The 240,268-nt window shown below is 39.5% G+C and overlaps 2 protein-coding genes across 6 annotated transcripts; one reads left to right on the forward strand and one right to left on the reverse strand.

The window, feature by feature from the left end:
• The first annotated feature begins 52,053 nt into the window (after positions 1-52,053).
• On the forward strand, positions 52,054-106,439 carry PAQR3 (progestin and adipoQ receptor family member 3). Of its 3 annotated transcripts, none has more exons than XM_075204564.1 (9): positions 52,054-52,189; positions 53,113-53,265; positions 60,012-60,220; positions 61,494-61,656; positions 63,942-64,097; positions 66,149-66,346; positions 66,433-66,523; positions 66,970-67,113; positions 106,169-106,439. In XM_075204564.1, the coding sequence occupies exons 3-8, from the start codon at positions 60,036-60,038 to the stop codon at positions 67,110-67,112; spliced, it is 936 nt and encodes a 311-aa protein (XP_075060665.1). In that variant the 5' UTR covers positions 52,054-52,189; positions 53,113-53,265; positions 60,012-60,035; the 3' UTR covers position 67,113; positions 106,169-106,439. The 3 variants fall into 3 exon arrangements, with proteins under 3 accessions (XP_075060665.1, XP_075060664.1, XP_075060666.1); XM_075204563.1 differs by lacking the exon at positions 106,169-106,439 and adding an exon at positions 73,844-78,688 and having other exon boundaries at positions 52,056-52,189; XM_075204565.1 differs by lacking the exon at positions 106,169-106,439 and adding an exon at positions 73,844-78,688 and having other exon boundaries at positions 52,056-52,189; positions 53,165-53,265.
• Positions 92,069-219,223, reverse strand: BMP2K (BMP2 inducible kinase). Of its 3 annotated transcripts, none has more exons than XM_075204562.1 (16): positions 218,387-219,223; positions 159,743-159,861; positions 148,767-148,872; positions 146,683-146,825; positions 145,984-146,105; positions 142,871-142,952; positions 137,786-137,918; positions 136,250-136,353; positions 133,894-133,973; positions 126,467-126,618; positions 125,997-126,181; positions 121,884-121,979; positions 120,461-120,633; positions 118,519-118,679; positions 107,573-107,674; positions 92,069-95,656 (listed from the first exon to the last, which is right to left on the reverse strand). In XM_075204562.1, exons 1-16 carry the CDS (start codon positions 218,553-218,555, stop codon positions 94,251-94,253), a joined length of 3,333 nt encoding a protein of 1,110 aa, XP_075060663.1. In that variant the 5' UTR covers positions 218,556-219,223; the 3' UTR covers positions 92,069-94,250. The 3 variants fall into 3 exon arrangements, with proteins under 3 accessions (XP_075060663.1, XP_075060662.1, XP_075060661.1); XM_075204561.1 differs by having other exon boundaries at positions 125,997-126,178; positions 126,458-126,618; XM_075204560.1 differs by having other exon boundaries at positions 126,458-126,618; positions 218,387-219,222.
• Between the last annotated feature and the right edge of the window lie 21,045 nt (positions 219,224-240,268).

Raw genomic sequence — 240,268 nt, forward strand, 5'->3', positions numbered from 1 at the left:
TCCTGTCGTTTTGGAGATGCTCTGAACCAGTTATCTAGCCATCCCAATTTGACCCTTGTCAATGTCACTCAGTCGCTCAGATCCTTACGCTTGCCCATTTTTCCTGCTTCCAACACATGAACTTCAAGAACAGACTGTTCACTTGCTGCCTAATAAATCCCACCCATTGAAAGTTGCCATTGTAAAAAATTATCAATGTTATTCACTTGTTAGTGGTTTTAATGTTGTGGCTGATCGGTCTAAATAATGCCCTCAAAGCATATTGATATGTGGGAGAAGGACATCAAGACAGTTGATTCATGTTATGTGATTTATTTATAAGACGCTCCATAATTCTACAGCACTTTACAAAGAGAATAGATGAAAATTTAACAATGAGTACATAAGAAAAAACAGGAAAACAGAACGGACATAGAGGTCAAGAAAACGGAAATAAAGCACGGACATCAACGGAATTAATAGTGCATAGAATGTAATAATAAGTGCCATGGGGAGGTGAGGTACAAGATGGGTCAGGGAGAGTCCAAGAGGAAGGAACGCCCTGCTCATGAAATCTTACATGCTAAAGGGAGAGGAATGAGGGGTGACATGGAGTAAAGAAGCAGATGTAGGGAAGCACTTTGGAAGTTGACAAGTATGATTTTCTGAAAAGATGATTTTATGAGAGCCTTGGAGGCTGGTGTGTAGTCTGATTGAACGTGGGTGTGAGTTTCATAAGTGTGGGGCAATGAAGGAGAAGTCATGGAGGTGGGAGATTTAAAAGGTTATCAGTTGAGAGGTCAGATAAAGGTTGTTGTCAGAATGGAACAGGCATGTGGTAGTGTGGAGGGAGATGAGATTGGACAGATGAGGGAGGAGAGTTTGACAGCTTTGTTGGTGAGGGTGAAGAGTTTGTATTGGATCCAGAAAGGAATAGGGAGCCAGTACTGATTGACCGCAGTGAGAGGCAGTAGCAGATTGGCGAGTTAGGCAAATTAATCTACCAGCAGCATTGAGGATGGATTGAAGTGGGGAAAGGCAGATGAGATGCACTCCAGACAGGAGGCGTTGCTACGAGTAGGCGAGAGATAAGGAAAGAGTGGATGAGTTTTCGTGGTGTCAGGGATGAGAAAGGGTATAATCCTGGCAATGTTGTGAAGGCGGAACTGGCAGATTGTGTTCATTTGGAGGAGAAATGGGTGGCAAAGGCATGGGCAGAGAGAGAGAGGAGGGAAGAGTAGACAGAGGAGCGCAGAGGTAGGAGTTGAATGTGGCAAATAGACTATGGGAGTTGGAGGACTGGAAATAAATAATGTACTTTAAGTAGGTTTGTTTAGCAAAAGAGAGGACAGAGCTGTAGGATGAAAGAATTCATTAGAAGTGTAGGGACTTGGTCCGCGAATGTTGCTGTGCAGTGCAAGAGCATTTTTGCAGACAATGGGTTTATATGGAGTGTCACAATTACGGTTTGGATTGCTGAAGGCTAAGAGCAGTGGCAGGGACTGCAGAGTCAAGGGAAGAGGTGAGAGTGCCATTGTAAAGTCTGATCGGGGCAAACCAGGGCAGTATTTGGAGAAAGCAGTGCTTCAAGTGAGAAAGAGAAGATGTAGGGACAAGGGCATTAGGGTTATACTTGGTGAACATGTATGTAGCGGAGGGAGCATGCAGGAGGCAGAACAAGGCTTAAGGAAAAGACAATGGAAATGGTGAGTTGGAGAAATGGTGCAGAGGTGAGAGGAGATTAGATCAAGAGAATGGCCATTATATTGGGAGGTAGAGGAAGTGCACTGTCAGAGACCAAATGAAGTCGAGAGGGAGAATTTGTTGGCAACAGCATCAATGGAATTTTGAAGTCGCCCAAGATGAGAGAGGAAACATTTGCAGAAAGGAAATGGGGAACCAGGTGACAAAGTTGATCAGGAATTGGGAGATGGGACCCAGTGGAAGTAGATGACCACAATGTGAAGATGGACTGGGTAGAAGAAGTGAATGGATTGGACCTCAAAAGAACAAAAGGAAAGTGGTTATCAGGGGAAAGCTGCTGCAGGGAGAAAGAAGGATGCCTACATCACCATCTTGTGGGTCTCCAGGTGTATAGGTGAGGGTGAAAAAAAGAGACTCACATAAGAGAGAGCAGCAGGAGAGATGATGGCGAAAAAGGTTGAAGGAGTTTGAACGAGTTTGAAATGAGGAAGCCAGTTTATTACAGACAGATATTGCATTCCACAGAGCATAAAATAAAGAGAGAAAGAGAAGTGGCTAGATGATGATGAGATGTATAAGGGGCATGTGGGGTTTGGGATGGAGGCAGTGGAAGGAGCACCCCAGGGTTAGTAGAAATGTCCCCGGCAGTCAGGAATAGGAGGAAGGAGAGGAGTAGAATATGGAAGGAAAAGCGGTGGTTGAGGGGCATTTTGGGGTAGCAGGGATAGGAGCAGGAGGTACATGAAGGTGGGTATGGAAGGTGAGGTAGGGTAAATGGAACATGATGTGATGCATGGGGCCTCAAAGAAGAGAAAAGGAGGGGGAAGTGACTGGAGAGGGGGGATAGCGATGGAGAAAAAGGAGGATGCGGAGAGGGGAAAGTCAGGTGGTACAGGGTGGGGAGAGGACATTGAGGAAGCTCTGACAAATGATAGGTAGAGGAATACACAGGGGAGGGAGAGCTGTATGGCAGGAGGAGCCTCAATGCAAGAGGATGGTGCAAGGTCTACGGGAGGGAGTGTGAAGGAAGGGGAGCATGGAAAGGGAGGGGAGGGGAGAGGTAAGATGGTGTGCAGTAAGACATAACAGGAGAGATGCAAAGCAGAACATGCAGTTAAGTGAAGGCAGACCAGTGGTGTAGGATAGTGAGTAGAGGATATGGGGAATAAGAAATGAAGACAGGGATGAAATGTAAGCTGGAGAGAGGTGTGACGGGAGTGGGTAGGAGTAGGGGAGATAGTTGAGGCGAGACAAAGACTATACACTATGGTTGAGACAGCAGCAAGACTCAAATAACATAATACAGTATAAAGTAAAAATAAGTGAGTGACTCTTAGGAGTTAATGCATCTATGGCTTGCAAATTGAGGAGTGAGGAAAGTAGAGGGGACATCAGCAGCTTGGGCAATGGTGGCATCTGGGAGCTGTCCTTTGAGCAGCAGGAGTGTATTTGCCCATAAATTGCATTAACAGATGCAGAAGGGTTGACTGGAAAGTAGATGGTGTTTGATTGAAGAGTAGATTCTGGTAGAAGCTGCAGGAGAGTTGATTGAAGAAGTGATGGAGTTGCAGGAGGCTTGACTGAAGGGGTAGTGGAGGGGCAGTGAGTGTTCATCTATGGATAGTTGGTGGATGGTGGATTGAGAAGGTGATGGAGGGGCAGGAAGTATTCACCTATATATGACAACCAAATCTGTACCCTATTCTAGAACTAATGGAGAACACCTGGTCACACACAGATGACCAGGGGCTGCATATATAAACAGCAGAACTAATACCGAAGAAACTAATGAAAAACACTTCAGTCTGTCATGCTGTTTTGGTTTTCATTAACCTTAGAGAACAATCTTCTTTAAAGTGTACTGTATGTTCTATATAGCGTTTTGCACTTGAAGAGCATTGTACACATTATAGTCTACTGTCACGGGCACTAGGAGTCTTTACCCAGGGATCACCAGGTGGTAGGCTTACCAGAGCAATATAGATGGTAATAGGGTACTCTGGTAGCTGGGTGATCACGGACCAGGAAGCAGCAGAGGATGAGATGCTCAGGGAAGTCTATGACTAGCAGCACTGGTAATATGGAGGTAATAGTACACGAGGAACTGTAGGACAAGGACACGTGAAGGTAGTCAGTGGTCTGCGGTAGCAAGTTGTACCACTGCTATAGTGAGGAGGAATGTCCAACAGAAACGAGGAGGTGATGAGAGTCAGCGGTCTGCAGATAGCAAGTGGTACCGCTGTCTGAGTGAAGGAGTGGAATCCAAGTGGAGGTATCCGGGGAGTTAGTGGTCTGCGATAGCAAGTTGTACCACTGCTATGTGAGAGGATACTGGAACAGGTGATACTGGAAACAGGGATCAGTGGTCTGCTACCAGCAAGTTGTACCACTGAATATATATGTGAGGAGGTGCACGGGGAGAGACTGCAACACAGGATATACACAGGCACCTTATATACGATCCACAGTAACATGCACAATATATATATAAATGACTGAACAGGTCTGCAAATATAGGAAGTCTCTTGAAGTAGTCCAGCACAAGTTAACACAGTCAATGATGGCAATAGACTCAGCGGATAGCAGACTCCAGAGGAGAACCAACACAGTCCAGCAAGATATGCAATACACCAGCACAGTCAATGAGAAGTATGCATACCGTGGTTCAGAAGCAGGCAGTCAGATAGGAGTGCAGGGATACCTGAGCGGCAGGAGGCCGGCTGGATGAGAAGTCCCAGGATACCTGAGGCAGCGGTCAGTAGGTGCAGCGCACAGATAAGTAGATCAACAGGGACACGAATCCACAGGAATCAATAACACGTGGAACTGGACTCACGCAGGAGCCAGGAGAGTGGAGATGATCCAGCAGAGGAGTAGTTGATGAGATATAAATCCAATGCTGACAGGAGGGTAGACCGGCGGGACACGTGAAGGCGTGGAGAGCGGATCAGCAGTAGATGGGTGATAGCGCGGTCAGCAGCAGCAGGGCTCTGCGGTACACGGAGGTAACCAGTAGCAACCAATAGTTGTCAGTAGCGATGGAACACGGGAGAGCAGAGTAGACCAGGAGCTGTTGATCACGGAGAGTAGCAAATGGCAATGAGAGCAGCAGTCTCGAGGAAACACAGGAGAGCTGAGAAGAGACTGCAGTGCACAGGAGCAGCCGATAGGAATCAGCTAACTTGTCACGATGATGAACACAGGCGAGTTGTAGGCTGGAGGCTGTGGTGCACGGAAGCAGCGGGTAGACATCAGCTAACAATCCCGATGATGAACACAGGCGAGTTGTAGGCTGGAGGCTGTAGTGCACGGAAGCAGCGGATAGACAACAGCTAACAGTCACGATAATGAACACAGGCGAGTTGCAGGCTGAAGGCTTGTAGTGCACGGAGGCAGCGGATAGGAATCAGCTCACGGACTTGATGAGGAACAGGTGAGTGGATGTAAAGTAACGGTTGGAGTGCACAGAGGCAGCGGGTAGGAACCAGCAAACAGTCACAGTGAAATATAATAGCGTGATGTGGATTAGAGGACTGTAGTGCACGGAGGCAGCGGATAGGAATCAGCAAACAGTCACAATGATAAGTAATAGCGTTGAAGTGGTTTGGAAGACTGTAGTGCACGGAGGCAGCGGATAGGAATCAGCTAACAGTCACGATGATATAGTTGATGGTAGAAGTGGTATGGGAACCACAGTAGTAGAAGTGGTTTGGAAACCACAGAGGTAGAAGTGGTTTGGAAACCACAGGAATCAGCAGCGCTGAAAACACGAGGAATACAGGAACACCTTCAGAGACTCATAGGGAATGAGACTCCAAGATCAGGCAACGTGGTGTTGACCACAGGTGCTTAATATAGGGAGGTTGCCTGATCTGCCAATTGAGTTAAAGGGACATACACTGAAGTATAGGAAAGGGCTGCGCATGCGCAGACCCTCAGGATAGAGGACGGCCACGGTTCCTAAATGTCCGGGAAGAGGCACTCACGGTCCGGTGAGTGACAGTACCCCCCCTTTTAAAGGTGGGCACAGAACGCCTGGAACCGGGCTTGTCCGGATTTTTGGAGTAGAACTTCTTCAAAAGGGCAGGAGCATTAAGATCTTCAGCTTTGATCCAAGAGCGCTCCTCAGGACCAAAGCCCTTCCAATGAACGAGGAAACGAAGGACTCCTCGCGAAATTTTTGCGTCTAGTACCTCAGTAATCTCAAAATCCTCCTCCTGATGAACTTGAACTGGCTGCGGAGCTGAGGGAGGATTTGAGAAACGGTTGATAATAAGGGGTTTGAGTAAAGACACATGGAAGGCATTAGAAATCCGAAGATTCTTAGGAAGAAGAAGTTTCACACATACTGGATTGATTACTTGAATGATCCTATATGGACCAATAAAACGAGGGGCGAATTTCATAGATGGAACCTTCAAACGAATGTTTTTAGTAGATAACCAGACACGATCTCCAATTTTTAGTGGTGGAATAGCCCGCCTCTTCTTATCTGCGAAAGATTTATATTTGATAGATGTCTTCTTTAAACAGGTTTTGACCTGAGACCAGATATTTTTAAAGGTCTGACAAGCAATCTCCACCGCAGGAACTTGGGTGGGCGGGAGGGCAGGAAATTCCGGAAAAGACGGATGGTGACCGTAGACCACAAAAAATGGAGTTTTGGATGATGACTCATGATACATGTTGTTATGGGCGAATTCAGCCCAAGGGAGCAACTCTACCCAGTTGTCTTGATTGGCTGATGAGAACATCCTTATAAAAGTCTCAAGATCTTGATTGACACGTTCAGTTTGTCCGTTAGATTGCGGATGGTAAGAAGATGAGAGTGCTAATCATATGCCCAAGGTTTTACAAAGGGCTCGCCAGAATCTGGAAACGAATTGTACTCCTCTATCCGACACAATCTCAGACGGACATCCATGGATACGGAAGATCTCTTTAATGAAATGTTCAGCCAGAATGGACGAGGAAGGCAAACCAGCCAGAGGAATGAAATGAGCCATCTTCGAAAATCTGTCCACCACCACCCAAATAGTGTTATGATTCTTACTAAGTGGTAAGTCAGTAACGAAATCCATACTAATATGGGTCCACGGTTTGGACGGAATGGGTAGTGGTCGCAGCAACCCTGCTGGAGTTCTGCGGGAGGATTTAAACTGGGAACAAAGCTCACAGGAAGCAATGAACTCTTTGACGTCTCTCCTCATTGAAGGCCACCAGTAACTTCGAGAGAGAATCTCAAAGGTCTTGTGTTCACCGGCGTGTCCAGAAAAACGAGAGGCATGGAACCACGAAAGGATTTTCCTCCTTAGAGTAGGAGGCACGAGGGTCTTCCCAAATGGTAGCGTTTTGGTGGATGAAGCAGCCAGTGAGATACATTTGGGGTCTAGAATGGTATGGTTGGAAACCTCTTCTATATCAGAGGACGTCATAAAAGCTCTAGATAAAGCGTCAGCTTTTTTGTTCTTGGCAGCTGGTTTGAAGGTTATTATTAATTCAAAACGGGAAAAGAAAAGAGATCATCTTGCTTGACGAGGGTTCAAGCATTGGGCAGACTGGAGATATGACAAGTTCTTATGATCTGTGAAGATCGTCACCGGATGGCGAGCTCCTTCCAATAAGTATCTCCATTCCTCTAATGCAGCTTTGATAGCCAGTAACTCCTTGCCCCCGATAGTATAATTCTTCTCTGCGGGCAGGAGACCCCGAGAATAGAAGGCACAAGGATGAAATTTTTGCTGTTCCGAGCGTTGGGAGAGAATAGCTCCTAAGCCCACATTAGAGGCATCTACTTCCAGGAAGAAGGGGAGTGTCACATCAGGCTGTCGAAGGATTGGAGCCAAAGAGAAGGACTCTTTCAGTGTTTGAAAGGCTTGAAGAGCCTCAGGTGACCATTGCTTAGGATTAGCCCCCTTCCTAGTCAGGGCCACAATAGGAGATGCAATGGAAGAAAAGTCTTGAATGAAGCGTCTATAGTAATTGGCAAAACCTAAAAAACGCTGGATAGCACGAAGAGTAGTTGGCTGGGGCCAATGTAGTACAGCATTCACCTTGTCGGGATCCATCTTCAGGCCAACTCCGGAAACTATATACCCCAAGAATGGAATCTGGGGTAATTCGAATGAACATTTTTCTAATTTACAGAACAATGAATTTTTCCGTAGCCTGGAAAGGACTTCTGCCACATGTTGGTGGTGAGAAGGCAGGTCCTGTGAAAAGATCAATATGTCGTCCAGGTAGACGACGACACATACATATAATAAGTCCCGGAAGATCTCATTAATGAAACCTTGAAAAACAGCGGGGGCATTACACAGCCCGAAAGGCATTACCAGATATTCGTAATGCCCGTCTCTGGTGTTAAACGCTGTCTTCCATTCGTCACCGGAACGGATTCTGATTAAATTGTAGGCACCACGAAGATCCAACTTAGTAAAGATACGGGCTCCCTTGATGCGATCGAATAGCTCAGTGATCAGCGGAATGGGGTACCGATTCTTGATAGTAATGGCATTGAGTCCACGAAAATCTATGCAAGGGCGTAAAGATCCATCCTTCTTTTTAACGAAGAAGAACCCAGCTCCAGCGGGAGAGGTGGAAGGTCGAATAAACCCACGCTGGAGGTTCTCCTGTATATACTCAGATGTAGCTTGAGTTTCAGGTAACGAGAGTGGATAGACCCGGCCCCTGGGGGGAGTCTTGCCAGGTAGAAGGTCGATCGGACAATCCCAAGAACGATGAGGAGGAAGACGTTCAGACTGAGCTTTATCAAAAACATCAGTAAATGAAGCATATTGAGGAGGGAGTCCCGGTGAGGTAGATGAGATGGAAGATTGCTGTACTTTGAGAGGAATGACTTGGGAAAGGCAACGATGGTGACATTCAGACCCCCAAGACGTGACTTGAGGGGTGCGCCAGTCAATCTGGGGAGAGTGACACTGAAGCCATGGAAGGCCTAAGACAATTGGACTTGTCGTAACAGGAAGGATTAAAAACGATATTTCTTCATGATGCAGGGCACCAATCTGAAGGGTTACTGGAGACGTACTCTGAGTGATGAGACCGTTGATGAGACGTGATCCATCTATAGCCGTCACAGTAATGGGTGTTTTTAAGGTAATCACAGGTAGAGACCATTGATTTACTAATGATTTGGAAATAAAATTTCCTGCTGCTCCGGAATCAATCAATGCCTGTGACTCAAAGGTTTTGGTAGCACAGGAAATCGTAACGTCAAAGGCGCAGACTTTAGATTTCATGGAAGATGGAGAGGACTCCAGGGACCCTAACTTCACCTCTCCAGAACTAGTTAGGGCCTGGCATTTCCCGATCTCTTAGGGCAAGAGCTGAGCATATGAGTGGAATCAGCACAATAGATACAGAGTCTATTCTTTACTCTTCGTTTCCTCTCCTCTGAAGATAATTTGGAACGTCCTATCTCCATGGGAATCACAGAGGGTGAAACTGGACGAAATTGAGGGTTAGAACGAAGAGGTGCTTAAGCAGAAGTTGTTTTCTCAGCCTCTCTTTCACGAAATCTCATATCAACACGATGGCAAAGAGAGATCAGATCTTCAAGTGACGAAGGAAGCTCCTGGGTAGTCAGTACATCTTTAATTTTATCGGAGAGCCCCTGCCAGAAGGCGGCAACTAGGGCTTCAGTGTTCCACTGAAGTTCAGAGGCTAAGATCCTAAATTGAATGACGTACTGTCCTACTGTATGAGATCCTTGTCGCAGACGGAGGATGCTGGAAGCAACGGAGGTCACACGACCTGGTTCATCGAACACACTTCGGAATGTAGCAATGAATTTGGCACTATCTTGCAATATTGGGTCGTTTCTTTCCCACAGAGGGGAGGCCCAAGCCAGGGCTTGTCCAGAAAACAAAGAGATAAGATAGGCCACTCTGGAACGATGGGTAGAAAAATTTTGAGGTTGGAGCTCAAAATGGACTGAACATTGGTTAAGGAAACCCCTACAAGTTTTGGGGTCCCCATCGTACTTTGACGGAGTAGGCAGGTGAAGCGTAGAAGCTGTAGACACCTGGGATGGCACTGGGGAAACGGAGGAAAGCACAGGAGCCTCAGTAGTAGCTGTCACCGTCTGTCCAGATGTTCCTTGGGAGGTTAACGATTGACAACACTGAAGTAACAGCTGTTGGCGGGCATCCTGTTGCTCCACACGGCTGACCAGATGCTGCAGCATCTCTTTGGCTGTAGGTTCCGTATCTGGGTCTGTCATGGCCTGATCTTACTGTCACGGGCACTAGGAGTCTTTACCCAGGGATCACCAGGTGGTAGGCTTACCAGAGCAATATAGATGGTAATAGGGTACTCTGGTAGCTGGGTGATCACGGACCAGGAAGCAGCAGAGGATGAGATGCTCAGGGAAGTCTATGACTAGCAGCACTGGTAATATGGAGGTAATAGTACACGAGGAACTGTAGGACAAGGACACGTGAAGGTAGTCAGTGGTCTGCGGTAGCAAGTTGTACCACTGCTATAGTGAGGAGGAATGTCCAACAGAAACGAGGAGGTGATGAGAGTCAGCGGTCTGCAGATAGCAAGTGGTACCGCTGTCTGAGTGAAGGAGTGGAATCCAAGTGGAGGTATCCGGGGAGTCAGTGGTCTGCGATAGCAAGTTGTACCACTGCTATGTGAGAGGATACTGGAACAGGTGATACTGGAAACAGGGATCAGTGGTCTGCTACCAGCAAGTTGTACCACTGAATATATATGTGAGGAGGTGCACGGGGAGAGACTGCAACACAGGATATACACAGGCACCTTATATACGATCCACAGTAACATGCACAATATATATATAAATGACTGAACAGGTCTGCAAATATAGGAAGTCTCTTGAAGTAGTCCAGCACAAGTTAACACAGTCAATGATGGCAATAGACTCAGCGGATAGCAGACTCCAGAGGAGAACCAACACAGTCCAGCAAGATATGCAATACACCAGCACAGTCAATGAGAAGTATGCATACCGTGGTTCAGAAGCAGGCAGTCAGATAGGAGTGCAGGGATACCTGAGCGGCAGGAGGCCGGCTGGATGAGAAGTCCCAGGATACCTGAGGCAGCGGTCAGTAGGTGCAGCGCACAGATAAGTAGATCAACAGGGACACGAATCCACAGGAATCAATAACACGTGGAACTGGACTCACGCAGGACCCAGGAGAGTGGAGATGATCCAGCAGAGGAGTAGTTGATGAGATATAAATCCAATGCTGACAGGAGGGTAGACCGGCGGGACACGTGAAGGCGTGGAGAGCGGATCAGCAGTAGATGGGTGATAGCGCGGTCAGCAGCAGCAGGGCTCTGCGGTACACGGAGGTAACCAGTAGCAACCAATAGTTGTCAGTAGCGATGGAACACGGGAGAGCAGAGTAGACCAGGAGCTGTTGATCACGGAGAGTAGCAAATGGCAATGAGAGCAGCAGTCTCGAGGAAACACAGGAGAGCTGAGAAGAGACTGCAGTGCACAGGAGCAGCCGATAGGAATCAGCTAACTTGTCACGATGATGAACACAGGCGAGTTGTAGGCTGGAGGCTGTGGTGCACGGAAGCAGCGGGTAGACATCAGCTAACAATCCCGATGATGAACACAGGCGAGTTGTAGGCTGGAGGCTGTAGTGCACGGAAGCAGCGGATAGACAACAGCTAACAGTCACGATAATGAACACAGGCGAGTTGCAGGCTGAAGGCTTGTAGTGCACGGAGGCAGCGGATAGGAATCAGCTCACGGACTTGATGAGGAACAGGTGAGTGGATGTAAAGTAACGGTTGGAGTGCACAGAGGCAGCGGGTAGGAACCAGCAAACAGTCACAGTGAAATATAATAGCGTGATGTGGATTAGAGGACTGTAGTGCACGGAGGCAGCGGATAGGAATCAGCAAACAGTCACAATGATAAGTAATAGCGTTGAAGTGGTTTGGAAGACTGTAGTGCACGGAGGCAGCGGATAGGAATCAGCTAACAGTCACGATGATATAGTTGATGGTAGAAGTGGTATGGGAACCACAGTAGTAGAAGTGGTTTGGAAACCACAGAGGTAGAAGTGGTTTGGAAACCACAGGAATCAGCAGCGCTGAAAACACGAGGAATACAGGAACACCTTCAGAGACTCATAGGGAATGAGACTCCAAGATCAGGCAACGTGGTGTTGACCACAGGTGCTTAATATAGGGAGGTTGCCTGATCTGCCAATTGAGTTAAAGGGACATACACTGAAGTATAGGAAAGGGCTGCGCATGCGCAGACCCTCAGGATAGAGGACGGCCACGGTTCCTAAATGTCCGGGAAGAGGCACTCACGGTCCGGTGAGTGACATCTACATTATGGGTGTCAGGATGAGAGCATAACTCTGATATGCTGAAATAGAATATTGGATGTCAGGACCCAAATAAATCTTTGCATGAAAACCTAAATTAACCCAGGAGGAGGTAATTGAGTTAGGCAAACCCTTTGTGCAGAGACCAGCTTAAGATATGCAGATCACAGACCTCCATTGTATTTGATCATGTATTTCCCTAGCTAATTGACTTCCTTTCAATAGGTAGTGTAAGCACAAACTAACACCTGGGTGTAAATTGGAGAGCCATATGCCTAGGTGCAAATCTTGGAGACTGTGGTATAAAAATCTGCATGGTCTTTATGCAGGTATATAGAAATATGACCTTCAAATGAAAATGTTGTCATAGTTCATATTTTGGGAAATCTGGATGCCGTTCCGTATTGAGGGGCAAAAACCACACAAGGGTCTTGAAACATAGATACCAACGACACAGGGAACAGCGATAGGCACATGTATTTCAGGATGAGATTGGATATTGTTGTAATTCCATTATGTTTGGTATTTAAACGCGCGGGAGATTATGACCGTTTTATTGAGGGGGGTGTTATTTCTCTGAGATATATCTGTGAAGAATTACAAACAGGTCAAGACTCTGCGAATATTTGCGAGCAAAGTATAGTGACACCCAAGGGACGTTTCCGCCCCCACATTAGCATTCACACTGCCCCTGTGAATGCCGTCCAATTTGAGTTTGCTTAAAAATCTGTGTTCTGAAGGAAAAAACTGTCAGACTTTTGGGGAAATCAAGTTACATTGATAAGCTGTCCATCTTCCTAGCCAAATTCCCCTTGGCCAGAATGCAATTTATGTAAGTGCAAATCTGAATGTAATCCTTTTTATTTTAAACTGTTTTTGCTTGTTATGTCAATATATTAATTGTTTATTCATTATTTTTCTTTATATCTGAATGCCCTGTATTTTCGTATATTAAATCTAAAATTTTACAAGTTGCGTCCTTGATACTCTAACGGATTCATTAGCCTGTTTAGAAGAGATTGCTCGTCCAGGTTACCCTGTGTGTGATTTGTTGATACATTTGATTAACAAGCTGTGTGTGCTTGTATTTACATTTGTGTAACAGTCTGGAGGTGTGAAGAGTTAACCGTGTGTATTGGTGTGAGTCTTGCTAGTTTGTGGAACTAGAAGCCTGTGTGCCAGTGTGGGACAGTATATTGGGGTCCTATTGCCCGTACCCAATAGGTGGTGGCTGAACCTTGAAGTGTCTGGGGGGGTGTGAGAGTGCTGTGTTTGGGGGTGATTCCGTAGGTCTAGAACCTGTGTGATAGGTGAGAGAGACTGTGGGCTGAAATTGTGTGTGACCTCATACAGCAAACACCCCAAAGTCACGGCAGCTGGGAGCGTGTACGTGACAATGGGCCTGATTCATCTCCGGATGTAAGTCCTGTTGAGTGCCATATCTTGTGTGAAATTGCTCTGTGCCTGCTCAGAAACTGACTCTACAATTAGAGTCCAAATGTAAATGACATTTCCGACTGCCTACGATTTGAAGGGCGGAATGGAGGAGGGAAGAGGTAGATGCACGTAGGCAATGTACTGTAATTGCGTGCCGAGGTCAAACACATGCACATTCATCTGATTCAAGCTCTGGGCATCTCTTCGCCCTGTACCACCTACACCAGATACAGGGCAGGTGGAAATGCTGACTGATAGTGATGACTGACGCGTATGCATGCCAAAACATGTGATAAAGAAACTTTAAAATGCATTTTATATACAGTACAATTTAAGAACATTATAATTTACAGTATGTATTTCATGTAAGAAAAAAATTAAAAGAAAATGTTTATTTTTCATTAATGATTATAGTATTAAGAGTTTTTAATGTATTTAATAGAATTTTTTTAGGCATTCTGATAAGACTTCATATTGCACATAATCATGTGCATATCCTGCTGTGTTGTGCCTGTCTGCATATGACAAGTACCATATAGCCAAAGTGTACTTATAGCCCATATTCAAATGGAAACGTTTCTTGAGATCCACTTGTACTTGAATACAGGCTTATGAAATTTACGTACGATTTCAAACAAAAATCTGCAACTTGCGTTTACATTGCGTTCCAAGAGGAATCAGACCCTCTAAGTCCTATTTTTGCTGTAAAGCATATTTTAAAAAAATATAAAGTTGACCTATAAATAAGCAAATAGTAATCTGACATAAACACATAAAATACTAGCATATATTCTCAAAATGCTACGGGACCTCAAAGCATAAACCATCTAAGGCCCAGTAATTCACCTTTGTTAGTGCTATGTACCTCCTGTGTTTTGTTGTTCATGCAGATTTTTTGGGAGCTGTTGGAGTTATATAACCATCTCTTTACCTGTAAGTAATCTAAGCTTAAGACTGACTCCAAATTGGCAACAATTAAATGTGCATTAGAATCAATTTCTCAGATTCTGTGATATTGCAGAGATTGCTTTTGTCTATTGCTACTCATCCTAAAAGACTGAAATATATTGGCTTTTGAACAAACTAATCACTATCATCATCATCATCATCATCATTTGTTTAAAATAATAATCACTTGTTTTATATCTTATTGATTTCTAACAAAATGATAATTAACACAAGCATCTGCTTGGTGACAGAAAACAAGAATTAAAAAAAATATTACTTAATAGAATAGTATCATACTGCCATCTGGAGGAAAACTAGTACTCCTGCAAAGTATAATTTGCTATTGGCTGATGTCTTAGAGACAATCATAATACTTTTAAATGTATATGTAGTTTATTTATGGTTTTACTGTTTTACTTTTTTGTTGCATTTTAGATGTCAGACTTCAGTTTGTATATGGAAATGCATTTGGGTTCTCATCTGTATAATATAATCTACCACCTAATGTAAAATTTTACTGACATACTCATCCCCTTCGTTGAAGCCCCAGGAAAAACATCTGTATGGAGCAGTCCCAGGGCAGCGGCTAAGTAACACAGAACCTGCAAATCAATTTCATTTGCCACTTTAAAATAGCAGTGGAACATGGGTGTGAGTAGAAATAACAATCACAAACCACAATCTCTGGATTGCAACACTTCCATCAGTCATATGAAACTATTGCAGATTTATTTAAATAAGATGCACAATGTATTTAGCTGTACATGATCTTACATGAAAGCACAATGTAATTATGCTTATTCAGAACTATGGCAATGCTGTGACTTCATTCTGTAATTCCCTATCTGGTGGATGATCCTAAATGACAGAAGTGAAAAACTATAACCTTTGCTGGATAGGTCAGGTGAGTAAAACTATGTTATGCAGTTTTGTGGGTTTATACAATTTTATGGTATTTCTGGTTACAGTCTATATTCTCTCTGGTACAATATTCTGTGATTTGTCATTGTGTATGTTCCATGAAAAAAATTATAATGACTTTCTGAACTTGTACCCTACAGGACTGCCAACCCTTGAATATATTACATGCTGATAGGATTATGAAAGTACTGCTCTTTTTTTACTAACACACTATTTTCGTACTTCTAGCATATCGAAAAGTAAATATAGAATCATGTATAGATAAAAGGAGGAACAGTGACTGGATTTACAACTTTCAGATGCAAAACTATTAGTGTGGTAACTGTTTTCATTTTCAATCTGTGTAAGTAATGGAATGTTAGAACCCGACTCCATGGCCATGGGTGCTAGGCTTAATATTTTGAGTATAAATTCAGATCCAATACACACAGGATTGAAAGTAGAAAATTGTAGGCTCCATATTTAAATGTTGAAGGAGTCTATAAAGTTTATTATTCTCCCGTATATTATCTATAATTCCCACAGATCATATCCTCTATCAATTCCCCATATCATCATGTCTTCCATCAATCCTCTATATCATTTATATCATCAACCCCCATGTTATTATCATCTCATTCATCAATCCCCCATTTATCATGAGCACCATCAATCTCCCATAACACCTTGCCCCCAAGCAATCAAATCCCCATCTTCCCTCACTTACCTTACCAAGCTGGCCACCCACCTCCTCTTGCTGTCTGTCCTTCTGCTGCATGCCAATCTGCACTTCAGAGTTCCTTTTACCTTTGAGCAGAATTTAATTTAGGAGCTCTAGAATACGAACTAGCACACATGGAATTCTGGGCTTGAAATGTATTGTGATGTTTGATGGCAGATGGTAGCAAGGCTGGAGCAGCATGGGTGACCGATACTACTTCTGCTATGCTGGAATTATGCTCATGACCATGCACACAGGACACTAGTCACTGACCACACAGAACAACCCCTGCCAGCTGCCTCTATGGGACACAAAGCCAGCCAGCACTACTGAGTGTCCTGCTTCAGTGAAGCCAGTTTGGAGTACTTGGCTCAGTGGTTACCATGTAGCAGCAGTGAATGGCATATGGTGGGGCACATGGCTCAATCAATGGCACATAGGGACATCTGTCTTATTGGATGAGATTTTGACCTAGTGTATGGCATGTATTGCATGTGAGAGGCACCTGGCTCAGTGTATGGTGTGTAAGGGGCTGTTGGCTCAGTGCATAGCATTTGGGGGAATCTGTCTTGTCTGTATATGTCATGTGGGAGGGGGGGTGCATATCTGAGCAAATGGCATGTGAGGGACACATTTGCTAAGTTGATGACAAGTGAGGTGCATCTGAATCAGTGGGTGGTATGTGAATGGCAGTGAGTTCATGTGGGGGTCACCTGGCTTAATCATTCACATGTGGCTAGTACCTGGTTAATCCCATGTAAGGGGTTTCTGGATCAGTAATTGACACTGAAGACATTTAAGGGACACCTGGCCTAATAGATGGCATTTAGGGGGGCACCTCACTTAATGGATGGTTTGTGAGGGTCTAAGTGGAAAGCGTTTGGGGGGATCTGGCCCAGTGGAAGGCATGAGAGCTGGCACCTGGGCTAATCCATGGTATTTCAGTGGGCCCCTCACTTACTAATTGTATATGAGGGGCAGTGGGCTCAGTAGATAGTATATTGTGGCACCCAATGGTCAAAGTGGAAATTTTGAAGTTGCAGTATGAAAATTTATAAGTGGCGGTATAGAAAATATAAGTGAATAAAATGTAAAAGTTTAACAATTAAAGCAGTAGGAGATGTGGCGGTATGGCATACCACCCTATACCAGCCCAATTCGTCCACTGGTGGCACCTGATTTAATGGATGGCATGTGGGAATCATATAGGCCCATTTGCTGGTATTTAAGGTGGCACATGCTATAGTGGTCAATATCTGTGGTAACTGGAGATTGTAAGAAGTAATATTGTGAGTGATGGATTGAGCACCAATTAGGGCTATAATTATGGTGCAAGCAAATATGCTAAAATTGTGTTGGATTATTAAAGATGTGGTACAGTTAGAAAAACAGTAGGTAGGTGTAGAATAGGGAATGTTAACGATGGATTTAGAGGGCATAGGTAAGGGTGTGGTAATTTATGGGAAAAGATGTAAAAATATGTGTAAAGTAGAAAGAATGGAATATTAGAGTGTGCAGTGTGCAATTCAGCTAAACATGGAGAGGTGTTTTGAAAGTGACAGATTAATGCAAGGGTATTTTTAGAGCAGAAGTGATTGGGGCGGCCTAGCGCTTCAAGAACGTTTCCTACTCAGAAATGGCAGCGCTTGTTGTCCCGATTTGCACCAGGGCAAGGTTAGGAGGTAAGTTTTGGTCATATCCTTCAGTCCAGATTATTGAGGGAATAGTAGAATATGTCTTTTTTGCTTTAATTGTTCTGTGGTTTAGTAACTTAATCTGTACTTTATAGAAGAGGTGTGCAACCTTTGGATCAAACCCGCAGTTCATGTCCCATAATTTTTTTATACTTCATACATTCTATTGCAGGCTGCCTCTCTTGGTGCCCCCAAAACAGTAAAGGTCATTTAAAAGGTGCAAAAACACAGTGCAAAGAATCTTGAGACATAACATTCCTACTTTTGCATGAATACACCCATATTTCTGGCTAGACGCAAGGATTTGTTTGTCACGGATGGAACTTCATCCCTATACTTTCAATAAGACAACCACATTTCTAGATGCACTGTACTCACTGTATTAAAAATGTACCCCTTACTCTCATGATTAATTTAAGACATAAATGAGGATAAATAGCTGCTTTAACACCAGGAACACTAGGTGCAGCACCCAGAACTCTGGCAGGCAGAAATGCAGAAAGCTCCATTGAAATAGGGAATGGCATTTTGAATCTGGGTCCTGATGACTTCAGCAGTCAGCTGGCCGCAGTGACAAGGGAACCCAGAAGCCGCTCGGCCGCTTCTACAAAGTCCAGTAACTATAAGCTGTATCCTAGGTGTGGTGTGTTACACCTATTGATTTGTCCCTCACGACCTTTCCACTTAGGGTTAAGTGACTTGGCCAATCATGGTGTTTTTCTGGTAGCTACCCCAGCAAAGTGGTTATCTCCTGGGAGTAACCAGCACCCTGACATTTTGCTTGTGGCACAATATGGACCATGCTGAGCTAGAGCTGCAGTTTGACACTTTACAACACCACTCAGAGATACATGAAGTGGAGATTGCCATTCTGAAGCAAGCACTCCATGTGGCTGATGCACTCCAACATAATCACCAGATGACAGAATCCTCATTTTTTTTGTCCAGTAGTTTCAAATGTTGACATCCTTTTTTGTCCAGGAGTCTAAAATTTCTGCACCCTTGTGTTTTGATGGCAGCCCCTGAAGGCATGGGATTCCTGACCAAGATTCACCTCCAGTTCAAACTACATGCAGTTGGTTCCCCACAAAGTTGATCAAAGTGGGGCATGTCAGCTCCCCGCTGGCAGGTCGGCTTTGACCTGGGCCACACAACTCCACGAGAAGAATGATCCATTTTTGCGTAACAGCAAGGAATTTTTGGACATATGGAAGCTGACTTTTCAAGTTGCACCAATGCCTCCATATGACTGGCAGTATCGAGCAATGTGGTTGCCCAGTTTGCCCGTGAATTCTGGATTCACGTAGAAGAGACTAGATAGTATGACAAGCCTATGCATGCCTCATTTCAGAAAGGATTGATGAGCTCACTTGCTACAATTATCTGATCTCTGGAGGGACTCATCACTGTTTGCATTTGGCTCAACACCTGCATTCAAGATCATCAACTTCAGCGGAAAGAGACGCCTACTCATCACCTCATATTAGCTCACCTTCCACTGGTGGGGTTGGGTACGCTTTCCTGACTACAATAAGAATGACAGCAGGTATGCCTACAAAAAAAATATGATGGTGAGCAATGAGACATGTATAGAACACAGAACTACCAAAACACAGGCACACACTATATCCAGAAAGCTTCATATTCATTATGATGGCGGATAATGCCGCCTGTCTTATCAAGTCAGTTAACAGCCCAACACTGACATTTATAACTTTAAAACAGCAATGCGTGAACCTGCTGGCTATAATATCTAGAATCGCTAACCATAACCCTAACGTTGACATCGGGTTCACATATTGCCGTTGTAAAATTAGAAATGTCAGTGTCAGGCTGTTAAGTAATGTTCTGGTTTTCTGTGTTCTATACATGTCTCATTTCACACCATCATAATTTTTTTGTAGCCATACCTGCTGCTGTTCCTATTGTAGTCGGGAAAATGACTACCACCACCACTGGTGATCTGTCTTCCACTTTCCTTTATGTAATTTAAACTTTCCATTGACTTTAGGAGGCTTACTCCATAAACACAGAGGCATTCCTGGATTCTGGAGCCATGAAGAATTTCATAGGTTTGGCCATTGCTCACAAAATGGAGCAACCTTTGGTTCTGAAGATCAGGCCAGTGGCTGTAGACGCTTTGGACGGCTTATAACACCAGCATCGCTAACCAGCAAGACTATTTGTGTGCTGATATGTGTCAATTCCAGTCACTGGAAGCTGAACTCAATCAGCACCATCCACACCCCAAAGAGACCAATCATCCTGGTTTACACCTGGTTATACATATACAACCCAGTGATCGTTTATAGGGAAAATTATTGAAAGTATTAGAACATGTCATGTCATACCACTTGCTTACAATCAGGGAAAGCCACCAAGCTGTTTGATTCTGAGACAAGGGCCATGACCAGATACATATGAGAGAACTTGGGACAAGGGTTCTTCACAAAGTCCAGGTCCCTGACTGTTGCAGGGTTCTTTTGTGGTTAACAAATACAGTTCCCTAAGACCCGGGATTGACTATCAGGGGTTCAAGGAAATCACTATCAAGAGTCAGTTCAGAGCCATTCAGACTGTGTAATGCCCCAGATGGCTTCCAGGCATATCTGAATTCCCTCTTTAGGGACCTACTGGAGACATCAGTCCTAATTGTTATCCTCATTTTCTCCAACCCACTTTAGAAACATCATGTTCCTCTGGGTACTAGTTATTCCAGCACAGGGGAAACTTCTCTGGTTTCATTTCTATGCCATGTGCTGAAATGATGTGACTCAAGACGCTCACTCTGGACTGGTTGAAGGAACACATCTCCATTTTGGCAAATCTCAGGATGGCGATAGCAGACAATGAATTAATTAATAAATTATTATTTGAATAAAAAAAAAATTCATTCAAAATATTTATTTTTAAATTTGTATCTATATTTTTACTATATGTTTTACTTATTTATTTTATTAGTGAAACTGTTATTAGTGAAGCTTTCTGTCCCACTGTACATGCACAACCTGTCTCGATGGCTCCTACATACGCATATTCCCCAGACTGGCCCGGCCAAGCAGTAAATTAAGCCTTCGTGCTCCCAGCTAGTATTGTGGAGACAGCTGGATGCGATTTTAATGATCAATCATAGCAATCATGGCAAGTGTTTTTCTATCACTGTGTTAAGTGCTGATAAAAAACAAGCCGCATCGCCATGTATTAGTGAATAGGCCCATTAGGTCTGGAATTAGCCTCTACATATATTTCTTTCATATTATATTTCACAGCATATTACATACCATTTTAAGAATAAATTTACTGGTGAAAGAGTTTTGCAACTTTATTTTAGTCCACATCACTCTAACCTTACTTAGTGCTTTGTAATGGTACCCTCCAAGTCCTACAACGTTCAGTCGATTGTTTTATATCCTGCATTGATGATATCTAATAAGGGTTAAACCACTTTCTACAAATAAAAGTGATGATTACAATTCTATAGGGTATATTTATTTAAAAAAAAAAAAACAGTTATCTTAGACTTAATTTTTTTTTTTTTAATCTAAATCATGACCTTAATAATTAAACGTCTTGTCTTCTATTGGATAATCACTTTTCATTGAGCAGTGGCCCTCCCCCAATAGTATTTTTTTCAATATAATTAAAAGTTAAAATACTACTAAAAAAGACTTTTGATGATAGCTATCCTTTAAAAATAGGTCATAAGTAATACATGTGTTTTAAATATATGAATAATGCAAAACAGATTGCAAGCTCTTGGTTATAAGGGCTGCATAGTTTAAAGAAAGAGTCCTGATCAGCTGGATTACTAAGAATAACTATGTTGAACCAGGCAGGTGGCCAATGACAGACAGCTTTTACTACAGTGATTGCACATTAATTTCAAGGGCAGAGTGTAGGTGGCAGATTTATTGAAGGAGAATTCTCTTTTTTATTTCATAAATGATCATTTGATGAACAATCATTAAACATACATCTACATTATGATATGCCATTAACTTTTTACAAGTCCAAGACTGTGAAAAAGAAAAGGTGGAAGTATCCTGTGAAAGTGACAATATCAGGAATGCACTCAGAGGTCGAAATATAATAGCACGAGACAACTGGGAAATGCAGTACATTTTGATTAATATTCAGAGCAATTCTACTTTTAATTCACAAAGGCATTAGGAGATATTTTTGAGGCAAACTACTATCTGATACAAATATACAGTAGCAATGTCATGACATAGTTGTGCTGTTAAAAGTTTACTCAAACTATAAAATAGTTGTTTCTGTTTTTATTTAAAACATAAAAGACTGAAGACTGGTCAAAAAAGTTTTTAAATAATTTATAAGGATTCATTTAGTAGAATACTACTAAGTACTAAGTGCACACACAACAAACAACTGAGCAGTGGAGGAATGTGATATTGTAAGATAAATCATCCTTCACCATATTCTCCCTAAATGAACAAGTGTTCTAATATAAAGATATGTACAGCCCTGAATGTTTGTTTCCAACAATGCAAGGTTCTGGTGGTTATTTAATGTTGTGGTGTGCAATTTCTCAGCATTGTTTGGGTGCAATGGTTTAGAAGGCAAGGACAATGCTAATCACTGCTTAATGGTACCGAGTGATCATTTTCACCCCATTCACTTCTTTCCTGATGGGAGGATTGTCTTCCAGTATGACAGCGCACTGATGTCATCCTTATGTCATGACCATCTCAGTCACCAGGTCTGATTCTAATTAAGCATTTATGAGATATTTTGGAATCACGTTTGAGACAGTGTTTTCCATCACCACCAAACAAGCATTAGTTGAATGGCTGGTGCTGCATTCTTCCAGCATAATTCTAGACATAATATCAGGCATACAGGCCTCACTGGCTACATGTGATGGTTCAATACGATTATACCAACACCCATATTATAACTTTTGGAGGTCATTTACGAAGTGCACCTGATGTACACCGCAAGATGGCTTGGTTTTGCATCATGGCACCTGAAAGGTCCACCCTGTGCACTACAAGGTGTAGGCCTACGTTATGCTCTCAGAAGCCACCACCCCAAACTAGAACTGTGCCTAGGTGTACAGAAAGCTGAAAAAGTATAAACATCAAACTCCAACTTCCTACTAGTGTAGAAGGAAGTTTAATAAAATAAATGTTTACACTTTTCTTCTAAATTACTGCTCTGCTTAGCCTCATTTATGTTAGTTATGAGATTAAGGTACAGTATATGAGGGCTGTTTTTATTACATGTGTGAAATTTGTGTGTGTAAACCCTTTTATTACAATCATTAGAATGCACCTCACCTTGACTACTGTAACCTCCTTCTCTCTGGCCTACCTCACTCTCACCTTGACCCTCTTAAGTCTATCCTCAATGCTGCTGCCCACCTCATTTTTCTCTCCCGCCGCTCTGTCTCTGCAGTCTCCCTCCAACAGTCACTACATTGGCTCCCCATGCTCTACAGAATTAAATTTAAACTCCACACCCTCACCTTTAAAGCTTTTAAGCAATCTTCCCCTCCCTACATCTCCTATCTCATCTCTACGTACACTCCTACATGCCCCCTCCGCTCTGCCTGTGACCACCGCCTCACTATTTCACTGATCACCTCTTCTCACTCCCGTCTTCAGGACTTTGCCCAGGCTGCTACCCTGTTGTGGAACAATCTTCCATGTTCCATCAGGTCAGCATCTACTCTCAAAGTCTTCAAGCGTGCCCTTAAGACTCATTTCGTATTCAAGTCTATCAGCCCTCCTCCAAACTCCCGTGTCCTGGCTCTCTCCCCCAGTTAGTACAACCCTGTTTGCGTCTCCCCCTTTCCTTTAGGATGCAAGCTCTCAGGAGCAGGACCCTCTTTCCTTGTGTGCTCCTTCTACTATTCCATCACCCTCTATACCTCTTGGCCGGCTTCGCTAGCCCTGTTTTCGGCCTACTTATCGCTGATTTCTGCCATCCCTTTCACTAACTGTCCCAGAAATAATTTGATGTGCTTTACCTTGTTACCTGTGTTTGTATATATTTTTGATCTTTCTGTATCTGTATTGTGTCTTGGGTTTCTGTATATGTAATGTACGGTGCTGCGGACCCTTTGTGGTGCCTTATAAGTTAAAGATAATAATAATAATGTTACAAAATCGGATGAAGTCCATCAACTTTGCAGAGTGGAAAAGTGTATGCTCCCTTACGCCCATTAATGAACACCCCTAAAAATTAAATTGTCCGTCCCATTTATCTCATTTCAGTAAGCACGCTCCACCACAAAAGCAAATCTCATTCTTGCACTGCACTGCTATGCAAAACTAGCTGTATGAGACCCTTGTGGTGCTCCATGTACATTTACTTGGGGTGTCATAATATAGTGTAGTACCACCCTTGCTGTATCTCTCCCCTTTAGTTCCGGCTATGGTGTGGGTGTGGCATACCTGACCAGAGGGTCAACTGAATACACAGGTGTTTAACACAAGTTGTGTGGAGTGGACACTAGTGGAGGGGCAGTGCAAAGTCATAAAAAAAATTGTTATGCACTAGACCATCTCATAAAAACAAGTGAACATTTTTATTTACAGTCCTCTTCTCATTCATATAAGCACAAGAGTTGCAATAGATCACAATATACAAACACCTAACTTCTCCAGCAAATATTTGAACGGTTACACTCATGACTACTCTAAATGCCTCCAGCACTATACTTCAGCAAATGTTAATGCTCTTAAATACACCTCCTTACTCCACCTGCACAGTGCTTAATTTAATCAATTGTCCATGATGCATACCCTGTGTTGCTAGTTGCATTAGATCCACACATTCTGATATCCGCTTTTCACTCTCTCTCTCAAGTACCAGCAAACAATGGATAAAATTCATAGCTTCTTGCACTCACCCCATAATTAAGGTTACTACTCCTTGTCTCAGTGCACACAATCATATGGACCCCTCTACTCACAGTCCCACTGCGGCTGGCCACACTTTAATAGTCAATATCTAACATCCTATTATCCGGGGACCTTTGTTTACTTGGAAACCACACTACCGCTGTGGATTAAATAGCTGGCAATAACATTCTTAGGCACATCTCTCACAACGTCCCAGCAATCAGGGACTGTGCTTCTCCAAATGACACTTCTTTCAGCCACAGGGAGAGAGTCCCTTGCTTTTGGGGACTTGCCCTCTCTTGTCAATGTGCAGCTCTCATGCACACCTCCATGCACCCACATTCATTAATGCCTCTTTTTGGGGCACCCCTGATGTTAGCGATCCCCCTGCTGTCTTTACCACTCTCCTTTGAGGCTTTCTATAGATGGGGTCTTTAGACAACTGCCCTTGCGGAATACACCGTACACCCTTCCCTTTCTGGGAACCCAGGACTTCACCATCTCCTAGGTCCCCGCTACAATATGGTGTCTCCAAAAATGTAGAGAACCCAGGGTCTTTATAGATGATGTAGCCACCCTCGGCATTGCATGGGGTCATCTCTACGGTGACGCAACCGCACGCGCCACCTATGCACTGCCTGCTATATGAGGCACTCGCCTCTCTTTCTAAACATGCCTCCCGGTGACCTCACCTTCCGTCACCAGGGGCAGGACCACATTCTAATGCTGTAATAGAAATACCAGTGTCCTATTCAGTAATATCCTCACTTCATCCAACTCTTTCCTTCAGCAAACCCATGCACCTCAGCAAAAATCTTGGCTCACTTGAGCAAATCAGCTCAAAAGTTAGTTTTGCAATGTACAAGAAGTTTTATTCTTCGTAAATTACTTCCATTGAGTGCAATTCACAAACTAATTATTGAGCTATTCTATGTTTTGGGTACATGACTGTCATACTTACATACAAGTTTTTTGTGTGAAATTGTCATTAAAATATTCCTTATTTCCATGTCAAATGAACACATATTATTTACTTCATTAAATGTGTTTCTTTCAATACTGCTGTAAAATGTTAAGCTTTAAAACTCATTCTCTAAAATTGTTGATGTTGATAAAATAACAAATATGTATATTTTTTGGTTCAGAAAACAGTCAATATAACATTGTGTCGATCTCATGAGTAAGATATTGAAAAGATTAGTATAATTTATCATTATTTATTCTTATTCTTATACATTAATAAGCCCAGTGTCCCAGGTTTTTACCTGAAAGAGCCTTAGTTGATAAAGTTACTATCTTTTTATTTTATTATTCTTGTATTTTTATTGATTTTCACTTCCAGGGAAGGGGTACATAAAAAAGGAAGGGAATGAAAAGGGTGGTACAGATATTACATTTTAACAATAACACAAGAAAAGGTTAAATGTTAGGTCTAGCATATGGTTAATAACTAGCATAAAAGCTTTCCCAGGCTTTTCATTTATTTTGGTGCCACACACCTACCGTTCATGATTGTTTTCCCATCTCATGGCATTATTGTATCCTTGATATTATTCTCTTCAGCTGTGGTAGATCATTCAATTACCATGCCTGTATTTTTGTGGCGAGAAATACACGGCCCGCTAGCTATTTGACATGTGCTTCACAGTTTGTAAGGTATATGTGTAATATCACTATGGTTCAGTCTTCAGTATTGTGAAGATTTCACTAGTTTAGATAATAAGTGGAGGACTGTTGGCAAGAGTGCTTGAATTTTGGGGCATAACCAAAATATGTGTGTAGTAAGTGGGCTATGGTTCCGCAAATTCTCCAACACCTAAGGGAGACTGGGGAAAGTCTAAGGAGTCTTGCAGGAGTAAGATTCACACTAATTAGTAGTTTGTATAGTATATTTATATGTCTGTCACAATATGAGATGGACCACTTATGGTAAAAAGATTTATCTACACTTGTGCTAAAGTTGCATAGTAGGTCTGCTGCCAACAAAAGTTTGATTTTTGTTTGAAGCTTATTTTATTACCACAATAATATTGACTATAACATTATCTTTATTTATTTAAAATCACAAAGCTGATACCATCCATAAAAATAGTATACCTCTGATTTTCCACAAAATATTTATAAAACAATGGCTCAAAAAATATGACACAAATAGTAAGGTAGATTTTGAAACGTGTGTGTCTACCAAATGAAACAAGTTCGATTGTATTCATTTTGTTACATATAGGGGGGTATTCAATTGTTAGCGAGATCGCTGAAATACTCGCGCTCCAAAAATATTACCGTTAATACGGTAATATCTCGCTGAAATCCAGCGAGTAAATTACCGTATTAACGGTATTTACGCGCAATATTACCGTATTAACGGTAATATTTTTGGAGCGAGAGTATTTCAGCGATCTTGCTAACAATTGAATACCCCCCATAGAGATGTGTTTCATACTCTTTGCTTGGATAGGCTACATAATGTCCATCTCCCTTCCACATCAGACTTGCCTATACATGGGTACAAAATAGTTAAAATGCAAAAAATAAATGTGCCCTTTGAAATTGTTTTAAAATGTCAAATATGATAACCCTGCCGCCTAAGGTGAAGAGAATTTTGGTATTCTTGCGTGAGCTGGGGACGGTGGTGGAGATTTGGCTTATACTTCAGGTGCAGTTTACAGAAGAAAGCACATCTATACACACAGTTCTATCCAGTGGTCGAAATGGAAATGTAAAAATGTCCGTATGGAAAATGTAAGTTGATAGTATTAAAAAGAAAGCGGTAACAGAAGTGGCGGTGTGGCATATCACCATAAACTAGTTCACTTCGATCACTGGTTCTATCAATATAAAATAGACACAATAAAGTCATGATGTTTACTCTCTCACTTGACAAGTTTAAGACATAAATGAGGCTATACTGAGCATTATTACAGAGCAAAGAAGCAAACTAATTAATACAAGTAATGGTTCTATTAGTGATAGTAGGGAGTAACATTTTTACTGTTTCCACCATGTGCATTTTCATCTGGACCCACTAATCTACAAATAAATGCACCAAATGTTTTTACATGGTCAGCTTCACAAAGCATAATATGGGTGTGCTCTCAGGTATGCACTAGGTGGATAAATAATGAAATAAGAGATCAAAGCAGGATGTCTCCTTTTGGTATTGTGTAAAGCAATAGGCAGCACCAAATCGCTTCGCTAAAAACAGCCTCTCATTGCCACATGCATGTTCTTTATTCATGTAAAATGTGTCAGCATGACGTTTAGGGAGCATAAGGGATATAGATCGACCAACCGGCGTCCCACGCAGTGAGCTAATAAAGAAAACAGAGTGAGGTCATTGCGCGGCATTGTGAGGAGCGGCGCAGAGAGGACCCAGCAAGAAGCAAGTAGAGAGAAGACAGAAGACAAAAGAAAAGAGATGAAATAAGTAAATTCAAAGGTAAGTGAAGGTACGGAGGCAAGGGGAGAAAAAAGGGGGGCAGAAAGGCACAGTGTGATTGAAAAAGGGGGAAAGGCACAGTGTGATTGAAAAAGGGTTGAGAGAACAGCACAGTGTGATTGAAAAGGGGGGGGAGCAGCATGGCACAGTGTGATTGAAAAAGGCGAGAGGGAGAAAGGCACAGTGTGATTCAAAAAGGGGGGGGAAGGCACAGTGTGATTGAGAAAGGGGGAGGGAGCAGCATGGCCCAGTGTGATTGAAAAAGGGGGGGGGCAGCATGGCACAGTGTGATTGAAAAAGGGGGGGGCAGCATGGCACAGTGTGATTGAATAAGGGCACACTTGCCTATTTTTTAAATTTGTACTCTGAGAGATCGGAGTACAGATCATGCGACAGACGTCACTATAACCCCGCCCCCACCATAAAATACAGAAATTCAAGGTATTGAATAGCGGGGGGCGGTGCTTAATGACTCAATTAAGCCGCCCCCCCCCCCCCCCCCCCCCCCCCCGCTATTCAATGCCGTGAATTTCGGCATTTTACAGGGTCCGGGAGGTTTGCTTACTCTTCCGAATTTCGTGAGCCTCCTGGAAACTCCGGGAGAGTAGGCAAGTATGAGCATGGCACAGTGTGATTGAAGGGGAAGGAGGGAAGCAGCATGGCACAGCGTGATTATAAAAGGGTGGGCAGTATGGCACAGTGTGATTGAAAAAGGGGGGGAAGCAGCATGGCACAGTGTGATGAAGGGGGTGAGCAGCATGGCACAGTGTGATGAAGGGGGGGCCAGGTAAAGGTGAGAAAAGCAGCATGGAGGGCGCAGTGTGATCATAAGGGGGCACAGTGTGTTGTGATGAAGGGGCACCGTGTGAACATAAGGAGGCACTGCGTGGTGATGATGAAGGGGCACAGTAATGTGTGTATAATGGCACAGGGGCCTTGTGGCAATGTAGTGTGTGTGAGGTAGATGGTGGCTAATTAATGGGTGCTATATTGTTTGTGGGGCAATAATGGAGCAATTTAATAGTGGGGACTATTAATTTAAGATGGGGTGGTTTGGGGGCTATTGAATGAGGTCTCTTTATTAAATGGGACTATGAATTATTTAAGGGCAGTAATGGGTGCGGGAAATAGGTATATTTATGAAATTTAAATAATATTAATTTATTGCTGGGGCTGTTTGGAGGAAAGGAAATAGGTTAATTTATTAAATGGGAATACTATTATTTTAATGTTGGAGCTGGAGGAAGGCGTAAGTATTAATCGTGGGTCCTATTGATTTAAGGCTGGGGCTGGTTGTAATTTTCTAAATATACCCCTTTTTTTTCCAAATAGGGCCCCCAACATTCTAGCATCCAGAGAAGCCGCAACTAAAGAAAGTAGCAGCCACAGTGACAAGAACAGGTAGGAGAGAGCAGGACAGTTTGTGAAATGTTGTGTTTCTAGTGGGACAAACCCAATTTTTGTGGACTGTTCTGCCCAATGTAAGGGGAAGGCCAAGATTGTTAATTCTTAATAAACACACTGCGTTCTTTATATACTACACTATGGTGCTAGATGTCCTAAAAGTTAGAGGTGCATAACAATGCAGGTTTTTTTATGTAGGACGGTGACCTAGCGTTTTTCACTCCAATAATGCATAGCATGCCCCCAATCGTATAAACACACCCACAGATAGTTTTGCGGTGGCGCCAATTTTTTTACCAAGCTCAAATATAAGGGGAGCCTCATAAAGTTGTTGTACCGGGGCCTTGCATAATGACCACCCATTCAAATAAACGAAAATCTCATGCGTTGTTGCGTCTTGCCTTGGCAAGAACATGTTGTGTACACTTGCATACAGGAACACATAGATGACATATAGAGCATATAAAATGTTTATTATTGACTTGCAATGAAAAGAACACTATTTCCACATGCTTCACTATTAGACAACATAGCACAAGGGAGACGCAAGAGACAACAACATAAATTTAAATATTCACACCCAGAAAGGCGTCGTTGTTAGAGGATCTAATCGGCAGAATTGACGGACAGATTGTTGCGAGTATGTACACACTGCAGAATTGGCACAACATTGTTACATTGTTTATAGAGATTTTTAGTCTGGTTATATATAGGGATGTGCACCGGCGACTTTTGAGGTCTCGTGTTTTGTGTTTTGAATCCGGATTTTCATTATTTTTGGGGTTCGGATTTATCTCGCAAAACACTTGACGAAAGGTCTCGGTTCGGATTTAAGGTTTTGGATTCGGATTTTTTTTGGAAAAAACATAAAAAGTTTAAAAATCAAGTTTTTGGGCTTATTTTCACTCCTATGCTATTAGTAACCTCAATAACATTCAATAACAAGCATTTCCACTAATTTACAGTGTATTCTGAACACCTCACAATATAGTTATTAGTCCAAAACGTTGCAACGAGGTATCTTTCTGGACTGCGTAGAGGAGTGGGTCACCACAATATATATAATAAGAAAACCATCAACTTGTATAATTCGCACCAATAAATGTACCTGGACTGCGTAGAGGAGTGGGTCACCACAATATATATTAAAAACCCTGAACTTGTATGATTCGCACCAATAAATGTACCTGGACTGCGTAGAGGAGTGGGTCACCACAATATATATTAAAAACCCTGAACTTGTATGATTCGCACCAATAAATGTACCTGGACTGCGTAGAGGAGTGGGTCACCACAATATATATTAAAAACCCTGAACTTGTATGATTCACACCAATAAATGTACCTGGACTGCGTAGAGGAGTGGGTCACCACAATATATAAAATAAGAAAACCATCAACTTGTATGATTCGCACCAATAAATGTACCTGGACTGCGTAGAGGAGTGGGTCACCACAATATATATTAAAAACCCTGAACTTTTATGATTCGCACCAATAAATGTATCTGGACTGCGTAGAGGAGTGGGCACTGGGCACCACAATAAAATATATAAAAAACCTTCAACAGGTCTGCATTACACTGCACATACGGCTGCTCCTCCATCCTCTCCATCATATACATGTTGGAGTTTTAGCGTGTGACAACCTCTTGTTTTTGATAATGTCAGTGCATTTTGAATATTTTTCAATTTGCCCCACACCACTGAATGTACTTTATCTATGATACGCATCTATCTATCTTGACTGCGTAGTGTGGTGGCCCCGGTACACAATTTGGAACCGAGGCCACAATATAATTAAAAAACCCTCCACGGGTCAGAATTCCACCAAAAAAGGGTATGGACTGCGTAGTGTGGTGGCCCCGGTACACAATTTGGTACCGAGGCCACAATATAATTAAAAAATTGGGCATCAACTGTCACCGTTGTTTAATATCTGATACACCTAAATATGGACTGCACAGTGGAGTGGCCCCGGTAGTAAATTTGGTGCCGGGGCCACAATACCTCCTCCAACTTCCAAGTGTAGTGTTTATAAAGACAGACAGCGTCGAAGTGTTATTAGTTGACTTTCTTAACCCTAAAATTGTCCCTGTTGCAAATATTCGTGCAATGGACAGTTACTTTTTTATTGAAAGACTCAAGCTTTCAAGTGTAGTGTTTATAAAATATAAACAACAATACAGTAGTTTTAGAGCACGTCAATACCTCTTGTTTTAAATTATGACAGGGCATTTTACTTTTGGTTTAATTTCTTGAATTTGTTTAAATTTGGTTTTACTTTTTGAACATGGCAAACGACTGTTGATTGGTCATATAATGCAAAAAAAAAAGTTCCAAGATGGAATTGTCCTTGGGCCCTCACACCCACCCTTATGTTGTTGAAATAGGACATGCACACTTTAACAAACCAATCATTTCAGCGACAGGGCCTACCAAACAACTTTGGCTGAAATGATTGGTTTGTTTGGGCCCCCACACCAAAAAAGCTATTCATCTCTCCCTGTACAGACTAAACAGGCTCTACTGAGGCAAGATGTCGTCCTCATCCTCAACCTCTGATTCCTCTCCCCCTACAGTGTGTACTTCCTCCTCATCACACATTATCAATTCGTCCCCGCTGGACTCCACAACCACAGGTCCCTCTGTAGTAACTGGAGGGCAGTGCTGTACTTCATTGAGGAATTGATTATTCATTTTTATAAACATCATTTTTTCAACGTTATGAGGAAGCAACCTCCTTCGCCGCTCACTGACCAGGTTCCCCGCTGCACTAAAAACTCTTTCCGAGTACACACTGGAGGGGGGACAACTCAGGTAAAATAGAGCCAGTTTGTACAGGGGCTTCCAAACTGCCTTTTTTTCCTGCCAGTAACAATATGGACTGTCTGACATGTCTACTTGGATGGTGTCAGCAAAGTAATCATCCACAATTTTTTCTATTGTGACAGCATCCAATGCAGCGAGAGTAGACATGTCTGCAATGGTTGGCAGGTCCTTCAGTCCGGACCAGGTGTTATCAGCATCCCCGCCAGTGCCTCTTTTGGGAAAACTGAGCTTTTTCCTCGCAGCCATAGATGCGGAAGAAAATGAGGGTGGAGCTGTTGGCATGTCACGGTCCTCTTCAGAGGACAATCTCCTGACCAGCAGGTCTTTGCACCGCTGTAGACTTGTGTCCGCCGGAAACAGAGACACAACATACGCTTTAAACCGAGGATCGAGCACGGTGGCCAGAATGTATTCCTCTGACTTTAAAAGAGTGACCATCCTCGGATCCTGGCAAAGCGTACGAAGGGCTACATCCACAAGAGCTACATGCTTGGTGTAATCGCAATGGCTTACCAGCTCCTCCCTCACTTTCTCCAGCTGCTTCTGCAACAGCCTGATCAGGGGAATGACCTGACTCAAGCTGGCAGTGTCGGAACTGACTTCTCATGTGGCAAGTTCAAATGGCTGCAGAACCTTGCACAACACGGAAATCAGTCTCCACTGCGCTTGACTGAGGCGCATCCCCACTCCTTTGCCTATGTCGTAGGTGGCTGTGTAGGCCTGAATGGCCTTTTGCTGCTCCTCCATCCTCTGCAGCATATAGAGGGTGGAGTTCCAGCGCGTCACAACCTCTTGTTTGAGGTGATGGCAGGGCAGGTTCATGCTTTTTTGATGTGCCTCTAGTCTGCGGTAGGCACTGGCTGAATGCTGAAAGTGTCCAGCAATTTTGCGCGCCACCGCAAGCATCTCCTGCACACCCCTGTCACTCTTGAGGTAATGCTGCACCACCAAATTAATGGTGTGGGCAAAACATGGGACGTGCTGGAAATTGCCCATATTTAATGCCCGCACAATGTTACTGGCATTGTCTGACACCACAAATCCCCATGAGAGTCTAAGTGGGGTAAGCCACTGGGAGATAATTTCCCTCATTTTCTCTAATATGTTGTCAGCGTTGTGCCTCTTATTAAAGCCTGTAATACACAATGTTGCCTGCCTTTGCACGAGCAGCCATTTTGTAGTTGCTGCTACTGATGCAGCTGTTGCTGTTGCTGCGGAAGGGGATGCATCTACCCAGTGGGCTGTCACAGTCATATAGTCCTTCGTTTGCCCAGAACCACTTGTCCACATGTCCGTGGTTAAGTGGACAGTGGGTACAACCGCATTTTTAGAGCACTGAGGACACTTGATCGTACTTCTCTGTACATTTTTGGTATCGCCTGCCTAGTGAAGTGGAATCTCGACGGGATTTGGTACCGGGGACACAATACCTCCATCAACCCTCTAAATCCCACTCCACTGATGGCGGACACCGGGCGCACGTCTAACACCAACATTGCAGTTACAGCCGCAGTTATACGCTTTGCAATAGGGTGACTACTATCGTATTTTGTGGTCATGGCAAACGACTGTTGGACGGTCAATTGTTTTGTGAAAGACTTAGCGGTCTTACGACTTCCCCTCTGGGAAGATGACCGACTAACAGCAGCAACAGCAGCAGTGGCAGTAGTAGGCGTACCGCTGCAGGATTCCTCGGATGAATCCCGTATTGAGGAGGACTCAGTCTGGCTGCTGACTTGGGCTGCAGGACTGAATCTGATGGAGATTGTGGAGGAAGTTGACGAGGAGGGTGTTGCTGGTGTGTATCCAACTGGACCACGGGATTTAGGTGTCCCTGTACCGATGAGGGTCCTAGCCCCAGTTCCTGAACTAACCACTGAACTATGAAGGTTATTCAGGTGACGTATAAGGGAGGATGTTCCTAGGTGGGCAAGATCCTTACCCCTGCTTATTTGAGCTTTACATAAGCTACATATGGCCATACATTGGTTGTCTGGATTTGGATAAAAATAACTCCAGACCGAAGAGGTGCATTTTTTGGTCTTCTGACCAGGCATGACGATGGGCTTTTTCATCCCATGGACATCAGCTGTTTCCCCCCCTGGTGCCTCATTTACAATAACCACATCACCATCCTCATCATCAAGTTCCTCCACAGCGCCAGCTACATCATCAATAGCATCCTCCCGAGCCACCTCTTCCCGTACAGTGATGGGAAGGTCAGGCTTGACAACCACCAACATCCTTGGACTCGCCTTGTGGATTTGTGATAATTTCTCTTTAGAAGGCAGAGTTGTTTGCTGTTTTGTTGCTGACAGCATAACTCTCTTCAATTTTTTGTAGGGGGGGGAGGAGGAGGAGGGCTAAGATCCGTGGGTGAAGCTGAACCACTAGTCATGAACACGGGCCAGGGCCTAAGCCGTTCCTTGCCACTCCGTGTCGTAAATGGCATATTTGCAACTTTACGTTTCTCCTCAGATGATTTTAAGTTTCTCTTTTTGCTACTTTTTCTTAACTTGGGCTTTTTGGATTTTACATGCCCGGTACTACGAGATTGGGCATCGGGCTTGGAAGACGACGTTGATGGCATTTCATCGTCTATGTCATGACTAGTGGCAGCAGCTTCAGCATTAGGAGGAAGTGGGTCTTGATCTTTCCCTACTTTATCCTCCAAATTTTTGGTCTCCATTATATGTAGCACAAGATACTACAGAATGTGTGAACTTGGTAATATTGCAGTACCAATGGACTTATACTGCTGGATTGGTTTTGCAAATTTGGTTATAATTATTTTTTTTTTTTTAATTTTTTATTTTTTTTTACTTTTTTTTTTATTTTTTAAAAACTTGGGAATAATGGGGAAATAACTATGCCCTTAGAAGCACAGAGCACAGGACACAGCACCACTGGACTGAACAGGACACGGCACAGGACCCAGCAGCACTACGGAACTCAGCAGGACAGAGCACAGGACACAGCACCACTGGACTGATACTGCAGAATGTGTGAACTTTGTAATATTGCAGTACCAATGGACTTATACTGCTGGATTGGTTTTGCAAATTTGGTTATAATTATATATATTTTTTTTAATTTTTAATTTTTTATTTTTTTTTACTTTTTTTTTATTTTTTAAAAACTTGGGAATAATGGGGAAATAACTATGCCCTTAGAAGCACAGAGCACAGGACACAGCACCACTGGACTGAACAGGACACGGCACAGTGTAATATTGCAGTACCAATGGACTTATACTGCTGGATTGGTTTTGCAAATTTGGTTATAATTATATATTTTTTTTTTAATTTGACCTTTTGGAATGTCTTGCACACAGGGCCTACAGATGGCATACCTCTTACAGGGGTGGCTTGTTGGTGGAGGGCACATGTTCCTTTTGGATGACATGCAAACAGCAAATCTAAACCTTTTCTGCTACAGCAATGATGTTAGAAACAATCTATCTTGCTGAAATGTTGCACATTTAGGATTTTAAATACATTCTCTTGTAGCCTTACACCCACATGTTGTGTAATGAGATGAATAAAGACACACACACCAAGGTTTTTTGGAAAATTAGTTATATAATGTGGCAAGGATTCAAAATGAACAACATATTTACAAGGAAAAACTATAGTATTTACATATAATACAAAAATTAAAATAAAGAGGACCAGTAGTCCAATGTAGCCTTCCAGTCGGCAACCAATCGCACCAGTTGCTGGCAGGTGGCCTCGAGATTGCCGAGTAAGTGGCCCATTTGGGCCGGAGTGGGTGGTGGTGTGGCCAATCTCCGACCTTCCTCCTCAGGTGCTGAAAGGAAACAAACGAAAACAATAAATATACAGCTCAACCTAATTTGGCAAACAGACTGGACTTACTAGAGATGTGTACTGTTACATTACTTTCAAATGTTAGGCTTCTGGCAACAAAACCATTTGGACGCACATTAGACATTGCTAAGGCATTTGGATCAATGTCCTACATTCTGGTGAGCCACAGGTAGAGGGCCATGGACAGGGTTGTCTTATCCAGCATTATAGGCCCCAGGGCAAAGCACTACCATGGGCCACTACCTACACAATAACTCACAGGAATTAAAAATATGTTGGTTGATATTGGAATTTAAAATCAAGTGATTAATATGCTGACAAGTTCACCAGGCTAGCAGCCACATTTTTTAGGGCCCTGCCCTGCGTGGCCATGTGTTAAGATGGCTCTGGCTGTGGTTTGAGTGTTTAATGTACATCAAAATTGTAGCCAGATATTTTGTGTAAAACCTGTGGCATTTATGTCACCATTTAATCAACATGTGTCACAGCAGGGATTATGTACAAGTATAATGGACATCCTCAATCTTATCAAATTAGGTCCATCATTTTTCCAAAATACTTACTATCATCAAAGGCCACTGCCTCTTGGCTGCCCGATGCTGCCTCCTCCAATCGTTGCTCCTCCGGGTCAGCCTCCTCCTCCACTGCAGCTGCTGCCACTAGCACCGGCACATGCTCCTCCTCCTCCGATGACACAGCCACTGCCACCGGCTGCACCTTCTCCTCCTCCTGTGGCTGCGGCTGGCGCTGCTGGTCGTCCCCCTCCTCCTCTGCCTCCTCCCCCGCCTGCGCCTCCACCACAGCCCGACGGCGTTGCCGGCGTTCCCAGCATGCCCGGTCTGTTTGAGAAAAGGAAATATAAACAAAAGGACATGTTAACACAATCACCATTTGAAAAAACTGATAGTATTATGACAATCAGGTGATCATACATATTTAATAAACTTTACATTGTCAGCAGGCAGAAATATTAGCTACTTACAATGCAAGGAGCTAAACATGATGAACACAAAGCATTTCACATAACTTGTCGGCCCGGTACAGTGGTTTAGTGGTTAGCACATCTGCCTCACAGCACTGATGTAATGAGTTCAATTCCTGACCATGGCCTTATCTGTGTGGAGTTTGTATATTCTCCATGTGTTTGCATGGGTTTCCTCCAGGTGCTCCGGTTTCCTCCCACACTCCAAAAACATACTGGTAGGTTAATTGGCTGCTATCAAAATTCACCCTAGTCTCTCCCTCTCTGTGTGTGCATGTCTATATTAGGCAATTTAGACTGTAAGCTCCAATGGGGCAGGGACTGATGTGAATGAAATCTCTGTGCATTGCTGCGGATTTAGTGGCGCTATATAAATAAATGATGATGATGATGACCTGGCACAATTTTTGGTATTTTACATAGAGATGTGGAATATCGCAGTGGCCTAGTGGTCAGCACTTTGCTCTCATAGCACTGGGGTCAGGAATTCAACTCCCTGATTATTGTTTCATATGTGTGGAGTTTGGAGGCTTGCTCCATATTTGCATGTGTTGTCTGCCACACTCCCCAAACATACTACTGGCCGGCTAATTAGGTTTTGTACAAATTTGCCCGTAGTATGTTTTTTCATGTAGGTGAATTTAAGTCTGCAAACTCCCTTGGCCCTGGTAATGATGTCAATTAGTTCTCTCTTTACAGGACCACAGAATTAGTGGATGGAGGTCAAAATCTTAGAATGTTGAGTATACTTTGAAAATCAGCCTTTGTTGTGACTACCTCACAGTCTAAAAGAGTCTAAATAGGCAGTTAAGTAATGATTGATTATCTATATCTAGTACACTCTGTAATCTGTTTGCATCTTATGGGAGCTTGCAAAAATGTGTCTAAACACTAAGGTGTTTTGTATTTGAAATGTGCCTTTTAAATCTTGGCCCAATAATGACAACACATCTTCCACTCCAAAATGTTTTTACGGTTAGACTAGCAAGTTACAGCACTCGGGTCAAGACTTAGAATGCCTGATTTCCACAACCACACTTAATGGTGAGAATTGTCACACAAAAACATTTAGGTCAGTAAATAGATAGCAGACAAATTTAGGACACAGGAGCCAAAGCTTTTTGGGTGCACTGGAAGGGGCATGACCTTTATAGTGTGCTTGCACATTGTTATGTAGGCCATGTCAGGTGTTTAGGGTGAACATATTTACAAACATAGGGCCTGATTCATTAAGGATCTTAACTAGAGAAACTTCTTATTTCAGTCTCCTGGACAAAACCATGTTACAATGCAAGGGGTGCAAATTAGTATTCTGTTTTGCACATAAGTTAAATACTGACTGTTTTTACATGTAGCACACAAATATCAACTTTAAACTTCAGTGTACAAATAATCTATCAAGTATCTGTGTGCTAAATGAAAAAACAGTCAGTATTTAACTTATGTGCAAAACAGAATACTAATTTGCACCCCTTGCATTGTAACATGGTTTTGTCCAGGAGACTGAAATAAGAAGTTTCTCAAGTTAAGGATCCTTCATGAATCAGGGCCATAGAGCAAATATATATATATGTTGACTTTTTTTTTGCGATTAGTAGAGAACTCACTTATTCTGATCTCCCTACGGAGCTCCTCCAGAAGCTGGGGCTGGCGGCGCCGGAGATCGCTCCACCGCCGTTGTAGCTGAACGGTGCTCCGCCGAATATTATATCGGAGGCGGAGGTGTCTGCGGACCCTTTGATAGGCCCGCACCTTCACCTCGTTGGACACATACCTTCCAGAGGGTACATTGTCCATACCCTCTGCAAGAACTCTCAACTCACGCCTGGTGAAAATTGCAGATCTCATTTTGGTATAATGTCTATAACACAAAATGGGGGCCTCTGCGTTCCGATTGGTTCGCTGAGCACGTATGGGCGTGCTCACGTCACACGCGGAGCTTTCACACACCTGTGTTGTGACTCTGATTGTCTCTCCCACCAAGAACATGGCGGGCGCCTGCACTGAGACGAGTACAGTGTGCTCCGCAATTAGGAAGAAGAGTGTACACCTGGTTTATTAATTCAACACTCCATTTAAACCCACCTGTGCTTTGGTCTAGTGCCTGTTCATTCGCTTTTTAGCCTGGATAGAGCACAATCAAGATTTCATTACATTTGGATGATTGGTCTAAGAAGCCAACAACAAACAGTAAGTACCAAACTAAATCAGAGATTGTAAGATTTTAGTATTTTTTGTGTTCTCCTAATGTAGCAAACTGTTTGCTCTGCAATAAAGTTTTCAGCCTACAGTATGCTAAGTTCTTTTGAACCTTATCCATAATCAAATTAGGAGGTTAGTTTGGTTTACCACATGACCTTTCCTTGCTTATAAAAATTAATTTGGTTTTTTTATTGCAGGCCATACCACGCATTACCCAGTTGACTATCAAAATATTTTTTGTATTTTGTGCCAAACTTTGGAGACAAGTAAGTATAATAATTTATCTGAAATTTCTGGATAGTGCAAAAATATTTTTATCTCCTAATGTAGCAAACTGTTTGCTCTGCAATATGTGTGGCCGGAATGTAAAAAAAACTGGTAAGCAAAGGGCCCCTGCCCTCACATTTAACATGTAAAGTTTTCAATAGTAGCCTACAGTATGCTAAGTTCTTTTGAAACTTATCCATGTTCAACGGCATAATAACTAGCTCATTGCATTGATGGACACATGGGTCCAAATGTATACACTTATTTTGCCCACATACCTCCACAATTGCATTTGGAGTACACACTTAAGTGTGTTGCTGGCTGATTTGTAACCAAATATTAATAATAATTACACAATAAAGGGTTTGCAACTGAGTGATATCCTTCATTTTGGTTTGTTGCTAACCTGTAAACCAATTTTATGGTTTGAAAAGTGAAGAGTAGTAGTAGTAGGAGAATGTTGCTATAGTATTTGACTAATATGTCAGTCAAAATGCAGTGGTCAAACTAAATGGCCGTTAAATAGACAAACCACAATGTTTATTATAATAAGGGGCATGTGTTTTAGACCTAGTTAGAAGTTTGTGAAATTGTACCTTATGTAGGGGGTGAATGTGCTTAGATTCTGTATCACCACCTGACTGTGTGCATTGCCTATAAAGACACAACTTATCTTTGAAATAGGAATATGTCTGATGCTGGCCCAAGTAATGTGGAGGCACCAGGGCTGCCAACTAGGCGTAAAAACAATTTCATAGAGGAGGAGCTGGTAGAAGAGGTTCTGGCGAGGTTCCACAGTGGGAACCGGCAAATAACCGGACGCGAGCGCCAAACGCATTGGCAGGAAATCACAAGGCTCATCAATGAAATATCTCCGTATGAGCGTACAAAGGTTGAAGTACAGAAAAGGTACGAATTAAATTTGAAAATAATAGCCCTATTTAACTTTACTGTGTCTATTTGTCAAATAATATATATAGATATCGCTAGAGATAAATATGGATATTGTGACATAGTAGCATTAGTCACCTGTGAGGTGAAACCACCTTGTGACTCCAATGCATTTGTTGATCAGGCCCTTTGTTTTCAGAAACTAACACCATGGCCCTTGGTCACATTGACATAATATGTTTACCACATTATACGCGCTTCAAAAGACCAAAATCTGTATTACTGTATGTGAAGGTTAAATTGGTGTGATTAGCAAACGTGCAATGTATTTTATTGAAAAATGTGTCATTTTGAGTTGAAGGTACTATGTGAGGCAATAATGTTTGTCTATTCCACAGATGGGCAGACTATAAAGGACGCCTGAAAGCGAAGCTTGTTGAGATTCACAGGCATGCTCAAGGCACTGGTGGGGGGCCTCGACTACGTACTATTTTAACACCCCTCGAGGAGCGGGCGAGGGCTGCAATAGCCCTGGTGGAGATAGTTGGGGTGGGCGACATAGACACTGGCTCTAGCCCATCCCGAACAGGAGAGGCCGCTCCACTAGGTACATGATGAGTTTGCTTACTTAATGTCTGTAAAGCTTTGTATCTGTCTGAGTAAAAGTGTCAACTCTCAGGATGTGTGTGTGAAGGTAAACTTCAATTACACAATGTGTTTGCCTATCACATAGTAGGAAATTAAATTTACACACTGAAGACAAATGGTCTCAATATGTAGGGCTCATCCTAAAATGTCAGACCATAAGTGGCAATGTTTGTATTTGGGGAGCGGAAAGGGCTGCTAGCACATTCAAGGGAAGCTGACACTTTACCAATGCTACATCACGCGTTGTAAGATGTTTTTGCCAATATAATATCGCACCTTACTCATTGATTCTAATTACTTTATTTTACTTATTATCTCTCTACAGCATGTGAGCAGCAGGCGCCTGCTTCATCAGTGGATGATGAAGTTGCCCGTGATGTGGAGGAGCCTCAGCTGCCTCCAGCTGAATATGTAAGGCAGCGGACACTCGCACACGCAGCCCAAAATCTTAAAGACGTCACTCTTGCACAGAATGTTCACCTGTCACAAATATTAAGCACTGTCCAACACACGGATCAGCAAATCACCAGTCTCACTAACACACTCTCCGTTTTCATGAGCACACACACCTCTTTACTGACGACACTCGCCACCAAAATGGATAATTTAAATACTTCAGTGACAAATATTGCAACACTCCTGGGTGATATCTTGCATGCCCACTCCCAACGCACCTCCGGCACAATCCCTTCACCCAGCTCAGATTATTTGTTCGGCAGCCCCCATACCCAGTTGTCTGTCGCGTCCGCCCTCCCTGACCCCGAACTATGTCGTCTTATGTGTTTAGCCTTTGCTCGTGGCTATGGCCAATCCCCTGTTGTGCCCACTTCCCCCTCGCCTGTCATGGCCCCATCCCCATCCCCTGCACCTTCACCTCGTCGGACACAACCCGCTTGCCTTGCCCCATTGCCTGGTTCCTCTGACTCCTCTACATCACGGGTGACAAGAAGTCGGAGTAGGTGAGCCTCCCTTCAAACCCCCTTTAAAAAGACACGGAAAAAATAATTTGTATTGTTTTAACCTAATAAATATAGTTTAATATATGACGAAAATATGTATATATTATTTTTTTTTTGTAATAAAAAAATTCCTACTACTGAAATGTGTATTTATTTTGTACGGCAGATTCCATAATGTTTTTTTTTAATAACAATACTTGTTATCAAGTCTAACCAAAGTATAATCTCCAAACAAACTGGCTGATTCATTAACGTATTCAAACAAATATGTATCTAATATCAGTGTGCTGACCAAAACCATGCCATGGCCCTGATTGAGTAATGAACCTAGATGTCAAGGATACATATTTCTGAATGCTGCTCAAAAGCCTTTTAAAATGCAAGTGGTGCAAATTAGCAATAGGTTTAGAGCACGAAAAAAAAAAAAATGTCTGTATCCTAATGTACCGCACAAATACTTGATAGCTTATTTGTACACTGAAATTTTCATGTCAGGTAGGACCTCTCCTACCCCAAAATTACATCTCCAATGACATTTTTGGTTTACATCCCCCTCCAAACTCACATGCTTTGCCCTTGCTTAGTTACTTTGCCTTACCTTTCCAGAATGATTCTGGCCCATGGTTTGCTGAAGAAGACTTAAACAAGAAGTGTATCAAGGTAAGCTTCTTAATGCTTTTGCCACAGTGTTTCTTTATTTGCCTGACTAAATAATTGCAAACACAACGTGCAACTACAGTGCCCCTTTAGAGGTAGGGCAAATCAATCTGTCAAGAAAGTATTGCATTTGCAAACTGTAACCTGACACAAAGGAGCCACAAAAGACAGGTGTTAAGGTAACCAAAATAAATTAAAAAAATTTTTTTCCCATGATGGCACAGGACAAATATTGTTAACTACTATTTTGTACAGGTAAGAATCTGTGCTAATTCTAAAAATCTAATAAGGGATTTGTATTTAAGAATAGTGCTAATGCACAGTGTGTGGTACACTGGACGTCATTTAGCATAACAGTTGTTTACATGTAACCTCATGACCTTATTGCACTAAGCACATATAGGTTGGGTCTCACATTTGGATCTTAGGTGCACTTACCCCATCAGCCGCTGTCATATCACGGCTACCTGGGTGCCTTCTGGTCGTCAGCAACATTCCCGTCCTCCAGAGCTCCGTTTGTAATCAAACACACACTGTTTGTTCTGCTGCATGTGCACAGGCATCTTGGATGCAGTCAGGTGATCATTCCAGATCAACCAGATTCAGCACCTGTGATCCCATTAAGTGCTCAGCCAATAGTTGCTTGGGACAAACTATTTAAAGCTGCTGCTGTGATCTGTTCATTGCCTGAACAACACACTTCTCTCCAGTGGATAGTTATTGGCCCCAGTGTTTCTGGCTGCATTACAAAATCAGTGTTTGTGTCCACATTCTCAGACTGCTCATTACCCTGCTAGATTGGACAATCAGCAAGAACATGAGCAGGAAGATCATCCAGGCTGCTCTGTTCAGATTCAGATTCAGACCTGCTGCAAGTAATCCCAAGGGTCCCTGATTCGGATCAAGAAATACAGACTAACGTGACAGTTTGACACACTATAAGGGTGTATGTAGTGCTGTGTGTCTGACTAATCATGTAAGACGCAAATGAAAAAGCTTGGAGTATAGATATGGTTTGGTCAGGCAAAGAAGCACACTCTGTAATACAAGTAAGTAGACTCCAAGAGGTAGTTTGTCCACCAAACTCCTCTATCCTGTAAAGACTTTTCCAAACTCTATGATCTGATCCCCCCAATCCATGATAGTTTAAACCAATCTGGAACCTTGGATACATTATTATAACAAATAGACCCTAGAGTTTCTTACGTAATGTACACTGATACATTCATTGTTAAAGTGGGCACGTCACTTGGATTTGGCTCCCTTCCAGTTTTGGAAAACATTTATGCAAGGCCAAGCTATTTTATATAACGGGCAACATTATCATTTGAAGCTTGGTATGTTGTGATTTCTTGCCAATACAGACACAGGTACCCATTGCACACGTTCACCCTCTATAAGCCAAAAAAACTGGATGCCTCACCTAACAATGTAAACATCAACAATATCTACCAGACATTAATCCCTCAAAATACTGTGTGCTCGGCCCAACACTCTTGGATTAGATCAGGGGTGGGCAAACCTGTCCTCAAGGGCCATACCCAGTTCATGTTTTTAGGATTTCTGTCTGTAGAAACAGCTGGGATAATTACTGACCCAGCCAAATAGGTTAACTCAGCTGTACATGATTAAAGAAATCCTAAAAACATGAACTGGATATGGCCCTTGAGGACAGGTTTGCCCACCCCTGGATTAGATGGTGGTAAAGGAATTTGAACATGGAGCCATAATCCTAAAGGGAGGATATCTGTACATTAAGGCTTTGTACTTCCCTTGCCCAAGACATGGACAAATGCTGCAAATTATTGTTAACATTGACTAGCATGTTTAAACAGACATAGGTGGTATTACGACACACTTTGAAGAGAAACAAAGGTGGAATGTGAATTTGTCACTACTTTCCACTTTCAGAGGGCAATCTACATGAAAATGTTATTGAGAATAATTTCACATTTCTACACCACAACAACATTGGAGACCTAAATTATCAGGTTCAGCAAACATGTCAAGTGACTGCTGCCTAACAGTGTGTAATCAGACTAATGTAACTAGTTCTCATGTGGAGTATCTATGGTGGCTGTAAGTTTACATATAGCTGCCTTGACCAATTAGCAAACTAGGGGCCTGATTCATTAAGGATCTTATCTGTCCTTTTTTGCTTATCTTAAGCTAATCCACTCTGTTCATGCTCAGAAAAGGGAGATAAGAAGCAAAATCCACTGCATAAGTGACGAATTTCTTACGTTAAGAGTGAAGCAAAGATGGATTTTCATCCTATCTCCCTGTTTCTTCGTAACAATAAGCATTTTACCTTTTGCACAAGATAAGAAGATTACTAATGAATCAGGCCCTAGGTGATGGTATTATGGCCTTGTAGCAAGACTCCACTAGCTTAGTGCCCTAATGCATTCCCCATAATTGTTAGTGTGGGGTTTGTGTCTGGCATGTGGGTGTTGGACCACTTTGAAACAAAGTGCCACTAGCACAAGCGAAAAATATTGTTATCCCATTTGGCCAAGGGCCAAAAGTTGGTAGTGTGTGACCTGACACTGCTAACATTTTTGCTTTCTTTATATACATTTACCTGTAATGTGATGCCTATATTCCTACGCACATCACATGTTCGCTCTAAAAGCTGAAAGTGTCCAAACAATTTACTACTAAGCACCAAACACACATACAAACCTCCACACTATAGACATTTTCTAAAACTATACATTTACCCCATTGAGCGTGTTTGTAGGCTATGGTGTATCTGTGGCAAAGGAGAAAATAACCACACCTAGATTTCATATATTCATTTAAAATAAAACCTGTTCCACAATAGTTTTGAAAGCACTACACATGGATTTATGGGTATTAAAATATTAATAAGTGCACTGTAGTAATGGTACAAAATGGCATGACAACTGATTGCTGACACATTTGCAGCATAGGCTAGATTTATTACATATATGAATTCAAACGTGCTGACAAAAACAAAGCAAACAAGGTAATGGTCTGTGTGTGTAAGAGTTCCTTGGATTAAGAGATGACAATCTGGCCAGACAGAAGAGAGACATAAGCAGGCTTGGAGCTCTGGAGAAATTCAACAACATGTAGTGAGACACGAATTGCACAAATCCAAAATCCACGCCAACACACCCTGTTGAACGAAAGGCAACAAATTAATATGGCAATATTAGCTCAGACAACTTGCATTTTGATATCAAGAGATTGAGCAATGTATTGGCATGTGTAAAAAAGCCGGTATTATAGTGTATAATAATGGCTTGTGTGTTTGGACTATACCTAGGATTCTGAATGCACTATTTGACTTAATTTGAAACACCAAACCCATGTTACATAGCTAGCATCTGCCCATATGTTTTCTTTGTGCAACCACACATTGCAGGCTTAGTAACGACGACATTATTGTATGGAGCACACTCACTGGCCAATCACATTTTAGTGCAGATAGCACTATACTACTTACATTTGACAACACCCTTCACCATGGCAACATCCACCAACTCCAAAAGGAAGTGCAATGGCAGAAAAGCCAGCACTGCAGGCCAAGTGTAATCTAAAGGCTGTAGATATAAGAAAAACAAATAAAGTGTCAATAATGTGCACTCCTCAACACTATATGTGCTGATCAATAAACTGTAGAAAAACCAAACATCAATTATGTTGCCACATTAGGCTGTAGATTTAAACTACCCCATTAACGTGCATTTAGCTAAAGACATTAAGGCTAAACTTGGAGGCATGAAGCTATACTTTCTACACACATTGTAAAGGTAAAATACAGGTAGACATGGTTTTTCCACTATTATTACACATATAAACCATTTCACTAACACCAGACCATGTCTATTCATATTCCCATTTTGAATTACCATACCTTAGATAATCAACCCTTGACTAAGCTTGCACATGATTTGACCACTGATCTTTTAAATGTGAAGATATTTATGTTTTGTTCCAAAAATAACCAAAAAATACATTGACCCATTACATTGTAACATGCTTTGTCCACTAGAACATTTACTTATTTTTTATCCTTTGCTCTCCTTAATGACTCAAGCACAGAGTGTTAATGTGTCTTTAAGGTAGGGTCTGAAAAACCACACTTCAAATAAAGGTATTAGAAAAAGAAAAATTTTTTTTTATAACAGCATGGACATTCTTAATGCAAAGTGTTTTAACAAGGGGTATGTAATAAAACAATATCTGGTTTCTACTTACCACACACACAGACAAATGTGGACTGTCAATAAGCAAGCACTAGACACCCAAAAAACACAATCCAGGACCAAGATCTGTGGGGGGAGGGTAAACAGGTACAAAATAAATCAATATAGATGGATAATCTTTGTGTGTCACTACAGTCGAGAGGTATCTATGCAGAGACACATCCCAGGTCTACACAGTTGCCTCAATATTCAAACTCTGCAGCTAATTAAAGACTTTTCCACTAACCTTCAACATAAAATTCTTTACCATTAGGACCTTTCAGCATAATTTTCTCTCTGTATCTCACCAATATCTTTTCCAAAAAATAAACATGAGTGTTGAGCAAGGTACAGCAATAAACTGCAGAGATTATGAAACATTTCACCATTAATGGCTACTTACCCAGAACTGTGAATCTCCCAACAACACAGAAGGCCAAGCAAGGCATTTTTAAGTAACACTGTAATTAGTGAATTAAATGCAGGTGAGTAGGCCGGAGAGTATGCCGGACACGTCATTAGGAGCACGCAGGTGCGTTCTAATTAGCCAAGTGTGGTTTTGTGTAAAAGTGACCTGACATGTGAGCAACGTTTATTTTCTGTAGGGTAAGTACAGAGTATAACGATTATTACAGATGTCATTAATGAGCTAAGCTGTTAGTGTTGTGGCAATAGTATGGGTAAAATAGTTTTAAGTACAATTATATGACGTATGATTCATTTGCATGTGTTACATTTAGATGTGCCACGATAGTGTAGTGGTTATGTATTTCACCCACCAATACTAAGTGCAGAAGTTCAAGGCCCCAGGTCAACCCTAAGCACCAAGTGAGTTAATAAAACACATTATTAAGCATACTCCTAAAATTAAAAAAATATATGCAACTGCTTGCATTTAGCGTAGGATTCACAAACGTGCTTAATTCGCGTTTGTTTGGTGACATTTTTGCAGCTCCTGCTGCTTTAGTAAAACAGTGTTTTTATTCATGTGTGTGTTTATCTAGGGTTAATATTTTAATACCACGTTATCCATCATGCTGTTCATATTAATTGCAACATGGGCAATTTATCAGGTCTAAGACAGTCATTCAGCTGTGCTAACTAGTTTATGTGCAGTTTGGTGTTGGTGTTTCAATGTGAAGTATACCTTAGTGAATAAAGAAATGAGCTTACAACAACAAGGTAATGAGTTTGAACCCTGAATGATGCGTGTATGTGGCTAACCTTGGTATATTTACAAGTTTGAGGGTATTTATTCCACTCTGTGACTTAGTATATGTTTTGGTGTGTAAGGTGGCTATATATGTGGTTTAACAGTGTTATCAGCTACAACACAGCAAAGCAAATGTTGGCAAAGACTTTGGATTTCAAAGACAGGAATTCTGTACTGGCAACAGTGGAAAAAGCTAAGTGCTCTACCAAATCAAATTGTAGAAATGGGAGCTATAAATGTTCTATTTGAGATTTGTATTTATCAACATGGATATATTTCGATATGCATACATTGTGACTCTGCATGCACCAAATCTTTCTGGGTATAATATTTCCAAGTATTGCCATCTTTCCCCATGTTTTAAGGGAAACAACTTATGCTAGAAGTTGCTGGTCATCTTTAATTTGTATTCTATTCCCTTGACATCACCACTTGTACAGTGGTGTAGCAGTTAGGCAATCCACCTTGCAAGCTTGCTACGTGGGTTCAAGTCCTCACCAATTCTCTCGGCTCTTAGGGATCATTAATATCCTTACACTATTTGTGTTGCTGTTAAAAGTGTCCCTATGGTAATAGTACACTTGTTTTAAATTTGCATAAATCATGTGTGTAAAACCCTAAAATATCGTTTCGAGTTATTATATGTCTATTAATATTATTTGTTATTGCAAACGCACCATCACCAACTGTCAAATCAGGCATGGAACATATTGAGACTAATGATATTGGTAATTGTTCAGAATGGTTGGAGATTTATAAAAAATATTTATGACAAAGTCTATTGTTTGGGAGACATTTTACATAAAATGAAATAATTACCCATGCAGTGTGCACAACAATTCCGGCAGTGGAATGAATGTGGAATGCACTGAGGCAACCATTCCGGCAGTGGAATGAATGTGGAATGCACTGAGGCAACCATTCCGGCAGTGGAATGAATGTGGAATGCACTGAGGCAACCATTCCGGCAGTGGAATGAATGTGGAATGCACTGAGGCAACCATTCCGGCAGCCGGAATGAATGTGGAATGCACTGAGGCAACCATTCCGGCAGTGGAATGAATGTGGAATGCACTGAGGCAACCATTCCGGCAGTGGATTGAATGTGGAATGCACTGAGGCAACCATTCCGGCAGTGGAATGAATGTGGAATGCACTGAGGCAACCATTCCGGCAGCCGGAATGAATGTGGAATGCACTGAGGCAACCATTCCGGCAGCCGGAATGAATGTGGAATGCACTGAGGCAACCATTCCGGCAGCCGGAATGCACTGTGACCTGGATTCTCCCCATAATGCTGAGAAGATATGTGGCTAGCAGTGTACAGGCCTATAAAAGCCAGTCCTCTTTACTGAAGAGGCAGTAAGCAGCAGAGGGCGCTATTTCCAGCTAACTAATTCCGGCATTCCGGCAGTTCCGGATTGAGGCCAAAGGGCCAAACTAACATCAAACATGTTGCACTAGCGAATTGCATTGATTAGAACGGGGTATGTAAAGCAAAAAAAGCTTAATTTACACAAACATACTAACGGAACATTTGTAAGATATGTAAAAGCTCAATAAAAAAAAAAATTCAAAAAAAAAAAAAAATGCCACAGGCAGTCTGTATTGATATGTATGTATGTTGTGCATATTTCGTTTTGCATTTTAAACGCAAAAGATGCTCCTAAAGGCGTTTAATAGTGGTTTTAGCTAGCTGTATTGGAGTTAAACATGACCCTGGCCTTCCTTAACTTTTGTGAAAGATTTGAGACAGGAGTGACATCAGTTTCACTCATCTGGGCAGAGGGAACGCCTACTATTCTCAAGTGAAAAAGCATAACGCCTACTTTACTCAAGTACTATCTCATCTCCGCCCAGTCCGCGCCTACTCTCCGCCCATTCCCACCCATATGTTCTCAAGTGGTCAGCAGTCATCTCAAATCTATTTGCGTTGGAGTTTGAGATTGAGTCGCCTTTTGAGAGCTGTATCTGCCGTGCTTGAGTAGCGTATGTAGTGTTTTGCGCTGCTTAAGTGTTGTTTCGCGCATGCGCAGAGCCATTTAGCAGATGCGTATGCGTTTGCGAACTTTGATGAATCGGGCCCATATTGTCTATCCTTGACACTACTCTGAAAGGGGATAAAACAGGTAATCCATGAATTGTGAATATGTATTCCACCAAGTACACAATTGCCTGCTCCTGTTTTCCCTACTTCTTTTCCTATTGCATTAACCTGTGTTATATTTAAACCTGTGTTATATTTATTGAAGGATGGCGCTACCATCAGTAAAGTGGTTGCCTATAGCATCATGGTTTAGAGTGCACCTTAATCACTGAATAAGTAACAAATTGTCACATTTAACAGGCAGGTTCAATAGGCTGCGATCAGAGCCGTAACTTAGAATTCTAGCGCCTGGGGCGAGAAAGACAAATGCCGCCCCCCTAGCACTCAAATTTAACCAAATGAACCTAAAATATTCCTAAATTGCGCCCCCCTTTAGCGTTGCGCCCTGGGCGATCGCCCCTGTCGCACAGCCCTAGTTACGGCCCTGGCTGCGATGTTCTGAGGAACATTGTGGACGCAGTTTTTAATACCTGTAGTACGGTAAAAATCAATGCTAATTTTTACTCACAACTCTATGGGGTGCGAGCAAAGATGAGTGAGATTTTCTTTAGTGAGTGAGAAGGAGTGAGAGTTTCTTGTGGCCGTTTCGGAGACACCTCGTGCTGATTTTTTTATCAAATTAATCTGTCCCATAGTGTTTTATTTTTCCCAGAGTCTCTGCAGTGAGCACCTGACACCCTGGGGAGTTAAATTAAACACAACTCCTTACTACTTGGTTGTCAATAGGGGAAGAGGGTGTGCTTATTAAATGAAATTAACTTCATTGGTATTGCACACTTCTTACCTGTGAAGCTACTGGCTTCTGCTCCTAAGTATAAGTAATAGAATTGGCCCTGAATTGTAATATCACAGCACAACACCAAAATGGCTGACACAGAGGAGTAAAAGCCGGGAGCTTTACATCACTTATGTCACTCAATTCCTGCATGCACCACAACAAGTAAGAAAGGTGGAAGTTCCAGGGGCAAAGCACCTGATGTGGGAGGCTCCTGAGGGGGGCACCTAGGGCAGCCAGAGCACTTCCACCATGCCCGACTGTAACCGCATACATTTTCTTTGCTTAATTGAGCATAATACAGAGGAATGTATATACTATGTATTTACTATTTAAGAGTAACATAAAACTATGACTAGTAGTTCTCCTCTTTACAGTCAATACAGAAATTGTGTTTGGCCCCTCTGCTTTCTGACATATTTTGCACTTTAGCGGATAGAACTTGGAATTTCTAGTGGATATGTACACAATGGTATTCATTGAAAGAGAAGGCACACAATGGAACTGTGCCAACCTATTAACTTTGTGAGATGATTTACTAGCGCCTTCACAAAAGAAAAAAAAATTGAATTAAAGATTTATAACAACCCTGTTTTGCATACATTAATCCCTTCACATACAGCACAAATAAAAAAATAGTCACTTGTACAAAGTATACCAATAAATCAAAACCTTTAACATTTATAAATTCAGCCAGTTACTGCAATAAAAAAAAACTATTCTAAAACAGTATAGATAATTGTGCATCAGGTGAATCGTTTGATATGAGATCATAACGGAATAAAGCAAGCTGTGAAATTCTATACAAATGTTGATAATGATAATAACAAGCACGATTGTCAACTAATATAAGAATTTTTACATAGAGAGCACAGACATAAACGAGGAAAGTTAGCATTGTTTCCAGAAAAAGTGGCTGCCCTAAAAAGACGTAAAGTAATTGCATCTTCTTTCTTTACCAATAACACCAATAGAAGATGTGTATACTTCAGTGGCTGGTACTTTGTCTTTAATAGTAAACAGCTACACTGTCACCAGCTGAACCTCCTCCTTCTCACCGGTCGCCGCGATGACGTCACAGAGGCGGATGACGCGACACGCAAGCTGGCCGGGTGGATGGGTCACTGCTCTATGTAGACAGATGGGAGCAACGGAGAGAGTGCAACGTGAGGGTGAGTGGGGGCCGGCTTGGGAAATCAGACACCGCTGTGCCTCCCTCTCTTGTGCATTTTATACATATATTTATTTGTGTGTCTGTTCTAGTCTATGGATCTGTAGTTCTAGATAAATTGTAATATGTTGTTTTTACAGGAAAGGGTTTATATATTTTTTTCTTGTGACATCAAAGCCTGTCATAATTCCACGTGACAAAAATAGTTGCTGTGTATGTTTTGTATATGTTCTGGGATACTGTTACACTATGAGTGCTGCAATTATGGGTGTATTGGGTTGTGATGGAGCTTGTGCCTCCTTGAGTGTTATGACACTTAAAATTATTATTGAGCAATATTAACTCGTTTTTTAATAATAAAAAATGACTTTTTTGTGTTCCCAAACTTCCCAGCTTTGTTAGGACTCGCATGTCATAGGGGAAGATTCATCAACCTAAAAATCCCCTGAAAACTGCAGCTGTTGGAGTTTAAAGCATTAATATAGTAATGAGGCTATTTATTATTAGCTGATGGCAGCACATTTCGGAGATATCTGCTGCAGTCACAGCCTTTTCATTTGCAAAATCCAGTTCTCATAGGTGTCTATGGGGACTGCTATTTTGCCCTATTTATCAAGCTCTGAAAATAGGAGCTTGAACTTGGTAGCTAAGGGCTTCTGAAGATCTTCTCACCCCAGCAGACTTTGTACTTTCCCCATCGCAAACTCAGCCATGCCATAGGAGGCTGTAAGTAAAGTGATCGCAATAGCTGTCCCAGCTAATCAATTTGAATAAAATGCCATGTTAATTCATTTCTTATCATTGCAATAAGAAATGAAAATTAACTTGAGCAATTTAAGTTTGGTTATACATAGTCCTAATATATGAACTTTGCAAATTACATTATGGCCTGCCTAATTGTGGTGTATTTTATTGTGTTCCCAGGTCATATGTTAATACATATCGTTTTTCTTACCTTTGTGAATATCTTACAAAGAAGCCTACATATAAGCAGTCTATATTGAGACAAACTGATGCAGCTGGCTTGGGCAACATGTTTTGAAGAGCGTCAGATTGTATGGAATTAAAAACATAAAGGTAAATGCTACAGAAGGTTTGTAAAATACATGTAAAATGTGTGCTTGCAGAGCAACATAAAGTGTTTATATTGAGTGAAATCTGTCCATCATGTTCTCTGTCACTCCTCTGTTGCAGGTTGTTGTGTCAGGAGGGAGGTTCTTCTCTAACTAAACAAGCAGACAGTGACAACTAGGCAGATTTGCTTTGCACAGTGTGGATTAGCTGATTCATACACACGGGGGCAGGGCCAGTGATGTCTCAGTTTTTTGACCTGTATCAGATTATATCAGGACATTGTCCTAAAGATATGTGAGGGATTGGTAGTGGGTAGGGAGCTAATGCTTTTTAACAGCAGTGGGATGCCAGGTTATTGCTGAGCAATGTATTTTGCCTTCATAATTCATATCAGAAAATTTTAATTTTGAGGTCCTATACATCAAATGAGTGGCCAATCTTATACAGGTTAAATATCATTAATATACAGTACTTATACTCAAAATGCTTATGATAGTCATTTGTGTAAGACATTAATACAGGCTAACATTTCACTTGCCACCTCAAGCACCAGAATGTCTAAGCACTACCCTGCATTTAAGTATGAATGTTTATGCCATGCAATACAGGATGTAAAAGCAGCTTGTTAAGGCGTGGCCTGGACGAGCATGGAGTAGCAAGCACAGTTACGAGCTCTCCATCCCAGATATCCTGTTGATCTCCGTTATAGTGGAATAAAGAAACTTTTGGACCCAAAACTGTGCATCCGAATAGTTGCTGTACATAGTGTACCTGTTTTGATAGTGCTCTTGCCATTTTACCCGAGACTGGGAGAGAGAGAGTTGAGCATCTGGGTAGAGGAATACTACAGGCAGTCTGTGGCAGTTTGTGGCAGTTGATGACTGCTGGGACATAGCGCCTCTGTAATACCACATACTGGCCTAGGTGAGCACAGCCTGTGATATCCATCTGATACAGGTACATTTATATCCTTGTACAAGTGAGGAGTAACTGAATTGGGCTCTGGACTTATTTGATTATCATTATCAGTGTTGTTGGAGGAGATATACCTTTCTCTGTGAAGATAACTGGCTGCACTGCACTGCTAGCAATACAATCTGAGCTGTACACCTATATGTAATTTAAGCTATACAGGTTACAGGGTTGCATATAAGCTTATAGGATAAATATCATCCCATCTTACTGTGAAATTATGGGCAAACATAACCAGTCCACCGCAGCGGGAAAATTGGACCGCTTTGCTCGCTCCTCCACTACAGCCTCTGGTTCAGGAGATGCATCACATCCCGTTACCCCCCCTTTGTCAGCTCCACTGGCGGACCCTGAAGTTACATTACAGCAGGTCCTGCAGGCCATTGGGGCATCTGAAAAGCGTGTTACGGATAAAATAGGAGAGGTGCAGGTGGACCTCTCTCTTCTCCGGCAAGACGTGCAAAAAATCAGGGAGAGAGTGGGTGAAGTGGAGACACGTGTGTCTACATTGGAGGACACTTCTGCACCAGTTGCGGGCCGGTTGGAGAGTCTGGAGTCGCAAGCCTCCCTGTTTAAACAAAAGCTTACGGATATGGAGGGACGTTTGCATCGCAGCAACATTCGGTTGGTTGGATTGCCCGAGAAGGCAGAAGGTGTCTCCCCAGAATCCTTCCTGGAAAAGTGGTTAATCCAACTGTTTGGTACAGATTCATTTACAGCCCAATTCGCGGTGGAGCGGGCCCACCGTATTCCAACTCAAGCACCCCCTCCTGGAGCCCCCCCACCTTCATAGCCAAATTGTTGCACTATCGTGACCGAGATACCATTCTACGCTTGGCTAGGCAGAAAGGTTCAGTGGAATACAATGGTCAGCGAGTAGCAATGTATCCTGACTTCGCTCTGGATGTACAAAAGAACAGGGCTCAATTCATTCCGGTGAAGAGAAGATTGAGAGATTTACAGATCCCATATGCCATGATTTTCCCTGCCCGGTTGAGAGTGGTTTCAGAGGGCCGTACATCCTTTTTTGATACTCCCCGAGAGGCTGCAATTTGGTTGGACCGCCTAGCTGCTGCTGGACGCTGATGCTGGATGAGTACTTTTCTATGTCTCTCCTCATAGTCCTTTGGACATTGCTGATTTGTCATTGATATTATGCATGGTATTTGCTATACATAATGTAATTTCTCTTCTGTGGTAAAAAAAAAAAAAAAAAAAAATGTATTTCGCTCAGATGGGGTCTGTGATTTTCAAACTAATGTTGAAAGGTCCACTGTAAAAAAAAATAAAAAAAGGTAATGGGCTGGAGAGCCCATGGCTTTAAGGCCGTTCTTTTCCTCTCTTGTCTCAATTCGCCCCTTTTCCTTCCTTCCTTTTCCTTCCTCTATCTTCTGGTATTTTGCGGGTTGGCGGGTGATCTCTTTTGGTAGTGTGCTGGCCTGCTGAATATCTTAAGGTAACTTTAGTTAGGGTTTAAGGTATACTTAAGTTGGGTGGAGTATACAGGGTGGGGGTGTGGGTTTAGTATTAAAGTTATTTAAGTTGTGGGTAGTTTTAATGTTATCGTAAATATATAGACAAGGATTATATATGCTTATAAGTATATCAATGTATGCTCTGCAGGCGTGTGGGATGCGGGGTAGTGAGATAAAAGGGACTACTATTATATGTATTCTGGTACATCTGATTAGGAGCTGAAAATTCTCTCCTGGAATGTGCGGGGCCTAAATAATGCTGTGAAACGTTCTCTTGTACTAAGACAAATTAGAAAAAATGATCCTGATATTGTTTGTCTATTGGAGACTCACTTACACGGTGATAGAATACTCGCCCTTAAAAAAGCATGGGTAGGTAGGGCTTACCACTCTACGTACACGACTAATTCTCGAGGGGTCTCTATATTGGCACATAAACGTCTCTGCTTCTCCTTGGAAAAAATTCAAGTGGATGCAGGGGGAAGGTTTGTACTGATGAAGGCTGTAATTAATTGGGTTCCGGTAATTCTGTTAGCTGTATATATACCCCCACCGTATAATGGTGAGGTGTTAAGGAAATGTGGAGAATTCATGGCATTGTTCCCAGATGTTCCAGCCATTTGTATAGGGGATTTTAATAATGTGATAAATGGAGAGGTGGACAGATGGCGAGAGAAAAATGCTGTAGTTGGCAACTCTAAGTCGGCTTTTTCTGCTCTGGTTGAGGAAATGGGGTTAGTAGATGTATGGCGTTTGAGGCACTCAGAAGATGTCCAATTCTCCTGCTTTTCTACATCACATAATGCATTTTCAAGAATTGATCTGGCTCTGCTGTCACACTCTCTGGTACCGCTGGTAAGTAGCGTGGAATATAGGGCTAGGGGAATTTCTGACCACTCGCCCCTCTGCCTATCTATTGATTTTGCAATTAATAGAGGCCAGTCCTTTTGGAAATTAAATCCCTTCTGGCTCTCCTTGATGGGTACAGGAGCGACCTTGGTGACACAGTGGGAAGGCTTCTTTGTAGATAATCTGGTAACAGCAAGGCCACCTATAGTTTGGGACGCTTTTAAGGCTTTCCTAAGGGGGACATTAATTGCTGGCATAGCTGAAATTAAAAAGTCGTCCAGACAAAAAGAACAGATATTAGAGAAAAAGTGTAAATCCTTAGAAGCACAATACATTGCGGACAAAACTGAGGTTGCAAGGGGAACATGGCAGTTGGCCCAGAGAGAGCGGGTAGAGTATGTATTTGAGAAATCCAAACGTAAATTTCTGTTTTCTAAGCATGTACGATATGCAGAGGACGATAGAAATGGTAGCTTCCTGGCTTATCTGACAAGGGCGGAGAGGGTAGATGCAGCAGTACCGGTTATCTGTGATGACAGTGGGGTTAAGAAGTATCTGATGCCTGATATTGTTGAGGTATTTCATAAATATTACACAAATACATATAAGTCACAGGTCAGATATGACATGGATACGTTATAGCAGTATTTGAATGGTATCTCCTTTCCTGTCCTCTCCGATGATAGTAGGGAGTTTTTGGACTCACCCTTTACTCTTGAAGAGATTGATATAGCTATTATGTCATTCCCTAATGGTAAAGCCCCTGGAGTAGATGGAATCCCAATTGAATTATATAAAAAACACCGGCCCTTTTTTGTGTCTAGGTTGTTGGATACATTCAGCGAGCTGGGTGAGATTGGCGCTCTTTCCCCTTCAATGGCAGAGGCAATAGTGGTGGTGCTGCCTAAGTCAGGGAAAGATTTGTTGTACCCTGAGTCCTACCGCCGATTTCACTTTTGTCAAATGATGTTAAGATTCTAGCAAAATTACTGGCTTTGAGGTTAAGTAGAGTGGTGCTGGAATTAATTCATCCGGATCAGACGGGATTTATGCCGGGCAAGTCCACGTCTATCAATCTTAGAAGGCTGTATACTCTCCTGCAGGTACGGTCACCCTCTTCTGAGCGCGAAGTTGTGGTGTCCTTGGACGCAGCCAAGGCGTTTGACTCGGTGGAGTGCCCATACCTGTGGGAGGTATTGTCCCGATTTGGAGTGGGCCCGGAATTTATAAAATGGGTTAAACTTTTGTATTCACATCCAGTGGCGCGGGTCTGTGTCAATGGGCATCTTTCTCAACAATTTCAATTAGAGCGGGGTACTAGACAGGGATGCCCGTTGTCTCCGTCCCTGTTTGCATTAGCAATAGAGCCGCTGGCCTGTAAGATCTGGCATGATAGAGAAATTGTGGGACTTAGATCAGAGCACAGAGAGGATAAGGTGGCATTATATGCAGATGATATGCTGTTGTTCCTTTCAGATCACGACACTTCCCTAAAACATTTGCTGCGGGTTGTTGATGGATTTGGGGTTTTTTCCGGCCTAAAAATTAATTGGGATAAATCTAGCGTGTTCCCTCTGGGATGGGAGTGTCCCGTGACAATGCCAGAAGGCTTACAGTTAAAATGGGCATCGAAATTCAAATATTTGGGAATATGGATCTCTAATACCCCCGCTGAATATGTAGAACTTAATTTGCGGCCCCAGATCAAATACATTAAAGAAAAAACTCATGTATGGAAGAAGCTCCCACTTTCTGTCTCCGGTAGGATAAATTTAATTAAGATGATGGTGCAGCCAAAGTTTTTATATATACTCCAGCAGTCACCTGTATATATTCCACCCTCCATTTTCCGATGCATTGATAGCTATTTGATTTCATTGGTTTGGGGAGGGGGAAGGGCTAAGGTCAAGCTCAGCTCGCTGTATAGATCCAGATCTTCTGGTGGATTTGCACTTCCTAACTTGAAATTATATTATTTTGCCTCTCAATTGGTCCACCTTAAGGCATGGGTTTCGGAACCCGATTACCATGAGCTACATTGGGTGTTGGTACACCAATTTAATTCTAATCACACTCCCTTACAGTCACTGCTGGCGGGGCGGCTTGGTATGCGGGCTCCTCCGCTCCTGATTCAGGCAGTTAAGATTTGGACAATCTAATAAAATAATGAAACAAACTGACATTGATCCATATACTCCTATCTGGGGGGCAAAGAAATTTGAAAAGTTGAATACAGTGAAGAGGGCCAGGGAGTGGTCTCGGTTGGGTGTGGTGTCGGTAGGTCAGCTTTATGATACAAATGTACTTAAATCCTTCGAACAGTTGGTTGGGGAATTCTCTGTACCCAGAACAATGTTTTATTCTTACCTTCAGTTACGACACGCCCTCAACACACAATTTAAAGGGGAGACTTTGGTGTTTGGGGTGGATCCACTGAGGAAACAATTACAGGCCTTGGGTTATAGAGGTCTGATCTCTCGAATGTATTCATGTCTTCTCTATGAATCCACTGCAGATGATTTGGATGGTTTGAGGAATCAGTGGGAAATAGATATTGGCCCTTTATCAGACAAGGAGTGGGAAATGGTTACAGACAGTACTAAAGGTTATACTTCATCATTAAAATTTCAACAATTACAGGTGTTTATCTTACACAGGGCCTACTTTACCCCTATTAGATTGGCAAAATTTCGCCCGGATGCTACCCCTTACTGTCCGAAATGCAATTCGATCAATGCTAACTTTTGGCACCTTCTATGGGAGTGTTCATGTATACAAATCTTCTGGCGAAGGATCAGGAGATGTATTCAGGTTACTGGAATTGAAGTGTCTCTTAGTTCACCGGCCACTTGTCTCTTTGGGCTCCGATTGAAGGGGAAAGTTAATAAACTGACAAAAATGTACATTTCACAGTTATTGATGTTGGCTAAGGTCTGTATAGCGAGGCTGTGGTTGGCCCCGACGAGTCCCACGGTTAAAAATTGGAAGGCACTGGTCAATACCACCATAAGGCACGAGAGATTTGTTTATACTAGCAGACAGGCTCTGAAGGAATTTGAGAATATATGGTACAGATGGTTAGAGTCTCCATTCTATCCTATGTCATCTAGTACAGATGCTCTATCTACTTAAATGTATGGCTACCGCAGTTCTTATAATAAGTATCTGAGTCCATGTAATAAACCCTGCATGTGTAACATACTTATGTATAAGCATTTGCGATGTATGATCCTGAATGAATATAGCACATTTATTATTATTATGCTTTAATGTAATCTTGTAAATTCCGTCATTTAATTCCGATATGTATGCGATTTGTTTTTCTTTTCTTTTTGTTGTTTAGTATGTTTCTATCTTAAAAAATTTCAATAAAAATACTGGATTTAAAAAAAAAAAAAAAAAAAGCAGCTTGTTATGACTGTATTTTCCTCATTATCTTTTTATGTTCTCCAGGATTGACTGAACTACATTCCCATCATGCACCAGAAACTGCTGAAGAGTGCCCACTACATAGAGCTGGGTAGTTACCAGTATTGGCCAGTGCTGCTTCCCAGGGGAATCAGACTTTATACCTATGAGCAGATCCCGATCTTCCTCAAAGACAATCCATACATTACTGATGGCTACAGAGCTTATCTTCCATCACGTTTGTGTTTGAAAAGGTGAAATAGGTTACATTTTACAAGGACTTGAAACATAAACAATGTTTTGCTATAGTTATTTATCAGTCCTTTGTTTGAGTGATAAATACGACCAATCTTAGGAGCAGATTCAGTTCTCATCGTTGTTCTTCAGAACAATGTGGCCGTGGTATTTGACAGGAAATCTCTGCTGATTTTTTTTTTTTCTTGTGGCTCACGGAGCTGCGTGCAAAAATCAACAGAAATTACTGTAATAATCCACAGCCGCATTGTTCTAAAGATCAACGCGGCTAATTGGCTCTGCCCCCAAATATAAAAATTCCATGTCTGTTTCCTTAGCTTTCTGTCATGTCCTATTTCACGAAACCCAGGATATTGTTACCTAGAAAGAAAACTGAAAATTCATATGCCTTGTTTGCCTTTACATAGCAAGCAATGTGAATGCTAATGTACTTACATTTTTTTTTGTGTGTGTGTTTGGCAGCCGCCATACAGCGTGTAACTCTGTGCATGACAGGAATTCGGTGCTTATACTGCCTGTGTTGTGCAGTGTACAAGCTAGTTAATGTATATGCAAAAAAACAAAAACTTCCAGTGTGCTATTAGTCTTGGTTTGACAACATTTTATACCCTTTTTTTTGTTTGAACAACCAATCAAAGCAATACATCACAGTTGTCATATAAGCTGACTTGCTCATTACAGCAAAACTTCAATTAGATTTATAAATGAACCTTTCATCATAAAATCACATTGCCAAGGTCTTACTTAGTATGTAGCACATTATGGAATCTAGTAACTAATATGGCCACTTTATAGATTTATGTTAATTTCGGTTATCTGCCCAGAGTTGGGAGACTTTCCTCCACTTGCTGTAATCTCATGCAAAGAGAGTAAGGAGGGATAATGCTGGTGGCATCTATCATTAGGAGACTCTTGCATTAAATGCTAACGATGGCACTTTCTAGGGCCATCTTCTTTACAAAATAAGACAGGTGCATTTTTTAATTTAAGGTTTTCTGGCTATGTGACTTCAAATGAGGAAGGACCCGGAAGACCCTACAAAACCCTCTGAAATACTTTTTTATATATATATATATATATATATATATATATATATATATATATATATATATATATATAAAATGGGTATGTGTATGCTGGCTACATAATAATTTGTGAAAAATGTATGTGCAATTTGTTTTATCACTCTTTTTTTAATAAAGCAAATACCTGACTATTTTGTTTATATACTGATCATGCTCTGTTGATTTTACCATTTCCATTCTCCTGCAGCCTATTTGTTTTATCCAATGAGACCGTAAACATTTGGAGTCACTTGTTCGGTTTCCTGCTCTTCTTCATTCTGGGGGTTTACGATATGATGTCCGTTCTGCCATCTGCAAATGCTTCCAGGGAAGATTTTGTTATCTGCTCCATCTGCCTTTTCTGTTTTCAAGTAAGCATGTCTGACACAATCATTTAATAGCCACCTAATATAGCACACAATGTGAGCCAAACAGGTTATCGTTTACAGTACATGGGTGTGTGAAATGCATTATTCTTATCATGTGTATCTGTTAAGTATTGCACAATGACGCATACTCCTGCCCTATTCTATGGAGCTGTAGCCAGGAACATTACCATTGGAACTTCAAAAGTAATAATTATCATCAATGAATAGAGGCACTTGTATAAATCCTTTGTTCTGAAACCTGTCCAGTTTCTCACAGAATTCAATGGGAAACACTGTTTCCCTGCAACATACTAGAGTTCTTCAACTGTAAAAACCCTGCAGCATTTTCACAGTGAATGAGCTTTGTGTTTAGAAATAAAGTACCGAATCCCATATGTTACAAATTGGATATAGGTATATTTGCAACATTTGAACTCCTTCGATAAAGTTTGGGTTCTGATGCAGAAGAAAATTGTGTCTTCTCAAAACCCTTGTTTTACAACCACCATATCTTTTATATATTTAATAGAGATATGTCCTTCATTTTTAATCCAAAAATGGAAATCCAAACCAAGTTATTTTAATCTAATGGGATGTCCGTGAGGAATTACAAATCGGGTCTTTTAATCAAAAGGGAAAAAATGTAATCCAAAAAGAAATATCCTTAAGGATATCCAAGCCATATTTTATTTTTAATCCAAAGGGAAATTTAGTAGCAAAATAAATTAAAAGGGCAATGTGAACAGCAAATCAAATGCAGTTTTCTGATTGTGATTGGCTGGCGGTGAAGGGGAGTTGTGGGAACTCCCTGTTTGATCATATGACAGTAGAGATTGAATCTCTATTGATGGGGGGGAGAAAAACAATTACTATGCCTGTGCAGCTACATTGATGCCTTTGACCCATTCATTTCAATGGAGTTTCTACATATAGCGCATGGGTCATTGAACTCGAAGGGAAAAATACAGCACTACGCTGGGGCACATTACTATTTATTACTATTATTTACTACTTTTATTCTGATCTTAAAAGAAGACCTTAGCCAAAATAAGAAAAAATGCAGTGAACTATGGTTTTGACGTCTTTTATTATTTTTACACAGTTAATGCAATTCCACAAAAGTCATACATTTATTATAAGCTGTCTCAGATTTATATGAATTTTAAAAATGTTTGTTCTAGTGATTTGCTATATTTAATGTTGTAGTTTATTAAGTAAGTTCTGTGTATTTTCTTTTTATAAAAACATTATTTTTACTCCCCAACACTACACCATTACACATGTTCTAAAATTAGTGAGACTGTTCAGAGACCCTCTTTGTTGTACTAGACCAGTGTTGGCTAACCTGTGACACTCCAGGTGTTTATGAAACTACAAATCCCAGCATACCCTTCCAGCAATTAACTGCTATATATTGGCAAAGCATGCTGGGACTTGTAGTTTCACAACACCTGGAGTGTCGCAGATTAGCCAACACTCTACTAGACCCAGGGATAAGGTGGAAAAAATGTCTAAATCCAGGCTTGGGAACATATCCTCCCAGCTTCCTAAAATAACTGGCTACTAAATTTGTCTTTCTATTTTAATTTCCTTATATTTCAATTTGTTCACTTCAGATTTAAAGAAAAACTACAGTCTTCTATAGAATTTAATAAATTAGTGGCGCTATATAAATAGCTGATGATGATTTGCTGGCGCTATATAAATAAATGATATGTATATATTCAATAGTGGTATGCCCTTTATTTTGGAAACAGTATATAAATACATTATTTAATGGATTTTATGTAGAACAAATAGTCGTACTAATTTAATGTCAACCTACTAGCAAAACAACATTGTCTGTCACCCCTGCAATACAGAAGAAATGCACTACCTGCTACAGAAGAATTGTGACTTTCATTGCTGTGGACACCTTATGACTGACAAAGGAATTTAAATAAATTTTGTGTTGTTTTTTTTTTGTTTGTTTTGTTGTTTTTTTTTTAAATGGTCTCCTATTTACACTTCCTGTTTGTGCATGAAAATAGAACGTTTTAGAGCACAGTGTATAGAATTTCTAATGCAATGGTATGAACTTCTGTTTTTCATTTATTAATTAAACATATTAAAATTACATTAAGGAGAGGTGTGCAGGAGCTCTATATATATATATATATATATATATATATATATATATATATATATATATGTACCCATGTTTATTATCAATGTTTTGGGATGTTGCATAAATGGGTGGCCGTATTAGTAAAAGTTATTTCAAATTTTTTTGTTTGTTTGTTTTTTAGGTCTGCATGTTGTGCTCTGTGGGGTATCACCTCTTCTGTTGTCACCGTTCAGAGAAAACTAGCCGGCGATGGATGGCATTGGATTACGCAGGCATTTCAGTCGGGATCTTGGGTTGCTATGTCTCTGGGGTGTTTTATGCTTTCTACTGTAACAATGTAGGTAATCATTCTCAGTTTTCATTCTTGATCAATGTAGGAAACCATTCATTTCCTTGCTCAAATCAATGAAGCCATCGCAATGGTTTCCAGTGCCTCAGGCAAGGTTTTATTTTGTATTCTCCAGACCTTGAGTCTTATTTATCTTGCTAATGAGCACTGTTGGGAGCTGAAGTCCACATAATTTTCATGAGTGAATTTCCATATTAAAAATAATGAGTGAAGGGACATTTTGAACTCGTGCCTTCTGTGTGTTCTGTTTGAAAATGCTTTGCCAACTGCATCTGCAGTGTGAGTACTTCAAAAAGAGTCTTTTATGGCAGGAAGGGAAATGCCAACTGAGCCATTTGGGGTTCATTAACTATAGTCTTAGATTGGGGAATTGACTGGGTCAGTGGTCTGTCGCTAGATTTTTGGAAAGATTATATATGGGATGCTACAACTCTTTTATAATTTCTTTTAAACGATAATTCAACAGAATCAGTAATTGTTTAATAATTGCTTACTTTTAATAGAATGATACTCTGCTGCTTATCATGAGAACAAATGAATTTGTATAATATGTTAAACTGCTTTGCTTTGGAAAATTGTTATTGTCAAAACTGTTTGCATGAAGGTGCTAGACAGGGGAGCATTTAAACTCCTACAATGTTGATGACTTAAAGTTAGTTAGTATGGGAGCATGTGTGGTGCTGAGGTGACTTGAGACCACATATCTGCATCTGAACAGTCTTGTTATTTGGAAGCAATTGGGGAATTTCAAAAGTATTCAGCCAATAAGAATAGAACACTTGGTGCATGACTAAAAGGAGGACAAAGATCCAACATGCTTAACTTGAAACTGGCTACAGAATTCATTCAATACTACCAAGCTCCTACTATGCAGTCCCAAGATAGTGGTGACCTCTTACCCTCCTGACCTCTATCACCAGAAGATTTCTAGACTCCATTCCTAACAGGCAATGGAGATGGCAACTGACTTCCACTGATATGTCAGTGCTGCCTAGGGGAAGGGATCATTGCAAACAGTCATGAAATATTTTTTTTTTTCGGGGGTGTGGTGAATCATAAAGGGGGTATGAGCTAGGGGAATGAGTTCTCATATGAAGAGTTGTGTATCAAGCAGCCTTTTTAGAGCCATGGTGGTGGGTGGGGGGGGGGGGGGGGGGGGGGATGGGACAAGCAAGCTACTGAGTTGAAGATTTGAGAATGGAGAGCAAGGGCTAGATTTACTAAGCTGCGGGTTTGAAAAAGTGGGGATGTTGCCTATAGCAACCAATCAGATTCTAGCTTTCATTTATTTAGTACATTCTACAAAATGACAGCAAGAATCTGGTTGCTATAGGCAACATCCCCACTTTTTCAAACCCGCAGCTTAGTAAATCTAGCCCCAAGAATTGAAAAAAGACGACCATGGTTGTGTTCCTGTTGAAGGGTTTGACAGTGTTTTTAATTATACTGTTCATATATTCCATATATAGGGTGTGCCCAGACCCTGGTGGTAATGGTTTGGATTAAGGGAACATTGGGTTGTTTCCAGTATGCCTAGCTAACAAGTGTCAGCTGAAAATATGTCTCACATTAGTTTATTTTGTAGTAGGTTGATGTTGTCTGGCGAAGATAAATTGATTAATCAGTAGTAAGGGGTCTGTGAGAGAGGCGATGGTTGGTCGTGCTATAGAAATGACTGATTTCCAATTCCCTAAAGAAATTTTTGTTGGGAATATTAAATATGGTCTGGATATTGGCAAAGAAAGGAAAGACATTATACCTTACAATACCAGTCATGTCTTATGCCGGCTGCCAGCCAGAGTTCAAATAAGTGTGTGAATAATAATCCTGGAGGAAATTGGTATGATTGAAGGAAAGATAGCGTAGTTTTCACATCTGGAAAAAAAAAAGTTAAATCAATTTGGCTATTAGTTGACCTTTAAAAATAGTCAAATGTCATCTTCTCTTTAATTAATGCAGGGATTTGGTCTAGTTTCTTATTGAAATTTTTTGTTTATTATGCTTCTGGTATACATAACCATTTCCTTAATTTCTTCCAGTATTGGCGTCAGGTGTATTTAATCTCCGTGCTAGCTATGATCTTGGCAGTGTTCTTTGCTCAAATTCATCCCAGCTACCTCACCCAACAATGGCATAGACTGCGCTCCATTATATTTTGTTCGGTCTCTGGTTATGGAATAATTCCCACAGTCCATTGGATTTGGCTAAACGGAGGTATTGGGGCTTCTATCGTCCAGGTATGAGCAACAGTACTAAATTAATTTTGTGTTTTGATAGCTGAATCGTGAATGGATCATATTAACGGTTAGCTTTTCTTCTCCAGGAATTTGCCCCTCGTGTCATTGTGATGTATACAATCGCAGTCGCTGCTTTTCTGTTTTATATTTCCAAAGTTCCAGAAAGGTATTTTCCAGGTAAAAATAAAAATTTCTAATAATAGTTTTTGTCTGTAATTTAAATATCAAATGCTTTAATCTGCATAAATGAAAGCTATGGATTACTTTCTTGAGCTGTCAATTTATTTTTGCTCAACAATCCTTATGGTCTTGATTGAAACTGTTCCAGTCTTCAAGTACAACATGTACAATGGTGCCCAAACTAGCTAACAAAATTGTATGATCTTGGCAGATTAAGCAGCATGTGACAGCAAAATCAGGGCTAATATATAGCTACGCAACGGGCAACTTGCAGACGGAAAGAATTCTGCAACGGTTAAGGTTTAAACTCCAAAAACGATTGCGGCAAGATATAAATGTGGTCTTTTTTATTTCATTTTGATTTTTAATGCCAATATTAAAGCAGTTTTGTTTATTTTCCTATCCAATTCATGGAAATGTGATATTTATGGTTGTTTATGCAGGACAGCTAAATTACCTTGGTTCCAGTCATCAGTTGTGGCATGTACTTGCAGTGGTAATGCTGTATTGGTGGCACCAATCTACAGTGTACATAATGCAGTTCAGACATAGCCAGCCCTGTCCTGCACATGTGGAACATCTGTGAGGTAAGATATTGACACTGTTGTTTCACAGCATTGTTTGTATAACTGATGTCGCTACTAGTTGTGATGCCACACTCTAATTGAAAATGCAGTTGTGTTCTCACGTCTTTCCTGGCACCTAGTAAAATTCATCAGTGGAGATGAAAATGTATAACGGAAGTGATATCATGTACTTTCCCTGAGCTTGAATCCTCTGCGCCCTCTGCCACATGGTGACAGCGAGTGACATGGAGAGAGACACATGACACATATGAGGGAATTATAACAATTGTGTCTGTATCTGAGGGCAGCTGTGCAGTCACTGTACAGTATGTCTGTAATTGTGAAAGAGACACTAGCTAGCCCTAACCCCCCCTTCCAATATGACATGGGTATTAGTTTTGGCGCCCTATTCTCAGTGATGTCTCCCTGCCATCTGTCAAGAGGGAGCAGCTGGAGGGATAGGGTGATCGCGGTGCCAGACTTGGCATGTGTGGAAGGTGTGTTATAGAAGGCCTCCAGTTTGAGGTACAACAGCAGCTTGTTCTGAATGAAGAACTGCTAGCCCACTTTCCCTATCAGAGTTCTAGCACAGTGGCTGCTACTTGTCTTCATATACCTGGGTGGCAGCTCGGTTCTCCACCCCATTAGGGTGAAAGTCCCTACAGTGCCTGGATCATTCCCAATGTACATATTACAACACTAATCCTGAGGTTGTGCTGGAATGGATGAGCTCTGCATCCCACACTCTCTCCGGATCCTATAGGTGGTTCATGGGCACGCAGCTATTATTTATCTACACAGGGGCCATGTCCTCCTTGTTGTTGTGCTACTTTGGGAAAGAGCTGATGGCTCAGTATAAGCAGCATCTGCTCTTTTCCCGACTGTAATGCGACTTAGACTTGCACAAAACCCTGGAACTGCAGGCTCATCTGTGCAAGCACACGGGGGGAGGTGAGGCATACAGGTCTGGGGCTACTCAGTGTCGGCGCTCTTCAGAACTTGGGGAGGGGGGCTTGCTAGCCTAATGCTATGTGGAATGTGGACATCTCTGTTTATCATGTGCGTTGTACTTGTAGCTAACAGCTTGTAATCGGTCTAATGCTGCCTGTTCCTGTGTACATGTCAACCTATAGTCTATTTTGCATTTATGTTTCAGTGATGCCAGTGACTAACATGTCAATAACGCTTGCTTTTGTATTGTTGCTTACTACACCTATCTGTATATGCACTTTGAGATCATATAATGTGGGTTGCACATGAGTCAGTGTTTAATGCCAATATCTGATATCTTTGTTTAAATAATTTTGCATTTTGTGAAAAAAACAGCCATTCTTCGTGTATTTAAATTCATTGCAGCTTATTGCTAGTCATTCACAAAATGTAGGTTAAAAATACAGAGGAAGATAGTTTATCCTCCATGTATAGTAGATTCATGAGGCTATAATTGAAACCAATTTCTGTTTGTGATACATCCACATAAAAACTTCCATATTTAAACAAAAAAAAAAACAACCTGCATGTTTACAAAGATCTGTTAATCTTATTATAAATGTAACTTTGACTAAATCTCAGCTTGTGATCAGGCTAATACAGAACTGTTTGCACCACAAAAATATGTACTTTGCATTACATTCTGGGTTAAAATATTTAATATGGCATCTGTATGTTATAGTATATAAGAAATGTAGAATGACATATGGGTAAGTGATCTATGTTTGATCTAATGGTGTTTAGAATCAAATTTTTATATACACAACACTATCGTACAGTAGAACAAAGTATTAAAAATAGTTATTAGTCAGTGACCGATTTTTGAAATATCAATCATATAAATCCACGATATTAAGACTGTTGCGTCTCCGTAGTGGAGACTCGCCAACAAAATTGATAAAAACGCTAAGGGCTGTCTCTCCCCACACACCATCGATATCAATCACCTCAGTTACCATGTCAGTCAGCACTTTAGACCCATATTTTGATGCAACATTTACTCTAAAAACAATCTTTCCAGTGGTGGCAAATTACTGTTTCACTGTTTAGTGGATGCATTTTGGCATAAATATTCTGTGTAAAGGGAATTTGACTGCTTAATATTTAAATCCCATCATATTTACTTCTACTATTTTGTTATAACCTTATCATCGTTGTTAATGCATTTTAACAAAAAAAACCCGTTTTCTTCAGTTAAAGGTGGTCTAATCCTAATTTCTTTTTATTTTCCAAATGTAAATGTTATTTGATACATGTATAAACATATTTGTTTTGTAGGACTTTACATAAATTCTATAATGACAAACCACGCTGTGAACATAGAGTGTAGCATATAAGATATAGGAACATATGCGTTCTATTGTCATTTTTTGTTTTCTAAACTGTTCTCATAGGTCTGTGTTAGGTTATTATGCTTTGCATATTTCAGTACATGCATGTATAATAATAATCTGTATTTCTTGCGTATTTTAGGTTATTGATTGTATGTTAAGCTAGGTACACACTACACAGTTTTCATCCAATACTTGGCTAAGTCAGCCGACATACAGCCGCTCATTCAAAAGTCGGGTCAGTGTGTGCAGTGACCCGATGGTCGAAAGTCTGCCCAAATGGACGATTGTCGCCTCATTTGGTTGGTCGTACCGTTTAATAATTTCGTTCCAATCTCGTTTCCGTTGGGTAGTTTGTATAAACTTCCGACCGATCCACAACAGTGAGTACGAAATTACAGTCATTGCTCACGACAACATGGCTGTAAAAAGTCGCTAAAGGGACGTCCGCTCTTCCCTTTATTGTCCTAAACAAGGCTACTGTGTATGCAGTCCATGGACCGAGCGATCGGAACATAGATCGCATGTAAAAGCGATCGGCATAAAAAGTTGGTGGAAAATTCTGTAGTGTGTACCTAGCTTTAGAAGGGTTTATTCTTAAATGTCACCAGGTGGAGGAGTTAATCCAAAGATAAGACAGAAGAAGGGGTCTTGGATAATCAAGGAGGGTTAACAATCTCTCTATTATCCACTTTTGTCCTCTAGTCAACAAAGACATTGCAGAGTCCTAGGCACCCTCTCCCAAGGGAACCAACTGTCACCCGACAGCAGGGGTTACCCGGTCATATTATCACCAGTCGCCAGCGAGTTAGCGCCCTAATACACTCCCCATTAGCTTCATGATCATGGGAATAATCAGTGTTCTATAAACTAATAGATCTGCTTGCAAAGCTCAAATAGTTCTGTTCTTTCTTTGCTTTTCTAAAGAATCACTTTACCTCCTCCAGGTGTGATAATTCTCTCAATACAATACCTTGGAGGCTAGCTAAGTGTTATGTAGAATGTCACTGGGGTCATGATCAAGTTTAAAAAGGTCAAAAATCTGACAAAACCGGTAAAGAGGCAGCAGACACTGCCCTCTAATATTGTCCATAGCCTGCACAGATTTATAATGTAAAACAATTGTTTGCATATATTCTCCTCTGTGCTAGAGACAACTAAGCAACAAATACTTATGAGGTTGTTGTTATTATTAACATTTATAATTATTTATATAGCTCCAGCATACTTCATAGCACTTTACAAATGGGGACAACCACAGTAATAAAACAAGAATTAACACACAAAGCAGTAAGCAGGCCCAGCTCACAAGCTTATAATCTATAAGGAAATAGGAGTTTTATACATAAAGATAAGTACCACTTATTGTATATTAGTGCAGCTAGGCAATAATGGAACAAATTCTTAGTGGGGCTATGTGATGCATTCAGGTGTCGGAGGGTTTCAAGAATTTGACTCGGGTATTTGGTAAGCTTGCCTAAAGAGAGGAGTTTTCAGGGAGCGCTTGGAGGCAAGGGAATTGTTTTGTTGTGCAAAGAAGGGCGTTCCACAGGGTAGACGCAGCCTGAAAATGAGGCTGGATGGGAGGCGCAAATCATGTGCAAAATGTAGGGGTCAAGCTGTAAGATATTGAGACAAGGGACGTATGTTGGTGCAGTTTTGTTAATAGCCTTGTGTGTTCGTAGAAATATCTTATATTTAAATCCATACAGTACAGACACCCAATGTAGGAACTGACAGAGCGGAGCAGCTACTGCATTCATAATCGATTGCTGAGGTGAAAGTCTAGTTAGGGGAAGACCAGTAAGGTGGAAATTGCAATAGTCAGTGCGGGAGATTATGAGGGAATGTATAAAGTTTTTGTATATTGTGTGAGATATTTGTGTATTCTGGAAATGTTTCGTAGATGTAAATAGTTGGATTTGGAATCAGACTGGGTGTGGACAATTCAAGGATGACATCTTGGCAGCAAACTTGATGGGTTGGGTTTTTTTTATTAATATTGTCCACACCTGTAAAGTTATCAGGTAGCAGCTTCTGTTGACTGGTGGGAATATTTTTAGCTATCTTTTTTTGAAAGATTACGTTTGAGGTAGCGAGAGAACTTCCAAGTTGAAATGGTAGACACATATTGCGTAACGCAGGCCAACACAGATGGTGAAAGATCCAGAGAGGATGGATAGATAGATTTTTGGTAACCATTGACCACCTTAATTGGTGCAGTCTCTGTGGAGTGTCGAGAACGAAAGCCTGACTGAAGACGGTCCAATAGGTTGTGTTAGTGACTGCATGTGAGCCTCTCAAAATGGTAGAAGGGGCATGGAGGTTTAGAGGCAAGATGCTAATCTGTGAGAGGGTTTGGGTGAGAATTTTTTTTTTTTTTTCCAGAATAGGAGTTCTTACCGCATGACTAAATAATGAGGGAAATATACCAGTGGAAAGAGATTACAAATGTTAGTTACGGCTGGTTTTAGCACAGGAGACAGCAAACGACTGATCTGTAACCGAATAGGGTCAAAATGATAGGTAGTAGAGTGTGAGGAGAAGAGACTAGAAACTTCCTCTTCGTTTGTGAGATAAAAAGAAGGTGCTACATGGTTTAGAGATATTGAACACGTTGTTGCTTTGGGTAGAGCATGTATTATAGGCATTTGGGATTAGAAGCCTGTGAGTTTAGGTGTGTGTGTACAGGGTGATTCAAAAGTCGCAGTACACCCTTTTATTTCAATAACTCTACAGGAAATTGGGAAACCTGAATACTCCAGTAAGGTATGGGTGACGTGGTCTATCTTTTACGGTATGTACCAGACATGGGCACCATCTTGAAATCGGCCAATCGACCCAATTCCTGTAGAGTTTATGAAATAAAAGGGTGTACTGCGACTTTTGAATCACCCTGTATATGTGTGTAATGTGTGTGTTTTGAGTATCCAGAACTTTTCCATAGGAGTGGTAGATAGCTGTACATTTGATGAATGCATGAGATGTACGAGATTTACACCAGTCGTGTTTTAGTCTGAGAGAGAATTTTTGAAGGCTGTATGTTTCCTTAGTGTGCTCTGGCTGATATCGTGGTCGACACTGACAATAAAGTGTATTTGCAGCCACTTAATCAAACCCTAGCAACAGCCCTTGGTCAAGATGTGAGACTGCCATATCAGACAGGAGAATATAAAAATTAGGAGTGTAGTTGTTGCAGAGAGGTGGAGAATTGTTAAATATTAATAGTGCAGGTTTCTGCTAGTAAGTGGAGTGCAGAGAGTTTAAGGTGGTGGAAGACAGCTTACAGGTGATGGTCAAAGAGATGGATGAATTTAAAAAAAAAAAAGTCAGTCCACTGAAAGAGGCCAAAACAGGAAGCTAGAGAAAGTGGCTTGAAGGCACATGAGTCATCAATAGGTATGTTGAATTCACCCATGATGATGATGGTGGTGGTGATGATATTTCTTATCAAGGGATAAGATATAAGGAAGACAGGCAGAGAGAGGTTCATGGAATTGTTAGTGTGGTCCATGGAGGTGATAGATCGCAGCAACACATAGAAGGGGTTGAAAATCCGGATAATATGTATTTCAAAAGATGGGAACATAAGTGAAGAAACAGGTGGTAAATGTGCAGTTTTGCTTCCAGGTTTGGGTGAAGTGAAGGCCACAGTGTGAAAGGGCTGCAGGTGAGGCAGTGTTGTGTGAGCCATATTTCTGTTATTGTGAGAAGGTTGCGGTTGTGTGAGGAGAAGAAGAGGGCGTGGATGGAGGTTAGTTTGTTACAGAGAGGCCATGCATTCAATAGGGCACATTTAAATGATTTTAAAAGTGATGGGAGACAGGATATGTAGTTGAGATTTATTGGGTTACTATAGTGTTCTGAATTGAAATGATGTGTAGGTTAGTGTCCCTTTTTAAAGGCAGCCTACCCAAGTGCTTTCCAGGAGCCAATGTATTGGTTATGTGCGCACAGATGGATTTCATTTACCCATGTTTTGCTTGGTTTACTTATAGTAGTGATATAAAAGAAAGATTGGGGAAGATGAAAATTCACCTAGATCAGTGATCCTTGTGAGTAAACACACTAGTGTGCACAAAATGTTTTATTTTTTTCACAAGGCTTTCTGTAATTTATTTTGTCCATGTTCATTATTATTTGTAGTAAACTGCATACTCATGGGGATTATTGATCTGTGTTGCAATAGCATGAGTGTCTTCTGCACCTATAGTTGCTAAAGTGCCTAGCGAAAGGCATATGGGAAGATTAAATCCATTCATGTACGCATATCCTTATTGTGCTCCAAATGTTGCCTACAAGTAGCCGATTACCTTAGTGAAAGTGATGCCTTGCAGCAATTGAATAATCAAAAGTAGCCATGAAAACATTCCTGAAAATGGGTTTAACATCCGCAGTAATCATTTCCGATCAAATATGTTTCTTTACAGAATATCTTCTGCTTGAGAAAGTGGCTACCTAATTGTTAATGAAGACATCTGAAAGCGTAAACATAGATGGTGTCATTTGCTTTTGCTGTGACAAACCCATGAGACATCCATCTACATTACTGCAGTTTTGCCGCTGGAAACATGCTTTCAATATTCAGGTGAAGTTCTAAGGTCACAAGGCACGTAATAGAACACTACGGATGCAAACCTTATGGTGATATCCCGAAGAAATGTCTTTACAGGGTGACAACCTGCTCATAATCCATTGGGAATGGAATTGTAGTAATCATGGATTTCAGAAAAGAGAACCATACAGTCTTCAATAAATTGTTGTTTGCCTGTCAGAAAAGGGATTAATCACTCTCCATGGTCCAGTAAGCATATGGCCTTGCGGAGACAGTAATGTGGTGAAACATTCCATTCCTTTTCCCGACTGTTCATTATAAAGAACTTCCAAACCTCTTTTTATCAAGGTATATTTCTTTTTGCCTTTAAAAAGATGTATTTGACTGTAATTGTAGAGATTTAAAGAACACCCTGTTTTAATTTTTTTTTCATTACCCTTTATGTGCAACTGTGTATTATATACATTACTTGCTAAATACTTTAATTATTTTTCTATTCTATGGACCTATCCAGTGCCAAATCTAAACACAAAAAAGTTTTTCATGCCAAAGTGGTGTTTTTTCAGCATTGCTATGTATTTGAACATGTATCTATCTCCTAGTGTAAATAATAAGGATATCAAAAGTCATCCATCACAATTTAAAGGTCCAGTGTCACAGCCTTTTTATACAGAGCAGTGGAGTAACTTGAAATATTCTTTTTTTTTTTTTTTTTTTAGTCTGGTATATGTTGTTCAATACAATATAAGTGTTGCAATTACTACTAAAGTTTTGATAGTACTAAACATTGTTTTTTGTCGGCTTAGAACTGATGACTGGAATTACACATGATATGGGTGAGGGAAGATCATATACATTTTTCTTTTGCACTGCTCTGTATAGTGTTTTGTTTGTTTGTTTGTTTTGTTTGTTTTTTTGTGTTTTTTTTTTTTTTTTATGGCTCTGCAATGGCAGCAAGACATGTATATACATGGAATGCAAATGTATGACTCAAGAAGTTGAGGTTGACGTGCTAGTCAAAGCCCTTACCAACCTTAATATTTGACACTGGTATAATGTAGTTTGAAAAAATCAGACTTGAAAGATTTTATTTTTCCACATCCTTCCTAAAATGAAACCTTTTGTAAGATAAAAGAAAACTAGTTTTTATTGATTTAATGACTGTATAAATTATTATGCAGAAAACATAGCTCCAAATAATGTCAATTATAAAGATAATTTAACTTAATGGCTTTAACTTCAGAAATTCAAAAACTACCACACATAAAAAGTAATTCTAAATTAGACTTTTTTTCTTTCATTTAGGCAATAGAATTTGTAAAAATAAAACTCTAATATATTATTAGTTGTTTCACTGACTAAATAATTTTATAGAAATTTGGTATGTGAGGCCAATAACCCATTATATGGAATTGGTTAGATACATTATAGTTCCACAATCTGTTTAAAAATGTGATCTTTTTCACAGCAAAAAGGTATGTTTGGTGCTTTGTGTTCATTTCAGTATTATGAGAACTTTTGGATGTAACTGGCTTATTGTGAAGGAAGCTTCATTTGCTATACATTAAGTGCTGCTTTGTGAGGTATATATGCTTAATAATGCATTGACCTTCCCCTTTGTCCTTGGTACAGTATGAATTAGTCTGCATATGCACCCAATAAGGTGTTGCACTTCCAGAACAGGGATTTTTTTACTTCAGTCTGTTCAAACCATATATTACTGTAAATAACCAGTTGTCTTCAGATCTATAAATTGGGTAGACTACTGCATAAGCCCTGATATGGTCCCAGGAAAAGGACCTTGTATTCATACTTACCAAGCCTTGTGACATTGAGCATTATCTTTCTGAAAAGGCTGCAGTTTGATACATTGTTGCCAGAAAAGAAACTGCCGGTTTGGCAACTATGTTCAAATGTTGTTTACAGAAAAAGCCATAAGAAAATACGTGTGACTACAGAATTGTGCTATGACAATATTAACTGCTTAATTTTATTATTTTTTTTTTTACTCGCTTGTCCATTCCATTTGCATATACATCAGTAACATCAAAATGAAAGGAATATGCCCCATAGTATTTGAAATCCTCTCGGTGGGAATATTCAGTAAAGGTAATTGTATCGCACATAAAGAGGGGTATTCAATTGACGGCAGGATCGCCAAAAACCCCGCGCTCGAAAAATGTTACCGTTAATGCGGTAATCCTGCGCGTAAATACCGTTAATACGGTAATTTACTCGCCGGATTTCAGCTCGCAGCTCAGGGAGCTGCGAGCTGAAATCCAGCGAGATATTAACGTATTAACGGTAATATTTTTCGAGCGCAGGGTTTTCGGCGATCCCGCCGTCAATTGAATACCCCCCAAATTGTTGGTTTTTGAAGTAAAACTGTGAACTATATTAGTAAAACTGCCATCTACACAGTTTCAGTTACTCTCTCATCTTGGGAAAATTATACTCCTAAGCCTATCGGTCATTCCTGTAATTGCCACATAGGTGTTTCCATGCTATTTAGATAATTGTTATACAGGTAACACACTGACCATCATTGATTTCCTTAAAGAAATATAACTTCTTATGCATGAAAATATGTGCAAAATTCATGAATGATGTATGAAAATTAATTTTAATAATTCAGTCAACATTATAATGCCAGTCCACTGTACAAACTTCCATCCTATACCCATATCTCCCAACCATCCTGATTTAGGAGGAACAGTACCGCCATCCTGATCGGAACTGCTTTGTCCCATGCACAGGAAAGTTTGTAAATATTGTCTGTTCACTGCTGCTCATAGTGAAATGGTGAACTGGTGCTACAGGCACTGTAAGTGTATTTGATGAAGGTGTTTTTGAAGAGAGGACAGTACAGGGCAGCCTAGCACTTAAAAGTTGCTAGACCCTATCCTCTCCTGCCCATCGTGAGGTAGTCACTCCCCCATCTTGATGTGGCCATGACTCCTGTTCCGATGATTGCTACCCAACTATTGTGAAGTATGTATACCCCGTATTTTACATATCTCGGTCCATAAAATGGACCTCATTTTTTCCTTTACAATGCTTCTTATGATGCAGGATCCTGTAAACATGTCATGAAAGATACTTTAAAATTGTGAGAATAAATTTTGTAACTCTAATAATGACTAATATTATACATCTAACAGGATTTTAAAAAAAAATAATACAATGACAGAAGTAAAGGTATTCTCCATAAAAATGTAATATTAACAATATACTGCCATCCAGCAGTACACTGTTAGGTAATAGTACTCAGCATCTGTCATTTCCACCATCCCTTCAAATGCAGCTGCGTGTCTGCAGGCCTGGATTTGTACTTTCCATGCACCTTGCCATGCCAGAAGTAGCGTGCAGAAAGAAACAATTTGGAAATCAAACCTCATGTCATTTGCTACGTTGAGTGGGTGGAAATGCATTTTTGGCACAATAAGTATCAGCAGTAGTAAAATTCTAAATTCTCCAGTCAGCAATGACCTGGCAAGCAGCTGTTGCAGAGGTGTTTGAATGGCAGGGCACTAAACATCCGGTCTCTGCTGTCCTGCTAGTTTTTTAAGATTTAACTTAAAACATACACGTTTTTCATTGCGACCAGTTATCTTTAAAGGATATGTTCACTAATGTTTATAAAATGTATTTGGTAATATCTTGAGGTGTTTCTACAGTACAGTAGCTGCCATGTTGTTAAGCAATTGCCTTTGTATTCTAAAAGGACAAAAAAACTACAATTCTACTATGCCAAGCATGGAAGCAGCTGATGGTCTGTTTCATTGAAGGATCCCCTAACTTACTGCAATATTGCTGAGGCACTTTTTTCCCTGAAAGAGGTGGTCTCCACCATCAAGGGTATTTGGGCAACAGTGCAGCCTGCCTACCAAGGTCTGTTGTAATTAATTAATCAAAGCTAGGGAGAAAGTGCTGAGTTTTGTTCAAACTCTCTTGCTAAGTCAACTTGTTCCTACATTAGCTGAGAAGATATATTAAGCTTCAATTGCAAATGCTTAAGTTCCACCAAAAGGCAGCAGAAAATTTAGTAATTGTTAGAAGTAATCTTATGTATAAGTATTTTAACAGCTTTCATTGCAAATATTGATTCCTGTACATGGCCAATAATAATTTAGAACTCCAAATAATACACAAAAAAGTAACAATTGTATTGAAGTGTGTAGCCAAACATGTTAGGAACCTGCTTAGAGGTGTTTCATTAATGCTGCGTAGCATGCAAGAGGGTCAGTAGTATGTAATGACTTTCCTTAGACATTTTAATGGATTAAAATAAACAAGATATTTAAGTTGCAATCAGTTTTCTAAAAATATTCTGGTATATTGGAAGGATTAATATTCAAATGGTGCAGTGCTGAGATTACTACACTTCTTAGCAGCTTAACAATCCCCCAAAAACTACATAGCAAGACAAGTTCAAAATGTGACTTCAATTTGTTTTGTTTTATTATAATTATTTTTGTTTTACTTTGTTTACATATAAACTGGACATAACAAATGCAAATTATTATCTTTTTGTTTGTTTTGTAAAAGCCTAACTAAACTTCTTTTGGTTATTATTTGATAATTTATTACTCCAAATGTAGAAAGCACTGCATTGTGTTGCTGAACAAAACGTCAAATGTAATATTTTATGACCTGTAATTTATGTATTTATAAAGCTGTGTAAGTAATTATTGTGTAATAAAATGTATTTCTGAAATAAGTTGAATGTTTTTTAAAGACTTTTTTTATGAATTTTTAAAACTTCATTTATTTGAAGGTCAGCATATGACAAACATAGTAAGAATATGGTTGAATTGTGAACACAGAAATATGATGTGCTACATACAAAAAAGAGAGTAGATTGCCTATTGAAGACTACCACTAAACATTATTGCAGTACCAACCAGAATATTTCACTACAATATGTGCTGATCATTTTTTAATAATGCAAAGAAGTAACAAATATGTGTTAGAAATAAATGAAATAAAGTGATGTAGGGAGAGCGGTGTGGGAAGCCGAGGACTTTTTATTTGCATAGCCAACTTTACTGCAGCCAAATACCTTTTGCAGTTCATGTAGTGTGTAGATTGTGGTATCGTGTACATAACTAATAATGGTAGTTATAAGTAATTTCTAAGGTAAATGCATCTTCTATTCTAAGTTACTGAACACAACATGATATAGATAATGGTGTCTTGCGATTTGGTGATATTGTAGGGTGTGTTTATCCTTATCACAATGCAGCCAACTGCAGTGTAAGTAAAATTATATGTATACAAACTCTTAAAAAAAAAAATGAAAAAATAAAGATGGAGTACATCACTAGCCCATTCCATTCCCTTCATAAAGTACTAACCAAATGGACTAAACTGTTAGAATTGATCTGGACGCAAATGAGGTACTTTGAATAGTGGAAGACCAGTATTAATCTGTATAAACCATATGGCCCGTTTAGGAGTTCCTGAAACTCCCATCTTGAAGGAAAAAGCATGCACTTTGGAAGGGTCATTTCTGTCTCTTACAGAAGTGAAAAACTGTCTTCCAGCAAACATTTATAGTCATGCTATCCATATGTTCAGTTGGAGCTTCTGTCAACAACTGAAGGACTGAACGGAAGTCCCTTGGAAGAATGGTTTTCTGTATAATCGGTTTTAAACCTTTGAACAAATTTTTAAATAAAGGGATCTTGAGTTCCTTGCCTATTATTGTGACCAAACCTGAGATTTACACTTTCAAGGCATTCAGCATGAGATATTTTCCAGACCTGTTTGAAGAAAAATCTTATCACAATTTCCACTAATGATTTCATGTTATCGCATCCTTTTTAAAAACACCACTCAATGAAGATTTGCCAGAATTCTTATGAAACATAAAGCATATAGGTCAGTGTAGGACCTGCATACAATGTGCCTTTGATGCTGGGATGCAGGCTTAAAGGTTTTGATCAAAATATGAACAATACCTCATGTTTTCATATTGCTAGATACTAGAGATGGGCGGGCTCGGTTCCCCGAGATCCGAATTTAGCCTATTCGAGTACCGAGCCGAACACGCTCGGTACTCTCCCGCCCATTCGGATTCGAAATTGAGGCAAAACGTCATCGTGACGTATTCGTATTTCTGAGCTCGGTTCTCGCACGATTTAAAAAGCATAAATAGCAGCCTCCACAGCAATCCATCGCCATTTGACAGGGAGAGAGCAGGGTTAGGTCACACTGGCTATATCAGCGCAGGGACAGAGCAGTAATTGGACACATTATTGTTTCTATTCAATACCATTGTAATCTCAATACCAGTTGTTACAGCAGTAAGAGGAGGATAGAGGAGGGTGTTTGTTCAGTTTCTGGCACTCCAAGTGCTTTTGGGGTGTCCCCCATTCTTTTGCATTAATATTTCTGGCTGTCAAAAGTACTATTTTTCAGCAGTATCTAAAACAATTTGTAGCACTACAAGTGCTTTGGGCTCATAATGGATTCAAAGCAGTTCACATATGAGCAGAATGAGCAACCAGGTTCTGTCACCAGTCCTGATGGTAGTGTTCCCAGTACGTCATCTGGGAAAGGCGATGTCAAACTACAGTCTTTTGAAATCAGTCAAAAAAACACACACCCCAAAATTTTTTTTACTGTGTTGAAGCGAAAAAGTGTAACTGAAGAAAAGTTAAGTGCCGATTAAAAAAAAATTGCCAACATGCCATTCTACACACGCAGTGGCAAAGAGAGAATGAGGCCTTCACCTTTCTCTATTAGTGGCAGATCCAAAAATGTTACCGAACCTACAAGTGGTGCACAACTACTGTTACGCATCAAAGCCGAGCTGCAAGATAACAGTAAGGCATTAGAGGATAATGTTTGCTCTGAATCAGAAATGACACCAATCCCTGTGGAGAGTCCATTCAACAGTGGGATGTCTAATTGTGAGCATTCTGTTAGTGTACCCATAAAGAGGGACCCTTTCAGCAGTTCTGCTGATGTGTGCCTGAACAGCCCGAGTGTAGCCGGTGATACACAAATTGAGGATGCCACTTTGGAAATAGAAGAGGATGAGGGGGATATTTGTGTAGGCGACAAGGACGCTAATGAGGATGTTGTTGAAGATGAGGCTGTTTGTGTCAGTCCTGCACCAGTGGCAGCAGCTCTGGCATGTGACAAGAAAAAGGCCATTGTCATGCCAGGCCATTAAACCAAAAAATCCACTTATGTGTGGAATTATTTCTACCCCAATCCAGACAACAACTGTATAGCCATTTGTAGTGTATGTCAAGCCACAGTCAGTCGAGGGAGGGACCTTAACCATCTTGGAACCTCGTCTATGTTACGCCATTTGACGAGAGTTCAAAAAAAAAATTACAAGCACTCCATAATCAGCTAGGACCCTCCACTCACAGACATCCCGACGACTACAAAATACACCCACCACACCATCCTCATCAATATCCTCAGTAGCGCTCGGAGTTAGCCCTGCATTCCACTTATTAAGGCTGGATGACTCCTGCACTATTATTGATTCCTCTGAAGAAAGCATTAGTCCCACTGCTGCTGCTGCTGGGGGTGAATCGTCAGCCCAGAGGAAGGCCAAGAAAAAGAGCAGTCCTACATTTCAACAATTAACTGTAAAACAATTATTTGCTAGGGGAAGCAAATATGACAGCAGTCGCCAAGCGAATCACAGACGCCATGGCTGCCATGTTAGTGTTAGATCTGCGTCCAATATCCACAATAAACGCAGCTGGTTTTTCACAGTTAATTGAGGTTTTGTGTCCGCGTTACAGAATTCCATCGCAACACCATTTTTCCCGTAAAGCTATTCCACAACTATACCAAAAAGTGTGTACAAATGTAGAGATTGCGCTGAAAAATGCCATTCTGCCCACTGTCCACTTAACCACATATATGTGGACAAGTGCAAGTGGTCAAACCAAAGACTATATCACTGTGACAGCCCACTGGGTTGGTCATTCACCTTCACCAGCAGGAACAGCAGCAGCATGTACACCACTACGTAACATTTGTCACAGGCAGGCCACTCTTTGTATCATCGGCTTCACTAACAGGAATACACCTGACAATTTGTTACGCAAACTAAGAGATGTGATTGATACATGGCTTATACCACTTGGGCTCTCCCCAGGATATGACATGTCTGATAATGCCAACAATATAGTGCGATCATTACAGCTGGGTGATTTCCAGCACATTCCCTGTTTTGCTCACACCATCAACTTGGTGGTGCAGAGCTTCCTACGAAATAACCGTGAGGTGCAGGAGATGCTTTCGGTGGCCCGTAAGATTTGGGGCTATTTCAGGCATTCTGCCACAGCATGTAGGAGATTGCAGCAGCGCCAAGAGCAGTTTAACTTGCCCTGCCACCAACTTAAGCAAGAGGTGGTAACTAGGTGGAATTCCACCCTGTACATGCTTCAAAGGATGGAGGAACAGCGCAAAGCCATCCAAGCGTATTGCACAAGCCATGACATTGGGAAAGGAGGGGACATGTATTTCACTCTTGCACAGTGGGGAATCCTTTCAGTGCTGTGCAAGGTGCTGAAACCATTTGAAGTTGTGACGTGTGAAGTGAGTGCAGATTCTGCTAGTTTGAGCCAAGTCATTCATTTAATTAGACTGTTGAAAAAGCAGCTTGAGAAACTGAAGGAGGAGATGAAAGCAAGCAATTCCGCAAAGTATGTTGGCCTTGTCGATCAAGTACTTAATTCGCTTCACAATGATCCTCGAGTTATTAAGATCTTAAACACTGATCAATACGTTTTGGCCACTGCGCTTGATCCAAGGTTTAAGACCTACATTGAGTCTTTGCTTCACAATGAACGAGATGTGAACTTTTGCAAGGAGCTATTGCTCAGCAAGTTGTCTGCTGAACTGGGCCTTGGCTTGCCGACGTGTCCTTCAGTTTCTCAAGCAGCTGCTGCTCGTAAAAAATTGAATTTTCAAAAAAAGAAGCAGGGAAGACGCAGAGGGCAGACCAGAACAGTTTAACATCTGGGCTGGTTAGAAGGATTTTTCTAAAAAATGTGTGACCTTGCCCATAACTCCATCCAATATGAGTATTAACATGTAAAGGATGGTGGAGGATTATTTTCAAGAGGTAATTGATATGGAAATGTCAGACAGTCCCTTTCCTTAGTGGGAAGAAAAGCAGGCAATTTAGAAACCCATGTACAAACTTGCTTTGCAATACTTAAGCTGCCCACCCTCCAGTGTGTACTCTGAACGAGTGTTCAGCACAGCAGGGAACTTAGTCAGTGTTCGCCGTAGAAGGTTACTTCCCAAAAATGTTGAGAAAATGATGTTTATAAAAATGAACTACATCTTCCACGAGGAAGGCCTTCACCATCCAAGACATGCAAGCACTGACTGTTCTCTAATGGCGGATTAGAGCGGCGATGAATTGATAGTCTGTGATGATGTACACACTGATGAGGGTGAGGATGAAGCTCCAGATGATGACGATAACCTTTTTAAAACTTTCTATGTAAGTGTAGGGTGCAATCTACCCCCAAAGAGGAAAGGGACTTGGGGCATTTCCATATCACGTACCGTCTTGAAAGGCTGCTGTTTTGGCAATTTATCCTTAAGGGTAGGGTGTCATACACACAGTGACCCCAAAATGCCTTTGTCCATTTCTATTAATATTGTACAGTCTATAACGACTGAATTGTTTTGTATTTTTGACAAGTGGAGGGGGGCCTATAGAGACAGAAACCAAACTGACTTCGTCCATTTCTTTACATATTTAACTATAAGTGCAGGGTGTAATATACATCCAAAGAAGATGGCTGCATTGCCAATATGCATAGATGGAGAGGAAGACAATCTGGTTTGTGTGTCAAATTAATGAAGGCCTACTCGCTCGGGTATCCGACTGCCTCTCCGCCATCTCCTCCTGGATGTCCGAGCGCTTTCTCAAAATCAATATCTCTAAAACTGAACTCATTGTCTTTCCTCCGCCCAGACTCCCATCCCACCATGACCTCTCTATTGTCGTCTATATTATTACCGTCTCCTCTGTCACCCAACTTCGCTGCCTGGGTGTCACCCTCGACTCACATTCACATTCATTCCCTTGCCCAAGCCTGTCGCTTCCAACTATGCAACATCGCCCGCATCCGTCCTTTTTCTCTCTCGGGATGCCGCCAAAACTATCATCCATGCACTCATCATCTTCCGCCTCGATTATTGTAACCTCCTCACTGACCTCCCCCACTCCCATCTCTCCCCCCTCCGCTCTATACTCAATGCGGCCGCAAGACTCGTCTTCCTCTCACGCCGCTCCTCCTCTGCCTCGCCTTACACTGGCTCCTCTTCCCCTACAGAATCCTTTTCAAACTCCTCACCACTACTTACAAGGCTCTCTCCAACTCTACTGCCCCTTATATCTCTAACCTCCTCTCCATTCACACTCCTGCCCGCTCCCTGCGCTCGGCCAACGACCGCCGCCTCTCCTCCACTCTTATCACCTCTTCCCACTCCAGAATCCAAGACTTTTCCCGTGCAGCCTCCTTTCTCTGGAACGACCTCCCTCGTTCCATCCGTCTCTCTCCTACTCTGTGCTGCTTCAAACGTGCACTCAAAACTCACCTCTTCCTCAAAGCCTACCAACCATCTACTTAAACCCCATCTCCTCCCTTTAGCTCGTCCTCCCTTCTCTCCTCTTGCCTCAACTGGCTCCTCTTGTGCCTGGTCTGTTTACCCTCCCTTAGGATGTAAGCTCGTATGAGCAGGGCCCCCTCCCGTCTCCATACCTGTTCTTCCGCTCCGTCTTTACTGCATATGACTGGCCGGAGTTTCTGAAGTATTGGTACTTTTTGTTCATTGTTCTGTATGGTTTCACCCTGTATAGTCTACTGTTAGTACTGTGTGTGGCGCTGCAGATACCTTGTGGCGTCTAACAAGTAAATGATAATAATAATAATACCAAGAATTAAACTGTTTTTTGATAATTTATTAGCTTTACAACTACATTACTTATCCAAGAAAAAGGTGGAGCACTAAATTTGGTTCTTTTATGACCAAAAGCATTGATTTTTGAACAAAATAGCAAAACAAAACCAAAACCAAAACACGCAATGACGGTTTGGCAAAACCAAAACACGACGGTAATCCAGATCCAAAACCAAAACACGGGGGTCAGTGAGCATCTCTACTTGATACCACACAGCATGATCTGCTGTTATTTTCCTTAATATTAGGGAGGCTTGGGCTCTGTTATATTTTTTTTGAAAACCGAGACCACCGCCTTCGGACTTAGGCAATCGCAGTACCAAGACAAGTTGGGCTTTGTACTTTTGCGTGTCTCTGGAACGGAAATCAAGGCAAAACATCATTGGCGCGTCGTCGAATCTCGCAAGTTTTTAACTGCATAATTCTGTCCTCCATGATGATCTGGTGCCATTTCGCAGACAGACACAGAAGGGGTAGGATAGTTATTGACAGTATCCAGTGTAATTGGTCAGCATAATTGCTCAGACAGAAACAAAAGGGGTGGCAGTGTTTTTGGCACTCCAGCGCCATACCTCAGCACACCATCGATATGATAGCCAATTGCTGGCACCAGTCATGATGATACTAGTCCATCAACGTCATCTACTAAAACCTATGCTCAAGGGCTTAGTGGATTTAAGTCAGGGAAACTGAAATCCAAAAATCAAGCTTTTACATTGGCAAAGAAAAAAAAACCCACCTCTCTAATAAATGGAAAGTTTACTGTAGAAAAGCATAAAATTGTCAACATGCCATTCCACCCAAAATATTAAGAAGCATACCAGCATCAGCTAGTTCCCTTCTCTCAACTAGATCCCAGCACCTGCAATGTACACTTACATCATCTTCACCCTTATCAGTTTGTACATCATCCTCACACAATATTAATTCATCCCTGCTGGAATCCACCATTACAGAAGTCTCTGTACTTTGATGTAATTGCCAGTAATGACCTTCCCCATGGAATTTTTAGTTCATTTTACGGCAGAGCTGTTACGATTTTTGGACGATTGTTTTAGACCAGACGTCAAAATGTAGTGCTGACTCCTCTGCATTTTTTTCCTAGCAACAGTTGCCAGAGAAACTGGAGGAGACGTTGTCGTGTCATGTACCACTTGAGCTGTCAGGTTGCTGACCATTAGCTCATTGCATCTCTTGAGATCTGGGTCAGTTGGAAAGAAAGAAAAGACATAGCTCTTAAATCTAGGATCATGCACAGTTGCCAAAATCTAGTAATCCAATTTAGATGTTGATAACTCTTGGATCCTGGCGAAGCGAATAAAATACTTTATCTACATGTCCGACATAGTGGAATTGCTTTGTTTCGTTTCCTCCTTCAATTTCTCTAGCTGCTTTTCCAAAAGTCTAATTAGGGGAAACACTTGACTCAAGCAAACAGTTTCTGAACTCATTTCACAGGTAATTACTTCAGTGGTTTCAGCACCTTGTACAATACGGAAAGTATTCTCCCCTGCACTGGACTAAACTACATTCCACCTCAACTTCTATTCTTCTTGCAGCTGTTGGAATCTCCTAAGTTCTGTTGCAGAATGCCGAAAATGACCTGAAATATTTCGGGACACAGACAGCATTTCCTGCATGTAACTGTCATTTTTTTAAAAAAAAAAGCTCTGTACCACCAAGTTGATTGTGTGAGCAAAACAGGGAATGTGATGGAATTCTCCCTGCTGTAATGCTCTAACAATATTGGTGGTGTTATCAGAAATCGCATATCCTCAGAAGTCCAAGTAGGATAAGCCATGTTGCAATGGCTTTTAGTTTTTTAACAGGTTGTCAGCAGTATGCCTCTTCACAAAGTCAAGCAATTGATTAATATGGCGCTTCACTAAGTGTGCAGCCTGTTACATGTATTGGAGCGTCCACTTCCCTCCACAAAGAACACACACTAAATATAATTGGAAACACGCACACTTGGCGCACACCTTCCAACACATGAGATGATGATAAATTCCTCTTAAATTCTATAGTGATAAGATCCTCCCACTAGGATATCACTCTTGATCCTTCTCATTACGTGGGCTCAGATAGTCTGAAGTGCAGACTCATAGAAACACAAATAAAAAGAATAATAGTGTAACATGTCTTAAACACAGATATCAATAGTCCAAAATTCCCAGAACGAAGTTCTCTTTTCCACTATGTGATTGAGGATGAAATAACACCAGTATGCCTCTTAGTGAAGCAGGTGATACACAGAATAGCCTGCCTCTGAAAGATCTGGCGTTGTTAGATGCTGGTGTTGTTCCAGCTGCTGAAGGCGATTCACCAACCCAGTGAGCTATCAGTTCTATTATCTTTAGTTTCCCAGTTCCGCTTGTCCACATATATGTGGTTAAATGTACAGTGGGTGGCATTTTGTAGTCCATTAATTTTCTTTTTTGTAACCTCCTGGTACAGCTGAGGAATTGCTTGACTAGTAAAATGGTGGTGAGATGGAATTTGGTAATAAGGACACAGGACCTCATTTAACTGTCTAAAAGCTGCTGCATTAATGAATATTGGACGCAGATCAAATACTAGCATAGTCATCATGGCGCCTGTGATCCACTGTGAAACTGGGTGACAGCTCTTATACTTGCTTCCTCTTGCAAAGGATTGTTTAACAGTCAATTGTTGTTGTAAACTACTAGTAGTCTTCTTCTCGGTTGAAGATCCACCCCCGACAGCAGGAGCAGCAGCAGCAGCGGGCCTAACGCTCAAGGATTCTTCTGAAGAATCCTGGATATGGGAGGAGTCATCTAGCCGTAGCAACTTGAATGCAGGACTAACTCCGATAACTAGTGAGGATATTGATGAGGAAGGTGTTGGCGGTGTAGATTGCAGGTGCTGGGATCTAGCTGAGAGAATGGAGCTAGCTGATGCTGGACTGCTTGTTGTTGTTTTTTTTAGCATAAGTTGTTGATTTTCCAAAGAGCTTGCCATAAACTTGCTTCAAATGGCGTAACATGGATGAGGTTTCAAGATGATTAAGGTCCCTGCTTCTGCTGACTGTCGCTTTACAAACGCTACAGATGGCTAAACAATTGTTGTCAGGATTTTGGTAAAATTAATTCCACACATAAGAGGTGGCCTTCTTATCACTGGCAGGAACTGCTTCCACTGGTGCATAACTTGCCACTGTAGAGTTCATTAACAGCACCGTTAGTTTAGCTGCCTTAAACCCTTTGGACAATTCCATCTTGCACCACTTTTCTTTTCTGCCACTACTGTGTGGCAATAGTACCTAGATGTGCTATGAACTGCTGTGGGATTGTGCTGTTGCTCTGTCGCTTAGTATCCAGCCAGCTCACTCCAGTCTTTGGCTGAAAGTGGATGAAAATAATATTGTGACCTGTGTGGTGGTCAAAGTTGACTGTAAGTGACTGGAACTTAGTGTTGTTGAGGTTAATAAAACTGTAGGAACAAAGACAAATTTTGTGATTTTAGCATATTGTAGTAATTTTTCAAAAAAAATACAGATCAAAAACCAAAACATGTTACAGCTGTTTTGCCAAAACCAAAACACGGGTGTCAGGAACATCTGTACTTAATACTATGAAAATTATCAGGAGAGAAAGAAATATGTATGCTAGTATCCATTATTACAGGTTTAGAAAAGTGACAGTGAATGGCAACATATAAAACATGATGAAAACCCACAAGCCATAGTATATGGCTTGTGGGTTTTCATCATGTTTTGTCCAGGACTGGATACATCTTACAAAAAATTCTAGGAAAGATATATATTTATTATAAAAAAAAAAAAAACAAAAAAACCTGCTTCTTCCCTAATTCTGGATATATTCTCACTATCAAAATATGCACTCTGGTATTTGATATAAACCTTAAGGTCTCTCACCCCACATAGATACAAGTTGTCTTCTAATCAAATCTAAACTCTGTCTCCTCCATGAAACAGAGATTGGCTGAGGCAATTGGTCTTCACATCCAGATGTTCCAGTATGTACTTTTCCGGCATGACTGACAGATAGTCTCTTCAAAGGTGTATGGTCTCAATCAGCTATATAAGTGTCTGTGACAGGATGGAGCACCTATGCCACCCTGTCTGTTGTGTTGCTGGGAACCGGTTGGGCTTGCCTTGCAACCATCCCATTTCTTTCTCCCAAATGCGCCCTCTAACCACAGTAGGAGGGGATTAAGCTGCTGCCATCACTGGACTCCTTAGCGGTATCCAGAACCGCATCCTTCTGGGTAATTGTCGCTGCTAGTGTACCCCATTATTGGGCACCTGGGCTGGTACCCCTGACCTCTTCATGTAGATCAGGCTTGCTGTGGATGGTATCCCCCCCTGGCCTAACACACTGGCCAGAGCTGCTGGGTAGCGGCCTGAGCAGTGGTACTAGATGCTGGGTCCAAACCTCAGATCACCTGGATAACGGATTAGAGTTGGGTCTAATGTGCAGGTCATAGTAACTACCGCAGGGGAGTAGTTGTCAAGCAGGCCTTTGAAGCACATGATGTTTAATAGCTAAGGTATCCTAATAAGGACAGTGACTATAAACTTGAGGCTGCAAGCTGAATGGTTTTATACAGATCACAAAACTCTTCGGGGTCCATGTATATGGAAAATATTGAGGAAAGAGCAGTGCATTTAGACTTTTTTTTTTGGGGGCCACTCTTGCCTCATTGCGTCTGCTTTGTGGAACCATCCAGCAACAGAGTTGTGTTATATATAGTAACTAAATATTACATATGGTGCAGATTTTGCAGTTGTGTATAGGTGTATAGTCTATACCTTTGCATAAAACAGGTGTATAATTAGCAGTAAAAGATACCTTTCTCTTTGGCACGTTCTGACATCCAAAGATAACGTTATCTTTTAGAGTTCCCACCTGCCTATTTAGTAGTTGTATATGCTGTTATGCAAGGGACCTGGTTCTCCTCCTTACCTTAATGTTATTTAGCACTCTTACACAGAGTGTGGCAGCAGAGCACAGGGAGACAGCTTATTCAATAAATAGGAAGTTGCATTATAGTGATTGACTGTTCATCTCTTTGAGCTCCTATAAAACTGTCATCAGTCCTGGGCAGGTCAGTGATATTAAAAGATAGGGGAGGTGCAGTTCAGTATGTATGAAGGTCATTGTCAGTTTGTTAATATTATTACGTATGTGTTTTTCTTTAACGTATATAAGGAATAAGGTTTTCCCTACTGTGAAATATAAGGATATGAAAAGCCACCTCGGACTTCTCCTGTCTAAAGAAGCTCTTTTACAATAGAGTTCAACAACTTGGTGACTTCTGGTTTCTTTGCATTTCAGAGTTGGGATGCATTATCCCAGTTTGACTTATTTTGAGTCCTCATGAGAGTACCAATAATAGGATCATTGTTTGTATCATCTATTATTTTTATCAGTTTGGTATTTGTTTCTGGATAAGGGTTTTTTCTGTAATTGAGATCACACTTAAAATATACTAAATTTTATTTGAAACTACTACGATCTCTCCCCCCCACTTTCCCGTGGCATGTTCCTCCTACGTTATGTAGCAGTGCTCCACATAGTGTCTGTAAGACACTTGGGACTTGACTCATTGAGGCACACAGATACATGCCATATTTTACGTAAAATCACACTGCAAATGCCCAGAAATGAACCATACTCCAGAGAATGCAGCAACATCTAATTAATCTTCAAGCTCAAAGGACCCTTACTACAGCCTACAATTTCATGGGTGGAACAGAGAGAAGACTGGGTGTATGCACATAATTAATGACAGTAAGAATGTGCCAAGCTTCAGCGCATGCAGCAACATCCAATTTAAGCATTGCATATCTCTAAGGTACATGATTTTCAGTTGCACCAGTGGTGATGGCTGTGTATGTAAGGTAGATCATTTGTTTGCAATCAGGAGTAACTGTAAAAATGTATTTTGTACTGTAAACATTCAAAACAGCTAATAAGTGTATTTTATGGGGGTAAAAATTAACTTTTTTATATATATATTTTGTCATTAATGACTATATTATTAAGAGGTGACATTAACTGAATAGGTTTTTTTTCTCTGCGTTCTTTTGTTGCGTGCTATTCCAGATATATATTGGACGTGCCCTACAGTGTCTGTTAGCAGAGCTCGCCTAGACTCGTATTCATCTGCAGATGTATCTTCAGATCCGCTCCTTGTTGAATATAGACGTGTATATGCCAGATATATCTGCATTTCTTTAAAAAAAAACAAAAAAAAAACAGAAAAAGGAATACAATACGTTCAGTTTGCATACCTTGATGAATCAGGCCCTTATTGATTATGTCTGTGCAGGGCTGCCATTAGGGGGGTACAGCAGTATGGGGCTCAACAGCAGAGTGGGACCCCACTAGCCCTGGGCACAAACATATTTAATAGGCATGGGGACCTCCACAGTGAGGTAGCGGGCGCATTTCTAGGCAGCAGCTGTGCCTGAGACGTGAGAAGTGGTGTGGGGAGAGACCTCTGTGTGTAATTAAGGATGTGGCAGCAGGCCCCTTGTAGGAAGCATGTCTGCCTCTACTCCCGAGATGTGGGGGCCTCACTGCTCCTGCCATTTTCTCCAGTCCCAGGTTAATTAATAACATCAGAGCTCTGTCAATATAGAGGAGCCGAAAGGAGACAGCAAGAAGACGCAGAGAGGTAAGTAAACTATGGCTGGGGTTAGATGGAACTGGGCATGGGGGGGGGGGGGGGGGGGGGGTGACTGCAGAGAATAGAAGTACAGGCAAATGTTGGGTAGAGAATAATTTAAAAATGAAGGTTAAGTGAGATAAGGTAGGAGGGGGGCCCTGTCTGTTACATTTGTACTGGGCCCCACAATGTCTGGTGGCAGCCTTGTGTATGTGCGGCAATGATTTACCCTTTCTTTTTTTTTAAAAACAAAAACCTTTTGACTAAAATATTTCCAGATAAGAAATCTCATACATGTGCTTAATACGATGGTTAGAGTTGTAGGCTTAACCCACTGCGTGCCAATCCTGCTTGCAACATGTAACTGGCCATTCAAAGGGGTCTGAGTGTTAAGTGCTTGGGCCTAGCTTGAGAATATTAACACTTACAGAAATAAGAAATCCATTGAACATTTTATATTGCCATTAAATCCAAGCACCCAAGGTGTCTTTCAGCTTTTTTTTTTATTTTTCATAATGGCCAGGTAAAATGTAGGCTCTTCTGAAATGTCATAAGTAGCATTTTACACTTATAACATATATTGTACTACATCCTGAATCCTAAACACACATTCTGTGAATGCCTTATTGCTATTTCCCTTTGCAGAATATATTACCCTACGATTACAATACATAAAATGGGCCTCCCAACAGTATGCAGATACTGCTTTCACTAGAGTCTCTGGACCTTATTTAACTGGATATACAAAACATTATTGGCTCAAAACTCCTTGATACAGCCCAATGGAATGCTTAATTCACATATCTCTATATTCATCATGTGTGGCTGAACTTGTCTCTCAAACATTCTGATATTTCAAATTAATTGACTTCTTTGACCAAGATACAATCACATAGACTAGTGCAATTAAAAACAATGATAGTGGAATGCCAGTGTTTCCAGCTTAATGACCAACGCTGCAGGCTGTCCTTTCTCCATAAATTGAGTATTATTTCGCTGCACTTCCACTGGGGTTTCTGGATAAGCAGTGTAACCTAGCATTATTAGAATAATTCTACAATTTCATATCCAAAGACAAAACAACCAAAATGTTGTATCATTCATTAGCCACCAAACAGCAAATAAACATATCCTGAACAAAATGGTTGAAAAACATTATGGGGAATGGTAATACTTGCTTTAGGTAAGCATTTTAATGATAATGGCACTTATTCTAAAAATCAAATAGGCACAAGTCATTTCTTGATTTTCATCTCCTTAAGTACATGTTGTCTGTGCCTTCTAATAAACATTCTTCAAGTCGACTGGATTGACAATATCATGTGTTCTTGCTTGATCCTTTTAGTTTTAGTGAATGGCATCTCTGTCAATGTAGAAATATGGACAAGACACATTTTTACTGTACAAAATACAAATCGTCTCATGGAAATAAATGTAGGAATCTTTGAAAAAGTCATACTCGGTTATTTGTCAGAAAAAAAAAATGACACCTTAAATCTATACATTCATATAAGACACTCATTGTGACCGTTAAGCAAGATCCAGGAACAAGATGATGACTAAGCCCATGAGCTATATACAAACATAAAAATAATTTCATTGATTGGAATACTGCATCACTAATAGTAGGCTCAAGTTTGTGTCCCTTTTTTTTTTTTTTAGTATTACATGTAAAATGTGCTATCTTGGTACCCTGGCTGTTGGCTATAAAGTACATACTTTAGTGGTACTGCTTAGACACAGACATTTCAATAAACCAATGTACAAGCAGAGTCCAAGTAATTTTCTCAGTGGTTGTCCATGAGTCCCTTACAAATAGTATATTTTGGTGACACACACCTTATAGTGGTGTTGGTACTTCAATATTTTCTCAGCAGTGAAAAATACAAAACTAACAGTATACTAATGTTAAAAATCAGATTTGGCACCACTTTTTTCTTAAAAAAACAAAAACACATAACAAAAAAAGCCTGATATCCTCACATAAAGATATTATGATTTTGTTCAGTAACTGAAGTTTGATAAATGCACATTGGTCAAGAGTTTTCCACCTTTGGAGGACTTTAATGTATTGTGTTGCTCTTGGATGGGAAACAAAACTGCTCCACAGGATTAAAATGTATGTAATACACAGAAAATAGCTGAGCTGTGTAATAGAATAAAGCAACAAACACAAAAAAAGTATTTGGATGATATATACTATTTGATGGATAACACATAATGAAACCAGACAGGTAAAGCATTGTATTTAGTAAAAGTTACAGGAGGTAGTATGCAAAACAATGGATTAAAGTTGTCGGAAGGTGGAGACTCCCCTTAAACTATCAGTCAAGTGATCAGGGATCACAGGATTCAGTATTTTCGAGTGCCTATTTACACTATTACACAGAACTGATTAGTCTGTCTAATAAAAACAGTTACTTCAAAATTTCAAATTATAAAGACAGTGTGCTCTCTTGTGAGATATATTAAAGCTATAATATTTACCATAGTGTACTTAAAATAACAATAAATCATAAGAAAAAATAGGTTTCCAGATTATTTGTCTAGGTGTTACAAATGTGCTAAAATTAGGATAATGCTTTTATTTTATATAAAGATATTAAAAAAACAGTATATAATAATTAAAAAAATTTAATTTTCTAAAAAAACCAAACCCCCATAATCTACTGTTTTGAAGGAAAAGGAGCTGCACCAAATGGGTCTAAATCTAATGGTTGTGGCTGTGCCTGCTGGCTTTGTTGCTGTGTTACACTCTGTAACACTAGTTCTGTGAAAGGCACTGCACCGAAGTCATCCATATTGACACCATCACTGCTGAGGTAAGCTCCATGTAGTGAACTCTGTCTTGGCTTGCCAGCTGCACCTTGGTTATGATCTCCTCGGTTATCTGTAAGCCCATGATGCTGTGGTTGCCTCAAATCTTGAGAAGAAAATGACTTGGCGCCAAAAGAATCCACCATGTTGTCATCTGTTTGTAAAATGTTGCGATCTTTCACATCTGTAAGTGAAATGCTAATATTTTCCTTGGAGTCAGATATAGTAAGAAACTCGTTGCTGCTCTGCGAGTCTCGTCTCCCTCCCTTTTTGTGCCGACGGACTTTTTCAGGTGTGCGGTAACTGGGCTTAGCTGTTTTTTTTGTGCTTGATGGAGTGCCATGGTGACGCTTCCCATTGTTGTTTGATGGCTGCTGTTTTGTGCGTCTCTGGCGAGATGATATTTTCTGCAAATTACGTTGTTGCTTCACTTTCTGTTGGGTCTGGCTTCCAGCTATTTCTTCAAATGGCACCAAACCAAAAAGGTCCTCTCGGCTAGAAGTTTTTACTTCTTGTGTGGGAAGAGGCTGGAAGGGTGAACACCCAAAAATATCCACATTACCTGGAGAAACAGGGGATAAGATCTGACAATCTTCCTGGTCTTGCTTCTTATTGAATGGTGCATGAGAAAATACATCAAATTCATCACGCTCATTTTTGCTTCTCAATGTTGGTGAAGAATGTTTTGTGCACTGTTGCTCTTGTTCACATTTCTGTGTGTTAAGAAAAAAAAATGGCACAGCTCCGAAAGCATCCAGTTGTTGATTAGATGGTTTGTTTACATTGTTTTTACTTCGTAACTGAGTAGTATTTTCCCTATGACTTTCAGTGGCTTCTACATTACTACTATTAAGCTTCACCCTGTAGATTTTAGTTTTTGTGCGGTCATAGTCTGAATCGGAGCTGTGCTTTTCTTCTTCCTCTTCTTCATCGGAATCCATTAACAGAGGTCTTTGTCCTATATTTTCTGGCTCTGTGTCATTGTCTTCTTGGAAAACCCCTTGGTCCTCATGTAAAGTTTCTTCATCCTCCTGATCTTCTTCTTCACTGCTCTTGGGGGAAGGTGGGTCTGATTCAAAATCACTCTCTGAATTTGCTCTCTCTCTTGTTGCCTTTTGTGAGGAAGACCGTTCCTGTATATTTTGCTGCTGCTTTTGCTGTTTCAAGGATTCATTCTGCTTTTCATCTTTAATTGATACTTGGGAAGCAACTTCTTTAGCACATGTTAACTTGTCAGATAGTTTTCCAAGAGAACCTATAAATGAAAAAGAACAATTTAGAAAACTTACCTAAGGAAAATAAATAACAAGTCACTGAGTTAATTATTACATGCTACATTGTCTTCTATCCAAGACACAAATTTTCACAAGTACAGGAAAACGGGAAAATTGCATTTGTTCAAGATATTCCAGACAGAGTGTACAATCCATTTTTATCTAGCCATTTCGATATTCCTGTATGGAATGACACATCTGACATCCAGAAGACCATGGTGCTACCAGTGTGGCTCTCCATCAGTTTAGTGAGCACAGCAGCTAATTGATTGGGTGGTAGTTGGCTCTCCAATCAGGTGCCTCAAAGTTCAAAAGCCTAGCTGCTTAAATATCCAATATGGATTTAGTGCTCTACTCCTTGTTATCAGATGCAATGGATGGGTGATTCAGTATAAGTTCTGGAGAGGGAAGTTTTGGTCATCTCAGACCTTTGTTTCAGTAATTCCACATGTGTGTGTTATACATATATATATATATATATATATATATATATATATATATATATATATATATATATATATATAGAGAGAGAGAGAGAGAAATATATATTTCTCTCTCTATCTCATATATATATATATATATATATATATATATATATATCTCTAGCTATATATATGATCATCATTATCATCACCATTTATTTATATAGCGCCACTAATTCCGCAGCCCCTGCCCCATTGGAGCTTACAGTCTAAATTTCCTAACATACACAGTCAGACAGACAGAGAGACTAAGGTCAATTTGATAGCAGCCAATTAACTTACTAGTATGTTTTTGGAGTGTGGGAGGAAACCGGAGCACCCAGAGGAAACCCATGCAAACACGGGGAGAACATACAAACTCCACACAGATAAGGCCATGGTCGGGAATTGAACTCATGACCCCAAAGCTGTGAGGCAGAAGTGCTAACCACTTAGCCAACCGTGCTGCCCCAATCTCTCTCTCTCTCTCTCTCTCTCTCTCTCTCTCTATATATATATATATATATACACATACAAGTTAACCCGTGCATGATACGCATGCATTCTAGTCAAATCAAGCTACTTAAGGTGTTAAAAAGGTTTTTGTCATGCATTTGGGCCATAGCCCAGGCCTCCTCAACCACCAACCACTCCCCACTGTCACCCCCGGCAACCACCAACCACTCCCAACTGTCACTTCTCCTTCAAGAAATATATATATATTTTTTTAAAATATTTATAAACACTTAACAATTAACAAATTAAATTAACAAATTAACAACATCTTAGTATACCAAATTTCAGCCCTTTCTGAATTTTTTTTTCCACACACACTAAGAATTTAGTAGGTCAGTGTATAACTCCGCACAGCAGGTGGCGCTGCAGCTTGGTTTTATTTTTTCCACACACAGACAGACTAACACACGCCACTAGACATTTATATTATAGAATATATATATATATATATATATATATAGCATATTGTATACAGATAAGGAAAATATAACTGTCTCACAGTTTTGGGAGCAACATGTGTAAGTGTATGCAAATATGTGACAAATAAAGAATAAAGAGATATCTACAAATTTATATCTATATATTTAGTGATAAAATCAAATGTGAAAAGGACTTTTTATTATTATGTGTTTTATTTTTGTGACACCACATGTATTTTTCTTTCGTCCCCTGTACATAGTAATATAATTGTTTTAAGCATTCTTTCACAGTGGTAAAGTCAAAAGGCTTTGTTTTTTTCTTTATTTACAATGTTATTAACCCCCATAACTTTTAATAACAAAAGAGTGAGTGAATTAGAATTTTGATAAAGTAACAAAAGAAAGACACCCTACGAAAATGTAGAGAAAGAAAATATATTCTTCAAAAACAAAAATTGTATATAATAGAGTGTTTAGAGAGAAAAGCATTTAAATGGAATAATGTAAAACTATCCCATTATGTATATAATGGTTTTGACAGTGCTAAAAGAAATTCCAATTACAACCACAAAAAAGTTACAATACAAATACATCCCTTTTCTTACAGACTTTTATATAAATCTGGTCTGAAATTATGAAGGACTTCTCTATTTGTACAGTTTCAATAGTATTGGAACTTGCATAAAATACATTGAATATTTATGATAGCTACGTATTACTGTACTGTATTGGTGTCTTTTTCTTTTCTGTGAACATTTCTGTTCAGTTGTGAACTGGCTGGCTTATGGATAAATTGCCATTGTACAGCTGTTTATGGTGTAACGCATTTTAAATTCAGAGACCATTGTTTTTAGTATTTCCAGGGTGATTTACCATCGCCCTTAAACATTAAGGAAATCTTGTTAAATTACAGTACCTAATGTCTCATGTACAGACTTATTTACACACAAGCTCAAATTGCAAAGCATTTTCCTCAATTAATGTATTTGCTTCTAATCAATATACCACAAGTTATGTTTCCCACAGGAAGTAAACCATCTGGAAATCAGAGTGAGATGACCAATGGTCCACAAGTCTATAGAAAGATGGATATTGTAAAATTAATAGTATATAGTGGAAGGCATCTGGATTCTTGCTCAGGGGGTCCATTCCAGGAAAAACCGTTTGATTCCATAAAAATGTGTAGGAACTAGCAAATAATCAAGATATGCATTTCTATAGATTGTTTAATTTTGCAGTTAGGAGAATTACATTCTGTATATGATTATTTTGTTATACCAGTAACTTCATATGAATCGAGCAAAGGAATGATAGAGACAAGCTTAATATAGCCAGAGACTCTTCTTTTGGCCCTATACAGTATCAGAATCGCTCCCAGATTCTCTCTTTAATTTCTCACTTTTTTGGAAACCCCTTTTGAAAGACTACCAAAGAAGAGGTACTCCCAAAGCTTCAGAATTTGTTCCAGGAGACTGAAGATGAACCAAGCCAAAAAAAGAAAAAAGAATAATGAACTATCAAGCCAAGCCCTGGCTGTTTTTCTCTTTTTTACCCTTTATATTTTCCAGCATTTTTAGAATTCCATTATAGTTCACTACTCTTAACAGAGAATCCTGAAATTGATACTGAGATTTCTGTAAATGTTTTAATAAGATAACAGTCTTGGTCAATCAATCCCCTTACTTTTCTCATAGATAAGAATTAGGTAAGCAGAAGATATGATAATTGTGACAAGACTTAATATCTGGTGAGTATAATGTATGAAAGCTGTGGCAGGGACGGATCTAGAAAAGTATCCTACGCGGGGCGATTTAGGGGGGGCGATTTAGGGGGGGCGATTTAGGCCCCGCCCCCTTTTTGACTTCAAGGCTGCCGGCAGCTGCACAATATGTGCAGGTCCGCTCGGCAGTGACAATGTGCTGCCCGGCTGCTCTGATTGTGTTTTAAATACAATCAGAGCAGCCGGGCAGCACACTGTCACTGCCAAGCGGATCTGCACATATTGTGCAGCCGCCGGCAGCAAGCCCCTGCTAGGGGGGGCGATCGCCACTGAGCTGTGGTCATAACGGACATTTAAGAGGACTCTTTTGGGTATGTACAAGATGAAATGCTAGTTTTTATATTGAATAAGATACTTTTAATTAACTGGTGGATATAATGTTACTTTAGAGTGTAATTTTAGAAGAAAATGAAAATATAAACATCCACAAATTACATATTACATATTTGTTTGAACGCATGTTTTCATACGTTGGCTCAGAGCACTGATATTTGTCCATATATTTTGATTCATATGTAAAGTGTTTTACTATTTCTTTTAAGCTACAGAATGTTGGATATTTAAAAAAATTATTGGATAGAACGGATAACGATTACATTTTTATTTAGAAGTAACAGGAAGTAGATATATTTTAATGGATCAGACAACACAATAGCGGTAACTAGTGAAAGTGTAGATGTTGTATAGTCCCACTTAAATGGAATGTGTGATAACGTATATGTAACTTTGAAGAAACCTATAGGTGAATACTTAAATGATTATTAAGGTCTTAATGACCAGTTCATGAGACAAAATGTAAATATTAAGGAAAATATATATGTTCTCATCTGCTCTAAAGAGATTAGAGCTCTACCATTGGTGCATGTAACAATAAAATTGTAAAATTATAGAAAGTTTTGTTTGTTTTCAAATGTTGATAGAAGGAAATTGAATTAACCTTTGAGTATTTCATAATGAAGTGATCAGGGAAGGACCCTGTTTGGCCCTTAAATTGTTGAAGATGGCCTGTAGGGCCTAGTGACAAGAATATAGTTGTGTATAGCCTGTTATTGATAGAAAAAGGTGTTTAAAATAAACTGGCAACAACAAAAATAATTGTATGAAAATCAAATAATTTCTAATTCGGTCATAATTGTTGTTTTCATTTGCCATATTTCTGAAACATCGTAGTTTAAAGTATGTTTACACAGATTAGCTTTGATTTATGGGTTGAAAGTGGTAGCATACAAGAGTTTGTATATTTGAACACGTGATGGTGTGTGTTTGATGGTTTCCTCCTTCGAAGGGGACCAGTGGGAGGTTGTAACTGGTTAGGTCCTAATAACTGTTACTGAAGGTTGGTTGGCACGTTTTCATAAGCAACTGTGGTAAGGTTTTGAAAGGTGAGGGTTGGTTTTTACGGTGGGTTATACAAAAAAATACCTGTAAGAAACAGTTATTCGTTGAGGAACAAGTTGTGATCAGTTTGATTAGTAACTTGTGGAATTTGCTTTTAGTTTTGTTTCAATCCCTGATGGGTTCTTCAGACTGATGAAGTAACTGCACATGAGCACAAGTGCATGCTGCCACTTGTAGTGCCACAATTATGTACTTTAAATGGTGTACCCATCTGGAAATACTAAATGTTGCCACACCAGAAAAACATAGTTATTGCCTCACTGGTAATAAAATAGTAAGCCATAATAATAATAATAATAATAATAATAATATAAAATCCCACACATATAATCATTAAATAAATTGGCTCAATTGATTCTTAAAATAATTTGGCCTCTGTAGGAAAATTAATAATTTTTGTCCTTCTAAACCAGAAACCATGGTTAATACCCCTTTCACACCAAAATCTCAGGTCAGACACGGGATAATGAATACAGTTTCAACCCGTGTTGCAACCTTTAATAACCCTTTCACACAGAGGCATGGACCCAGAAATAACCCAGATCGCTGCATTTCACACTGGACCTTTGTCTGCCCTGCATTTTCAAGTTGAGCCCCTCCAAATCAGCTGCTTTTAATTGATTCCTGGTCGACTAACCCGGTAACACCTTTCACACAGACGCTTACCTGGCTCCAACCCAGGAATAACCCTGATCGCCCTTTTCACACAGACACAAGACCTGGGTTATTCCCGGGTCCATGTCTCTGTGTGAAAGGGGTATAAGTTAAACTTGTATTGTGCCTCCTGTTATATTAACATTGACCAGCAGTGTAACAGTGATGTGTTTGCTAATCTCACCTATAGAAAGCAGTGTGTTGATTCTGGCGATTTTCAGTTCAGACTCTGGCGAGTTCGCAAAATTGCAGCTTCGTACATTTGGTGATTTGTATTGCTAGAGTGGCAAAACACTGGGACTGTGATTTGTAGCGATTTTGGAAATGGCTTTTTTGAAACAAACACTTTACTGGTGATTTTCAATCAACGCGCACTTTAATACAATCGGTGAGTTTAAACTCACCCGAGAAAATAGCTGAAATTGCCAAATCCCACCCTGATACATTTTTACCTCCTGGAGTCCAATCAATGAGACATGATTTGAAGTGTGGGTTAGTGTTGCCCTGCCTTAAAAAGAAAAGAAAAAAAGCACTCACAAATTTGGAGTTTGCTATTCACAGAAAGCATTGCTTGGAAAAAGTTACAGAACTATTTCTAAAAGCCTTCATGTTCATCAGTCTATGGTAAGACAAATTGTCTATAAATGAAGTAAGTTCAGCACTGTTGCCACTCTCCCTCTCTTTGCAGGACTGGCCATCCTGCAAAGTTGACTGCAGAATCCTCAAAGAGTTTAAGAATAATCGTAGAGTGTCAGCTAAAGACTTACATAATACTCTGCAACTTGCAAACATATCTGTTGTAACAAAAGGAGGCATTTAGCTGGCAATATGCAGAGAAAGCAGGGAAGTAGAGTAAAACATTGGCACAGTTATGTACCTAGGTGGAGATTAAACCAGGTAAAAACATATGTGTAGTTTAAAATTGGTTTACTTACATGATTTAAAAGCTGCTTCCTCTCAGCAAACAGACAGGGTGGGTCTGATAGTCTAAACAGAGCCATGGATGGGCGTTTCCTTTTAAAGAGAAGGTGGGTGTGTCACCTGTCCATCAAGCTAGGCCTGTGGGAGGAGTGTCAGGTATAAAACCATGCTTGTTTCATTGTTCAGGGAGATCAACGCTGGGCTAGCTGGCTGATCTGGACAGAGAGATGGACTATGTATAGTAAGCGTTCAGGGTCTCCATAATTGCTGTGCAAGTATACGGTGTCCAAACATTATTACCATCCTGACAATAAAGAACCATAAAAAAGGAAGAAGTTGTACGCGTGTGCTTCTGCAGTAGCGGGCTCTTGCCACACTGTTTACAAGTCTACAATGCGTAAACCCTAAACAAGAATGGTGTTCATAGATGGACACCAAGGAAGAAGCCACTGCAGTAAAAAAAAAAAAATATTGCTGCATATCTAAAGCACACTAAAGAGCATCTGGATATTACACAACGCTACTAGCAAAATGTGCTGTGGACAAATGAAACGGAAGTTGAGTTGTTTGGAAGGAACACACAACACTATGTGTGGAGAATGAAAGGCACAGCACATCAGCATCAAAACCTCATCTCAACAGTAAAGTATGGTGGAGGGAACATCATGGTTTAGGGCTGCTTTGCTGCCTTAGTACCTAGACCACTTGCTCTCATTGACGACAAAACTTGGAATTCATTTTTCCAAGACATTTTGCAGGAGAATGTAAGGCTAGCTGTCAGCCAATTGAAGTTCAACAGAAGTTGGGTGATGCAAAAAGGGCAACAAATATAAACACAGATATATATCAACTGAATGGCTTCAAAAGAAGAAAAATAGCCTTCTGGAATGGCCCAGTCAGAGTCTTGACCTCCAACCATTTAAGACATCAAAATGAATAATTGTGTGTGTTATTAGTTTAAGCAGACTGCCTTTGTCTATTCTTCCTTGAAGAGTAGATCACAGTCTATGACCAATTTATGCAAAAATCCAGGTAATTCCAAAGGGTTTGCATACTTTTTCTTGCCACTGCATATACTTTTTCATCTTTTAATTTTATTGTATATGTGTTTGTATACCACCAGTACTTTATATTTAGTGGTGCTGTCTATGATATATTTGTTTAGCCTATGAATGTGAGCACTGTTAATGCATTTGGAAGCCTCTGGTTAATTGTAAAGAATATTTAATTCAGGTGCTAGACATTGAGTTAGAAGTATTGGTTATATAGGTGAGCAAGCTTGGACTGTTTAACTTTAACCTTGACAAAGGTTCCACATGTTTGTAATGTTTTTGTTATTTTCAAACGCTTTATTTTGAAAGGGGACATAGGAAGACAAAAAACATTGAGCATTGGAATTCAAACATTCCAGTTGTTCCCTTTCTGTTTAATGTTTTTAGAATCAATATATATATATTTACATCAGCTTTTTTAAAACAAAATAAAATACACACAAATGGTCAAATATTAAGTATTTACTTCTCTACTCTGGTTCATTATTTGTTATTACAGCCCAAGCAATTGTTCCCTTAAATACAGTGATGCACATTTGATTTGTAGTTAATATTTACACCAGGATTATAACCCTGCTTAGTTTAGATTTCCCTGAGGCACAACTGTAATATAAAGCTGTATATTTGGTCTCAGACCAAACAAAAGTCTCTTTAAATATTAACTGACATACTTGGGCTGCACTATATAGGAGATGAATTAAAATTGAGAAAGTAAATGATAAAATAAATAAAGCAGTTTATCTTTTGATTACTTTACTTGGAAGTAAGGAAAATGGCATTACAATTTTAAATAAAATATTTTGGAATCATAAGTATTGATAGTCCAAAAATAAACTCTGTACAGCTATTTATGTAGATTGTATTTATATAATTACTTAGCAAAAATATACGCATGACCTTACAGCATACATCACAAACAAATTGGAATGAATGCATTGTTTAGATAAAGTTGTAACATCATTAGCATTATACAGTGGATATAAAATGTATACACACATATTGAAATCCCAGGAGTTTGTGATGTAAAGCCTGAATCAAGACAAGGCTGCTGGTTAACAGTATTTCAACTTTGAAATTATTTTAATTATAAAAAAATGTTTTTATTTCCTGATTTGTGATTACTTCTTCCTTTTCTCAAAATGAAAAATGACTTTCACTGAATGCAGGACCTCTCTACAGTTACGTTTATTTAGTTGCAGGATTCAACTATGCGCTTTGCTTATGTGAAATGTGGTGTATGCTACAAGCATGGTTTCCCTCCACCCAGGTAAAAGATAATATTTACCTTGCTTCCCTGGTACTGGTGTGGTAGGTTGTATCCAGCAATGCAATGAGGTCTGGGTTCCGGTCATAGTGGATAGAGTGATAGAGGAAAACAATTGTGGGAAATATGAAATGGAACTATGAAAAGTAATACGAACGAGGATGATGCTAATGAAAATCAGTCTGTGTGTGGTTTAGGTCCTTTCCCAGGAAATTAATTGCTTGGAATCTAGTTTCACACTATAGACATCCAATTAATTACATCCTCCTTGGGCTCTCTGCCCATTGACTCCACTCCTCCACTGTCTTTGCACCACTTTCAGTGGCTCTAAGTTTGTTAGATGCACCCACGCTAATGGGCACATGTTTCAGTCTGCACTGAATTTACCCCTTGTACCCCAGTAGCTGTGAGTTATAACCGTACAATAGTGTAAACAAATAACATTACACCATGTACTTTCTTGTTGTTAGCCCTCTATACGGCGCTGCAACCCTCATGTGGTGCCCTATAAATAAACGGTAATAATAAAAATTATGTTTAATTCCAATAGTCATTTTGCACATGAAGATGCACTACATAAAGGCTTTAAAGAAATCCTGATAGAGCCTTTTTTGGTATAGTCTGTTTACAAATTATTTATAGAAAAACAATTACAGTTAGAATGACAACCGTCTAAAAAGTACTAATATTATGCTAAAACCATCCTAGATACAGGAAGACCAGCTAGAATTCCTTACAGTAGGTCAGGAAAACCATCTTTAAATACTGCTGAAATGTACAGCATAGTATTTCTAGTAAAGTGTTTTAAGAGGTGTTCTTTGTCTCTCTACAAGAGGGACCGCCCTCAAAGATAGTGTGTCAAACTACAGATCCAGGAACCCCTAAAAATGGTAACATTGCTTATTTGAACAGAAAGAATTGTTTGGAAATCAAAACATATACTGAATTGAAGGGATTAAATAAGTGAGTCTCTGGGCTGTTTTGTTTCAAGAATACTAGAGACTATGGAGTAAATTCATCAAGCTGCGACTTATTGGCGGGTTTGAAACGTGGTGATGTTGCCTATAGCAACCAACCAGATTCCAGTTATCATTTATTTAGTACATTCTACAAAATGAAAGCTAGTCTGATTGGTTGCTATAGGCAGCATCTCCACTTTTCAAACCCGCCAGAACCTTGCAGCTTGATAAATTTACCCCTATATCGTTGTTGGATTTTTTTTAGTTCTTTACGGTTAGAATTTATACTGCAGCAAAAGTGTAGCTTATTTAAATATCTGGAAGGTTTATGTTAGAGTTGCATTCACCAGATGATTACTTGTTTTATCATTTACTAAATGCTTGGCTTCTATTTGACTGTAGTTCTAAACAGCAAACCATATACTTTGTTCTGATATAGTATGATATATACTTATGAAGTGAAAATGAACTGATTTACCTATGTTGGTCCCATAGGTAGACTGCTAATTGCAGTTTCTATTGCATAACTGGCAGTCAAAGTAGGGGGGATTTGTGGTTCTAGACCTGTGTATGCTTAAATGTTCATGTAATGTATTTCAAACTGTACTTGATGAAGGGCAGTGTCATCTGCAGCATGCTTGTTTTTCTCCAAATTAATTCAATTATTTGGCCACCGTTTTCCTTTATTTACTGTTTTCTGCATGAACTATACATTTCAAAAATATGATTAAAAATGTAAGTGAAAACAATTCAAAAGTCAACATCTGCATGCACCATAGGGCTTAAATTTCATCACTTATAATCACGTCTGTAGCCTTTCAAGGACAATTGCTTATCCCTCCAGCAACAGTCAGGGGAACATCTTTAATCATACAAGATCATCCCAATCTTCAAGGAAATGTTATGTTCTGATGTTCTTTTTCCCAACATCCGATTAAACCTGATTAATGCCTTGCAACTAGTAATTACATGCCTTCTGCTGCATCATCATTTTGGGGGAGAGGGGGAGGGAGCCACAAGCTTTTGGTTTTCTCTCAATTGGTAACATACTGCTGCCATCTTTTCACAGCAATTGGCCACATGTCAGGCCCAAGGATTACCGAGACATTTCACCTAAATCTACACAATTTCTTTGAAGAATGGCAGAGAAGCATCTGCTCAATATTGCCGGAGATTTGTGGCTCTGATGCTGTGGTTTTCAAGACATACAAAAACTGGAAATTAAAAATGTCTCTGAGGTTTATATTTTGTAATATAAATCTTTGATGTAGGTCAACCATAAAATACATCAGCTCGTTAAGATGACTGTTTGCTCAGAAGGGTTTTAAGCATTACATTGTGAATTTTTAAAATGGAAGATGGCAAAATAAATTGGTTCACTAAAGTATTATTTCATATTAATACTGCAGTTTGTCACAATTTAAAAAGAATAACAACTGTTGGTGGATGGAGGGTTTTCAATTTATTATGACTGAGGAAATAGCAAAACAGTATGCCAAGTGACTAAAATAAATCAATGGTGGCTATCAAAAATAAAATTATAAGAACTCAAATATTATTTGTTTATCTGCTTAGTGTTATATAAAAACAGTCTTTATTTAACAACATGTATTTCATGTGTACAAAGTGTGATCAGTGAACATAAATAAGAGGAGCTTATATTAAAACAAAGAACGTACCATGCACAAATACAGTATTTTACAGAATTGCCTTTATGGTGAATTGATTTTTAATAAGAACAATTCACTGCTGGGCAATAAACATATAGAGATGAAGCACCTGGTACATGACAAGCATTATTAATGTATACTCTCAGAAACAGAATATAGGAGGTGATATGTAATATATTAATTTTATTATAACTACAAACCCAAACAATATTAAAGAGAAAGTAAGATGTACATCATGTGGTTCACCCTACACCTTCCATGCCTGGTCCTGCTACATAGCCCCCTCTGTCCTGGGCATACATTATATAACCCACCTATCTGCCTTAAAAAGCAATGGGAATTTTGTTATCTGCAATTCCATTACACATAATTCAGAAAAACATATGCAAGAAAGAATACATAATTGCTGCTGCTTACTGATTAGGTCATACACACAGGCATGATAACTAAGGGCCCACACCTAGGGTGGTTTTGAGAAATACTGCTACATGAGGCAAATGCCGGGGCATTGTTGAGAGAGGCCATTGTAACTTTGAAATGTAATTTAATATATTTTAGGAACAAAGTTCTAATTTATACAAAGCAAAACATACACACATATAAAAGCCTAAATATTCCGGATAACCATACCTATAGATTTTCTTTAAAAAATAAATAAGGATGATTTTCTAAACTTTTCATGTAACGTCAATTTGACCAGGAATGTAAACTATTAAAGGAAAGGCAATAGAATAGAATTATTTATTTTTAGTAAGAAGCTTTATTATATGCATTCACCAATTGTATTAAATAGCTGAACTTGCCTGAAGCAGAAATAAATGGAACAGAACCAAATGCATCTTCGGATTGTTTGCTTTGTGAAGCAAGAATGGCGACTGTGGGTGTCCTGCACTCTTCAAGTTTCTCTGCAAAGCAATATGAAAAACACAACAAAAGAATGTAAAATAAAAATGGAGGCATGCATGCAAGTCTGGAACATAAATTGATACATGAAAATAAATAAAACACAATACAATGATTTCTTCTTCCGACTCCATAGCAGTCCTCACAAATAGGTTAACAGCTTAGTCAGCTCTGTAGAGACAGAAATAATTTGACACCAGAACATGTGACTTCTCCTTCCTTCATTTTATTTTTCCTTCAAGCTGTGTAAAGCAGTAGTGGGTGTACAGAGCAATATTATTTTTATCTAAGTGGGCTACCAAATTTCTCAGAGCAGATTGGCATCATTCCTATGGGGAATGCCCACTGGGAAAGAGTTGGCTCCCTGGGCCGTTCCCCAATGCTTCTTACTGAATGCAGACAAAATGGATTCGCTGTCCATAAACAGGGAAATTTCAAAAAACGTGCGCTTCTGCAGCGGTAGCAGATAGCGTGACCTGAGAGGCTGTTGTCCCTACTGCGTCAACACATGCATGGAGAACAGCAGCCGGATTCCATTGGAGACACTTGGAGCTTGCATTGCTGAGTCCTGGACAAAGCCTGCACCATGGAGCCATAACCTGCCCCAAAAAAGCCGAAAGATATCCATTCTAGGTAAGCCCTTAGCTAAGGGTGTTTTTCATGGATATTAGATTAGTTTACTTAACCTCTCCCTCTGTGAAAGGCAATACTAGCAAGACTCATATTTGCATGTCTGGAGCATGTGATTTACATAATGAGGCTTTATGTGTGGACTACATTCCCCTTTAGAGGAAACCCAGAACAATATAAAGAGTTAATTAGCTAGTTGAGAACTTAAAACATGTCAAGGGGTATAAGGGACCAGGAATCAGATGTGTATACACTTGGACAATATGCAAGACATTTCTACATCTGGGTCTGTAGATAAGGAGAAGACTTATCTGAAGTGTAAAAACAGAGATTAAGGAGGAACTCAGGATGTTTAACCCCAAAGTAGTGGATGTACTGATTAAATATAGAAATAAGACTACAGGATATGCCAGTACCATCTACCTTACAGGATGCCTTTTTTTTCTTTTATAAGAAAAACAGCACAATCTTAGTGTGTTCATGGTACACAGAGTAATTAGAGAACGGCTTGATAAGGAATGGTATCAATAGGAAAGGGGGCTATCCAACTTTAAAAGACGGGAGAGTATGTATCCGTTTCAAGAGGCTGGAACCACTAAGGGGGTTGATGATACAGTAGCTTGCCTTTCAGCAAAAACTGTTCTTCCAATGAAAGATGGAGGTCCAGTAAAAGGACTCAAATGGATGGCAAAATGAAGACCTATTTTAAAAAGCTTCATATTTCCTCAGAGACGGTAATTAAATCTATAGTAGACTTCAGTCACCAGGGCACTCAGAACTTAGATGGATAATCTGTATAAAAGACATTCAAGAGAAAGTAAGTAGACAACACATGCTAAAGAATATGGAATTAGGAAAAAGGAATTGATTTCCTTTTTGGATAGAATCACACTTTCCGCGAGAAGTGTAGCTTCAAACAGTGGTGGCTTGGAGAGCACTCTGGCTATATTTTTGGTCAGCAGATCAACAGACTAAAATTCACTTAACTATGCTCCCTTTTCATGGACATTTTCTTTTCAGTGACAAACATCATTTGCAATTGGATTGTATAAGACAACATTTTAAGAGGACCAAACGCATTGTCCTGGCAAACAGTATGCGGCAAACACATCCATACGGCCCTTTCATTCTTTTAGAGGAGAGGAGAAGAGAGGAAGATGACTGGAAAACTGACTCCTGGCTAACACAGCCCAAAGCAGGTTAGGTGGGTGGACAGTTTCCACAGATTCTTCTGTCTGGGATAGCATTTCCAGTTTACCTGCCTGCCATTGGGCCTCTTAATATGTCCCAGAACATTGACCAAAGTACTAGTGGTGCTTAGGGCTGCTCTCAGGAGGGCATAAAATAACAGTTTAGCCTTATCTGGACAATATCCTGGTAATAGAAAAATCAGAACACAGCACCCAAACAAAAACATTCAATGTAACCTCTTTATTAAAAGAACATATGTAAATACAGTCAAGAGTCACCTGGTGCCCTCTCAACAGCTGCAATTTCGGAGAATACTGATAGACACTGTGAAAGTCAAAGCATTGGTGTCAGAGGAAAGACTTGTAAAACTTCACCTGACTTATCGGACTCTGTTTTATACTGGGACCAAAAATAAGTATTCCTATATGGAGGCACTCTCGATTCCTGGTCACCTAGGTACAGGTGTAACCCAATTTACTGCAAATGTTAAAACTTATGAACTTTATTACAATTCTTTAAAATAACCTTTCCAATCTTCATTCAGATATCAAAGCAAAATATTTCAGAATTAAAATATAGCAGTAGCGAAAAGAACTAGAAGTAAAGTGCTTTCTAATCTGTACTGGTGTCATAAACTGCCTAAGAGACAACAAGAGCAAAACAATGATGACAGAGGTATCAACAATTGTATCGTGGGCAGAAAACAATCAGATCTTTTAGCTGTTCGCATAGCGGGTAAGGACAACATGGTGGCAAATTCTCAATTGGTATCAGATCCACCCAGTAGAATGGACATTACACAAGACCGTGTTTAGCATTTGGTAGAATAGTTTTGGGACCCTCAGACAGGTCTGATGGCGACAAGTCAAAACACCAAGACAGCACAATTCTACACCAATTATAAAAAGACTCCAGGTCAGAGGGACTAGATACACTGTCAAGACCAATTAATTGCAAACTGGGGTATGTGTTCCCTTCTATTCCTATCATTTCACGCACACTGAGATGATCAATAGAAAGGCAGTGTAAGTCATAGTGTTTCTTTTATTCTAGCCCTGTCGACCGTAGTTGGCAGTATCATAGGATATGCTCCTAGTACAGCATTGGCCTCTACCTTTGTGGCCAAATCATCTTCATCAAGGACCTATTATTCACCTGTATCCAGAGACTCTCTCCCTGAAGGTGTGAAGATTGAGCAATCACTATTCAATATTAAAGGAATCTCAGGATTTGGGGGCGAGAAACTAAAAGTGCCATCTCTCTCTAATCCTAGCACCTAGAAACTCAGGGGCACCCTTGCGTGAAAGAAAGGAGTCCTCTCTTTTAAATAAGACATGCCCCTCTTAATAGTTACTTTCTGGTGATCATGCATAATCACCAAACAACCCCCTACACTACATAAATAATTTAGTCCAGGGATGGGGGTAAAAGGGCACAGATCTCCATCCAGGCGTTCAAAACAAACTTAAGTTATTCTTTGATGATCACATGTAATCACTAGACAATAACACCCTACTGTACAAAACCTGCTGAGGAGCTCAGGATGGGGTAGGCGTTTTGCAATGTACATATCTCCCCCATCCTGGCACCTAGACACTCAGTGCCCCGTCATAGTTCATGTCTGGTAATCACCAGACAATAACACCAGACACTACAGGAAGCATTAACAAGTTTTGAGATTCAATAATCTCAGGGCTATCCTCATTTTGTGCTGCAGGCTATCTACTTTTCAAAAACTGCCCATACTATGCCTACACATTTTATGCACTTCAGGCAAGAATGTGCACAATAATATAAAATAAAACAAAAAGTGCATGATAAGTTTCAAGGGCAGATTTTGTTATGAAAACCTGTGTAGAATCCTGCTTTTTGTTGTTTTGGAAAGGAAAGTTGATGCCAAAGCAAGAACCAGAAGGTATTTCATGGTAGCATTCCGAAAAGAATACACACACACATACATACATACATACATACATACATACACATATACATATAGTTCACTCGCTTGAAATGTAAAAAAAAAAACAAAAAACACCTTTTGCCCATTTGGAGTTAGGTTTTGTTTTGCCAGGAGGTATAAGCATACAAATGGTATTTTTGTAAAGGTCAAAGTCCTTTGAAACAAACAAGGTATAATTTGTGGGGGTATTACACAAACAATTTAAGGATATTGATGTGGGAATGTCACCAGTCCAAAAAGTGTGAAAATAGGCTCAGTGGCGGAAGAGGCTCTAGTATGAGAACCCTTTGAACACTTACATGACATTTAACTTAATTGGCTCACACTCGAGGTACTATTATTAGTGGCAATCACATCTGCTAGAAGAGTGGTAAAAATTCAAACTTTATGGTGCGTGGAACCGTTTTTGAACGTGTACACTGATAAAGTAGTACTACTAGCAAATCCTGCATTCTTGCCTGAGGAAGTTTCCAAGTTTCACATCAAATCAAGAAATTTTGTTTCCGTATCGTTGTCCAAACCCTACCTATGAGAGTGAGGAAAGATGACATACCAAAATTGCTTTGACCACGTATGAGTATGTCTATCGAGAGCAAATTAATTCAGAAATGCAGTTCATCTCTTTGTACTTTCTGAAGGTCCATGTTAAAAGCAAGTCCCACCCAAAGACACACTTGCAAGGAGGACAAGCTTATAAGAGGATCAGATGTGAGATGCAAAAAGTATTAAGGACGCATTCCACAAGGGAAGTGGCAGCCTCCTGAGTTCAAGCTTCAGCAATTAAGCAGGCTCGTCATCTATTTATACCTTCTCCATGCATTACCATCTGGATGTCATAGTTTTGTCTGGAGCTCAGTTTGGAAGGAAAATTCAAGCAATTTATCAATAAAATATTGCATATGCTTGATTTTGTGAAAACACACTGTTATTGTTTGGGTATATCCCTTTTGTGAGGGCTGCCATGGAGGCTGAAGAGCAAAAAAGCAAGTTATACTCACCATTTTCTCATTTCCTTGAAGTACTCCATGGTAGCCCTAATATTTCCTCTCATGTTACCTGTTTATATTTGAGTAACTTCCCAAAAGGTCTCTGAAACATAATGATGGAAGGAGGAGCCACACTATATATGTTCCAGGGTTGTCTACTCAGCTGAACAAGGTGTAATCAGGGCTGCCATGTTGTGCTTCTAGGAAATTAAATTAATGGTGAGTATAATTTGCTTTTTTACATAGTTTAAAAATAAATATTTGAACACTTGTTCTTGTCCTTCCCAATCTTCTGTATTGCTGACACATGTAGTACACAATTATGTATTCTGATACTCAAACAATTAAACAGGATAACTAAAAAAAACTTTATATTCAGGATACGTTATTAAAGTATCAACATTGCTTAGCTATTAGTACTCGTAGTAACTGCGTACAAATCAGTTCTCTAATACATAGAGTAATACGGTATTTGCCGTTCTATAGAGCAAACAGCCTGGATTTCTTCATTTTGCAGGGGTTTGCAGACCATTTTTCTTCCGCTAAAGGACCAGATTTTGACACCATCACAAAGGTAGCTTATACATTACTTTCTAAAGGATAGTGTTTGCCCAGTCTAGATAAATAATTCTGAGCCATTAAACCAAAGTTTTAAAAATAAAAAAAATGGATCATGTATATACAACCTAGATGTATGCGGGTAACATAAAAGATAAATGAGTAGTAGTACATTGGAAGAATTAAAGATAAATCTTTTTCAATTTCATGAGGGAGAGGGCCAAAGGTTAGATCAGACAATAACTGTGTTATATCATTTCTGCAATCCAAAAATATGTTTTGTAAATGACCCTCAGGGTGTATCTCCAAGTTTGAAAGTCACTACATTATAGTACAGTTATACAATAGCTTAATACCATTCAAGTTTTTATTGGATGAGTTTGCAGGCAGAACGATCATATCACATTCAGTAAAGACAGGCATAGAAGCTAAAGGCCCTAGGAAAGATTGAGGAAAAGCAGAATACAGAACAAACTGAAGTAATGTGAACAACAGAGGAAATGGACCTTGGAGTTCTAGTTTCAGATAACAAAGGTAAACAAGCTTGGTTGTATAGAAAGAGGTACTGGTAGCAGGAAGAGGGACGTTATATTGCCAGAATAAAGGTAATTGGTAAGGCCTAACCTTAATTAACGTATACAATTCGGGGTGACTGGTCTTCAAAAATACAATAATAAACAAAACAAATTCCGAAGCTGGCTACTCAAATGATAACAAAACTTATTGGGAAAGAGTTCAAGAAGAGAGAAGAGACAGAGCTGGTATGATCTAAATATTCAAATATACCAAAGGTGTTCGGGGAGGAAATACCCTTAAATATAAGAATATGCCTCGAACAAGAGGAAATACTTTGAATTTTTTTTTTTTTTTTTTACAGACAGACCAATGTATTCATGTTTCCCAGAAGTTGTGGTGGGGATGTATACAATAATTCAAGAATGTGGGACAAACATAATGCTGTTGTAAGTACATAAATCTAAAATATATATAAAAACCCCCCCACCAAAACAAAGGTAACAGAAACAACAAAAACACATACAAATAGGGAAGACTGGATGGGCATGTCACTTTTGCCATCAAGTTCTATGTACATAACTGTTGATTGTAAAAAAAATATATATATATGAGAATGTCAATGGCATTGCAATGAAAGTCATCTAGATTTAAATATAAAAAAAAAGAATAAAAAATAAGTATCACTTTATTAGACATGGCCAGTGGATAGTCATAAAGTCTGTGCAGCAATTCTTTTCAATTAACCGGATATTAAACTTCATAAGATACTTTGAAGATATATGGGCTGATTTTCCTACAATGCAATTGAGTATCAGCTTTTTTTTTTAACCAAATGTATTGGTCTGTAACAAGTCTATAAAATCTAAATATATATTGCTTATAGGGGCATAGATATGTAAATATTGGGCGTGATTCATGTTCATCGTAAGTTCGTTTGCATGCTGTATATTTTGCGTGAAATAGCGCTGCACATGATCAGAAATCGAACTTGCCCCAATGAACACAACTGCATGCACTTCATGTCTGACCGCAAATAACATGGCTACCTATGACTTGAAAGGTGTAATGGGGGAGAGAAGGGGCGGCTCAACAGACAGTAAGGGCGCTCCGACACAGATGCGGCCGGACAAGTCCTGTGTTTCTGCCCTAGAGCTGGTGCCTTAATTGTACCAGCTATAAGGCAGGTGGAAGTGCAGACTGATAGTCTCGTATAACATGGCATAGTCTTTATATTATATACTACAAGTGTGCGTGCTGCTAGCTAGCACAGAACACGTGTCTGCAAAGAAGATTGACTATATACATGCATTGTACAGTACACATTAAATACATAACTAAAGATGCTTTGAATGTAAAAAAATATGTACAACTTTTTTTTTTATAAATCCACATTTTTAATAATGATTGTACTGTTAAGAGTTGTTTATTTATTTTATAATGAGTGTTTGTTTGTTTTAAGTGTTCTAATGTGACCTTTTAGTGAGCAGACGCTTGTGTGTCTACTGCAGTCTGTTCTGTCTGTCCACCTATTGCACATAACGTTTAGGCAGCGCAAACTTACACCCAGATTCAAATTGAAAAGTATCTCGAGATCCACTTGGATTTGAATACGGTCGGAACTACACTTATGTTCCGTGCTGGTTATTAAATGCAAATTGCGTGCAGGTTCCGTCCGAATGTAAATCAGGCCCATTGTGTCCCTTTACATTGTTAAATTTAAACACAGTCATTGCAGTAAACACAATTAATTAGTAATGCATAGCCTCTCTCTTCCCTTAGTAGTAAAAACCATGCTACCTCTGTCTGCTTCTGTTAGCGTTGCCATAATCTTTAAAGCAAAAATAGGGACACCCAGGTGTCCTGAAGTTTTCTCAGGCCATTAAATCCAGACACCTTTTTTTTTAGGTCCCAAATAAAGTAAAACAGTTATAGGAACCTATTCCCATTTATGCTGTTCGTTTTAGTGAACTAGTGAAAATAAAGCATTTGGAGTTTAACGTGTGAATCCTATTTTCTACAGGACAGGACTTCACACACTAATCCTACTTCATACATGGAAAAGCAACCACATTATTTTGTTAGTAGACTTAGTGAAATCATGTTACCAAGCTAAATATAGACATGCAAAGCAAAATATTTTCAGAACTGACATTTCAATTTTAAATAAACCTGATTAAAACCTAAATTACCATGAAAATGTAGTGTACCTACAGGTTTATATATACAATAATATTATTTATTTGCAGATCACCCTGTCTCAATACATACAGTAAGTATATGAAGTGAAAATACATTAATGATAACACAAGGATGTTTAACATTAAACAATTTTAGAGACGCGTATTTAATAAATATGGTATACATTTTTAGTAATAGTGTTGTGTAATATATTCTTCATGCTATATTTTACAATATTGCATTATATCTTGCATGTAATAAACATAAACATGTATTACATGGTAGAGTTTAACTATGGAATGGACACTACATTCATGGCCATTCTATTTACACTGTACAGTTTAGATAAATCTATATGAATATTCCTATTGAATTCTCAGAGGGGACCTCACAAGTTTTACAATATTCTTTGACTGACAAAGTCACATACAAACAAACTGCAATGACTGAAAACCCCATTCTATTAGGGTAATGATTATTTATTCATAAGGCTCCACAGAATCAGTAACGCCGGATACAGAAGCAATTAACAAATAGAGGATGTAATACATATAAGTAGCACAGAGGAGTGTGAGTAATGCTATGGGGACTCACAGAGTGCAGCAAAAGACATTATAGGACAAACGAGGGAGTCAGACAAGTAGACAAACATGGGACAATAGATAGAGAGGACCTTGCCCATGAGAGCTTACATTCTAGAGGGAGGGGTGGTGAGAGACAGAAGGACCAACTGGGGGAGATGGAGATATCAAAATGAATATCAAAATGATGAAGTACTTTTTTTTAGCTACTACATTCTTGGGCTACTTTACATAACACTACTGTATTGTATACTTATTATTTTTGGTCCACCTGACTCCCACCAGCAGATTATCAAAATCTGAGGTCTCAAGACTTCTGTGCCATGGAAGTTTTGAATCAGGTAGAATAAATAATAGAGGTAATGTGACCTTATCTGTTGTTTTCACTGTGTTACCACGAATGCGCTGACTGTTTTTCCTATAAGAACTGTACATTTATATTAGGAAGCATGCACCTGCCCATGGTAATATTAATTGTGCAACTTGCCCAATACTTCTGCATGTATTTACATCTTTTCCATACTGTTCCAGTCAATTACGTCATAGCCCTTAAACAACCAAACTAGTGTTTGCAGAGGGAGATTTATAGCTCCTGGTGGCGGGTGTCATTGTAAGTTTACAAATATTGCACGTCAGAAGATAGATTGGAAACAGACCAATACAAAAGCAACATTTTTCCGGCTTTTTTTCTCAAAGGGTGGCATTTATTTAAGATAGTTTTGCAGTAATATATGTTTACTCTATTACAGTTATATAACAAGAAACATGAAGATATATTGTGTACAGGTGCAATTGACATGCTCATGTAAGGTTCTATTGTGAACGAACTGAACTAAGGTGCATAAAGAGAATGGTTTTAATGCAGAATGCAAATTTAGCAGTTTAGGAAGATATATCAAAACCGATAGGTTGATCAATTCAACAAAGTATGAAAAAAAGAATATCTTGGTCCTCATTTCACATGCAGTATTATTATTATTATTATAATAATAATAATTATAATAATAATAAAGTAACTACCTAAGTGAAGCTGATTGTTTAGTGAAAACAATAATGGATAGACTTTGCTGCCATCAAGTGGGCAAACCTACAAACAGCTGAGAGACTTACTTTCTACACTGATCTATGTCATATAAAACTGACCTTTTACCCTTTATAATGTAAATCTACAAATTAAACAACTGTCCTTTAAAAGAGGTACTAATGTTAATTTTTATTCTTTTATTAATATTTATATTAATTATAATTCTTTTTAGTGGATATTTTACATGATCATATTACATTATTTACAACCTAGTTATTGTTTGTTTAATTTTTACAGTATTGCTAGAAATGGAGCGAAAGATATTTGAGAAGTGCGGAATACTAAAATAATACAAGCTCCCATTTTGCCACCCATGTGTTGAGACTACTGTAGTTGTACTTTTAAAGACCTGGATCTTGACCATGTTGGTATCTTGACTTATTCTGTCCTTTAGCAAATACACAAATTTTATAATAGCTTTTGTTACATGCTACGTTGGAGGTTGGTTTTGTAAGGGGTTCTGTGAATCTAGCAATGTGTAACAACTCTTGATGGATTCGATGAATGCAGTCCACTGCTGAACACTTTCAGAAAGGATGATACCATGTAAGTGGGTGTGATCTGGTTAGTGAGTACAGACAGGTGAAAGCAACTGGCACCAATGCCGATAATATGTATTGTTTTGTGACAAAGTAGCATTAACTATTCATGTGTCTAAGTTGAAAGGAGAAGGTGTTAGCACGTTCAAACAAAACAAACAAGAGTGGAGATGAACAGGTTTATTTAACCATATTGAGGACAAGGAATTGACTCTTCGTGGCAGAGACAAATCAGATGGACATTACAAACATTAACATAATGTGAAAAAGGACCAACTCTTCTTTTAGGCGTCGTCAAAGGGCATCACTGGTCTGACACAACCCGTTAACATAATAATAACAATAATATATTTTTTTTAAAAAGCAGATAACAAGTAGGACACATTACAGTTCCTCCTTGTACTTATTGTAAGAGCTCTCATTTACAATACAATCAATGGCTGTTCCCAGTTGACAATTTTTCACATTTTTTTCCTAATAAACCAGGACACAATGTTGCCCCTCAGACACATAGAAAGAAGTTGTGTGTTTAATTGTGGTCCAAAAGCCAGGGCAACCTCTGACTGAAAGTTTGGTGTGTCCAATTTATTGTGAAGCAAATTAAGCCTTCAGTGTCCCCTTACTTGATCTGAGGAGGTCAAATTCCTTGTCCAGCAACTCTTCCTTTGTTAACTTGGAGAAGTTATCATCACCAAATGGATTCCAGCCAGACATATCGGGGGGGTTGTTGCCGGTCGGTTTTTGTAAACTTGAAGCGGGTTCTTTTTCCGGGACACTTGTAGGTCTGAAATATTAAGCAAATATGTTTTAATATTGATTAAAGTACTTTTAGTGTCATGTACAAAAATGTGGAAACTTCTGTATGAAAGTACTATTTTCATATTCATATACTAGTAAAAACACATCAAAGAGCTTGCAGATCTTCATATGAAACGGCTGTCTTAGTACTTGGACGTTCACAAATTAAATCTCATTTTCTTAGGTTCCCTCATGCGGCATAATTTGTTAGCTGAGACGCAACTAGCGAGCGGTGGGCCCGGTGGAGGAAAGCGGGGAGGAGGGAACCAGGGCCCACATGTTGCTAGTTCCCCGTGCAGCAGTCCCCATTATCTCCATAGGCACAGTTGCATCGCACCTGCTGCACCAATGGTAGTTCTGCCACTGTTTGATAAGCATTCAATAAAGAGATTGTTTATTTTGGACTATGTTAGAAGCAACACATAGTTACATTATCTATCAAGGACTGATTCATTTTGACCAGGTGGAGTGCTTTAGCTATAATATAGATACACAATTGATGATGTTTCTGTGTAAGTACAATACATACCCCTGTGCTATGTTCTCATAAATTAAACAAGTTGGATTTCTAAAAAAAAAAATTCATATAGAAGGTGTGTTTAATAATGTGAGGCTTCTGCCAAATGTATGTGGGAAGCTTTAGTCTCTGCTGTTATGAGTAGCCTGTTCCTTCCAGTATCTCCTAGCCTGCGACTTCTTGATTATATATCTATTCCTCATTTCACATCAAGACACTGCCCTGTCACATGCAGCCCTGCCCTCATTAACACAAAAAAACCTGCCTGACTACACCAACTCTTTGAACACCCTTGACAAATCTAAAAATAATATTTATATGCAGAAATAATTGCACAAAATAAGCTGCTTTAAGATCTCCTACTTTAAAATGTTAGCAATCTAAATTAAAAACAATAACAATATTAATTTACAAGAGAAAGCTGTATTTTTCAATTCATTATTATTTATACACTATAGAGTGCAACATACATTAAAAGATTGTCCAATTTTGTTAACCCTCCTCTATGCCCATGGCCTCTTTTATAGAAGTAATTTCATTGCAGTGTAGCTGCAAGTAGTTATCAGCAGATTCAATTCTTCCATTCATAATGATTCAATCCACAGCGACACATTTAGAAAGTGAATACACCACCTAACTGAGTGGCTAATGGTCCTCTGCTGCCTGTAGTTCTTCATTCTGATCTGGATGAATGAATGGAGATGACTCGTTCTGTAACACTGTGCTGTGTCTGCTTCGGGTAATCCCAGGGTAGGGACCCAAGCTAATTACTACATGAAGCAGAACATTAAGGTGAAGCGTCAATCAATGCTATGAATGAACATAGATCACCTTCATACATAGCCTTCAATAGAAGTGCAGGTAGACTTTCCTTAATACATAAAATACCAACATAAAATAATCACCAGCTTACATTACATAGCCTTTAGTACAAGGGACATAAAATATAGTATACATTTGTACCATCTGGAACCTCAAAATTACTTTGTAGAAGATTTTTTTTTATTTTGTGTACTAGTAACCTTTAGACTATTAGTGTCTTCACCCATCTACAGACCACTATTGTGTCCAAATATCCTGACAGATTGTCCTGCCTATTAATATTTACAGAGCATCTCATATTTTACCGCTTAGTTTCTCTATGAATAGAAAGTGTGTTTTTCCTAATTTACAGCACAGGTGTGGGTTCTATCTATTACAATGGTTCTTTGTTACAGTACGTGTATTAATTGCAACACTATTTAACTTACATGTTTGTATTACACACGTTTCTCATTGGTCCCGCATGCTCAGGATGGGGAGCTGCATATGAAACTAAGGCCGCTGTGAACTCCTGAGGAGAAGTCAGATACTGAGTCGGGTGAGACGGATGATGGAGCATGGCCTGTTGCTGTTGCATTTGAATCTGTTGATACTGGTGAACCTGTTTGAAAAAAATACAAGACATGGAACTGGTAACATGGAGCATAAATTAAACAATTTTAACCCTGCAACTCCGTGATGGGCATCCCGAAAACACTTTAGCCGCAGGGTGTGGCGCTCTAACCTTAAAAAGTGCTTACCCTTAATCTCAGTAATAAGTTAAAACTATACATTTAATCAAAGAAAGACACTTGTCTGTAAAAACAGATCATCATCAAGCTATAACAAACAAATTTTACAATAAACCAGGAAGGAGCTGGGGACCACAGGTGAAGGCTCTGAGAGCCACCTGTTGGCTATCACTAGTGTGACCCTTTAAGGTTTTATAAATAGTTTTATAAATGATAAACCAAATTAAGCAATGTGATCAGAAAAAAAACCAATACACAAAAACAACGAAAATCAAATAAATCTTATATGCATCCCACATCATATTTTCAACCACTTTAAAAATCAAATAGTTTTCCAAAATTATGGAACCTATTAAGCACCCTGAATGCACTCTATGTATGTTATAATGTAAACCATACTGAAAACCATAATAACGTATTAAAGATTTATGAGAGCACATCAAGAAGCCAGCATGGTGCCAAATATTTTATACTATTCACTAGATCAGAGACCATTTCAAATCACCTTATATTTGAAAGTAACAATGTACATATTGCTAAATACCGAACAGTTGTTTGTCACTACTCGTTGGTTCTAACTTTGAACAGGACTACTAATTTAATCAGCAGCAGGTCAGCAGAGTATAAAGTAAATTCATGTATAGTTTAAGGAGTGCTATGTAGGAGGGTCTAAACTTCAAGGGCTCAATTAGACATGTGATTTTGGATCGTTTACATGGCATTCCAAAAGGAAGGCAGATGCAAGTGTTTTTTCCACATACGGCTTTTATTATATTAGAAAAAGCATGTTGGAGATCAGGTGAAGAACATAATTCTCTTACTGAAGGACTAACCAAAACATGTTTTTAAATCCTAGGAGTAAAAAACCTACTAATTGTAATGTACAAGTTTTAATGTTTAGGAAAACTTCTCCTTATAGCTAAATGCACTTTACAAACACAGTTTTCTTGTGTATGTGACAATAGTAAATATGGTAACCAGCTGTAATATTATCCATTTATAAAATACTACAAATATATGAATAAATATTGGAAATGAAATATATTACATTACATTACTGGTGATATGAAGCCCATTAACAAAAAAATGTTAATTGATTATTCAAATCAAGTTGACTTACCATGGTTGGATACTGAGGTGGAAGTTGCTGTTGCTGGTAGAGGGAGTGCATCAAATATTGTTGCTGAAGAATTTGCTGTTGATATACCTGCTGATACTATATAAAATACAGAACATTGAGTATAGTGAATACAGTCTATTTTTTCTGCATACATTTTGATTTGTGAAAAACTGCACTTTGCTACTTTTTATGATGGATATGTGAGCACTATTTTGCACGTGACAAATGATTCGGTTTACATAGCTACTCTAAGGGGCATAGTCAATTCTTTGAAGTCCACGCAGCGTTAAAACTATTACCGTTATTACGGTAATAGTAAGCTGGATTTCAGCTCGCGGCTCAGGGAGCTGCGCGCTGAAATCCAGTGAGAAAACTACCGTAATAACGGTATTTACGCTCACTATTACCGTAATAATGGAGCAAGAGATTTTTGGCGTTTCCGCCAGCAATTGAATATGCCCCTATGGCTAAAATGAAGGAGGTGTGATTTCTCACTCTAAGGAAAAGTCATCATTATCATCACCATTTATTTATATAACGCCACTGATTCCGCAGTGCTGTACAGAGAACTCATTCACATCAGTCCCTGCCCCATTGGAGCTTACAGTCTAAATTCCCTAATATACACACAGACAGAGAGAGAGAGACTAGGGTCAATTTTGATAGCAGCCAATTAACCTACTAGTATGTTTTTGGAGAGTGGGAGGAAACCAGAGCACCCGGAGGAAACCCATGCAAGCACGGGGAGAACATACAAACTCCACACAGATAAGGCCATGGTCGGGAATTGAACTCATGACCCCAGCGCTGTGAGGCAGAAGTGCTAACCACTTAGCCACTGTACTGTAGTTAGCAATTGATGGACTCAATAAGACAGGCTTTACTTTTCCTTCAGGTCAAGAACTGCTTGTCAGAGAAGTCCTTCACAGATTCTCTAGTGTTCAGTGGGAGATTCTTGTGGACATGTGTTACCTTTGGTCATGCCTAGCCAGGAGCCAGTAAGTCCCATGGAGGCATCCCAGGACGAGCCGTTATGGGCAAGTAGTCTAGCTACTTCTGAGCAGGGATTCGTTAAGGTTTCCTCCTCCATAGAAAAGATGTTGGATTCTGCAACTCCTCCTGCCTCTCGCAAAGAGAGGTATAGTTCCCCATCGTGAAACCGAGTCACATTCTGACGAGTTCTCCCAAGAGAAGGATGAGGACGCTGATGGTTTTTGATCTAGAGGAGACTTAATACTTTGAAGAAAATCCTTATAGTAAACAAGGGGTGGAATATCTGATGCAAGCCGTATGCCTGGTATTGGACATCCAAGACACAGATGTTGCAGATATTTTGGAAACCTCTCTATATAAAAGAAAGGCAAATTAAGTAGGAAGTACCTTCTAAGGTGGATGCCTCTATAGCATTCCCATTAAGGTTGAAAGCATGCTTAAATGCATGCTTAAATCTATTTTTGTGGCTGCAAGGGCCTCTTTGCGACCCATTTCAGCCTCTGCATTGGTTAACAAGGCAGTAGAGAGGTGTTTAGAACAGCTTTCAGAGGGCCTGAATGCTGGATTTTAGGATCTGAATTGTTGCCTTTAGTAGAACAAATTCAAGGAGATACAGAGTATTTGGGGGATGCAGCGCTAGATGCCGGACTGATTGGAGCTAGGATAGGAGCTTCAGCAATCTCTGGTTCTCACACTCTCTGGCTTAAGGCCTGAGAACCTGATAAGGAGTCTAAGCAGACTCTAGAGTCACTTACTTTCTCTGGGGGAATGTATTATTCATGCCAGAGCTGATAAAATTATCATCCAGACATCAGGAGGAAGAAGTGCTTTTGTTCCCGTTAATTCTCCAAGAACAAGAGTGTGCAGAAGTAGAAAACTGGGAGGCAGACTTCCTGAGCAGGCAGACTGCCTGGGAATGGTCTCTTTATCCAGAGGTCTTTTGCCAGATTGTGAATAGATGGGCTCAGCAGACGTTGATATCATGGCATCACGGTTGAACCACAAAGTGGACCTGTTTTGTTCAAAGGCAAGAGACCCAAGAGCATTCTTAGCAGACTCCATGTCAGCCCCTCCAGTTCCACCTAATTTACCTATTTCTCCCAGTGGCAATGCTTCAAAGGATCATGAAGAAGGTGAAGAGAGAAGGGGGTTCGGGTCATTCTGGTGGCTCTAGATTGGCCACGAAGATCCAGTTACACATACGTCCTCATCATGTCAGCGGGTCAGTCACAAGCGCTGCCGCTCAGACTAGACCTGTTAAGTCGTGTGCCATTTCTGCACCGCGGTTTACAACGTCTAGCTTTAACAGCATGGCTGCTGAAGCCTTGATTCTGAAAGGGTTTGTCTGATCGTGTGATCCAAACCATGCTCAAGATGAGGAAACCGGTTTAGGTCAGGAATTACCACAGAGTGTGGAGACATTATATTGCATAGTGTGAGAGGAAAGGGTTTCACACCTCTTCTTTTCAAGCACCCAGGATGGGCTAGATGCCGTGATGAGTCTTAGCTCCCTGAAAGCTCCGCTTTCCTCTCTGTCTTTTTTCAAAGAAGATTGCCAGATGTTCATTCCCCTTACAATGCATCTTACATTTAAACCATTGGATGAAGTAGAATTAAAATGTCTGAATTGGAAAACTGTTTTTAGCCATATCAACTGCAAGAGCTGGTAGCTTTGTCCTGCAAATCTGTTCTTCTTAATTTTCATCAGGATAGGGTGGTCTTTTGGACCAGGCCTTCCTTTACGCTTAAAAATGGTTTCTAGATTTCACCTTAACCAGGATATAGTGATTGCGACCTTGGTCTCCAGAGGAAGAGGACTCTCTTCAATATCTGGATGTGGACATGGTTTTGAGGACCTATGCTCAAAGGACTCACGAGATTTGCAAGACAGAAAGCCTTTTGGTCATGTATGAGGCCCATAAGAAGGGTTGAGTAGTGTTCAAGATATCTATGGATTATGTCGGTGATCCATTAGGCTTACAATGGACGGGGTAGCCAATTTAATGGCTCATTCCACCAGGTCAGTGGGGGATTCTTGGGCGGCAGGGCATGGGGCCTCGGCTGAGCAGCTGTGTCGGGTTGCCACCTGGTCTTCAGTTCTAACATTTAACAAATTTTAAAGGTTTAATGTGTTTGCAGGATGCCAGTTTATTGACTGTAAAACCCACTCGTAAGGGTAGCTTGGGGATGTCCCCAATGTTCGGGGTCACCCAAGTGGATGAATGATAAAATAAGATTTAATACTTGCGTTAAATCTTTTTAGTCCATTAGGGGACACCGGATGTACAGCCTTTTACGCATTGGTTCTCCTCTCATTGTGCTTCGACTACTCTGTCCTGTGGGACTTAGTTAGAAAAGAACTGGTGACTGCTCCGACAGGCGCGTAGTATGGAGGGGGAAGGGGAGGAGCTATAGTTAAACGTTGAAATTGAAAGTGACTTCATTCCTGGCTGCACTTAATACTCCAATGTCTGGTGCCCCCCCCCCAATGGATTCAAGAGAAAAAGGATTTAACGTAAATATAAAACCTTATTTTAGATCTTAAAAGAAATCTATTGAGAAAGAAGATAAGCAATTTATCATATGATTGTAGTTACGTAGGAAATTTGTCACGGGTAATTAAGTAATTTCTCTGTGCATGGGAAGACGATATTTGTGGTGGAATTTCACAGATTGCTTTGGACACTTGCTTGAGAAGGAGAATTTTCTGGTATAAACTACACCTTATAAGTCTTATAAGGGTTTCTGCATGGGTGTTTGATTAATTACTGCGCTATTTTTTTTCCTTTCTTCTTTTTTGGTTTTATGAGATAATATGGAGCAGAGATCTATAGGAGATACATTGGATCACCATACCATACAGATGGGCTGTTTATGATCCTTATGCAGTACGCAAATTTTTATTATTGTAAATAAGGTTGGCAGCCATAAAAATTACACTAGGAGGTCCCTGTTTGTCAATATATATTTTCCAACATATACACACACACACACATATATATTTCTTATTTACTGGTTTAATGGCGCTGCTCTTTAGCATGGTCGTTAGAGTTAAAATATAGTGTTTAGAGAAGTGGAGATTAATATCACACAATGAATACAGTGAAAAGTGCTGCCTACCTGCTGCATGTAGGCTTCCTGTAGCAATTGCTGCTGCTGTAACTGATGAAGCTGTTGTAGCCTCCAGTCACCAAGCTGTAGTTGCTGTAAAACCCTGTGCTGTTGTGGAGGCTGCTGGCTACTTTCCTGAGCCAAGAGTGTGTCAGGCCCATTGCCCGGTCTCGAGGTTGTTGTATCTGAAGCTGCTGCAAAAGGTTATAATTCATACTTGTTAAAAGATGAATGCAAACAATTCTTTTTGCCAAGGGTTACTTCTGTATTATTACAGCAAATATTTCACTGTTCAAACAACCATACATAATAACTTTCAAAAATTGTTTAATTACGTGTTCTAAATAATTCTTCTTTAGAGAACATTATCCCCCACCCTCTTCTGTTGTAGTAAATACTGAAAACTTTCACCCATATTATGCCGACAGAGACCACCCAATGTACAATAGTACCCTGATATTTATTATCACCATTGTGACTCTGATGAACTGGACCACTTTGCACTGTCATCTTGACTGGGGTTGCGGAACTCTGGATATTCAGCACCTTCATTGGGGCTGTGCCAGCAAATGCCTTGGGTCTCTGTCTTGGTGCGATTGAGGTTTCTGTGGGCCCAAGTGAATCTGTTATTCTGTAATGGGAAAGCAATGTTATGAAACATAAATAAAATAGCTTTATGATTCCATTTGACCCAATATCTGGCTGACTTCTCTCTAGCATCAGCACTGACTATTGAGACTTCTGTAGTCCCTTTGTGGTAAAAAAACACAAACCCCAAAACATGGACTAGAAATCCATTGACAGAGACAGTGAGGAAAATATGTCTAGATGCAAATGATTTCTGAAAAGACGTTTATCTAGGCGAATATCTAAGCTGTCCGTACATGCACAGTCACATGGCCATGGTTAATAGTTTTAGTCCAAATTGGCCACATATTGCTGTTTGTGCGCTCAAAAAGACCTGCCCTCCATATCAACATTTAATTGTGATTGATTAGACTGGGTATAGTGGAAATGTGGTAGAACAATGACTGTGATGTGACAATGTGTGAGGGCATCAGCCGTCTACAGTTATGGCCAAAAGATTTGAGAAAGACAAGTATTGGTTTTCACAAAGTTTGCGGTTTCAGTGTTTTTGACCTTTTTGTTAGATGTTGCTATGGTATACTAAAGTAAAACTACAATCACAAGTGTCAAAGGCTTTTATTGACAATTACATTAAGTTTATGCAAAGAGTCAATATTTGCAGTGCTGACCCTTCTTTTTAAAGACCTCTGCAATTCGCCCTGGCATGCTGTCAATCAACTTCTGAGCCACATACTAACTGATGGCTGCCCATTCTTGCCTAATCAATGCTTGGAGTTTGACAGAATTTGTGGGTTTTTGTTTGTCCACCCGCCTCTTGAGGATTGACCACAAGCTCTCAATGGGATTAAGGTCTGGGGAGTTTCCTGGCCATGGACCCAAAATTTTGATGTTTTGATCCCTGAGCCACTTAGTTATCACTTTTGCCTTATGGTAAGGTGTCCATCATGCTGGAAAAAGCATTGTTCACAACCAAACTGTTCTTGGATGGTTGGAAGAAGTTGCTCTTGAAGAATGTTTTGGTACCATTCTTTATTCATGGCTGTGTTTTTAGGAAAAATTGTGAGTGAACCCACTCCCTTGGCTGAGAAAGCAACCCCACACATGAATAGTCTCAGGATGCTTTACTGCTGGCATGACACAGGACTGATGATAGCGCTCACCTGTCTTTCTCCAGACAAGTATTTTTCCAGATGTCCCAAATAATCTGAAAGGGAATTCATCAGAGAAAATGACCCAGTCCTCAGCAGTCCAATCCCTGTACTTTTTGCAGAATAGGAGTCTGACCCAGATGTTTTTTGCTGGCCATCCTCCAAAAGTCTTCACCTCACTGTGTGTGCAGATGCACTCACACCTGCCTGCTGCCATTCCTCAGCAAGCTCTGCACTGGTGGTGTCCTGATCCCACAAATGAACTTTAGGAGAGGGTCCTGGTGCTTTCTGGACGTTCTTGGGCGCCCTGAAGCTTTTTTCACAACTATTGAACCTCTCTCCTTAAAGATCTTGATGATCTGATAAATGGTTGATTTAGGTGCAATCTTACTACCAGCAATATCCTTGCCTGTGAAGCCCTTTTTGTGCAAAGCATTGATGACTGCACGTGTTTCCTTGCAGATAACCATGGTTAACGGAGGAAGAACAAGGATTTCAAGCACCACCCTCCTTTTAAAGCTTCCAGTCTGTTATTCTAACTCAATCAGCATGACAGAGTGATTTTCAGCCTTGTCCTCATCACCACTGTCACCTGTGTTAACGAAAGAATCTCTGACCTGCTGTCAGCTGGTCCTTTTATGGCAGGGCTGAAAAGCAGTGGAAATGTTTTTGGGATAAAGTTCATTGTCATGGCAAAGAGGGACTTTGAAATGAATTGCAATTCATCTGATCACTCTTCATGACATTCTGGAGTATATGCAAATTGTCATCATAAAAACTGAGACAGCAGACTTTGTTAGAAATAATATTTGTGTCATTCTCACAAACTTTTGGCCATGACTGTACACTATAGGCCTTGTGTGCAAGTCACTGGGCCTGAGTGTTGCACAACTGGGTCTGTTCATTGTGGTTAGCCATGTTAATCAAGCAAGATGATATCTGCCAACAGTTCTGATTTTCAGTGTCCAAAAGGGGCATACTTGCACCCCGATGGATGTGGCTTTGGAAACCTGGTTGTGGAACTGGAGTGGGGAAGATAATTTGTTGAAATTGTCTAAGTGGGACTGTTATTGGTTATACAATATGCCTGTGTATCGGTGGTAGTTAGTATATCGATGGCGACTACCCCGACAAGACGTACCCCGACATGAGGACTCCGAAGGGCTCCTTCTCGACCATCAGCGATGACGACTCCTCTTCAAAACGTCTTCAAAGCGACTTTACCCATTCACGATCAAGTAAGAAGCCTGCTCCACTTGATGACGTCATTCACCATGGCGACGGTATTATCGTTGTTAAGGGGGTAATGTAAGTATGCACCAATGAACAATGTAGTTTACAATGCCTTCTACGTTGTACATGACTTCATCAAGTGGAGCAGGCTTCTTACTTGATCGTGATTGGGTGAAGTCGCTTAGAAGTCGTTTTGAAGAGGAGTTATTATCGCTGATGGTCCGGAAGGAGCCCTTCGGAGTCCTCATGTCAGGGTAAGTCTTGTTGGGGTACTCGGCATCGATATGCCGTACCCCACCCATGTGTATAGGAAGCCAATAATCCACACTTCCTCTTTGTTATACGTTTGTTATGAAGAACTCCTTTACATTGTCATCATATAAATTATGTTTTAATTAATATCTGTGTATTTATTGTTTATTTGATGCAAACAATTTCAGGCATCAACATGATATATTGGTCAAATGATATCATTAAAACGTTGCTGTGATTTAGAGCTTATTTGGTTATGTGTTTTTAAAAACTATATTTTATGGAATTTTACAAATACATTTTGGTGAAAGGGTTACAGAAAAGAGATAAGTGAGAGGAAGACTCAAAGCACTTTTTTCACAAGTTCTGATAAATCTACAACAAATACAAAACAGAACACTTCGTTCAAATGCCAGTTATATTTATTCTAATGAAGATAAAACAAAAAAGAAGGCATTGTCGATATCTGTGTAGACCATGGTAGGGAAGAAGTGGGAGGACAGCTCAAGGTGTTCACAAGGAAGAGTTTAGGTTGGAAGGCAGCTTATAAAGTCACCAATGCCAATATAGTACACTCAGATCCATCAAATGATTATATTTTTCATGTTGATACTCAAGTTGGGGTCTCATAGTACGAAAGCCAGACATCTAAATTGTATATTAGACAAGCTTTGTTAATACTATCGCAAGTATGGCAAATACTATTCATCCCCAATAGGATGAAATCTAACACTTTGCTGCTTTAAGGATTTGTTCAATGAGTGTTGCTGATTGGGAGTCTCCTGGGCAGCGCGGTAAATAAGAAAGGCATATGGGAAGAACAATTCCTGTTATTTCCTGGATAAAATTATGTACGTCATGCAGAAATGCAGAATTTTTAGGGTAACCACACCATATGTGAAACAGGGTTCCTTCTATTCTGACACGTTATGAGTACGGAGGTAGCCACTGACTGGTATTGATGCTGCTAGACAGAGGCGCAGAATGTAACGCACCCCCGGTATTCACCAGGGACCCCCGCAAGGAGGTATGGGCTTGGCTACGTGAGGTGCGCAGGTCGCGGTTCTCCCAGCTAGCACCAGTGCAATGGAGTGTACACAGGATGGCCGAGGCGAGGTACAAAAGGGGAATCCAGAAGAATGGTCAGAGTAAGCCGAGGTCAGGAACTAGCGGACAATGCAGGACCGAATCACAAAGCCAAAGGGGTAGTCAAAGAGCAAGCCGAAGGTCAGGTACAATAGCAATAAAGAGGAATAAGGAGAAGGACTCTGGAACCCTAGAGACTGGTGAATCAATACTCTGGCAATGTGCCAGTGGATGTGGGGTCCTTAAGTAGCAGGAAATAGATCCTGATTGGGGAGAATAATCTCGGCGGTCAGATGTGCTCTGACCGCCGATGGAGGCACAGAGAAAGCGTCCCGCTGCCTAGCAATGGGACGCAGCTGGAATGTGCATGCGTGCACTGGAGGAAAGCCGACATCCGGAAAAGAGCATTCCGTTGCTAGGCAATGGGTCGTGAGCAAGATTGCAGACGGGCGACCATTCCCCGGCGCCCAGGAGCGGTGCGGGGACCTGACATTTTCCACAATCCATCCAACACCTATTAGACCACTGGGAAAGATCAAATGCAGCCGGGTGGATACCCAGTACAATCTATAGAAGATTTTATCGTCTTTTTCCTTCAATTTTACTCAAATAGAACTCTTAGCAATCCTTTCTCTGATTCTTAACCTGCAACCTCCAGGGTCTCTGCCCCATGTCCTCCTCCCATTTTAAGTCATGTTGTTCCTTCTCAGGGTGGCTATACGCAACCAACAATTTGTAGAAAGATTTTATAAGATCAGTAGGATTAGATTACGGTTTACAAAATATCTCTAGCAAGGATGATTGGGTTATCGTCGGTGTCAACGGGTTTGATCTATAAAAGTGTAAGAATTGAAAAAACAAATCATGAGGGAGATGACTCATGGAGTTCTGCAAACTCTGGAAAGGAGCTACAGTAAGCCAGATCCCACAAAAATGTTGTAAGTAGCCCAAAGGAATGATGATTCTGTTCTGGTGGAAATGCTGGGTTATTCCAGAACGATATCATTTTGGATGAATTTGGAATTAGATTATATAGCAGTGTACTGTAGTCTAATAGGGCTAATGTAAAAACGTAGTGACGCAGGTAATTGAGTAGGTGGGGGGAGGGTCCAAAACAATGTGTAAGGGAATACATTCCTAAAAGGTGAGCTTCTATGTCTGTCCTTAGTCTTGTACTTGTGTAGGCATGGCTTAAGACCTAATGTGTCACTTGGTCTTTTATATAATATTTCTGAATGTTGTGGAGACCCAGACCTGTATTTGAAGTATACAAGTACGCACCTTGGGTTTCTTACACAATCAAATTTTTATATATTTTATAACACTGGAGAGCACTAAAATTTAAAAAAAGCTGATCGTATTATCTTGTCCAATAGACACCCAGATATTTCATGCTTTGGGTTTGCCATTGGAAATCATAAGTTTTCTTAAGAAGTTTAAGTAGATTGGTTGTATCTGGTTGCTTTATAAGTGTTTGTAGAACATCACCTGCAGATAAAAAAAAGTTTGTACTCTTGGGGACCATTCTTGCTAACGGCTCCATAATGATCACAAAGAGAAGTGGATATTATTTGGCCTTCTTCACATGGGCATATTTCTTCTCTGCATCAACCTTTGCACAGAGTGCAAGTGGATGAGACACAGAAGACACTTCGGTGTACACAAGGATCGCTGATCCCAATGCAAAGAGCTTTGCAAAATGGAACACAGAGAAGCGGCTCATGCACCATTTTACTCTTACACCGACAAAGTGTATTAGGGAGATGCACACTGAATTTTCTTCTGTATTTAATTTGTGTATGCTCCATGCAAAACACACAAACACTATAATATTTAGCAGTCCTGAAAAATATGTTTCTTTTTCTACCACAAGATGGTGCTCAAATTCAACTTTTTCATTATTTCCTCATTTTGCACTGTACATGTAGCAGGATATTATGATATTCTCCTCCTTTACATATAATTAGAAATTTAAATAAAAAAATAATTGGGGGTAATTCACAACAGGCAACTAATGAGTGACACAGACCATCTTCTTTTGAGCTTTTGCATTTAGCTGTGTGCCGTGCGTGCCTAAAAGTTATATAGTAATATCTAAGCACTACGTGTGTTCTGTTGACTCCCCCATCTTATTATAACGATCCAAAAATTCTGTACCCCAACACTCAGATTGTGATTAGAACAATTCAGTGTGCCATTTACTGTCTGAGATTTCAGCTTTTAAATTACCGTATTTTTCGCTCCATAAGACGCACTTTTTCCCCCCAAAAAAGTAGGGGAAAAAGTGTGTGCGTCTTATGGAGCGAATACTGCATGCCAGAAAGGAAGGAAGAAAATAAAACTTACATGTCCAGCGTGGAGAAGTGGGTCCCGGCCAGGCTGCAGATCCTCCTGAGCGTCCGTCCCTCCGCCTATCTGTGAGGACCTAGCTATCACACAAGACGTCCCATGTGATAGCTAGGTCCTCACAGATAGGCAGGGGGACGGATGATCAGGAGGATCTGCAGCCTGGCTGGGACCCACTTCTCCACGCTGGACATGTAAGTTTTATTTTCTTCCTTCCTTCAGGAGGACCCGCAGCGCTGAAGACACCTGAGGGAATAAGATAAGGCTATAGTGTTTGTGTGTGTGTGCTGGAGGCTATCCTGTGTGTGTGCTGGAGGCTATCCTGTGTGTGTGCTGGAGGCTATACTGTGTGTGTGCTGGAGACTATACTGTGTGTGTGCTGGAGGCTATACTGTGTGTGTGCTGGAGGCTATACTGTGTGTGTGCTGGAGGCTATACTGTGTGTGTGCTGGAGACTATACTGTGTGTGTGCTGGAGGCTATACTGTGTGTGTGCTGGAGGCTATACTGTGTGTGTGCTGGAGGCTATACTGTGTGTGTGCTGGAGGCTATACTGTGTGTGTGCTGGAGGCTATACTGTGTGTGTGCTGGAGGCTATACTGTGTGTGTGCTGGAGGCTATACTGTGTGTGTGCTGGAGGCTATACTGTGTGTGCCAGTGTGCTAACATAGCATGTGTGTCTAAGAATGGGGATCAGTGTGTTAATATAGTGTGTGTGTGTGTGTGTGTGTGTGTTGGTGAGTGTGAGTGAAGGGGCCAGTGTATTTTGTGTGAGTGAAGGGGCCAGTGTATGTTTTCCTTCTCTAAAACTAGGTGCGTCTTATAGTCAGGTGCGTCTTATGGAGCGAAAAATACGGTACATTATTTTTCTTTGCATACATCTGCATGAAATGCAAATGTATTCTTCTTTGATTCCCACTGAATTAAAGTTAAATTTTCAACCAAGCAGGTGTAAAAACGAAGTTTGACAGCCCCTAGCAAAGAAATGACAAGCTTCAACTCTGCCTAGTCAAGTCCACTTTTTCTGATATGTGGCTCACAAAGCTACGTTTGTTTTTGTGACAACAGGCTATCCCACTCAGTCCTTTGTCAATGTGAATTCTGTACATGTCTTCAAAGACAGCAGAGCCTAAAACTAGATACACTAATGCCATATCTATAGCAGCATGAAAATAGATGGTATTCGTATTGTTAAATGGGCCATTTTGTTGAAGGATCGATCAATATATGTTAAATTACAATGCTACAACTCACCTGGTTTTTATTTGACTTTTTTTAGAAGCAGCTTCGCTTGCAGTCATGGGTTCTGGAAGAGCTTGTGGAATTGCGGCATTCTGCAAGATTAGTTTTAAAAAGTGATATATGTTCAAAAATACATTACTTGAAATGCTAGTATACTTTTTATTAAATAAAATTATAATGTAACTTCAATTTTTTTTAAAAAAAGTTGCACAACTGTATTGTAATTTAATAGCATTATTACTTCAATAAAACTACAGTTAGCCCATATTTTATGTTATTTGTAAACTGTGGCATGGGAATTGTTCCTATTAAACACATTCCATTACAATAAAACACAATTGTACATTTTTCCTTTGTGATAACAAGATACTCATGTTCATATTTTGCCCTCAGAAGTCCTAAGTTGAAAAATAGTTAAGTTCTTCTTTAAAACAGAAACACATTGACATCAGCAAAGACTTAATCTGAGTGCTATTCTGAAGAACAGAGGACATATTATTGTTTCAGTGATCACTCATGAAGCCAATTAGATAGTTTCCCTTAAACAAGAAATATTAATAAAGCAAAGCAGGCATAGGTATTATTTGCTAGTTTAGCTGCAGCCGTTAGTGCATCATGATTCTTGTGTTGTATACAATGGTCCATCCATATGAGTCTGTGATAGCATTTTGCCTTATAAATTGGGTATATTGAGAACTCACCAGACCTCATTGTTGGTTCAGATGTTGGGGTGCTCTCATGTCCACCGTGCTAACTAGGGTTCCTTATGCAGTGTTCTCCCCAGCACCTATTTCCCGGGAACACCACCCGGCTGTTTTTACTTACCACCTGGCTCTTGGAGCCCAACAGAGTCCTGTTATAGCATAATTAAACCATTGTTTCTCCTATTGGAACAGGCACTATGTGAGCACTACAGCCAGCAGTGTGTGTTAGACCACCAGTCTGATTGGTCCTTGCAGGTGTGGGCAATAATCTCCAAAATGTTTCATTATCATCGCAGAAAATTACATTGCCCTCACCTGGCTACTTTTTAATGCCACTTGACTGGCAAAATGTTCTGGGGAGAACATTGCTAAGTGATCCAAGAATGAGTATCTCACTACTATTATAGTATATTATATAACATCTTACACTATGTGATTTTAAAATGAATACACCTATGAAAGGTCCCATAGTTTGTTAGTACATATCCAAACATGAGTTTCATCATGAGCATCATAGAAAATTCAAAGCAAGTCTGAAAAAAGGTTGTTAAAAAGCCAACCAGGAAAAGGATATACAAAGATTTCAAAAATGTTTAGCATTGTTAAGTCAATCATAAAGAATTGAAGAGAATATGGCACAACTTGTTTAGAAGAGGCCATCTTCCAAACAGAATCCCAGCTGAAGAAAGGCACTTGTTTGGAAGGCCACCAAGAGAACTATGGCAACTCTAAGAGTTATAGTCCCTCATGGTAGAAACTTTCCTTCAGACAATAGTCTGAGCATTTCACAAACCTGCACTTTACAGAGGGCCATACAATTAATATTGTTGGTAAACAATCACATGAAATATTGCCTTGTTTGCCAGAAAGCATGTGGAAGATGCTCATACCAAACTCTATGGTGTGTTAGAAACTTTATGGCTTCAGCGCAAGTCTAATACTGTGCATTATCTCAAGAACACTGTCTTTACAGTAAATCATAGTGGCGGTAACATAATGCTATGGGGCGGTTTCAAAACTTGTAAAAATAAATGACAAAATGGGTGGAGCAAGATATGGCCAAATCTTGGAGGAAAACTTGCTGTAGTCTACAAGAGCCATAATACTTGGGAGAACATTTACATTCCAGCAGGACAATTATCCAAAACATACAGCAAAGCCAAATTGAAACAGATTAAATACACAAAGATCCTGGCCCAGACCTTGATTCCATCATCATCATCATTTATTTATCATTTATTCCCTAAAGAGTCTATGAAATTATTTAAAGATTGGTGTTCACCAATGGTCCCCATCCCACCTTATGAAATGCAAGCAAAATTTCAAATAAGAATGGGTGAAAATTGCAGTGTCCAGATGTGCAAAGCTGGTAGAGAGCCAAACAGCATCACAGCTGTAAATGCAGCTCAAAATGTGATGGAATTCCAGCCTACATTATATCTTGAAGATGGAACGAATGCATACAGTACATATGATACCCACAAACAAACAGTTCATCAAATCCTTACGTAAACCACCAATTATGTACCTTTCAGGACACTAAAAGAATAAAACAAAATAAATCTATGTGAATGGGAAGATTCCATCACTATTGGTTTGGCCCATCTCAGAAATGTTTTGAGAGGGAAATCTTTTGTAAGTATGTTGAACAGTAAAATACTCACATATACATTGGGTATTGGACAATCTCTCTTAGCTAGTTTAAAGGCAAAATATGATACTTGGTAGATGTCAGGCCTTCGTTCCTGATCAGGTTCAAGCATATACCCTGAAAACACAAGCTTGAAGTTACTACAGAGGTACAAAATCATCATACAGCCTTGGTTGTTGCCATTTGCTAATAAATTATTTGAATCCTGTTCTGGTCTATTCTTCAGACAATGACTTCATGAGTAGACTTTCAGATGTTTTTAAATAATATATAATTTGACACATCATCTAGTTTGGATCCCGATTTGATCATAAGAAAGTGTATTATTTATTTTATGGCTGCATTCATAATTTACATTTTGCTTTTTTTAATTTATATAATAATTGCCCATACGCACTTTTTGATGTTTAAAATAAAACAAAACATGAACATTACTTTGAAATGCTGCTAATGGCAGCATAGGTATTAGTTGTAATCTACTGCTATGTCATTTGAAACTAGGCCAAACTGCTGAATTTCCATAAGCAATAAATAGCTAGATAAAAAGAATCCAGTTCAATACTACGGTCCAGTGTTCTGTAATAAAAATCCCCAGACTTGCCAAAATGGAGATGACAACCTGTCTCATTAAAAAATAATTATAGCAAGGGTATAAATTGAACTATATGTCCAGATAAACAAAATATTGTCAAAATTGCCATGGACTACTACATCATAGATAATCTCTTTATATGCAAAATATATTTCCAGAGATTCCTGTAACATTTGCTGTCCCCCCCAGGAAATTTACCGAAATATCACTACTACATTTTATTTTAAATAGCACCATTATTTCTAAAAATTCAGTATTAGTAAGGAACACTCCAAACCAAACACAAATGTCTGACATGCCATTTCTAAATGCAGACTAGAGGTGAATTTTGTGCCATCACAGCAAAGACCTGAATTAGACTGGCATGGTTGTAAATGAAAATTCAACCTTCACTTTGACTGTGTTCAGACATAAAAGGTTATGCTTGCAATTGTGCCAACATTTTGCCACAAAAGATTAGGCTAGCTCTGTTTGGCACAACAGTGCTTGTATTTGGCACAACCTATTTGGGGAAGCCAGAAAGAATGCCTGGGTTTTAAGTTTGCCAGTCTTCCCTCTTTTATTCTGCCATTCTTGCTTATACCCGAACACCATTTTAAAATAAATGTTATAGCAAAAAGTTTTGACAGTGAAAATGAATTCGTGCGGCAGCACCGAGGTTAAATGATACTGAATGGTTTTACTTATTTTTTATTATCCTAAACAACCACTAAATATTTCCAAAACAAGAATATTGCAGTAATATTTAGAGTGACTTTATACCATAAAATTACACTCTTTATTATATTATTACATGAAACGGTGTCATACGTTTCATGTAATATACAAGTACATTTGCAAAACAAACCAAATGAACTGCCACCTTATATATTTTTCATAAATACACATTGATGAACTTTATCCATCCAGATGGTTCACTTTCACAAGTTATACTTATCAACAGTACCAGATACTTACTAATTAAGCAATGTAACTTGTGGTCATAGCGAGAATTGTCTGGAATGGTAAAACTCCCATCACAGATAGCGACTTGACTTTCTCCGAAGGGAAGGGTGAAAAAACAAAGCTTATATAATAAGCAGCCCAGTGCCTGAAAAACAGATTGTTTAGTGTAAATTTACAACTACTTTTAAGTGTAATATATGAGACAACTACAGGCTGGTCTCAGCCCGTAATCTTCCTTAAGTTGTTATTGTCCAATGGGGCAAGGACTGATGTGAGTGAGTTCTCTGTACAGTGCTGCAGAATTAGTGGCGCTATATAAATTAATGATAATAATAATAATAATAATAATAATAATAATAATAACAACAACAACAACAACAACAATAATAATAACAACAATAGGAAAATTCTTGGGACTGGATGAACAGCTAAGGGGACTCCCATTCAATTCAGTTCCTAGTCATTCTGCAGCCGAGTTACTAGTAGAGCAATTTTATTTTTTTATTCCCATAGAGTACAAGATGATTTCCCTTGGATTACAATTTCCCATCAATTCCAAGGAGATTTCCTTTGGTTTACAATTTCTTTGATTACATGAAAATGATTTCCCTTGGATTGTAATTATCTGTGTATTACAAGTGGTAGACTTTCCCATAGATCACAATTAGATATACCATTAATCTCACTTGATTACACATAAAGATTTTTTTTATTATTAATAAACTGGTGAACGAAGGTAAGGAGAGTTTTTACTATCATATTTTTCCTAATTTAATATAATAGAATGGAGTTTTAAGGACCCCTTTACCATAATAATGAAAGTGCTGAGGTGGAAAGTTGCCACTCCATTCATCTCAATTTTCCTTATTGCCCTGAACAAAAAGCCCAGCGCCTTTATCAGTGCTGTTAGTGTCTGCAAGGCGGTGACCTGTGTGGTTTTAATGAGGTCCCATCATTGAGGTTTGTCGCACACTGTCTAGTCTGGGGCAGGTTTACACTCTAGCAGGGGGACTCCATGCTTGAGGTCTACCTGTTTTAAAGGCACTGAAGGAGGAATATGGGAGGGAGGGTACATATTACCCAAGTAGAAATGTATGTACAGAGACTCTCCCTTTCATTGAAATGAATTGGCCATTGAAATGAGTGAGAAAAGCTCATATAAATTGCTTATTGGATTTATGTACAAATGCATAGTGCTTACATGCTTTTTCACAAGTGGGTTGAACTTTTTGACACAACACCGGTGGGAAAGGGCCTTAAAGTGGTATACACAAATCACACAAAAAATGCAAAGACAATATGCACACTCCACTGAAATGCATAAAGCCATAACAATTGCACTGTTTACATAATCCATGAAAAAACAGTATAAAAGTTAATGTTAACATTAAAATTGTTTATAACAGAAACACCAGCTAGGAACCAAGGTCAGTAATACAATTCTGTAAATATTTTGCTGTAACATTTAGTACTTATTTGGAAGAAAAAAAACACTGCAAGCTATGCTGACATTAAAAGTTATTTTATCACCAGACAAATAGGTGATATTCTTTTGTAGTCAATCTTTCAACACAGATGTGCAGTCAAGCAAATTAGCGGTCACTGACAACCCTATTTTCTGCTACATAATATGAAATAATTCGAACTGCGCCAAGAGAACAAATGTATACAGGAAAAACAACACCACATTATTTATTTATAGAACACCAGAATATTCTGCAGTGTGTTACAATTTAAAAACTAAAAAAAAAACAAACAAAAAAAACGCTAAATATTTTGGGGCACCTACATATCCCACAACAGTAATCCAGTCAGCTACCGTAAACACCAAGCACTATTTATATTCTATCCTGTCTGTGCAAGGAAATATGGGTGCTGGTGGGTTTGCTTGCACCTTTAACTTTTGCAACCTTACCAAAATTCTCGGTGACAGTTCAAGTGTTCAAAGATTTGTGCATTTTCATTTCTGCCCCACTAGTGTATTAGCAGAATGGAAATATCTACAATGATGTAGATAAATCCTAACAACGGAGACACACAAAAAATGTCCACTGTAAACCATCAATCATTGGTCTTATTAAATAACATAAGGCCATTTCTATCTATGGCAGATGCTTGTTAAAAGCAAATAGTACTGTGCAACTTTTTTTTTTATCATTTTCTGCTAGGCGCACGGTGCAGTAGGTCAAACTGTAGCGGGTCCTATTCATAATAACCATTTGAAATACGAAGATAAAAAAAAAAAAAAAGGTTCAGAGACCAGAACTATTGCTACTTGTAAGGTTATTGAACATATACAGAACAATAAAGTAAAAATAAACCCAACTTAATATATTAGACTTTTTCTTTAAAAACACAATACCATTGCATTACAATAATGTCCAGTATTATTCTGGTGTGGTGCTCTAGGTCTATATAACTTGTAACTACTTGTGAGCAGCTTTAATTCACATGGAAAAGAACCAAATTGTTCTGCAGAACTGTATTCAAACACTGACAACTAAGGATTACCGGTAAGTATGCAGATTGTGAAAAGGTATATTATCACACTACTGTTTTGTTTCTTGTTTAAATATAAAAGACTTCACATACAGCCATTGCTCTAATACTTTTAAATTAAGTCTCAGTGATTGTGCTGCAACAGCTGATCTTTCTACAGGGCCAAGCATTACCAGCCTGTGTTAGCAAACTTGATGGCAGTAACAGGATTTAGTCCAGCTGTACAAGAAGCTGTGCCAGACTCACAAGACACATAAATTCAGCATTGACCATGTATGGCAAAGAACCTTTACAGAAACCCAAATAAGCACAGTTTAAGTATAATGTCACCTCTATGATTAAGTTAGATAAAATAAAGAGCTTTCACTACTCACTAACTCATTTCATATGTATACGGCTTACTGTTTCCAAAAGCGTACTATTCATTCTCATAAAAAATAAGAGAAAAACATGATAACCACTTAAAGTTTATTGCTTACATCTTTCTTTTTGCTCTGCACTGCTGTACTTTTCTGATATTTATAAGAGAACCCTTTATTATAAAGACAACAGCGGGCAGCCATTTTAATTGATGGCAAAGGTCAACCAAAGTATTTAATTGGCCATAGCATATTGCTTTAACAGCAAAACGGTGCTGCTGCTACTGCAAGTTCTATGAAAATAAAATAAAAAAAACTTATATACAAACTATTAATAAAGAATATTATCTGCCTGAGCTGAAGATAACGGCTAAATGGCTGGCCATTGTTGATCAATATTAAGCTGCCATTTCTATTTCAAAGGCGGGTGTCTGTCAAGCAGAAAAAAACATAGCACAATACCAGTTAAACATAACATGGGGCCCATGTAGCGATGAATGTAGATCTGTATGCAGATTTTATTGTATCTTACACTTTCAGCTCCATACGCTTGGAGAGGCGGAACACTGGAGGGAAGGGGCGGCAAGTGTAGGCTGAGTACACTAAGAACATGTTCACGTATTTACTACAGAGGTAGACCTGGATACTTATGTATATAGAACAGTCAGTTGACTAATCTCTCAAGGGGCTGGCTGCTTCTGATTGGCTAATTGTGCCTTAAACCTTCCTAATTAGTGTGGCTGTTAAATGAAGTTGCGGATGTCTATTTGAATTACTTAATTGATGTTCCCATTTGGACTGTGGCAGGAGAGAAGATTCTCATTTCATGTTTAAAGGGGGAAAACAGATTCAAGGGGGAAAATATATCAAACTGCAGGTTCCAAAAAGTGGAGATGTTGCCTATAGCAGCCAATCAGATTCTAGCGGTCATTTATTTAGTGCATTCTACAAAATGACAGCTAGAATCTGATCTAATTACTATAGACAGCATCTCCACTTTTTCAAACCCGCAGCTTGATAAATTTACCTCAAGGAGTCCTTCAGTCTGTTACTCAAAATAACATTAAATTAGTAAAGAATAAGATATATGCAAAACTAATCAAAAGGTGTATTTTTAAAATATACATAAATAAGCAGTGGCTTGGTATAAATTTACTTAGAATTAATGTACGTACACACATTATGGGACACTTCGTATAAACAAAATCAATTTGGATAGTTCTTGGTAAACATTTGGTCTCTCACAGGGGTTCAAATTACACAAAAAATAAATAAATTGAGAAACCTTGCTTTACAGAATACAATAACCGTGCTTAGAAAGCATAGCACACTTTTAAAGTGTTTACAAACAATGATTTACTCGTAGTTTAATGCCAATATATTCCACAGAATTGAAAATCAGAATTGCCATGTAGATTCATTAGCCACAGACTCTACATAATTTACATGTAATGAAAAGTATATGAGTTGGTCAACTGGGTATGTTAAAGACAAATTGCACATACCACAATAAAATATACATAAAGAAATTAATGAAACACAAAGATAATAGGAAACAAAAATATAGGGGGTTATAGGGACAAATATGATGAAAGAAGATTTTTATAAAAGGATGGATCTAGAATTGGCTGTTCTCTTCACAAAACCTTAATAAAGACGCAAATGTAATGCACTCAATCACACATTCAAAATATTGGCATTCTTTAATCTTTTTTCCGTTACTGTGCTAAACTGGGTGTTTGAAGTGTGTCTACCATAAACTCATTTCTTTTTACATTAAACAGTCCAGAAATTCTTGTCACTTGTTACATTGTCAGTTTCTGAATCAAGGCTACTCTAAGTGTCAATATTCTTCTGATTTACTGGGCCATGGCTTGTGCCTAGTGATTTACATGCATTATTGTATTTGTGCCTAGTGATTTACGTGCATTATTGTATTTGCAGGGAAATTTGTTTTGTTTTTGTTATGCTTTACTGCTACAACAATCCTGTTTTGGGAAGTAATGTATTTGACGTTTTAGTTTCATTGGTTGATGTACTCAAATACACAAAACATTCCATGTGTTCCCTGTCGGGGTGAAATCTGTTTGCAAGAGGACGTTCTTGAAGCTAAAACCTGAAATGAAATAAATCACTGGAATGTGAATGTCAAGATAAAAATAGCATTACTTGGAGGAAGCCGCCACAATCCTATTATTGCAACAAATGTTCATCTGTATTAATATGATCTATTTCTTACCCATATATCAGCTTTTGTAGTGATTGGCTTTCCCCCATAAAGGTTGATCATTTCAGGAGCCCTGTACGAGAGTGTGGTATACCTGAAAGAGTCATAATGCACATATATTGAAATTCAAATATATACATAATAAATATATATATATTATTATTATCATTTATTTGTTAGGCGCCACAAGGTATCCGCAGCGCCGCACACAGTACTAACAGTTGACTATACAGGGTGAAACCATACAGAACAATGAACAAAAAGTACCAATACAGAAACTCCGGCCAGTCATATGCAGTAAAGACGGAGCGGAAGAACAGGTATGGAGACAGGAGGGGAGGGGGCCCTGCTCATACGAACTTACATCCTAAGGGAGGGTAAACAGACCAGGCACAAGAGGAGCCAGTTGAGGCAAGAGGAGAGAAGGGAGGACAAGCAAATGGAGGAGATGGGGGTTAAGTAGATGGTTGGTAGGCTTTGAGGAAGAGGTGAGTTTTGAGTGCACGTTTGAAGGAGCACAGTGTAGGAGAGAGACGGATGGAACGAGGAAGGTCGTTCCAGAGAAGGGGGGCTGCACGGGAAAAGTCTTGGATTCTGGAGTGGGAAGAGGTGATAAGAGTGGAGGAGAGGCGGCGGTCGTTGGCCGAGCGCAGGGAGCGGGCAGGAGTGTGAATGGAGAGGAGGTTAGAGATAAAAGGGGCAGTAGTGTTGGAGAGAGCCTTATAAGTATATGCATGATGTCCAAGTAGTACACATAACACATGGCAAAAAATGTTTAAAAATCACAAAAGATCGAGAAGTATTTACAATATCAGAACAATGATAATCTAATATTTGATCTTACAGCAAAAAATAAACAAAATTAGCTAAATAGATTAACTAAAAATGCATTATGCCTTTCCCTCCAGTATAACAAATAGAAGAGCGTGCTCCTTCTCCAAGATGCCAAATAACTTAAGCTGTGTAATATCAGAGAATGCATATTAATGTGTCACATAAGGGGTAGGAGCATATTTCGGTTGTATATAAAAGAAAGGACATCATGTAGACAGAATAAACACAAGAGAATCCATTGTGTGCTTCTTGATTTGCTTTAAAAAAAACAAAACAAACACAAAAAAAAAAAAAAAAAGGTCACAAGAGACATCCAAGTAAGGCTGGGTACACACTACAGTGTTTTCAGCCAATAATTGGGCCAGTCAAATGATAGACGACCGTTCGGCCTGATATCACATTAGTGTGTACACTGCAGGGATGAAGGATTATCGTTCCAAAGCTCATCGTATCGTTTGATTTTTATGATCCAGACCCTTTAACATGACATCATGTAGCCGTTCCCTCTTGCATATATTCCCTTATTTCTATTTACAGTACATACCAGTATGCCTCCATCCACCTGCATTGTCTGTTCTCATCTTGTCACATTTATTATCTGCTTTATGTCAACAAGCAACCTTGTATGCAAACCCAATCCAAGCTAAAACCAAGTATTTAGGATCACTACTATAGCTTTAGCTCTGCCTGCAATTAGGCATAGCACACCCTTTATAGTCTTCACCATTGAATGCTTTCTGCTACCTAGTTAGATTGGCTTTTTTGCTATTAACACTAATTGTACTCATCCAAATAATGAAATTACTTTTCTGTCCATAGTGTGGTGTGACATAGACCTTGTATTGCTCCAACACTGACTACATTAGCTTAGTTCTGGCTCAAGAGCAGCTTCACTCTGCTGCTCCAGCTACATTTCACTAGCTTCTGAGCTATTAATAAATTGATTTTCTGTTGTAGGTTTAGTTTCAATTGTAAGTAAATGTAGTATATTTCATGGAATTGTCTAACCAATGTGTACTGGATATTAATCATATTTGTCGACTATCATATTTTTTAACCAGTAATGTGCCTTATATTCACTGCACTTTTGGTCTTTTTATTCTAATATATTGCAGTATCAGTTTATTATATATGTACATTTAAGCTTTGTATAAGCTATTAAATTGTTAGATACCAAGCTTTGCGCTATTTCTGCATCTCTATTTTGTTATTGTGTTTTAGCAGGATCCAGAACCTACGCAGATCAGCTGCAGCTTGATATCAGTATATTAGGTTAATTAGCGCCCGCTAAGTACTTGTTGTTGTCTGTTTAAAGGCATCCGGAAGCTGCCTGGGGAAGGTGGGCGTCTCGGGGGTGGGGCTATGCAATTCACAGCAGTTTGGCGCCACCCCTGCGACGTAATGACGCATCATTTTACAGCGATTCCCTAAGAATCGCTGCATTTTGGATCTAATTCTGCCCACTTCACTAGGAAGTGGGCAGATGTGGGGTGCTGTCATAGTCTCCAGGGAGTTTGGGAGACATACCCAGGATCCGGGAGAGTTGGCAAGTATGATATAAATGTTACTCTAATTATACATTTCAATTCAGACGTTTCATCCAGGAGAAAGGAGGATAAGCTACAGAGGATAAGCTCCAGCTCCAAACACCACAGCTTTGCTCCATACTCAATTCTGCTCCATTCCAGCTTCAGTAGGCCAGCTCTAGCTCTGCTTACAGCAAAAAAATGAGGAGCTCATAGCCATCCCTAGTGTGGCTTAAGTCCATGCAAACTCTCAAAGCATGAAAAGATCTTACCTAGTATACAGGGTACCCCAATTTCATCACACGGTGAAATTATTGAGCATATACATCTTCATATGTCTTAATCTACACGATGTAATGCATTATAAAATTACAAAAGTAGAGTTAAGGAGTGCACCAAAGACTCCATCATCTAAATGAGGGGATGTATGACTTCTTTTATAGTGCACATTCAGGGAAAATGCTCTTCGCGTACTGTACTAACCTTAGATGCATAATAACATGAACGGCTACAAAAATCATTCACTTGCATTTTACACTAAAGAAACAAATCCACTTCCAGTAGACCTGTCGCTAGGTCCATCAGTGTTATTTTTTTCCCCCTGTACTACCTAGTTCTTCTGGAGACAACCTAGTTTTTCTGCTGACTACACAGTGCAAAATGCATCATGTTGTAAACCAAAAATAAAACTAAAAATTTAAAAAAAGCAATTTAGCACCTGGCGAAAGGTCCTCATTAGCCATATATTGCTCCATGTTCACTTACTTTTTAATTTCCTCTTCCACTATGTTTACGCCATCTCTTTGAGGGTTAAGAAATCTGTTTGTTGCACTGCCAAAGTCACACAACACGTAATTCCCACTGTCATTTAACAAAATGTTCTCAACCTTGAAGACAAGAAAAAACAAAAAACAACTGCGCATAAGATGCTGGGCACAGATGATAACAGATTTTGTATCAAAACCAGAACCAATGCTTCGGAATTATATGTTATTCATACAATATGCATATAAACTATGATTCATTTAAAGTGTACTGTAGAGAATATCTTTATTACAAGCCAGTATGATATTTTAAATAATATTGCCCATCCCAAATTGCTTTTTCAGCCACCTTACCCACTTCCTGCAACTAGCAGAACGTGGAGATCCACCAGCACTTAACTAGATTGTCTTGTCATGTCAATAATACGGGAAATTTGAAAATCAAACAAAGCTGTACTATTTTATTTAATACAGAGGCCATAAGCAACCATATTAAAAAAACTAATACAGTGTAGTTTGCAATTCTTCTTCTACCTGTTGTTGACACAGGGAGAGAAAATTTTCCAGCACTCTGGAGGACCACTCTTTTAGCAGTATGATCATAAGTTTAAAAAGTTAATACTACGAAAGGTTTTCCATATTCTGTATATGCAGGTCTAGGAAACATAAATTGCATCTGTGCTGCCGAAAAAATTGTTACCTTTAGATCTCTGTGAACTATGGGAGTTTTGCACTGATGAAGTCTGGCAACCGCTTCACACGTGTCACAAAATATCCTCAAGACCTCGGCCTCCGTGAATCCAGATTGGAGCCTCTGGTTCATTTGATTCACAACTTGTCCAGCTGGCAAATAAAAGTAAACTTTCAGTGCAAAACAATAGAGTCAATTTCACCAAGTACAAAAGACATTGTCAGGCCTATTTGATTATGTGTTTACTGAAAATTTGGTGCACAAGTGGTAGACTTGGTCTTTTTTCTGATAAAAATGCAGACTGAATATCAATTTTCCTTTAATTCATAATTAACAGTTTCCAGGAATACTTCATAAAAGAATTTATAGTATAAAATACTACAACTTTTACATCCCAGATTTGCAACACTTCTGGATTTTGTGAAATTAAGTCACATACACTCCAAATGAAGCTTCCAAAAAAAAAATAAAAAAAAAATTGTGTGTGTATATATATATATATATATATATATATATATATATATATATATATAGACACACACATATATATATATATATATACACATATACATATACACATATACATATACACATATACATACATATATATATATATATATACACATATACACACACACACATAGACAAGGAGGCCTAGGCAAAAAGCTCATGATCTGGAAGTGTTAAGAAGCCCTCATTGAGTTTGAAACCTATTTTGTGTTTATTATGATTCAAGCATTCTCACCCTCCTGTAAGGTGCCCTACAGGCAAGAAACACTGAGTTGATTTGTCAGTGCACAAACAGTTCATCAGTCAAAGATAAAGCTAGTTCAGAATGTAATATCTCTGGCTGTCAGCTGGCTCTTATCTAACACACCTACATAAAAATGCAAAGCAGCAACATACAGATTAGTTAAAAGAGTGTGTCAATTAAAGGCTCATACACAAGGATTTTATTTTAAATTCATTTTCATGTGATTTATTAGTGTTTGTGTGTCAATGAGGAGGTTGTGGTAGAACAATGTTCAATGTTGCATTGTGTTATACATGCATTCAGTGTGATATAACTGCACTGCATGCACAGCAAGGACATGTGCACAAACTCTGTAAAACACATTAAAACATTTTGCCTGTGCGTCTTGTCCAAATTTCAATCAAATTTGTGCAACAGAGTTTTAATAAAAGTTATGTCACTCTTCTGGTCACTCATGGGTTATCCCCATCTTAAATGATGAAATGTTGGGCTTTGCAAAGTAATGAGGCAAAGGTGGAGGAGAAGTGGGAGGTAGTGAGAGGGCAGTACAGGGGGAGGTAGCAAATTAGACGATTTGACTATATAATAATTAATTATGGCCCCAATAATTTTGAATTGACAAATTTAAAGTACACCTATGAAGCTTACTTTGGTCATAACATCCACACCTTACTTCCTTTTAAGATCCAATGTTAGATTAATAGAGACCCATCTCCACTTATGTTAATGTGTGTGTTTCAGGAACTACAGGAAAATGGCACAGAGAGTTAACAACGTTTAGCTGAAACCGGGAACGGAGACATATAGGAGCCATATATATAGATTTTCCCCGAACCATCTATGTTAGCCCTAATCATTACACTGCCGAGGGAAGAGCCTTGGCAAAGGAGAATCAGGGCTCTGTTCGTCATGGCGAATGAAAGCACATTCATTCATTACGCATGTATATTTAATACAGCCCCAGCTATACACACAGTGTGCTCAGCATGATGATAAGGATCACACTAGGTCTTTACTACTTTATATGATATTCTAATTTGATTGCGGTGTTCTGAATAAGGCCAAGTCACTGTTTAAAAAGGTAAACCAAATACGCATATGAATTGAATAGTACAATTTAAATCTATTAGATATGTCAAAATGCCAGATTTTTTTTAAAAAAATTACCATTCTACATATGGTCTACAATTACATTATTTCAAAGAAAAGGATGTATTTGAGTAACGAACAGGAGATGTTGCAACGTGACACTTCTCGCATATCACGCCAAACACAATGTCCAATTTCATAAGCAATACTGAAATATTTATTTCTATAATAAACGGTAGCTTATTTTTACCTTTACAGTACTCCATAAGGATAAGGATCTCCCAGACATTATCACTAACAGAGTTAATAACACAGTCTAAATATCCTACAATATTCTTATGGCCGGATAGCTCTTTCTGAAAAAGATAAACAAAATAATGTATAAATTGCAACGGAAACATTTTAGACAACACTTTTTTCATTTTCACTTTTCATTACGTGAAAATAGGGATTGTCATGCTCGTTATGCTGTGTAATTTATGCAGATTTAAAAAAAAAAAAAAAAAAGTACATTCCCTCTGAGTGTGCTTTACATTACATTACATTTCCCAAGCTCCTGGCGTAGCAGGAAAAGAATATATATATATATATGCAATATGAATGCAAAAGCTCATATAAGATTTAGGGTGTTCTAAAGTGTTTTCCAAACAATGAAATCACACAATGTTTAACTACCCTAAATCACACAACATTGGTAATGCTGCGTCTAGAGACATGCCACAAAACATGAATACATTTTTCTTCAATGACCTCAAACACCAAATGTAATTCACGTTTTTTTTTCAGCCTTGAGGAATGATACAAAGTACAGTTACTCGTGTTTCTCTTGTCCTGCACATGAATTGTATAATCATCACCCATAGTTTCTTAGGAGTTGTAAGAAACTGAAGAACACTTCTTAAAAAAAAATACGCACGCAGGTGTCCATTGGCGGCAAACCCATTTTAACTCCTTTATATCCTGGGGTTTGCACCTCAATGATTAAACCAAGTTTTACAATTTTGTTATGCATTGGTTTTCCTCTTATAGCACATTTGTTTTGAACACACTTTAACAATTTCTTGGTGAACCCACTTTATTTTTGCCATTTAAGACAGGCAGGGGACAATTGGCATATGCACAGCCCAATTTTATTTATTGGATACAGTCACTATACTATACTATGCCATATAGTATTAAAAACTTTGGAATTACAGATAATTATATCTACTTTTGTTTTAGAGTATATAACGCCGATATAGGGTTCCTTTCCTGAACAGTACAGCAAAATAAACAATAAGAACCCTTTTATTCTGGGAGTTTAGGCTGTAAATGACACACTACATAAACACAGAAGCCTTCAATTTCATAGAACTCTGGGGAAACAAATCATATCAACCATAAAGAGAAATGCAAACAATGTGGTTACATTTTAAAGAGGAAGAGAAAACTTAGAAATAGAGGGGAATTTAGTAGGGAGTTTTTGTAAATAAATGAAACTACACTTCCAAAACACAAAAACATTTTGCATCATGCTGGGCAAAGATCAAGCGGGGCTTTTTATCAGCTTTAAATATTATTAATTAGCAAGTTTGTGTGTTTTATTGTTTGTTTTTTTCTTAAAGTTTAACAAAACATTTACTTATATATGTTTCCATATACCAGAATATACAATCCCGGAGAACAGCTAAACTTTTTACACTAAATTATTTATAACCTAATTATATGCTTAAATGGGACTTTCCTCGTTACTTGTACATAAAAGATGTCATATAGCAGCAACATGAAGGATATAGTGATTAAACAAGTGTGTTTATTCAATATCACTGTATTCTCAAATTACGGTCTCCACATAAACATAACACAGTATATATAGCACATTTGTTTGAGCTATATGGCCTAAGGATGGGTATACTACAGATTTTTTTTCCCAATGTGATATCATTAACGATTTCACTAACAACTGATTCATTGCAGATTCATGTATACGCACTATAAACGTTTTACAAGGGTGACCTTCAGATCTGTGCTCTTCATCTGCCATAACCATCGGCTGAAATGCTGCGACTCTGTAAACTCTCTGGGGATCTGCCTAGGCTGCTGGTAGAGAGTGCATACACACTGCAGAATTTGCCCAACATCGTTCCATCGTTTATAGACATTTTTAGTCCGTTTATAAAATCAAATCAAGCGATATGATGAGGTTTAGAACGATAACAGATGATGGTCGGTACAAACTAATGTGATATCGGACCTAACTGTTGTTTATCGTCTGCAAAACCTGCAGTGTGTACCCAGCCTAAGTCTTTACTAGGTTTACGCAATGGTAACCTAATAAGGGCATATAAGAGTGTTACAGTGACTAATGTGAATGTATGGGAAATACACATCTGATTCTAAAGACCAAGTAAAAGCACTATTTGGCATTACCCTGTGAATTAGTGAGCTATATAATATGCATGAAATAACTGATGTATTTAGGCTTATATAAAGTTGGTCAGCATATAGTCTTTTCTATCCTCTAGAGAAATCTGCCAATGACGAGAATGGTATAGTTTCTTTATCTTGAAGCATTGCAAAGCTAAAAAGTTTGTGCTCGTGAATTCAAACACCAACAAGTACACATCAACCAGCAAGTTTGCATTGGGTTTTTTCACTTATACGATATCACATGGAATGCAAACTTGCCAGCAGGGGTCTGTCTGTTTATCTATCTACCTGTCGACTTTGGGGTTTAATTGTCATCTATAGTTGCATTACCACGTAAAATGCTACTAACCGTCTCCTACCCCTACACGGAGGCCTGGGTGCTACTCCATGCAGGGGGTCCTCTGTTTGTGTATTATAGAACGGACGAAAGTTGAGCACTTCAAAATGGCTGTGAAAGTAGGGGTGTAAGTGAGAGAAACTAGGAGAATCCTTCCTCCCCTTCACCCCAACACAAAGCAGAGGTTTTAGGATGAACTGTAAAATGAACCATAGAGCCCCAATATAAAATAAATAATTAGTGTCTACATTGAGCATCCTAGCTTTAAGCAGTACTTGTTAGTGGTGCATATCTAGACCTAAATTATTGGGACACCCATAAGAAATAAAAGATAGCACACAAAAAAATTGTTTCTTAAATTAAATTTGTATAGATTGTGTCAACAATCATATTTACAGTTGAAAACTAACTGTTATTAATTTTTCTATGTTGGCAATTGTCAACAAAACAAGATAAGAAAAAATAAAGATGCCGTTTTAAAATAGAATCATTTTTATGAATATTAAAATAATGCAGCTGTATAATTAAAGGCACAGTACATTAACATTTGTCATTTATGTAAACTAAATATATTGTATGTATGCTTTTTCTCGGTCCCATCCCTAGCAGGACTGCTTTGATAGAATGTGAGTGAGGAAGCCTGAGAAGGATTAAAATGCTTCTAAAATACAAGTTAATGCAATGCAACCTAGAAAGTACAAATGGTGACATCACAAAAGGAAAAAATAACGTTGCTTTTTATATTGAATCAATTTACATTTTAGGGCCTTAAATAACTCTGTAAATGAAAAATATGCAATGGATTAAACAGGGAAGTTAACAAGCCTAATACATGGATTTTGTGGGGAAAATATGGCAATTAACCTTCTTCCTTTAGTTCCTGACAGTGTGGACATTGACAAAACATGCTAAAAATTAGGGAATTCAATATGTTTTTATAGTGACTTTTAATGCAAAATATCTATGCCAAAAAGCAAACAATTTATGAAACAAAAAAACTTTAAAAGTACATGAACTGGTGTCAACAGAAAGTACTGTAGCTACAGTATAAGCACAATATTACTGTAATAGGAAGCCGATACATCTGTTTCATAAGAGTTATGTGCAGTACATTTGTGATTTACCACATAGGGAGTCATGTGAGGTATATGGTTTCCTGTTGGCAAAGTAGAAAATATGTTCTGACCTGACAGTGCAGCTATCAACAATAAGACTGGATGACTCGATGTGAAGAGAGAAAAAATAAATTAAACTAAAAATAAATCATATGGCTTTTAAAAACTAAAAGACAGCTAAAACGAAATATAAAATATAATGGTAAAATGAAGTACTCAAATCATACTGTAATTTCAATAGACACTCAGTTAAAAAGGAGAGAGAATATTTCTTTCCACTTAATCACAAATGGCAAAATAGATACAATCTACAGCCATTAACTAAATAGCTGCTGACTTACAACAAAAACAATACTTTCACAGGAGGCAAAAGGTACGATCCGTAACATCAATCTATGAAGGCTGGAGGACTTCCCAGAGCGGCCCATCACTGACAAAGGGGCTGCACACTACCCTTAATCGAAGTAGAAAGCTAAAACAGTACATTTAATCAAAGAACTAGACATATCTGTAACATGTCAGGGGGCGATTTAAACAAGTGTTACAAGCTATAACAAATAAATTGGACAATAAAAGCAGGAAGAAAGCTGGGGGCCACTGGTGATGGCACAGTTAGTTCTAGGCTTGTTTCACCTGTATATTTTAGCCTAATTTCCTGCCCACATAAGCCAGTTTAAGTGCTGGGTTCTGATGAGCTCTGAATATCTCAGACAGCACAATTCACCCATATGACATCAGCCTTACTTCATATTATATAGAGTACTTGTGATTTTATGGGGGGATAAATATAGCCTTGAAAACATCATCATCTTTACACACAGCAAATGAACACATACACTAAATTTACAATTTTATTACAAACACCCACCTACCTCCTACACTTTTCAAGTTACAGAACCAATCAATACCTGTAACAGACTATGCTATCTTAATGCTTTACAAAACTCCACCCTTACCGCGTCACTCCTGATTCAGGCCATCTCTATCACATGACTGCAGGGAGTTCAAACGGAGAATCAAGCTCAGAGTTTGAGTTCCCTTATATGAATGATCATAGCGCCACTAATTCTGCAGCGCTGTACAGAGAACTCACTCACATCAGTCCCTGCCCCATTGGGGCTTACAGTCTAAAGTCCCTAACATATACACACACACACACTAGGATCAATTTGTTAGCAGCCAATTAACCTACCAGTATGTTTTTGGAGTGTGGGAGGAAACTGGAGTACCCGGAGGAAACCCATGCAAACACAGGGAAAACATACAAACTCCTCACAGATAAGGCCATGGTTGGGAATTGAACTCATGACCCCAGTGCTGTAAGGCGAAGTGCTAACCTCTACGCCACCGTGCTGCCCTATGGACACACTTGTATAACTTGAAAATCCGACTCCTGGTACATTGCAAATGCTGCTTGTCTACCACAACAATCAGCAAAATGCTTGCAAATGGCTTAGACCAGGGTTTTACAGATTCAGTACTCATGGCCCCCCTAACAGTGCAGGTTTTCCACATCTCCTAGCTGGAGCACAAGTGTGCTCATTACTGACTGACATATTGTAAAAGATCCACAAGTCGTACTAATTATTTCACTTTTAACCTGAAAAACTTGCACTGTTAGGGAATCCTGAGGACTGGATGTGGGGAACCCTGGCTTACAGTCACAGGTACCTATTTGTAGCTTCAAAACTAAAAAAACTAAAGAGGGATTTTTTAGAAATAAAAATTAGTAATCTACAGTATGGTAGGATCACTTAAAAAATGTGTACAATGATGATTCTAGAAAACAGCATGTCATTGTCATGATCTATGACTATAACGCTGCAGTAGAGAACGGGTGAGTCCTCAGCCTGGGTGATTGTGGGAGTATGGTGGGTAGATTCAATTATATCTGTACCTCCAACACAGTGTGTGACTTAGTCTTCAAAACAAAAAATCATAATATGTAAAATGATTTCTTTTTAATTTATAGATGTCTAAAAAGTATATTACCCTTCATCAAAAAACTAATATCAAAACAAAATCTATAAGTTTACTAAATAAATTTAAAATAGGATAAACAGTAACAAGCGATTACGTGTTTTGTTCACGGACGTTTTGAAAAGAATGATGATGGTGACACAGTCTACTATCTTTTATTGATCCTCTTAAGAGTACTTGCTGCATGTTAAATGCCATTAAACTACATCCACCCAATCACTTTCCCACACTGACCCAGTAGATGACCAACGTTATAATTTTAACTGAAACATGATAATTAAATGGCATGAGTGCAGTGCAATTATCTGGTCACCAAGTGTAACTGGATCTTTGACATTTTTGCAAGAAATATGAAAACTCCAACTCACATTAATATGCATAAAAAAGTTTTCAGTCCAGAAGCCCTGACAAAGGTCACATGTGGCCCTCATGGCCATAGTAACTTCCCTTTTTTATTCTGATGTTATAGAGCAAGCACAGTGCATTCATGCAGTAACATGACTGGCTGGTCATGTTCTCTCACAACTTTGACTAGATAACCATCGGTTCCGAAAATGTCTGGGTTGCATGAACACTGCATGCTGGTGCACAGATTGTTCCTTACAAGGGTGATGCAAGGGTCAGATGTAAGGCTCCTAAATATAGTGTTACCAAAACTAACTTCTGAAACAATCAGACTGCATTGTACATTAGTAGTAAACATAGTAAAATCTTAAACTCTACTATGACATGTACTCCTGCTATTTAAATTTACTCTCTATAATATATATAAACCAATCAGCCACAAAATTAAAACTACTGACAAGTGAAGTAAATAACATTTGATTATCTAATTACAATGCAACCAGTGAAGAGGTGTGATATATTAGTCAGCAAGTGAACAGTCAGTTCTTGAGCTTGGAAGAATGGGCAAGCGTAAGGATCTGAGAGACAAAGGCCAAATTCTGATGGCTAGATGACTGGGTCAGAGCATCTCAAAACAGCAGGTCCTGTGAGGTTTTCCTTGTATGCAGAGGTTAGTACCTACCAAAAGTGGTCCAATAAAGGACTACCTATGAACCGGCGACAGGGTTATGGGGACGCCCAAGGATTATTGATGAACGTGGGGAGCGAAGACTAGCCCATTTGGTCCAGTCCCACAAAAAGCACACAATGCTGACAAAGTTAATGCTGGCTATGAAAGAAAGGTGTCTGAACACACAGTGTATCACAGCTGCGTATGGGGCTGCATAGCCACAGACCAGTTAGAGTGCCCATTGCTGACCCCTGTCCACCACCGAAAGCACCTACAATGGGCATGTAAACGTCAGAACTGGACCATGGAGCAATGGAAGAAGGTGGCCTGGTCTGATGATTCACGTTTTCTTTTACATATTGTGGAGGGCCAGGTGCATGTGTATTGTTTACCTGGGGAAGAGATGGCCAGGATGCACAATGGGAAGAAGGCAAGCCAGTGAAGGCAGTGTAATGCCCTGGGCAATGTTCTGCTGGCAAACCTTGAGTGCTGGCATTCATATGGATGCTACTTTGACACATACCACCTACCTAAACATTGATGCAGACCAAGTACACCCCTTCATGACAATGGTGTTCCCTGATTGCAGTGGCCTCTTTCAGCAGGATAATGCGCCCTGCCACATTACAAAAACATTTCAGGAATGCTTTGAGGAGTTCAAGGAGTTGACCTGGCCTCCAAATTCCCCAGATCTCAATTTTATTGAGCAGCAGTGGGATGTGTTGGAAAAACAAGTCCAAGCCATAAATGCCCCACCTCGCAACAGGACTTAAAGGATCTGCTGTTAACTTGTTGGTGCCAGATACCATGATCCACAGAGGTCTTGTGGAGTCAATGTCTCAATGGGTTAAAGCTGTTCTTGTGGATCCTACACAATATTAGGCTATTGGTTTTAATGTTGTGGTATGTGTGTGTATATATATATATATATATATATATATATATATATATATATATATATATATATATATATATATATATATATATATATATATATATATATATATATATATACACACACACACACACATTATATATATATATATATATATATATATATATATATATACACACACACATACACACATTACACATACTGGTGATTTAAGATACATTCTTGGACTGTCATCGATTTTCAAGAATATACAGTCAAGTCCATAAATATTGGGACATCGACACAATTCTCATATTTTGGGCTCTATACACCACAACAATGGATTTGAAATGAAACTAACAAGATGTGCTTTAACTGCAGACTTTCAGTTTTAATTTGAGGGTATTTACGTCCAAATCAGGTGAACGGTGTAGGAAATACAACGGTTTCCATATGTGCCTCCCACTTTTTAAGGGACTAAAAGTAATGGGACAAACTAAACAATCCTACATCAAACCTTCACTTTTTAATACTTTGTTGCAAATCATTTGCAGTCAATTACAGTCTGAAGTCTGGAAGGCATAGACATCACCAGACGCTGGGTTTCATCCCTGGTGATGCTCTGCCAGGCCTCTACTGCAAATGTCTTCAGTTCCTGCTTGTTCTTGGGGCATTTTCCCTTCAGTTTTGTCTTCATCAAGTGAAATGCATGCTCAATCGATTCAGGTCAGGTGATTGACTTGGCCATTGCATAACATTCCACTTGTTAGCCTTAAAAAACTCTTTGATCGCTTTTGCAGTATGCTTCGGGTCATTGTCCATCTGCACTGTGAAGCATCGTCCAATGAGTTCTGAAGCATTTGACTGAATATGAGCAGATAATATTGCCCGAAACACTTCAGAATTCATCCTGCTGCTTTTGTCAGCAGTCAAATCTTCAATAAATTCAAGGGAACCAGTTCCATTGGCAGCCATACATGCCCACGCCATGACACTACCACCACCATGCCTCACTGATGAGGTGGTATGTTTTGGATCATGAGCAGTTCCTTTCCTTCTCCATACTCTTCTCTTCCCATCACTCTGGTACAAGTTGATATTTGTCTCACCTGTCCATAGGATGTTGTTCCAGAACTGTAATGGCTTTTTTAGATGTTGTTTGGCCAACTCTAATCTGGTCTTCCTGTTTTTGTGGCTCACACATGGTTTACATCTTGTGGTGAACCCTTTATATTCACTCTTGTGAAGTCTTCTCTTGATTGTTGACTTTGACACATATACACCTACCTCCTGGAGAGTGTTCTTGATTTGGCCAACTGTTGTGAAGTGGTTTTTCTTCACCAGGGAAAAAATTCTTCTGTCATCCACCACAGTTGTTTCCTTGGTCTTCCGGGTCTTTTGTTGTTGTGGAGCTCTCCGGTGCGTTCTTTCTTTTGAAGAATGTTCCAAACAGTTGATTTGGCCACACCTAATGTTTTTGCTATCTCTCTGATGGGTTTGTTTTGATTTTTCAGCCTAATGATGGCTTGTTTCACTGATAGTGACAGCTCTTTGGATCTCGTATTGAGAGTCAACAGCAACAGATCCCAAATGCAAATGTCACACCTAGAATCAACTCCAGACCTTTTACCTGCTTAATTAATGATGAAATAACAAGGGAATAGCCCACACATATCCATGAAATAGCTTTTAAATTGATTGTCCCATTACTTTGGGTCCCTTAAAAAGTGGGAGGCACATATAGAAACCGTTGTAATTCCTACACCGTTCACCAGATTTGGATGTAAATACCCTCAAATTAAAGCTGAAAGTCTGCAGTTAAAGCACATCTTGTTAGTTTCATTTCAAATCCATTGTGGTGGTGTATAGAGCCCAAAATATGAGAATTGCGTCAATGTCCCAATATTTATGGACTGGACTGTATATTTAGCATAATTATATCTCTTCAACAATAATGGCTTACTGGTAGGGATTTCATATACTTTCACTCTGCATCAAAGATGAATAATTAATCTAAATGTTATTTATTCAGCACTGCAATAAGAAAACAAACTCCCACAGAAAAAAGGATACTATTTTTAAACGTCCCCTACATTGTGCTGATGCTTTGATGATAATGTCTTATAGGCTTTTGTCAAAGTACATGGAGGGGATGTGTAAGATGCCTGAGAAGTAATAATCAATAGACTTTAAATTATATTGTTTTAACCTCTAAAATGATATATTAATATATATATATATATATATATATATATATATATACACATATATATATACACATATATATATACACATATATATATACACATATACATATACATATACACATATACATATACACATATACATATATATATATATACATACACACACACACACACACACACATATATATTTGCACTTTTAAAACAACAGTAACTATGCAAAAAAATAAACTATGCCAATTAATAATCTGTTTAACAGCAGTGTATGCAAACAGAGAACTAAACGTCAGTTCTCTTATTATTTTACATGTTCTGGTATTGAATGCACAGAAGAACTTACTCAGACACATCATCATGGAAGCTCTCAGTCAGTAAAAGACGAGAACGTTTAACTGATGTAATAAATTATTGCTGTACAGTCATTGAACCAGTTTCAAACTGAACTCTGTGCAGAACCACTGTAGAAGAATGTTCTTGCACACTAGTGAACAAAGTAACCAGGAATACCAGTAAGTAGCTACCATCATACCTCCCAACTGTCCTGATTCTCAGATAACAGGTGGGGTGAGGCATATCTTAAAGTGGGTGTGGCTTTACTGGAATGTAGCTGTAGTTGAGCAATTCAGGGACAAATTTTGGGCCGTTCAGGAGGGGGTTTGGGTATATTACAAATGCTGCTTATTTTGTTCTGATTTTGTTTATTTTTCAAAAAAATTTTGGGCCGTATGCCTACTATTAAATCCAGATTACACTAAATATCGGTGCTGGCAGTAAAGGATAGTCATGGGAACATCATTAGCTTTATCAGCTGTTTAGACATAGAAATTATATACTGTACTTCAATTTAGCATTGGTAATCTGCTTTTCCGTGTAATCCTGTACAATGGTCTTACGTGACAAGTTCAGTATTTACCAGTATAATGATTCAGATCACTCGACTAAGGAAAAAGGGTCTAGAACTGTGTAAAGGGTATATATTTTATATTCCAAGACTTAGGGAAGTAACCATGGAAACTTATTTCGTCCATGTTTTTTGAATGTGTTTCCTATACTGTAGCCAAAAAAGTCTGTAAAAATAATATAACACTTGCATGCTTAAACGAAGAAAATTAGGCTACTCAATATGTGCTCATATGACTGCACACTGGCTAACACGGCCATGTTATTAAAGCACAAAACTATGGATACTAAAGCATAGGTAATTTGCTACTACAGAGAGATTAAGCCAACCTTGCCCTGCTATACATATGCTCTACTTAAATTGTATGTATAACTTTTTCAGTTTGACTTACCATAATAGTTATTTCTCTCTTGCAAATGTTAAGGTCAGGCACATTGTTAACGTACATTCTCTTCAAAGCACAACGTAATCCCCCATGAGTGCGAACCAGAAACACGGTGGAGAAGCCCCCTGAAAATAACAAAGATGCAATGAAATAAACAGTCTTTTAGCCAACTCATATCTGACAAGTCTTTTAATATTTTAATAACCAAACTTGGAGACAGCGGCTATGTAAGGCTTCAGTAGCATTATAAAATTATAAATGCACATTGCTGAGAATTATGTCCCTTCCTCTCCGTATAATAAATGCCTTGGGCATTATTTAAATTAGTTGTTGGGGGTAAGTAGAAGTACCTGTGGCAGTAGCTAATGTGGTGTGGTCATTCAGAGTCAACATACTGAAAACTGGTTACGGAATATGCCACAGGATGTTTCTCAAGAGTAAGATGATCCTTGTACATGAGTTGTTCACACTCATTAAAACTCATGGATAGTCCTGCCCAGAAAATTACTATGCCTTTATGGTTACCAGTTATAATTTGTAAGCAGCATTCCTAGTTATTCATTACACTTCCTCTGACCTGCTTCTTCACCTTAGTGCCCTGGAATCTGGCCTCTTTTCCTGGGCAGTTACTTCTGTAGTATACCACACAGACCAATAAGAATTCACAAGCACAAAGCTTGCAACTTCCTATTGCTCCCCTTTCCCACACCTTTCTCAGCGGCTATTTTAGAAAGGTGAACAAGAAGCTTTCTCCGGTACTATACTACAGCGGGAATATGTTCCTATAACACTACTCAACAGCCCTTGCATCTGACATGATATATCAATGTCCATGTAATTTTGTGTGAAGAATCCAAAATATTCAGAAATTTGATATCAGGTTAGGTTTTAGAGATTTTTTGAAAAACTGAAATTCGAAAAGTAAGGAATTTAATTACAGTAAATGCTCGGCAAGACTCCCTTCTTCAATGTGTGGGTGTACTCATGTTAACTGTTTAATGATTGAGTTTGGTGTTACAAGTGAGTGGCGACTGCTTATGGATTCCTTGAAGATTAGTCTGAAAGCTGTGTTACTCTGTAATGGGAATAAACTCCCTTCAGTGCCTCTGGCCGGTGCCATAGACATGAAAGAAACTTATGAAAATATGGTTGTGTTGTTGGAGGGAATCAAGTATGAGGATCATGGATGGAATCTTTTTTGTGACTTAGCAGTAGTTTGCGAATCCACCATGCAAACCTAACAGCAGTGCAAATACCTATGTTTTCTGTGCTTATGGGACAGCAGAGACACTAAATATCACTATAATCACAAAGAAGTGGCCAGAGAGAGAGAAACGTCAAGTACATTCCATTGGATGAGCCGCATTGTCAGTTAGACCTGCCTCTGCCAGATCCGATTACTTATGAAATAATCAAACAGTCAAACAATATATTACCACTATTTGTCAGGTAAGTAAGTAACTTTACCAGTCACAATCCACACTTTGCCCACTTGTGACTTGGAAGTTTACTGTAAGGGGACACCCAGGATTCCAAACTCAATCTTGTGCTCTCCTATCCCTTAGGTTACAGATCTAACTGGTCTCTTTCTCAACACAGGCACACACATCCACACCTCTCCTCTGCCACCATCTACGTATAAGGCCTGTAGAATGCCTATGATTTATTTACCAAATTTGCGCACATGCTGCGCTCTGATGGCTAAATGAGTTAAAAAGTCTCACACTGGTATTTAAAGTGTTAACACAGCTAAGCAATCAACCTCTTCTAAACAAGCAGTGGAATTATTTAGAGCAATAAAGACAGCACTTATTAAAAAATAAGTTTGACTATAAATTTACATACGAATTGTATAATCTGTGCCAAGAGAAATGGGCTTGGAAGATGGAAATATTATCAATGTTGACCGATTTCCCAAAAGCCTGACCATATCTTTAAGTGGTTTCATCTCTTAAAGAAATTTTTCACCTGTCCTCTACAACAGGGAATGGTCTCCAGGGGAAGCCTGCGACAGTTTTACAACCATTATTTACATCTTCTCTGTTTTTTTTTTTTTTAAATCCAGTATTTTTATTGAAATTTTTTAAGATATAAACATACTAAACAACAAAAAGAAAAACAATCGCATACATATCGGAATTAAATGACGGAATTTACAAGATTACATTAAAGCATAATAATAATAATAAATGTGCTATATTCATTCAGGATCATACATCGTAAATGCTTATACATAAGTATGTTACACATGCAGGGTTTATTACATGGACTCAGATACTTATTATAAGAACTGCGGTAGCCATACATTTAAGTAGATAGAGCATCTGTACTAGATGACATAGGATAGAATGGAGACTCTAACCATCTGTACCATATATTCTCAAATTCCTTCAGAGCCTGTCTGCTAGTATAAACAAATCTCTCGTGCCTTATGGTGGTATTGACCAGTGCCTTCCAATTTTTAACCGTGGGACTCGTCGGGGCCAACCATAGCCTCGCTATACAGACCTTAGCCAACATCAATAACTGTGAAATGTACATTTTTGTCAGTTTATTAACTTTCCCCTTCAATCGGAGCCCAAAGAGACAAGTGGCCGGTGAACTAAGAGACACTTCAATTCCAGTAACCTGAATACATCTCCTGATCCTTCGCCCGAAGATTTGTATACATGAACACTCCCATAGAAGGTGCCAAAAGTTAGCATTGATCGAATTGCATTTCGGACAGTTAGGGGTAGCATCCGGGCGAAATTTTGCCAATCTAATAGGGGTAAAGTAGGCCCTGTGTAAGATAAACACCGGTATTTGTTGAAATTTTAATGATAAAGTATAACCTTTAGTACTGTCTGTAACCATTTCCCACTCCTTGTCTGATAAAGGGCCAATATCTATTTCCCACTGATTCCTCAAACCATCCAAATCATCTGCAGTGGATTCATACAGAAGACATGAATACATTCGAGAGATCAGACCTCTATAACCCAAGACCTGTAATTGTTTCCTCAGTGGATCCACCCCAAACACCAAAGTCTCCCCTTTAAATTGTGTGTTGAGGGCGTGTCGTAACTGAAGGTAAGAATAAAACATTGTTCTGGGTACAGAGAATTCCCCAACCAACTGTTCGAAGGATTTAAGTACATTTGTATCATAAAGCTGACCTACCGACACCACACCCAACCGAGACCACTCCCTGGCCCTCTTCACTGTATTCAACTTCTCAAATTTCTTTGCCCCCCAGATAGGAGTATATGGATCAATGTCAGTTTGTTTCATTATTTTATTACAGATTGTTCAAATCTTAACTGCCTGAATCAGGAGCGGAGGAGCCCGCATACCAAGCCGCCCCGCCAGCAGTGACTGTAAGGGAGTGTGATTAGAATTAAATTGGTGTACCAACACCCAATGTAGCTCATGGTAATCGGGGTCCGAAACCCATGCCTTAAGGTGGACCAATTGAGAGGCAAAATAATATAATTTCAAGTTAGGAAGTGCAAATCCACCAGAAGATCTGGATCTATACAGCGAGCTGAGCTTGACCTTAGCCCTTCCCCCTCCCCAAACCAATGAAATCAAATAGCTATCAATGCATCGGAAAATGGAGGGTGGAATATATACAGGTGACTGCTGGAGTATATATAAAAACTTTGGCTGCACCATCATCTTAATTAAATTTATCCTACCGGAGACAGAAAGTGGGAGCTTCTTCCATACATGAGTTTTTTCTTTAATGTATTTGATCTGGGGCCGCAACTTAAGTTCTACATATTCAGCGGGGGTATTAGAGATCCATATTCCCAAATATTTGAATTTCGATGCCCATTTTAACTGTAAGCCTTCTGGCATTGTCACGGGACACTCCCATCCCAGAGGGAACACGCTAGATTTATCCCAATTAATTTTTAGGCAGGAAAAAAAACCAAATCCATCAACCACCCGCAGCAAATGTTTTAGGGAAGTGTCGTGATCTGAAAGGAACAACAGCATATCATCTGCATATAATGCCACCTTATCCTCTCTGTGCTCTGATCTAAGTCCCACAATTTCTCTATCATGCCGGATCTTACAGGCCAGCGGCTCTATTGCTAATGCAAACAGGGCCGGAGACAACGGGCATCCCTGTCTAGTACCCCGCTCTAATTGAAATTGTTGAGAAAGATGCCCATTGACACAGACCCGCGCCACTGGATGTGAATACAAAAGTTTAACCCATTTTATAAATTCCGGGCCCACTCCAAATCGGGACAATACCTCCCACAGGTATGGCCACTCCACCGAGTCAAACGCCTTGGCTGCGTCCAAGGACACCACAACTTCGCTCTCAGAAGAGGGTGACCGCACCTGCAGGAGAGTATACAGCCTTCTAAGATTGATAGACGTGGACTTGCACGGCATAAATCTCGTCTGATCCGGATGAATTAATTCCAGCACCACTCTACTTAACCTCAAAGCCAGTTATTTTGCTAGAATCTTAACATCATTTGACAAAATTGAAATCGGGCGGTAGGACTCAGGTTACAACAAATCTTTCCCTGACTTAGGCAGCACCACCACTATTGCCTCTGCCATTGAAGGGGAAAGAGCGCCAATCTCACCCAGCTCGCTGAATGTATCCAACAACCTAGACACAAAAAAGGGCCGGTGTTTTTTATATAATTCAATTGGGATTCCATCTACTCCAGGGGCTTTACCATTAGGGAATGACATAATAGCTATATCAATCTCTTCAAGAGTAAAGGGTGAGTCCAAAAACTCCCTACTATCATCGGAGAGGACAGGAAGGGAGATACCATTCAAATACTGCTGTAACGTATCCGTGTCATATCTGACCTGTGACTTATATGCATTTGTGTAATATTTATGAAATACCTCAACAATATCAGGCATCAGATACTTCTTAACCCCACTGTCATCACAGATAACCGGTACTGCTGCATCTGCCCTCTCCGCCCTTGTCAGATAAGCCAGGAAGCTACCATTTCTATCGCCCTCTGCATATCGTACATGCTTAGAAAACAGAAATTTACATTTGGATTTCTCAAATACATAATCTACCCACTCTCTCTGGGCCAACTGCCATGTATGACATCTTCTCTGTTTAATCCCCAGTGCTAAAATGTAACATATCTTTTCCAATTTTATCATTAACAAATCCAATACAAATTTACAAATATACACATACCAAACAGAGCTATGTCAAGTGTATTAGTTGAGCTGATACTCATTTCCGCTCATTCCCTGCATAACAGGCAGCTTTATTTGATATATGCACTGCTCTTCATCATACGGTTTATGAATAAGTGGTGATTACTAATTATATTGATGGTAAGTGGTATTTTGGAAATAGAATTGTATTTACCTATATAAAATATACCAAGCCATCATGTGGTCACAGCCCACATGACGGCCTCCTGGTGTAAGACTCCGATACTGAGACTGTTCCCAAAAGTCTCTTTAGGTGCCAAAAAAGACTCCTATACCATGGCATAGCTCACTTCATGAGATCTTTGAAGAGTTTCAGTTACCCCTAAAGGTGACAATGTTTTCTTGTAGTCCTTGGGTCTGCAGAGCCACAGAACAAACACAGGCTATTAACCCTGTAAGAGCAGGCTTTGCTTTGAAGTTATTTGTATTACACTCTAGCTTACAAAGAAGCCCAAATTACAAATGGATTCATCTGAAATACAGTATTTAAAATGCAGTAGCTTATGAATATGCTTTATTAAGTTATGTTATGGGTTAATCCTTACAACTGTAACTCCTCCATTTCACATTAAGTTAGGTACAAATGAAGAAATTTGTGATAGCTCTGGATAAAGAAGGCCAGGCTTTCAATTACCTGAAGAAACAGTTTTTGAAGTTAAAGGAATCAAAGCTAAAAGAAAGTATTATTTGTAGACCCCCAAATAAGGAAACTGCTTATGGATAAATATTTAATGCTAAATTGAGTCTGCTGCTTGGCCCTCCTTCAAGGCTGTTGTGCATGGATTCTTAGGAAACAGAAAAGAGGCAAACTACATGTCAATCATGAATGAACTATTGGATAACTACATGAACATGCGTTGTAGAATGCTACTTAAAATTCACTTTTTACATTTCCATTTAGACTATTTCCCTAAAAACCTGGGTAGTGTAAGTGATGAACAGGGGAAACATTTTCACCAAGACATTCTAACAATGGAGCATCACTACCAAGGAAGCTGGGACCCTGCAATGATGGGGGACTACTCCAGGTCCCTTTTTAGAGAGACCGGAAAGCGTCAACATTCTATTTCCCTAAAGCAAAGTGATGTTACATTTTATCTTTTATTAACTATTACATTAAGGCTAAATTGGATTGTTACGAGTTTCTGAAATTTAGTTTCTGCAGTTTTAAAGCGTTTCTGTGGTTTTATTAATATTTTATAAATGAATATTTAAATTTTATAGAGATTAATGATTTTTTTTCCCTTATCTCATTTTTTTCTGATATAACTGCTTTTGTTATTTGTGTGTATCTAATAAATGTGACATTATATAGATAATCTGATTTTTCCACTGATTTCAGCATCCCTACACATTCAAATGCCAGATGCTGAGAATATTTAAAAAATTGTTAAGTAGTGTAATTGTTTTTACAAAGTAAAGGGTAGCTAACTGAAGTTTCTTTAAACAGTTGAGGCTTTAGAGAAATATGTGAACATTGATGCTTCACAATTGATTTGTACAGTACAAAGAAGAGCTTTGGAGCACGAGTAAAGAAAAAAAAAAAAAAAGCAGGAATAGATTGGTGACAGGAATGACAGATATGAGAATGTTGAAATAGTCAAGGTGGGAGATGATGACCGACCACCAAGGGATTAAAATCACTACAACCCAATTTATCTATGATTTGCAAAAAAGTCTGTATTATTTTTAAGAAACAAAAATTTAAAACTTTTGACTGTAATCAGTCAAACCCTCTACTGACAAGCTCTTTGAACCTTACCATTCTTTGCATTTGCTATACAAACACTAGATTTCCTCTTTTCTCTTCAACAAACTCCAACTATTCTGTTAAGGGGTGGGATCCTGTTAGAGCAACCTTCACTATCTCTATGAAATAAAATGTTTTTCCATGTAAGCAAGTGAACTATAAAGATAAAAAAATAGAAAGGATATATGTCACCATTACTATAGTTATACATAGCTATTTGTTCTTAGGGGCCAGAAGAAAGTGTTTTCCGTTACACAAACGTTTTTGAGTCTGAGTATGTATGTATGTATGTATGTATGCATGCATGTATGTATCTTGTAAATTGCACATGGAATTGTACAAAACAACCAATATCTTCAACAGGCCTTAACATGGGTGGGTCTATAATTAACTCAAAGCATTTGTCTTAGACAGCAGTCTTGAGGGACAGAGTGTATACCTTTAATCATTAGACCAATCAGAGTAGATGTTTTTTAAACTGGTAATGTTTGTCTAAATATTAAGTGAAGTTTTTTTCTTTTTTGTTTTTAATAAAAAGGTTAAAAAAAGTGCCATTTCAAAATCTTTATGCACACGACTTAGTGTCACCATAATAATACTGAGTATTCCCTCTTTATATAATTACTGACGAATCATACACTTTAAGGCAGGGGTGTCCAACCTTTTAGTTTCCCTGGGCCACATTGGAAGACGACGAGTTGGTTTGGGCCGCACATAAAATACACTAACACTAACGATAGCTGATCATAGAAAAAACCATAGAAAACATAGTTAACATATTAAACTTACTTGAAAATGAAGTTAGTAAGAGTTAGGAAACCTGTTGCAGAATCATGATTAAAGCAGTAGTCCCATTACCAGCTACAATTTAACTTACCTGCATTTGCCCCTTAGTGGGGTTCGGGGAATTAAATGCCAAAAACTTTTTTTTCCTCTCTTTCTGCACCCATGAATCATTTTTTTTATTGACCAGTTTGAAATGGTCACCGATATAGGTAGCATCAGGAGGACTAATAGAAATCTACAGAGATTTAAAGATAGGGTGGTGGGAAAAATGTCTCATGGAGCAGCCTCCGATGAGGGTAACAGTGGGTGAAATTTTCACCCTACTCAGCACTGCACATTTAAAATGGTTTAAAATATTAAAAAAATACAATTATCTCTTAATACTTATATTAGATACATACAGAGAACACAGCTAGTTCATAATTGCATGGTGCAGAAAGTCCAAATTCAGAGTAACAACAATAAGATACTGGATAATCTTTCACTGCTGCTGATAGTTCGTGTGGGTGACTCCTCTGTGCTGCGCTACGCAATGGATGTCGGGTGTAATGGCGTCACCCCCGACATTCACTGCGAGCGCCACACGGAGGAGGAGACCAGGGAGGGAGCCGGAGCGCCAGCTGACGTGACTGCAAGGTAAGTATTTTCTTTTCTTTTTTTTTGCAGGATTTTTTTTTTCAGTGCTGCTCCCTTGCCACAACCAAAACTCCTGCTGGGCCACATTTACAACCATGCTTTAAGGGAACTAGAAACACATGCACACAGAAGGGGGGGGAATTCAATTGAACTGTAATTTTAATGCAGAGGATTTCTAGGTCCCTAAGGTGCTGGCATCTATTTAGAAACAAGGTGTGTAGCAAAATAAATAATAATTTTTAAAAATTATTATTGCAGCACTGTGTTAGCCAGAAAAATCTATGTGATGTTAAATACTTTTGTGTAAAAAAAAAAAGACAAAAAGTATTATAGGAGTAATATCTTTATTGGCTAACCAAAAAAAATATTATTATATTTGCTAGCTTTCAGAGCACAGATGCCCCTTCATCACAACAAATGAATGATCAACTTTACAAATGAATGACTAAGAAACAGGCAGGACATTTAAGAGCCGTTACATCAAGAAATGTGTACAAGGAGGGGGATATATCATTAAGATAAGCTAAAGTAATAAAACTTTTTGGTTAGCTAATATTTAGAAACAAGCAAGCCCAGGGAAGTGTTGAAATGAAAAAGGTATGGAATGCTTTACATTTTCCAGATAAGAGTTTTCTCCATATTGTGGAGCACCATGCCTAAACTATCCTAAATTATATTTAAGCATTACCAGTTTTTCCCCACATTACTCCTGGAAATTGTTTAGCAGTGTTCCCAACATTGCCTGTAGAAGACAATTGGTATTCATGGTACTGTGTATGATCTTATCACCAGACAGCACTAATGGTGTATTCATTTATCTGTCTTTATTGTTTTCTAGATAAATAGTTCCTGGCAAATCTCATATTTGTACAGTGAATTCTACAAAATGTATTTAAATGAAACCACATACGAAGACAAACTTATTTAAGTGCCATATTGTGCTTCAAACAGACCCTCTTTACAGGCGTTGAACTAGAGTTAAAAATGCTAGTAAAACGCTGTAATTTAATATCACAGGGTATGAGGCCTTAGATGTTCTGCAATATTTGCTGACAGCCTGGTGTATATGGTTGTGCTTTGAAATATAGCCTTTATTGGCAATGCTGCACAATTTCATGTTTTTCAAGACCAGAAAGAAAACAAAAAAAAAAAAAGTGTAAACTCCAGCAGAGCTTAGTAGGAGGAAAATTACTAACCCCCCCCCCCTCCCCCAAACCTCAAGCTAAAAGAATATAACAATGCAACTTGCAAATGATCACAATAGATTATTTTGTTAAAACATTTGTTTTAACACCGTAAGTGTCTAGATATGATTAGCATGTTAAGCCATGAAAATAGTCTGTATAGAAAAAAAAAAAAAGAAAAAACTTGAGAATTATAATTAATTCTAATGTGCAGGCATTATATAAGTGATCTTTAGTGTCAGATGGGCTGTTTGTATGAGCTAATCTACTGTTTTAATACAGGTCAATGATTGGCTCTGAATAATAACTTAGCAGATAACGTACAGTTTGTAAGCAGCAGAGTGAGCATGCTCCTGCTGGTACACAGGATATCAACAAACAATATTTATCCTATTCAGAAGGTGATAGACGTGTAAAAATAAACATATTGAAGCAAATATACAAGACTAATACATTATAACATACGGTTACTTAAGTGTTATTTAAATAACTGTTTATTGTGCAGTTGTGTGTAGGTGACAAGCACTTATAAAGGCTGAACACTTCTAAGGTACATCCACTATATCCTGCTTATGCACAAAGACGTAAAGCAATTGGAAAACAAAATAAAACATTAATAGAGTACCACAGAGTAGCACCAATAGCTAGGATGATTGCTCAGCTTGAAATGGAGCCGTTAGAGCACATTATTATATTCTGACAGCTTCCGGTGAAACCAAACAAAATGATGTATAGAAAAATGTTGCTTAGGCTTCCCTGTAGATAGTAACTTACACCATACTTGCCTACTCGCCTGAAATACTCCAGAATTTTGGGGAGTCTTCTCGGACAAACAGGTGAACTCTCGGGTGGAGGCAGGGCTTAATGACAAATGTTGCATCATGGCCCCACTATGCACAGCAAGAGGCCACTGTCATGTCACCAAGCCCCCTCCCGCACATGCCACTCAGCCTCCACTCTGGGAGCAAATAAAAGTTTGCAAGTATGCTCCACACACAGTCATATGGAAAAGACTTGGCAACCTCTTTAATGTGGTTTTATGCAACAGAAGATCATTAACAATCATCTAGTTCTCACCAAGTTCTATTTTGTAGATACATATAATCTTATGACAAGAGTGGCCCTATAGTTGAATGCACTTAAACGCAATAGGTTTGTGTGTATTAAAATGCACTTACCTATTAGGGGTTAAATTGTTAAGCTATCCAGCAACAGCCAATAGTATCCAGGGAGCTCCTTGGAATTTTCTATACAAGCCTCCTCTCGTGGTTGTCCTGCCTCTTTTGCTTCACAAAATCCCTCCCACCTGCCCTTAGTCATGAGGATAGAACCAGTACACATCAACATTACAAACATTTTCCTCCTTCCTTTACACATAAGGCACAGTTGGCAGGAAAGCATTGCTGTCAGCCGCTAATACAAGGTTATTTCGCTGATTGGCCGCAGGTTACTTCCTGCTTCGTTGTACATAGTGACTCTTTGTCCCTTTGTGTGGGGGACACCTTGACCTGTTTTGTGTGGAGATGTCATTGTGAGTCCAGAAGAGGCATTTGTTTCTCCGACACCAGACTAAGCGCAGGCCATTCAGTAAAGGATGATATCGGTTCGTTTTGCTGAAATCACATTTTGTTTTCTGCCACCAATTTAACTGGAATTGAAACTGTGAACTTATTTGCTAAAATGTGTATCTGTGTCCATGCCGTTATTTTTATTTCAAGTAATAAGTTTAACGGGTAAAAAAGGTTTACTGTGCAGTGGAAAGAAGCATCAACATTATGCAGTTTATGTGACAAATAACCTTTTACAGATTTTACTTTGTCAGTAGTTATTTAACGGTTTTGTTCTTAGATTGGCTTGATATCGATGAATACTGCAAGCCCAACCATCACCAAAGGCTGTGTTCCAGCCAGCTGGCTTATGCACAAATGAAACTGGGTTACTTTTCTGAAAAGAGCCATCATTTTACTCCTCACAAGAATGTCTATTCATCTCTAAGAGAGCATGTGATAAAGGAGCTGAGAGCTTATTTGTTGTGCTCACAAACATGCTGTGAAGCTGCTAAGGACAGTCATAGCATGTCTGTCAGGGAGTACATTGTTTGTGTGTGAAACAAAGTACACATTGTCAGCCTGACATGAACACAATTTAGGAAGGGAGAAAATGTTGCCATTCCACAGATTAGAAAATGTAAAATATATTTTTGATATTCATTAATCTTAAAATCTTTCTTAAAAAATTATACTTTACAACTTTTTTTTGAAGTAGTCTTAGCTAGCTGGAGCATTGACAATGTGTTATGGCCAAGGGTTAGAGTCAAAAGTAGGTTACTTTGGTGGGGTATAACACGAAACATACTATGCGTACTTCAAGTTTTCGTGGCCTACCCGAAGACCCTTAGTTGAGTTAGTTGTCACTGTTTATAAAAACAGCAGTGGATTTAATTAAAACCTGACTGATTCTGTTACACTTGTGGAATTTTTGTTGATTATTTTTTTTTTTAATTTTTTTTTTAAAATCGATCAAAAATTCAATAAGTTCTGGCTAATTTTACATTTTTTGAAGCGATTTGATAAGGGATATGCGGCTGGTATGAGCATTTCTAACTGTAACTAAACAAAAGAATGTTTATCCACCAACATAGAAAGTTATTCTTTACTAAAAGAGTAGTCGAGACTATGGAATCAAAAAATACTGTAAATAAAACTATATTGGATACCACCTTAAAAGAAATTGTATTGGTGACAAACTATTTAATAACACTTATTCAGGAGATTAAGTAACTATTCCCATCTTCTTTATCCATTCAATGGTAAATTGGCACATTTCTTAAATTAGTTATTTTTGCCTTCCTCTGATTCAAAGCAGTTAGACTTTAGAGAAAGTTGAATAATGTATAGTTTAATGTATGTGTGTCTTTGTGAGCCTGTGATTTACTTATGTTATGGCATTTTGAAAAATTACTGTCGAAATCAATAAAATACATTCACCATTACAGAAAGTTAAATTAAACCTCAAACATTGTCTGTTAGTGGTACTAGACAGAAGACAAGTAAATCCCTTAATATACAACTAAACTATATAAACTTCAGTATGGTAAGAAGAATGGTTAACAACTTTTGCAAACTTTCCTACTTCCAATCATCTTCTGTATGAGCCCAGATCTCGAAAACCATCTGTTACATAAGACAGGGCTGTAAAAATAAATAATAATAAAAAAAACTCAGGACACCAGGTCAACTAGAAAATACAGTCATGTGACAGAAGACCACCTTGTCATCCAACTTTATAGCATTTCCAGTCCATTTGCATCACAGTCCCATGGTAACTTCTGGCCTGCACTAAGCTCAAGTTTTTACAATTTATGAACCAGGAACTCAAATCGGTGCAAGTCTGCAGCCGCCATACCAGTTATACCCAGCAGGAAGCTCAGCAGCTCTCTTTAGTCCTGCATGAAGTGCCCACAACTACTACTAGAAAGTGCCAGTAGGTGGATGACTTACCTGGAAAACAACAGTTACATTTAGTGACTGCTGGCACTTCAAGAACAACTGGGGGAGGGGGATGGATAGACATCTATTTGTATTTGCTAAACACTACAGGAATATGCCAAGCACCAGAGGTGGTCAAAGTTTTCTGGGTGCTAGAGGCAATACAGGTGGGTAATGATTCTACATGCTATAGGCAAATGCTGGGCAGTGGTAGATTAATTTTCTGTGCTATATGCAAATGCTGGGTAAATGTTTTGGGCATGCTGCCCCATGTTGAGCAACGTTGGTGTCTGTTGAGCACACCAATCACTATTAATTTTGTACATCATGCTCTGCACAGCTAATGCTTTTTCTTAATAAATTCATGGATAGAAACCTTTGGAAAAAGTTGTCCAGACCTTAACAGGACAGCACATTGTGAACTCTGTTCACAACCCTCCTAGTCCCTTAGAATTTGATCATGTGTGATCACCATACAATAACAACCTACAATATAGAAAGCATTGAGAAAACCAGGATTAGAGGAGGATGGCACTGTTAGGAAGCCCAGATCTTTATGTCTGGTGATCACTAGACAATAAAATCGTATATTACAGAAAGTGTTAAATCCAGAGATTATGGGGGTAATCTAATGCACAGACTTTCCCATCCTGGCTTCAACAAACACAGCTGTACCCTAAATTGAGGCTTTAGGTTTTCTAGTTGTCAAATGGTTCCATGGTATCATTTTCAAAGACAGATTTTATTATGTAAAGAATGCTGCTTCTTGCTGTTTTGCAAATGTGGAAAGATGTCAAAGCAATAACCATAAAGTATCATCAGGTAGCATTGTCTCTTATTTAAGTATGTACTCCTATTCCAAATTATAAGCATCTCAGTGACAAAACAACTTTCACAGATCTCAAAGATATAGGTAAGTTTTTGGACATTCTTTTATTTTAGTAGGATCAGGGCAGTATTTAACATAAATTGTCAGTGACTCCCAACCAGTGGGTTGGCACACATAAGATCTGACTATAATTTACATTTGATTTAATGTACTTTGTGTTGTTGTGATAAAATATGGTGCAACTGTGAAGCTGCAAATTCCTAAATGCGTCCTACATGCTACAATGTTGACAACCAATTCGTTGTTTTAGACCCAATTGGCTACAAACTGCAGCATGCATGGGCTAAAAGGGCCATTGAAACATGGATGGAAGCACGTAAATGTGATTAAAAGATCACCATAACGCACTATGTATCCAGTAATCATTTGACTGAGTTAATGGTGCCCTCTCAAATTGTAATGATTAGGCAGAGTGTGGAATGGGCCTCTCTTTTAGATTTGGCCACATACATTTATGTGCCGGTTATGCAACAAATATCCACAGGGCCAGGCAGCCAGTTGGTCTGTGTATGACTAGCCCATTATTAAATACTATAGATATTGTATACTATATTATTATTTTCGTAGCTATACTGTAGGATATATTTTGGGTAATCTAATCTTAAAAAATATATGAAGCCTTGAGTGATAACAATAGGACAAAAGTGGAGTTAAAGGAACACAACACATTGTTTGAAACACGATAATGGAAGCCTAGTTTACAAAATAAAACATGGCAAGGTCAAAGACTGCAGAATAGTGTAACATACAGACAAAGTGTAACAAACCTCTGCTTGGTATTTTTTTTTAACTTCAATAGTATTTTTTATTTTTTTATTATTTATTGCTTGGTATTTTTTAATTTGTGGGATGGAAGATCTATTTTGGAGTAAAGATCTTAACAGTTTACATTTTGACTCCTTACCATTTATTAAACTCTACGCTACAACCATTCTAACTTAAAAGTTTTGTTTTTACATTGCAATTGAACAGCAATACTCCCAAGACGACCTCTGTCCTGTCCTGTCTGTGTATATAAAGCAGTCCTATTTAGCTACAGATGCCTCTCACTGTCACATGACAACTCTTAGAGTAGAGTGGAATAAAGCAGGACTTTAACGTGCTTAAGTTATTCTGAGGGTTGAGAGAGAGGTGTCCACTGAAGTGTACGAAACAAAAAATTTTTAAGGATCCAGAACCTTTAGGATTTTCAAGTGCTTAAAAGCCAATATGGCATAAGGACCAGAGCATCCCAGACACATGATCTACTAAGTGGAGAACATTAGGCAGGCCAAGAAAAGAGGGACCCGGAACGATCACTTTCGTTCATGTTTGGCAATCCCAGGAAACACATTATGCAACATTGCACCACATGGCTATCTTGCTTCATTGCAGGACAACTGAAAAAGAAAGAGGAAACACCTCCAGCAGCTATTTTCAGATCCAAAGGTTTTCCTGATAACAGAACTCAAAGAATCTACCCCTGCTCCTAAGTTACTTACACTCTGTGATGAACATAATGCAGGATATAATAATCACCAACCTGACTTAAGGTGGGCTGCACACACGCAAAATAGGTATTACTGCTTGATAGGGCTATTTTAATATTTACTATAATAGAGTATATATATATATATATATATATATATATATATATATATATATATATATATATATATATATATATATATATATACACACAGACATACACACACCTACCTATTAAGCCCATCACATTTGGAGAAACTGTGTAACACTATCAAAGAGAAACAAAAGTTGCTTAAGCCTGATATCCCTAGGAGCTGGATGGCTCTGTAAAGATGTCCCATAGACATTAATTTCACCAAAACGGGTTTTCTAGGGAGAGTGCAATTAGCACAACATTACCATTTTCAGAAATAACAGAATGATCTTGCGAGTTGAGGAGAGAGGGGGGAGAGAGAGATCTTATTATCTCCTTTTCAAAATCTCTCCAGAGTTTGAAAAACATGACTGTCAGTTACACAGATAGAGTCTCACAACAAGTTGTTTGATGGCATAGGGGAGAGTGCAAAAAGCAGATTGAGCTCAGATGGCTATTGAAAAGCCTCTCTGCCCACTGTGTCATTTGATTATGGTTGCCTCGGTAGTCACATGACACTGTGCAAATTCTAAAGAAATAAAAATTACTACTAGCAGCCTGAAAAAATGATAATTACTAAAAATTGTTATTATAGCCTACCACAATAATTTAATGTTAAAAAAAAACAAAAACACAATTTTTTCATGGGATTGCTGCTTTAACATGGTAGGCACCTATATATTTTCAAATAGATTAAAGAAGGATCATGATGCAATGCATTGAAGTGTGTGACTTTATTTTAAGCCAAAGTAACAAGCAGTTTCAATTGGATGGAAAGAAGCAGATGCAGAGGACGTGCCCATTCTTTGCTACAAAACTGTAAATTATCTCTAGGTGATCATACTGCATATTTTGGAAACCTGCCTAATCGCTTAAAGCCGGCCAATGTGAAATCACTGTTGAAGTGTCCCTGGTAATAATGGTCCTTGACCTGAACTCAGATCTCTGAAGCATGCAACTGCAGAGAACAATGTGGAAGTGAAATCTTGTGATTACTATTGCACTACATTTATTACACAATGAATTACAGTTAACATAAAAATACATCCTGTCATATTGTTCATTGTTTATATTCATGTAAAAAGTTCATAACAGCTCAAAGTATCATGACATTTATTACTGGTCTTGAATTTTCACTTGGAAAGAGAAAAAAGAGCAGGATTTTGGCAATGTATCAAAAGTAAATCTGTATGAGGACAGTGTTAATAAGGTACATTTGAAATTGACCACTCACATACATACACACACACACACACACACACACACACACACACACACACATATCCATACACACACACACACACACACACACACATATACATATCCATACATATGCACACACATACATACACTTGTATGTAAGTGTGGTATGAAGCCCCCTAGATTGCTCAAAAGTCACAAATCATGGCAGATTTCACCAATTAAAATATTAAACAACAAAGCAAAAAGACTGATCCTGACCACAGCAGTGCCCATAATGTCATAGGGTCAGCACAGTTTATTACAAAAAAAATAAACTAATTTAAGGGCATATTATCTTTAAGAAATCACATTCAGTGGACAACTGCATTTTCAGGCTCACTTGCCAGTAGTAATACAACACATCCCTTTCCATACAAATTAATCATTTGTAAGACATGGGAAACGTGCCTTCTCTGTATGATGTTTTCCACAGGGGTTCGGGTTCGGGTTCAGTTAAAAGCTTAACCAGCCCTAGTGCTGCCAGGACATGAGTTCAGGCTGTTGGAAAGGATTCATATTTATGGTTATACTGCCACTAAGGGCTCATCAGTGGCAAGAGGTCTTATAATCACTTGCCTGACAAACATGGGAATGCTGGCGCTTGTAGTTCTACAAGTGCCAGCATGTCCAGACACTTAATGGTGGCCTGGGCATGCTGGGACCTGTAGTGCACTACAGACAAAATGCTTTTAGTAATCTAATTTGTGCACATTATACCATACCCACCACACCAGGCTTTTCAGCACAGGGCTGGTTACACATATTTTTTATGCAAGCCCAATCCCCCTGGGTAATCCAGCCTAAGACTGGTGTGGCACTATAAATGGGGAACGCATGCTCCCACCAACCTGGGTTGGCAACACCAAGTGTTACTATTAGCAAAATGCTTTTTCTACACCTGATTTTGCAAGTACCAGCAAATGCAAGCAGCACTATGGCAGATTATACTTATTTTTGGGCTGGGGCTACACTTTATTTTTACACATAGAGTAGTCTGTGCTGTTGGTCATCATCAACATGTATCTTGCACCATGGGGGAAGTAGCCACAAAAGACTTGCCTCCTAGAGGTGTATCTGTGGCTACTTTTCCCTAAACATAATATGTAAGGAGCCTTAACACACCCTTATTGCACTATGGCTACGCACCCTTATTGCACTATAGCTACGCACCCTTATTGCACTATGGCTACGCACCCTTATTGCACTATGGCTACGCACCCTTATTGCACTATGGCTACGCACCCTTATTGCACTATGGATACTCATGCCAGTCCATTATCTCACCCATCTCCAGTCTAAAAGCAGATGGAAACATAAATTTGCCTACTGTGCATGCGCAGTTTGAAAAAGCGTTTTTTGACATTGCAAGTCTAACTGTACATGACCCCCATATTCTGCGCTTGTCCTCGCTTTTAAAAGAGCATTCAAAGCACATCCTTAAAGTCTCCATGCAGCAAAATATACTAAGTATTTAGTGGGCACTCCCATAGAGCTCCATTATATTTTAACACAGCGTTAACGTTTGTTAACACTGCATGAACCAATTTCATTTACAAAAGTGATTTATTGTCCAAAAGATTATGTGTACAGTTCCCATAGCCTACATTATTCTTGGGATTATAAGCATTAAAGTGTGTTTACCAGGCTTTAAGAGCATGTGCTGAATGCCTAATATTAATGTCCATGTGTGCTAGGTCTTAACTTCAGTTTCATATCTGAAAATACAAAGATATAGCAACATCCATAATATTTCAACATTTTAGATATATATCCATTATTTTTATAGAACAAATATGATATAAGTATATAAACACTAATCCAATACTACAATACACAAAATGGAGTTCTTACAGTCAAGTGGTAATTCCAGGTATTTTTTGGAAAGGTAAAACCAGACTTTTAGTACTAATTACATGTGTGTCTTTCTGTCTGTCTACATGTAACTCAATAAAACATGCCTCACTCGTGTCACGCCACTCTATATTTAATGTAATGTGTTTTTATTTATTTATTTTTTAAACACATCTTTTTATTATAATAAAGGCAATATAAGCCCTACAAGTTTAATATGAGAGTATATTTCAATAACACACAAATAATGCAAAGATATGTAAAAATTCCTGTAAATAAATGTGTATAAACATTTAACTCTGGTGTCCTTTGCCATTCAGTGTCATTAGGAGAGCTAGTGTATTATAAGGATAAATGTAACCTTTACCGTAAATTATCACAGATATTACAAATGACCTTGGATTTCCATTACCTTAATTTAAAAGCACTCAAACTGTGGCCTTATGCTTTTACATGATCATGAACTCCTCAATGACTTATAATATCATAATAATGTTCTTTACAGTAGGGGGTGCATCACTCCATATATAAATGCTCTGCTTGCATGAATAAAATACATTGTTCTGAAAGAAGCCATATACATACAAGCATACATTTTTTTTTTTTCAAAACAGCAACAAAAGGTTAACATAGAAAAAACTAATCTGAAAGTTGACAGCAACTTTTTATTATAAACTAGTGAAAGCATAAATGCTCAGAGCTGTTCCTAAAATACTGATGGGATACATTTTACCTCTATTTATATTCTACATATATGTTGATAGCAATAGTATATAATCTAAGCTGACATAATAGAGGCAGTTATGTCAGGATATACACATTGTGTGAGACGGTTTCTTTTCCACTGTGACGTGGCCTGTTAGCAAACTGCAGCCACTAACAGGCTCCTGTAAGGATAAGCAGTTCAGTTGCTGGACACGTCGGCATGTTACTTTTATAGCTGGTCTAAACCAGATCACTTCAATTACCAAGTCTTCTTTCTTTCAGTCACATAATACACAGCAACGGAAATGAAGAAGGAAACTTTCACAAATATACAATGGTTTAGTTCTTTCTAAAGGTGAACTACTGTACCATCAGGTTAGGATGTCAATAAGCTATATGCAATTAGAGAATTAGGATGAATCAAGGTAAAAAGTTGTGAATATCATTAGATATTTTACACATTGCTTAGTATGCTCCATAATGTATTTGTTCAGCTTACAAGTGTCATTGCTGGCCATGCACTGTATTGTAATCTAATCTTTATCTACACACTTTGTTATCCTAGCAGTGATACTAAGCAACCTTATATTGTAGATATTAACATTACTTTTAACAAACTATTTAGTTTTCATCTTTTTTTTTTCTTTTGTGTATCTAGGAAGAACAGACCCATGTTTGCAGCTGTTCGGCTTCTCACTTAGAACTGGGTTTTTTTTTATTATTATGATTATTTTCTTTTTTTGAAATAGTATTTGTATTTATAGTACAAAAAAGTAGGAACAGTCATGAACGGAATGCCCATGCAAAAAAAAAGTAACTATATCTGCAGACATGAAGCTAGAGAAGAATAACAGAAGGGTCCCTACACAGGAACCACCAAAATGATTGGCATGGAGCAAACTGCAGTCACCTGCATTGCTGCCTGAGGAAAATGGGCTGGACTATCCTCCGGGTAAGCAGTGTTTTATGGGATGGCTCATGCTCCCATCAACTGCCCTTTGCAATAATAATGTAAGCAGGCTGCATCTTTATCAGGGCCTGGACGCTTTAGTCAGGAAGGATTTGGTTTAAAAAAAATTTAGAGGTGGATATCCCCTTTAAGAGTTGCAGATGTTCAGGAAGTAAGAGGTGGAAATAAATCCGGTTTTGTGGTTATTTCTGGTTTCTATGCATGAGATGCTCTTTGAAATTAAACAGTTTAGTATGTTATCTTACATATGTGGCCGTTTGACTTGTGCTTTGTTCTATAGAACGCTAGAGAGTTAAAGTACAAACAGGAAGAGCGGAGCTCTGGAAAGGAGGATCTTGAGGTTCTATCTAGATGGTAAAAGTTCATAGGTCAACAGTACAGCTTCCATAAAAAACTACTTCATCCCCAACTAAATGACTAATTGGGGTATTGTTTTAATACTACAAATGGGACTCATCAGTCAACACTGGGAGCAGCATAGTATTACTTATAAAAAATTAATGTTACATATAATAGTTGTTGTTATAGGCATGTTGCATTCACATGATGACTATTATGGGAAGGAATATGCATATGTGAAGTTTGCAACACAAACATACATCAGACAAGCACAAAGTAGTAAGGTCCAGTACTAGGCCTTTACAGAACTTCCCCTCTGCCCTTCAATGAACTAGACAGGATATGCCATGTTTTTCCCTCTACACAAATAAACAGTCTTCACTAAAACCACAAGAAAAAAAAAGATAAAGAAAAAAAGAAGTTCCATCATTTTAAATCAATTCTGTTAGTGGACAGTAGAGAAAACTGTAGTATGGTGGAATTCTTCAATAACTATTTGGATTATGTAACTGCACTCTCAAATAGCAAAAAAATCCAAAACACTCCAGGCATACTTTATAATGCTTAACAATCAAAACTATTTGCACAGTATAAAAGCAAAAGCTTCTGGCATTTACTGTACAAACAGTTACTCAGTGTTCAACCAGAGGGGTTAATAGACTCAAAACTAGAGGAGAAAGTCAGCATCTGCTTTTAATAAATATTCTTCATGTTGTAAACATGCAGCGGGACAGGGCGATATGGTCTTAGAAAGCATTTATCTTTGGGCCCTGTACAAAATACTATACTAATTCATACCACATTCCCAGTTGAGAATTTTTCAATTTGAGCATCCTATAAAGCAGTGATAACAAGCATTAAATAATTCTTTGGCATCTACCACCTGTGATACCTCAGTCTATTTACCAGGTTTTTTTTTGTAGCTAAGGAATAGTTCATAGTTGAAATGACACAGTTTATCAGTTAATGTTGATATAGTGTTGTCACAGCTGTTACTGCTATATAAAAAAAAAAGGAGGTTAATATCACTAGAATGATGTGATGGCAATCCGGGAAGCTGCAGCAGTGACTTGTTGGCATTGTGTTAAGGAAATGTAGAAGTAGCCAACAAAGGAAAGGGATGGGAAGTGATCTCCAGGCAAACAACAAAATAAAACAAGCCCTGTCTTTCACCACAGAAGGGATATCATGAGATATATAAGCAATTTAAAAAAATACTTACTGTAATCTGTAACATACACAATAATCATTAGGCTTCTGAATTCAACAAACAGTACTTTATTTTCTTCGGCTGATTCCTTTAATCCCCTGGCTGCCAGAGGGACCTCAAGTTCTCTACACAGGGGTTAATGATAAACAGCCATCATCTGCCAGCAGTGATGTCAGATGCACACTACTAGACCCTCAAGCTGGAGCTGTGTCTTTTATCAGCACTGTCAAAATGTTCAAAACACCACAGATATGCTACAAAAAGATATAGACACAATTTGCACAACAACTGGTAAAATCCAACAAATAACAGCGGAGGCATACGAGTCTATTGCCCACTAATCAAACATTAATGAACCTTCGGATATGAAAAATCTTACTTATGAAAAGATAGATTATTATCCATTATAGATGGAGTCAAACGAAATGTATTGTCTACTAGACCTATTTAAGTAAGCAGCGGTTATTCACTAACAAAGTGCAAACATGCAGTAATTCAAGTAAATAGTCTGCAATTCGCTCTGACCAATCTATTGCCAAGCAAAAGAAAACTCTCCCCAAAATTAAAAATGGGGGTGTATGTACCAAGGAAAATAAAAAATAGAGTGTCATATTTTTGCTATCACCCTCAGATTTGTCTACTCACTGTCTCTCCGTGCAGCTGTCCGCCAGGAGAGTGACCACAGCAGGAGTTGGAGTGGAGCTACAAGGCACACGCAAAGAAATGAGATCCATCATTACCATGCAACGTGTGTCCTGCTCCCTTGTCTCCTCTGTGCGGCAAAGTTTTTGAAGCAGAGCTGCGTTTTATATAAGAAACCATCCTTATGCCACTTTACTAAAAAAAAAAAAAAAAAAATACAAAAAAAACACATACATACGTCTATTCAGTGCAGCATGTGTAAGAGAAATAAGAAATATTTAGTTACCTCTACTCTTCCGAGGCTCTGTAACAATAGTTTCCCACATGGCTTCCCATTTTTATAAAATGGTTTTACTTAGAATTCAGTAGTGTTACAAAATTCCACCAAAGTGTAATCAGAACTTAGCTATCATAAGTGATGGCATCAAAAATCATTATTGAGATTTATTAAACCTTCTTAAAAGGAAAGGTGGGAGGTGTCCATAGCAACCAATTAGATTCTAGCATGTACTAGATAAATGATAGCTAGAAATTTAGAGAGATTTGGAGTATAGGGAATCAGAAGCTGTTTCAAGTATCTTGGACCCTGATTAAGTAAGGCTTTGCTATCAATAAGCCAATCAAATTTGCCATCTTACTGGCAGCCACTGAAGAGATTGGAAAACAGGTATTATGTGCGAAGAATGGATCTGGTTAGTTAACAGCCTAGCTGCTGTATTTTGTACCAAATTTTCTGGTAGACCCCACATACGGATGCATTGCAGTGGTCTAAGCGTTATGACAAACACATGTATAGTGTAGGAATATCTTCTCAGGGAATCAAATGTTTGATTCTGGTTCCTTAGATGAAATAATGAAGATCTGATCCTGTTTAAGTGTCAAGCCACAATCAAGGACAACACCAAATGTCTGCACACGATCAGTTTGCCAACTCCAAACCACCAATGATGGTCACTTGATGGTGAGCTCCCACGTCACCTTTGATTTAGAAGGTTTCCATCTCAGCCACCTAGCACTCAACTAGAAAGCCATTTAGGACTGATATTAGAACTAGGAGCAAAGGACAGGTACAGTTGAGTGCCATCTGCATAGTAATGCTAAGGCCATGATGTCCGATTACGTCACCAGATAATAGCATGTATACTGACAATAGCATGGAAGATAGGATAGAGCGCTGTGGAACGCCACATAACTCAGATGAATGTACTCCTGCTGTGACCTGCCAATGAGAGATTTGAGCCAACTAAGGACTGTGTCTTCCAGTCCATAGAATTCTTCAGCACTCTATAAGAATACTATAGTCCACGGTATCTAATGCTGCAGATAGGTCAAGGAGGACAATGATTGAAAATCATTAAGCACACGCACCAAGGTTGTTTAGGTACTATGAACTTCTATATACTGGCTGGAATTGACTGAAAATGTTTTAGGCTGACAGATGAGTTTCTAGTTTCTAACAACTTTCTCAAGAATATTCCCTAGAAATGCCTGTAGTTAGTAATGCAGTCTAGCTCTAAAGGCTTTTATTTTTATTTATTTTATAAGGGGCCTGACAATAGCATTCGTTAGTGGTTCGGGAAAAAGGACTGTTTGCAAAGAGTGTTGCACTATTCCAGCAAATACTGGACCAATTACATCATTTCAACCTATATTGTTGTGGCTGGGTCAAGATCACAAGTGGCAATTCCAACAATTACTTTTACATTCAGGGCATCAACACTAGTCAAGGAGGCCAGATAACCCACTTTCATAAGCTTAGAACCATGGCCCTCATTTGACGTCACTGTTGGGATTCCAGCTAGGACCGAAGATACCTTTTAAGCAAAGAATATTGCAAACTCTCTTGAGAGCTGTATCAGGCTGCAGACATGCTGGTTTGCAAAGCCTCTCAATCGTCTGTTGAGCTGAACTTTTGCTTGCTGCTATAATCTCACTTAACATGAACTCTGACTTTTTTTGGGTGATTGTGGACCAGTATTGTTCAGTATGCCTGATTATTTTTAGTTTATCCTGCAAGTCTTCCACCATCGCCTGTGATGTCTCTTCTTCAGTGCCCTAAAACGGTCAAACAAAGGTGATTCGCTGTATGATATTTATGGTCCTAGAGGTCTAACCTTATATGGAAAACAAGATCTAGTGTGTGACCACTTTTATGCGTAGGAGAGAGAATAGTTTGTTTGAGGACCAGAGCCTACGTGTATAATCTTTTCTTTTAAATAGTAATAGATTTCCTACTGCAGCTGAACTTAAAAGCTGTAAAAGTCAATATGCAAACAGCCAATCAGAAGTGACTAGACAGGGGTGTCGCCGTCATCATCAGCATGTGCCTCCCACCAGGCCTCTAGTATCCGCCAAAAATATGCCTCCTAAGAAGAGTATCTGGGGATGCATCTCCAGGCACGTTCTACACTTACTTGACTAAGTGAAGCTGTATTATATTAAAATGAGATTTCTAATGTCTCAGTTGTTAGATTTGCTGCAGTTTCTAGGATATATTCAGTTACTTCCTTGGATGTGATTGGCTCCTTTCTTTCTTACTAAATTTTTCCTATAGTCTCCTGACCCCACTAATAACTTTGGGGCTTCTCCTATATTTATTTATATTTACATAAACATTTATTTGAATAAAAGAGCCTTTAGGACCAGCCCCTCTGACAATTAAGTCGAAATAATGTGCAGCCAAGTGCCAGTTCAACCCGACTGTTTTTTAAATATGAATTTTATAGGAGGCCATTGCAAAAAATTAAGTACAAACTACGGATAAGTATGGTTAATTTCCATTTTCTATAAAAGATTAACAAAGCACAGGAATATAAAAGAGTAATTAAAAATTATTTACAAATCTGGAAAAATATAGGCATATAGCGCATACCTTTTCTGTAAAAAAAAATAGGCACTTGTTTATGAGTGAAGTGCATGAATGTGAGCAAAATGGTTTCAGCTGCAGGTGGAGTATAAGTGTGTAACTGCTCATGGGAGGTGCAAGGCGGATCTCAGTGCACATTTTATTATGCAGGCCAGGCGTACATTGGATATAATGCAATGTTAGTCCAGCCTGTGCTGTCAATGGGATGCCATTACATTACATTTACTCCTTTGAATGCAGTTTACATCAGAGCATGTCCTTTATATTCAAACGGAAGATAGTTACACACTGGGGCAGGCTGGGCTGGGCTGGGCAGGGGGGCATTTGCCCCCCCCCCCCCTGATCCGGTCCATTAGTGGGCTACCTTGGGCTGGGTCACCTGCTTTTTTTTCTCCATTTAAAATAGGCTACCGAGTCAAGTCTTTCCCCCCTGGGCTAAAATTTGCCTGACCTCCACTGGTAACACATAATAAGGACACTCCTGATGACCACTCTGTCTCATAATTTATTTAGGACCTACATGAGGCTCAAATCAGGATTCTAAGAGAAAAATGTAACATGGTAAGTAATGAATGGCCAGTCCTAAAGTGCTAGTTGGCGGGACGATTAATTGATGCTTTTAATTTTTCCATAATGTAAATTTCCATGTGGAGACGCAATCCTACGAAAGGTTGCTCAGAGCATTTTTTTTACTGGAACAGTTCCCAAAAGTGGAACATGGACTTGCACCTATGTATGCGCTAGGGCAACAATGGGCGTATTTCCACATAATTAAATGTGCACCTGGGTTGCATTTTTTTAAGCTCTGTAAATATCTATTTTGTTCCTGACACTCAATTATCTGCATGAATTTGTGCATTTACGAAGACAAATGAGTATAGTATGTTGTATGCTTGGGAGAGATACAATTACAAAAGAGATCTCTTGTTATGGTTTACTGCAAATTTGCATTTGTGCATTTTTGTTAGTAAGGAATCCTCACAAACTCCAATATGCAGTGCCCCATTTGCATGGTTTTCCTTTACCAAAGAATATTTGTATAAAACAGTAAGAAATGGGGTTACTATAATAAAGATGTACAAAACGCAAGACGCAATGCACTCACAGTGTTCTCCCCAGCACCTATTTCCTGGGTGCTCCATCCGGCTATAATAGCATAAACCATTATTTCTTCTATTACAAAAGGCACTATGTGAGCACTAAAGCCAGCAGTGTGTGTGTTAGACCACTGACCACCAGTCTAATCAATCCTAGCAGATGTGGGCAATAACCTCTAAAATTTTTCAACATTACTACTACTACTACCACCAACACCCGGCTGGCAAAATTTTCTAGGGACAGCATGCATTTACATACAAAATTTGCAAATAATCACAGCAACCAATAAATTAGCTTTTAATCGGTACAGTGTATGTTAAACAATTTAACCACTGAATGGTTGCTATGATTTAATGCACATTATGCACCAAAATGCAATATTAGTGGTAAGCTCTACTGATTTTTGAATAAATAATGCTTTAGTATACTATCCATTTAAAGTCAGAGTCCACTAAAAACATTATCTACAAAACAACTTAAATTCTTTTCTATCCAATCAAACTCAGCGTTCTCCCCAGGACCTATTTCTCGAGTGTTCCACTTTACTGTCTTTACTTGACACTCGGCTCTTGAAGTCCTATTATAATTGAACACACTATTGTTTATCCTATTATAATAAGCTCCTTGAGCGTGCAGCCAGCAGAGTGTGTTAGACCACTGCCCACGAGTCTGACCAGTCCAGGCAGACAGTCCAAGTAGGCAAAGGTTCAGGTGCCAGACATGAAAAAAAAAACAAAAAAAAAAAAAAAAAAACCCCACAAACATTAAAAAATAAAAAAAATAACTGTGTACAGACAAGCAAGAGAGCAATAAAGAGTGTTTAAAAATAAGTGTTGGCACATCCAACAATTTTTTCTTTATTATAGCAATCTATTACAATGCCCTCACCCAGCTACATCTTAATGACTTGCCACGCACATACACACACAATTCTGACAGAGAGATGAGCAGGAATTGTTCATTTTAATTTTTTAGTCTAACAGAATAATACATACGTCTATTATTTCCTGCTTTACATGTGCACTGCTGGACTGCTATTTAAATGGCTACAAGTAGAGAGATTTCAGGGACTCCCTTTTATTCCAGGCAGCAATAAGAACTGAGTGTACATAAGGATCTGGCGCCAGTTGGAATATTTTTATTATCCAGACAAAACATATCAAGATAAGAAAATAGAAACAATGGTGCACACATTCTAAGATATTTATATTCTTTTTTTATAATTTTCAAAAGGGAAATTATTGTACTTTATTTTCTGCCAGGTGTGAGATGATTTATAAAAATAGTTATCAACGGCATCAAGCCCACCCAATCCTAGTATACATCTAGTGGAGGCAGCGTGATAATGGAGCGATTGAGTTATTATGCCCTGGTGTGTATGGAAGTGGGTCGATAACACAATTGTCAATTGCCAACCCACTTTGTCTAAGCAAGTAGACATTATGTTGCTGTACACTACCCATCCGAACAATAGATAGCTATGTGTGAATACTGCTTTCAGTATCATAAAGCTAAGTACTGAAAGTATTTATTATTTATTAAACAGTATGTGATACAGCACCTACATATTATGCAATGATTTACAGACTACATCTAATCATTCACATCAGTCCTCCCCAGTGGATCTTATGATCTGTATTCCCTACCACACAAAATAGGGTTGCTTGTTCTGACAAAAGTAAATCAATTTACCAGCATATTTTTGGATTATGGGCGGAAACCGGAGCACCAAGAGGAATCCCACAAAAACACAGGGAGAACATACAAGTTCCACACACATAGGGACCCGGCTGGAATCGAACCCATGACGGTGACCATTGTGTTGCCCATCGTAGAAAACATATTGCACAGATGAACCTCAGGATAAGCAAAATCCTGAGAGCATTTTTGAAAGACCTGTACAAAACACACCAAAACACACACAGAAACATTCTTGTGATTAAGTGTCTGTGACCACAAAACTCAATACTATGTAAGCAGAGGTCAGGCATGCAATTCCTTGGTCACATGATGTAATTCCCGGGCCACATGATTCCCGAACCGTGCCTCAAGCTGGGAATGATCATGAGTTTACAGATATCAAAAGCTCCAGTTAGTTTAAAACCATTTCTTCTTGGGCAGAAATTCATTTGTGATTTGAAGTATCTTTCTGAAAGAAACCATGAAATGTATTTTGCTATTCAAAAATACAAGAAATAAAAGGCACTGGATATTGATTATGCTAATGACCGTTCATTTGCGAATGAAAGTAACAGCAAATCAAAACATTTACAAAGATTGTCGATCGATTTCAAGCAGGCCGTATGTTACTAATATTGCATTAAGTACGGCAAACGTGCACAAATCTAATATGGCAGATATATAAAAGTAACTAACTAACAAATATGCTAGACAAATGTTAAGATTTCTTTGTCAGCAAGAGCTTTTCACAACCACAAAAAGGCTTTAATTGCCGGAGCAAACTCCATGTCACCTGGGTGTTACAGCTTTGTGTTGGAAATAACAAGAGCCCTACTAACCCGTTGTATTTGTTCTCTGAAGTCATTGCGTAAAGCACACAGTGGAAGGAAAGCAATTCAAATTAAGCCTCTCTTAAAATATAATCTTTTGCTTTGAGGCCCCAGAAAAGTATAAACATTTGAAGTGGTACCACATACACATAAGGGAGGGGATGTAGATAGGAAACTATTATAACATGAGCTTGATGAGCTTAGCAGAATGTTTCCCATGGGTCTTAATGAAGAATTCAATGTTGCATATTTCTTGTAGCTAGCTTGTAGGGTTTCCATAGAGAGTTGTGTAAACTAATTACATTTTAATGGTGGATAGCTCTATGTTTCTTTTTTGAAATGTGTTATTTATATTGTAAAATAAGAGGCAACCAAGCTTGTGATAGAACACTTGTATGTATTAATGTATTCATTAGTTATTGCCTATGTACTGTGTTTTTAACTAGATTTAATATAGCTATGAATACACTAGCAACTTGGCAAATGGAAAAAGACTACACTTCTAGAATACCTAATATACATGTACAGCCACTATAACTCAAATTCGGTTTGCTAGTCATACACACTTAGGTGCCAACAGGTCTAAGTCAAATAAGGAAATAGCTGACATCACAATAGACAGCATGAACAGGGATATTCCTAAGCTGCTATGCTTGCATATATCCTAGGTTTTTTTAGATTTTTTTTCAAGGGTTTGTCACTGTTTTTTGTGAGGAGGAGGGAGCATCATCATTACTAAATGTTAAAGTCTCGGCACTTAAATACATCCAAATCAGATTAAACAAATGTTTTTACATGACTTAAAATACGCCATTTTATTATTCATCAGCAAATCCACATTATTTCTCCATAAAACCCCCCCAAAAAAACTACATACAAAAAAACCCCCAAAAAAACTGTATGTTACCATTAATGCCACAGTGTAGATGTTCTTATACAATAACAGGCTATGGAACAAAATGTGTTATTTAAAACAATACATTTAGAAAGTAGTCTTAAAAGAGAGTTTGACTTTCAACAAAAAGCAAACTGTTATTTTTATGAATGTCTGGATATGTTATGAAGCATAAAATGCATACAAAAGTTATTATGGGGACCACCACAAAAGGGGTAGATGTGGGGAATATATCCCTTTATTAGTGCATCATTTACAGACAACCATGTATAACATTTCTGGCAGACTAGGGGCTCACACACAGCTAAAATAAATGCATATCCTACAATGCAGTTACCTGTATCCACCATGCAGTGATCCTAACTGGAACATTTTACAATAGAGAATATTAGTCTACACTGTATGGTAAAAACACATCTTAAGTTTAGAAAAAAAAAAAGGAGTATAGATTGCAGCCCTTCTAGTTTGCAGTGAAGCCATTAGGAGCTACATTCTTGAGTGACTGTCCTCAACAAAACGCTCATGTCGTATTTTCTATTTTACCCATTGGTACACAAGGCAGTACAGTGTCTAATGTCAATCTATTGCTGTTGTGACAAATGCCCATAGACATACATTAAATTAATATCTTGTTTACATGCTTGGGTAAACATTTTATTGTTCTCTAGTTAGCCTACCTTTGAAACTACAAAATAAAATGTTCAACAAAATAAATAATAAATAGCAAATAAGTACAGTAGCTTCAGATATTGCAACAACAAAAGAGTCACCATTTACCGGTAGATTCTTGAGTCAATTTCCATGTGTAGCAATTTTTTTTTAATCAAGAAAAAAAAATAACCCTGTATGCTATTTTATCATATCCTCAATAAAAGGAAATAATATAATATTCACAATAGGGTTCACTGTATTTATTCCTACAATATAAACTGACAATTGTACTTGCTAAGCAATTGATAAACTTGACCAACTGCTATATAGTGAAACAGTGAAGTAAAACAAATGGATTCAAGGTCCATCCCCTATAAAGATCTAGGGGTTAAATGTATCAATCGGCAGTTATCTAAAACTGTTAATTTCCGGTGACTTGTCATCTGTATTTAAAACAGCATTTATATTAAAAGGCTAAACCCACTGGGCTTTGCTCTTAATAAAATTTCCTTTTTAAATAATGCCAGCAAATTGCCGATTTTTGATAATTGCAGATTAATACATTAACCCTTAAATGTGCCATAGTATTATACAATTTCCAATTAAGTGATGTGTGACACGAGTTGAACTCATTCCATTCATTCAGACAGTAAGCCTGTTCGGTTAAGCTCAGTATGTGCTTGTTTTATTAAATGTAAAAGTAGTTTGAATAGGTTATTTTTAATTTTATATTAAACTAAATCTAAAAATATAACTTGCCGTATATAAGAGATATATTTGTTCTTATATATATGTACCTATTTTCCAATACTGGCCAACTGAACAACAATATTTTTTTATACTAAAAAATGAATGCAATTTTCACCATTTGCTTTTATTCTCTGGCCTTAAGTTTAAAGCATTCTAATAATGTTCATTGAACAGGTCTTAATGAGAACTGCATATAATTCCAAACTCAAATTTCCAATTTCAAAACTGCATTCTTTTTATACAAGAACAATTTTAGCTAGGACTAAACCAACCGGACATTTGTTCCCATTGTCTAACATGCAACTGACAGATTCAAGCTAATAGCTGATTGGTTGCTATGGTTCAGCCAAGTAGTCCACCATCAGCAATTTGAAAAAAAAAATAAAAAAAAATAATGGTTGAAGGGGCTGACTGCCGTGTCCTCCAACAGGCAAAAAGCCAGGTCAGAAATTACCTAAAAAAAACAAACAACTATCTAAAATATCGAGTGTTCTCATGACTTCCTGGAATTGTTACATATTTGTTAATGTTAATAGTAGTTATTTTCTATAAATCAACTTCAGCTGTCCTTTAAGGTCATCATAAACACTGTGGGAAGCAGTACAACTGAATTACAGCTGTAATTCTATTTAACCTGCATAGTCTCATTATATAAGCAAAAATACACTGAAAAAGGTGCTCATTGAAACAGAGTGAAAAGCTTTATATTACTGTACTAATCTACAAGATTCTATAATAAGACATAGCTAATATGACAATTTAATGTTCATTTATTTATGTTTGCAAACATGGCCCAATTAATTATAGGGACTGCTTTTTTTCCCCTCAGACTAATTCTACTGCTATAATGAAACTTTAATTAAGAACAGAAACCCATCATTGTAGTCAATCTCATTATCAACTTCTAACCCAGACAGTCTGTTATGAGGTAATTTAAAATGTGCATGCGCAGTACAAACAATTGTGCGTCTCCTTTAGAGCTCGCCTGCTTATACAGCAACATACATAGGTCAGAAAGTCTCTCTGCAAGACGAAACGCGTTAGTGAATCCGGACAAGTGCTAGGAGGATTTTACCTATTCAGAAAGCGTGTTCATTATGATTTGGAAAGAATCTTTCCCCGCTAATACGGTCTTGACGGCATTAAATTATCTTTACCAGCTGGAGATCAATATCGCATATTTAAGTTGAATTAGAAGGGTTAGTCAGTAAAATTTTAATTATTGTTTTTATAGGTTTTATTTTGTACATGTTTTTATTGCATTTTGATTGTTGCCACAACTAAAAATCACTCATTTAGGTGCAAATTCAACTTTAAGAACTGCCTTCCCTTTGTCCCCTCTTTAAAGCAAGGAAATTACACTCGTATAAAAGTAACTCCGGTAAGAATGCCCAGTAAGCTCATTTTTTGCTCATGTAAATATCAATTTACCATTTTTTTCTCTCTACATGTTTTTCCCTACAGATCTCACCAATTCCTCTTATTGCCCACCAAAGCCACCACAGATGACCCACCTACATCCATTATGTATGCAAGTTATCCTACTCAGATTACATCTTAAAGCACAAACTCTACTCTTTATCCAAGACTACATACTACAGCACCCTCTATATTATATAGTGTAATTTATCAAAGATTAACAATATATTAAAGCAACCAGGAATTGTTAAGCTGTGACACTGATAGTGTCCTTTTATTTTCTCTGGCTTTGTAAGAGCTAGTGAAAGAGCCTGGTTTGCTTAAGTAGCGAGATGTGCGCGGGTCACACTACACCAATAGTGGACAGTTTAAGCTTTGGAATGTTAGGTAGCTAAAAGCCAGAGTACAGGAAACAGCTGTGTACTCATTTACCTTATTGAAAGAATAGCATTCCAGAGAGACTTTGCTCTCAGACCTTAGGAAGTAGCAGGTAATGCTTGAATGCCGGAGGAATCCTTCATATATCAGATAAAAATGCATTAAAAAGCATTATTTAGTTGGTGTACTAAAGTCTGCTATCCTAATGTTTATTTTAAGTTGCTCATACTGCTGTCCCCATCCAGAGGTACTTTTTTCCAAAATTTCAAACTGCAAAAATAAATTTGTGAGCTAGCCCCATGACAGATAAAGCTGAGGATTAGCTGACTTTGAAATGTAATCTCCAGATTGAGGACTTTTCTTTTCAAAACACTATGGCACATAAGTGGATTTGCTGTCAAAGCTTTTGATCAAATAAAAGTGCACACAGAAATAAGTTTAATTAAATCCAATTGCTCAAAACTATGATATATACAGTTTTATTAGCACCCACCTGTGAGCACAAAAGTAGAAACTTCACCAGCAATATTCTTTATTATAAAATAAATTCACTAAACATTGTTCTATATACCCACTTGGGTAAGGTGAAAAATAATAAAACTTTATATATGGTGTCTTTATATGAAAAACCAAAAGGCAGGGTAAATAAAACAGTGAGAGTTAGGACTTCAAGGCATATTGCAACACCACTGCATCTGCTTTTCCACTCTGCATGCTTATTGTACGTTGCAGTATAACTATAAAGTGCCCTGATGATTGTGTGCACACACTGTTTTCTGCACGGAGAGAAAAATAGGACAAAGCACATTCTACTTTACTCTTTAAGTATAACCTCTACTGTCAAATGTTTTGCTCCTTTGACCCTCTCTAGGCTATTATTGAACTTGGGAATATATGGGAACATCATGGTTGGTCCCTATTTCAGTTGTCATATTTGTGTATTTTGTGAATTTAAATTCAATATTTTACTTGCAATGAAATGTGCACTTGGTTTTGTTTGTGTGCATAAAAAAGACAAAATAAACCTTACTGAAAGTAGTATTGAAAATCCAACCATGGAGGAGGTATTAAAGTCAAGGCTTTTTGTTAATGTTACACTATTCACAGTGAATCAGCCTATATTTAGGTTAAGTGACATTTTAATCAACATCCATGTAGTTCCTAGTAATAATATACATTTTATGATGGATGAGCATGTGTTTTAAACTAGTTTCAATAGCTTAAAAAAGGCAATACTGTGCTCCTATATTGACCATTTAATGAGTTTCTCACCTAAAAAAAAAAAAAAAAAAAAAAAAAAAAAAAATGACTTTTACTATATAACTTTCCTGCCAATATTAGTACTTTGGTGGTGGTCAATTATTCACTGCAGGGGAAGGATAGTGCCGGGGCCCTCTGCTAATCACAACTGGCGCTGCTCAACTCTCTCTCTCCGTAGCTGGGGGGTGGTTGTTGAGTATGTCACTGAGCATTACTCCCATTATATGTATAGGTCATATCTTATTGCCTTGCAATTTAAATATCAACTGCCTGGAAACCCTAAGAGGAAACAGGAAGCTTGTACTGTATATGCAACAAGACATTAAGTAAGAACGCAAAATTCCCACCCCGCTGACAGTTAATGATTCTGTGCTAATAAATTATGTTTTGCAATTATCCGTCATGCATTGCGGTCTATGAAAAACCCAATTTGGTACCATGTGCTCAATGGGCAACGTTCTTTACTAACCAAGGACTTTCCTAACAATGTATAGACCTTTATTAGACTAAGGATATAATGTGCTAATGTGGGAATTAACAATTAAGTTTCTGTTTGAGCAAAAGTGACTGTTAGTGTGGCAACTTTTGGTAGCAGTTTGTAGTTTTTATAGCAGTAATATAACATTGTAATTTTTACCAGTTTCCTCCCTGGTCATTTATCCGCATCCTCCTAGGATGCGAGTAAAAATAAGCAAAATTAAATGCTAGTGTCAGTCGCTGGTCCCGTAATTGAATGGCTCTCCCTGCATTACACATGGATAAATGGCATGCAAGATATCTAGTGCTGCATTGAATCGACCCACATATTGGTGGTAAATAGGAGCAGTTTGTATATTGTGTGTGATCGATCTACAGGCTAAGTGGTCACTTGATTATTTATACCTGTACACTTGCTCATTAATGCAAATATCTAATCAGTCAGTCAATCATATGGCAGCAACACATAAAATCATGCAGAAATGGTCAGGAGGGTCAGTTGTTGTTCAGACAAAATAGTACCAGGATGAGGAAGAGATGTGGTCTAAGGGTCTTTGGCACCAACAATCAGTTCATGGTCACACAGGATGGTTTGAGCATCTCAGAACCTGCTGATCTCATTCACAACAGTCTCAAGAGTTGACAGAGAAGGGTGCACAAATCACACACACACATTATATATATATATATACACACACACACACACACACACACACACTGGAAACACCAAATAATATATGTTTTCCATGAAAAAAAAAAGCCAATTCCCCTGTTAACTGTCCTTCCATCTGTTATGTGCAACTGGACAGATAAAGAAATATTAGTCATTTACAGCAGAAAGTTTCCTTTAGGCTTTTTTTGTTGTAGTCAGCCATATAATAGTTTTAAAACGCCCAGCTGTTTCCTGAGAAATCGACAACTCCTCCACAAAGTCAGTGCTGCTGCTCTAAAATGAAAATATCAAGAATCAAATGTGAGTTTCAGACCAATCCTTCAAAATGCTTCAAATGGCCATGAGTTTGGAACAAGCAACAAGAGCAGACAGATATAGGACAGATTTCAGTATTCAGCATTGTAACATGTAGAAAAAACACTTCCAAATCTAAAATTGTTGTTTCCAGTTTATATTTGCCATTCATGTGAGAATGTTTATGTGAAATTTGAGGATGAGTACTACTTGCAGAAACGCAGTATTAAAAGTATGATAATAAATACAAATATATTTAAAATGGGTTTTTCCATATTTAGAGGGGATTTTACACACCCCTCACTTTCACAAAGACTAAATATAAGTCGGTGGGGACTCTTCCATCAATTGCGCCCCATTCTCACCAGTACTGAACAAGTCTGCTGGTAGTTGCAGGAATTCCATTGAAGAGGAGTAAAATAAAAAAATAAGGGAATGGACACATGTCTACCAAATGAAAAGCTAGCTGTCCGTTCCACCAGTCAGCAGTAAAACAAGTATTGCATTGTGAAAATGACCAATATTCCAGGGAAGAGACTCCCACAGATGTGAGTCTATGGGAATGGTGAGGATTACAGAAGGAAAAAAAACAAAACCCTTTATAGTTACTGTCAACAAGGAATTACTTTTTCTACAACTATGTAACAGGGCAACACCTAACAATGAACGGTCAGCATAGTGTGCATTTTATAAGTTTAAATCAAATTGTCAGCAGTGCGCATTTGTGGTCTCATGATTGTAAAAGCATTCTGGTTAGTATGTGAGCTACATGCTTAAAGCTCTAATAAAAATGAGGTGTCCATTGAAGGGTTAGAACCCCCCACAGCAGCACATTTACCATAATGCAGCTGGGAAACTGGACAGCAGATGGCATACTTTTCACATCCTACCTTGTGGTGATCTCTTAAGCCAGGTATGTCCCACTATTGTCCACACTTCTGGCTATACTGAGATAATTAATCATCATCACCATTTATTTATATAGCGCCACTGATTCTGCAGCGCTGTACAGAGAACTCACTCACATCAGTCCCTGACCCATTGGGGCTTACAGTCTAAATTCCCTAACACACACACACACATGGGTCAATTTGTTAGCAGTCAATTAATCTACCAGTATGTTTTTGGAATGTGGGAGGAAACCAGAGCACCCAGAGGAAATCCACAAAAATACAGGGAGAACATACATTGTAGCAATACATATGGGGTGCCCCCACCCTTTCATTAATAATAAATCTATATAAAATATAATAAATATATATTATATATAGTGCTCTTTAAAAGCTATACTATTCTTTTTGGAAATTAAAGCAATTACAGGAACCTATCATCACATACTGTTAAACCAGGTGTAATATATGTTATTCTAGGTTAAGGATTACCAGTGGCAAAACTGATACCAACTAAGGAAAACAGGGACACATGGAAAGCCTATAATCGCTTTTGTCATGAAGGGAACACATGCAGTATGCATCAGGAATAATTTTTAATACAAGTTGGCTCATTATTTCATGAATGATATGGATTCTAATTTGCCTATGTTTATATAGTCACAACAAAACTAAAATATTTGTATGAAAAAAACGTTTCTCTTGTGCATTTTCCCACAACAATGTGATACATTTCTGGTGTGGCGCACTTGTTCAGCTATTATGCTATGACTTTCCAGCATACTCTACGGTTTGAAAAGTCAGGATTTGAGACTATTAATAGTGAAGCACAGGTAACACAACCAAAAGGTTTAATAGTTAGATTTAAAATGTTAATATACTAATTTTCAAAAACGTAACCAGGGAAGTTTGTATGACTATTGCCTAAACTTGCAGAGCTAAACCTTTGTGACCGATATGTAATATATGGTGCGTTGATAGAAGCCCCGCCTATTTCACTTATTTTCACCAGTAAACTTCAAGCTTGCCCTCTTTTTTCCCGATAAATTCAGGGTCCAGGACACAAAATGTCTTTTCTGTTCAAAGTCCTATTTACTGGCCTATATTAATAAAAATCAATCAACCTGCTCTCATAACCAATCACACTACAGGTCTTCCATTTTAATTATCACGATAGCCACAGCCATTCCAATCACTTGAGTGGCTAGTAATCTCACACCGGTCGGATTCATGCTGGGAGCTTCTTAATATACATGATATTAGAACAAAAGAAAACAGGTTGCACTATGTGTGTGGTCTAATAATGTTGTACCATCACAAGATACATGACACAGTGTGTGTCCCTATTTCTGCACTGCAAGAATGTAAAAAACCTGAAACATGCACTAAACCCCAAACATCTTGGTTAATGTACAGATGCATTTTCCAAGTAAGAAACTCCTGAGGCCACTTTATTTGAGCATTATTATTATTATAACAAGTTAACCCGTGGATGATACTCATGCATTCTAGTCAAATCAAGCTACTTAAGGTCTTAAAAAGGTTCTTGTCATGCATTTGGACCTAGCCCAGGCCTCCTCAGGGGAAGAGCGTTAGTTCCCGACGCAAGCAGCCTTTTTAATGTGTGTTCATGAGGTAAAATTACCTCACGAAAATGAGTTTGACCCCTCAACTCGTAAATTTAGCCTTTACTACCCCTCCCACGGGGGTAAGGGGGGATGATGGAAGTTAACTGACTTGACTATTCTAATTTTTTTGTCAAATAATGTCAGTATACCAAATTTCAGGTCAATTGGATGAGCCCTTTCTGAGAAAATAGTTTTTTACACACACACACACACACACACACACACACACACACACACACACACACACACACACACTAACGCACGCCTCTACACGTGTGTTCATGAGGTAAAATTACCTCACGAAAATGAGTTTGAGCCCTACCAAATTTCAGCCCTTTTTGAATTTTTTTTCCCACACACACTAAGAATTCAGTAGGTCAGTGTATAACTCTGCCCAGCAGGTGGCGCTGCAACTTGGTATTTTTTTTCCACACACAGACGCCACTAAGCATTTATATATTAGATTATTATGTCCTCCATTGTATTCCTCCTGGATATGGATTAATAAACAGAATAGAGTGTAAGGTGATTAAATGGTAGCAGGGAGGATGGCCTATTCAAGGAAATAGAAATAGTAAAAAAAAAAAACACGTGCACTATACTACCTTCTTTATAAATGAGAAAACAGGAGACACGAAAAGAACACACACAGATATTAGTGTTGTGACATCTATCCCACTAGGAAACTAACAGAAAAGTGACAGATGGAGTTTAACTACAATGTCTCGTACTGCCAGACTGTTATGGCATGTGAGGAGTCAGTTTGCTCAATAACTGCCTGTTGGGAAAGAAAATATGCTGACACACTATGTAATTCAGTACTAGAAAAAAAAACCAACACAAGTGTGGGAATTAATTGGCTCTTGATGTGCCTATATAGTAGAATTACAAAGGCAAATAGTGACATTATATGTGCTGTTTTTTTTTTTTATATTAAAATCCTGTAATTTAAAAGAAGTTTGAAATTAAAAAGTCTGAAGGTAAAGCAATTACATTTCAGTAAATTTGAATTAAGATGTAAACTTTATGCTCTTTTATGAGTTACAGTACTTCTAAATTTAAGTTAAAAAAATGCACAAATAAAAAGAGTATCGGTGATAGAGAAGCAAGTGTATGAACAGCAATGTAACAGCGCTCTCGAATTAACCCAAATTAAATAACTACAAACTGCAAGATCTATTTTTTTCAGTATTTAAACAAGACCCTTAACCCAAACACATAGGTAAAATATGTGTGCATATGCCTGCAACTGTGATAATAATTCACAAATTGTTTTATTAAACAAAAATGTGGCAATAACCATATATGGAAACACTTTAAAGAACAAGTAATGCTTCTATTTGATATTAACATACCAAAGAATTGGCTAAATAAACTCATGTAAGCTATTACTCATTTGCAGTAACTTGTCACATTAGGAGGTAGGTACTTCTCTACCATAGCCAGGAGAGGGAATGACAGGCTTGCTCTGCAGAAATACATAGTGTGGTTCGATATATATAGGGACATGTTCAATAATGCAAAAGAAGCTTTGTTGATACACCAGTTTTAGGACCTTAAACATCCACCCCAAAAAATGTTTCAACCTACAATATATATGCCCCTGCCCCTTTCCCCCATCATGTGGGATTTCAGTAAGAAATTACACAACAAGAAAGAGTTCATCCTTAGACAGACAGGTGAGCATGCTCGGTTGACCAGGTTGGAAAGCCTCCCTCCCATACCTTGCCCACCCTCTACACCCTCCAGGTGCTGAAGGCTTTATAAGATGGAGGTTCAGGGGAAGGTTCTAAATGAGCCACCCTAAATGTAAAATTGTATCACTAGCTTAGGGACCCACCTACAGGAGATGCCTTGACGCTGGCAGGTGAGCGTAACCCAATATAGCTATATTGTGCACAAAATTGTCCTTTATGTATATGCTGACACCGTGATTTTTCTATATTGTTTGTTTCTGAGTACCAGACAACATTTTTCTTTTATTTACAATATAAATTCCTTAACACAAACACACACAGGTATATTTTCTTAGAAGACAATTAACCTACCAGTATGTTTTTAGACTGTGGGAGCAAACCAGAGCACCTGGAAGATAGAACACTATTTAACTATTTTGCCATCTTTCTTTCACTAAACTCCTGTCTCCATCCTTACTGGAGGAGTCATTAGCCTGGATGCTAGTGGAAGTATGCTACTCATAAATGGAAACAACAAAAACCTGCCAATTTGGCATATTTGGTCTCTGCCAGATTGGGACCAACATCTCTGACATTCTTCCCTTTACTCCACTTCTAGTTGCGAGCTAGATACCTACCACTGTATAATGCTTTTCCATGACTCCACCCTCAAGCAGTACTAGCTCAGTTAGTAGCAATCTTCTCTCTGTGTTATCAATGGACTACATGGTTGGCCGTTCACTCATTTAGCACCAGAAGCAAATCGTTCACATTTTGCATAGCAACAGTCACCCTCAGTAAATACTGTTTGGGAGAATTCCAAACTTCTGCTCTCCACTTTAATGAGACCTGCCAACACAAATCCACATAGCTCAACACAGCAGAATGGTGCATCTACCTCTGAAAGGTTATTTAGATTAACCACATTCATCATATGGAATATCTCATCACATCCTCTTTCAGTCCAGTGCCTCACCATCGCAGAGCGTGTAGCCCTTGGCTGTACCTTAAAGAATCCAGAAGATTACCTATTCTCCTGTCTTGGAAGGAAATTAAGCATATACTCCCTTCATGACTTCTCCTCCATTCAATTTTTTCAAGCTATTATAGAAGGTGTTATGATGCTTATATACTTGCTTCACAAAGAGTAAAAAATAATAAAGTAACATTAAGACATGTAACATGTAAAAAAGGTAAAAGGTAATCAGCAGAAAGTCAGTGAAGATGACCTCACCTATACTGTCAGGGTCAGCACCCAAATATTATTAAAAATGGAACATATGCTTCTTACCTTTATACAGTCCATTTACTTAAAAAGTGTGGTGCTATAAACAATGAATCAAAATAGAATTGATAATTTTTATTGCTAGTTACAATACCTGAACAAATTTGCATTAAGTGCCAGTGAGAAAGATGAAAGTTGATGAGTGATGTCACTCACATTTATAAATTCATATTTATTTTCCTCCAATTTCCACTTAAGTGAACGGGATGGCTGTATCTGTTAAAGTAATTCATCATCATCATCATCTAATTATTTATATAATGCCACTAATTCCACAGCACTGTACAGAGAACTCATTCACATCAATACCTGCCCCATTGGAGCTTACAATCTAAATCCACACACACACACACACACACACACACACACAGACCGAGAGAGACTAAGGGCAATTTAATAGCAGCCAATTAACCAACCCACTAGTATGTTTTTGGAGTGTGGGAGGAAACCCACGCAAACATGGGGAGAAGATACAAACTTCGCAGAGATAAGGCCATGGTCGGGAATCGAACTCATGACATGCAGAGTCAGTGGCATCTTGCGTATAGGATTCCTTACACTTATAGAGGGAGATCAGGGAAGGCAAACGACACTCAGCTCAGATGCATCAGACTCAGCGTACTACATAGAAGAATGTGTCTGTTTTGCAGACACAATTTAAGTCTACTTTTTAGGAGGAAATTGTGTACTTAACTCCCCAAATAAGTGGCTGAATAAGTGGCTGGAGATTGTAACACTCATATCAGGATTCAGGGAAGCTGGTAGTTTATATGGCACACGGATATCAAGCTCTATAAAAGAGTACCCTTTAATTGCGTCCACTGAAGATGCTTTCATAAATTGCATTACACTACTTCTTTCGGAGAGCCACATCTGTGATTGAATTCATCCATACTCTGACTGTCTGGAAGTAATTTTACGCAGCAGGCAGCACAATAGGAGCTTTGAAAATACTGTACACTGGACACTTGAATTGGTATTCAATTTAAGAATTACGTGGTCATAACGTGGCTTTGTGATCTCTAAGTAATGAATGAAGGGGTATTTAATGGACACATTCCTTGCCATATAAGAATATGACTGCAGCGGATTTATTTATTTAATATCCCTCATTACCCCCAGATAGTACATAACTGGTTGGTTGCTATGGTTTTGTGCAAACTAAGGTGACACCATTGCTTAATGTCCCAATATTCAATGGCTAACATAATACAAAAATGTCCAATAGAGGTCACAATAGGCCCCATGTATTTCTTTGGCCCATTGCCATCTCTGCTTTACACGAAAGAGCAGGCGTCAAAACTAATCCCTATTCACTTCAATGAAACAGTAATAATAACCAATTTAATGGGTGCTAAGTAGCAAGCCAGGTAATTTACTGCACATGTTGCAACAAATACTAGTCAAACTCTCTCTCATGTTATATATATATATACCAGACTTGCCAACTCTCCCGCATTTTGCGGGAGACTCCCGCATTTTGCGAGAGTCTCCCGGGCTCCCGGGCGAGTGTGGCAATCCCCCGCATCTGGATAATTCTGCCCACTTCCTAGTGAAGTGGGCAGAATTAAGTCCCAAACGCCGCGATTCCCGGTGAATCGCGGCGTTTGGCCCCGCCCCCCGCTGTCAAATGACGCATTTTGCGTCATCACGTCATGGGGGCAGGTCCAAAATGACGTCACTTGGAGCCCCCCCCCCCCCCCCCCCCGTCACGCCCACCTCCTCTGCAGGCTCCCGGATTTCACCAACAGAAAGTTGGTAAGTATGATATATATATATATATATATATATATATATATATATATATATATATATGTATATATATCATACATAGATTCTTGTTGTTTAAATTATAATTTGCACAGGGCTGAGCTGGTATGCTTTGTCCTGTATTCTTGAGACTTTCACCAAACAAACTTTCAGCTAGAGACAAAATTTATATGGAGATATGAACTAACACATCCCGTGCCAGTCTAATCACAATACAACCAGAGTTCACTTTGTTTGTGTAAGTCTCTAATGACTGTCATGTGAGTGTGGTCAGAATATAGCAACAGCACAAAACATGCACCTACATGGCTGCCTACATACCATTAATATAATTCATTTGTATAAAAGATATGAGATATGGCAGATGTTAAATAATGCCCTGAAGTACTGCATGTTATTATCATAAGCTTCAAGCAAGTGTTATCTGCCTGCTTCAGGAAATATCTACATAGCAGAAGAACAAGAAGTAACAGAAAAAGCTTTTTAAAAAAAAAAAAAAAAGTATAGCTATATTAAATTATTATAGTCTTCTTACTGCTTTGGCATTAGGTTCTCCCTATATTAATATTATATGCCATTGGAAAAGCAGATGACATCTGCCATGTTTGTGAGCTCAACAGTTTTTCAAAAAGGGGATTTTCCAAACCAGCTAATGCTGAATGAACGATGGGCTGCCAGAACCCTGATCATGCGTACAGCAGCTTACAATGGCCACTATGAAAGGACTATTCTATCCGTGAATGCCATAGAAAGCTCTCTCAATCTGTATCCAGCACAGACACAGTCTCCCAAACATCTGATTCACAAGTAATTTTGTCAATAGACTAACAGCTGGCGCATTAAAATCTATGCAAACATAAGGTTCTAAAATTATTAACATACACACCACTTGAAACTGCTTCATTATTACAATGAAACAGAGGACTTGGATATCCAGTTGTCTTTTACCAGCATTAAAATTAAAACTTGGGGCTTCCTGCCAATAAACCCATGGGAGCAAAGAAGGCTGGATTACTTCTTCCTCTTTTTAATGCCATCGTCCAATGCATTAAAAATGTATTCATTGCATCAAATGTCACCCTCTTTATAATGACACAGTCGCTAGTTAGGGTGTTTCTCCTGAAATGGAAGCAATTCAAAGTATGGTTTTGTAAAAGTTGTTTAAAAACTGAACTTATTAGCATACAGTAAAAATATATTGTAATGGGGAAGGGGAAATTCAATTGACCGCGTTGTTCATGGGAGAAATGCAGTCCGTGCACCATCACCGTTACTACGGTAATTTCAACATTGATTTTTGCTCGCAGTTCTGTGAGCCGCGGTCAAAAATCTGCGTTAAAATTACTGTATCAACGGTAATAGTGTGCGGGCCACATTGTTCACAAACAACGCGGTCAATTGAATTCCCCCCTAAATATGGATGGAATATTGTAAGCCTAAGTAGTAAATATATATAATTTTAATGCATCATTTTAGAAAGCCTGAGCACCTAAAACTTCTATAAGTAAGAAACATAACTCAGGGTCAGGATAGAACTTGTATGGATAAATTAGTGGTAATCTCTCTGCGGTCACAGGGTGACACATACCTAAAATGACTTTTGAGGGTACATTTATTAAACTGCGGGTTTGAAAAACTGGAGATGTTGCCTATAGCAACCAGATTCTAGTCATCATGTATTTAGCACATTTTACAAAGTGACAGCTGGAATCGGATTGGTTGCTGTAGGCAACATCTCCACTTTTTTAAACCTGCAGTTTAGTAAATATACCCCTTGGACTTGACATGATCATACAATTCTTCTGTATTTTAATACTTTATTTCAATAAACCTTTCTTTATACACCATAAAGAAAAGGAACTTGCTATAAATTACACAACAAACTATGCAGCTGTTCCTTCATACAGAATTAAATGAACCCTGAGAATTGCCCCGACAGTACTGCATAAATACTGTAAAATGTAGAACAGATTCTGAGAATTACATGTTTCTCACAGAAGATAAGTAGTACTGTGTAATTAGTGTCAATCAAAAGAAAGAAAACTATCCAGCTTTAAGTCTTCATATTTTGGTGTGTTTTGCTTTGCTGATGTGGTTACGATTCGGTTAAGCATCCTAGAGTGGAATACTGAAAAAATATAATACCACAAGTTAACCCGTGCATGATACTCATGCATTCTAGTCAAATCAAGCTACTTAACGTGTTAAAAAGGTTCTTGTCATGCATTTGGGCCTAGGCCAGGCCTCCTCAGGGGAAGAGCGTTACTTCCCGCCTCCTCAGGGGAAGAGCGTTACTTCCCGACGCAAGCGCCCTTTTTTAACGTGGTTTTGTCCACGTCGCCACCTCATCATTTTTCTCCATCACCTCATCCTTCATCTTTATCGCCACATCTATCCAGATGTCTATCCAGACACAGGGATCTCTCTCAGTGGTCCTGAGTATCACACTCCTCTCGCTCTGTCACCCCCGGCAACCACTAACCACTCCCAACTGTCACCCCCGGCAACCACTCCCAACTGTCACCCCCGGCAACCACCAACCACTCCCCACTGTCACCCCCGGCAACCACCAACCACTCCCAACTGTCACTTCTCCTTCAAGAAATATATATATATTTTTTTAAAATCTTTATAAACACTTTTAACAATTAACAAATTAAATTAACAAATTAAAAACATCTTAGTATACCAAATTTCAGCCCTTTCTGGGGTTTTTTTTCCCACATACACTAAGAATTTAGTAGGTCAGTGTATATCCGCCCAGCAGGTGGCGCTGCAGCTTAGTTGTTTTTTTTCACACACACAGACTAAACACACGCCACTAGGCTTTTATATTATAGATACTCTTAGGGTTGGTCATATTCCAATATTTTTAGGGAACATCATTACCAGGTTTTGAAATTGGTAAACATACAGGAATTTACAGGATAAAAATAATTAAAAGCAATAAGTGTATACAAAAAAAAGAAAAAGAGACTACTCAAACTGCCAAAAGGCATAGGCAGGTTATAGTAGAAACAGGTGAAACTGAAAGCTTGCAGAAGTTTAGAAACCCTATAATTATACACTGATCAGCCACAACAATAAAATGACTAACAAGTGAAGTGAATAACATTGATTATCTTGGTACTAGGGCACCTGTCAAGGGGTGGTATATATTAGGCAGCAAGTGAACAGTCATTTCTTGATGTAGATGTGTTGAAAACAGGAAAAATGGGCAAGGATCTGAGCGACTTCCCTGTATGCAGTGATTAGTACCTACCAAAAGTGGTCCAAGGAAGGACAATAGGCATTTCAGTTTGCAGCGTATGGGGCTGCATAGCCGCAACCGGTCCATTTGTCCATCACCAAAAACGCCTACAATGGGCATTTAAGCATCAGAACTGGACCATGGAGCAATGGGAGAAGGTGACCTGGTCTGACGAATCTCGTTTCTTTTACATCATGTGGATGGCTGGGTGCGTGTGCATTGTTTACCTGGGGAAGAGATGGCACCAGGATGCAGGTTAGGAAGTATGCAAGCCAGCATAGGCAGTGTTATGCTCTGGGTAAGGCTTTCCTGGGAAACCTTTGGTCCTGGCATTCATCTGGATACTTCTTTGACACGTACCACCTACCTAAAAATTGTTGTAAGCGAAGTACAGCCCCTCTTTCAGCAGGTTAATGCTCCCTGCCACACTACAAAAATTCACGAACAGTTTCAGGAACATGACAAAGAGTTCAAGGTGTTGACTTGCCTTTCAAATTCCCCAGATTTCAATCCGATCCAGCATCTGTGGGATGTGCTGGAGAAACAAGTCAGAGCCATGGAGGCCCCACCTTGCAACTTACAGGACTTAAAGGTTCTGCTGCTAATGTTGTGGTGCCAGATACAACAGGACACCCTCAGAGGTCTTGTGGAATCCATGTCTTGTCAGGTCAGAGCTTCTTTGGCAGTACGAGGGGGACTACACAATATTAGGCAGGTGGTTTTAATGTTGTGGCTGCAGGTGTAAATGTTCATAATAAGAAAACAACTTGGGCGCAAGTTGAGCAAGGGTTAAGATCAAAAGATTTGCACTGAGGTCATGAGCTTCTGATCTATTCAGATGTTCTATTCACCTGGGACTTCAGCATCTAATAATACCTCAATAGTCCCTGTGAAATAGGATTCTGACAGCAAACAGCCTGAGGGAGGTTTGACAGGAGCAGCCCATAGGGAAAGATTGCCTTGTTTGATCAGAAGAAACCAGCAAAAACTAGTTTTGTTAGCATGGTTACAATTTGATTTGGTTCTGCTTTTGAGTGCTTTAGCGTTGGCCAAACTGCACCTTCTTAGCAAATGACATATCATGGAGTCAATTTTGGGAACATAATATAATATGAATATAAAATAGCTTTGGAGATTTTATGGACATTTGAGTTTATGAATGACACTTGTTATCATTCAACAATAATGCTGCCACCATCCCTGGCCAAAGTACCAAATTTCTCTGACAAACACCTATTTTTATTTGCAAATCAGTTCAGTTCAGCAGGGAGACCCTCTGGTCTAGTTGACAATTTGTTTGTGAAAAATATAAAATAACTGTCCTAGATTTTGTTTGTAAACTTTCAATTATTCCCTTCATCTTGATTAAGCTCACACATCTTCATACTAACTTGAGTGCTCTCTTAAATCCTTTACCCAATTATGGTAAATTAAAAGTAGGATAAAAAAAAAATATAGATACTATTTAAAACTGCATGCCCCCACTGAACCGTACCAATAAATGGGATTGGCACGTATTATCGATGATGAAAAATCTGACAGCCTTTACTTCTACAAAAAAAACCATAAGTGTTTAAACACTTAACCTGCGGGGTCCAGACATTGCCGCTTTAAATTAACATTCATCAAAGTCGCGCTGACGTCAACCTGAAGTGCCGGAGTCCTGGGTCTTTGGAATGACTGCCTGTCAGCATGCCGCTTCCATCTGAGATCTGGAGCTTCGGTTTTCAGGTAAGCCTCTATATATTCTTTTCGGTTTTTTTGTAACAAGTCGGATTTTTTTTTGCAGGAGTAAAGACTGTCGGATTTTTCATCATCATCGGTAATACGATTACCACCGCAATAAATCACAGCTCACGAGTCCAGTAAAGGTATTTTATTCAGTTCCTGGTTTCCTAATTTGATGCAAGCTATTTTTTTTATTTAAATTCTCCAACTGAGAACACAAAAATCCAATTACTGTTATCTACTGCCTTAGGCTGTGTCAGAAAATAATATAGAAATTACATAGCTCTGACTGGCTCCTGAACCCAATTTATTTTGCCACCCTAGGAATAAGTAACATTTCTCAAGCCAATGTTTATATATGTTGCTGCTATCTACATATGGAGATAAATTCCTGTTTAGAATTGTATCATTTTAAGCACACTCTGTGGGGGAGATTCAATTAACCGCTAGATGCTGTAGGAGCCTAGCACTATGTGCCTCCACAGAGTATTTTTGCTACTAATCTTGCTAATTTTTGCTTGCACCTCGTTAGATATGTTTTATGTACTGTAAACCCCAGTTTTGTGCCCTGAAACACATCGCGTAGGAACCTCGCGGCTAAATGAATCGGCCCATTAGAAAAACAAATAGTATAAAGAGCTTCAACCTGAATTTCAGATAGACATTCTTTTAAGTAAATTTAATGCCAACAGATCAAATAAAAAAAATATAGCAATTTTCCAGCTTAAAAATGCAACCCAACTCATTCGGAGGTCAAATCCATCACTTCCATGTAGTGTCTAGATGAGGCATGACCGTTAATAAAAATGTTACTACAGATCACAGATGTATGCCTTGCCTGAGATAAGGCTTTGCAATCTGCTAACAAATTAAACTTCAAAACATTTACCAAGCTCAGTTCAAACATGTCTTGCTGATTAACATTCCATATGGTACCAAATAGGAAAACCTACAGTATAGTCATGTAAAGAAATATATATTTATGAACACATTTTGATTTCCTTTTCTCACAAGCTACCAAGTCCATTTCAGATCCCCACAGAGATGTTTATAGCTGTGGATTTTGTTGCGATGGGGGCAAGAAATCAATATTAACAATAACCCTTGAATTAAAAAGTTACGTTTCAGGCTTTCAAGCTGTCACTAGTAAACTTGCTTTTTTTTTTTAATATTAACTTGAATTTACTTTATATATTAAATGCCAAAACTTTCTCCAGGGTACACCACCAACTAATTCCTTTGGGGGGGAATTCCCCACGCATGTGGTGACTATAGCACCTAAATTAAAGTCCAGGTTCCTGTGTAATTGAAACTGAACAGGTATTTGAAAGTTACTTTATTATTTAGTCAACCTAGAATATGAATATCACTTTACAGCCAACAGGGAAATAGTAAGTGTTTGGTGGCTACGTCATTACGGCACAATACCTTCTAGCAGCTTTGTGTTGTTTATTGTTATCTGTGGAAACCATATGCGAGTAGCAAAGATTATCTTAAATATACAGCACTTGTGTGCAGCTACATCTACAACCTAGATCAGTCTTTTCCTTACCATCAGTCTAGAAATATTTACTTAATGCTACATAATGTTTGTCCAGTGACACCAAGTGCTCCTTAAGATGTGTAAAATTTACTCCAAGCACTTCCCAATGTGTTTACATTTACACCAAGTAGTCTCCAAACTTGGTCAAATGTTTATAACATAATCCTGAAGTGCATATATTTATGCAATAGTAGAGATGTATAAAAGTAACCCACGACTGTGTGTAAATAAATAGCAAGTAAACACCTCCTCCCATTTTCAACATTTAGGTCGTCAGGATAGACATGATGCGACTTTATTATGCTATGCAAGCACCAATGGCAATAGTGGCATTTTGCGGGTATCTGCATTATAGCGGGAGTACAGACACTATTAAAACACGTTATGCAAGTTATGAGAAAATATTTACATATGAAAAAGAGTATTAGTAAACTTATTTATGATCCTTTTGCTATTTTTAACTATACAAAGATTAAGGGATGTTCATCCTACTTCACAGTGTGACATTTAGTCTTGTTGACCTGGTTTGTAAAAACTCTATTGAAAAAATTAAGAATAAAAGATCAGCAGTTACTATGTACCAGGGGCCATGGGCTGCACTGAGACAGCCTCAAGTATTTTATTTTTATGTATCAACTCTATTCAAAGTTCAGTAATATCAAATAAGAACAATATCAAGAAATTTATATATATATATATATATATATATATATATATATATATATATATATATACACACATACATTCAAATATAATAGTAATAAGTAAATAATAATATTTGTAGTGAATAAGAATGAGGAACTACAGACATTTTTTTTTTTTTATTTTAATTTTTATGTTTTTAATTTTATTTTATTAGCGATATGTGATTTTATTGTTGATACGCATATACAGCTCACAGAACTTTTGGTTTCAAAGCAGGAAGTCCTGTGCATTCTATATGCATTCCACCTGGAACATGAAGTATCGATAGCAAGTACATTGAGTGAAGCACTGGTGCTCTTGACAGGACTCTCTCTGTGGTAACCGGGATACAAATACTTGGACACTGCAAAACATATCAAGACTTGCATTTTATCAGCCCCATTTATTTTTATGGGACTTTTTTTTAGAAGATATTTTTTGCTGATCTTCAGTCTAAATCAAAGAATTTTGGATGGTTTTTTAAGTCCAATATAGTCCACCAATAGCCTTGTCCTTTAGCCTTTTTCATTTTGTTTCAAAACCTCTTGTTCTCCCTCTCTCTTTATCTTTTACTCCCCCTCTCCCTTGGTATCATCTACCTCTAAGCTTCCTCAATGTCCTTCCCATCAACCTTCCATCCACACTCTGTGTGATCACATCCCTAATCATAATTGGAGGAGACCCCAAGAAGAAACTCTACCGGGCCCCTAAATTCCTCTTGGCGACCCTGACTGAGTCCAGCTACAAGAGCAAGCACAAGTGGGTATGGGTCATTGGATCCAATAGGTTCTACCTCTATACTAACTTACATTATTTTGCTAGCTTTAAAAAAAAAAAGTTAATAAAGAATTGATTTTTAACACAAGGGGGTAAATGTATGATACTCCGGTTTCTTCAACTCCCGCGAGTTTGACGAGATGAGAGCTAAAATTTAAAGCGGCGCTGCCTTGTAAAGGCAAGTTTCCCTTTACAAGACAGCGCCGCTTTAAATTTAAGCTGTCATCTCGCCGAACTTGCGGGAGTTGAAGAAACCGGAGTATCATACATTTACCCCAAGGTGTTACTAGCCTTAAACATGGAGAACTAACTTTTTCTTAGCTAACTGTTAATAAAATTTGTCCAGCTACTACACATACTAACACACACACATTAAAGACAAGTAAACCTTCACCATTATTTTTAATGTATACATTAAATCTGCGGGTTTCAATATAAAACAAATATATCTATAAAACACACACTCACATACATATGATGATGTATGTACTAGTGCTATTACAATAAATGACAATACAAGTATCAGCCACGAGCATCAAACAAAAACAAAAAACAGTTTGCACGGAAGTCGGGCTTTCCTGTTGGAAAGTTTTTTTAAACTTCCTGATTATGAAATGGACTTAAATTGCTGATGTATTTTAAAAAAAAAAAAAAAAAAAAAAAAAAAAGGGCACATAAGCTGTTCTTGTGCAATATGCATATATTCAAGTTAAATATCCTTCTATTTACACAGCTCTATTTAGCAAAGAGGCATGTCAGTAATAAAAATCTAACCTAACCAATATCCGGGCCTCCATTAACTCCCCCTCGACCGCAAGCCCTGGTTACCACCGCATGGCACACATGATTGCCTTTGCTATGTGGAGTCATTGGCGCCTTCCTAGCGCCAGTTGATAGCCAGACAAAGTGCTTTTAGCAAAATAAACGCTATAGGGTAAGGGTCATACTGAATACAAAATGCTGCCAAACTTCCAATTTAACACACAGGCTGTAGAAAACTTACAATTACCAAATTTGACAAAATGATAGCTGCAGTAGACATTTAAGATGCTGCAAAGATAGCTTTTTGACACAAAGGCGCCGATGAATATAAATCATCACTAGTGCTTAATCTTCTTAAAAAGAAATGGGCATAAAACTGCAGAGGTATTTCATGCTCACAGCCTTCTTTCATGTTGCATTTACACTCTATGGATGAGTGATCACCTCATATTTTACAAATGCTCTGCACTGCTCACAGATGCTAATTATTTCTAACACAACTCTCTGGGTGGGTGGAAAATTGAAGTGAGGATTAAATGATATCATGCACATTAACAAAACCAGCTTTTTATGCTTGAAATATGAACCGTTGATTATATTCTTCGTTTCTCTATTTATGAATTGCATTTTCTACTTTGGGAAGAACAGAATTACAGAACTTGCCTATGAACGCCCCACTGAGTGTCACAAATACCAACAAGCTATAGGTCTTACATTTTAGAATAAGATCTTCCAAATGAAATGAAATTCTCTAGAAGCAAGACTGTCATGGCCACGTTTATATAAAAGGTTCTGAATATTTTCTTTTAAAAGTTCTCCTATAATGTATTATGCAGGAATAAAGTACCTACTATTGCAAATATAAGGATATCAGAGTTCACAGAGGAGTTCTCTGCCAAATAGAAGCACAAGGGTGTCAGGTTCTTAATGAGGAGGATGCAAGAAAGTCATGCATGTAGGTCATCACGCCATCTTTTACCAAAGCTTAAGGTGGTGGGGAAAGGCGACATACCCAGCGCGGACGCTGAGAAAGGAGAGTGGCCAATTACAAATGTCCGTGGATTGTGTAAAAGAATGGCGTCCTTTCAGAGGCTTCTTGGAAATGTCCAAGTTGCGCCTATTTCTGACGATGAAGCAGCTGGGATCTGTAATCTGATGCAGCTTATTCAAGCCATTGCTGTTCAGATTGGATAAGTTAAATTTGTATTCAGCACATTCTGATACCAGTGTTTTTTGGCACCTTCCTACACTACAAATGGCTACATTGAAACAATATAGCTCCACCAAAAACTGTGCTATTAGGTGAAAAATAGACATGGGAATTAAATACTGTACGTATGTTCATATGAGTATGTGTGAGTGTACTGCAAGTGCCTTTTATATACATGCATAAAAGATGCTAAATAATACACCCAGATATGAAAACTAGCTTAGTACAGCTTGTAAAAATATAGCAATGACATTTATATGTGCAATAATGCTGTCCAACATATTATGTTTTATTTATTAAGCGCCTCAAACGGTCTGCAGCGCTGTAAATGGAATTTACAGTATACAGACAGCAATACAAAACACATTATTAAACTAAACATAATTACAGAAAACCAGACATATACTAATTAACAGATTACACAGATAACTTGGTAATGCAGATCAAGTTATTTATGGGACAAAGAGTGAAAGTGATGGTAATGCCAAAGGTGAAGTAGGCCTGGGCTCAAGAAAACAGAGCTAGGGACTCTGGCCCAAAGGTACAGAGGGTAATGCAATAGTAGAAGGAGAACATGAGGAGGACCCTGCTCATGAGAACTTACATGCTAAAGTGAAGACAAAAATGGGGTGGCACCTAGTGGGTGAGTGGAGGTGGTTGCAGAGGCAAAGTTGTTGGGAGGAGGGCTAATGAGCTTAAATAAAGAAATGGGTTTTAAGGGCATGCTTGAAGCCTTGGAGAGTAGACACTATCTGATAGTGGGCGAGAGATTGTTCCACAGGTGAGGAGCAGCCCGGGAGAAGTCCTGGTTGCGGGAGAAAGGTAGGAGTGGTAATCTGTGTGGTAGTGAGGACATTGGCGGAGCAGATGAAAAACGAAGAAGTATGGGTACAGAGGAGGTTGGAGATGTAGAGGGGGGAGGATTGGTTGAGGACATTGTAGGAGTTTAAATTTAATTATGTAGGACACAGAGAGCCAGTGTAGTGACTGGCAGAGAGGGATACCAAAAATAAAGCGGCAGGAGAGAAAAAAAAGGGGAGCATCAGCATTGAGGATAGACTGAAGGTGGGCAAGGTGGGAGTTAGCTATGTCACAGAGGTAGAGGCTACAGTAATCAAAGTGAGAGATTACAAGGGAGAGTTAGAATTTTGGTACCTTCCATGGTAATAAAGGGCCGGATCTTGGATATGTTCCAGAGGTGGAAGTGACAGGATTTGGAGGGGTGCTGAATATTAGGAGTGAATGAGAGGGAAGTGTTGAGGATGACCTTTGGGCAGCAGGCTTGTGGGACAGAGGAAATAACAGGGAAATTAACAAATAAAAGCATGAAGCAGAATGAAGCAAATTATCCTGAAGCAGAATAGTAACCAAAGTTTATGACAGATTTAAAATAAGTTTTTGGAACTTTGAGCTGAGGTTTGTACGTATAAAAGGCAAAATCATATTAATGCTACCTTTTTATAGAACAATACAATATTTGTGCTATTACAGGGCAGGCTATGGAGCCAAAAAAATGTTTTTTCTTTCTCATCACTGTACAAACGATTTCCCATTAGTTTAGTTTAGATGCTGTCACTGTTATGAATTAGTAATGTGAATATAAAAACAGAACCTTGGGATAAAAAAAAAAAAAAAAAGAAAAAGCATAATGATAGTAAATATTATAAGAACTACGGGAAGTGGCACAAAAAAAACAAACAAACAGCAGAATACTTCAAAACAGAACTGACAGTTTCTGTTCTTACAGTTTCTGTTCAGGAATGCTTATTTGGATTGACCTCATATTTTCAATGTTTATTTCATAGTGTTCTTTTTTTAATCAAGAGAAATACAAACAAAACAAACAATGAAGAACAACCAATGTTCATCTGAGAGCACAAGAATTCATATTGAATAAGTGCATGATGTATATCGAGACAAGGCGGTGATTATTATTAAAGTCCCATTTTGAAGAAGTCATTGATATCCAACTGTACATAGAACTAGGCAACAGAGAAAACTTTGTTGTCCATTAAAGGACCAATTATTGTAAAAAATATGACGTACTATAATATCAGAATTGCTCTCAAACAGACACACAAACGTTTTAAGGAACATGTTGGAACAACTTAAGGTGAGTTATGTTTTCATTTCAGTGTGCCCCAAATATCCAGTTACTCTATACAGAGCGGAGAACCATCTTGTTCTTTTAAGGTTTTTGAAGGAAAAAAAAAAAACACACTTATGGAGAATTACAAACACAAAACATTCATCTAACTAACAAGATCATACACAGTTTTATAATCTTATTTGTTACATGAATGGCACTTAATATTGCTTTTTATTTAGGGACTCCTTAAAAAAAAGTTCATACTAATCCAGGACCTTCTTAAACAACATTTCCCCAATAGCTGAAAAGAACAAAAAAAATTTAATTTTACTAAAATATACCCTTCGCAAAGTAAAAGTAATCTTACAAATGGCTTTACAACTCCACAAAGTGTCGGAAACAAACCACACATTTGGCCCATCGGGCAGAACAGCAGTGAAAGATCCCCAACTTACTCAACCATGTTGGTCTAGAACCATCCTATAACACAAAAATAACAGCTTCCCTTTCTTCACCCTCTAATCCTTCCTTTCAGTCAAGTTACAATGACATACAGATCATGTTCTTTTTTTTCTCTATTGCTATTCAGTATTGCATTCTTGCTATTTTGTTGAACATATTTTGCTATTTATTCTGTTTGTACAGGTTGCTATCATTCTAAAAATAAAATGTTTTAAAAACAATAAATTACATCTTTTTGGGCACTTTTAAACAAATATTTTCCTGTATTACTTATCCAGTAATAAATAAATAAACTGGCCGCGCCAGTGATCACTATCAGTCAGCACTTACACCCTGTAGCTGGTGCAACCGATACATCTGAAAACAAGGGTACTTAAGAGAAACCCATAAGGTGAATTAGTCGCATCTGCGGCACCACGCCCATACTGTACATTGCCTACGTTCTTCCGCCCCTTCCCATCAACTTTCTGCACTTCAAGTCGAAGGAAGTTGTAACTGTCATTTCCGTTCAGACATTCATTGCATGTAAATGCGTTCATTGGCGTAAGGTCCGTTTCTGAGTATAAACAGAGATATTTCACGCAAACGCACATACATCAGAAGATGAATCAGGCCTTAAATGTATAATGTCTGTTATAAATGGGCACTTTTTTCACCTAAAAAAATCCAACATAACATAAAAGAGCAAAAATAATTATTTGAATGTCATTACAAATGCTATTTTTAAGTAGCATATATAGGTAACACAATAACCTTCTATCCCAGTGCTATCACCAGTATGAGAACACTAGAGATTCAGGTACCAGATTCCTAATTAGCTGTGTAATTTCATGTGATCATTCCCTGTGACCTGACAGGCAGGACATACATTGTATTTACATTTGCTCTGCAATTTAATACAAGCTACTGTTCTGTGTTATCAGACATTTTTTTGGCTGAGACTGGTTGAAAGAAGTTGACTTCCTCATCCTTCAATGGGAGTACTGACAGGAACCTTTATACTATGACAAATTCCTGGATATAGCTATACTTACATCAAGTTAACCATGTAAATACACTCCCCTGCTGACCCCTTTAGTCCAACTCCTCTTACCCCCCACCGGCACCCTTGCCAGTCCACAAGATTCTCTTGAAAGTAGTATGTAGAAAAAGAATTTAGCAGGTTAGTATATTAATTTGAATAATTGTGTTTTTTAAAGTTTTTAAATCCTCAGCTAAAAACAAAAAGATTTCTACATTTTTTTTATTTTTTTTAAAAAAATACATGTTCCAAACAATGTTAGGAATCCAACATTGTTTAACCTCTATAACTGCATATAACCCAGCAGGAACCAAGTGAGATGAGACCTAAATGTGTTATACAAGCAGGGTAGCTCAGATGGCACTGGTGTCCTCATCCGTTTGACTAACCATACTACACTTAATATGTAAGAGATTAGGCTGATATTGCTTAAAACATTAAGACACCTGAACAGACAATTTGAAGAACTTTCATGCTTCTGCTAAACCAAAACTCCCTGTTGGTGTTGTAAAGCTGCCCTACTAATGATAATGAAAGTGCCTTTTCTACATGGGTCACAAGATGCTGGAGAGTTGCAACAAAAAAGGATTAATGTAGATGTCATGACTCCTACATTCTGGCAATTTGAAGAGGTCCTTTTATAAGAAGATTACTACAGAAGCACAAATGAAACTCCAGCACTCTGCAACTTTTGTCATCATAAAACAATGGAGATTTACTGGAAACTCTTGTCCCATTTCCCTAGCAAGGGAAACCAAGAGGTGATAGAGGTGGTTCTCCAGCCATAATTTACTTTAATGGCACCCAATGTTACCGCATGCAGCACAACATACTACCATCACCTTGTTGCCTGCACTTGCTCAGTTTGCAGTATGTCTGTTAACTTCCTTTTGGACACTTATGCTTTGGATCTTGATAGCCTATATTTGTGTAATGCTTACATAGGAAGATGCAGTCTTCAGAGTTATATTAAAAACATACATGCGACTCCCCATCAAGACCCCTTGCCCACTGGCAAGGAACTAAATGCTTTTCAACGGGTACTGGAATGGAACCTGCATATGCGTTTAACATATGGTGTAACTGGCATTTAACATAATGCCAGTGGGTAATAAGACTTAAGGGTATTCAATTAGCTGCGGAGTGTATAAAGAATGATCTCGAAGGCACATCGCAGCGATGTAACCCCGTAGAAGTGCGAGGAGAAATCCGCAATGCTGAGGTATCGTAGTAGCTGAAAATGTGCACAGCCGGCTAATTGAATTTACTCCATAGAGCACTGTTCTTAAATATGAAATAGTGTTCCTTGAAAGAAAAATTTACTGTTAAGAATCAATATTCTTTTGGTAGGTATAAATTTAAAGTTTTGCAATCAGAAGCAGCCATAGGAGTTTTTTTCCCGTTTATTGCACCACCTTGCCTGAGAAATGTGGAGGAAGATTAAAAGATTGAGGTTTGCTATTGCTTTTACCTGATCTCTCAATACAGAAGTCTATACTGATATTATACAATGTGTGCACACTCCCTGTACATTGCACAATCACACTGAAAGTGGGACAAGCCAACTTGCCTGAACTGGAACTTAAGAAACAGCAAATTAAAAACAAAAAAAATGTTCTTGGGCACCACAGATGACTGATCGATTATTTGTAAACTAAATGTGAACATAAAATACTGTACATACATGAATATATAACTGCATTTAGCTGATATATTGTATGTTTTGTTCTACAAATAAAAATCTGAAGTCCACTATTTTACACACAGTGAATTCATCAGAATTGTCTCATATATGTGCTCAAAAGCTTTTATAGTTTGTCAGTCACAACAGCACTAAACTGCTTGTGAAACATCTCCAGGGCAACACTTACCTGTACATTACCTGCAGCATTGCAAACACAAAGGGACAAGCAATGAAGAATACATAGCCATATGGATGTGAATGTGTTCTGTGTGACGCAGGCTGAGTAGTCATACATATGTAGTAGTCTATGCAGTTTTATACATGTTGTACAGATCAAAATAATTAGCCTAATGTTTAATATAATATATTAAACAAACATCAGTCCAAAAAGCTACCATTATGTTATGAACTGTAAAGGTAGATTACCTTCTGCAACAAGTTCCTCCACAGTCACCTGGTGACGCCCAATTGTGAATCCTCTGCCCACGGTCACCCCTCCACTGACAAAATTTCCAGATGATCCTGCACCTAGACTTGATCCACCGCCTCCTCCTCCACCACTCTCCGATTTGGGCATTCGAGAAAACTTCTTCATGGTGTCCTCACCTTGTCCAGCAACCACAAGCAATAGCAACACTCCTGGTGTGTAGGCACCAAGGCTGGCAGCCCACAAGCTCAATGCCACACGTTCTAGAGATATGACCAATTACAAGGCAACAGTGTGCTGTCATACACACACAAATGGTGCTTGATGCTCAAACACACAGCAACAATCACATTGATACAGACAGGGAATCACAGTGACTTAGTCACAGAGTACCAGCAAACGAGGACTTGCTGGCATTACACTCAAGCACACTGTGAAATAGAAACGAAGGGCAATGCAAACACACACAATAGGGCAACAAACTGCATCTGAAGCATGACAAATACAACCACAACACTCACATCTGTGATACACACACAGGGAACCGCAAGATGTATGACCTGCAAACAAGGCAGTGCCCCATGATGTCCCTTCCAGCTACAATGCTAGTCCTGTATCACATACAAAAAGGCGCATCTGTCACACACATTGCAGGGCTGCTGCACAGTCTGTAGGTGAGGTTGTGCTGCCCCTGTGCTTGCAGTCCTATTCTTCGTGCTGGTCACTACTAGTAGCTGCTCTTGTTGTTGGTTTCTCGGGTTGTTGAAGTACTGGAAACGGAAGAGGAGAATCCGAAGTTCATCCATTCAGAGGCCAAAAACCTCCTCCTCCTCCTGCTGCTGCCAGCTCCTCCCCACGCCCGCCCAGGAAACTGACAGCGAGGGAAAGAGTAGCATGCACACTTACCGCACATGCAACTATGTGCACATGAGAGAGCGAGACATGCAAAGGCAGATGTGCAGATACACCACATATGGACTACACCGAGCAAGAGACCAACATGCATGAACACTGAACATACTGTACACAAAATCAGGCTTCGGCAACCAGTGGAAAACAAGTTGTGGAACTAAAAGTCCCAGCAGGCTGACAGAGCCTGCTGGTGCTAAGAGTGCCATGACACAAGTAAAACTACAGGTTACCTACCTCTTTAGATTCTACAGAGAACTTGACGTGTTTCCTTGTGGGCAGCATGCAAAATTTAGATACATTCTGATTAGATAGAAGGGCAAGCACTTTATTTTATTTTTAACATAGTTGAAAATGTAGCGTCTACCTTTCATTTATTTACATTCATTTTCTACATCACTGTCACACCTTTTGTGCAAGACTACCATCTCAAGTAATTCTGTTCAGTTACAAATGTGGCTCTCTTGGGGTATATAAATGTTGATATAAAGGTCCTTATTTAGGGCCACATCTCCAGCTCCGCCGCTTAGGATTGTTTGCACATCCCTAAACAGTGTTGTAAAGATATATACTAATGATGGCAGCATCAATACATATCTTTACTGTTTGTTTGTTTGTTTTTTAAAAATGAATACATTTAAAAAAACAACATCCCACCCAGAGCTGTAACTTAAAATTTTAGTGCCTGGGGCAAGAAACAAAAATATTCATAAATTGCGCCTATCACACAGCCCTAGTTATGGCCCTGATCCTACCCTCCCAAATCAATGCAATAACCAGCCCAGTACTATAGCCTAGACAGACCACTGCCAAAAGACATTGCATGATGACTGTGAGGTCAATTTGCAAAAGGTTAACCAGAATCACGCTGTGCAAGCATATGCACAATGTAGGGTTACGCTGTCATAATGTGGTTCATCCCCAGCCCATTTAGCACAAGGATAAAATCCTTAAACTTATTTCCTCCCAGTCCCAATGAGGGATGAACAAGACTGGTGCTGAAAACTGAGAATCACTGCTCTTCTTAGCACCACTGGGACAGTGGGTGCCAGGGTAAGAGTGAGAAGTCAAAAATAGATTGAAGGCTATTGCGGAACTACTAATCCTAGCAAGCTCTGGCTGCCATTTACTGCTTTACAGACAACGAGCGCCAACATGCCATGCCAGCCAGTGCCTGCTGGAGCATGTAGTTCTACAATAGTGTTAAATAGAAAAAACACAGGGCATGAGGCAGAGTTGAACATACACCCATGTACATAGTGTAAATTGCATAATTTGGCTTTGCATTCACATTTTTATGCTGTGAATTACACCCAAGTTGCTTTTAACTCTGCATCAGGCCCATACACTATTGGAAAAAAAATATATAACTTAAAATCTCCCCAAGCCCCTTGTTTACCTTTTATTATAATCCACATCCATATGGAATCTTCCTGACATCATCCATAGGAAAAGAAAAATTAAAAAAAAAAATGTAAGAGTAACGCAAATTATGAGCATTCTATTTTAATCTGTAAACCTTTCAGATTCCCGGAGAGAGAGCATCTTGTGGCTATACCTGATACTGCAAGGGTCTGACACATGATTACACATTGGTACACACATATGACAATGAAACCAGAAAACATGAATACATTCCTCCAATAATTGCAATTAAGTCCATAGAACCATGGTATACATATCTGGCCTTATTTAGAGTATACCTAGCAAGTAGGTGCAATTTTGCACCTTGGCAAAACCATGTTGCTCTTCAGGTGCGGGGCAAATTTAAAATGTGCAAGCGGATTTAGAATTGGGAAGGGGCACATACTAGCTCAACTATAAATTGCGGTATTACAATAAAGCTATCCATTATTGGAGTACTACATGTAAATGTAGAATGTAAAAAAGGAAACCATATTTAAAATGCTTTAGAATAAAGACACATTTATGTATGCTGAGTCGGACATATCTCATACTTGATCAGACTGTCCAAGAGACTCACAAATTCCATGTCAGTCTCAACTGATGCTTTCATATCATTATGCAGTGGAGGTGGGGCCAAAATGATGAGATTTGCACTGCCTCCTTCCATCCTCCAACTTCACCTCCCTGTGGGATCTCCCGAAGGGTAAAAAAAAGTTGGTAAGTATGACATCTGAAGGTCTGTAAAGTTCACATATGCACCAGGTTAACGTATAACGTATATTCAACCTACATGTGTCAACCTCTGCTTGTATACAGCCGGCACAAAATACGGCTGTGTGAAGATTCAGAATAGGGCATGTACTCTAGGCTGTATGCCGTATTTCTCAATGAAGATAGGTTACAGTCAATACATTACTGTCCATGTATTTAACGTTTTCATACAGGATGTTGCATAAAGGTAGGGTACTGCTATATCAGTAGTTTGTATGATTTGGGTACTGTTTCTTACAGTACCTTTTTTCACGGATCATGGATTGTGTACCGTGTGGGACAAGCTTACAATTAATTAATGACCTAACACAAACTACAAGGTAGTAATTTTCTTCTGCACAGCCGTGTCCCGTTGCCTAGCAACGGGATGCTTCTTCCTCCTATGGCGGGCGCATGCACAACACACCCGCATTTTCATTGCTAGGCAACAGGACACTATTAGACTCCTGTATGCGGTCAGCTGTTTCCTGACCACCGATTCCACTGCCCACCAATCAGGAGCCTTTTCACTCTTTATAAGGGAGGATCTTGCACCATTAGAGTGTCAGAATTTCAAGGTCCCCTTATGTTCCGGCACTCCAGTTTGTTTTTCTGCCTTCTGAATGACCTCCTGGCTTTACTTGACCATGCACCTGGATTTTCCTTTGGGCTGTTTTGGATCTCTTGGTTTGACCTCTTGTTTCCTGACTATGCTTCTGCTTCATCCCTTGGTACTTCTCATCCCGCTCGACTTGACTTTGGATTGTACGACTATGTCTCCTCACCCACTGCTTCACTGGTGGCTAACTTGGAGGGCCGCCACCTGCCTTGCTCCTGCAGCAAACCCTCTTCCGGGGTTCCCTGGCGAAGACCAGAGGTGTGTTAGACTCTACGCCTCCTGGCTTAGCTGCGTTAATACCAGCAAGTAGACTTCAGTCCAAGCAAACTCGTGGCAACTACTTTAATGATATTATACAAATTTGCATCTCAGACAGTCCCTTTAAATTCTTGAAGGAATAAGGGCAATTTGGAGACCCTTGTACCAAATATAATAAACAAGCTTGGTGTACTTAAGCTGCCCACCCTCCAGTGTGTACTCTGAAAGAGTGTATAGTACAGGCGGGAACATTCTGAGCAATCGTTGTAGGAGAGTGCTTTCCAAAAATGTTGAAAAACTAGTATATATCAAAATTAACTACAGATTGTATGAGGAACACTGTTGTTACCACTAATTACAAACAGAATTCCTAACGCTGGTTTGCAGTGGGGATGAACTAATGTTGTGTGATGATGGTATTGACATCAGTGGTGAGGGTGATGACATCAGCATTGCGTAAGGTGACCACTGTGTCACTCACCAGACTGTGAGTGCTTCTTCCCGTGTGTTTAGGAACCGTGGCCGTCCACCATCCTGAGGGTCTGCGCATGTGCAGCCCTTTCAAACCTTCAGTTCATGTTCCTTTTAGTTAATTGGCTGATCAGGCAACACTCCCTATTTATAGCACCTGAGTTCCATACCTCGTTGCCTGATCTTGGAGTCTCATTCCCCATGTGCCTCTGAAGGTGTTCCTGTGTTTCCTCGTGTATTCAGCGCTGCTGATTCCTGTGGTTTCCAGACCACTTCAACCCTCCTGTGTTTCATCGTGACTGTTTAGCTGATTCCTATCCGCTGCCTCCGTGCACTACAGTCTTCAGATCACTTCAACCCTCCTGTGTTTCATCGTGACTGTTTAGCTGATTCCTATCCGCTGCCTCCGTGCACTACAGTCTTCAGATCACTTCAACCCTCCTGTGTTTCATCGTGACTGTTAGCTGATTCCTATCCGCTGCCTCCGTGCACTACAGTCTTCAGACCACTTCAACCCTCCTGTGTTTCATCGTGACTGTTTAGCTGATTCCTATCCGCTGCCTCCGTGCACTACAGTCTTCAGACCACTTCAACCCTCCTGTGTTTCATCGTGACTGTTAGCTGATTCCTATCCGCTGCCTCCGTGCACTACAGTCTTCAGACCACTTCAACCCTCCTGTGTTTCATCGTGACTGTTTAGCTGATTCCTATCCGCTGCCTCTGTGCACTACAGTCTTCAGACCACTTCAACTCTCCTGTGTTTCCTCGAGACTGCACCAGCTGATTCCTTACCGCTGCTCTCCGTGATCAACAGTTCCAGCTCAGCTCTACTCTCCCGTGTTTCATCGTGGCTCCACCTGCTGGTTTCTATCCGCTGCCTCCGTGTGCCTGCAGAGTCCTGCTGGCTGCTACTCCTCGGTTCTGCTCGTGTCTGCTGCAGCTGATCCGCTCTCCGTGCTTCTCAGTGTTTCTGCTGGTGTCTACTCGTCAGTCTGCATCGGATCTGCGCCTCACTGCTTTCATCTCGTCTAGACCATCGCTACTCTTCAGGGTCCTCCAGGAGTCCAGTTCTACATACTACTGCTTCCTGAGTATTTGTTTCCCTGCTGGTCTACCTACCTGTGCGCTGCACCTACTTGATTACCGCTTCACCCTCCCGGAACTTCGCATCCTGCCGGCCTCCAGCCGTTCAGGTATCTCTGCACTCCTGTCTGACAGCCTGCTCCTGAACCACGGTATGCATACTTCTCATTGACTGTGCTGGTGTATTGCATATCTTGCTGGACTGAGTTATTCTCCTCTGGAGCTTACTATCCGCTGAGACTTTTGCCATCATTGACTGTGTTAGCTTTTGCCCGGATAGGTTCTGTGACTTTGTATTATTGCAGTGCTGTTCGTCATTACTATATTGTGCATGTCATTGTGGATCAAGTTCAAGGTGCCCGTGTATCCTCTGTATTGCAGTCTCTCCCCGTGCTCCTCCTCACAGATATATTCAGTGGTACAACTTGCTAGAGGCAGACCACTGATTCCTGTTTCCTGTGTCACCTGTTCCAGTGTCCTCTCACATAGCAGTGGTACAACTTGCTAACGCAGACCACTGACTCCCCGGATACCTTCACCTGGATTCCATTCCTTCACCCAGACAGCGGTACAACTTGCTAAACGCAGACCGCTGACTCTCATCACCTCCTCGTTTCTGTTGGACATTCCTCCTCACTATAGCAGTGGTACAACTTGCTACCGCAGACCACTGACTACCCTCACGTGTCCTTTGTCCATTCAGTTCCTCGTGTATTACTACATATATATTACCAGTGCTGCTAGTCATAGACTTTCCTGAGCATCTCTATCATCTGCTGTCTCCTGTTCCGTGATCACCCCGCTACCAGAGTACCATATTACCATCTATACTCCTCTGGTAAGCTTATCACCTGGTGATCCCTGGGTAAAGACTCCTAGTGCCCGTGACAGTAAGATCAGGCCATGACAGACCCAGATACGGAACCTACAGCCAAAGAGATGCTGCGGCATCTGGTTACCCGTATTGAGCAACAGGAAGTTCGCCAACGGCATTTGCTGCGGTGTTACCAGGCGTTAGCCTCCCAAAGAACGTCTGTGCAAAATATCACAGCTACTGTTGATGCTCCTGTGCCTTCCTCCGTTTCCCCAGTGCCATCCCAGGTGTCTACGGCTTCTACGCTTCACCTGCCTTCTCCGTCAAAATACGATGGAGACCCCAAAACTTGTAGGGGTTTTCTCAACCAATGCTCAGTTCATTTTGAGCTCCAACCTCAAAATTTTTCTACCCATCGTTCTAGAGTGGCCTATCTTATCTCATTGTTTTCTGGACAAGCTCTGGCTTGGGCTTCCCCTTTGTGGGAGAGAAACGATCCTGTATTACAAGATAGTGCCAAATTCATTTCTATGTTCCGAAGTGTGTTCGATGAACCAGGTCGTGTAACCTCCGCTGCTTCCAGCATTCTTTGTTTACGTCAGGGTTCTCATACAGTAGGCCAGTACGTCATTCAATTTAGGATATTAGCCTCTGAACTTCAGTGGAACACTGAAGCATTAATTGCCGCCTTCTGGCAGGGGCTCTCCGATAAAATTAAAGATGCACTGACTACCCAAGAGCTTCCTACGTCATTAGAAGATTTGATTTCTCTTTGCCATCGTGTAGACATGAGGTTTCGTGAAAGGGAATCTGAGAAAACAACTTCAGTTAAAGCACCTCTTCGCTCAACCCCTCAATTTCGTCCAGCTTCACCTTCTGTGATCCCCATGGAGATAGGACGTTCCAAATTAACTTCAGAGGAGAGGAATCGAAGAGTAAAGAATAGACTTTGTATCTGTTGTGCCGATTCCACACATATGCTCAGTTCTTGCCCTAAGAAATCGGGAAATGCCAGGCCCTAACTAGTTCTGGAGAGGTGAAGTTAGGGTCCCTGGAGTCCTCTCCATCTTCTACAGAATTAAAAGTCTGCGCTTTTGATGTTACGATTTCCTTTGCTACCAAATCCTTTGAGTCTCAAGCACTGATTGATTCTGGAGCAGCAGGAAATTTCATTTCTAAATCCCTAGTGAATCAATGGTCTCTACCAGTGATTACTTTGAAAACACTGATTACTGTGACTGCTATAGATGGATCACGTCTCATCAATGGTCTCATCACCCAGAGTACGTCTCCACTAACGCTTCAGATTGGTGTGCTACACCATGAAGAGATTTCGTTTTTAATTCTTCCTGTTACGACAAGTCCGATTGTCTTAGGCCTTCCATGGCTTCAATGTCATTCTCCCCAGATTGACTGGCGCACTCCTCAAGTTACGTCTTGGGGAGCTGAATGTCATCAATTGTTGTCTGTCTCAAGTCATTCCTCTTAAAATACAGCAATCTTCCATCTTATCTTCCTCACCGGGACTTCCTCCTCAGTATGCTTCATTTGCCGATGTTTTTGATAAAGCTCAGTCTGAACGTCTTCCTCCTCATCGTTCATGGGATTGTCCGATCGATCTTCTACCTGGCAAGACTCCTCCTAGGGGTCGGGTGTATCCACTTTCGTTACCTGAAACTCAAGCTACATCTGATTACATCCAAGAGAATCTCCAGCAAGGGTTTATTCGACCTTCCACCTCTCCCGCTGGAGCCGGGTTCTTCTTCGTAAAAAAGAAGGATGGATCACTACGCCCCTGCATAGATTTTCGTGGACTCAATGCCATTACTATTAAAAATCGGTATCCCATTCCGTTGATCACTGAGTTATTTGATCGCATCAAGGGAGCTCGGATCTTTACCAAGTTGGATCTTCGTGGTGCCTATAATTTAATTAGAATCCGGCCCGGTGACGAATGGAAGACAGCGTTCAACACCAGAGATGGGCATTACGAATATCTAGTAATGCCTTTCTGGTTGTGTAATGCCCCCGCTGTTTTCCAGGGCTTCGTTAATGAGATCTTTCGGGACTTGTTATATGTATGTGTCGTTGTCTACCTGGACGACATATTGATCTTTTCACAGGACCTGCCTTCTCATCACCAACATGTGGCAGAGGTCCTTTCCAGACTCCGGAAAAATTCATTATTCTGCAAACTAGAAAAATGTTCGTTCGAGTTGCCCCAGATTCCATTTTTGGGGTATATTGTTTCCGGAGTTGGCCTACAAATGGATCCAGAAGAGGTGAATGCTGTATTACATTGGCCCCAGCCAACAACTCTTCATGCTATCCAGCGTTTTTTAGGTTTTGCCAATTACTATAGACGCTTCATTCAAGACTTCTCGTCCATTGCATCTCCTATTGTGGCCCTGACTCGTAAAGGGGCCAATACGAAGCAATGGTCATCTGAGGCCCTCCAAGCCTTTCAATTTCTTAAAGAGTCCTTCTCCTCTGCTCCCATTCTTCGACAGCCTGATGTGACACTTCCCTTCTTCCTAGAAGTAGATGCCTCTAATGTTGGCTTAGGAGCCATTCTCTCCCAACGATCGGAGCAACAAAAATTCCATCCTTGTGCCTTTTACTCTCGGGGTCTCCTGCCTGCGGAGAAAAATTACACTATCGGGGACAAGGAGTTGCTGGATATCAAAGTTGCATTAGAGGAGTGGAGATACTTATTGGAAGGAGCTCGTCACCCTGTGACGATTTTCACGGATCATAAGAACTTGTCATACCTACAGTCTGCCCAATGCTTGAATCCTCGTCAAGCAAGATGGTCTCTTTTCTTTTCCCGTTTCGAATTAATCATAACCTTCAAACCAGCTGCCAAGAACAAGAAAGCTGACGCTCTATCCCGAGCTTTTGTGACGTCCTCTGACGTTGAAGAGGTTCCCAACCATTCTATACTAGACCCCAAATGTATCTCGCTGGCTGCTTCTTCCACTAAAGTGCTACCATTTGGGAAGACCCTCGTGCCTCCTACTCTTAGGAGGAAAATCCTTTCGTGGTTCCATTCTTCTCGTTTTTCTGGACATGATGGTGAACGCAAGACCTTTGAGATCCTCTCTCGAAGTTACTGGTGGCCCTCGATGAGGAGAGACGTCAAAGAGTTTGTAGCTGCTTGTGAATTGTGTTCTCAGTTTAAATCCTCCCGCAGAACTCCAGCGGGGTTGCTGCAACCACTACCCATTCCGTCCAAGCCCTGGACCCATATTAGTATGGACTTTGTTACTGATCTGCCACCTAGTAAAAATTGTAATACTATTTGGGTAGTGGTAGACAGATTTTCGAAGATGGCTCATTTTGTCCCTTTGTCTGGTTTGCCTTCCTCGTCTACTCTGGCTGAACATTTCGTCAAGGAAATCTTTCGTATTCATGGATGTCCGTCTGAGATTGTGTCAGATAGAGGAGTACAATTCGTTTCCAGATTCTGGCGGGCCCTTTGTAAAACCTTGGGCATACGATTAGCACTCTCATCTTCCTACCATCCTCAATCAAACGGACAAACTGAACGGGTCAATCAAGATCTCGAGACCTTTATAAGGATGTTCTCATCAGCCAATCAAGACAACTGGGTAGAATTGCTTCCTTGGGCTGAATTCGCTCATAACAACATGTACCATGAGTCATCTTCCAAAACTCCATTCTTTGTGGTTTACGGTCACCATCCGTCTTTTCCGGAATTTCCTGCCCTCCCTCCCACCCAAGTTCCTGCTGTAGAGACTGTTTGTCAGACCTTCAAAAATATTTGGTCTCAGGTCAAAACCTGTTTAAAGAAGACATCTGCCAAATATAAGTCTTTCGCAGATAAGAAGAGGCGGGCTATTCCACCACTGAAAATTGGAGATCGTGTCTGGTTATCTACCAAAAATATTCGTTTGAAGGTCCCATCTATGAAATTCGCTCCCCGTTTTATTGGTCCATATAGGATCATTCAAGTGATAAATCCAGTTTGTTTCAAACTTCTACTTCCTAAGAACCTTCGTATTTCCAACGCCTTCCATGTGTCCTTGCTCAAACCTCTCATCATCAACCGTTTCTCGGCTCCTCCTTCAGCACCTCAGCCAGTTCAAGTTCATCAGGAGGAAGATTTCGAGATTACTCATGTATTGGACGCAAAAATTTCGCGAGGAGTTCTCCGTTTCCTCGTTCATTGGAAGGGCTTTGGTCCTGAGGAGCGTTCATGGATCAAAGCTGAAGATCTCAACGCCCCAGCTCTTCTTAAGAAGTTGTATTCCAAAAATCCGGACAAGCCCGGTTCCAGGTGTTCTGTGCCCACCTTTAAAAGGGGGGGTACTGTCACTCACCAGACTGTGAGTGCTTCTTCCCGTGTGTTTAGGAACCGTGGCCGTACACCATCCTGAGGGTCTGCGCATGTGCAGCCCTTTCAAACCTTCAGTTCATGATACTTTTAGTTAATTGGCTGATCAGGCAACACTCCCTATTTATAGCACCTGAGTTCCATACCTCGTTGCCTGATCTTGGAGTCTCATTCTCCATGAGCCTCTGAAGGTGTTCCTGTGTTTCCTCGTTTATTCAGCGCTGCTGATTCCTGTGGTTTCCAGACCACTTCAACCCTCCTGTGTTTCATCGTGACTGTTTAGCTGATTCCTATCCGCTGCCTCCGTGCACTACAGTCTTCAGACCACTTCAACCCTCCTGTGTTTCATCGTGACTGTTTAGCTGATTCCTATCCGCTGCCTCCGTGCACTACAGTCTTCAGATCACTTCAACCCTCCTGTGTTTCATCGTGACTGTTTAGCTGATTCCTATCCGCTGCCTCCGTGCACTACAGTCTTCAGACCACTTCAACCCTCCTGTGTTTCATCGTGACTGTTTAGCTGATTCCTATCCGCTGCCTCCGTGCACTACAGTCTTCAGACCACTTCAACCCTCCTGTGTTTCATCGTGACTGTTTAGCTGATTCCTATCCGCTGCCTCCGTGCACTACAGTCTTCAGACCACTTCAACCCTCCTGTGTTTCATCGTGACTGTTTAGCTGATTCCTATCCGCTGCCTCCGTGCACTACAGTCTTCAGCTCACCTCAACTCTCCTGTGTTTCCTCGAGACTGCACCAGCTGATTCCTATCCGCTGCTCTCCGTGATCAACAGTTCCAGCTCAGCTCTACTCTCCCGTGTTTCATCGTGGCTGCACCTGCTGGTTTCTATCCGCTGCCTCCGTGTGCCTGCAGAGTCCTGCTGGCTGCTACTCCTCGGTTCTGCTCGTGTCTGCTGCAGCTGATCCGCTCTCCGTGCTTCTCAGTGTTCCTGCTGGTGTCTACTCGTCAGTCTGCATCGGATCTGCGCCTCACTGCTTTCATCTCGTCTAGACCATCGCTACTCTTCAGGGTCCTCCAGGAGTCCAGTTCTACATACTACTGCTTCCTGAGTATTTGTTTCCCTGCTGGTCTACCTACCTGTGCGCTGCACCTACTTGATTACCGCTTCACCCTCCCGGAACTTCGCATCCTGCCGGCCTCCAGCCGTTCAGGTATCTCTGCACTCCTGTCTGACAGCCTGCTCCTGAACCACGGTATGCATACTTCTCATTGACTGTGCTGGTGTATTGCATATCTTGCTGGACTGAGTTATTCTCCTCTGGAGCTTACTATCCGCTGAGACTTTTGCCATCATTGACTGTGTTAGCTTTTGCCCGGATAGGTTCTGTGACTTTGTATTATTGCAGTGCTGTTCGTCATTACTATATTGTGCATGTCATTGTGGATCAAGTTCAAGGTGCCCGTGTATCCTCTGTATTGCAGTCTCTCCCCGTGCTCCTCCTCACAGATATATTCAGTGGTACAACTTGCTAGAGGCAGACCACTGATTCCTGTTTCCTGTGTCACCTGTTCCAGTGTCCTCTCACATAGCAGTGGTACAACTTGCTAACGCAGACCACTGACTCCCCGGATACCTTCACCTGGATTCCATTCCTTCACCCAGACAGCGGTACAACTTGCTAAACGCAGACCGCTGACTCTCATCACCTCCTCGTTTCTGTTGGACATTCCTCCTCACTATAGCAGTGGTACAACTTGCTACCGCAGACCACTGACTAACCTCACGTGTCCTTTGTCCATTCAGTTCCTCGTGTATTACTACATATATATTACCAGTGCTGCTAGTCATAGACTTTCCCGAGCATCTCTATCATCTGCTGTCTCCTGTTCCGTGATCACCCCGCTACCAGAGTACCATATTACCATCTATACTCCTCTGGTAAGCTTATCACCTGGTGATCCCTGGGTAAAGACTCCTAGTGCCCGTGACACACTGTTAGTCTAAAGCACCCCAGTAATTGTTAAAATTCCTATCAATTCTACAGTTCAACAAACAAAAGCCAAAAAGTTTTGTTCTGTTGGGTGTAATATTCGTTTTGTCGCTGTCAATAAATATTGTCTGATGCAATCTATGTGGTTCCAATGCACAAAAAGATATTTAACAGCAAAGCAATAGCATAATAGCAAATACAAGTAGCACCAAAAGCTAAATAATCACAAAAATGTGATAAAAACAAAATGAGCTACGATACATACGCAGCGCACTGGCACTCAGCAACAATATGGAAACATGGGCGCTGTTATAATTTAAGAGTCATGAAAAAGACATAAAATGCTTAATTTTGGTGATGATCTTCAAATCCTTGATTCTCTACGATATCTCTCCCAAAAACATATAAATGAGAGAAAAAAAAATAGTGCAATATTGTTTGTAATAGTACACTTATGTGGCAAAATCCTGCAGTTCTTGATAAATCAGAAAAAACACATTCTCATCCTTGTTTAACGCCCCCTGGATCCAGCTAATAGTCATTCAGTCCTGAAACCTGAGGTCAAAGTAGACTGAATGATGGTCACAGTGATTGGTTTATATACAATTTGTGGTACATAAAAACAGTGGTGATGTAAAGTAAACAAGACAATTGTAAAAGCATTATCCATTGGTTGTAAACGGGTTTCTAGGGTGTTTATGGGGTTTTAATCTCCTTTATAGTCTGGCAAATGTATGGATTACCATTTAATAATGTAATTTATGACTACTACCATCAACCAACTCCTCGCAAAGGTAATTTTGTTTTAACCTAAGAAATATAATTATTTTCCCTTAAATCCACAGGATCAATATTCATATAATAATTTCAAGATGCTCATATCTTCAAGAATAACTATGCACAAAATATAGTTTCATTTAAAATGTGATGTATTATTTACATTCTATTTGTAAAACTTATTTATATATTATAAAATAGTGAACAGTGTATTTATAGAAACTCAACAGATTTCGTTTCATACAATACATTGCAATCAATTGCCTGTTTTATAAATATATAAGTCATTGTGTGTGTTTTGACTAACTATTGTCTAAAGGTGTGTGAATGTGTGTGTGTAGGGGGAGAAGGACCTGTGGGGGAGAGAGAGACACACAATCAAGCACACATTTTAACCTTCAAAATATTCTCACATTTATCTACAAAACTTCTACCATTTATCAATCTATCATTTAATTTATCTCAGTCAAAGTCCAACAGCCATTATTCATTATCCACAGTCCCTTCACATAGAAGCTTCTAGATGGCAGCCATTTTACAAGCATGGAGCTGCATGGCCTACTCTAAATACATGGTATTTCACCTTGCTGCCATATTAACTACATCAACATTTCCAGCAATAAACTATATTATTTCAGAGATTCAGAGTTACAAACTACCCTTTAAACCAACAGTCTAACAAAATGTTTTATTGAACAATCTGACCACTTCCTGAACAATCCAATCAATAGCTATCATTTAAGTCCTCATCTCAGCCACACTTTTGAACAGCAGCATAGCAGGCTTTCCAGTACCATCTACACGTTTTCTTCAATTTCCCATGAAATACTTTTCCAACACAACCATTCTATCTAACAAACAAACAATGCGCAACCATTTCCATACACTTACTATACATTTACACTAAACTGCATTAAATAAACTATAACCATACACTTCTCTTACAAAGCATTTGCTATTTTCATTAGCCTTTTCCAAGAACTGAAATAGCTTGCAATATTTAAAATGGTTGACTTGCTTTGTTAGAAGTTACAAGCACGGGTTGGTCACATGTGCTTGTAATGGTCTAATTAACTACCAATGAACAGGGTCCAGTTCATAAACCACTAGTAATATAGTTGTAAGTCCACCACATATATCTCTTTTACACAAAATACATCAATTTAGTGAGAGCCAGCAAGGCATATTACTCAAAAGACATCTATTCCAAATAACCTTTGCAACAAACACAAATGCTTCCATGACCAACACTTCACTAACTCCATTTTATCTGAACTCAGACAATTCCATTCAAAAACACATTTTACTACATTCAAATTAATGTTTCCAGATTCGCTCACCTTCCATTCATTCCATTCAAAACTCCATTATAACATTTTTCCTGCTAGCCAGGGCCTCCTCAGGCCCCAAGCAACTTACTTTGCGGCATGTCCAGCTAGCAGATGTGTCGCCATGTCTTATCAGGCTGTGAGCAGGGCACCAAAAGACCCTTTGTGCTCTTTGTTACATAACATAATACCTTTCTACTGAACGGAGTTACCTTTCCACAGGAAAGGGATCACAGCCTTTCACATGTTAATTTTGACCAACTAAATAGACTTGCACAAGCATTCACAAACCTTCTGTTTCTAGTAGGAGTTTTGTTCAGACCAACTTCTGCTCATGTATTATAAAATGAAATATAAAATAATAGATTTATATACTTTTCATCACAGGTCATAGGTCAGTTCAAACGATGCTCTTCGAGGGTGGGGGCACTTCACTCCAACTGTTGCCTATTTGTCTTCCCTCAGGAGCCCAGCCGAAATACTGGTTCAAACCAGCCTATTTGCATTCCAAACACAATATGATTTTGAGCATCCATAACTAGCATCCATAAGTAGCATATGCAGGGTGAGATCGCTTAGCTGATAGTAGCGGATTTCTGATGGTAAAAAGTGGATTAGTATGACACTAAACATGATACATTTCCTATATCCTGAGCCTTAGATGTCAATAAAGAAGTATTTTAAACATTATTATATTAAACTATTAAATCTATTACATTTGACTATAAATGACTATGTGCTGGAACTTTATTAAAGAGAACTATTTACAAATGTATATGTGAGTGTAAATATATTTATAAGTGTTTGTGTTACGCTGACAGTCAGTACATAAACTCACAGAACTAGTTGGCGGAGGTCTTCACCTTTAGCAGCCGCCTTTCCCATAGAGCTTTATACGCTCACCGGTACTCAGATCCCCCCAGGACTTATCTCCAGAAGTAGTGTGAGTTTGTGAGACTAAACCGTAGCGGCAGGCCAGGAGGCAACAAAGATGGCAGCGGATGGTCAGACGAAATCCAAGGTCGGGTCACTTGCGAGCAGGGATAGTCGGGAAACACGCCAAGGGTCAGGGTCAAGAGCAATATAGCGGGGTCCAAGGCACAGGCAAGAGTCAGGGTCACAGGCAAAAAGGTAAAACCAAGGTACAGGCAGGGGTCATACACGGCAAAAGAGAGTCCAAAGGTTTTACACCAAAAGCACAACAGCAGGTAGCAAACAAAAATCTGAAAGCTATAACCGGCAGGGAGGCTAAGCCCTCCCTGCCTTAAATACAGAAATAAACCAATGAGAGTCTAACTCTAATTGCGCTCAGACTGGCCATTGATTATATTAATTAGCCCGCAGGCTTGCTGGACTGCTGCGCACGCGCCCGGCTGCCCCATAGTGCCGGAACGCGGCGCTGAACTGAATAGCGTCCAATCGCTGGCCCTGGAAGTGACGTCCCGGTCGTCATTGCGATGGCCGGGACGCCTGTGAGAGAGTCACAGGCCTTGAGGAGGGGTCAAGGAATCCCGACATCCATGTTTTCCAGGGAATTGCTTGAAAAATTCTTTAATGAGTTTGCGGGCGTGCAAACGTCTCCACAGAATCCAGGATCGCTAATCCAGGCCATGGTCTTTCCACTGAACTAGGAAATGGATTTGGCCCTGGACTTTTTTGGAGTCCAGAATCTTCTCCACCATGAATTCCTGATGACCTTCAGAGTTGACAGACTGAGGTTTCCATAAGTAACAGAGCCTAGACTCGCGTGCAGGAATAGCAGGCTTCAGGAGAGAACAGTGGAAGGTGTTCGGCATCCTAAGTGAACAAGGAAGCTTTAGCCTGAAGGCGACAGGATTGACCTGTTTGATGATCAGGAATGGGCCAATAAATCTAGGGCCCAGTTTTTTGCAGGGCTGTTTTAGCTTAATATTGCGGATGGATAACCAGACTTTTTGCCCCACCTTAAATGAACAGTCCTTCCAATGACGGTCTGAAAATTTTTTAGACTGGAAAGAGGCCCGTACTAATGCACTGTGCACTTTTTTCCAAACAGATTTGAGGTATGAAGCCATGGAACGGATCTCCGGAAGGCCAGAAGAGTTGAGCAAGGACAAAGAATTGGATCTTGAATGGAAGCCAAAATTACAGAAAAAAGGAGAGGTTTGAGTAGAGGAATGAGATGCGTTATTATATGCGAACTCAGCCCACGGAAGCAATGATAACCAATTGTCTTGAAACTCAGTAGTGTAGAAACGTAGAAACTTCCAACAATTGGTTCACTCTTTCAGTCTGTCCATTGGATTGAGGGTGATAGGCTTAGAAGAGACTGATGTTAATCCCAAGGATGCTACAGAAAGACCTCCATAACTGAGCAACAAATTGGGAGCCCCGGTCCGAAACAATATCAAAGGGTAAGCCATGAAGACGAAAAACATGCTGTACAAATAGCACAGCCAGATCCTGAGCACTAGGGAGCTTGGTCAGTGGAATAAAATGGGACATTTTACTGAAATTGTCCACTATCACCCAAATAGTGTTGTTTCCTGAAGAGTATGGCAGATCCACAATAAAATCCATTGACAGATGTGTTCAGGGTTTCATAGGCGTAGACAAAGGCATAAGTGGACCTGAAGGAGAGATTCTGGAGGTTTTGTTTTTTGCGCAATCTTCACAGGTGCAGACAAAGCTCTCAACATCCGAGGACAGGGAAGGCCACCATACAGAACGTGCAAGGATTTCAAGGGTTTTAGAGATATCCGGATGCCCGGCCGATTTGTTCTCATGGGCCTCAGAGAGGACAGCTCTACGTAGATGCACCGGAACAAAAAGGCACCCCGCAGGTGTTTCAGAAGGGGCTATTTTCTGAAATTGATGTACGGTATTTCATAAGTCCTGGGTCAAGCCAGCATTAATGATAGAAGCCGGAATAATAGGTGGTGGTTCACCAGTAGGTAGTTGATGAGGTAGAAAGCTCCTGGACAAAGCATCCGCCTTTGTATTCTTTGAACCAGGTCTGTAGGTTACGACAAAGTTGAAACGGATAAAGAATAAGGCCCATCGAGCTTGTCTGGTGTTTAACCATTTGGCAGACTCAATATACAACAGGTTTTTATGATCAGTGAAGACTGAAATTGTATGAACTGCTCCCTCAAGCCAATGACGCCACTCCTCGAAAGCCCACTTGATTGCCAGGAGTTCCAAATTGCCCACATCGTAGTTGACTTCAGCAACAGAAAACTTGCGTGAAAAGAAGGCACATGGATGCACTTTATGATCACCGGGGTCCCTCTGGGATAAGAGAGCACCAGCGCCTACTTCCGAGGCATCCACCTCTGGATGAATGGCAACTGTGGATTAGGATGCTTGAGGATTGGAGCAGTAGTGAATGCATTCCTAAGAGCTTCGAATGATGCAATGGCCTCCGGTGACCAATTACTGGGATCCACCCCTTTGCAGGTAAGAGCAGTGATGGGAGCCACTAAATCAGAAAAGGCCTGAATGAATCTCCAATAGTAATTTGCGAAGCCCAGGAATCTTTGGACTGCTTTCAGATTCGTGGGACGTACCCACTCCAGGATGGCTTGGACTTTACTAGGATCCATAGAGAATCCATCGGGGGACATTACGTATCCGAGGAAGGACACTTTTTGGACATCGAATTCACACTTTTCCAATTTGGCGATAAGATGATGCTCTCTGAGTTTAAGCAGAACTTGTTTGACATGATTACGATGTTGAGGGAGAGACTGAGGATATATTAAAATGTCATCCAGATTTACTACCACGAAATGTCCCAAGAAATCACGGAGAACCTCGTTAATGAGATCCTGGAAGACTGCAGGCGCATTACACAGGCCGAAGGGCATGACCAAGTACTCATAATGGCCAGATTGAGTGTTAAAGGCCGTCATCAGGCCTCCAGGATGCGTATGAGATTGTAGGCGCCACGAAGATCAATCTTGTTGTATATGGTAGCATCCCTCAGCTGGTCAAACAGGACAGAGATGAGCGGGAGCGGATATGTGTTTTTGATGGTGATTTTGTTCAGACCACGAAAGTCGATGCACGGGTGTAGACTACCATCCTTTTTGGAAGGTCTAATGAAACCTTTCTGCAAATTTTCCTCCACATAATCTTGCATTGCCTTAGTCTCAGGGCCAGAAAGGAAGTATAACCTTCCTTTGGGCAACTTGGATCCTGGAAGTAGATCAATGGCACAATCAAAGTCTATATGCGGAGGTAGAGAATCAGCCGCCTTCTTGGAAAACAGGTCCTTGAATTCACGATAAGCAGAAGGCAGTTGTTCCGGTAGCGGCTGCAGAAACCGAAGAGACATGGCCAAACAATTTTGAGAACAGTGGGTACTCCAACGAATAATTTCTCCAAGATTCCAGTCGATTACTGGGTTATGGAGGTGAAGCCAGGGATGACCCAGAATTAGTGGAACGGAAAGGCAATCAATGAGAAGAGACAGGGTTTCGGAATGAAGAGACCCAACTGTAAGTTTTAATGATTGAGTCGTGAAGAAAATCCTGCCTCCGGGTAAGGGGCCCCCATCCAAACCACAGACAGTGATAGCAGAATTCATTTTCATGAAAGGGATTCCAATGGACTTGGCAAAACTGATATCCAAAAAGTTCCTTGGGGCACCACTATCAATAAATGCTGAGATGACAGAGGAATGTGATCCGCAGGAAAGGTGAGCGGGAACTAGTAATGCATTTTTGGATGAAATGAACTGCAGATCTAGATGAATTTCTTCCACATTCTCTAGGCCTGATCTTTTCCCGGCTTGTTGGGACAGGAAAGCAGAAGGTGACCTTTGGTTCCACAATATAGGCAGAGGCCTAAGGTGCGTCTCCTAGTTCTCTCTTCCTGGGAGAAGCGATAGGCCCCTAGCTGCATTAGCTCCGCAGCTTCCATATTAGGAGGAGGCACAGAAAGAAATGTACAGGGAGTAGGTGCTTCCTTCTCAGCTCTTCTTTCCTTGAGGCATCTATCAATTTTGATAGTGAGCTGCATAAGTCCCTCCAGGGAGGAAGGTGAAGGGTACTGTACCAGAGAAGCCTTAATTTGTTCCGACAACCCCAAATGGAACTAGCTGCGTAAAGCTGGGTCCTACCACTCACTGTCAGTGGACCAACGCCGGAACTTGGCAGCGTATTCTTCCGCAGAGCGTCGGCCTTGTTTTAAGGATCTGAGGTGGGCCTCAGCGGAGACTACCCGATCTGGGTCGTCATACAGGAGGCCTAGGGCTTCGAAGAAGGAATCCACTGACCTCAGCGAAGGACTGTCAGAATGCAAGCTGAAGGCCCAGGATTCCGGGTCCCCCTGAAGTAGCGCAATCACTATACCCACTCTCTGTTGTTCAGAGCCGGAGGAGCGGGGGCTTAAACAGAAGTTAAGTTTACAACCCTCCTTAAAGTTACGGAACAGGCTTCTGTCTCCAGAGAATCGGTCCGGTAAATTCAGCTTGGGCTTCATGGTGGGAGCTGACGGGTTTTGCTGGACTTGCGCGGCTCTGGTGGCCTCTTCCTGAGCAGATAAACGTTGAACAAGGTTTTGTACCACTTGTGAGATGGACTGGATCTGACCTGCCAGAACTTGGGCTGGAGAAATGTTTGCCGCGCTTTCATCCATGGAAACGAATACTCCAGAAGTTTATGGCCGGTTATAATGTTACGCTGACAGTCAGTACACAAACTCACAGAACTAGTTAGCGGAGGTCTTCACCTTTAGCAGCCGCCTTTCCCATAGAGCTTTATACGCTCACCGGTACTCAGATGCACCCAGGACTTATCTCCAGATGTAGTGTGAGTTTGTGAGACTAAACCGTAGCGGCAGGCCAGGAGGCAACGAAGATAGCAGCGGATGGTCAGACGAAATCCAAGGTCAGGGGTCAATTGCGAGCAGGGATAGTCGGGAAACACGCCAAGGGTCAGGGTCACGAGCAATATAGCGAGGTCCAAGGCACAGGCAAGATGAGTCAGGGTCACAGGCAAAAAGGCAAAACCAAGGTACAGGCAGGGGCCATAAACGGCAAAAGAAAGTCCAAAGGTTTTACACCAAAAGCACAACAGCAGGTAGCAAACAGAAATCTGGAAGCTATAACCGGCAGGGAGGCTAAGCCCTCCCTGCCTTAAATACAGAAATAAATCAATGAGAGCCTAGCTCTGTATTTGCGCTCAGACTGGCCATTGATTATATTAATTAAGGCTTGCTGGACTGCTGCGCACGCGCCCGGCTGCCCCATAGTGCCGGGACACAGCGCTGAACTGAATAGCGTCCGACCGTTGACGTCCTGGTCATCATAGCGACGGCCGGGACGCCTGTGAGAGAGTCGCGGCAGCTGGGCACCGCCGCGGCTCGTAACAGTTTGCTAGTGTAATTGCATAATTAGCCTTCTACGACGTAGTGTACTATTTGCGTATTTTCACATAAAACCAATTAAATCAATGTTTATTAATTTGAAACGACTTCATCCAATTATTTGACTTTCACAGAGGATCCAAGCAAATCAAGCACTTTACCACTCTGACGGGGGTAAGGATAAGTTGGACCTCGTAGTAGTATCAGTGTCGGAGTCTTCGCAAGCCCTGAAGAGCACGTCTGCTTGAACATTCTTAGAACCAGGCCGGTAGGTTAAATTTAACTGGGAACGTGAGAACAGGGGGGTACTGTCACACGCCGGTCCCATAGATAAGCGCTGGCATTGTTATCTTCTTCCTGGAAGCGCTGATCCAGGCTACTACTTCGTGTCAAGGCTCCTATGTAGTTGGTTCTGCACATGTGCTGCCTGTTGCCCTTATTTGTTACCTCCTACCGGTTCCCATTGGTGTATAGGATTATGGAGCGCTATTTAAACCTCCCATGGTCCCTCTGTTGATTACCTGTTCTTTGAGTTACATACTCTTCCTATGGGATTAGGCTCCTGTTGGTTTATCCCCTCCGTTGTGCCTTGCTTCGTTTGTTTGGATCAGCCAGCTCTACTCCGCTACTGTTTCCATGCTGGGACTGCCGCTGTAACAAGCAAACTCACCTGTTATCAGAATCACTATTCACCAATCAGCCGGTTCAACTCCACTGCTACTGTCACGCTGGGACTGCCGCTGTAACAAGCAAACTCACCTGTTACCAGAATCACTATTCACCGATCAGCCTGTTCAACTCCACTA

Source organism: Mixophyes fleayi, chromosome 1 (genome assembly GCF_038048845.1).
Source record: "Mixophyes fleayi isolate aMixFle1 chromosome 1, aMixFle1.hap1, whole genome shotgun sequence".
Classification (NCBI taxonomy): Eukaryota; Metazoa; Chordata; class Amphibia; order Anura; family Limnodynastidae; genus Mixophyes; species Mixophyes fleayi.

Excerpts from the sequence above, each read along its gene's own strand:
- PAQR3 (XM_075204564.1), top strand. The coding sequence starts at position 60,036 with ATGCACCAGAAACTGCTGAAGAGTGCCCACTACATAGAGCTGGGTAGT. Across the intron at positions 64,098-66,148 it reads ATGCTTTCTACTGTAACAAT|TATTGGCGTCAGGTGTATTT; the intron begins GTAGGTAATCAT and ends AATTTCTTCCAG. Across the intron at positions 66,347-66,432 it reads TTGGGGCTTCTATCGTCCAG|GAATTTGCCCCTCGTGTCAT; the intron begins GTATGAGCAACA and ends TTTCTTCTCCAG.
- BMP2K (XM_075204560.1), bottom strand. The coding sequence starts at position 218,555 with ATGAAGAAGTTTTCTCGAATGCCCAAATCGGAGAGTGGTGGAGGAGGA. Across the intron at positions 159,862-218,386 it reads GGAGGAACTTGTTGCAGAAG|GGGGCTTCTCCACCGTGTTT; the intron begins GTAATCTACCTT and ends TGTTATTTTCAG. Across the intron at positions 120,634-121,883 it reads CACCTCAGTATCCAACCATG|GTTCACCAGTATCAACAGAT; the intron begins GTAAGTCAACTT and ends TTTTTCAAACAG.